The 243,793-nt window shown below is 56.3% G+C and overlaps 6 protein-coding genes across 12 annotated transcripts; 2 read left to right on the top strand and 4 right to left on the bottom strand.

Annotated features, from left to right (window-relative positions):
• Positions 1 to 10,026: 10,026 nt before the first annotated feature.
• Positions 10,027 to 109,808, bottom strand: LOC135456008 (S-adenosyl-L-methionine-dependent tRNA 4-demethylwyosine synthase TYW1-like). Of its 3 annotated transcripts, none has more exons than XM_064729595.1 (17): positions 109,759 to 109,808; positions 108,146 to 108,272; positions 107,837 to 108,003; positions 107,092 to 107,244; positions 106,453 to 106,554; positions 105,361 to 105,555; positions 103,742 to 104,023; positions 102,766 to 102,873; positions 90,742 to 90,829; positions 77,871 to 77,923; positions 74,016 to 74,134; positions 64,943 to 65,052; positions 58,947 to 59,124; positions 54,538 to 54,673; positions 32,323 to 32,433; positions 24,204 to 24,371; positions 10,027 to 11,017 (listed from the first exon to the last, which is right to left on the bottom strand). In XM_064729595.1, exons 3-17 carry the CDS (start codon positions 107,969 to 107,971, stop codon positions 10,796 to 10,798), a joined length of 2,160 nt encoding a protein of 719 aa, XP_064585665.1. In that variant the 5' UTR covers positions 107,972 to 108,003; positions 108,146 to 108,272; positions 109,759 to 109,808; the 3' UTR covers positions 10,027 to 10,795. The 3 variants fall into 3 exon arrangements, with proteins under 3 accessions (XP_064585665.1, XP_064585664.1, XP_064585666.1); XM_064729594.1 differs by lacking the exon at positions 109,759 to 109,808 and adding an exon at positions 109,681 to 109,755; XM_064729596.1 differs by lacking the exon at positions 109,759 to 109,808 and adding an exon at positions 109,681 to 109,746 and having other exon boundaries at positions 107,837 to 107,985.
• A 17-nt stretch (positions 109,809 to 109,825) lies between these two features.
• Positions 109,826 to 115,863, top strand: SBDS (SBDS ribosome maturation factor). Its single transcript, XM_064729597.1, has 5 exons — positions 109,826 to 109,996; positions 110,705 to 110,834; positions 112,038 to 112,238; positions 112,758 to 112,922; positions 113,548 to 115,863. Exons 1-5 carry the CDS (start codon positions 109,869 to 109,871, stop codon positions 113,674 to 113,676), a joined length of 753 nt encoding a protein of 250 aa, XP_064585667.1. The 5' UTR covers positions 109,826 to 109,868; the 3' UTR covers positions 113,677 to 115,863.
• A 545-nt stretch (positions 115,864 to 116,408) lies between these two features.
• CCDC183 (coiled-coil domain containing 183) lies at positions 116,409 to 122,405 on the top strand. Its single transcript, XM_064729570.1, has 13 exons — positions 116,409 to 116,493; positions 116,577 to 116,698; positions 116,836 to 117,255; positions 117,343 to 117,678; positions 117,817 to 118,030; positions 118,205 to 118,260; positions 118,802 to 118,930; positions 119,334 to 119,789; positions 120,039 to 120,221; positions 120,349 to 120,412; positions 120,479 to 120,696; positions 120,816 to 121,245; positions 121,810 to 122,405. The coding sequence occupies exons 1-13, from the start codon at positions 116,409 to 116,411 to the stop codon at positions 121,968 to 121,970; spliced, it is 2,874 nt and encodes a 957-aa protein (XP_064585640.1). The 3' UTR covers positions 121,971 to 122,405.
• A 3,987-nt stretch (positions 122,406 to 126,392) lies between these two features.
• On the bottom strand, positions 126,393 to 139,529 carry SEPTIN4 (septin 4). Of its 3 annotated transcripts, none has more exons than XM_064729084.1 (12): positions 139,431 to 139,529; positions 134,569 to 134,868; positions 134,262 to 134,355; positions 134,066 to 134,152; positions 133,174 to 133,297; positions 132,739 to 132,873; positions 132,543 to 132,660; positions 132,140 to 132,241; positions 131,697 to 131,793; positions 131,457 to 131,619; positions 129,112 to 129,211; positions 126,393 to 128,862 (listed from the first exon to the last, which is right to left on the bottom strand). In XM_064729084.1, exons 1-12 carry the CDS (start codon positions 139,431 to 139,433, stop codon positions 128,803 to 128,805), a joined length of 1,383 nt encoding a protein of 460 aa, XP_064585154.1. In that variant the 5' UTR covers positions 139,434 to 139,529; the 3' UTR covers positions 126,393 to 128,802. The 3 variants fall into 3 exon arrangements, with proteins under 3 accessions (XP_064585154.1, XP_064585153.1, XP_064585155.1); XM_064729083.1 differs by lacking the exon at positions 139,431 to 139,529 and adding an exon at positions 136,506 to 137,846; XM_064729085.1 differs by lacking the exon at positions 139,431 to 139,529 and adding an exon at positions 135,117 to 135,862.
• Positions 139,530 to 146,069: 6,540 nt separating this feature from the next.
• Positions 146,070 to 155,348, bottom strand: LIMK1 (LIM domain kinase 1). Of its 3 annotated transcripts, XM_064729291.1 has the most exons (17): positions 155,156 to 155,348; positions 153,541 to 153,637; positions 153,006 to 153,092; positions 150,822 to 150,960; positions 150,340 to 150,449; positions 150,076 to 150,267; positions 149,563 to 149,668; positions 149,291 to 149,475; positions 149,029 to 149,212; positions 148,864 to 148,950; positions 148,523 to 148,654; positions 148,352 to 148,411; positions 148,188 to 148,253; positions 147,937 to 148,093; positions 147,782 to 147,837; positions 147,162 to 147,319; positions 146,070 to 147,069 (listed from the first exon to the last, which is right to left on the bottom strand). In XM_064729291.1, exons 1-17 carry the CDS (start codon positions 155,211 to 155,213, stop codon positions 146,919 to 146,921), a joined length of 2,025 nt encoding a protein of 674 aa, XP_064585361.1. In that variant the 5' UTR covers positions 155,214 to 155,348; the 3' UTR covers positions 146,070 to 146,918. The 3 variants fall into 3 exon arrangements, with proteins under 3 accessions (XP_064585361.1, XP_064585360.1, XP_064585359.1); XM_064729290.1 differs by lacking the exon at positions 153,006 to 153,092; XM_064729289.1 differs by lacking the exons at positions 153,541 to 153,637; positions 155,156 to 155,348 and having other exon boundaries at positions 153,006 to 153,332.
• A 1,288-nt stretch (positions 155,349 to 156,636) lies between these two features.
• Positions 156,637 to 184,119, bottom strand: ELN (elastin). The gene is made up of 46 exons (XM_064729569.1): positions 183,918 to 184,119; positions 177,803 to 177,856; positions 177,361 to 177,387; positions 177,168 to 177,200; positions 175,715 to 175,777; positions 175,087 to 175,176; positions 174,686 to 174,745; positions 174,517 to 174,582; positions 174,387 to 174,434; positions 173,440 to 173,511; positions 173,215 to 173,241; positions 172,936 to 173,007; positions 170,328 to 170,354; positions 169,876 to 169,941; positions 169,532 to 169,576; positions 169,304 to 169,384; positions 169,154 to 169,213; positions 168,393 to 168,470; positions 168,352 to 168,360; positions 168,227 to 168,268; positions 167,514 to 167,651; positions 167,389 to 167,430; positions 166,005 to 166,142; positions 165,880 to 165,921; positions 164,480 to 164,617; positions 164,355 to 164,396; positions 163,113 to 163,250; positions 162,988 to 163,029; positions 161,748 to 161,885; positions 161,623 to 161,664; positions 161,255 to 161,380; positions 161,117 to 161,173; positions 160,821 to 160,955; positions 160,689 to 160,736; positions 159,861 to 159,983; positions 159,622 to 159,675; positions 159,347 to 159,481; positions 159,123 to 159,170; positions 158,701 to 158,742; positions 158,445 to 158,483; positions 157,982 to 158,008; positions 157,845 to 157,871; positions 157,529 to 157,570; positions 157,314 to 157,340; positions 157,163 to 157,213; positions 156,637 to 156,972 (listed from the first exon to the last, which is right to left on the bottom strand). Exons 1-46 carry the CDS (start codon positions 183,994 to 183,996, stop codon positions 156,926 to 156,928), a joined length of 3,027 nt encoding a protein of 1,008 aa, XP_064585639.1. The 5' UTR covers positions 183,997 to 184,119; the 3' UTR covers positions 156,637 to 156,925.
• Between the last annotated feature and the right edge of the window lie 59,674 nt (positions 184,120 to 243,793).

Raw genomic sequence — 243,793 nt, 5'->3', positions numbered from 1 at the left:
AAATATATTTATATATTTATTACTATTATTTATCTATTATATTAATATAATATATTATATTAATAAATATATTGTGTAATGTAATGTAATATAATATAATATAATATAATATATCAAAATATATAAATACATATAATATAATAATAAATATATAAATTATTATATTATATAAATAGAATAAATATAATATATTAATAAATATTATATATTATATATTTATGAATGTATTATATTGTATTTAATGTGTTTGTATATATTATATATATTTATTACTATTAATATATATTAATACATAAAAAGATTATAAATATAAGTAATAAATATAAATATAAATATAAATATAAATATAAATATAAATATAAATATAAATATAGCTAGCAGGTACACACAGCAGCCACATGGTTTTCCACCTTCCTTTTGGGTTGTTGGATGTTTGGCTGCTGTGCCCCAGGGGCTGTGGAAGGGCTGGAGCAGGGAAAGCCATTGGTGGGGAGGGATCTGGCCATGGCCATCTCCACCCAAAGCACCCCTGGAGAGCTCCTGGGAGTGCTGGAGCTTCTCCAGGTGGGTGAGGCCCAGGGGAGGGGCCCTCCAGGCAGCTCAGCCACATCCAGTGGCAAACCCCAGGGATCAGGGATGTTTGGGCTCATTCCAGGCTGATGCTGTGACTCCCACCCAAGGCTGGGATCCAGCTGTGCCCAGAGCACATCCAGGAGGAAAGCAGGACACCAGGAGTGCTCCAGGGTGGGCTGATCCCACCTGGAGCTCCAGGCCTGGAGGGCAGGGATGAGCTCCAATCCCTTACTCAGCGTTTGCAAAGCCCCACTCACTGCGGAGGGGATTTCAGATTAAGCTCTTTAAACAACAAAGCAAGATCTCTCTTTTAAAGCTCTGCTTAATCCCATAATCCTGAGGGAAGGCCTCTCCTCCCCCTGGGGAAAAAGGAGAAGCAGTTTTTGCTGAGGGAGACATAAGGACTTCATCCCCACAAAATTGGGTGATATTTGCTGATTGGGCACAGAGGGCCTTGGGGAAAGCTGGATTTGGGATAACAGCTTAAAGATCTTGAAGGAAAAACCAGATACCCCCAAAACCACCCTAAAACCACGGGAAGAGACAATGGGGGGGGAAGAGAGTGTGAACACTGTGAACACTGTGTGACCATGTTCCCAGGGGTCTGAGGATGAGGGAAGAGATGAGGATCTGACTCCATGTTTCAGAAGGCTGATTTATTATTTTATGATATATATTATATTAAAACTATACTAAAAGAATAGAAGAAAGGATTTCATCAGAAGGCTGGCTAAGAACAGAAAAGAAGGAATGAATAACAAAGGTTTCTGTCTGGGACAGAGAGTCCGAGCCAGCTCACTTTGATTGGCCATTAATTAGAAACAACCACATGAGACCAATCACAGATGCACCTGTTGCATTCCACAGCAGCAGATAATCAATGTTTACATTTTGTTCCTGAGGCCTCCCAGCTTCTCAGGAGGAAAAATCCCAAGGAAAGGATTTTCCATAGAAGATGTCTGTGACAGGGCTGTGGTGGCAGAGAGCAGAGCGGGTTTGCCTTGGCTGCAGCAGGGACTGGGGACTCTGTTATGGGACGGGGAGCAGAATCCCCCAGTGCCTGGCTGGGAACCATTTGGGATGGCCAGGGCAAAGCTCAGCTCTTACATGGAACAACCCCTGGCTATTATGGGATGGAAGGCAGCTCTGGAGGCCTCACTCAGTGCGGTCACTCCAGGGCTGGTCCAGGTCACAAAACCCAGCAGGGACTGAGGCATCCCTGAAGCCAGACCTTCCCCTGCACCTCCCCAGGGAGGGAGGGGCTGCCACTGCCCCTGCAGGAGCTTTGGGATCTCCAGGCTCAGGGAAAAGAGAACACAAGGAGCACAAAGCCAGCACAGCCCTGGCCCAGCTGCCTGGCTTTGAAGGCTTTAGATGGGAGATAAGAAACATCAAAACCTCACATTGTGCTATCAAAGGAGGAGTGAAGTCTGCAAACAGCCTAGAAAATCCTGAATCCTATTGATAAAAGATAATATCGAATCTCTAAACAATGTGAGCACTCATTTTCTGTCTCACACTGATTCTGCTATGAATATTTCTGAGTTTATTCAGCACTACTCGTAGTTCAAGTGATTTCAGCACTAATACCCAAAGGAAGCAGCAGTGTGAGCTGGAAACCTGTTAGAGATGTGGAGCAGGTGACTCCTGCCAACATTCCTCCAGAGCTGCTCCTCCCTGGGTTCAAGTTTGGAGTCTCAGTCTGCTAAAGAGAGGAAAACTCTGCTGGGAGCTGCCTGTGGAGATGGAAACAGCTCTGATCGCAGGAGCTCTGCTCTGGGGTGTTTAATGAGCACCTTGGGCCATCCCACAGCTGAGAAAGGAGCTGCAGGTGTTTCCTTGGAGGAGTCAGAGTCACAGAACCTCCGGGGCTGGAAGGACCAGGGGGCTCCAGCCCCTGGCCCTGCGAGACCCCAGACCCACCCTGGCACCGCTGGCCAGGTGTGTTGCAGTGTGTTTTAAACTTCCGGGTCCCTTCCCCAGGTGCGCCAATACCCCCCTTCCCCCCTCGCCCCCTGCTGGGCTGTCAATCAGTTTTAACATTCCAGCAAGGCATCGTGTGGTTGGTCAAGTTCAAAAGATGCCCCTATGCCCAGAGGTCATTGGCCTGTCTGGGTGTCATCCTCCCCTGAGACCCCGCCCCTCCCACCTGGTTGGTAGCTGACCTGCCCCTTCCCTCACCCTCCCCTGGGAGCTTAAAAAGGTAATCAGACCATGCGGTCACTATTCTGTTGGAGCTGTTGCCAAGATTCAGACCTCTGTCACCATGGAATAAAGCTCTGGATGTTAAACCCTCCAGCAGAATCCATCTCCTTTTCCTCCTCACCATTCGCCTGAAGCTTTCCTCCTGCGGTAAACGGAGTTCCTATCAAGCCTGGACTTGCTCAGCTGCCCAGCTGCAATCACCAGCAAGCTAAAGGTATCTCTGGGGTGATACACCACAGCTGCCGCCTTTGGCCCAGCAGCAAGGGTCAGACTGGCCCAGGCACAATCTAACTGGTAATATTGGGATTCCTGTTCCAATACAGACCCACCCTGGCACCCCTGGCACGGCTGGCCAAAGGCTCCTGGGGCAGCCTTGGAGCTGGGACCTTCCTGTGGGAATCAACCACACAGACTCCATTGTCTTCATGGTGGAAAAAACCCCTTCTTTATTCACCTTACTCATTTGTATATAGTTGTACAGACCCCATATGCAACTCCAATTGGTCAGGAGCTTTCTTGCCAATTACTTCATTGGTCACTAACAAGTTGCTATTCTGTATTGATTGGTCACTCAAACTCCAAGGTGCACGTGCGGGGAAAGTTGTTTGTGAGAGATAGTTTTCATTTTTCTATCAAAGGTGTAAAAACAATTTATACAGGTGTTGGTTGTTTTTTACCCAGAATTAGATTGTTGTGTTAACAAACTGCTCACACCAGGATTGCTTTCACAAGGGAACTTGCAAAGGGCCTGACAAGGCCAGCCACTGATTTTAGGAGAGCGGGTCTGATTTTATGAGGCCTTTCTTTACAATTTTTCTACCTTACTCCAACACCTTTCCCTGAGGAGGACAAGTCTGTCCAAAGTTCTGAGAGGAACAGCAGATTTGTCTTTCCAAATCAGCTGTGGGTCTGCTGGTGGATAAAACCAGCACTGGGAGATAAAAGAAACAATGGGAAGGATTCCACTGATTGATGAATGGAAAAAAGATGTTTGCTTTTACAAATAAACTTTAGGTTTGCTGATAAATTAAATTAGACATTGAAAGATGAAAGAAACAATGGGGAAGAAAATCCCTCAATTCCATAATAATTAAAAATTAAAAGGGTGGGTGGAATCTTTGGTATCAGGTGTATCAGGGAGTCTGAACCTCCCAATAACCTCAGAAATGGGGAAAGAGAGAAGGGAAATGTGGCTGGAAATTGGGATAAAAGGGAGGCTGCATCCTCCAAAAATTGGAGAGACCCCAGGGGAATGCCCCATGGCCTCTCCCTTTATTGGAATAAAGTAAAAGGATTCATCTGTCTCCTCTTTGGACACAAATCTCTGGTGTTTGTGGATTATTTTCCTGACAGTTCCATCACCCATCAGTGCTGAGCAGGGGAGGAGCAGCCCTTGCTGCCTCACAGGAGGGTGTGGGGTCAGTCAGAAACACACAAGGGGGATTGGGGTTTTACCTGCCCAGCCTGAGCCTGGGAAAGAAGCAAACAAAGCAAAAGTCCGAGTGAAACCTCCAGGCTCAAACAAATCCATCTGCACTGCTCTGGCTCTCAGCCATGGCATGGTTGAGCTGGGATGGAGGAGTGTGAGGAGCTGCCCCCAGTCTGGAGGGGCTGAGCAGGGTGGGAGCCCCAAACCCCTGAATCCCACCTGGGTGTGCCCTGCAGGGGAAGGGGAGGAGGATCTGAAGCTGTTTGAGCCCGGTGGGGTGCGGAGGTTCAGGGACATCACACCATGACCAACATGATCCAGTGAAGCCAAATTTAATATCTCTAAAAAGACTCTATTTAAAATAAATCCCTACTGTCCCTATGTCTCTGGCTAATACATTATTGGTTAATCCTAGCTGTTCACACCTCTAAATTAGAATGCTGATTGGATCATCTAATTTTTCACACGTCTTGCTGTGCTTGTCAGGCCCACCCATGATTTACTTTTTCCTTACTTTCCCAAGCTCACTGACAAACTTGCTGAGTCCTGATGACTCTTCTTCTTCTATCTCTTTCAAGGATAAACCGACCCCATTTCTGAGTATGTTCATTATTCATTGTTTGTGCACGTGTCCATTGTCCATTAGTACAAGCAGCCTGGATTGTGCATCGGCTGAATGTGGCCATTGTCCTGCAAGAACTCCTCAATCTGCAAAAAACCCTCAACAGAGCCCGACCCCCCCGGCTGTCCCCTCCTGTCAGGAGCTGTGCAGAGCCACAAGGGCCCCCTGAGCCTCCTTTGCTCCAGGCTGAGCCCCTGCCCAGCTCCCTCAGCCTCTCCTGGGGCTCCAGGCCCTTCCCAGCTCCGTTACCTTCCCTGGGCACCTCCAGCCCCTCAGGAACACTCCAGAGCTGAGGATCCCCATGGCCAGGATCAAGCCCATCCCAGTGCAGAACCCTCCAGCCAGGCCCCATTTCCACAGCTCAGCCTTCCAGAGGGCTCAGAGCCAGCCCGGGTGGGCATGGCCCGGTGCCCATGAGGATGATGCGACAGGAGCTCCAGCTTTCCCAGGAAGGCACCCCGGGCTGCTGCGGGGTTTAGCAGCTGATTATTGCTGCCTTTGATGCTCTCCCTGCTTGCCAACCAACACGGGTTCAGCACTGAGATGATTTCACAGCTGAGCCGAGCCCAGCCCCTGGCACAGAGAGGGAGTTTAGCAGCGCTTGATCTCCCAGATGGTGCCCCAGAGGTGAGGATTATGTTGTTATCAGCATCCCTAAAAACCCCGGTGATGGGAACAGCAGAGACACAGAGAAGATAGAGCATTTCACCACCTTTTTATAAGTAATTGCTGGTTTCTGAATTTTTTCAATATTTTCTTTGGTTTGTTGGTTTTTTTGTTTGTTTGGTTTTTTTGTTCGTTTCTTTGGTTGGGTTTTCTTTTGGTGGTTTTTTGTTTGTTTGTTTATTTGGGTTTTTTTGGTTTTTGTTTTTGTTTTTTTTTTTTTATGGAGTTCCTTGCAAGCCTTCTCACTGACTTCAGTCTGTCCTGAAGCAATCAGGATTTTTTGGTTTAAAAATTTGTATTTGAAGATGCCCCCAGTCACTGCTCCTGGGGTCTGAGTCCCCATGCCCAGGTGAGGCATCCACCCCCCCCAGCAGCTCCAGAGGGCCTTGAGCCTGTCCTGGCCTGGGATGGGGAGAAGGTGGAAACACATCCTTGAGGCAGGACTGAGCTCCGAGAAATCCCAGAATGGGTTGGGTTGGAGGGAACCTTAAAGCCCATCCAGTGCCACCCCTGCCATGGCAGGGACACCTCCCACTGTCCCAGGCTGCTCCCAGCCCTGTCCAGCCTGGCCTTGGGCACTGCCAGGGATGCAGGGGCAGCCACAGCTGCTCTGGGCACCCTCACAGGGAACAATTCCCAATATCCCATCCAGCCCTGCCCTCTGGCAGTGGGAGCCATTCCCTGGGTCCTGTCCCTCTATCCCCTGTCCCCAGTCCCTCTCCAGCTCTCCTGGAGCCCCTTCAGGCCCTGTAAGGACTCTGAGCTCTCCCTGGGAGCAGCTCCAGGGTCCCCTCTGGACTTGGGCACTGGGTGGTGACAGCCATAAATCCCCTGCACTCCACTGGAATCGCCCCCACCTTCCTTGGCCTGCCTGCTGCTGCTCCCAGGTCTCAGGGATGCAGCTCTGGCCTGGCAGGAGCTGGGCTGGTCCCTGGCTGGGTCCCCTCCTCCCCAGTGTCCCTGCTGGACCCGGGGCCAGCAGCTCCGGCCACCTCCAGTCCCTGCTCCGACTGCTGGGCTGGGCCAGGGAGGGGACCCAGGACAGGGGAACTGCTGAGCTCCCAGCCTGGCACAGCTCTGTTGTGTTATATATAAAATAGAGTTCTATTATCATTATGGTGTGAGGAGTCCATATCACCAGAGTTTCACACCTCCTCGATGTTTCTCACAGGCAGCTCCTCTGTTCTACTAATCCCTACAACAGCCATCCAACTCCCATTCCACCAATCCACTCTTTTATACCACTGTTCTTATTGGCTAAAGGTGTGGCCTGTTAACATCAGGCCTGCTCCTAATCTTTGATAATTGGTTCAGCTGCAACTCTGTGGGGGATAAGATTACATTCTATGCCACCTTTATACTGTATCCCCCTACACAGCTCAGCTCCAGCAGGGCCAGGGCTTCCTTTGCAAGAATTCCTTGGGATTTATTGCCTTCCCTTCCCCACAGTGAAGGAGCAGAAATGTCCTGGCTGGGTTGGGTCCCTCCCTCTGGCAGCTCCTCTGTTTGCAGGTGACAAAATGAGGAGGTGACAAAATGAGGACGATGCCCTTCCTTCAATTAATTCCTATCTCTTCTTCCTTCCCCCTCAGGGCACAGCAGCAGCTCCAACATCATAAATGATTTAGGAGCGGAGCCAGATGAAGCCAGAGCTGATGGATGACAATGCTCTGCTTGGGGGAATGTTTTCCTGCTGGAGGTTTTTTGGAAACAAATATATTTATCCTCATGCAAAATTGAAGCGCAGCCCCCATGGCAGGTGAGTCAGCCCTGAGTCAGGATCCAGCAGGAGCACAGCTGGGAGAGCCCAGGAGCAGCCAGGAGGCTCCAGGCTGTGCCAGGGAAGGGGGAACTGGAGCAGGACTCCTCAGGGCTCCTCCAATTCTCCCTGGCTTTAAGGGGTTCAAATGATTTTTGTCCATTTTGCCCCTCAGGATAGAACTTCCTGAGTCTCCAGGCTGGGTTTGGAAGCACCAGGTGTCCCTTGGCAGGAAGGGGCAGCCAGGACATGCTCTGTGCCTTGGCTTTGGGGAAAAACCCCCAAACCTGGGCAGGGGGCAGCCATTTGGGGATCTTGAGTGTGACCGTGTTCACAGGGGTCCCAGGATGAGGGAAGAGATGAGGATCTGACTCCATGTTTCAGAAGGCTGATTTATTATTTTATGATATATATTAAAACTAGACTAAAAGAATAGAAGAAAGGTTTCATCAGAAGGCTGGCTAAGAATAGAAAAGGAAAGAATGACAACAAAGGCTTGTGTCTCAGAGAGTCCAAGCCAGCTGACTGTGATTGGCCATTAATTAGAAACAACCCCATGAGACCAATCACAGATGCACCTGTTGCATTCCACAGCAGCAGATAATCAATGTTTACATTTTGTTCCTGAGGCTTGTCGGCTTCTCAGGAGGAAAAATCCTAAGGAAAGGATTTTCCATAAAAGATGTCTGTGACACCTGGGCAGTGCTGGGGGCAGGAGGGAGGATGGGGAACCCCAGCAGCTCCATGATCCAGTTCAAAGCCTGTGGAAAGGGGGGTGGAATTACAGGTATTGAGTGAAATACACTTGGGGCAGCACAAGAGCGTGGGCTGGTCCTGAACTGTGACATCAGAGAGGTTCTCCCAGCTGGAATCTCTCACTGCCCTTGGCAGAACAGAGCCCTCCCTGAACTCAGGTCACTTTTCCCAGGGTGCATCCATTCCCTGGGCAATCCCAGCCCTGCAGCCCCTTTAGCTGCACCAGGAGCAGTTCCAGGAGGTGCTGCTGTGGGAGGGCAGCAGATCCTTGTTCCCAGCAGGGCAGAGCCTCCCTGGCACAGCCAGAGCAGGTCCCAGAGCAGGTCCCACAGCTCCAGCTGTGCCAGCCAGTGCCCAGTTCTGGGTGTCCCCAAACAGCCAGAGGGGTCTGTTCTGGGGCCTTGTGTTCTCTTGTGCCTCGGGAAGTGGCACCTGGGTGGGTTTGGGCACTGGGAGATCCACCCTGAGCACGAGGCAAGCCCAGGGGAAGTGCAGGAGTAAATCCTGCCCTGGCTGCTCTGGGAGCAGCTCCAGGTGTGGCCCAGGTGGGTGTGGATCACAGGATTTGGAACATGCCTGATACCACGACCTGAAAGTCATTAATGCAACAAATTCATAGTTTAGGGCAAACTTCAGGTAAATTTTTTTAAATTATATGTTATTTCTTCTTCATTCCCTTTGAATCCTTTCAATCCTTGTGAATATTTGTAAGAAAACTGAATTGACTCAGCTTTTTACTTGAAAAAGAAGATGTGATGGGTCCAGCCTCTGTGGTCAGGTGATGCTGAATGCCAATCCAGGAAATCCTATGATGCACCAAATACACATCCTGGACATGGAGCCATGCCTGGTTCCATCCCACAGGGCTGAGCTGTTACACAGGGCAGGGGAAAGCCCCGTTTCAGGACATGGTAGGTGCCAATTGCCATGGGAATGCTGTGGCACTGCCCCCGTGCCACCCACACTGTCCCCTGCAGTGCCCTCCCTGCCCAGTGCCAGGGGGGAGAGCAGGGAGAGGATGGAGGGAATGCAGGGACATGGGGGGAATGTGGGGACATGGAGAGGATGGAGGGAGTGCAGGCACACCCAGAGGATGGAGGGAATGCAGGCACACCCAGAGGATAAAGAGGATTGAGGGAGTGTGAGGACACAGGGGAGATGAGGAGATGGATGGAGGGAGCACAGGGAGGATCAGGAGAGGCCTCTCAGCTGAGCTTCGTGGGGTGGGACCTGTGTGACAGGGACAGCAGGGACTGGGTGTCCTGGGGGGCACCAATGCCAAGCACAGGGCAAACACCGTTTTCTTTGGAGCCCCCTGGATTCCCAGGGAAGGCACTGTCAGGGAGTTTTGGAGCACCTCACAGCATGAGCTGGTTCCCTGGCAGCCCCCAGGATCCTCCAGCTCTGGGGCTCCTCTCTCTCCCAGAGCAGCTCCTGCAGCTGCCAGGGCTCCCAGGGCCAGCAGGGAACTGGGATGGACTGGGAGGGTTCTGCCAGGGAGGTGGGTGTGGGATGGAAGGAATTTAGGAAAGAGGAAGAGGTGCTGTGCTCCAGGGAACAGGGACAGGAGCAGAGGGAACGGCCTCAGGCTGGGCCAGGGGAGGGGCAGGTTGGACATCAGCAGGAATTTCCCCATGGAAAGGGGGCTGAGCACTGCCAGGGGCTGCCCAGAGCCCTCCCTCCACCTCTCATCCCTGGCAGTGCCCAAGGCCAGGCTGGACAGGGCTGGGAGCAGCCTGGGACAGTGGGAGGTGTCCCTGCCATGGCAGGGGTGGAACAGGATGGGCTTTAAGGTTCCTCCAACCCAAACCATCCCAGGATTCTGTGATTTTTTTTTTTTAAAACATACTCAGGAAAGGCACCCACCATCCATCACCTGTGGACCCACCCAATATTCCCCCTTCCACCCCACGTGTTAGGAAAGAGCTCTTACACAACATTTGTGCTTCTCATCTCCTTCCAGTCAACCTCCCACCCTCCCTGCCAGATCCTGCTCAGCAGCCACACCAGAGGCACTCTAGGAAAAACTCCTTTATTTTCCTTCTGCTTTAGAAACTCTTTGTACAGCTTAAGAAAAGAGGCTGCCTTTAAAAAGCAATGGAATCCCCAGACAGGGATGCTCCATGTGCAGCACTGGGCACACCCAGCTGGAGCCCACAGGGCTCTGGAGGACTGGAGCTGCTGTTTAGGGCTCTGGGAGTGGGGTAACACTGCTCCTAAACCTCCTTCCCAAAGCCATGAGGTTCAAAGACACTTGGAGAGGTATCAGAAGCTGCAGGTGGTGTCCATGGGGGTGCTGGTACACCATTCCCAAGGTTTGGCTTCTTGGGAATGGGGTTTTTACAGGAAATGGCACCAGTGTGTCCTGAACAAATCCCTAAAATGATGCTCCCAGCAGGGATCAGCTTTTGGATCCAGGTCTGGCTGTGGCCCTGATCCAACCCTGTGGGATTGAAATCCCCTGGCATTTTTCCATGGGGATGTGGAATGTTTTGCCAGGCTCTCTTTGCAGAGGAGCCCAAGGACCCCTCTGGCCCCACATCCCACTCCAAACATTCCCCACTGAGGAGATCCCAGCACTGCTCCCCCACTGCAGCTGAACCAGTTCTGATTGATCTCAAGAGAACATTATCAATATTTCATCCAGGAAGCCCTAAAAACAGGAGGGAAGGGTTAAATCCAGGCTGGACCCTTCCCAAACATCAGGATAATCCAGGTGGGTGGGTCCAAGACGGTGTCAGCCCCAAATGGAGTCCTGGGAAGGCCAGGGTGAGGGAGCCCAGCCTCAGCACCCCGAGGCATCCCGTGCCTTGTTCTTCCTCTGGAATCTGACATCCAGGGGGTCGAATCCCCGCTCCTTGGCCCCAAAGAGGGCCCAGGGAGGAGTCCTGGCCGTGTACTCGGCTGCTGTGAAGGTCCTGGCGCCGCCGCTGCGCTCGCGCTCCCGCACCAGCTCCTGGAAGCGGCCGTAGTCAATCCAGGTCCTCCACTCGCCATCCACCTGGAACTGCAGCACAGCACAGTGAGAGGGGGCCAGGAGAGCCAGAGCACCAAGCCCAGGCTGTGCTGGGATAACTGGCATCCCCAGCTGGTGTTTTTCTAGTTCTGCAGCACAGGGAGGTGCAGCAAAGCCACCCAGAGGCTCCTGTAGGATACAGCTTTAGTAGGATGTCAGAACTCAGTGCATCCCTCCGGGTGTCCAGAGCTGCCAAGGACCCTGTCAGGGGGCTCAGAGACCCTGGCACACAGCCCAGAACACCTGGGGATTTGATTGTGACCCATGGAACAAATTACCAGCTTTGTATGAGGACCTGAAAGTCACAGAAGTTTAAATAGTATAATAATAAAAAGATCACAAGGTGAAAATGTAGATATTAGGATTTTTGGTACGGGGGTTATGGGGACAAGATGGAGGAACTTGGGTGTGTCCAGCCTTTCTTCTTCTTCTTGTTCTCCATTTTCTGCAGTGACGTTGGCACTTTGGGATGGGTTTAGAGTAGAAGTGCACTGTCTAACATAGGTGATAGGTATTGGGAATTAAGTGTAAATATGTTATAGGTAGTTTGTAGTATAAAAGGACAACACAGAGTGCCTGTGGCTGCCCTGCTGAGCAGATCTCGGCTGGGCAGAAAGAAAAATTTTATAGATAAGAATTAATAAACAACTTCAAGACTGAAAACTGAAGAGCTCTGACTCGTTCTTCAGAGGTACAGGCCAAAGCACAAAACAAAAGGGGAATTCTCCCTGTGAGGCCCTGGCACAGCTGGGGCTGCCCCTGGATCCCTGGCAGTGCCCAAGGCCAGGCTGGACAGGGCTGGGAGCACCTGGGACAGGGGAAGGTGTCCCTGCCATGGCAGGGGTGGCACTGGGTGGGCTTTGAGGTCCCTCCAACCCATCCCAAGACCCTGTGGTATCTCCATGAGGGCTGCACTGTTGGTTGCTTTGCTGGAGCCTTCAGAGCACCAGATGCTGCCCCACTTTCCAGGAGGGAGGCTCCTAAAATGCCTCCCAAAGCCTTCCCAGCCTTCTGCCCTTGCCCTTGACACCTCCATGGGAGAGCCCTGGGTGTGGGGAGCTCTGCAGGACAGGTGTGGCTCTGGGGCCATGCCCAGGTACCCCTCGAGGAGGGACCTTGCCAAGGTCACCCCAACCCCAGCGTGGGACTGTGGCCCAGGAGCAGCAGCAGAGGCACGTGCCCAGGGACTGGGATGGATTTGGGATGGATTTGGACAGGAGGGCAGTGGTTGGGAACGGGGGAGATGAAGAGCTTTAATGACACAAATCCTCTTTCCATGTGAAGAATGGCTCACTTTGACAAGCTGGAGCTGCATTTGTCTCCCAGATCTGCTCTGCCCATTTAGCCCCAGCTTTGGCTGAAGCCTCAATTAGGATTTATCTCAGCTAAGAGCTTATTACGCATTTCATCCAAAAAAAGAGGGAAAACAGACCGGCTCCTTGGTTATTGTGGATTTTTCCCCCCCCAAATTTGATGGCTGTGCATTTCAAATGGCACTTGACTTTGTGCCCAAGAGCTAAAAGCTTTTTTGGTTGGGAAAACTGCTGACACCCCTGAAATCCTGCACTCAGCCGTGGCTGCTGCTCCTCCATCCCTGCCCATGGAATTACAGCGTGTCCCTGAGGGGACACTGCACAATCACAGCTCTGGGAACCAGCCCTGGCATCAATCAAGGGCCCAAGGCTCATTTCTCTTGTGCCAAGGTGGGGATGGGTGTGAGGCCACCAGGAGCGCAATGGCAGAGGAGACATCGTGTCACCTGTACAGGAAAACCCTGAACCCAACAAGGATCGGGGCTCTGCAGAGCTGGGGGAGGTGACAGTGTCACACCTGACACCAGACTCTGCTCCCTCCAGGTCTGATCCATGAACACTCAGCAAATTCAAGGGCAAACCCAAAGCAGAGGACCCAGCAAAGCCTTCAGGGCCCAAGGGGGATTGCCCAGAAGGCTGGATGGGACACTGGGAGGGAATTCTCCCTGTGAGGGTGGGCAGGAGCTGGGATGGCATTCCCAGAGCAGCTGTGGCTGCCCCTGGATCCCTGGCAGTGCCCAAGGCCAGGCTGGATGGGGCTGGGAGCAGCCTGGGACAATGGGAGGTGTCCCTGCCATGGCTGGATGGGTTTGAGGTCCCTTCCCACCCAACCCCTCCAGGATTCTGTGACCCCATTCCCACCAAGCTGGAATCCATTCCAGAGCAGATCAATCAAGAATCACCATTTTTAGTGCAGTGACAGCACAGACATGAGCCACAGCACCAGAGGGGCATGGGGAGAAATGGCTCCTGCTGAGGAATAAATCCCAAACCCAGAGTGGGGAAGAACAGCCTCAACTGCCCAAATGAGATTTACAGCTTGGATTTAACAATGTTGGGATTGTTCCACGGGGAACAAAAGATTTAGGTCTCAAAGCAGTTTCCCAGCATCCATTTAACAGGTGAGCCAACCTTAAACATCCGTGGGATCCCAGCCTAACATGGGCAGGTGTTTTAGGGAACTGTTCACTGCCTGTGAGGCCCTTTAGGGTGATAAATACATTGACACAAGGGAAATGGCTGAGAGCCCTCCCCTGGTTCTTCCCTAAGCTGGAATCCCAGAGTGCCACAGCTCCTTCAGCTGGCCCTGGGCTGGGCTGCAAAGGGAAACTCTCCCTCCCTGAGGGCTCTGCCAGCACTGGGGTGACTCAGGAGCCCCTGAGCTCCAGTCCCTCTGTGGCATGGATGTACAGCCAGGAAAGCCCTGATGGAATCCTGCACATCCTCCAGGGCAAGGAGCACTGCTCCAGGCAGGCATTAATGATGGGATCCAAGAGGCACAGGAATGAGGGGGAACAAAATCTCAGACTTAGCCAGGCTGGGCAGAGGCCCAGAGGGTCCCTGGTGGCGCCTCCGTGCTCAGGCAGGGCCATCCCAGAGCACAGGGCACAGCATTGTGTGCACAGGGCTCTGCAGGATCCCCAGTGCTGAGGGAGACTCCAGCCCCTCCCTGGGCAGCCTGCTCAGGGCTGGGCACTGCCCAGGGCACAAGTTGTGCCTCCTGGGCAGGGGCAGTGCTGGGCTCAGGCCCTGCCCGTGGCTCTGGTGCCACTGCTGGGCCTGGAGCAGAGCCTGGGCCCTGCTCTGCCCCTCCCTGCACACAGGGACAGCCAGGCCTGAGGGCCCCTCTCAGCTGGGGCTCCTCTCCAGCCTGAGCAGCCGCAGCTCCCTCAGCCTTTGCTGGGCACAGAGATGCTCCAGGCCCTCCTCATCCTCACAGCCTGAGCTGGCCCCGCTGCAGGAGCTGCTGTCCCTGCTGTGCTGAGGATCCAGAGCTGGACACAGCACCCAGAGCTGCCCCCAGGGCTGGGATCCCTCCCTGACTGCTGGGTCAGGACAATGAATTCATTAATTACCAATTCATTAACCCCAGGACACCACTGGCCCCCAGGGCTCTCTGCTGAGCCAGGGACAGCTCAGGGTCCCCCAGGCCCCCTCCTCATAGAGCCCCGGGACAAACTGGGAGAGATCCATGGACCCAAACTGGGATAGATCCATGGATCCATACATCCAAACTGGGATATATCCATACACCCAAACTGGGATATATCCATACATCCAGACTGGGACACATCCATGGATCCATACATCCAAACTGGGATATATCCATACATCCAGACTGGGATAGATCAATAGATTCATATATGCTAACTGGGATAGATCCAAACTGAGATATATCCATGGATCCAAACTGGGATATATCCATACATCCAGACTGGGATAGATCCATGGATCCAAAAGGGGATATATCCATACAGACTGGGATAGATCAATAGATCCATATATCCTAACTGGCATATATCCATGTATCCAAACTGGGATATATCCAAACTGTGATATACCCTTGTATCCAAACTGGGATATATCCATGCATCCAAACTGGGACAGATCCAATTATCCCTATGTGCAAACTGGGATAGCTCCATAAATCCAGACTGGGATGTATCCATCCATGCAAGCTGGGATATATCCATATATCCAATCAGAAACTGGGATTAAATGGAGAGCCAGGTTCCCTGGAAGCTTCTGCAGAGCCTGGCTGAGCCTCCCTTTGCTCCTGAACTGCCAGGAGTGGCCCAGAGCAGGACAATTCCATCACGTCTCTTTGGCACTGGATTCACAGCTGCTCTCACTGCAGCAGGAGCAGCTCCTGAAATCCATCAACATTCCTGAAGGAGAAGAGCCATGCTCCAGATTGCTTTTCTTATCAACATATTTGCAGAGGCAGTTTGGGGGGTGGAACATGTGCACAGATTAAGGACAATCCAGGAGCACCATGCACTACATTCCCCCAGACAGGAGCACTGCTGAGAAATAATCCCAGGTGTATCTGACAGGATAAAATATGGGAGAGAGGCTGGGCTGTGACACAGGGAATGCTGAGCAATGGAAGGCAGCTAAAACCAATTAGTTTGTCCTAGCAAGGGTAATGTTGTATTTCCTTCAGAGCCAACACACTGGCATGAGGAGGCTCCTCCTGAGGCACTCACTCGAGGAGAGGAAAAGGGAAGGGGAAAAGGGGAAAGGGGAAAGGGAAAGGGAAAGGGAAAGGGAAAGGGAAAAGGGGAAAAGGGGAAAAGGGGAAAGGGGAAAAGGGGAAAAGGGAAAAGGGGAAAAGGGGAAAAGGGAAAAGGGAAAGGGAAAGGAAAGGAAAGGAAAGGAAAGGAAAGGAAAGGAAAGGAAAGGAAAGGAAAGGAAAGGGAAAAGGGAAAGGGAAAGGGAAAGGGAAAGGGAAAGGGAAAGGGAAAGGGAAAGGGAAAGGGAAAGGGAAGGGAAGGGAAGGCAAGGCTATGGTGGCTCCTGCAGGGCTGGGAGCACAGGGTCCATCCTGCATGGAGAACTCCCCTCCTTGGAGCTGTGCTGCCCTCCAGGGTCCCTGGGGAGCACAGGGGGAGTGGGGCAGACCCCAGAGCTCCTCTGTGGTGAGAATCCTGCAAACAGTGGGCTTGGAAAACTCCTCCAGGATCACCCAACCACCCCCAAAGCACTGCCAAGACCACCAGTGCCCCATGTCCCCAAGTGCCACATGCACAGGGCTGTTAAACCCCTCCAGGCACAGGGACACTGACACTGCCCTGGGCAGCTGTGCCAGGGCCTGACAACCCTTTCAGTGAGAAATTTCCCCAAAATCTCCCCTGAGCCTTCCCCGGCCCAGCCTGAGGCCGTTCCCTCTTGTCCTGTTGAGGATTCAAGGCTACAATGTCCTCAAATCCAACAAATGGATTTTCCCTGGGGGATGCACAGGATTTAATGGTTAAATCCAGCAATTTTCACAGAGTTTTAAAGACCATACACCAAAAATAACAATCAGCAGCCAGCAGGGGAAGCAGCCCCACAAAAAATCCCCAAACAAACAAAAACCCCAACCCAGAACAAACAACACCTGCCCCTTCCAAATCAAAATAATCATAGAAAAAACCCACAAAGCTCCCCCCAAAGACAAACACTCAAAATCACAATAAACAAAACAAAACAAAAAACACAATTCCCCCAAAAAATCCAAACACCCTAAAACAGGGGAAAAAACCCCCAAGCCCAAATGAAATACCAGAGAAAAACTCATTCCTTCCCCAAAAAATAAACCTGAAAAAAACAAAACCAAGCAAAAAAACCCAAATCAAACCAAAGCAAACCAAACCCTAAACCAACCCAAGCTCACCAAAACCAACCAAAAAAACCCCCAAAGCAGACTAAGACTCCTCCCAAAGTAAACCAAACCCCAAAACAAAACAAACAAATGCAAAAGAAGCCCCACAAGAAATCCCAAACCAAACCCAAACGCCTCACAAAAAAACAACCAACCAAAACCCCAGAGCCTCCAATGAAACACTTGGTGCACACAGCCTGTGACCCAAACCCCTCTGTGGGAGTGTCACAGGGAAAGACAGATAGACAGACAGACAGACACTGAGCTGTGCTCAGGGCCCTCCCAGCTGCTGGAAATGCCATCCCACAGATCCACCCTGCTGTGCCTGCCCCACTGAACTCACCTTCCAACCCCAAACAGCAACATCCTTCATTTCCCAACCCCAAAACAGCAACATCCCTCCTCCCAACACCAAACAGCAACATCCTTCATTTCCAACCCCAAAACCGCAGCATCCCTCCTCCCAACACCAAACAGCAACATCCTTCATTTCCAACCCCAAAACCGCAGCATCCCTCCTTCCCAACCCCAAAACAGCAACATCCTTCATTCCCAACCCTGAACAGCAACATCCCTCCTTCCCTCAGCTCTCCAGCCTGGCACCACAGAGCACCCCTGGCCTGGAGGGGCTGGGGGGGCTGGAAGGAGGTGGTTGGGCTGAAGCAGGAGCTGTGGGGGTTTGTCACCATCATATTTTCTGAAAAATCCTCTTTCCCAGGATTTTTGTCCTGGGAAGCTGAGAAGCCTCAGAGAAAAAGGAAAACAATATTATCTCATTTGCTTCTGCTGTGTTTTGCTGCTCTGGAATGTGTTTGGAGATTGTTTATCCAACAGGTGATTGTTTGATTGGTTCCATGTGAATTGTTTTTAATTAATGACCAATCACTATCCAGCTGTGTGGGGACTCTGGAGAGAATCACGAGTTTTTCATTGGTATCCTTTCTCTATTCTTTAGTATAGTTTTAGTATAGTATTCTTTAATATAATATATATCATAAAATAATAAATTAGCCTTCTAAGAACATGGAGTCAGATTCATCATTTCCTCCCTCGTCTGGGGACCTGGAAAATACCAGAGGGGCTGGAGCAGGATCTGGGGAATGATCAGGTGCTGCCAGAGCAGAGATGACCCCATGCCCAGCTGGGACCCAGGACTGAGGTCCCCCTCCAGGTGTGGCTGCCAGCCCCGAGCCCTGTGCCCACCAGTGGCCACTTCCCTGGGCACTGGTTGGATCTCGGTGGCTCCATCCTGAGCCCATCCCTGGATAAAGCAGCAGCCTTGCACCTTCCCACAAGCTGCCATCAAACACAGCACGCTTCACCACCTGCCAGCACCAGCTCTCCAAGACAAACAAATAATTTCCAGAATTATGACCCCCTTTCTCACCTCATTAAGGCTCACAATTATTTAAGGCTCCCTTTGTTTGACAGGGGAAGTGACTGAACTGGAGTCACTCAGCAAAACAAGGAGAAATATTGTGTGAAATTACACTGAACAGGGTCACAGTGCTTGGCAAAAACCTGCAAGCTCCTCCTTTTGAATTTATAATCCCAACCTCAGGCTTTAGGAGGGAATTCAGCTGGTTTTTAAATTGCAGATGAGGTAAGAGATGGTAATAATGGCCTTAAGAGGAAGGAGGGCAGGGCTGGATGGGATATTGGGAATTGGGAATTGTTCCCTGTGAGGGTGGGCAGGCCCTGGCACAGGGTGCCCAGAGCAGCTGGGGCTGCCCCTGGATCCCTGGCAGTGCCCAAGGCCAGGCTGGACAGGGCTGGGAGCAGCCTGGGACAGTGGGAGGTGTCCCTGCCATGGCAGGGGTGGCACTGGATGGGATTTAGGTCCCTTCCCACCCAAACCATTCCCTGACTGTTCCTACAAGCACTGGGATGCCAAGCACACAGAGCTGAGCCTCTCCACATCCCAATCCATGGGGCTGAAGGAAAACCAGCACAGGGGCACAGCCCTGGGAACAGCCAAGCCCTGAATCCCTGAGCAGCTCTGCAGACAGATCTGGGAGCAGCCAGCAGCACAATTCCCACCAGGTTTAGCTGGGAACAACGAGCAGCCCTGCAATTCCACCCTCAGTGACCTCAGCCCGTGCTCAGGAGCCAGCAGAGGTGTCAGGGCACAGGGAACTCCTCCACATGGAGATGGAATTCACTGTTCTAAAGATGGAATTCACTGTTCTGGATCCCCAAAGAGTGGGACAACCTGAACTGCCCTGAGCTGAGCCCATGGAATCCTGTGCTGATCCCCTGACCCCAGGGTGCTGTTCCAAGGGAAGGTTCCTTATGGCAGATTTGGGGCTTTTAATCCCTGCCCAGGCTCCACCAGGCAGCTCCCACTCCCAGGGATGGAAGCTGGGTAACTTCAGCACAAGGGAGAGCTGCTCATCATCACTGACACATCCAGGCCAGCAGAGCCACCTCCCTGCTGCCAGGGGCCAGGGGAGAGGGAGAGAACCTTGGGGAACTCCACCATTCCCTGCTCACAGCTGGTCTAGGGAGAAAACCTTTGGGAACTCCACCATTCCCTGCTCACAGCTGCTCTAGGGAGGCTGCTTGGCTGCTGAGGCCCCAGCTGGGGTCACCTTGTCCCCACCTGGGCTCCACGCCATGCCCTGCTCTGCGTCAGATCCCAGGATCTGCTGGGAACAACGAGCAGCCCTGCAATTCCACCCTCTGTGAGCCTCTGAGTTCCATCTCTCTGTGAACCTCTCCTCCAGGTTTGGTTTCCCCTGGTGCTGTCCCTGGATGCCAAGGACAGCTCCCACTCTCCCAAGGACAGAGGCAGGAAGGAACTGAACGTGATGGACTCTGTGTCCCTGCTGCAGCCCTCGGCAGGGGATGTGCAGCTGGGAGTGAAGTGCTTCCTCTTCCTCCCTAAATATAGCAGGGATGCTCAGCCTGGGATGCTCAGCATGGAACACTGCAGTGCCTGTCCCTGAGCTGTGCCCACACTGGGAGGGAAAGGCCAAGTCCCTCCTGGCTGGGGATTCTGTGGCTGAAGGACAGGGATGGGCACCTCTGGCCAGGCTGCTCCCTGTCCCCAACAGCTGCCCAGCACTACAGCCACACAGAGTCCTGGGCTGGTTTGGGTGGGAAGGACCTCAAATCCCACCCAGTGCCACCCCTGCCATGGCAGGGACACCTCCCACTGTCCCAGGTGCTCCCAGCCCTGTCCAGCCTGGCCTTGGGCACTGCCAGGGATCCAGGGGCAGCCCCAGCTGCTCTGGGCACCCTGTGCCAGGGCCTGCCCACCCTCACAAGGCTGTTTGGGTATGGGAAATGAACTTACTGAAGGGATGCCCCCAGCAGCCCTTCAGTCCCTCTGTGGGTGCCAAGGTGCCCCTGCCATGCTGGAGAACACAACCAGACCACATCCAACAGGGAGGGAGGGCTGGAGCCCAGAGCTGCCCCTGCAGCCCCAGGGAGTGCCTGGAGCCAGGGAGGGACACTCTGCTGCTGCAGCCTTGGCTGTGGCTGCAGGGAGGTGGGTGCTGGTCCCTTCTCTCAGGAACAAGTGACACGACAAGGGAAAACAGTCACAAATGGTGCCAGGGGAGGTTCAGGTTGGAGATCAGGGAAAATTTCCTCCCTGAAAGGGTGGTCAGGGCCTGGCACAGCTGCCCAGGGCAGGGGTGGAGTCCTCATGCCTGAAGTGTCCCAAAGGTGTGTGGATGTGGCACACGGGGACACTGCTGGGTGCCAGTTGGACTTTGGAGAGCTTTTCTAATCAATCCCAGGCCTATCAGATTAATTAAAGCACAAAGGGCTGATGGCAGCAGGGTGCTGAGCCCACCCTGCTCACGCCACCCTGTGAGCTGGGAACCAGCCCTGGGGTCCTGCTCAGACAGGAACCCTCCTGTCCTGCCCCAGAGCTCTGGGATCCCAGTGCCTCAGCCTGCCTCAGCAGCACACACAGCACTGACTGAACTGGCCAGAAAGTGCTGCTGTAAAGCACCAGGGAGCTGGAAAACAACCACCTGCTCCAGGGGATAAAGGGTTAATGAACAAAACGGGCTGGAAGTGCTTTGGGACAAGGACAGGGTGGAACACACATGGAAAGCAAATCCAGCACCACAGGGCACAGGGATTTAGTCCAGAAATGACCAAGATATTGAATTTTTTTCAGAGAAATCCTCCCTGCGAGGCAGCTGCAGCACCTTCCCCTTCTCAGGAGCTCTTCTGGTGCTGAGGGGGCACTGACTGTCCCAGCCAGGAACAGCAGCAGCCTCAGGCCTCCCTCTGGAAAAGGTCCCTGGAATTAACTGTCCCATTACAAAGTTGCTGCGGGGTTGATAACTCAGCCCATTAGTTCAAAGTGATGCCATAAATCCCATTTTTGTGACCATGGTTTATGGGATTTACTCAAAAGCAAAGAGAATTACTCAAGAATTCAGCAGTGTTGCTAGAGAATCAAAGAGGAGGGAGCCCAAACAGCAGAGAGATGGGAATCAGGGCAAGGCTGGGAGGAGGAGGATGCAGGAGGGGCAGGGAAGGGGAGCTCCCAGCAGTGTCCAAGGCCAGGCTGGATGGGGCTGGAGCAGCCTGGGGCAGTGGGAGGTGTCCCTGCCATGGCAGGGGTGGGGTGGGATGAGTTTTAGGGTCCCTCCCCACTCAGACCAGTCTGGGATGTGAGGAGCTGACACCCAGTGCCCCAAAGCCATGAAATCCCAGTAACAGGTGGATGCTCAGGGCAAGGGGAGCAGGGCACAGGACTGTTCTCTGGGGTGCCCTTTAGGGACCTATGTGAAATCCAAATCTTGCTGTGAGGACTCAGTTTTTAGGACTTTTTGAGCTCCCCTGGGATCCAAAGCTCTCTGAGGTTCAAGTGGGACCCATCCTCCCCTGAGGGCTCCCAGAGAGCAGAACCACTGCTGGCCAGCAGGGAAAATCAGTATCTGTGTGGGAAGGGACCTGGAGGCTGAACAGGAGAGTTTCAGCACCCTGAAGGGCCCCAGGAGCCCCAGTTCCCATCTCAGCACCACCTGTGACCTCCAGAGAGAGAAAATAACACCAGACACAAACCCTGCAGCTTGCTTTCCTTAAAATCCCTTTTCTCCCTAAATCCCTGCCCTCAAGAGAGAGATTCACTGCTGAGCTGTCACTCACCACAGGCAGGTGCCAATCAATGATCCCATCCATGCCAGGCAGCAGCTGCAGGATGGATCACTCCTGACATTCCCACACTCCTTCCCACAGGCTGGCATTCAATGGCAGCATTAAACTCATCAGGAGCATTGTTTGGACACCTCCAAACGCAGGAAAACACAGTGAAATAAATCACATTTCTTAATGATTTTTATCACACTCTTCCTGCAACTCCTTAATTTTTTAAAGCCCCCTTTGATTTTGCAATTACTCACTCCAGTTTGATCAATCCCAGAGCACAAGTTTCCTGCAAATAATAAGCACTGACAGATTATATTCTCCACTAGAGCCTGAAACTCAAAAATTAAACTCTAATGGAAATAAATTTATTTTTTATTAGCTATTTTAGCACCGAGGACAGATTGTTTCCCACAGACACCCTCTGCTAATGGCTGTGGAAGTAGAAGCAGCTGTTGAATTCCTCCTGGACAGGTACCAATTTATTCTCTTTGCTAATGGTGTTAGTTAAATTCTGCCTCAAGAAGGTTTCTGCAATCTGTTTGTTTGCTTTCCTGGACCTCACAATGCAAAAGGAGATTTTGCTTTCTCAGGAACAGTTGCCAGTGGCAACAGCCAGGAGTGAGACTGTAAATAAAGCCAATTTAAGGTGAGATCAAACACAACCACTGCCAGGTGTCCTGGCTTTCTCTGCTCCTTCCCAGCTGCTCCCTTTGCAGATTCCAAAGAAGGTTTAGATTGGATATTCAGGAGAAATTCCTCCCTGTGAGGGTGGGCAGGCCCTGGCACAGGGTGCCCAGAGCAGCTGTGGCTGCCCCTGGATCCCTGGCAGTGCCCAAGGCCAGGCTGGACAGGGCTGGAGCAGCGTGGGACAGTGGGAGGTGTCCCTGCCATGGAATGGGATGGGCTTTAAGGTCCTTCCAACCCAAAGCATTCCAGGAATCTACAATTCCATCAGGTGCCCAGCTGGCACATTATTATCTTTTTCTGCTGTCCTATTAATCTTTACTGAAGCTCTGAAAGCAAATATGTACTCATTATTTTTCATTTCCTGCATCCTTTAAAAATTTTTTTGTATTTCACTTGTATTTCATTTCATTTCCTTTCCAGTACTTGAAGGGGAGACGGTGACAAACCTTTCCAGCAGGACCCACTGCAAGGGCTGATGGATTTAAACAGCAGCAGGGCTGATTTCCATTGGATATAAGAGAACTTTGTTTACCATGAGGGTGGTGAGGCCCTGGCAGAGGCTGCCCAGAGAAGCTGCCATGGCAATGCAGACCCTGAGGGGCTGGAGGTGTCCAGGGAAGGGAATGGAGCTGGGAAGGGTCTGGAGCCCCAGGAGGGGCTGAGGGAGCTGGGCAGGGGCTCAGCCTGGAGCAAAGGAGGCTCAGGGGGCCCTTGTGGCTCTGCACAGCTCCTGACAGGAGGGCACAGCCGGGGGGTCGGGCTGTGCTCCAGGGAACAGGGACAGGAGCAGAGGGAACGGCCTCAGGCTGGGCCAGGGCAGCTCAGGGGGGATTTGGGGGAAATTCCTTCCTGGAATTTGTTGTTGGGCTGGAGTCCCCATACCTGGAGGGGTTTAACAGCCCTGTGCATGTGGCACTTGGGGACATGGGGCAGTGGTGGCCTGGGCAGTGCTGGGAGGGTGGTTGGGCTTTTTCAACCCAAATGGTTCTGTGGTTCTCTGATCCAAATGTGGTGATTCTGCCTCTGGAGAGGTGGCTCAGAGCAACAGGAAAATAACAGAGCATCCCTTGGGTCTGAGTGGCATTCAGGGGTGGGAAGGGCTGGAATCCTGGGGCACACCATGGATTCTCCTGGCCAGTGACTGGAAGGGCTTGGGAAGCTTTGGAATGGGCTGTGGCTGCAGCTCTCTGGCCACAGAGAGAAACAGACAACTTTGTGCTGGCAAAAGTCTGTGAGATGATCAGAGAAAAGAATGAGAAACAATCCTTACCTTCACTTGCTGCCACTGTTGTTGTGAACATGTGGCATGTGTTATGGAGGTTTGTTTACCAAAGGGTGGTCTCTTAATTAGCCAATGGTGATGGGTTTGGATTGAAGTAAAAATCCAGCTGTATTGTAACTGTCTATAAAGCAATGGGTTTCTTAATAATAATATAATAAATAGATTGATCAGCCTTCTGTGAATCATGGGGTCAGTGCTAATTATTACCCAGCTGGGGGCCCACTGCAGTGACCATGGAGGGGTCCCCAGCCCTTAGGGGTTTAACACAGGTGTGCACGTGGCACGTGGGGACACGGGGCAGCGCTGGGCTGGAGACAAAGGCCCCAGAGGGCTTTTCCAGCCCAAACAGCTGTGGATGGATAACTGGAGCAGCAGGCAGCTGGCAGCAGGGCACAGCTGCTCAGGCAGGCTCACCTTGCAGTGGGCCAGCAGCAGGCAGTTGGAGTGCTCGTGCTCGCAGGCGATGCCGTAGTCCGGGAGCAGCCGCGCCAGCTCCTGCACGAAGCTCAGCACCTCCTCGTGCCACGGCACGTTGGCCATGGTCAGGCTGCTGGCCGAGCTCTCCCCACAGTAGGTCACACCCTGGGGACACAGGGAAACAGGACAGTCAGCTCGGCCCTCCCCAGACCTGGCAGTGCCAGCCCAGCAAACCCTGCAGCTGCCGGCTCTGCATCCCATCCCACGGCACGGACACAGATTGGAGATGGCATCAAACCGGGTACCTCCTGCAGTGACACACCCCAGAGCACCGTGCCAGGTGTCCCCAGCAGTGACACAGTGACACACCCCAAAGCACCATGCCAGGTGTCCCCTGCAGTGACAGTGACACACCCCCAGAGCACCATGCCACATGTCCCCAAAGCACGGTGCCAGGTGTCCCTCCTGCAGTGACACACCCCCAGAGCACCGTGCCAGGTGTCGCCAGCAGTGACAGTGACACACCCCAAAGCACTGTGCCAGGTGTCCCTCCTGCAGTGACACACAGGCTGGGATTGATCCTTTAACAGGATAAGGCAGGATGCTCCCGAGTGACCAAGGGACTTTGGAGAAGGTCACTGGGGCTGGAAAGGTGACAGGTCCAGAAGAGTCTCATGGGCAAGCAATGGGACACTCCCAGAGATCTGTCCATGTGCCACAGAGCTCTGGGCCTCTTCCTTCTCAGCCCAGGCTGTGGATTCTGCCCTGCCCCACCTGTGCCCAAAGCCAGCAGGTCCCTGGGTGGGCTGTGCCCACCCTGGGCACTGGGAGCACCCCTGGCACAGCAGACACTGACACACAGCTCATTTCCTCCATTGGAGCTTTGGGAAGCAGCTTCTGGGCCATGTTCTGGAGGCACCCCCAGAAGTGCCCCTGAGAGGTGACACTGTTCAAGGACACTGCCCTCAGACCCCAGGGTGTCAGAGAAACGGGGCTCCTGCTCCAGCTCCTGCCCAAACCCCAGTCAGGCATGGATGGGGAGCCCAGAGCAGGACTCTCTGTGTCCCTCTGTCCCCACACAGAGCCAGGACACCAGCACTGTGCTCTGGGGGACTGCTCAGGGAGTGCAACACCTCCAGCTCTCCCCGACCCCATCCACCACCTTCAGCCTCTGAACCCAGAATTCCTGAGGCTGGAAAAGCCTTCCAGGATCACCGAGTCCAGCCTGTGACCAGTCCCCACTGGTGTGGGGTCACTGAGTGCCACGTCCAGGCCTTCCTTATCCAGCCTCACCATTCAGGGACCAGCTACTCCTAACTGGGAAATGTGATCACCTGAACCTACTAAAGTACTGATTTAGTCTCAGCCATGACCTCAAATTTGCTTCTCCTTTTATGTCCCTCTTTTCATTTTTCTCCCTCTCCTCTCCTCTCCTCTCCTCTCCTCTCCTCTCCTCTCCTCTCCTCTCCTCTCCTCTCCTCTCCTCTCCTCTCCTCTCCTCTCCTCTCCTCTCCTCTCCTCTCCTCTCCTCTCCTCTCCTTTTTCCTTTCCTTTTTCCTTTTCCTTTCCTCCTTTGTAATTTGCCTCCCTTACAGCACAAGCAGCTCAGTGGGCACTGAGCACTCAGTGTCACCCACCTGGGGCGCAGACCCTGCTCAGCTTTAGGGCGTCCTTTAATGTCTGCTTTAACATATTTCACAGCCAGGATCATGATCCCCATAAATTCCTCCTGAATCAAGTAATTCACTGCCAATTTCCCAGCAATTCATCTGCCATCCCTGAGAAATCACACACCAGATGCCAGGGCTGCTCAGAGAGCAAAGAGAACAAAGGGCTTTTCCTCCAGACACCCCCAGCCCCTCTGCCCCTCTCTGGGTTGTTCCAGCCCCTCTGCTCTTGGGCTGAGCTCTTCTATTCCAGTCACAAAATCCCATCAAGCACCAGCCTTTACAACACACTTTTATGGATGTTGTGTCTGGCCTGCTTGTGGTTTTTCCCCTGGGAAGAACACTTTGACCTCTTTCAGTGGAATTTGCATCCAGGTTCATGTGTGGCATGGCCATGGCACCTGCTCCAGCTGCCAATTCCTGACTCACCTGCATTTCCTTGCACATGGAATGTGCAGACACAGCTTTGCCAACACTGTCACCCAGAGCACAGAGCACACACAGGGCTGCAGGAGCAACAGCCCAGGGCTAATTGGGAACTGTACAAGTTTAGGAAGCAATTATTTTCTCACCCATAAATTTATGAGGGACTCCCCCATCAATCTTCCTCAGAGCCAGCCTGGAGGAAGGCTGACAGGCCACAAGCCAGGGAGTGCTCGCCAGGGATGTTCATTCAGGGTTTTTCAGCCCAGCTCTGTAAGTCTGAACCCAGAGTTTAAACATGTTTGTTCTCTATCAGTCAGTGTTCTATCAGAGCAGCCAGCCACACAAATCAGGGTTTGGCTCCCCAAAGTTCAGCTGGAGACACACAGCAATATTCTCCCAACACTCATTATCCAGATTATGATTTGAGTAGCATGAAAAATGGATGAGTATAGAGGGGGAAAATTCTTCAGAAGCTCCAGTGTGATTCATGCTCTCAGTAAACTACAAAGGTATCGTTTACAAGCTAAGAAAGCACAGAGGCAAAAGGAATAAGTGAGTGCTTGGCTGACTGATTAATTCCCAGCACAAATCAATGGGAATCAGCTTCCAGCACACCGAAGGAAAGCAGCTTTCAACTTCCCCAAGTTCTTCAAACTGGAGTTAATTAACAGCTGATAGCACTTAAAACCCGTGCGGAGCTGATGAGGGCGGTCACGTTCTGCTCCGCAGTAATACACGAAGACAGTTATTAAGACATCAAGAATTAAAAAGGAAAGGATCCCATTGTTCACCCAGAGCTCTCTCCCCAACCTCCCTGCGGCAGGAACAGCAACGATTCTGCCTCTTAATTACCTGCTTAATGAGGGTGCTTTGAGCAGCCTAATCCACAGAGCTTGGGCCAAGTACCTTGAAATGCAGAAGCCTTTGAAAAGCATCCCTGGTTCTGCCAGGATGAATCCAGAGCAACTGCGCTGGGCATGCTATGGAGCTCACAGAATCATGGAATAATGGAATAGCTTGGGTTGGAAAGGACCTTAAATCCCATCTCATCCACCCCTGCCATGGCAGGGACACCTCCCACTGTCCCAGGCTGCTCCAGCCCTGTCCAGCCTGGCCTTGGGCACTGCCAGGGATCCAGGGGCAGCCCCAGCTGCTCTGGGCACCCTGTGCCAGGGCCTGCCCACCCTCACAGGGAACAATTCCTAATTCCCAATATCCCATCCAGCCCTGCCCTCTGGCACTGGGAGCCATTCCCTGTGTCCTGTCCCTCCATCCCCTGTCCAGTCTCTCTCCATGTTTCCTGCAGGCTCCTTCAGGCCCTGCAAGGTCACAATTCAGTCACCCCAAAGCTTCTCCTGTCCAGGTGAGCATTCCCAGCTGTGCCAGCCTTTCCTCCCAGCAGAGCTGCTCCATCCCTCTGCCCATCCTGGAGCCTCCTCTGGGCTCCTCCAGCAGCTCCAGCTCCTGCCTGTGCTGGGCCAGGGCTGATTTTCAGTGCATTGCCCACAGCCTGTGCCAGGGTGGCTGCTGGAGCTGAGGGAAGCAAGGGAAGCACATTCCTGCCCCGGGATGCAGCCAGCCAGCAATGCCTTCAATCCCCAGGGCTCTGAAGGAAACAGCTACAGCTGACAGTGCTTTGTTTCTCCCCTCACACTCCAGACTTCCCAATTTAATTACTGAACAAAACAATTCTCTTCACTCCAGGCCCACAAATTATAAATTTAATTGAGGCTCGTGCAAATGAAGAGAGAACAAAGTGTAGGCCAAGCTGCTGAGTGACAGAGACACTGTTTGAAATCTGGGCCAGTTGTGACCCCAGACAAACATAAAAAGCCTCAATGCCTTGCTGATTGCCATCTCTGCAATGAAAACACTCCTGAGCTGAGCAGCAGCACTCCCCAAATCACAGCCACAAGGCCTCACACGTCTGCTCCTGCTGCAGGGGGTTCAGCCAGGATTCAACTCCTTGGCTGCTTTTAATCATCACTTTCAAGCTGATTTAACAAAGGCCATCAGTCCCTTGTGCCACCTCAGCCTGCAGGGAGGACTGGAGATGGTTGGTTGTGCAGCACAGCCCCAGAATCTCCTCTCCAGACCCATGGCAGAGGGTGCTGCACTGCCTGGAAATGGGCAGGGATTCCCTGGAAGTGGAAGAACTCCTCCTGGGAAATCTGAACTCAAACACAGACCCCAGCCCTTCATCCCAGCTCTCACATGAGCTCTGTGAGGGCTGAGAGAGGAGCGGCCACTGCTGAACCACCCCCTCTGCTCCAGGGTCACACCATGGAGTTATCCTGGGTGGAAAAGTCCTCCAGGACCAGCAGGGCCAACCTGGGACCAACCAGCTGGAGAAGGGGAGGCTCAGGGGGCCCTTGTGGCTCTGCACAGCTCCTGACAGGAGGGGACAGCCGGGGGGGTCGGGCTGTGCTCCAGGGAACAGGGACAGGAGCAGAGGGAACGGCCTCAGGCTGGGCCAGGGCAGCTCAGGGGGGACAGCAGCAGGAATTTCCCCATGGAAAGGGGGCTCAGCACTGGCACAGCTGCCCAGGGAGGTTTGGAGTGCCCATCCCTGGAGGGATTTAACACCTGGGGACAGTGGCAGTGCTGGGAGTGGTGGGATTCAGTCCTGCAGGTCCATCCCAAACCATTCTGGGATTCTCTAACAGCAAGCGGCCAATGCTGGTCTTTTTTCAGGTGTGGAAATCATACATTGTTTCGGTTTATTCACAGCAGGCACCAGAAGGGGAGGTTCAGCTTCACCTCCTCATCTAAATTCCAGCTGAGATGGCAGCAGGACCCTGAATGGGTGTTGGACAGGTGGGGGCAATCGCTTCTTGCTGCATGCAATTAAAAACTCATTAAGGCACAGCTCATTTTCCTCATTATTTTAAGCAATTAAATAATCTTTACTGTTTAACTTGACAAGAGTGAGCAGACTGGGACAGACACCTCCCCCTGGTCCTTCCTTGCACACATTTACTTGTTCACTTCAATTGTGCAGCCAAGCCTCAGGCAGCAGAGCAGGAGCTGCAGTCCCAGACCTGCAGCCTGAGCTGGGCTGGACACTGAGATTATCCAACTACATGAACAAAATCAGCAGGAAAATCAGCAGGGAAAGAGCTTCCTCATGGCTGGAAACCTTCCCAAAGGCTTGGGAAGATTCTGTGCCATGTCCTGATCCCTGCAGTGCCCCAGCCCTGCCCTCAGACACCGTGCCATGAGACAAAGGGACAGCCCGGCAGCTTGGGGTTCCTTCCTTAAATTCAGGGGGACAGGGGGAAGCAGGAAGGCTCTGCTCAGGCTGGAGCTCACAGCACTGCTCTGAGCTGAGTGCCAGAGCTTCACCCTGCCCAGAGCAGCTGTGGCTCCCCCTGGATCCCTGGCAGTGCCCAAGGCCAGGCTGGACAGGGCTGGGAGCAGCCTGGGACAGTGGGAGGTGTCCCTGCCATGGAGGGGTGGCACTGGATGGGCTTTAATGTCCCTTTCAACCCAAACCATTCCATGATTCTAGAATTCAGCAAGGACAGACCCCTAAGATCAAGCCCAGCACTGACCCAGCACTGCTGAGCTCACCCTGACCCATGGCCCCAAGTGCCAATCCAGTCATCTTTCACATCCCTCCAGGGATGGGCACTCCACCCCTGCCCTGGGCAGCTGTGCCAGGGCCTGGCCTCCCATTTCAGTGAGAAATTTCCCCCAAATCCCCCCTGAGCTGCCCTGGCCCAGCCTGAGGCCGTTCCCTCTGCTCCTGTCCCTGTTCCCTGGAGCACAGCCCGACCCCCCCAGCTGTGCCCTCCTGTCAGGAGCTGTGCAGAGCCACAAGGGCCCCCTGAGCCTCCTTTGCTCCAGGCTGAGCCCCTGCCCAGCTCCCTCAGCCCCTCCTGGGGCTCCACACCCTCCCCAGCTCTGTTCCCTTCCCAAAAATGCTGCACATCAAACAAACCTCTGCCTTTCCAAACCCAAAGAGGGCACCATGGGAAGAAAAGGAGTTCTGGCACGTTCCAGACCTTAAATACAACCATCAGCTCTGTACAAGTGTGACAGTGACACACTGGCATTAGAACAGATTAAGGCAATAAATCAATTTGATGCATTTTAATGACTTAGTCTCCCTTTGCTATTGGCTTAAGTGGGAGAATGGGGTCCCACAGAGTTACAGCCCTGTGAGGCACTCATGGAAATGAGAACAAGGATTAAGCCCTGCAAGAATCTAAATCTCTCTCCATCCACCCAGTGAGGCTCTCTGGAGCAACACTGGATTAGCTGCCTTCATCTGAAATGGACATCATTTATCCCAAATCTGCAGCCACAAAATCCCCAGGCTCAGCCCCATTGTTGGGCAGAGCTTTGCAGAATCTCCCCATCTCTCTTTGTTGGTCGGCTTTGAGCACCACCTGCTCCTTGGTTTTTTCCCCTGACACCTGAGGGGCTGCAGAAAGGAATGCTGAGGCCTATCCACACCCCAAATGTGCTTCCTTCCCAAAGGAACACAAAGGAACACAAACAATGACTTTCCATCAAAGTACCAAGTCCCAAGTGCTGTGTGATCAGCACAGTGTGAGGCTGGACCCCCAGTGCCACCATCCCACTGCTGGGTTCTGGGAATGTCACCAGCCCCTCCCTGTCCCGGCTCACAGGGGAGCTGTGTTCAGGGCTCACAAACAGGGTTCAGAGATCCAGGGATATCCATGTGATGAATATCCCTGTGAGGGATAGCACCAGCTCCCCCAAACAGGGCTCAGAGACCCAGATAATCCCTACCCCAGCTGGAAGAGCACCAGGAGTACACCTATGACCACCCCCCATGTATTTCCTTGGCAGAGCAAGGCAGGATTTTTGCAGGGCAGAGCAGGACTGTGGCACTGTGAGCAGAGGGAAGAGTAGCCCTGCCCTGCAGGGCCAGATGTTTGCCCTGGAGAGTTCCTGGGGGATTCCCTGCTGGAACATCGACTGGCACAGCCTCATCTCACCGACTGACATTAATGCCTGGGCAGAGCAGCCTCAGCAGCACCAGCCCACAGCCTCTGCTCCATCCCTGCCCCATCCCTGCCCTCCCCTCCCTGGCAGATCCTGCACAGCCAGGGAGACTCCCAGGAAGGTGGAAAACCGAGGGGCTTTTCCCAAAGCAAACTCCAAACCCGAGTTGGATGAAGCTCCCAACTTCAGCAGCACACCCAGAGAGGAAAGCTCTCCGTGCTGACAGAAGGTATCAAACCTTCACAGCAAAAAAGGAAGGCTTTTCCTTCGAAGCAGCAGTAAAAAAAGGTTGAAAAAAATTTTTTAAAAGGTTGAAAAATGAAAGAAAGTTTAAAAAAAATTATAAATGAGAAGGAAACAAAAGAAAAAGGAGAGTCTAGGAGTAACAGAACTGCACAAATACTGAGTTGTACAAACAGTTGTGCTGCTCTGCAGGAGCTGCTGGGGGAAAATGCTCAGAGCATGCGGGAAGGTGTTTTTTAATAAGTTTGTAACTTTTTTACAGTCTCTACTGAATTGATTAAGCCCAGGATAAAGCCCCTCCTGCCCTGCTGCATCTCACATCTGCTGGCAGCCCTCAAACCCAAACACAAACACATCACTGAACCTTTCACCTTTCCCCTGGCAAAACTCAAGACCAGGATGGGAAACCCTACCCCAAACTACCAGCTGAACCTGGAATATTTTGTGTAAACTGACAGTTGATACAAAGAAGAAATATCTATTTATCTTTGTTTTCACAGAAATACAAAAAAAGGCCAGAGAGTGATGATTGTGTTGGGCAGAAATTGAGGCTGGCTGGTACAAATTTTGGTTTGTGCCACAGGGAAACCTGCTCCAAAGGTACACACAGAATACTAGAAAACATCACCTGAATGTGAATTAATTATTATTCACTAATATTAAAAGCAAGAGAGGAGTTTGTTATGATTCACTTCAGAAGAATTTTACTTACTCAGAAAGTTTAAGCTAAAGGCAGGGGGGAAATGGGGACAAAACAATGGAAAACACTGCTGGAAAAACTAAAACAGCTCAGTGCAGCTCACCTTGACCTCAATGAAGTCTGGTTTCCCAAGGGATATCAGGTCAGCATAAGCTTTGAGTTCATCCACGTTCCAAGCTTTCACCAGGGTCAGCCTGTAAACAGTGCGTTGTTGCTGGAATACAGGAAAAATCCCATTAACATCCCACTCTGACCCAGGAATGAGGGAAAAATCCCATTAACATCCCATTCTGACCTAGGGACAAAGGAAAAATCCCACTGACATCCCATTCTGACCTAGGAATGAAGGAAAAATCCCACTGATATCCCATTCTGACCTAGGAATGAAGGAAAAAAACCCTTTGACATCCCATTCTGACCCAGGGACAAAGGAAAAATACCAGTGACATCCCACTCTGACCCAGGAATGAAGGAAAAATCCCATTGACATCCCACTCTGACCCAGGAATGAAGGAAAAACCCCACTGACATCCCATTCTGACCTAGGGACAAAGGAAAAATTCCACTGACATCCCATTCTGACCCAGGGAAGATGTTCCATCTTGCACACAGATTCAAACAGGAGAAAGAAATGAAATCATCCTTTTATTCCAAGAACTCAGAGATTGAAGCAAACCTGTTCCTTTAGGAAATCTGCTCCACAGCACCTGGGCTGAGGCAGCTGGTGCCACACAAATGCTCCCTCTGCAGACCTCAGACCTCAGGCACTTTGTTTGCACAGGAGTTGAACTCCCTGGCACAATAAGCAGGAAATGTCTCTCTCCTGGATTTGCTTCCCCAGGTACAAAACCTCCCCATGAATTTCAGATGTTTCAGTGCCTCCAGCTGGATCACCAGCACTGGGACTCTCACAGAAACATGGAATGATTTATGTTGGAGAAGCCCCCAAAACATCGAGTCCAACCTTGCCCCAGCACTGCCAAGGTCACCCATGAGCTATGTACCCAAGTGCCACATGCACAGGGCTGTTAAATCCCTCCATCACCTCCTGCACAGCCTGGTTCTGTGTTTGACAACCTTTCCATGAGAAATTTCCCCAAAATGCCCCCTGAGGCTCCCCTGGCCCAGCCTGAGGCCGTTCCCCCTCCTCCTGTCCCTGTTCCCTGGAGCACAGCCCGACTCTCCTGGCTGTCCCCTCCTGTCAGGAGCTGTGGAGAAGATTCCCAGATCCAATTCCCTCCTGGGAGGGTGGCAGAGAGCACTCCCAGAACTCCTCTGCTTGGAGTTATTCTGATTTGCCCTCCAAGGGCTGCTCTCCAAAGAGTCACTGGTGACAAAAGGCCTCTCAACACAAGCACTTGACCATGGAACAAATCCACTCCTCACTCCTCACATCCGCTCGTTTCCGTCCTTCCCCTCCCCTTCATCTTCTACTGATTGTTTTATTTCACTTATTTTTGGAATTTATTTTTATTTATAGAGCAATTTTCCGACAAATCTGCAGTTTGGATGAACTCCTTTGCTGTCCCTGCACAGCGGAAAATGGACTGGAAAATGTAAATGCTGATCCCAGCGTGGGCAGCAGGGCAGGGACTGGGATTGTGCCCCTGTGCCCAGGTGAGCCCCCACCTGCAGAGCTGCCCCAGCCCTGGCCCAGCACAGGCAGGAGCTGGAGCTGCTGGAGGAGCCCAGAGGTCTCAGGGCTTTTTGGGTCACTGCAACCCCAAGATTGTTAAAAGTCTCTTTTCCCAGCCTGGGCACTTGAAGAATGAGTCGGAGCTCTTCATTTCTCGGTCTATAAGTTGTTTATTGTATCTTATCTATAAAAATTTTTCTCCTGCCCTGACAAGGTCCATCCAGCAGGAGAGTTCCAGGCACTCTGCCTGCCCCCAGGACGGTGCTATGTCTTTATACTAAAAACTACGTGTACAATATATACAGTTACTTCCCAATACCTATCACCTATGTTAGACAGTGAGCTTCTGCTCTAAACCAATCTGTAAGTGCCACCATCACAGCAGAAGATGGAGGCCAAGAAGAAGAAGGAGAAAGGCTGGATATGCCCAGTTCCCTCCATTTTGCCTCCTGAACCCCCATACCAAAAACCCCAAAATCTACTTTTTCACCCTGTGATAACTTCACTATTATTCTACCTAAACTCTTGTGGCTTGCTGATCTTCATCTAAGGTTGGTAATTTGCTCCATGGGTCATAATCAAACCCACAGGTGCTTTGGGCTCTGTGCCAGGGTCTCTGAGCCCCCTGGCAGGGTCCTGGCTGTCCTGGACAGCCAGAGGGGTGTGCTGGGTTCCCACACAGAGGAGGCTCCAGGATGGGCAGAGGGATGGAGCAGCTCTGCTGGGAGAAAAGGCTGGCACAGCTGGGAATGCTCACCTGGACAGGAGAAGCTTTGGGGTCACTGAATTGTGACCTTGCAGGAGCTGCAGGGAGCCTGCAGGAAAGGTGGAATAAGACTTTGAACAAGGGACGGAGGGACAGGACCAGGAGGAAGAAATTCCTCCCTGTGAGGGTGGGCAGGCCCTGGCACAGGGTGCCCAGAGAAGGAACATTTTAGTACTTCAGAGCCTGACTCCCACATCAGTGAATTCTGCCCTCCCTATAAAAATCAATGTATCATTCACCTACCACCCATCTCTGTGTTCCATGGGGAAAAAGTAATTTCTACACCAATTTTCTATGCAAACCTTCCAGGTTATTTACTAAGAAATAACCAGAGGAGAAACAAATGAACACCAGGAACATCCTCTTCCAAATATGTCAAGAACCAAACCAGCTGACCTCTACCAGTGGCATTTAAGCAGATATTTAAAGAACAAGAAATTCTTGTGATTTGAATGGATTGGCAAAAGAAAGGTCAAGAGACAAGCAGGAAATCAACTGTTAATTACTGAGGAGAGGAGAACAGTAGAGGAGCTAATACAGAAAAATAAACATGGTGCTTGCACATAACAGGGGAAGAAGAAAGTGGAGGGAAAAGATCTGAGGAGGAAAATCTGCAGTGCCCACACCCCATCAGTGCAGTGATTGGATACCAATTAATGAGAACTGGCTCCCCAAAGGGCAGCTCCCAGTGGGGAACAAGTGCAGCAGCCACAAGGCACCAGTAACTACCAGTTTGTATTTAACATAACTGGTCCTGTTCCACAGCACCCCCAGCGAGAGCAGCACATCCTCCCATGCAGGGAAGTGGGCCTTTCTCCATTTAAATCTCCTTTTACTACTCTCCAACGCACATCCCAGCTCATTCACAAGTTTAAGGTCAAGGACTTCATAAAACTGAACGTGCCATGAGTGAATTTAAAGGGCTTCTCACCCAGGGCAGCACTGACAAGGAATAACTGCAGCCTCTGGGTGTGCACCACTGCAGCACCTGCAGCAACTCACCATGGCTGGGCAGGGACAGCATGGAAGGAAACTGAAACTGCCTCAGGCAGCCAGCAAACAGGTAGAAAAATCAGAAATTATTCTGGAGAAGCCTCTTTCCAGAGGGCAACATCTCTGCAGTGTTGTTGAGCACAGAAACGCTGGTAGAAGGCACAGATCAAAATGAGTAATATCCCAAAATGTTATCTGGGAGCAATCCTTGCAGACTGCCAGCAGTACAAACAGCCAGGCTGCTTTATTCATGGATTATTTGTATTTGTTGTACAATAGGGCCCCAGGAGATCCTCTCATAAGCACAGCAAAACAAGAAATAAAGAGCTTAAGCTGTGAGAATTTAACAATCTAAAGCAGCCTGGGATGCTCCACACTCCGTGCTTCCAGGGAAAGCAGCTGTTACTCCACTCCAGCCATGAGGAGAACACAGAGGAAGAGGAGGCAGCTCAGAAGGGTGGCAGTGAAGGCTGTGGGTCTGGTGCATCTCTGTGCACAGAGCAGCCTGGCTGGAGGGGCAGCTCCCAGGGTCCCCAAAATGCAAGTCAGGAGCAGCCTCCTGTTCCTGAAACTCCTGAGGGCAAAGGAGGGCAGAAGGAGCCACGGGAAGCCCAGCCTTTTCCCCTTGGGCAATTCCTGCTAAAATCCTTCCAGGCCACCCCAGAAGCCCTGCAGCCCCTCAGTGCCAGGACAGGGCACCAGGGAGCCTGCCCAGGCTGAGGGCAGCATCCTGAGGATACAGAATCCTTCCACTGGGTGCATCAATATCCTGGACTCAGCACACACTCACTGACACATTCTGGCCCCAAACCAGTACTGCTGGAATCACAGACTGGTTTGGGATGGGGCCTTAAAGGGATCAGTTCCAGCTGCTGTGGGCAGGACACCTCCAGTGGAGCTCAGTATCCAAACATGCTCAGAAAACGAGGGGATTCTGTCAGAGATGTGGCTTCAGTCTGCACTGGGTGCTCTTCTGTCCCCCTTGTCCCTGGGAGCTGTCACAGCTGCCAGAGCCCCTGACTGGCTCTGCTGTCCCCTGCAGAGGGGCTGGCACTGCAGGGCTGTGGGGACAGGAAAAGCAGACTGGAAGCTGGGCCAGGGCAGGCTCAGGCTGGATTTCAGGAAAGGTTCTTCCCCCAGAAGGTGCTGGCACTGCCCAGGCTGCCCAGGGAATGGGCACAGCCCCGAGGCTGCCAGAGCTCCAGGGATGCCCAGGATGGGATTCTGCGGGGCCAGGGGTTGGACTGGATGATCCCTGTGGTCCCGTCCAGCTCAGGACATTCTGCGATTCCATGAAAGAGACCAAACTTTCTGTCCCAGGGTGTCTCATGCCCCAGTGCCACACCACCCCCTGGTCAGAGCTCACAGTCAGGACTGGGATCACCCTGACATGGACACAGCTCCTTCCCATGAGCTGAAGGCTCAGCTGAGCCCCCAGAGGAGTCCCCAGGCTGCTGCAGCCCTGCCCTCCTCCAGCAGCTCCTCCTGGAGCCCACCAGGCACTGGAAGCTCTCTGCTCCAGCCTGGAGAGCAGTGGGGCAGCTGCCATGGGCTGGCACAGGGGCACAGCTGACTCTGGAGCCTGTCCCAAGGCAGGGACACTGTCCCTGGAAGCCACCCTCACATCCTCCCAGGCCTGGCACATGCACCAATGCATCCCTTTGCTGCTGGCCCTGCCCCAGCCCCGGAGCCCTCACCAGAGGACTCAGTGTCACCCTGACAAGGTGCTCCCTTCCCACTCCAATAACCACGAGGGATTTGGGGCTGCTTCTTTTTTATTGCTGCTTTTTAATTCCCTCCTCCTCAACATTCATCTTTTCCTAGATCAAACGTAATTATTCTTCATGAAGCAGCCCAGGTGTAATTCCAGGAGGAAGAGGGAACACATCACCTGCAAAGAGCAGGATGCTGGAGGGACACGGGCTTGGCTGGGGCAGGGGAGCAGCTCCCTTCTCTGGCCAGGACAGAACCTGTTCCTTCTCCAGGGGGAGCAGGGATGCATCTCCAAGGCCCTCACCTTGGATCCTGTCACTTGAACTCTTTTGTTCAGTATCTTTTTGTTCAGTGAATATCTTTTTGTTCAGTAAGTATATTTTTGTTCAGTGAGTATCGTTTTGTTCAGGGAGTATCTTTTGTTCAGGCAGAGTATCAATGTCCCCCTGTTTGGAAATAAACAGAATTACACTCAGATTTTTGTTTCAGCTGCTGGCTTAGGCTCAGCTATCCTGAACACTCACATGCATTTCTCAGGTACTGATGAAATTATTTTGTTGTCATTTCATCCACAGACTCCCCCACAGAAATCCCTATTTTTGCAGCTAATGAATCTCAACCTTCTCAACAGAAACACAGCACAGCTGGATGAAAAAAGCACTCTGGGGGGGAGGAAATGATGGTGCAAACTCTAAACAGAACAAACTCTTGCCCTTTGTTTCACACAACTTCACAGCCCTTTCAGCACCGGATGAGGAGCAGGAACCACTTCAAAGGCAGCTCCTTCCATCAGGATTTTCTTCCTCTCTTCAAGGCAAGGCTCCACTTGCAGAAGCTCCTTCATGACCCATTCTCCGAGGTTCCGAGCTGCAGGAGCCGCTGTGGCCGCGGCAGGGGTGGTGGGTGCAGCCCAGCCCACCCAGCCCCATCCCTGGTCCCTGCCCGGGTTATGCAACAGCTCCCGAGCACTGAATGCAGAATCAAAGCCACTTTCACACTTGGAAATTACTTGTCACACGGATGTGGATCGAGAAAAAAAGCCCCTGCAGCCAAAATCTCTTTCCCATAACCGATAAGGAACTGCTTTATGCAGAAACCTCAGCAGGGAGGAAAGATCCAAAACACAGCCTGAGGAAATCTCAGATCCCAACACCCCCAGATTCCACAGCCTTCCCAAGCCTTCCAGTTCACCCAGACAGAGCCCCTCTGACAGGACTGGAGGTCACTCCTGCCTCTCCCAAACCCAGCTCTGCTGAGCTCCCAGGAGCTCTGCAGGTCCCAGAATCCTGCAATGATTTGAGCTGGGGGGATGTTGAAGTGCATCTCATCCCACCCTGCCATGGCAGGGACACCTCCCACTGTCCCAGGCTGCTCCCAATGTCCAGCCTGGCCTTGGGCACTGCCAGGGATCCAGGGGCAGCCCCAGCTGCTCTGGGCACCCTGTGCCAGGGCCTGCCCACCCTCACAGGGAACAATTCCTGATTCCCAATATCCCATCCATCCCTGCCCTCTGGCACTGGGAGCCATTCCCTGTGTCCTGTCCCTCCATCCCTTGTCCCCAGTCCCTCTCCAGCTCTCCTGGAGCCCCTTCAGGCCCTGCAAAGGGCTCTGAGCTCTCCCTGGAGCCTTCTCCTCTCCAGGTGAGCACCCCCAGCTATCCCAGCCTGGCTCCAGAGGTGTCCCAAACCCAGGAGCAGCTCTGTGGCCTCTTCTGAACTCTCTGTAGGACCCATCACACTCCAGAAGGGAGTGTGAGGACACAACCAGGCTCAGTGTCCTTGGAAGGACAGAAATGGATCCATTCCTCTGGGAACCAGGAGCCTCCCTGCCCACAGGGGCTGCTCTCTGCCCTGGGCCATCACCATCACCACATGGATGTGACTGATGGGGAGTGACTGTCACCCTCTGTGACAATCACTGCAGGGCACACTGCACAGCTCAGGAGGGATTTCTGCCCTCACAGCTGAACTCAGCACAGAGCTCAGAAGTTTTCAGCTTCCTTTCTTAAGGCAGATGAAAAATAAGCATTACAGCAAACCCTGAGCAGGCTCTGCTGCGTAGGAACCCACAAACCCACGGAGCTTTGTTCCATCAATACCAGGTGAGAGCGAGTGCAGCCTTTGTCTCCAGTGCTAAAAAGGTGCTCATTAGCATGGGCTAATTAACACACTGACTGCTCTGAGAGCCAGCAAAGCTCAGAGCAGTGCTGGAGAAGTCAGTGCTGAACCCAGGCCTCACCTGAGGCTCAGCTCCAGAGCCCTGGCCTTCACCCAGGACCTTCCCATTGTCCCCACGTCATCCCCAGGATGGGGACAAAGCCACCCTCAGCCTCTTGCTGGACCCTGCACATTTCCCTTCATACCTAGGACCTGCTTTGCCTCCCGTCTGGGTGTGGGGAAAAGCAAAACCAAATTAGTGATACTTAAGTACTTGGGGATGTGGATTTTTGACAATTCTGGAGTTTCTGAAGGTTCAAAAGCTGGAGATGGATCACTGGGCCCTGTGTTCTCCTGTCTGCAGTGACCCAAAAGTCACTGTAAACTCTGAGCTTAACTGGAATTGAGACATTTCTGATTTTCAGAGTCAGCCTGGAGTTTTCAGTCACACTGCAGTTCCAGAAGTGAGGTTTTCTTGGGTTTGGATAAACCAAGTTTATTCCTGTGTAAAACCAGCAGAAAATCATTTGTTGTTACATGAATATAATAAAAATGTCAAATAGGGGTATTTGAAGTAGGGCTCCAAAATAACCCAAGATTTGTTTCCTGGTGTGTCTAAGCACAAAAATACCTCTTCAGGTGCTCAACTTTTCTCATCTGAGATTCAAAACCTTTCCTCAGAGCAGATGGAGTGTGCAGCACCTCTGCTGGGAGGTGGGAAGGGATGATCTTTAAAGTCCTTCCAACCCAACCCATTCCATGATTCCAACATCTGAGTGCTAATGCCAAAGAATCTGGGATGTTTCTACAAAATAACCCCAAACTTACAAAAAACAAACACAAACCTGGCACTACTTTTCCATGCAAAAGCCATTTCTGCTGCTTGTGAGGGAATCAGGCAAAAAACTAATTAGGGAATCAGGAAAAATACAATTATGAGGTGATGTCCACATGATGAGGACTGGTCCTGCATCTTGTCTTGAACCTGGAGCCCGAGGCAGTCCCTTTAAAGCAATTTTAAATTCTTTCAGCTTTAACATAAATGTGTAAGAACCAAATTGTCTCTCTGAAGTACAATTATTGTGAGGAGCTAAGCCTGATCTCTATGTGAAATTCCTTGTTCTTCCAAGGCCTTGAAGATAAGATGAGAACTGCCCTGAATAATAATTAGGAAAACAGCAAAGCTGAACTTTTGGTCTGCATTGGGTTTTTTATCACCCAACACAACTGCCCTGGTGTCCCCCCAGCTCTGAAATCCTGCCTGGAAAGAACAAAAAAGTCCTGCAGTGGGATGAACTCATCAGCATTAATTCCCATTAATTCAAGCTGGAATTTTACACCAGAAGAGCCCCTCAGCCTCTGCACAGCCCTGCTGATGTGTGGAGCTCAGGAATGAGGGATCAGGACTGGAAACCAAGGAGAAAAACCACCAAATTTCACTCCCTCCACACTCACTCTTCCTGTACTTGCTTGTAATCTACTTTATTGCTTCACACTTCAGCAGAAATTAATCAGATTATTGAAAAATCTCTAGAAATAAAACAAAATACAGCAGCAGCTTTGTTTTGAGAGCTGAAAATGTTGTTCTTAAGTAAATCCAAACCATGACTGTTCTTCATCCATTTTCCATGCACTTGGTTTTAACACACTTGCCCTTGGAAATCAGCACCACCAACATTCCAGTGATTCTTTCTTTCTTTTCTGTATTTCCAGCGCAGTTTCAAGGAATCATGTAAAATTTATACCCAGGGAAAAAGCAGCCCAATGCAAAGGGACTTAAAATAGAACAGCATGAAAACAGATCCTATCAAATCAGCAGCAAAAGCCACTTCAAGCTTGCTGTTTAACAGGCTGAGCTGGTTTTTCTCCCAGGAAAGGGTGGATGTTTAACCCCACAGAGGCAGGAAAGCACCAGCAGGAGCCTGGGGAGCCACAGGGACAGCACTGCCAGGGCAGGGAGCGGAACTAAAACCCTCCCAGCAGCAGCAAAGCTCCTGCCCCAGTCCCTGTGACTTTCACAAGACCCCGAGCAGCAGCCTGGCAGGAATGCTCTGTGAAAGCTCCCAGGACAGGCAGGATCAGGACCCTGTCCATCCCTGGGCTGGAGCAGCAGCTGCTGCAGCAGCAGGGACCTGCCAGGCACATCCCAGGGGACAAAGCCACCCTGTCCTGGCCCTGCTGCTGCTCTGCCCCATGGCAGGAGCTCAGCCAGGCCTGACCTTGGCTCCAGCCCATCCCTCCCTGGTGGGGAAGATGGAACAGGAAAGCCTTACCAATATGATTGCCTGGCAAAAGATTTTGAGAATATAGAAACTATAAGTGAGATTGAAATGAAAGCAAGCTTTGAGATACCTCAGTTACTGAACACCTGGAAAACAATGGTGTGGGCAGCTGAAGGTGATCCCCTTTTGATGGAACAACACCCTCTGCTTGCAGACAGGCCCAAGGGTCAGAGCAGACCCTGCAGCTTGGCAGGAGGGGCCCAAAGAGGAGTTTTTAAGGTTTAAAATGTAACACAGTGTGGTAATGTAGTGATTCTTATAGGCTGTATGGAAATGCTATAGGATTTGTATCTTAGATTGGTTAGTGAGAATTAGAGTATTCAGCACAGAAGAAGATTTGTGGTATTGGAACGGGAACCTCACTCTCTTACCCTCTTTACTCTTCCTCACTCTCTCATCCTCTTTACCACACTCTTGCCTTCTCTCTCTTTACCTCTCTCTCCCTCTCTGGGCCCTGCTCTGAGCTGTGTTTGGCAGCTCCCAGCAGGGCCCTGCCCCCAGGCCCTTTGCAATAAACCCCAAGTTCCTGCCCTGGCTGCAGAGATCTCTGCTCTCCATCCATCCCCACAGTCCTACCCCAATGCTCCTACACCTCCCTTCCCTCTGGAGAAGCTCCAGCTCCTTCCCTCTGACACAGGGATGGCTCCTCCTCTACTGCCCAGGACAGGCCCTGCTGCAAGGGCACAGGATGGGGGGCACAGAATGGGGTCAGGGGGAAAAATCCCTCCAAGGTCGAGCTAAGCCCTTCCCCAGCACTGCCAAGGCCAGCACTGCCTGTGTCCCCAAGCGCCACCTCCTCAGGGCTGCTCAGTACATGCTCGTGTCTGCTCAGGTGTGGGAAAGAAAAAGCTTCAGAGGGGGAAGAGCTGAAGGCAAAATCTGGGATTTGGCCCAGCCTCCTCTCCTCTCATTCCCAAAATGCCCCAGACACAGCTCCACAGGTACATCCTGATGCTCCAGGACCTGTCTCAGGCTTGGCTCCTTGGCCAGGATGAGGGAGGCCCTGGAGAGGCACCATGGCAAAGCTGTCACCTCATAGTGACAAACCTGTCACCTCAGGGCACAGTCAGACCTCAGCAGTGCAGGGAAGGCAGGAGAAACACAATATTAAAGAACAAACTACAGGGGTGTTACAAAGAAGGGGCTGGAGGTGTCCAGGGCAGAGAACAGAGCTGGGGAAGGGCCTGGAGCCCCAGGAGCAGCTGAGGGAGCTGGGCAGGGGCTCAGCCTGGAGCAAAGGAGGCTCAGGGGGCCCTTGTGGCTCTGCACAGCTCCTGACAGGAGGGCACAGCCGGGGGGTCGGGCTGTGCTCCAGGGAACAGGGACAGGAGCAGAGGGAACGGCCTCAGGCTGGGCCAGGGCAGCTCAGGGGGGATTTGGGGGAAATTCCTTCACTGAATGGGAGGCCAGGCCCTGGCACAGCTGCCCAGGGCAGGGCTGGAGTGCCCATCCCTGGAGGGACTCAAACCATGAGGGGATGTGGTGGAGAGATGGCTGCACTCTGACCCTGGTGCTTTCCAGCCTCAGTGATTGGTAAGAAGAAGTTGGTTTCTAACAGCAACACATCAGTGCCTTAACACAGGCTGGGGAATGTGGAGACAGAGCCTGAGAGTGGCATTTGCACGGGCAGTAAAGAGATGGGGGAGATGAGCAGCTCAACCAGAGCAGCTCAGCCCCAGCCCCACTCAGGCCAAGGCTGGGGCAGGAACTGAACATGCCCTGAGGCACTGTGGGCCCAGGGCTGGAGCCCAGGCTGCCCCAGGGCACTGCCAGCTGCTCAGGAGCTTCCAGCCAGCCCAGCTCTTTACACACCCAGCCAAAGACTTGGATGCTTCCTCACAGATCTCTGTGGCTGGAAATCTCAGCCAGGAAAACAACATAACAACTTCCCACTGAGATTCCCCAGGGGCCTTAAGGAATATTCTTCAAAAACGCTGTGTTTTACTCAGCAATAGGGCACACAGGAAAGGAGAATAAACTGATTTTAAATAACCCTGTAACACTGAAGGGTTGAGGGAGTAAGTGCAGGATCAGCCTGGAGGAGGGAGAGTTTTGGGGTGATCCATTTGTGGCCCCCATCACCTGAAGGATCCCACAGGAAGGATGGTGAGGGATTTGGGACAAGGGCCTGGAGTGCCAGGACAGGGGGATGGCTGCCCACTGCCAGAGGGCAGGGATGGATGGGACATTGGGAAAGGACTGCTCCTGTGAGGGTGGCACACACAGGAGCTCAGCCACAGCCTGGGAAGGGGTAACTGTATTTATGGGAATAGTGGCACTCCTTATCCTGGGAAATAACAAACCAGCACTGCAACTTCCAGTGATGAAAGCAGAGATTAAGCTGCCATAAAAACATAATTACCTCGTTAAAAAACACTCTTGCAGGCTGTGAAGCAAATGATTTATATTTTTCTTCTGGGTTTTGTCCAAATCATCTATAAATAGAGCTGAAAGCCCCACCAGGATTGCTGAAAATCCTGCCCAGTTCACTTCACAAATAGCAGTGTAAACAAGGAGTCTGACATAAATTTCTCTTATTGATTAAGCAATCCTTGCAGACCCAGTGCTCTTGAAAAGCCTTAATTCAAGAGTTGGGCTCTAAAAGAACAACAATTATGGGCTTTAAACATTTTAAGTGCCCATTCTGGTAAATAGGTGAGCTTGAGCTGGGGCTGAGGGAACTCCTGCAGGTGCTGGAGCAGAGCAGGGGAATGATAAAAATTCCAGCAAAGGATTGATTCAGGTCCTGCTGTCTGGGGATCCACAGTGCAAGGTGTTCTTGTGAGAGACTGTCCGAATTTTCCCTCATCTGCCTCACGATCATCATTGGGGGACCACTGAAGAGAAAACCCCCCTGTCTAGAATCTCTGGCTTTGTAGGAGAAAGTCACACACCAAAGGCCCTGAGACCTGAGAGCACAGTGCTAAGCTATTGTTCACAGCTGTTGTTTGCTGTGTGCTACACTGAGCCAAATGAGAAGAAGGGGGCACCGTACCCTTTGTGCAACAACAGCCTTGGGAGCTGTCCCACCTCTCTCCTGGCTGGACTTCTCCTGAGTTTGGGGTGGTCTCCCATACAGACCCTCACCTGTTTTACACCCACCGTGACAGACAGACTGAGATGTGAGGAGCCTCTCCATCAAGGACTGAGACATGGAACCCCCATGTGCAAAGGCCCCTCTGCTCCTTCCAAGGACTGGGACTGAAACCCCCAGCCCAGGGCAGTGTGTGGGGGAGGCAAGCTGACCAAAGCGAGATGTTTGCCTGCAGGTTGTGACCGCTGGACCACGAAAACAATGGCTCTCATTTACTGCTGAGAACATGGACTGCCTGTTACATCTATTCTTTATTGTATCTGTTTTCCCCACACACACAATTTTCAATAGAATTATCATAATAAAAACCTCTGAGTTAGCTTGAGATTTTGAGATCTCCCTGATGTAACAGATGGATCCTCAACTGGACTGGACCAAAGAACTTTGTCTACTTTTGGTAGCTGTATCCCCCTCTTTCTCTCTCTTTCTCTATCTTTTCTCTCCCTTAATCCCTCTATCACATTTTGCTGTGGTCATTCAATAAAGCTGCATTTGTTTCGATTATCACTGCAAACCCCCTGTGTCATGTCAGTTTTTTGCACCCTGAGATCAAATCCACGAACCATCACAAACCCCTTCATAAAGACTGACTGTGACACTGCTCCACCTGAGGAGCCTGCCCAGGGGATGCCTGAAATTCCAACACCTCACATTCCAGCACTCCTTTAGAGACCCAGTGTCCATGAGATGCCTTCAGATCCTGCTGCTTCCACAGCAAGCTGCACTCAGAGAGCCCAGAGGGCGATCAGAGTCCCCAGAATCGTTAAGCAAATTCCAACCCTGAGCTAGAAGGACATAAAAGCAATGATGCAAACACACTCACACTTGTACAGCTCTGTAAACAGTTGTTTTCTATTACATGTATTTATTATGGATCATCAACTCTCCAGTTGCAGGGCTCATCACCCCCAAACACTCCAGACCTGCTGGCTTTAGCACTAAGCACTTAGAGACCGTTTGCACTGCATCTCATTTGGTTCTTGCACCAAACAGATTTTGTCCCCCTTGTCCTGCCACTCTCTGCCTGTGTAAAAGTCCCTCTCCCTCCTTTTAAAAGCCCTCTTTAGGCTCTGGAAGGGGCTCTAAAGTCTCCCTGGAGCCTTACCTTCTCCAGGTGAACACCCCAGCTCTCCCAGCCTGGATCCTGGACCATCTCCATGGCCTCCCCTGGACTCACAGTTCACATCTTCCCTGGTGAACTCTATGAATTACCACATTATAACCAGAATTATATCAATTTCTGGGAATTCAATGAAAGATGCCCCAGCAGCTTTGCAGCTTCAGAGGGGACTCTGAATCCTTGTGCTGCAGTTTCTGCATTTCTGCCATTGCCAAATCCAACAGCAGCTTCATCCACACAGGATGAACACACAGGACTTGGCTCCCAAGTGCACCACCTGCAAGTCAACAGCCTCCAGAGGGGTCACTGGAGCAGCCATGGGAACCATGGAGGGGCCACATGGTCTGGGAGGTCACAGCCAGCACTAAGGGCCAGCAGCACCCAGAGCTCCAGTCCCACCCAGCTCCAGCCCCACAGCACCCAGCTCCAGCCCCACAGCACCCACTCCAGCCCCACAGCACCCAGCTCCAGCCCCAGCTCCCCATGGCCTGGTGGGGATGGGCAGGAGCAGGGCCATGCACCCACATGCCCATGGCACAAGGGGAGCAGCACCCCTTGGCATGAGCCTGTTTATTGCCCAAAGCAAGGAAAGTTGGGGTCTCTGTGACCCCGAGGAGCTGAACTGGGACTGGGAGATCAGTGAGCAAGTACTGCAGGCACAGCCCTTCCCCAAGGCACTGCAGACACTGAGGGCACAGCCCTGCCACGGGGCACTGAGGGCACAGCCCTTCCCCAAGCCCTGCTCCTCACTCCTGCTGCAGGATCCTGCCCTGAGGGTCCCAGGGAACAAACCAAGCTTGGTCCCCTCAGAGCCAAGCACGGGGGTCTCACCCTGGGCCAGGAGAACATGTCCCCAAGGCCACCCAAAGGACACGTGGCACTCAACAGCCCTGGGCACCCTGTCCATGTCTCCATGTCTCCAAGTGTCCCTGTGTCCAAGTGTCCATGTGTTGGTATGTCCTTGTGCCCATGTGTGTCCACGTCTCTGTGTGTCCACATGTCTCTGTGTCAGCATCTCCCTGTGTTGGTGTGTCTGTGTGTCCATGTGTCCCCATGTCCCTGTGTTTGTGTGTCCCTGTGTCGGTCTCTCTGTGTGTCCCTGTGTGTCCACATGTCAATGTGTCCATGTCCCTGTGTCTCCATGTGTCCCTGTCCCCATGTCCCTGTGTGTCCCTGTGTCAGTGTGTCTGCATGTCAATGTGTCCCTGTGTCTCTGTGTGTCCATATGTCCCTGTGTCTGTGTCCCCGTGTGTCCCTGTCCCCTTATGTCCATATGTCCCTGTGTCTGTGTCCCGTGGTCCCTGTCCCCGTGTCCCTGTGTGTCCACATGTCGATGTGTCCATGTCCCCGTGTCCCTGTGTGTCCACATGTCGATGTGTCCATGTCTCTGTGTGTCAGTGTGTCCCTGGCCCCATGTCCCTGTGTGTCCGTGTCCCCGTGCAGGCCTGGCTCCAGCCCTGTCCCCCAGGCAGCCCTGCCCCCAGCCCAGCCCACCCTTCAGGAACAGATATCTCCCCTCCAAAGCAATGTCCCCCTGATTCTGCCCTTCCCAAACCCAGGAGGGAGTTCCCACCACCACCACATTCCCAGAAAATCCCTTTCCTTGCTTGCAGTGCTTCTGTCTCAGCTCTGCACTCCCTGTTCCACATGAGCAAACACATCACTCCTGCAGATGTTTTGTCAACTTGTCTTTCCTGAAATGCCAAATGCAAGGATCCAAAGGAATGGATTCAATGAACCCAATAAATGCCTCTCACCTGTGAGAGCTGCTGGGGATGGCTCAGTGAGGAGAGAAATCCAGAGTTAATGCATTTAGCAACTGGAGCATGGTGCACTGCCCTGCCCAGGCCCAATCTGAGCCATTCAGCCCTGTCAGCTCAGCTTCACGGGCTCAAATCAAACCTTGGCTGGAAGCAAAGTGCAGCCCCAAGTTTCCCTTGCTGCCACAAGCAGAATTTCAGGTTTGTTCTTTCCTCCTGGAGAGTTCCCATAAAAGCACAAGCAGGCTCAGCCTCCTCAGAGGGCCTGTCCATGAAAACTGCTCTAGTTCACAACCAGAGAACAAAAATGTGACCAAATGTCCCCAAGGCCACAGAGGCTGCTGAGGGGACTGGCAGCTCCCAGAGCAGGGAACAGCCCTGGGCTGGTGGTTGGGTAATGAATAACCTGGAAGGGGAACAGAGACTGGTTTGAACCAAGCACCTTAAAAGCCAAGGCTGGCATCTCTCAGGCAGCTTCTAGAGCAGCTCCAGGCAAAGGAGAGATGCTCTTTAATAGAAGGTAAGAACTGCAAATGCTCCCAACATTTCTGCAGCAGGAAAGCTGGGCAAGCTGGAGAATATCTGCTGCCTGAGGAGGGAAGGGATGAGGGAAGGGGAGGAGGAGGAGGGCCCTGCTCCTGCCACTTCCCAAGGCCATGGGAGGGGCAGGGGTGCCCTGTCCCCACCCCGAGGTGGCACTGGGCACCCTCTGCCAGGCAGGAATGAGAGGAGGGGCTTCACCTGGGAGATGGATTGTGATGGTGTTCACAGGGATCCCAGGATGAGGGAAGAGACAACGATCTGACTTTATGCCTCAGAAGGCTTGATTTATTATTTTATGATATATATTATATTAAAACCATACTGAAAGAATAGAAGAAAGGATTTCATCAGAAAGCTAGTTAAGAATAAAATAGAATGGAATGATAAAAGTTTGTGGCTCGGCTCTCTGTCCGAGCTAACTGGGCTGTGATTGGCCATTAATTACAAACATATAACATGAGACCAACCACAGATGCACCTGTTGCATTCCACAGCAGCAGATAATCATTGTTTACATTTTGTTCCTGAGGCCTCTCAGCTTCTCAGGAGGAAAAAATCCTAAAGAAAGGATTTTTCATAAAAGATATTGGCAACAACGGATGGGGAGAACATGGATTCCACCCCCTGCCTGTTCCTCTCTGGGTGACCACAGAACCCTCCCTTCCCCAGCCCCACTCTCTGCCTCCCCAGCACACACAGGACAGCAGCTGCTGCAATAACACATCCCTTTGCCTGGAGCTGTGGTATGAACATTTCCCCCTTCCCTGCCTGCAAGCAAAGCAGGAGGGACTGGCACAGCCAGAGCAGAGATTTCGCTCCCTCAGCAGCCAAGCACGCTGCTGAAGCCTGGTTTGGATTGCTGTGAGGACACTGAAAGGACAGGATGGATTTCAGAGGCAATAACTCCATATTAACATCATACCTGTGTCACACTCCTCAGGCTGCATCGCCCAAGGCTTTCACCACAAGTCTCATTAGCAATCCCATTAAAACAGGAACACAGCTGGTGGGAGCATTTACTGTGCAGAAGAGCCAAATTCTTCTAAATTTATAGTGGCAAAATTGATTACTGATTCTAACATCTGTTGCAGATTTTACATTTAAATTCTGCTTAAAAAGTCCCCCTGCTCAGAAACATCAGACATGGCTCCCCCTCCCCCAGGAGCCACATAAATTATCTCCCTGCAAATCAAATCTGTCTTTTCATGAAAACAATTGTCCCTGTCATTTATTACATAATAATCAGCACCAAAAGCTGCTGAGGATGTAACTCGATGTATTTATGCTGTTTGTAATCACACAAAGACATGGGTAACTTGGAAGACAGGATGATGTTGGGAAAACCAAAAAGAGTCAAGTAAATAGCAGCAGATGCAAGGCTGGGAATGTTTAAATATCAAACTGGTCTCTTCTTCACCCAGGAATGAAACAAGAGCTGCCTGTGAGCAGAGTGAAAATGCAGACCTGGAGTCAGCAATGGGAGCTGGTTTTGTATCTCGTGCCTTTCCCCTGGATAAACCTTTCCTAGCACCTGCCAGCAAGGAACATCCAGCACCAAACCCAGGCCCTGGCAGTGTGTGATACCCTAGCACAGGCAGAGGGAACCATTTCCCTTCTTGATCCTTTTTAATAAAGGAAAAATCCCAGGTGTCTGCTCCACCTCTCCCAGCGAGCCCTGGCCCTGGTTCTCCAGGAAATCCTGATCCCCTTGAAGCACAAAGAGAGCGAGGGCAAGCTGAGACCCAGATCTGCAGCAGAGCTGAGTGTGATGTCCAAAGGCACAGCCTGAGCTCCTGGCAGTGCCAATCAGCTGCCTCCTCTGCTTTGTGACCCTCCTGGAAGGACAGGAAGGACAAGGTTCTGCTCCATCATCAGTTCCTGCAGTGCCACACCATCCCATTAACCTGCAGGGCTCATTCCTGCTCTGTGCATGGCTCCAGGCTGCTTGAGAGGACACTGGCACATTGGCAGGTCCCAGCTCAGCCCTGCCTGGCTCTGGCAGCACAGCCAGTCCTGCCAGGCCAGCCCCTGCATGGGCCAGGAGGAGCTCAAGGGGTACAGACAGAAGAGGTGATGTTGGAGATTTTTTTCAGAAATGGCTTAGAAGGCAGCTGTGAGGAGTAAATTCTCACAGCCTGTTTCTGTAAACAGTAGAAGTTCTCAGGTTGTTTTTAATTACAAGTAAAAGTGACAAACATGAAGGCCTTGAGAACCTTGCATCTCAGGCAGCTTTCTCATAACAAGTAGATTTTCTATCTTTAGCTGTTTTGGGAAAGTAAAAGCAAGTTTTGAGAACACAAATCTTGGTATTGGAAACAAAAGGAGGGGTTGGTGTGTTATCTCTGACCTATTGTGAGCTCGGGTTTGCAATATGCATGAACTTAATTAACACGGTTATAAAAAGTGACTGATTGAGTCAATAAACGGAGTCGATGCTGATCAAGGAAGATGGGTCTTCTCCCTCCACTTCAATAAGGTGACACCACACCAGGGCTGGGAGATGCTCCTCAGAGCATGAGTGACAGCAGGACCTTCAGCCAGAGCTCAGCAAGCCCATGGACACCCATGGACCAGCAGCCGCTTATTCAAGAGCTGTTTTGCTCACCCAGGTCAGGAGGAGCTTTCCCAGCAGGTCAGGGTGGGATCCTGCCCCCCTGCCCAGCCCTGGGGGCAGCTCTGGGTGCTGTGTCCAGCTCTGGATCCTCAGCACAGCAGGGACAGCAGCTCCTGCAGCGGGGCCAGCTCAGGCTGTGAGGATGAGGAGGGCCTGGAGCATCTCTGTGCCCAGCAAAGGCTGAGGGAGCTGCGGCTGCTCAGGCTGGAGAGGAGCCCCAGCTGAGAGGGGCCCTCAGGCCTGGCTGTCCCTGTGTGCAGGGAGGGGCAGAGCAGGGCCCAGGCTCTGCTCCAGGCCCAGCCCTCATCATTGGTTTGCAGCCCATTCCTCACTGGGTATGGATCAGGAAGCAGCAATGGCTGGAAGAAACACCTTTCAGCAGAGATTTCTCATCCTGATGATCAGACAAGGACTCACATCCTCAGTGCCTGCTCCAAGCACTTGTCTGTCAAGCCAAGCCATCTCTCAATCACTCTCACAAACTCAAGGCTGTCAGAGGGTGAGGTTCCAAAACTCAAATGTGGTGTTTGGAAGGGCACAGCCTAAATTGCCCATGCTCTTGTCTTTCCTTTCCCTCTCCATTTAATTTCAGGGGTAGAGGAATCAGGACAAGAAACAAAGGAGCCTTTGGGAGTCCACCTGCTGTTTAACATAAACTCCTCTCTCAAAAAGTGCTTCTCAGCACAGAAAATGTAACATGAAGATCATTTCAATGAGAGCAGCTCTAGAAAGGATCAAACTTGCTCCAAGTAGCACTGGACAAAGGGGGGGGGGCGTTCATGTTGTTTGCTGCAGAGAGAAATAGCACAAAAGCTTTTTATCTTTTCTTCCTGGGCTTCCTTTGAAAATGGATGTAGCAACTAATCCCCAACATGTTGGATGAGGCTTGTCAGATCATCCTGGGAACAATTTGTTATTAAATTCACCCTTTTACCGAGGCTCAAGAACTTTGTGCAGGAGTTCAGTTAAAAGCATGAAATCCATTATCAGCATAACTGGGCCAAGGCTGGGCTGGATGGGGCCTGGAGCAGTGTGGGCTGGTGGAAGGGGTTAAAATGGGGTGAGTTTAAGGTCTCTTCCAACCCAAACCAGGATTCCTGCGTTCTATAACCACCTCACTGAGGTAAGAGACATTTGAAGTCCATCTTTGCCTAGGCCCTCCCATATTTAACAGGACCTGGGATTTGGCTGGAGCAAAGAGAACAGCCAAGACAAACATCCTCTCTCCTTTGTCACATAAAACCATGTCCTTCCCTCTTCCTTTCCCTCCCATTTCTCAGTCTGGATTGCCAAAGCAGAGGATTATTTTGCCACCACCCACCCCTGCAACCCCAGGCAGGGAGCAGAACCAGCACCTCCCAAGGTGATCACAAGGGCGATCACAGCAGGTACAACTCACATTCCTATAAACTCCCCTGCCCACTTTTATTTTTCAGTGTGCCCATGACTGCTCAGCAGTGACTCAGATGAGCTGCAGTGCCAGCTCCTCTCCACCTGGGAAGGACTGAATCAGCCTGGAAGGGTTGTCAGGCACTGGGAAAAACTGGGGCTTGTATTTGTTTCCCGATAAATTACCATCACCTCCCCAGCAGCAGCATTCCACACCCAGCCTGGAGAAGGGCCTGCGTGTCCCAGGAACTCACAGGTGCTTTGGCTGCCACCACCTCCCACAGTGACAGTCCCACAGGGCAGCTGGGAGGGGACAGAGAGCTGCTGCTGATGCCCAGGAGCACCTGGAGGTTTTGGGTACCAGAATCCTGAGCTTGTCCCCTGTGCTGGCACTGCTGGGGCACCTCCAACCCAGAGCCAGCCCTGGGCCCCTCAGGACAGGGCAGACCCTGAGGGGCTGGAGGGTGTCCAGGGAAGGGAATGGAGCCCCAGGAGAGGCTGAGCGAGCTGGGAAGGGGCTCAGCCTGCAGAAAATCAGGGGGGACCTTGTGGCTCTGCTCCCAGGGAGCAGGGGACAAAGAGAAATGGCATCAAGCTGTGCCAGGGCAGATTCAGGCTGGATATCAGGGAAAATTTCCTCATGGAAAGGAGGCTCAGGCACTGCCAGGGGCTGCCCAGGGAGGGTTGGAGTCCCCACCCCTGGAGATGTCCAAGGAAGGGCTGGGAATGGCACACAGTGCTCTGGGCACAGCTTGGACTGGATGGGCTGGGAGGGCTTTCCAACCTCACTGATTCTGGGATTAAGTGAAAACCAACAAAGAGCAGCTTCCCCAAGAGTTCCTGCTGCCCCCACATGTGCTGCTGCCTCGTGCAGCTGAGCAGGGCTTCAACTGGAACAACCATTAATTGGCTCTTGTGTTATCAGTGTTTCAAGGACCCTTCAAAGTGCAGTTGCTTGGAGGAGAAAATGCACCTGCTAGTGGAGCTGCTTTCTCCTCTCCTCTTCACCTTGACCAGGGTATTTTTAGCTGTATGGACAGACTTGCCAATACTTTCACCTTCAATTGTTTGCAAGGAAACTTCTCCCAGTAATGAACACTCAGGGTCAAGAGAGGCACAGGAAAGAAATGATGGGCAAAAGCAACTTCCCAAAAGGCTTTTTCAGTATTTTGTACCTTCAGTATTTTAGCTCTTCTCCTTCCCACAGATCTCCCTGCTCACAGAGAATTTGTTTGCACTTGATTTTAATGCCCTCGGTGTTTGGCCTGAGGTTTTGCACAGGAGCTGCATCTCCACACACAAAGCACCTGACCATGCTGCCCACATGCAGCAGAAAGTGCCACTCAATTCCTCTGAGCCTCACACATCCACTAATCTAAGTTCCTTTGGCAGAGAATGCTCCAACACCACCTCCTGAGACAGCTGGGAAGCTCATTATGCCTACAAAACCTCATTATTCCAAAGCAGCAGTCTCTCCTGGCTGTCCATCCCAGCAGGCAACGTGTCAATGATCAGTCCACACAGCCCTGGCTCCCACCAGAGCCCAGGAGCAGGAACAAGAGGCAGACATGGCTCTGTTCTCATCCCCTCAGTGCTGCTGGGCCCAGGAGAGCTGCACCAGTGACTGCACAGCTCACCTGGCACACCCAGGGCCCAGGCACTGCTGATCCATCACACACAGGGCAAAGCCCTCCTGCTGCTGTGCTCAGATCCCCTGGGATGGCTCAACCTCCCAGGAAAAGCAAATTTCTGTGGGGCAGGAGGGTGACAGAGCTACCAAACTCCAGCACACACATTTTAATGTCCCTCATGTGCTGCCATTTCAAGGGAGCCTCTGAGAACCAGAGCAAAGGAACACAGGGGATTTACAACTCTTCCCTGAATTTCCAGCTTTCCTTCAGCAGCCTGCTTTTAGTGTAACCCCTTTGTTAGGAAATCTATTATTTGATAATCTCTTCATCCCTCACAGCACCCTTTAGTCACAGCATTTACTACTCCATTTGACACACACATTCTGCTCTGGAAAACCACCCAAACCTGCTGCACTTCACACACCTGAACACCCCAACCATGGAAATATACTCCCATCACACCTAGAACCCACTCCATGGTCCATCTTAGAGCCTCTCAAGTCTTCTACTTCTGCAGAAAGTAGAAGCAGGTAAGGTGAGAAGGAAGAAAAGGAGGTGGTGAGTCAGCAGAGTACAGAAGGAAGGAAAAAGCCATTTAAAAATCCATGCTTAAGTGGGTACCTTTTCAGCTAAGGCCTTCAGGCTGTCCAGAAACCTCTCCCAGAAGTCCTTGAAGAGGGGTCTGTCAATCCTCTTCAGGCTCTCCCTGGTGCTGGCATCCACACTGACGTAGAGCTGGGTCACAGGCTCCAGCTTCCTGCAAAGGGAAAAGGGAATTGCTGCTTTCCAAACCTGCAGCTTCAGTTTGTGCTCTCCTACCAAAACAGGAACAGGAACTGGGCAGTGTTTCCAGGGAAGGGTCATCTCTGCCATCAGCAGCAAGGTGTTATAACCCCAACAAACAGCCCCAAGGCTGAGAACTCTCACACAGCCTTGGCTGACAATGCCTTTGTCACTTCCTCCCTGCACCAGCACAGCTCTCTCTCCAGTGGGGCTGTAACACATTGGGAAAGGCTTCCCAAAGGAAGGGGTTCAGCTGAGGCACAGAGAGGTTCTGCAACCCACAAAGCTGTGCCCTTTCTCCATGATCTATCTGGCCCATGGGAAGACAATCCATTCAACAGAAATGGACATCAGCAGGAATTTCCCCATGGAAAGGGGGCTCAGGCACTGCAGGGGCTGCCCAGGGAGGTTTGGAGTGCCCATCCCTGGAGGTGGCACCCAGTGCTCTGGGCAGGGATTGGGTGCAGCTGGAACTCAATGATCCTGGAGGGATTTTCCAACCTCAGGGATTCTGTGACTCTAAATTCAGCCCTAATTCAGGCAGTTCCTACTGCTGGAGATGCTGAACTGCCCTGACCTGCAGCAGGATCATCAGTGACATTTCTGAAGGGATAGCAAAGCTGTTTACAAAATAAAGCCACACACAAACCACAGCCTTCTCCTTCCACAGAAATCCTGGAGCAGAGCCCTTCTGGCCCCAAGTGTTGGGAGCCAGCACTGGGAACTCCTGCAGGGACTGAACCTCCTTTGGTGTGGGAAGAGCCTGGCTGGAGGCTGATCCCTTCCATAAATGCCAAAGGAATAAGGGAGGAGCAGCAGCACCACAGCCCAGCAGCAAAAGGACCAAAGGGATTAAGAAGAGCCTAGAAAGGAGCTCCCTCAGAATCCCAGGATTGTGACAGTGTTCACAAGGGTCTGAGGATGAGGGAAGAGATGAGGATCTGATTCCATGTTTCAGAAGGCTTGATTTGTTATTTTATGATATATATTACATTAAAACTATACTAAAAGAATAGAAGAAAGGATTTCATCAGAAGGCTGGCTAAGAATAGAATAAGAAAGAATGATAACAAAGGCTTGTGGCTCAGACAGAGAGTCCAAGCCAGCTGACTGTGACTGGCCATTAATTAGAAACATCCACATGGGCCAATCCCAGATGCACCTGTTGCATTCCACAGCAGCAGATAATCAATGTTTACATTTTGTTCCTGAGGCCTCCCAGCTTCTCAGGAGGAAAAAATCCTAAGGAAAGGATTTTCTATAAAACATGTCTGTGACACAGGATCACTGAGGCTGGAAAAGCCCCTGAATGTCACCAAGCCCAGCCTGTGCCTGATGCCCACCTTGTCACCAGCCCAAGGCACTGAGTGCCACCTCCAGGGGTGGGGACAGAGCCTTTCCCCTGGCAGAAGTGACCAAGGCAGTGAGTGTGACACACAACCCTCGTGGCACCTCCACCCCAGGGCTGCAGCATCAACAACCACAGTGTACACAGAGCTCCCAGCATCTGGGGCAGCATTTTGGGAGTGCTTGGTGTGAAGTCTGCAATGAGCAGGCACCAGTCCCAGCTTCATTTGGTTCTCTAGAGATGAGGAGAAATCAGAAGCCATTGTTCAGGTACCAAACAGCGCCACCTAAAATACATTGTCACCCAAAGGTGACAGGGGCAAGAACTGGCCAGAGAGAGACGGACCAGAGCTCTCTGTGTCCAGAAAAATCCACTCAACCGACCATTGGAACACATTCTCTGTGTGTGTATTTAGACAGCAAAACAAAATAATCCAGAACAAACTGAATGTTTCAGGTTAAAATTTCAGTTTTTGTAAACAAGTTTGTCTGGACTGGCAACTCAAAGCCACAGAGTCCAAAATGACCAAATGTGAAATGCTCAGTTTCCAGGAATACTGAGCCAAACTCCTTCTTTACTGAGTGCTGTCTTTGCTTAATTAAAAGGGGACCCAGTGAAGATGGAGCAGGTGCTTTACAAATAGGGGCTGAGAAAAATCATCTCAAACCTAGGGACAGGCAGGAGCCAGACTCACAGTCAGCAAGGGGGAAATGAAGGAATTAGAAGTGATGCAAGGGAGGGATTTCAGCCCCAAACAGGAATGGCCCACAGGGCTCTGCATGGCTGGGATCCGAGGTGAGCTGGGCATGTTCTGCCAAGGGGGAACAAGGAGAGAGGGGCAGTGAGAACCAGGACACAGACTGGTGCTCCTGGGACAGCTCCAGTGCAGAACAACAGCAAATGCAGCTGTGTGGCACCAGGATGGATCTGCTAGCTCAGACACCTGAGGTGAAATCCAGGAGACCAAATCCATGGCATTTACACAGGGGTGTGGGCAGGAATCCTGAGCTGAAATCTTCAGCTGAGCTGTGCCATCAAATAAATCCACTTCACCAGGCAGGCAGGACAGAGCCCACAAGAACCAGGAACAGCAACATCACAAATGAGCATCTGCTGGTGAGCATTAATAATCATCTGCTCATTATTGGCATTATTATTGATCATAAAGGCAAACCCACACACGAGGGGTGTTCACAGCCATGGGTCAGAGACAGGAGCCAGGTACAGGAGCTCACCTGCTGTAAAACCTCCCTCCGTTTATTGTGAGCCTGTGGCAGGTGGAGCTGCTGCCCGAGGAGAGGAGGAGGAAGAGAGGAAGGCACAGGGGGCACCCACTGGAGCCCCTGTCCTGAATCCAGCAACACCCCAGGCCACACTGCCCTCTCCCAGAAGGGGCTGGGAGGGACCTTAAAACTCATCCAGCCATGGCAGGGACACCTCCCACTGTCCCAGGCTGCTCCCAGCCCTGCCCAGCCTGGCCTTGGGCACTGCCAGGGATCCAGGGGCAGCCACAGCTGCTCTGGGCACCCTGTGCCAGGGCCTGCCCACCCTCACAGGGAACAATTCCTCATTCCCAATATCCCATCCATCCCTGCCCTCTGGCACTGGGAGCCATTCCCTGTGTCCTGTCCCTCCATCCCCTGTCCCCAGTCCCTCTCAGCTCTCTTGAGGTCACCCTGCCTATTGCAGGATGAACTTTTTGACTGCAGCTCCTCTGCTGACAGCACAGAAGTGAGCTGGGTGCCAACTTCAGTTCCCATATTAAGCAAATCATCTGCTTTGATGAGCCAAAGATCAGTTGCAATTTTTAAGACAGCAAGACTAGCATTTTATCCCCTTCTTTTTTGTTTCTTTTTAAAAAGATTCAGCAGATCCGAAAAGTGCAGCTTCCAAATAGAGTGTGTGCTCTCTTTTTAAACTGCTATATTTAGGGAAGAGCAATTTCTATCTACCAGGCACATAATACATGACTTAAAGTAACTTGATTACACAATTATTCAATCATTTGGAATGCCTTTGTAGTGTATAATTACTCACTCCCAAAGTGCCTGCACTCCCCCCTCAGTGCCAGATTCAGACCATGAGTGCAAGGGAAGCTGTCCCAGGAGCACAGAGAGGAGCTGGCATGAGCTGGGTGACACCAAGGCCACCCTGGCCACCCTCATGGGTCACACCAAGGCCACCCTGCCACAGCTCCAGGGCTGGATTTGCTGCTGTTCCCAACTGCTGGGGTTGTGAGCAGCCCCAGCCTCCCTGGAGCTGCATTCCCCCATGTGCTGCACTTTGGTAACAACAGCCTGGATGCTCCACAGCATCAGAAAAAGGGATTATTTTCCTTTAGAAAGACTCTGAAAGAGTTCATTGAAGTGTTTGGAAGCCTTCATTCAAGTCCCCCTGAGGGAGGTGAAGCAGATCCCACTTTGCTGATGGACATGTGCTTGTCACCCTCCTGATCCTGACCCTGCTGGGGATGCTGGGCTGGGCAGAGCTGTGGGCTGAGCCTTTACAGCTGCTGCTCTGGGCTCAGAACAAAGATCAGCCCCAAAGGCAATCTCTGAGCTCAGTGCCCTGCTCTGCCTGGCAGGACAGAAATTATTCCTGCCCCAGGCACAAAGCACAGCTCACTCACTGCTCCCCTCCTGCCACTCCTTCACAGGTGCCACATTCCAGCCTCTCCACTTCCAGCAGCAATCACAGTTTGTTTAGGAGGTACAGAAAAAATCAAACTGAGAGAGAGAAAGGGCTGAGAAGGAGCATGAGGAGATTGAGGTTAAAATCAGATGCTGAGGGGGATTTTCATTGCCAGTGCTTGTGCAGACTGACTCTGAGGGGCACAGCATGGCATGGGGACACAGGTCAGCACTGCAGTGTCTGAGGAGGAATTCCCTGCAGCTCTTACCTGATCTCCTCGGGGAACTGGGCGTTGGTGACCAGGAAGGTGGAGATGCCCTGCTGGTGCAGGAGCCTCACCAGCTGGTTGATGTGGGGGTACATGATGGGCTCCCCCACCAGGGACAGGGCACAGTGCTTCACTGCCAGAGCTTCCTCCAGCCGGGCTGCCTTCACTCCTGACACACCTGCAGAGGGGACAACACTGAAATGAACAGTGCATGGGGCCCTGAGCAAGCTGCTCTGGGGGAAGTGGAAGGAACAAGATGATTTTTAAGGTCCCTTCCAACCCAAACCCTTCTGTGGTTCTGTAACAAATCCCCCTCCCAAACACCTGTATCCAAAACACACCTGGCACAGGAGGGCTGAGAAGAGCACAGGGGACACCAGGCCAGAGCCAGGGAGCAGCTCTGCAGCACCCACAGAGCAGCAGCACCCAGAGCCTGGGCTGGGAGTGCCCTGGGCACTGCTGAGAGCAGTGAGCTGCTGACACCTGAGCCAAGATTAAACACTTGAGCCAAGCTCCCCACTGCTGAGGCCTCGGGATGCTGCTGAGTGCTGAGACACAAACACACAGGGCAGCTCAAGGCCACTGCAAGCAGGTGTGTCAGGGAAGCAGCCCAGGCCATGGCTGTGCTGTGCTGGTCCCTGTGGGCTCCAGGAAGGGCAGCTGAGCCCTTCCCAGCAAGGGACTGAATGCAGGAAGGGCAGCTGAGCACAGCTCCCCAAGCACAGCAAGGGGCTGAGCCCTGACTGCAAACACAGAACGTGCAGCTCCACAGGGGATGTGATCAAAAGAAATCCCAGCACATGGCACAGTCCTGAACAGGCAGAGACCTTTCAGAAGGAAAACACAAGCAGCTCAAATGTAGCATCCATGTGAAAACACCACCTGAGTCCCACTCCTGATGCCACAGGAGGGAGGGGGAGCTGGATGCTCCTGCAGCCCACCCACACCTGACCAGGTGCTCAGGACCCCGGATGAAATCAGCTGCCTCCAAACAAGCTTTTGTTCCCAATCTGTCACTTCACATTTCCCTGATGTGCCTTGATGTACTCAAATCCTATCTGAGGCTTTAGATTGGGGGCTGGTCTGTTTTAAAGATAAAAAACAAAGCCTGGAGTGTGAATCCAGGTCCTCAGCTCCCTTCTGGTTGCCTTGACGCTGCAGAACAGAAAATTACAGCTCTGCTGCAAAGCCCAGATAAAAGAGGTGTTTGTGGATGTTGCTCCAGCCTCACGTAGCAAAGCTGGTTTGGAATCAGAGCAGGGCTCAGTGCATTTTCAAGCAGCCAGGCTCAGTCCTGAGGAAGTGACAGGACTAATGGTTATTCCATAGAAAGCTGACAGCACTAAATGAGAGCTTTATTGGAGAAGAAAGCAGTGTCTCCAGCACACGCTGAGATTAAAGGACTAACTTTCATATTCCTAAAACTACTGTAAGTCAGTTTTGGAATTAATTAATTTCTCTCTCTCAGCATTTTTCATCTGGACTCTCATCATTAGCCTGCCAGCTTTATAAGCAGCAGAACAAAATCCCAACATCCCCTAAAGTTTGAGGGGAACTTTCCCAAAACAGTTTACACCAAACCTGCCACATCCACGCAGAGCAGGGAGTGGGTTTGCCCACAACCCTTTGAGCACACAAACCACCAGCCAGGCAGGGATAACCTGCCAGGACTGGTGGATCCCAGGAGGGCAGGGACTCTCCTGAATCCCTCTGGCTCTGCTCCTGCCCTCAGCCCCCAGCAGAGCACATCTCCCTGGAAAAGCTGATTCCAGCTGCTGCACTAACTTGGGCAAAGACAGCACCCCTGGCACAGCACCCTGGGGAGGCTGGGCTGACTCTGGCACCCCTGTAAGCACCTGAGCAGCACCTCAAGAGCCTGGGGGCCAGGGGGATGAGAGACCTGCTCTGTCCATGCTGATCCATGGGTTCTCTGAGGATTTCCTGGCACAGGTCATGCATTTCTTTCTGGCTTTTTCCCTTTATTATCAGACTCCCACTCTCTCATTCCTGAGTTATGTTTCCATCCTGTGTGTGCCCTTTGCAAGGGCACAGAGATTTACAAGTCACTCCCCAGAAAAATGTATCCATCAAATAAACTTTGCAGCCTCACTCCCTATCAGTGAGGTGTCTCTTCATCATTTAATCCAAGAGAGAATTATGGGGCTTTAATGGCTGTGCTCTCCAAACCCAGCACAAACTGTGGCAACACTAAAGCAGAAGTGATTTATCATCACCCACGGGCACCCAGAGACTGAGGGCTGTCCTGTAGGGTGTCCTAAAGGATAAAGGGACACAAGAATTCTGGTCCTTCAAAGGAAATCTCATTTTTACTGCAATGGATTATATGAATAAAGCACCAGATGAGCTCAGCAGTTTCTCTGGCCCATGGAATGCGTGTGTGGATGGATCTGCCTGCAAAGCCTCCAAAACTGGAAAGAGCAGCACCAACGAATTCAAAAGGCTCAGGGAGGTACCTGACAGCACCCCCAGACACTCCAGCCCTGAGGACTCCCCAGCTAAGGGAGTTTTGATTCCCCAGAAGCCCAAACAGCCCAAAGTCTATGCCAAGGGCCAGGGTCCAACACCTGAGCCCTGCTGGGACACCTCTGGAGTCCCTGTGGGTGCCCAGCCAGAGCTGCAGGATCAGACACATCAATGCTGGGAAATGGAGATGGAATCCAACCATTCCCCAGCACTGCAAGGTCACCATTAACCCCTGTCCCCAAATGCCACATTCCACACAGTTTATAAACCCCTCCAGGGATGGGCACTCCACCTCCCTGACAGCTGTGCCAGGGCTGGACAACCCTCCCAGGAAGGAATTTCCCCCCTGAGCTGCCCTGGCCCAGCCTGAGGCCGTTCCCTCTGCTCCTGTCCCTGTTCCCTGGAGCACAGCCCGACCCCCCGGCTGTCCCCTCCTGTCAGGAGCTGTGCAGAGCCACAAGGGCCCCCTGAGCCTCCTTTGCTCCAGGCTGAGCCCCTGCCCAGCTCCCTCAGCCCCTCCTGGGGCTCCAGACCCTTCCCTGGACATGCCAGCCCCTTGCTGTCTTTTCCTGGAGGTGCCCCAGCAGTGCCAGTCAGGGACAGAGCTCAGCCACAACCCCTCCTTTCCTCCCCACAGCAGCCTGGGCCACCTCCCTGCTCCAGCAGGTGCTTCCTGTGCTTCTGCTGGGTTTTTCTCAAACACCACTCCCAGTAAAGGCCCCTGCTGTCTGTGCAGAGCTGCTGGGCTGGCAGGAGCAGCCAGGCCTGTTCCTCCAGCCTGGCACTGCACACAGGGACTCTGATCCTGCCCCAGCTGAACCTCTGCCTGTCCCCAGCTCAGTTCACTCACTCTGCCCCTACTCAGTTTGCCTCTTGCTGCTTGCACCCTGACAGCACCTCCCCACACACCTGAGGGAAGAATGATGTAAAATTCACTACATGGAACAGGAGCTCCTGGGCTTCTCTTTCCAATTTTTCTGCTCCTTAATAAACCTTTGACTCACAGCAGCTAGGACAGGAATGTTGCCATCTAGCACTAGAAAAATGAACCAGCTTTTCTTTTCCCACTTAACAGCACAGTTCTAGTCCAGAGCTTTTCTGTTTTCTCCTTTCACAGTTCCAGGTCAAGGGTAACTGTGCTCAGATGCACAGGCACATTTTGAGTAATATTTATGAATTTGTTTAACAGAAAATAGACTCCAAAAAGGGAGAACTGGGATGTCCTGACAGGCCCCCTGACACTTGAGCAGTATTTCAGATGCTGGAAAGTCTCTCCATAATCACTCCCTGTCCTCAACTCATTTTGGGAAGACAGCCGGGTCAGGGAATGAGGTTACTCCTCAGTGCAGGGTGGTAATGGCTCCTCTCCAGAGGCCTGAAAGCCTCCAGGGCTGGAGGGTCCCACCTGTCCAGGCCCCACCCTGGCTGAACAAGCTCATTTTGATGTGCAACTTCACTCTCTCAAACAGAAACCAAGTCTGCTGTCCCTTCTTCTGGGGGCAGGGACAACAGACAGGTGGGACTCCAGCATGGACAGATCTGATCTCCCTCAGAACCTCCCAGTGCTCAGAGACACAGAGAAACTGAGGCTGAGAAAACCTCCAGGATCAGAGTCCAAACATTCCCCAGCACTGCCAAAGCCACCACTAAACCGTGTCCCCAAGTGCCACATCCACATGAATTTTGAACATTTCCAGGGATGGGGACTCCAGCCCTGCCCTGCAGAGCCTGTGCCAGGACTGGCCTCCCTTTTCAGTGAGAAATTTCCCCCAAATCCCCCCTGAGCTGCCCTGGCCCAGCCTGAGGCCGTTCCCTCTGCTCCTGTCCCTGTTCCCTGGAGCACAGCCCGACCCCCCCGGCTGTCCCCTCCTGTCAGGAGCTGTGCAGAGCCACAAGGGCCCCCTGAGCCTCCTTTGCTCCAGGCTGAGCCCCTGCCCAGCTCCCTCAGCCCCTCCTGGGGCTCCAGATCCTTCCCTGCATCCATTGGCTCAACCCTGGTGTTTCTGCAGGTGCCCCTGGGGTAAAGCCCTGCCCTGAGAGTGCCTCACCCCCAGGTTTCCCTGCAGAGCTGCTGAGGCTGTTTCAGCACCACCATCCCTGCCCCAGGGGATGTCTGACAGTGCCAAACAAAGCCCAGGCTCAGGAGTGAGGCTTCACTGAGCTGCTGCTCCAAAGCAGCCACGTGAGGAGAGTGAAGCCCATGGGGCCCCAACCTGAGCTATTTTTCCACCCATTATCCAGCTGCAGAGATGGAGGCAGAGCAGCTCTGCTCTGCTGACAGAAGGGCTTTGTGCCTGCCACATCCTGGATCCACTGGAATCTCTTTGAGCACAGCCAACCTAAACAATCAGGTTCCCAAACTGACAGCCAAGGCCAGCGCCCATCCTGCAGGTTTTATGGCTGTTCCACTCCATTTGTGCAGCTCAAGGCAGCTGGGGAGAGCAGAGCCCTGGAGCTGTCCTGCCAAGCTGGCCAGCCCTGCCAGCACACAGCTGACCCTGGCACAGCAGCCAGATCATCACATTTGGGAAACAAAACCCCCAGCCCTCTCTGCAGCTACAGACACAGAATATCAAACTTCCAGGGGATTTCTGTGGGAAGCAAGCTGCAGTGCTTCCCAGAGGTGCTGTGTCACAACCACAGGTACTGAATAATTGCTGAAAACCAAAATCCCCTGCTTGCTGCTGTTTCATTATTCATGAGACAAACACCAGCCAGGAGTTGCAGGTAACACAAAGCTGGGTGTCAGGGCTGCCAGTGTGTGTCCTGTCAGGTAAGAGGCTGATGGCTTTTGCTTCCTCCTCCAGAGGAGCCAGGATCCCCCATCACCCAGGCTGGCTTTAAGCACTGTGGAGGGCTCTGTGCACACCACGGGAAAGGATTTGACAACTACCAGGATGCACCAGAGGCAGTTCCACTCCGCTCCCTCCAGGCACAGCACACTCCCAGTGGCTGAGCCTCATTTCAGAAGACATTAATGAGCCACAGCAGCCTCTTCTCCCCCATCCTCCTGACAGCCTGAAGCTCAGGCCTCCTTCCCAGAGGAGCAGAACGTTCTCACCTGTGACCGTGTTCACAGGTGGCTTAGGATGAGGGAAGAGATGAGGATGTTTCAGAAGGCTGATTTATTGTTTTATGATCTATGTTACATTAAAACTATACTAAAAGAATAGAAGAAAGGATTTCATCAGAAGGCTGGCTAAGAATAGAAAAGGAATGGAATGATAACAAAGGCTTGTGTCTTGGACAGAGAGTCTGAGCCAGCTGACTGTGATTGGCCATTAATTAGAAACATCCAACATGATGTTTCTAATTAACAGATGCACCTGTTGCATTCCACAGCAGCAGATAATCAATGCTTAGATTTTGTTCCTGAGGCCTCCCAGCTTCTCAGGAGGAAAAATCCCAAAGAAAGGATTTTCCATAAAACATGTCTGTGACACTCACCTGTGTGAAGATGTCACTGCTGGCTATCCCCCAGGAGCCCAGGGGTGGGACAGAGCAGGAGTTACCTTTGAATTGCCTGATCATGCTCTGGTGCTTCTCGAGGGCCTCCTGCAGGATCTGCTCGGGCTGGTCCATCCTCCAGCGCCACTCGGTGCCCACGGGGTTCGTGTGGTGCCTGAGGGAAGAGGGCACAGTCACCCACTGCCACCTGGAAGCCACCTGGGGAACTCACCTGCCACCTGGGGACTTTGGCATCAACAGCACTCAAAGCAACAAAAGATGCTCAGCAACTCCTGCTGCTGGATGTCACCCCTGAACACCTCTCTCACACCCCTCTCCTTGCAGGCTCTGGTCTCCCAGAGGGAGGAATGGGCCTTGTGGACAATATTACACTCTATACAGATATTTTGAAGCACAGGTGAAAGGTTTCTAAGCCAAAATAATGTCTGCAACAACCTCTGTAAAGAAAGGGAAACTGGTTCTGCCTCCTCTCTGCTCACAGCTGCACCAAGCTCTGGAGAAGGGAGGTCCCAGGCCATTTTTAGTTCATTTCAAAGGCACCAAGCACCACCCTGAGGACAGAATTTGTTTCTACCCCAGTCTTTGTGCGGTGCTCTGGTACCAGGACAGATGAGGGCAGGCTCCTCCAAATCCCCTGAAGAGAACAGGAGGCCTGCCCTGTCCCAGGGATGCATTCCTGGGGGATCTGGGCCATCTCCCAGATTTTCATCCCCCTGACCCAAGCAGTTTGCAGGGGAAAAAACCCCAGATTCCATCTGAGGAACTGCTGGGTCACACTGGGGTGGGAAGCCAACCTTACCTGGTTCATTGTCCCCATATTTTGTTTTATTGGAAAACAGCAAAAGCCAACCCAGGTAAATGGACCCAGGCACCTGGAAGACCCATGGAGTTTCTCCTCATTTCTTACTTTATTAGCATGAGGAGCTCATCCAGACCTTAAATATCATCTTAAGGAAGTCAATGAAATTCTGTGTTTTCACCTCCTTGTTCTCTCTCCACCATTTCCTGCTTCATCCCAAAATATGAAATGTGCTCCAAAAGCCCCCTCAGTTTTTCCCCTGGCAGCCCTTCAGAGCTCATTAAGAGCAGCAAATTGTGCAGGGGCCTTCACAAAAGCTCCTGGATTAACTCACCTCTGGACAGGAAAACAAGGCCCACCAAATCACACTCCTGACACTCAGTTTTGCAGCTTCCTGCACCCCCTCCACCATCCCTGCATGCTGGGTTATGCCTTGTTCTGACCAGAGAGGGGGCAATTGGGAGGTGTTTTAAAAACTTTTATTCCATTTTCAGTCTCATGAGAAGGGTGAGACAATACAGATGTTATAATTCACACCCTCACAATCAGAAGCCAATTGAGACAATACAGATGTTATAATTCACACCATCACAATCAGAAGCTAATTAGTTCCTAATTACAATACACTGTAAGTGTTTCTTGGCTATCAGCTTTTGTCACATCATGCTGTAAATGCCTTACAGCAAATCACCTAAAATTACCCCTTGTGGGTCCCACTACACTGCATCTTTCATGGTTCTATTTCTCTGTTTCTCCAAAGTATCCAATATTATTTGCAAGGCCACCTTTTGAAACTTGTTTCTAGTTCCATTCTCTCTCAGACAGGTCTGTCCTATTCCATGGCATTTCTAAGTCAACATTTCTCAAAGTTTACATACAAATGCACACTGTGTGAGCCTTCTGTCAAGCTTTGGGAATTCTCTACAAATCCATTTCCCACATTTCCCCCTTGAATGGAAAAAACTTCTTTGATGGCCTTGTTCATAATTTATTGTGCACAGTAAAGTACATAAGGCACTATTATTAACATTGTCACTACAGCAATGAATGCATATAAACTGTGCAGCCCTGGGGACACCTGGAGGTTCCAGCTGCATCCAGCTCCAGGGCAGCAGGACAGGACTCCAGCCTTTAACTGAGGGGAAGGGACAGGGCAGCACCTGCTCAGGGTGAGGGGCTGCTCCATCCTCACTGGAGAGCAGCAAAAGGCTCCCAGTGACCTCTGCACAAGGGGAAGGGGATTCAAACCAAGAGAGAGCAGGTTTGGGTTGGACATCAGGGAAAAAATTCCTCCCTGTGAGGGTGGGCAGGCCCTGGCACAGGGTGCCCAGAGCAGCTGGGGCTGCCCCTGGATCCCTGGCAGTGCCCAAGGCCAGGCTGGGCAGGGCTGGGAGCACCTGGGACAGTGGGAGGTGTCCCTGCCATGGCAGGGGTGGCACTGGATGGAATTTAAGGTTTCTTCCAACCCAAACCAGTCTGGGATTCTTGAACTCCCCAAGTGAGAAACACCTGTCTGATAGTGCTAAAACACAAGCCTAGGCTCAATAAAATCAGGCTTCTGGCCCAAACATTTCTTTATCCACTTCAAGAGCAAAGATTCAAACACTGTTCTCAAACTTTACCACCTCAAAGATCCTTTAAGTCAAAACAGCTTTTTGAATTTCCCCTTTATTTTCCCATCTGGCAACATGGAAAGTTTTCTGAATGTCAGCTATAAAAGACATTTATAAAACTCTTCCATGTTTAACTGCAAAACTTGTACCTTGTATATTTAATAGGGCCAGCTGGCAGGAAATCAATAGGCTGTGGGTGCACCCTGGACAGCTATTAGTGTCCAACAGGCCCTGCATTTTTAACACATCCTACTGTTTAATAAACACACCAGGTCAGGTCTACAGAGCTGCTTATTTGGCAAAAGGAGGTTCCCTGCCAAGAGGAGGATGAAGCAGTAATTCCCTGGGCTCAGGAGGTTGTCCCAGCACAGAAACCAGAGCCACCTTCCCACTGCCCCCAGGCTCTGTGAGCTCCCAACTCTGGCTACACCAACACTGAGCAGGAATTGGTGTCAGGGATTTCTTTCCTTTCCTTTTTCCTTTCCCCTTTCCCCTTTCCCCTTTCCCCTTTCCTTTCCTTTCCCTTCCCTTCCCAAGTAAAATGAAATCTCACCCAAACCCACGCCCAGCAGAAAACCTTGATTTTAGCAGAGATTCCAGGTGTGGAACAGGTTTGGTTTGCTCCTTCAGAGACACCTGAGTGCCACAGCCCCACGACTGCAGGGAACACAATGGGAGCTCCTGCTGGCTGCCCTGGAACCCCCCCAGCCTGCTCCCATCCAGCTTCCCTGCAGCCCCAGCTCACCTCTGATCCACCAGGAGCCTGGCACAGCATTCCCAGTGCCCCTGGCAGGTTCTGGGACTCCTGTGAAGGTGCAGATTCCTGTGATCTGCCTCCCCAGGTGCTTGGTTTATTTAAATAAATCAGCTTTTGCTTTATGCAATCTGCAAATGGTTTTTAAGAGGCTCTGAGGGCAGATGCAGCTCAGGTATAAAATATCATTTACTGCAGGCATTGACTGAGCCAGGGTGATACCTGGTGGGGAGCAGGAAGGTGAGGAAGTGCTGGTGGCAGTGACATGAGAGGACAGAGCACACCATTGCCAGGGAGGGCAGGAGCAGAATAAAAACAAGAAGAGTTCAAAACGCAGTCTCAGTGAACCCTGATGGCCAGCAGGGAGATCCCAGAGGAGAAGAGCTGAGGGGAAAAGAACTTCAGGAGAACTGGCAGTTTTGGAAGCCCTACCAAGGCAGAAGTGCAAACTGCAGCAATAAAAACCAAGACAAAACAACAAAATCAATCTGCTCTTCTGCAGCCTCGTGAGCCTCCAGCTGCAAACAAAAGAAGGAGCACAAAACCACAGGGGCATCAGCAGAAAGGGGAAGGCAAAACATCAGCCATGACCAGGAAAGGACACACAGAAGAGATCCCAAGGACCTTCCCAGGAGTGATGGCAGGAGAAAAAGGGAGACCACAAAAAAAGCTTGGCCAATGCACAAACCAACCATGTTTAATGTTCCTGCTGTACAAAATGAAACCAGGCTGTTCCTTTTCTTCTGCACCTCCTGAGAGCAACAGGAGGAGCCCAGTCTGGGCTGAGCAGAGACCAGGACTGAGATACTGAACCTGAATTTAATGTTGTCCCTAGGACAGGTAAAGTCACCCTGGAGCAGGCTGGATAAATTGGCTGACAGGACCAGAGGCTGCCAGGGTGGCTTAGACTGGATATAAAGGGGAATTTCTTCATGGCAAAGATGTCACAGGGCAGTGCTAGAGAGGTTTGAAAGCCCCATGGATGTGGCCCTTGAGGACAGGGTCTGGTGGCCTTGGCAGTGCTGGGGGAACAACTGGACTCAAGGATCTCAGAGGGCTTTTCCAACCAAAAGAATTCCGTGATTCTCTTCCAATTGAAACCTTGAGGATGGAAGATGCCCCATGCTGAAAAGCTCCATCCCAGCTCTGAGATGCTCCCTTTTTAAAGAGCAGGATCCCCTGCAAGGCAGGTGATGCTCAGTGTGCTGTGCTGTGCCCACCCACCCCATCCCTGAGCCCTGCCCAGCACAGCTTCCCAGATCATTCCAGAACTCACCTGGATGGCAAAATGTGCAAATTCACTTCCAAAGCCCCAGTCACTGCCCCTCATCACTGACTGCTGGACCTGGCACCATCCCCTGCAGGGACACCCAAGGCCCACTGTGGACATTTCACAGCCCATAATCTGTTTATATTCACTACTGAGCCCATAAATTTGGGAGCTGATTGCAACAACTCCCAGGACCTTTAAGAGGTCCAAGTCCAGGAGAATACAAAGTGCTATAAAATGAAAATCAGAGATTTCAACCCACACATTTTCTCCTAGAAATGCCTCAGATGGCAGAGCAGCACATGAAGGCACCAATACTTTTTTACCACTTTTTTTACCAGGGGCATGACCTGGGCACATTGATGTGCTGTCCCCCACCCCATTTATTTGGTCATTTCAGGAGCTCCTGGCAGACAGACAGGCCCAAACTCAACAAACCAGTGAAGAATCCAATGTGAGGGATGAACCTTGGTCACAACAGGTCCCTTCTGGAAACAGAACCATAACCAAACTGAAACCTGGGAGAAAAGAGCAGCAGAACCAGGACTGGGGGCTGGACATGCACAGAGACTCTCTGAGCTTTCAGGCTCAGCTTCCAGGTGTTCCAAACCTGCAGTGTCCACTCCTTTGACATCAATATTCCCCATTTCCCTGAGGAATTACCCCCTGGAATCAAGTTAGTTACTGAGGAGAAGCTTTGGTTTTCATCTGTTTTCAGTTTCTTCTTAATTTTTTAAAGACCTTAAGTACTTCTCCTATGAGAGATTATTAAGTTTTAATCTCTGTATTTTTCAGGGCTTACTGTGATGCCTGGCTTTTGGCCACCCACTGATTTAGTGTCTGAATACAACTTCAGTTGCTGTCTAGAAGCAAAAGCTGAAACCTCCATGCACAGGTATAAGCATTAAAGTTACAGCAGAAGAAATACGAGCCAATTTCTTCACAGGATATTTCACCCTGTCTGCTTTGCCTCCTCCTCAGATGCAAAAGTAATAAACCCTATTAATTTAAATCTTATTTAGCTGTTCCTTCTCTCCACAATAATTGATTGGGCGTTGGACACTGAGCCAAAAACCCTCATCAAATCAGGTCTGCCTGGTGCCTGTGCTGCAGGGAGGTGTCACAGAGCTCCGAACCCACACTTGCTCTAATTGATTAAAAGATTTGGTCACTTGCACATTTCCATTTAGGCAATTAAGCTAAAGAGACACAGCCTCAGTGAGAGCAGCTGGGAGCAGGCATGGAGAGGGACAGACTCCTTGGAGGACAGGATTATGGCTGGGGACATTGCAGTGATTCAGGTGTGGGGTGTCCCCCTCAGTGCTTTTGATGGAACAGCCTTGGGTGACACCAAACAATCCACCTTGGAGAATCATGGAATATCCTGAGCTGGAAAGGACCACAGGGATCATCCAGGCCAGCCCTGGCCCTGCACAGACACCCCAACAATCCCACCCTGGGCATCCCTGCAGCTCCTGGAGCTCTGGCAGCCTCGGGGCCGTGCCCATTCCCTGGGCAGCCTGGGCAGTGCCAGCACCCTCTGGGGGAAGAACCTTTCCTGAAATCCAACCTGAGCCTGCCCTGGCACAGCTTCCAGTCTGCTTTTCCTGTCCCCACAGCCCTGCAGTGCCAGCCCCTCTGCAGGGGACAGCAGAGCCAGTCAGGGGCCCTGTGACAGCTCCCAGGGACAAGGGGGACAGAAGAGCATCCAGTGCAGACTGAAGCCACATCTCTGACAGAATCCCCTCATTTTCTGAGCATGTTTGGATACTGAGCTCCACTGGAGGAGTCCTGCCCACAGCAGCTGGAACTGATCCCTTTAAGGCCCCATCCCAAACCAGTCTGTGATTCCATCAGTACTGGTTGGGGGCCAGAATGTGTCAGTCAGGACCAGCCAGCTCCAGTGACATCCAGCTCCCAGGGAGAGCAGCTGCACTGCAGCATTCCTGCCAAAGTGAGGAAGAGAAAATAAACAGGATCCTTTCCTTCAGCCATCCAGGGAGAGCTCGGGGGTTGTGCAATTGGAAACATTGGCAGAACCTACAAATGTCAAAATCCTGAAAGAAGAGCTCAAGAAGAAAGAATCCCAGCAGCCTTATCTGCACGAGGAGCCCAGCACAACACCTGCATGAGGAACACTGTGCCAGAAGCAGATCAAAACTGGGATTTCACATGTCTGCACAGATGGCACCTGCTGCTCAGGAGCTGCCTTGTTTATCCTGCCCAGCCACCAGGGCCTGCAGCTCCACCTCAGTGTCACACACTGAACAACCTGCAAGGTGTGGGGGGTAAAACAAGCACAGACAGGCCTGACTGCAGGGTTTGGGAGCTGGGGTGGCACAGGACCAGCAGGGCAATATTGGGAGTGGCAAGGAGGGAGGGAAGATCCCTCTCACATCCAAGTGAAGGCTGCAGCAGCCCAGGCACAGGAGCTGGAAAATCACCAAAAAGAAATCTTCTTTCAGCAGCAGTTCTGGTTTAAGTCAAGCTTAATGTCCTGGGATGAGCCTCAAACTGAGCCTTAAATCTTCCAACTTAAACCTTCCAGTTTCCAGGGGAGGCTGAGGACAGCCAGCTGCATTCCATATGGGAGAGTCCAACACCTGCCAGCACCTCACCCAGAGCAGGGAAATAAATGAATCAAAGCTGAAAGCCCTGAGCTCAGTGCCCTGGGAAGCTGTTTCCTTGCACTCAGGCTGTAGCCAGCAGGAAAATCAGCACTGTAGCACTCATTGTCATCAGGCTGCAGTGCCAGACCCCTCTGAAGTGACAGGTGACAGTGACAGGATGATGAGTTAGAGACACAGGGAACAGTGCCACTTTCTCTGTGTCTCTACACTAATGGACTGATTTATCAATTATTGATAAATCTGTACTATCTCATTTATCAGTTCCTGCACTCTCCAGTTCACACCTGCTGGATTTCCCTGATTCAGCCTATTCCTCATCCAGGCTGCTGCCAAAAATCCTGAATGAGGGCATCTGGAAGAGAAACTGGGAAATGCTCTGTGGAGCAATGCTGGGAACAAAGCCCCTCATCCTGTTTGCTGTTTAGATGTACCTTAGGATGTGTGTGGGGACAGAGGGACAAGCACAGGCAGGGCAATGTCCCTCCCAGCACAGTCCCATGCAGGACTCCATGCACACCACTGGAAAACAGACACAAGCAGGAGGTTTTCCTTCCCAGGCACTGCCCTGCTCTGAAGCAAAGCAGAAGCTGCACATCAAAGGTGCCATTTGCTGCCTCCTTCCCAGCCAGGAAAGCCCAGGATGAGGAAAGCCCATCCAGAGCACCCACAAACCCTTTGGAACAGACTCTCAAATGCAAACTGCACAGGATGCCCAGTGGCCAGTGCTCACAGCCTTCAAGCTGTCCCCAAGTCCTTTAAATGCCCCCATGAAATACCTGCTTTATTAAAACCTGAAGATTATGAAAGACAGAAAGGGGCACTCAGAGAGAGGAATTTGGCTGGTTTTGCATGGAAATATTATCACAGAATCCCAGAATGGTTTGGGTGGGAAGGGACCTTCAGGCCCACATCATTGCACCCCCTGCCATGGTAGGGACAGCTTCCATTGGCTCAGGCTGCTCAGGGAATCTCACTGGGATGCAGGGGATGGAATGGGTGTTATTGGCAGCCTGGGGTAAGGTTTCAGTCCCAGAGGAAGTACAGCTCCCATGGGATGATTTAGCAGGGTGGAAAACAAAAAAGCTCAAAGCAAAACCTCCCTGTCCTCCCACTGCAGGCACTCTCACGTCACTGCTGGCATTTCTGCTGAACCTCAGCCTCTCCTCAGACCCAGCCTGCACTCCCCCAGCCTGGCACACACCTCTCTTGGAGCCCAGGCAGGAGGGAGTGAGTAGTGCTAGAGGAGCTCAAATCCAGCACAGCTCCTTTCCTCCAGGAATTCACCACAAAGTCACTTCTCTGAGGAAAAGGAAGACTTTCCTGACCAATTGAAGTCATTGAGTTGAGGACAGGTTGTCCTGCCTGGAGCAAAGGAGGCTCAGGGGGCCCTTGTGGCTCTGCACAGCTCCTGACAGGAGGGCACAGCCGGGGGGGTCGGGCTGTGCTCCAGGGAACAGGGACAGGAGCAGAGGGAACGGCCTCAGGCTGGGCCAGGGCAGCTCAGGGGGGACAGCAGCAGGAATTTCCCCATGGAAAGGGGGCTCAGCACTGGCACAGCTGCCCAGGGAGGTTTGCAGTGCCCATCCCTGGAGGTGCCCAAGGAAGGGCTGGAGATGGCACTCACAGCTCTGGGCTGGGGACAAGGTGGGGATGGGGCACAGCTTGGACTGGATTGGCTGGGAGGTTTTTCTGACCTCTGTGGGTTTTGTTCTGGACATTTTGCCACCTGGGATGGTCTGCAGCCCCTCAGCACAGCTCTCAGGGTTGTGCAGAGAGTGCAGGGACTGTGACACAGCTCCTGGTAGGGACACTTGTGCTTGTAGAAGTTCAGCTGACCTGCTCTGCTCTCAAAAATAACAGAGTTGCTCAATTATGGACATAATTCATTCATGTCCAGGAGCTTGGGTAGACTGGATGTGTGTCTGGCACTGGTTAGCTGGCAAAGCACATCCAGAGCCCCTGGATACTGGAATGTGCCCCAGCAATACAGACAGCCCACATCCCCCCAGAGCACAGCTGGCTGTGTCCCAAGGAGCCCAGGGGGGCCTCACCTCCAGCAGAAGACACACTTGTTGGCACAGGCCAGGCTGGGGGTGGCCTCCATGCAGCGGTGGCTCTCGATGCCATAGAAGGTGTGCTTGTAGCAGCCCCCGCGGCCCCGCAGCATGGCCTGAGGGAAGGAAACACACAGGGATGTTAGAAACCCTGCTGGGGGCAGGGAAACACACAGGGAGGGTTAGAAACCCAACTGGGAAAGGGAAACACAAAGGGAGGGTTAGAAACCCAACTGGGGGCAGGGAAACACACAGGGAGGGTCAGAAACCCAACTGGGGGCAGGGAAACACACAGGGATGTTAGAAACCCAGCTGAGGGCAGGGAAACACACAGGGATGTTAGAAACCCAGCTGGGGGCAGGGAAACACACAGGGAGGGTCAGAAACCCAACTGAGGGCAGGGGAACACACAGGGACTGTTAAAAACCCATCTGGAACCAAACCAAGGATAGGGGAACACACACACACCCAGGAGAGCTAAAAACACACCTGGAACCAAACTGAGGGCAGGGGAACACACACACTCCACAGGAGAACTAAACACCCACTGAGGGCACACACTCACCCCCATACACACAACAAGAAAGTGAAAATTCCCCATCTGGAGCCAAACTGAAGGCAGGGGAACACACCGACCCCTCAGGAGAGTAAAAAATTCATCTGGAAGCAAAATGAGGACACACACACACAGACACCAAGAGAGTTAAAATTCCCCACCTGGGGCCAAACTGAGGGCAGAGGAGCACACACACACCCAGGAGAGCTAAAAACCCAGCTGGAACCAAACTGAGGGCACACACACAAACCCACACCAAGAAAGTTAAAATTCCCCATCTGGAGCCAAACTGAGGGCAGGGAAACACACACACTCCACAGGAGAGCTAAAAACCCACGTGGAACCAAACTGAGGGAAGGGGAACACACCCACCCCTCAGGAGAGTTAAAAGTTCATCTGGAGCCAAACTGAGGGCACACACACACACACACACAGCAGGACAGTTAAAATTCCCCATCTGGAGCCAAACTGAGGGCAGCTGTGGATCTGCTCCCTTTCAGCCACCTGTGACTGGAGTTCCAAGTCCAGCAATGCCCTGAGCTGGGCTGAGGGACACCAGAGCCACCTGCCCCAAGAAATTCCCAGCTGCCTATAAAGTGTGACTCTTTACATGCACCCCTGCAGCCAGACTGCATTTAGGAGGTCAGACTAGTGGAGTGTTAGAAGAGAAAGAGCTTTAAGCTGCTCAGTCCCTTCTCTGGCAGACCCCAGCACAACAATGTGCTCTCCTGCAGCTTTCCAGCCTCAGCCCATGAGGAGCAGGTGAAGCCTCTTGAGCTGCAGGAAGTGTTCCTGGAAAAGCTCACTCAGGAGCAACAAGGATCCATTTCAAGGCTGTCCTACTGAACACTCCATTCTTTTCATTTATCTGGCAGAGTATTTCTTGCAGCAGTAAATTAAATAAATGCCCTGACCTTATAAGCCCTCATTCACAGCCAGCAGTGGCTCCAGCAGGATGCTGCACTTCCCTCCCCAGCACAGCCACAGCAGCTTTCCCAACAGGATTCAACTCCTATTTATCATGCAGGCAGCTTGCAGAAAGGGCTGTCTTTCATTAGCTCAGTTAAATAATAATAAATGAGAAAGAAACTTTACTCCTCTCAAGAGAAAATCTGAAATACAACACAGCAGCTTTCAATCTGCCTTCCTCCTCCTGGAGAGTCCTGGTGATCCAACGGAAAGGAGCAGCAGGGAAAAATCTACAGCTAATCCCTGACTGGCTGTACAGGTGGAAGATTAAATGACATGGAAAATGCTGTTGATTCTACCCATTCTTCAAATGAGAGAGACTTCAGGAGATTCACAAATTCAGGAGAGCAAGTTATATTTGGCTTTTCCTAAGGCAAACAGACTCTTCCTAAAACATACAGGGTTTCTGTTTTTTCTGGAATTTGACACAACCCAATCTTTTCCATCTGAGATACCTCTATGAAACTCCACTTAATACTGATCCTGCCAGCCCTGCTCGTGCTTTCCTCTGTACAAATCCCCACAAAGGCTCCTGGAGGCTCTCACACACTGGTGTGAACCTGAGGCAAAGCCACTGCCTGGAACCAATCTCAGCTCAATTTATTAGAAGACTTTACATTCAATTCCTGCTTAAGCTAAAAATAGTGTGGGCCCATCTAAGCACACAGAGCTGCTATTTATTTTGTGAAATGGCTTTACAGTGCTGCATTAAAGTCTGGGTCTTTCATAAAAATAGGTTCTCTGGCCTTCTCAGACACAACATGGAAGTTTTTCTTTAAACTTTTCCTGATCATGTCTGCCACTAACAGTGACAAAGAGGGAAATGGGTGTAAGAGTGACCAGCAGAGCAGCAGTGGGATCAGTGCATCCCACACACTCCTGACAGCCCAGGGTGGGCTGTCTATGCTGCTCAGGAGAACAAGGCTCTTGATGAAACAGCTCATTGACACCAGGCACTGCAATGAAAACTCTCTGCAGCCACCCTGGGATGGCATCCCAAGGGCTCTTTCAAAAATAAACAAAGCTAATCATGCAGCAAAGGAGAGCTCAGACAGCCAGGACTGATCACTGCCACAGCGCAGGAATTACAGACGTGCTGGCATCCTAACGAGGTGCTGATTCCAGGGGTTCCCACCCAGGGATGCTCAAGGGTGCAGGAAGATGCAAAATGGTGGGTGAAGGGTCTGGAGCCCCAGGAGAGGCTGAGAGAGCTGGGCAGGGGCTCAGCCTGGAGCAAAGGAGGCTCAGGGGGCCCTTGTGGCTCTGCACAGCTCCTGACAGGAGGGGACAGCCGGGGGGGTCGGGCTGTGCTCCAGGGAACAGGGACAGGAGCAGAGGGAACGGCCTCAGGCTGGGCCAGGGCAGCTCAGGGGGGATTTGGGGGAAATTCCTTCCTGGAATTTGCTGTCCAGCCCTGGCACAGCTGCCCAGGGCAGGGTGGAGTCCCCACCCCTGGAGGGGTTTAACAGCCCTGTGCAGGTGGCACTTGGGGACATGAAGGAGTGGTGGCCTTGGCAGTGTGGGGGGAATGGCTGGGCTCGGTGGCCTCAGAGGGCTTTTCCACCCTCAATGATTCTGTGATCAATATTGCTCCCCAAATACACAACCCTAGAGACTCCTGAGCTCCAGAGGGACCTGCCAAGGACAGCTGAACCACACTCACCCTGAAGGGGCTGCAGTTTATTCTCCAGGGCTCTGCTGGGAATGTTTTTAAGTCTGGAAACTGCTTGAAAAGCTACTGGGTTCCAGCTCCTCCAGGAGCCATGTGCAGGGCTGGGAGGGGGCTGTGTCACACAGGTGCACTCACACCCATGGGTGTTCACAGCCACACCCACACACACCCCACAGAGCAGGGAAATCATTGAACAGTGAAATCATGAACACCTCCCGTGGAAATGTGATCTGATAAATGCTGAGAGCCAGAGGAGCCCTGTGACAACCCAGCCCCAGCACAGGGGGCTCAAACAGCCTCATGTGCCTGCTCAGGTGGGGCAGTGGCTGTGCTACCCCTGCTCCACAGCCTCACACCAGGGATACAACCTTCCCACTCTTCCCTCACGTGGATTTCAGGGGGCAGAAGATGTCTTAGCAGAGAGCAGAACAACAGGAAAAGCCAGAAAAGGATGTTCCCAGCTCTGTGCCACAACTCTATTCTCACTCTTTGCAGAGGAATTTTAATAGCTGGAAATGCAAGGTTATAGCTTGAAATTGGGTTTGTGCAAATAATAGCACATTTTAAAATGTAATTTCATCAGGAAATTGGAATACCTGAGCAAGTCTCTAGCTTTGTTTTTATTTATGAAATGAGAAAAGGAAACAGAACATACCTTTGTCCAACGGCAGAGCTTCACCCCAGAATGGCTCCCAATGAGTTTATAACCTGAAAACAAAGCACAAATCATCAAACAACTGAGGTTAGCCTGCAGGAATTGACGCATAAAATATACCAAGGGGTACCCAGAGGGACTGACACTGTGGACTCAATGCTGCTGTTCCCCACTGGCCCAAGGTGACACCACCAGCAATGGCAGTGCCACCCCAGGGACCTCAGCCCACTGCAAATGGTTTCTTTCAGTGGGACGTGGATTGGCACGGCTGAGGCTGGTTTGAATCAGGTGCACGGACAGGATGGCAGAGCCTGGCTAAGCCTGGGACAGGTGACAGACCAAGGAGCAGGACAGGGAGCCAGGAGCATCTCCCTGGCCCCAGGCCATGAGCCCAGAACAGCCAGGATCGCTGTCCCAGCCTGCAGGACAGGAGCTGATCCCAGAGCAGCTGGGAGGGGAACACAGCCAGGGCTCAGCCTGAGCCTCACCAGCTCCACAGGGAGGGAGCTGCTCCTCCACACCCAAAGGGAAGCTGAGCTCAGATCAGCTCCTCAGTCCCCAGCCAAGATCAACACAATTCTACTCCAATGAGCCCTGGAGGATTAATTGCACAACGTTCGTTAAGCACTAAGTGCTATTATTACCCAAACTGCTCGAGTGGGGTTATATTCCTCTTTGAGAAAAGTGCTTAGAGGCCAATATGTCTGAAGGATTAAAAGTCCCTTCAAAATCAGCATAAAAATAAGAGGGATTTGAGGCACCTCGCTGTGTCCCTCACAGTGGCATTCACATGTCACTGGCCTGGCTGTCCCCAGATTCAGCACCTCCCAGCTGCCTACTGCACCTTCCTGCTGCTCTTATTAACACTTTCAAGGCAAGAAAAAATATCATATTTTAGCTGTCAAATCTTTTTCCTGCCAACCAGCACAAACTCAACAGGGAAAAAGCCTTCAGCTCCCAAACTGGCCTTCAGCTCCTGCACAGCAGCAGCACCAGTGCCCTGCCCTGCTGCTCTGTCCCTGAGCTGCTGTGGCACAGCCAGGTCCCAAAGCAAGCTGAGAGCATCCCAAAGTCCCTGACACCTGCAAGGACACCGAGCCAGCCAGGAACTGCAGGAGCAGCAGATGCCACAGCAGCTGCAGCAGGCAGAAATTAAATGTGTGCACACAGACAGGGCTAACAGGGAACCAAACCATGCTCTGCTCCTGCCACTCAAAGCCAGCTGGAGCTGCCCAGGCTCCTCTGCCCACTCCACTGGTGGGGTTTGATCCAGCTTCTCACACTGGAACACACAGGCAGAGTGACCTCTGCAGCAAGAAGGCTGGAGAGGGACAGGGGACAAGGGATGGAGGGACAGGACCCAGGGAACGGCTCCCAGTGCCAGAGGGCAGGGATGGATGGGATATTGGGAATTGGGAATTGTTCCCTGTGAGGGTGGGCAGGCCCTGGCACAGGGTGCCCAGAGCAGCTGGGGCTGCCCCTGGATCCCTGGCAGTGCCCAAGGCCAGGCTGGGCACTGGGACAGTGGGAGGTGTCCCTGCCCTGTCCCCTTAAGGTCCCTTCCAGCCCAAACCACTCTGGGATTCTGTGACAGCCAGTCCCCAAAGCCACGTGCAGCCCTGGGGACACCCTCACCTCACACTGGCTCACACTCAGAGGAGGCTGGTGCAGGGTGCAGGGCACAGCCACACACACAGAGCTGCACGTGGCTGGGACCCAACACCTCCCTGCCCTGCTCTGTCCTGCCTGTTTCAGCAGCTTTCCTCTGCAAACAGCTTGTGCAGCAAGGTCTAATCTCAGCTGAGACCTCCCTGCTAAAATGTGTGTCCTTACAGGATTTGTGGATGAGAGCTGAAAAGGTGCTGCACTCCTCCTGCCTCTGACACAGCTGTCCAAGGCACACTCTGCTGCTGTCACCCAGCATAGTCCAAGCCTTATTTTTCCCATTTCTCCAAATCCAGCACCACCAGTCATAGAAGATTATTCTCTCACAGATCACTTGTCAGTAACAGCAACATGGCTGCTTTCAAATGGGTTTTGCAGAAAAATTACATTGGAAATAGGACATGCCCACCCAGGTCTGCTACTGAGCTGTTTGAGGGAAGAGAGGAAGCAGCAGAACTGAGCAAGGTGCCAAGATCCAGAGCTCCAGCATTTTCTCTTAGGCTCCTTAAATCAACTTCCACCATGTGGAGCACCCACAGCTCCTTTAAAAGCCAAGAAAATTGTACATATTCAACATCAAAACAGTCTTACAAACACCAGCCAGCTTTGGGGATGAGAGGGGGGTTACTCATCTCTGTCACTGCCAGCAGTCCCAGCTGTGGTGATAGGAGGGAGCAGCAGAGATGGGCAGAACCCTAAAGGCACAGAACTGGGGTCCTGCACCCTGTGGGAACTGGGAGAAGGTGTGGTCACCCAGCACTAGGTGCTGGCCATGCCAAGCTTCTGATACTTGGGAATGAGAGAAAATACCAGAGACCAAGGGTGGACACTTGTCCCACCCCTGCTGCCAGTGAGCAGAGACTCTACAGCACTGCAGAGACTTTTTCAGCACTGGCTGCACTGCTGGGAAGGAGGCAGCAGAGCAGTCTGGGCCAAAAGAAAGGACAAAAAGTTGAGCAAGAAACTGGGAGTGTTCCAGAATCACAAAACTGTTCTGGCTGGGAAACCCCGCTGAGAGCATTGAGCCCAACTGCTCCCCCCACTGCCCCATGTCCCCAAGTGCCACATGCACAGAGCTGTTAAACCCCTCCAGGGGTGGGGACCTGGGCAGCCCCTGCCAGGACTGGACAATCCTTTCAGTGAGAAATTTCCCCAAAATCCCCCCTGAGCTGCCCTGGCCCAGCCTGAGGCCGTTCCCTCTGCTCCTGTCCCTGTTCCCTGGAGCACAGCCCGACCCCCCCGGCTGTCCCCTCCTGTCAGGAGCTGTGCAGAGCCACAAGGGCCCCCTGAGCCTCCTTTGCTCCAGGCTGAGCCCCTGCCCAGCTCCCTCAGCCCCTCCTGGGGCTCCAGACCCTCCCCAGTGCAATTCCCTTTCCCTGGACAAGCTCCAGCCCCTCAATGTCCTCCCTGCAGTGAGGGCCCAAATGTGACCCCAGGACTGGGGTGTGACCTCAGCAGTGCCAGCACATGGGGACAGCACATCCCTACTGCAAAGCTTCAAATTAAACATGTGAAAAACTGTGCTCAAAGCCAGCCTGAGGATGTCCAGCCCTGTTCCACACTGCAGCTCCTGCTGAGCCTTCTGGAAGCTCAGGCCAGCTCCACTCTTCCCTCAGCTTTCCCACAACGTCCCTGTGGCTCTGCCAAGGCCATCAGTGCTTGAGTCCAATCCTGCTGATGGCCCCAAGTCTGGAGCTGTGGGTGCCAGGAGCCCCTGTGGTCACATCCCCCCCTTGCTCCAAGGGCTGTGACTCGTGACCAATAACTCTAAGTGCACATTTGGATAGAGCACCTTGCAAACAATGCAGTGTTTGATGGACCTGCTGTTCCCCACCCCTGTGTACCTTCAGCTGAACAAACCCATCTATTTATTATTTCCACAGTCTAATATGCAAAGGATCCCTTCAATTATGAGCAGGCTCAGCTCCCACCTAAAGGACAAGAACATCTCATCTGAAGGCTGGCTGTGAGTTGATCCTGCTCTAGATGATAAATTTTAGATGATCTAGAAGCTTGCCAAACTTCACTGAAATTAAGTGTCACTTTTATAGAAGTGAATTAAGCTTTTAAACAACCTTTGGGGTGAAGTGAGTGTTATCAGGCAGTAACACCAGGCTGAGGAACATGTGGTGATTGCTCACCCTGACAGGCCAACTGGAGTTTAATAGAGCACAGAGGGATGTGGAACTGGAGGGATGGCCAAAGTCACAGCTCCTGATTGCTCCAGAGGCTGGGGCAGGACCGTGCTCAGCTCTTTGGAACCACACTGCAGCATTTCCACTCCATCCTGCAAATAAGAGTTTAAAAGTCTTTTCTCTGAAACTCAAAGAAGTCAGGGAGAGAGCCAGCTGAGCTCCCAGCACTGAGCCAGGACACTGCTGTCTGTATTGCTGGGGCACATTCCAGTATCCAGGGGCTCTGGATGTGCTTTGCCAGCTAACCAGTGCCAGACTCACATCCAGTCTTCCCAAGCTCCTGGACATGAATGAATTATGTCCATAACTGAGCAACTCTGTTATTTTTGAGAGCAGAGCAGGTCAGCTGAACTTCTACAAGCACAAGTGTCCCTACCAGGAGCTGTGTCACAGTCCCTGCACACTCTGCACAACCCTGAGAGCTGTGCTGAGGGGCTGCAGACCATCCCAGGCGGCAAAATGTCCAGAACAAAACCCACAGAGGTCAGAAAAACCTCCCAGCCAATCCAGTCCAAGCTGTGCCCCATCCCCACCTTGTCCCCAGCCCAGAGCTCTGAGTGCCACCTCCAGCCCTTCCCTGGGCACCTCCAGGGATGGGCACTCCAAACCTCCCTGGGCAGCTGTGCCAGTGCTGAGCCCCCTTTCCATGGGGAAATTCCTGCTGCTGTCCCCCCTGAGCTGCCCTGGCCCAGCCTGAGGCCGTTCCCTCTGCTCCTGTCCCTGTTCCCTGGAGCACAGCCCGACCCCCCCGGCTGTGCCCTCCTGTCAGGAGCTGTGCAGAGCCACAAGGGCCCCCTGAGCCTCCTTTGCTCCAGGCTGAGCCCCTGCCCAGCTCCCTCAGCTGCTCCTGGGGTCCAGGCCCTTCCCTGAGGGTCTGCCCTGTCCTGGGGAGCCCAGGGCTGCACAGGGGACAAGCCCTGCCTGGCTGACACCTCCCAGCTCAGATCTCTGCACCACCAGAAGTTCACTTTGACCCAAAATCCCAAAGCAGAAGAAAGAGAGAGAGAAGAGAGAAAGAAGAGAAAGAAGAGAAAGAGAGAGAAAGAGAGAGAAAGAAGAGAAGGAAGAGAAGGAAGAGAAGGAAGAGAAGGAAGAGAAGGAAGAGAAGGAAGAGAGATAGAGAGATAGAGAAGAAGAGAGAAAGAGAGAGAGAAAGAGAGAAAGAGAGAAAGAGAGAAAGAGAGAAGAGAGAGAGAAGAGAGAAGAGAGAGAAGAGAGAAAGAGAGAGAAAGAGAGAAAGAGAGAAAGAGAGAAAGAGAGAAAGAGAGAGAAGAAAGAGAGAAAGAGAAGAAGAAGAAAGAAAGAGAGAGAAAGAGAGAGAAAGAGAGAGAAAGAGAGAGAAAGAGAGAGAGAAAGAGAGAAAGAGAGAGAGAAAGAAGAGAAAGAGAGAGAGATCCATGGTTGAAAAAGCTCCAAAAAGCTCAAGGAAAGGACTGAGCCATCCTTCTCCAGGAGTGCAGGCTCTGGGAGCTGGGAAAGCCACTCCAGGGCCCCCCTGTGCCTCCGAGCCCTGCTGGCTGTCCCAGGGCTGCCCTGAGAGCAGCAAAGTGCAGCTGCCACCTCTGCATGGGGCCAGCCAGCACTCTCCTGCAATCAAACCACTGCTCTGAGGCAGGGAGGATCTGCTAGAGCTGCAGCTCAGGGCAGCCTCACACCAGCAGAAGTTTTATAGGGAAAAATTCCCAATTTCCTGCAGTTCTGAAGGACTGCAGTGTAACAGGGCCAGAGCTGAAGGTCAGTGACAGCAGGATCCATCCCCACCACCTGTAAGGAGCATTTTCCACACTAAAACACAACTGCTGTGCTGGAGTCATCACCCAGACAAAGAATACTTGGCAATTAATAATAACAGTAATAATAATAACAGGAAGAAGGAAGGAAAGGAAGGAAAGGAAGGAAGAAGAAGAAGAAAGGAAGAAGGAAGGAAGAAGAAAGAAAGAAAGAAAGAAAGAAATGCCCCTGGTGAGGCACCTGTTTCCATTACATCAGCATTTTATATTATACAAATCTAGAAGAAGTGGGAAGTGGAATTTTTCAGATTGCCCAAGCATGACAAGAGACATCTCCAGGTTCACTCCTAGAACCACTCAACCTTGAAGAAATTCTTACCAGGCCCACCAAGACCCATTTCAGATTGTCTCTCTTTGTTTGAGAAAAGGCTCTTAAGAAATACAAAAGGCTTGTGAATGGGGAAGGATTGCTCCCAGGAGCTGAAGGCAGCAGTGGGACAGAAGCAGGGACTGCAGGACTGTCCCTTGTCAGCACAAACCCTGTCCCTCCCAAAGGGATGGGAGGTTTGGCCTCCCAGCTGCCTCAGACCCCTGGCACTGTGCACAGCACAAACATCTTGGACACTTTTAGGACACAGTAAAAGCCTCCTGGGGCAGTGAAAGGGATTCAGCTGCTGCACAGACAGCCCAGAGCCAACCTAGAGCCAGGGAAATGAGACTGGCAAAGCTCAGGGGTGGCAGTGCCAGGAGCTACCACAAGTTCCAGCCTCCCCAGCTGATCATAAGAGACCTCCAGGATTCTCAAAACCTGATGTTTCCTTCCACTCAGATGTCTCTTTTAACCCAAGAGCACCTTTCCCTCTGAAGCACAGGAATATGAAACCAGTGATGCCTTTGCACCTGGCATGAGCCATCAGAGAATGCAGCAAACCCTCAAGCACACCAACACCAGAGAAAATGGATCAACTTTGTAACGACCTTTGAGATCCCAAAGCTGATCAGCACCAATGGAAGGCTTCCCAAAAAGGGCAGGGCTGGTGGTGGAATGGGACTCGGAGATTTTCCCCTGTGGGGATTCAGCCCACCAGTGGTGGCTCCCAGTGCCAGAGGGCAGGGATAGATGGGATATTGGGAATTGGGAACTGTTCCCTGTGGGGGTGGGCAGGCCCTGGCACAGCTGGGGCTGCCCCTGGATCCCTGGCAGTGCCCAAGGCCAGGCTGGGACAGTGGGAGGTGTCCCTGCCATGGCAGGGGTGGCACTGGGTGGGATTTAAGGTCCCTCCAACCCAAACCAGCCCATGATTCTGTGTGGCTGAAGTACATGGGATGTCACAGCACCTCCAGGGCAGCTGTTGGGGACCCTGAAGGGGCTCCAGGAGAGTTGCAGAGGGACTGGGGACAGGGGATGGAGGGACAGGACACAGGGAATGGCTCCCACTGCCAGAGGGCAGGGCTAGATGGGATGTTGGGAATTAGGAATTGTTCCCTGTGAGGGTGGGCAGGCCCTGGCACAGGGTGCCCAGAGCAGCTGGGGCTGCCCCTGGATCCCTGGCAGTGCCCAAGGCCAGGCTGGGCAGGGCTGGGAGCACCTGGGACAGTGGGAGGTGTCCCTGCCATGGCAGGGGTGGGATGGGATGGAATTTAAAGTCCCTTGAAGCCAAACCAGTCTGGGACTCTGCAATTCTTTATTCACAGGAAATCTGCAAGCACTTGGCATTTTTAAGAGCTGCACCTCAGGGTGAAGTCTGCAATGGGAGGTTCCACCTGCACAAGTCTCCTCCTGAAGCCCCCAGAACACACCCAGAAGGTAACAGACACAACTGCTGCCTGCCAGGAGCTGCATTTCTTTTCTGTTCTGTTTTCCTGAGACACTTTTCAGTCATTCAGGGCACATTCCCTTCTCCACATTTCCATTTGTCTGAACTGTCCCCTTGTGTGGGGCGAGTGTCACCTTACAAAGAAAGCACAGCAAATTTTATCCTTGCCTGAACACATCCTGTACTTTGTTCCAGCTTAGACTTAATTTCAAAGCCCAATACTCTCCAAAGCCCTGCCAAAACCTAAAACAAACCAAAAAAAAGGCTGCACTTCAAAATCTGTGTTTATTTTTATTTTCCTCTTTGTTATACATGGGGTTATTCTACCAGCTCTGGTAACACATGAGAGAAGAATCAGCCCCCTAAATGTGATTTATCCATCTCCTGTGCTCCTGCTCAGGTGCTACAGCTGTGCCAGCACATCAGAATTGCAGTCAGCTCTCACACAGGGGGGCTTAAGCATCTTCTGCTGCCTGGACTCCTTCCTTCCACCTGTGTGTTTGCCCTTTATTTACTGACATTTCCTAAAGAATTGATCTCTGTGCCTGGCTTTGGTCACTGTATTTATTCTGCTCACCACAAGTAATTTCTTAGCTAGCAGAGTAATTTTTAAGCTGCCCACAGCCAGTATTTGATTTCTGTGGCACATTCTGGGGACTGCAGCAGTGCCACCGATCCCAGAGCCAGCTGTGGGCTGCTAGTGCCACCTGGAGTTGAACAGCTCCTCCCAAAGCCTGCCAGATCCCACTCCCTGGAGCACAGAGCCTGCAGAGCCCCAGCCAGCAGCACAGCTCTGTGCCATGGCTTGAGATGCCATTTCCACACACTGACCCTTGCAAAGGCTCAGCACAGAGAGCCAGCCTGAGCTGGGCACCAGAGCTGCAGGAACCTTGGCCTGAGAAGGGCCAGCAAAAGCCACCAAAGCTTTTAAAAACCTCAACTCCAGGTTGGTGAGCACTTGAAAAGCCCAGCCTTCAGTATTTTTCTGAAGTCAGCCTCTTGCCTTCCCTTCCCCACTAAAAGCCACAGGCCAAAGCACAGCTTTAGCTGCAGCACAAAGTCAGAGCACGACAGTTTAAGTGGCTGCTGAAGCCCAGACTATTTCAGATAAGAGTTGTCTCTTAATGCACCACTTGTCTTTGGAGACAAGGAAAATAGAGGTGTCCTGGGCACCCTGGGGCTAAATTGTATCCTTCCTTAACCAGTAAAGGCAGAACCAACTGGACTGCAGCAAAACTGTCCTTGTGGGACAGAATAATTTATCCAATGTCAGCAGGGTCAGCCTTTGGCATCATTAACCCACCCCAGTGTGCTGCCAGGCAGGGAGAGCAGGGATTTGTTTGGTCCTGTTACAGCAGGAGAGGGCAAAGCAAAGAGCATGGCAGAAGCACAGCGTGAGCAGCTTCAGAAATCCTGGAATCTTGGAATGGTCTGACCTGAAGGGACCTAAATCCCATCCAGTGCCACAATTTCCCTGTCCCAGGGTGCCACAAGCCCCATCCAGCCTGGCCTTGGGCACTGCCAGGGATTCAGGGGCAGCCCCAGCTGCTCTGGGCACCTGTGCCAGGGCCTGCCCACCCTCCCAGGGAACAATTCCTGCCCAATATCCCATCCATCCCTGCCCTCTGGAGCCTCCTCAGCCAACACTCAGCTCTCAGGGCTTTGGGCTCACTGCTCCTGTTCCACTCGTGCCCTGTTGAGGGAAGTGCGTCAGAGCCAACCTGGGGCTGCTGAACAACCCTTGTGACATGCCAGGGCTGATGGAGGTGGCTGGCACTGAGACACATCATGTCTGAGCTCCAAATAGCTCAGGCAGGCAGTGAACAATCCCTCTCCCAGCTGCCAGCATCCAGCAGGATGGTTGGCTTCCCTCAGACCATCAGCGTCAATAAAACATTTGGCAGATCCAGGGGCAGCTGTGACTAATGATGGCACCAACCCCAGCAGAGCACAGAGCCATGGTCAGCCCTGAGTCACGAACAGCCTGACTGCAAGGGACCACAGGGATCATCCAGTGCAGGCCTGGCCCTGCACAGACACCCCAACAATCCCTGGAGCTCCTGGAGCAGCCTCAGGGCTGTGCCCATTGCCTGGGCAGTGCCAGCACCCTCTGGGGAAGAACCTTTCCTGAGATCCAGCCTGACCCTCCCCTGACACACAGAAGGGTGTTTGGGTTTTTTGTTTGTGTTACAGGAAAAGAAAACCCCACTGTGTTTTTCTACTTTCATCTTTCCTACTGAAACAGCAGCTCGAGACTCCCTCTAAAGCTCACCAAGGATTTAAATGAGAAATCAGGAACACTGCAAAGGCTCACGAGTCCTTCACCCTGTACCAAATCCTCCTGGCACCCAGGCCAAGCAAAAGCAACTTTCAGCCCAAAAGGGATTGTGTCATAAAGTTACAAGCAACTCCAAAAATGAAATGTGACACTGGGCTGTACTCACCAAGCAGCACATGGAAAGCTTGTTTCCATTTTCAGTTTATTTCATTTCCTCCTGGCTGCCCGGGCACACAGAATGGCTGAAGCACCACCAGGAGCACGGCAAACCCAACCAAGAACCACTGCCAGCCTCTGCCCCAGGGCACTGGCACTCACCCGAGCCTCAGAGCTGTGCTGCTGCTCCAGGCACAGCTGGGCACTGATGGAAAGGGAACTGGGTTGTGTTGCCTCTGGCTGGACTTTCAAAAGCAGCTCTTGCTGAGTATCAAGGTATCTTGCTGGTATCAAGGTATCCTGCAAGCAGGCAGCTCCAAGGGCTCTGCAACCCAATGGAGAGGCTAAATTTAGCCAATATTCAATGCCAGGGCTAAAATAAAAACCTTTGCTTGAGCACTGTTCCCTTTACCTCGAGGAAGGTAAATTGCTTTGATGGTGAATCCACAGTGAGCACTACCATGGTCTGAGGAGAGGCTGCTCCAAGGAAAACCTCTGTTATGCAACTGCAGAATCAAAGAACAGCTCTCCCTGACCCACTAATACTCATTTTCTTTCTCTTGGGCTAATTATGCCCTCAGGGATACTCTTGAAAAGACACTGAGCCTGCACCCAAAGAAACCAGTTGGTGCAAAATAAATGAGATAATCTTTTGACTCCACTGCACTCGTTATTTTAGGGGGAATGATGCTGAGGGAAGAAGGGAATTGTTTTATTTTTGTAGCCACAAAAGCCTTCCTGGTGTGTTATTTACAGGAAAAAATGTTATATGACATAAAAAAACCCAATGCAGCTTCCCTTTTTCACAGCTGAGTGACCACTGAAGAATTTGGTGAGCAGCAGAGGAGAGAGAGCTGGGAGAGGCAGCTGGGCTGTGAGGACACAACAGTTTGGAGTCTTTGAAAGTGCAGATTTATGTAAGCAGATCCTACCAGTGGCTCCAATACTGGCACTGCCATGAGCACTGCAGGAAGGGAAAACCTGGACCCACTTATCTGGATAATGAATTCCTGTCCCTGGAGTGTCACAAGGAAATCAGAGCTCTCTGGGGAGCTTTCTTTGAGTCAAAAGAATTATGGTAGTAAGGTGACCTTCTCTCCAGCACTGCTGTATTTTCCAAATGGCCACTTTGTACAAAAGCACAGTTCCATTCACACCCAAACCCAAACAAGCAGGGAAAGTGAGACTGAGCCAAGGGGAAATGCTCCAACCACCACACAGAGCCAGCACAGAGCACTGCCCCCATCCCCTGCTGTCTTTAGTAGCAACTGAATAAATGAATAAATAAAAACAAAAGGCTGTCACCTTAAACACAAAACAAAGTCAAAGATAAATTAAATGCAGTCAAATACATGACAAACAAAACCAAAGTAACAGCCACCACAGCACAGCCTTCAGGAGTGAGGCTGAAAAGATGGACTGGCCCAAGGCCTGCACTGGGCCATGAGGAGAAGGCAAAGGCCCTGCCACTCCTCCTGAGCCCCTGGGCCATTCCTCACAGCACACAGTCACAGAAGGGCTCTTTGCTGTGCCAAGGCTGATGCCAACCCAGTGACCAAGGCTGGGCAGAGCAGTGCAAGGCTCAGCCCTGAGAGCAGCAGGGCTGGGCGGCACAGCTGGACTGGCCCAGGACAAGCCAGCCCCCAGCCCTCAGTGACACAGGGACATTGTCAGGAGCTCCAGGAGAGCAGCCCAGGCCAGCCCCAGCCCTACAAGTGCTGAATAAACGTGAGGATGTGGCTCTTGAGTCATGATTTAGTGCTGAACAGGGGGGTGGTGGTTGAATTTGATGCTCTTAAACATCTTTTGCAACCTTAACAGTGCCATGATAACACTGATTGAGCAGCAAGGCAAGCACACTCCACCCCAAGGGAGAAAAGAAGCCAGACTGAACTCCCTGTAGTCCCCATGTGAGCAGCAAAAGGGAGCTCCCATCAGTCTCCTCCTGCCTCTGCCACTCCCAGCTGAGGCTCCTGAACTGCAGGGCTCAGTCTGGCTCTCCTCATGCTGGTCCTTTGTTTTAAAAAAAGACATGAAATTCACTCCAAGTGCTCTCATTGGAGAGCTGCTGATCTTTTTCAACATCTAGTGGATGGTTAAAATTAGTTTGAACTACTTCCTTTTCTGGAAACAGTGTTTCAGCAACAAATCAGAGTTTGAAACTGAGGTAAAAGCAAGGGACTAAGTTGCAAAACAGATGCAAAGCTGATCTTTAAATATTCCCTGACAAACCTACACCGTGGGAGCTGCAGTGTGGGACCGTGGGCACATCTCTCAAGCTGCCCCAGCAGGTTCATCAAACCCTGGGAGCTCCAGGCACTGCAGGAGGAGCTGCCCAGGAGGCAGCAGTGTCCTGGGGCATGAGGAAGAGCATTCCCAGCAAGGCAGGGTGATCCTGCCCCTCTGCTCAGCCCAGGTGAGGCACCTCTGCAGTGCCGGGCCCAGTTCTGCCCTCCACAGCTCAAGAAGGACCAGGAGCTACTGGAGAGGGTCCAGTGGAGGCCACAAGGATGATCTGGGGTCTGGAGCATCTCCCTGGTCAGGAGAGACTGTGGGAGCTGGGTCTGCTCAGTCTGGAGAAAGAAAGGCTGAGAGGAGTCCCATCAATCCATAAAATACCCCCAGGGGTATCAGAGGATTGTGCCAGGCTCTGCTCAGTGGTGCCAGTGCCAGGATGAGGAGCAGCAGCCATGAACTAAACCACAACCACCTCCATCTCCACATGAGGCAGAACCTCTTCCCACAGAGAGGCAGAGCTCTGGAACAGCTGCCAGGACAGGCTGGATGTCCCTCTATGGCCACCCCCACAGCCCCTGGGCCACATTCCTGTGCCACCTGCTCTGGGGGGCCCTGCCTTGGTGCTGCTGCACTGGGTGATCTCCAGAGGCCCTTCCAGCCCCAGGCATGCCGTGTGTCCTGTCCTGTCCGTGGGTCAGGCCTGTCAGGAGGGCCCAGGGCAGCCCCTGCCCCCCAGAGCCCCTGTGCCATGCTGTGCCCAAAGGCAGCTCCAGGCTCTGGGCTGTGCCTCACCTTGTTTAGTGAGAGCCTCCCTCAGGGCTGGGGTGATCATCTCTCTCCTCTCAGCTCCAGCAGCTCCCTCCTGCAGCTCCTGCTCTCTCTGTTGGAAGAATCACAGGGAATTAGAGCCAGTTAGAGCCAGGCCTCACCTCAGGCACTGGGGCACAGCCACACACCTGCTGGACTGAACTGAGCCCAGTGCCACACAGCAATTCCTGTTCCCTCTAATCCTGCACCCCATCCTGTCACAGACATCTTCTCATAAAAATCCTTTCTTCAGGATTTTCCCTTCTGGGAAGCTGAGGCCCCAGAAAAAGAATGCAAGCAATGGTTATCTGCTGCTGTGGAATGCAACAGGTGCATCTGGGATTGGCCCATGTTGGATGTGTACAACTAATGGCCAATCAAGGACCGAGCTCTCTCTGGGACAGAATCAGAGAGAGCTCCTTTGTTATTCATTTCCTTTTCTATTCTTAGCTTAGCTGGCTTCTGAGAACCTTTCCTTCTATTCTTTTTAGTACAGTCATAATGTAATATATATCATGAAATAATAAATCAAGCCTTCTGAACATGAGGTCAACATTCTCACCTCTCTCTTCATCCTGCAACCCTTGTGACCACTGTCACACCATCCCTCTGCCCAGCAGTAACTTAGGATGGCAAACTGGAACAGGAACACCCCCAGCACACCAGATTTGTCCCACTGACACAGCAAGAAAATTCCCAAGGATATTTCAACAACCAGGCTGTGAAATCTCATCCAAGAGTGACTCCAGTTTTAAGCCCCAATGTTTCATGAGTACACAACGAAGGGAAGGGAAGGGAAGGGAAGGGAAGGGAAGGGAAGGGAAGGGAAGGGAAGGGAAGAGGGAAGGAAGGGAAGGGAAGGGAAGAAGGGAAGGGAAGGGAAGGAGGAAGGGAAGGAGGAAGGGAAGGAGGAGGAAGGGAAGGGAAGGGAAGGGAAGGGAAGGAAGGGAAGGGAAGGGAAGGGAAGGGAAGGGAAGGGAAGGGAAGGGAAGGGAAGGGAAGGGAAGGGAAGGGAAGGGAGAAGGGAAGGGAAGGGAAGGGAAGGGAAGGGAAGGGAAGGAGGAAGGGAAGGGAAGGGAAGGGAAGGGAAGGGAAGGGAAGGGAAGGGAAGGGGAAGGGAAGAAGGGAAGGGAAGGGAAGGGAAGGGAAGGGAAGGGAAGGAAGGGAAGGGAAGGGAAGGGAAGGGAAGGGAAGGGAAGGGAAGGGAAGGGAAGGGAAGGGAAGGGAAGGGAAGGGAAGGGAAGGGAAGGGAAGGGAAGGAAGGGAAGGGAAGGGAAGGGAAGGAAGGGAAGGGAAGGGAAGGGAAGGGAAGGAAGGGAAGGGAAGGGAAGGGAAGGGAAGGGAAGGGAAGGAAGGAAGGGAAGGAGAAGGGAAGGGAAGGGAAGGGAAGGGAAGGGAAGGGAAGGGAAGCTGCTTCCACACACAGCCAACCCTGGGCACGAGCTCCAGACACTGGGATAAAGTCATGGGCAGGAGAAGCAAACCCTGGCACGTAACAAGTGGTGACTCCCCTGCTGTGTGAGTGTCACTGCTGAGACTTTATGGGTATTTATTGTCTCATGTCTGCACAAAGAAGCATCAAAGCAGAAATAATTACTTGGATATTTCATGCAACTTGTAATCTGTCAGTCCTTTATGGCTTTCATTGAAGGAGTTATGGATAAACAACAAAAACCAGCAGAGGACATTTTGTCTTGACAATACTGAGGCTATTTCACATCCAAGCCTCTTTTGTGCCAAAGCCATGGAAAAGTTAATGGAAATGCTTTCAGTTTGAGTCTCCTCACCAACTGTCAGCATCACTAAGGAAACCAGGGCTCCTGACTTGCCAAACTGCTCCTCACAAACAGGGAGAGGAGGCTGCCTGCTCCTGCTCATGAACAGACTGCTTCTGCACCTGAGCAACAGCTCAGAAAATAAAAGGTGCCTCCAAAGAAAAACACATCTGAATATTAAAACCCACACACAGAGAAGTTCAAGGACAAAACAGAGCTCCTAATAAACACTTGAGAAGGAAATAAGAGAGTAAAACATTCAGGCACAGAGCTTATTACCTCCCCTACTCATTTTGGATCTAACTGCCCACAGCCTCAGGGATGTTGTTCAGAAATGTATTTTTCAACAACCAGTACAACATGGTCCTTTCTGAAGGAAAAAGCTGCATCCACCATCTACTTCCTTCCATTCAGCCTCCTGAGCCTTCAGGCAGGACTTCATTGGTTTCTGTAACACATCAAAACTCCCCTGGAAGCCTACATCTAATAATTAATTGCCATTTAGTGGGTTTTAAAGCTCATTTCTTGAGCCTTGATCTTAATTTATCAGCAAGACTCTTCAACAGTAAAATATTAATATTGCTGGGAAAGCTTCATGCATAAGGAAGGAAGGAGATAACAGATAAAAAACTTCATCTTCCAAGCGTTAAATAAAGAGCTTGTCCTGCCACAAGCCATCAATTAACCCAGGCCACAGGCAAGGCCCTGCCTTAGCACAGACTGAGACCTGGGCTAGAGGAAGGAAGGGGAGTGGAACCCAAGGAGCTTTAGGGTCCCTTCCCACCCAAACCACTCCCTGATGCTGTGATTTGGGAACCCCTCAAAGTCCTGAGCAGGATTTAAACATGGACACATCCTGGCCTGTGCTTCACCATCTCAGGAGGACCAAACCTCCACTATGGAGCACATCCTAATGTTAAAAATGCAGTCATTGAATTAATTACAAATGAGAGACCCCATCAAAGAAAGCCTCCAAACACAAAGTCCTTCTGCATGGAAAACATTTGCATTTCTACCTCCCTGCCACTGCAGCACCTCAACAGAACAACATCCAATTCCTCCCTGGCAAGGCAGAAATACAGTTCAATTATCATTTTCCCCTCACAGAGAGGATCACAATTCTCCTGCCCACACCCTGATGTGAGAGCCTGTACACAAAACCATATTTTGTTTTTCCCTGCCCTGCAATACCTGACCTGCTCACTTTGGCAGGGCTGCACGTACTCCTGGTGGGAAATGGAATTCACTGCACAGGGATTTCCACTTATTTGCTTAATAAACCTTTCAGATCTGTTATTGAGGGCTGGAGAGGAGGGGGAAAAAGTTAACTTTGCACAGAGGAAACTTCTCCAGTTGTGGTGATTTAGTAGAAAGCCCTGCAGTAAATCCAAGGCAAATCACTGTCTTTCCATAACAAATCAAGCAAGCAGTGACAAGAGCCTGCTTTTCAGGCCCTTGAAATATTCCACTGCCAAAAACTGGAGGTGCAGCTCACAAAGGAGGGGGCCAGAGATGAGGAAAACCTCTGGACACCCCCTGATTCCTTGGAAGGCTCAGCTCAGCTCCACTGCAGGCTGGAGGGGTTTGGCTGTGAATAAAGGCAGCTGAAGCTCAGCTGGGATCCCCTGCTCTGCAGCTGAAGGGAAAAGGAATCCCTTCCCTTTCCCTCTCACAGGGAGCACAACAGGCAGAGGCAGCACAGCCCCAAGGCAAGGAAAACACAAATTCCATGGACCCTGACAAGAGTGAGGGCCTCAGCATTCCCTGCCCCAGGACAAATCCCAGTGTTTCAAAGGGCTTCCTCCAAATCCGCCTTCCAAACTCAAAGGTGACCCCCAGGATGTGGCACTGCCACTTGTCCTCCTCCCTGAAGTGCCCTCTCCAGCTCTGGCCCCTCAGCTTGGGAAGGACCTTGGGACACTGAGCACATCCAGAGGGGACAGCGAGGCTGGAGAGGGAACACAAACCCTGTGAGGAAGCCCTGAGGGAGCTGGGGGTGCTCAGCCTGGAGAAAAGGAGACTCAGGGCTGCCCCCATCACTGCACAGCTCCTGAAAGGTGCCTGTGCTCAGCTGGGGCTGGGCTCTGTCTGCAGCAGCACTGACACAACCAGAGCACACAGCCTCAGGCTGCACCAAGGGAAACACAGGTTGGATATTAGGAGAAAGTGTTTTACAGAAAGGGTGATAAAGTTCTGGAATGATCTACCCAGAGAGGTGCTGGAGTCCCCATCCCTGGGTGTGTTTAACAAAGCCTGGATGTGGCACTGGGTGGCAGGGTTTAGTTGAGGTGTTGGAGCTGGGTTGGACTTGATGATGTTGAAGGTCTCTTCCAACCCAGGGATTCTGTGAATTCTGTGGTTTTCCAGGATGCCCAGGTGCCCGACAGCTCCTTGTGTTTCCCACTTTATCCATCAAACACTCTTCAAACTGACCGTGCAGGGGGGAGAAAAATAAAAAAGACCCTGAAACTCCACACAGAGGCTGAGGGAGCTGGGGCTGGTCAGCCTGGGGAACAGGAGGTTGTGTGGAGACCTCACAGCACCTGCCAAGGTCTGGAGGGGACACAGGGAAGGCACAGAGGGACCCTGCACCAGGAACTGGAGGGACAGGACAAGGAATAACAGGGTCAATCTGACAGAGGGGAAATTAGAGTTTGATATTAAGGAGAAATTCCTTCCTGTGAGGGTGGGCAGGCCCTGGCACAGGGTGCCCAGAGCAGCTGGGGCTGCCCCTGGATCCCTGGCAGTGCCCAAGGCCAGGCTGGACAGGGCTGGGAGCAGCCTGGGATAGTGGAAGGTGTCCCTGCCCATGGAACAAGATGAGCTTTAAGGTCCCCCTTCAAACCCAAACCATTCTATGATTCTCTAAATTAACTGAATTTAGCACTTTCAGCCTCGTGGCTCTATTTACTGATGTGCCATGGCAGGGTGAAAAAGCTCCCCCAAAAGCTTTTACTCTCAGAAAATAATTTACGCCCAATTACGACTGAACTTCTTTCCTGCTTAACCTCCCAGTGGTCACACAAAGGGAAGCCCTGGCCCTGCCAGATTTACAGCCTCATCCATCTAACAAGCTCCAGGACCTTTTCCCAAAAGAACAGCACAAGCATTAAGCAAACAGGAAGATAGCAGGGCTGGAGCCAGCCCTAACAGAACAGCACTGAGGGAACGCTGGCCAGGCTGTCAGAAAAAGCTGCCTGGCAGCAAGAAGGATCAGCAACACTTCCCCAGGAGCTGGGGAATGAACTGTTAAAGTTCATGAATGACATGAAGCAGAGTTAAAGTTCACAGAGCAGAGCTCTGGAAGCAAAGCCCCGGGGGCAGCAGGACAGGCAGCAATGCTGGCAGCTCCTCCCCTTGCTCAGCCTGCTCTGGCAGGGGCACCACTGACAGGAACCACATGGGGACATGGGGGACACCAGGCTGCCACAGGCATGGCACTCCTTTCCTTACAAACAACCTTTTGGAAGGCTGAAACACATGGGGAAATGGGGATGGGGGCCCACTGCACAGACAGCCCTGAAGACAAGCACAGGAGCAGAGGGTGCACTCTGGGGAGTGTCCTCCTGCAGGAACACAGCTGTGGCTGTCACAATTCAGCTGTGACAGGCAGAGACAGAGCTGCAATTTGCTGAGCCAGGGATGAACCCCATCAATCCCACAGCACCCCAGCTCCCACTGCTGTCAGTCACCAGCACAGACAGCCTGGAGCTCCTGCAGCACACAGACCTGAGAACCAGCAAACTGCCCAACAGACAGAAAATCTTATTAAAAACACCTGCCAGAGTCTGCATAATCACAGGCTACACACCCACCCCAGCACTGCCCAGTGAAGCACAGAGAGCTGGGAGCAGCACAAGGAGTGAGAGGGGAACGGGGCAATGACTGAAACCTGGCCATGAGTGAAACAACATCAGCTGCCCAGGCCAGAAGGGAAAACTGGGCCAGGTGCTCTCAAAAAATGGCCCTAAAGTCACAGAATCATGGAATGGATTAGGAGGGACCCTAAAGCTCATCCCATCCCACCCCTGCCATGGCAGGGACACCTCCCACGTTCCCAGGTGCTCCCAGCCCTGCCCAGCCTGGCCTTGGGCACTGCCAGGGATCCAGGGGCAGCCACAGCTGCTCTGGGCACCTGTGCCAGGGCCTGCCCACCCTCACAGGGAACAATTCCTCATTCCCAATATCCCATCCAGCCCTGCCCTCTGGCACTGGGAGCCATTCCCTGTGTCCTGGCACTCCATCCTCCTTGTAGGTTCCCTTCAAAATGGGGAAAGTCCCTAAGTTCTGACTGGTATCAAAAAACAAACAAAAAAACCCCCAAATTCAGAATCAGGACTTTTCCCTCCTGAAGTAGAAACCCCAGTGAATTTTAAATGAGGAGGTGGAACCCCCCCCTCCCTCCCTATGCTGTAGGATACAGAAGGTCCCTGGTGCTATCCTGAGGCAGCAGCTCCCACCTGAGCAAAGGCAAGCAGACCTGCAGCTCCATCCTCATGGAGGGAATTTTCCATTTCCCTTTGTCTGAGAAGTCAGTGCTGAGATTTCTGGACATTTACAGCATTTAAATCCCCAACTCCTGCTGACAAGCAGTGACAGGAGCTTATGCTGCCATCCGAGTGCATCAGCCTGAAAGGGCCCTGAGCATCTTCCATGAAATGCAGAGGCAAAAATGATCCCAACAACATCATTTTCTTGTAGATTCAAGTCCTCAAGGACAAGAAACATCACAGGTCAAAACTTTCCAGTGTATCTGCAGGGCTGCAGGGGGGTTCAGAGTGCTGCTCTGAGCTCCAGCAGCACTGCTCTGCTGTAGGGCAGCTTTTACAAGGTGCTGCTGAAGCACAGCTCCAGCTCACACACTGCTGAGGGACTCTGCCAGAGCTTGTTTGATTTGGGAGACTTCCCTGGACAAGCCAGGAAGAAGATTGATTTTCAAAAGCACCAAAGGAGTCAAAACTAACAATGTGTCTGTGTCCACCCAAAAGGGACTGCTTATACTTGAAAACTGAGCCATATTTTCACATTTTATTTCTTTCTTCTGTGCTACAAAAATCCCAGCTGAAGCCCAGTTAACACAGTTTAACAAGAGTCTCAAATGCCCAAATTCAAACCAGTAAGATTTTCCATTCAGTCTCTTCTGCTCTCTCACACAGAGCAGGCAGCACACATCCTTCCATACTCCTGCCATCTTTTGCAGCTTCTTTTTCAAGTGGCTCTTTACAGAGTTCTCCACTCCATTTCTTTCTTTTCCATGAGTTCAAGACTAAAAGAACATTTCATTTCAATGGCAATTTTTCAAGTGGTGAAAAACCACAGAAATCTGAAATGGTTTGGGTTGGAAGGGACCTTAAAGCCCATCCAGTGCCACCCCTGCCATGGCAGGGACACCTCCCACTGTCCCAGGGTGTCCCAGTGTCCAGCCTGGCCTTGGGCACTGCCAGGGATCCAGGGGCAGCCCCAGCTGCTCTGGGCACCCTGTGCCAGGGCCTGCCCACCCTCACAGGGAACAATTCCTAATTCCCAACATCCCATCCAGCCCTGCCCTCTGTCCATTTGAAGCCATTCCCTGGGTCCTGTCCCTCCATCCCCTGTCCCCAGTCCCTCTCCAGCTCTCCTGGAGCCCCCTCAGGCCCTGCCAGGGGCTCTGAGCTCTCCATGGATCCCTCTCCAGGTGAGCACCCCCAGCTCTCCAGCCTGGCTCCACAGCAGAGAGGCTCTGCTGCTTTGATTTGTAGAAGTTCAGGAAATCTGCTCAAATCTGTCTTTAGACAAGCAGGAAATTTTAAAAATGCACAGAAAAAGAAAACTACCTGAGAAATGGAGCACAAAGTTGGTGAGAAATGGTGAGCAGGAGGGCTGGGCTGCTGCAGGGTCAGTCCTGACCATCTCCTTTTCCTGTGGTCAGGAAAAGGCTGCAAATAAACACTGAGAGCTCTCAAATGCCTTTACCAAGGAAGTCACTGCACATCACATGTCAGAGCCTGCAGACTGCACATCCAGACAAAGGTTACATTAAAGTTATTTTGGGGTTCTTTTTTCCATTTTATCACTCACAAGCCTTCCTCAGAAAATGCCTCAAGATCTCTTGTAATTCTGTTTAGCAGTTGTAATCCTTTCCATTAGCCAGGGTTTAGAGAAAAAAGACTTGAACCCAGGGAAGGAGAAGGGTGAAGTGTCCCTATGGCAAACCCTGCTGTTAACGACAGAAGTAGTCCCCAAGAAGTTTAAATTTAATTTCTTAAAGCTCATTTTAAAATGGAGACTCTCACTGAATTCTGAGCCAGAGCAGCACAGGTCAGAATCTGGCCCAGAGCAGCTGCTGCAGATAAGGGCACATTTTTCATAAAGGAATCCTTCACCCATTAAAAGCTGAAGCTTTTGGATCTGTCCACATCAGTTTTAACTGAAAGTTACATATTCAAATTTTGTTCCATTTGATTAACACATCACTGATTATTTCTTCCTCCTTTAAAAAGTTCCTAGCTGTAGCACAAAGTTGCACATGAGCCTTGGTGTGTAAACCTTAGGCCTTAAATACCCCACTGCCCACTGTCCCACCCCAACCAACCCAGCTCCCTCAGGAGTTCCCTCCCCCAGGGCTGCAAGGTTTGGGCTCCCACAGCAGCCCCAGGCTCCTGAGATTCACACTGGCCAACCCAGGGTGACTTTTCAGGGACCAGGGGACACAGAGGGACACAAACTGAACACTCTGGGGCAGAGTTTGGCTCCTGGAAACTCTCAGTGTGTTCCTATAAACCCCTCTCTCTTTACATTGCAAATAGCCTGTCAGCATCATTACACTGCTTGTTGTAGAAAACATGAGCATTCATCTCAAAATTGCATCAGCAAATATGCTCCTTTGATTGCTTCCAAACCCATCAAACAAGGAATCAGGACATTATTATTGCTATTATTCATGGCTGAAGTTTAGAAATGTGAAGGTTAATAAAGTTATTCCATTCCCTGGGAATGAGTGTAGATGGATCTGTGCTTCCAGCTGATCTCCCAGCTGGGGGAGATAATCCACACTAAGAACTGGTGTCCCTGTGATTAATGGCACCTTGCAGGCCACCAACACCCTCAGAGTTCACTTTCCCTGACAAATCCACATCAGGGAAGAACTCTGCAGGAAAGGCAAAGTCTGCCACAACTGCAAAACTCCAAAGTCCACCTCATTCTTAAAGGCATTAAAAACCATCAGCACATATTATGAGAGTTGGTAAACTCACATAGAATTTGCTGTTGGATCAGCTACCAGTTAATATAGTTGAATATATTACCAATATCTACCCAACCCTGTGTCAGTTTGGGCTCACACTCAGTGTGCAGAAGGCACCATCACCATGAACTGTGAAACTTCACACTCAGCAGCTCTTCAAAAATCCATCTCTGCTCTAGCTCAGTCTGTAACAGCTACAATTCAACCTGGCAGAGAGGTTGTGGCATTGCCCTGGAACTCCTGAATCCATCTGCCTGGTCCGAGTGGCTGCAGGAATCCAGCACCTGCTTCAAGCCCCCTGACAGCACCTTACAAACCTGCAGAATATGGGGGGGCGGGGGCAAAGCTGTAAAACAAATCTCAGCCTTGATTTCTGTCAAGGCAAACAGCAAAAAAGAGATGCAAAATGAAATGAAGATGACCAGCAGAGATGTGAGCAAGGATTTATTAGATCCCCCACAGCCTCATCCCAGAAAAGGCAGGACAATAAGGAATTCTGACTATCTGTGCCTGCCTTACCTGCTGGTGAGCCTCACAAGAGCCAATCCATGCACAAGAGATGAAAGTTGGACCCAAAACAATTTCAAATTAACTACAATGCACAAGGCAGAACCTGCTGCTCCACATCCCATAGGCAGAGGGGTGAATACCCAACAATGACACACATTGAACTCCTGCTGGGAAGTGTCAGGCACATTCCAGACCCAAGGAACTCTGAGGAGGAAGAATTGTCTGTGACATAACCCTTCAGATACCAAAGTTCCTCTCAGACTTTTTCACCTGTGTGTGAGCAGTTCAGATCCCAGAGCACTTGGCTGTGTGGGCAAGGAGTCCTGCAGGACAACAGGTCAGGTCAGAGAAACCAAGAGTGTCACATCCACTTTACACAGCCCAGCATGCCATGAGAGGAAAATGGCTAAAATGGCCAAAGGCAGAACGACTCACCTGGTACAGGAAACCTCTCAGAGCCTACAAAGGGGATGGGACTTCAACAGAGGAGCCCTTATGCACACTCAGAGTGAGCTCCCAGGCCCACACCAACACTTGCTCCCTCAAGATTTGATCCTCTGCAGGAGAGCAGAGTTCAACTCTCACAGCAGAACAGCCCTGCCAGCTCCTCCAAGGAAAAGGCCCAAAGGATCAACACCTGCAGCTTCCAGCCCCAGGTGAGTGTCTGTGCCCAGGCAGCAGCTGCCCCTCTGACCAGGGTGGCACTTGGGCCACAGCACCCTGAGTCACAGTTACTGCAGAACACAAGCACAGCCAACACTCTCCCTGCTCCAGCAGAGCACCAGGAAGGCTGAAGATAAATCAGTTTGGCTCCTGCCTCAGCCAAGGCACAGCCAGCAGTGAACTTTCCCTGCCTGTGTACAAACCCACACCACACTGACCTCAGCACTGATTTCTGCCAGTGAACAGCAGAAAGTATTTTATTGCTGTGCTCACATTTTATTTGTAAACTGGCCTATGATACGTGCTTTTCCCGGGTTACACTGCTCCTCGATCACGATGCTGCTATATTCTGTCAGTCAGGGAAAGCTCAGTGCCAGTTCTTCACCACGGTGCCGGTGCCAGTGCTGTCACCACGGCCCCGGAGCTGCCGCGGCACCCCGCTCCCTTTGGGCCGCTGACCTCTAGTGGCGAGCGCAGGAGAGAGGAGACAGAACAGTGTTAATGCTCTCCACGAGGAACTGCGGTCCTTTCTCCCTCCGAAGGGAAGCCAGAGGCTGCCCAGCCCTCCCTGACGAGCTGCAGTGCACAAGCAATCCCTCTGACAGCCTTGCCCCATCACGGGGGCTGCTCTCCTCACAGAGCTGCCTACGAACAGCAGCGTTGGATTCACCTCCTTCCCCTCCCTGAGGGCACCAACAGAGATCCCCAGGCTCCCCTTGTAAGCTCCTGCTCTGCAAGCACCCTCCTGTGAGCACAGCCTGCCTCCAGGGAGCCCAGCAGTGCCACCTCAGCTCACAGCACCGAGGACATTGCTGGATTTTCACACAGTCACAGAACAGTTTGGGCTGGCAGGGACCTGAGACCATCTCATTCCACAGGCAGGGACACCTTCACTGCCCCAGGCTGCTCCAACCCCATCCAGCCTGGCCTGCCAGGGATCCAGGGCAGCCACAGCTGCTCTGGGCACCCTGTGCCAGGGCCCCATGTTGGGAAAGAGCTGTGAAAACCCCACAGTGCAGACACACCCAGGGTTAGGAACACACCACGTGTGTCATTACAGAGTCAGCTTGGTGAGAAGGGCATGGCCAGCAGCTCAAGGGTGCACAATGACAGCAAAGGGCACTGAGAGCAAAGGGAGTCAGCAGATGGGCTCAGAGCACACCACAGGCCACCCTGACCAGCAACTGCTCAGCCAGCAAAGACTGGGCAGCACAGCAAGGCCCTGCAGCTGCTCCCTGTCCCCAGGGCTTGGTGTGAGTGAGGTGAGTGTGACACATCCCAGCTCAGACTGAGCACAGGAAAGGGACACCAAGAGAAGCACTGGGAACACACCCAGCAAGATGGAGCAGGAGCTGGGGCTGTGTGACAGGCCCAGGGTCTGAAGCACAGACCTCACCCTAGGGCAGCAGTGAGCAAGGCAAGCTGGGTGTTCCTGCTGCACCTGCAGCTCTGCCCCTGTCCTCCCTCACACCTGCATTTCAGTGACAACCCACGGGCACTACAGGAACAGGACCTGTGTTCAGCCACTGCACTGGGAATCTCAGTGCAGAGATTTGCAGCCAGATGCAGAGCTAGCTCTGCAAGCAGATCTTCCCTCAGACTGGAAGTCCCAGGTTATCAGTGCAGCATTTGCTTGGGGAGCAAGCTACAGTCAGTCTGTGACTACATCCAACACTCCTTCAAAGATGTTCTTTTTGGGGCCAGGTTCTTCAATGGCTCATGTTTTACTTTCCCTCTAACCAAACCCCACAGATTCAAATCCAGCCAGTTATGTTTTAATCAATCCAGCTGCTCAGTGAACAAGACCTGACCATTCCATGCCCCCTTTAACAGCAGTACCTTTGCTTTCTTCATGTGGCCCATGATATTGCCAAGATCTTCAACATCAATGACAGAATTTGTGTCTCCAGCTTCCTCCTCACTAGGGGTTTCAAACATTTCTTCTCCCTGTGGGAGAGAGCAGGGGAAAAAAATAAAGCATTCATCTCACTGTTAAATGTAAGACTAAGCTAACCAGTGAAATGAGCTCTGCTCATCAGTAAAGACCACTCAAAACAAGCAATAGCCTACCAAAAACCTGTAGGATGGATATGGAACCCTGAACCCCTTTAAACCCAAGTGCCTTGCAGACAGTGAGATTTATTCCTCCTGCTCTGCAGCAGCCAGCACTCCCAAACCCAGCCAGAAGAACCATTTACTTTCCTATAAAATTCAACCCAGCAATAACTCCCAACCCACAGTGTATGGCTCGAGGGAGGATTAAAGTGCCACAGCAGCTCTGGGTCTTGCACTGGAGAGCAATAGAGAGGATTTCTTAGTCAAAATCTGCAATCAATAAACACTCCAGAAGAGAGAAATGATTACAGGCAGACACACACAAAGGACATACAGGACTTGCTCAGGTAACACACCCCAGCTGCCTTTGGAAAACCCCGGGATACAGGCAGAGCAGCTGAGCTTCACAGGGTTGAAGTAGAAGCAGGTTAATAACTCACAGGGAACTGAAGGGTCCCCTTGGCCTTGGGACAAAGGCTCTGCTGAGAACACAGCCTGGCTCCCTGGAGCATCTGTCCCCAGCCAGGAGCAGGACTCCCTCATCACACAAATGCCATCAAGCCTGGCTCCATCACTAACTCTTTGGTCCTTCTTTCAGATGGCTCGTTCTACTTGTTATTGCCATGGGATCTCAGCTCTCCTCTCCCCCTGCTCCAGAACAAGTACCAGGCTCCCACAGCAGCCCTCTGGACTGCAGGAAGAAGGGGAGAAGTCAAACAGTGCTCCCAATAAAATAAGGCCTCAAGGATTTTGGCTGTACCTCAGTATCGTCCTGTTCTGACGTCCCATGTTCACGGTCTGAGTTCTCCTTGCTCTGCTTCCCTGGAGTTTTGCACTTCCCCTTCTTGCACTTCCCCCTGCAGGGCTTCTTCTCCCCCCTGCAGAGTGCCCTGAGCCGAGTGAGGAATTTGTCCTTCCAGGCCTCAAAGTCAGCCTCAATGCTGCCGTGCTTGCTCTGGGCCACATTGCAGTCCCCCTCAGCACGAGCCATGATCCTGCTGGCACTGAGCATCCACAGCCACCTGTCCATCCTCCTTGCAACCTAGGCCAGGAGCAAGGGTTGGAAAGGAAATTAAACCAGGGCCAAGTGCAAGCAGCCAACCAGAAAAGCAAAGATCAGCCCTGGGAAGAGCCAGAGAGCTGCACAGCACTGCAGGGCAGGGGCCTGGGGAGTCCCTCTCAGGTGCTGGCTCAGCACAGACCCATGGCAGCCTGACCAGCACCACAGCCCCTCAGACTGCATTGGGAAATCCCTCTGCCACCCCTGGGCTGAAGGGAGGGGCTCTGGGAACAGACTGCTCTGTGTGGTGCTTGTTGGTCAGAACAGTCATGTGTGACACACAGCCCCAGCTCTGAACACAACCTGTGACAAGTGATGCCAATTTTCTGTGTGAGATGAGAACAACGACCAGGCAGAGATTCTGACACAGCTCACATCAGGGAATAAAGCGAAAACTCACATCATATCAAGGAGCCACATTTAGAAGGCAGCAAGAGCAAGAGTTTACAGTGCTGTGCCCTCAGGTGACTGCAGAAAGCTTTCAAAGCTGGGAAATGAACTCAGTAAGGATTTACCAAATGTGTTACCACACCTTCCAGTGCCTGTGGGACTCATTTCCCATTTGAAATCCAATTGCTTCAAAGCTGAACTGCCCAGGTGGCCAACAAGGCCAATGGCACTGGCTTGTAGCAGCACTGGTGTGGCAGCAGGACCAGGGCAGTGACTGTCCCCTGTGCTGGCACTGCTCAGGCACCTCCAGTGCTGGGGGCAGTTTTGGGGCCCTCACCCCAAGAAATACAGCAAGGGGCTGGAGGTGTCCAGGGAAGGGAATGGAGCTGGGAAGGGCCTGGAGCCCCAGGAGGGGCTGAGGGAGCTGGGCAGGGGCTCAGCCTGGAGCAAAGGAGGCTCAGGGGGCCCTTGTGGCTCTGCACAGCTCCTGACAGGAGGGCACAGCCGGGGGGTCGGGCTGTGCTCCAGGGAACAGGGACAGGAGCAGAGGGAACGGCCTCAGGCTGGGCCAGGGCAGCTCAGGGGGGACAGCAGCAGGAATTTCCCCATGGAAAGGGGGCTCAGCACTGGCACAGCTGCCCAGGGAGGTTTGGAGTCCCCATCCCTGGAGGTGCCCAGGGAAGGGCTGGACGTGGCACTCAGAGCTGTGGGCTGGGGACAAGGTGGGCATGGGGCACACAGTGGGTTCAGTGATCTTGGAGGTTTTTCCCAAACTCAGTGGCTCTGAGATTCTGCCCATGCCCTAAACCCAGCACCTCACCCAGTCAGCACAACAGCTGCAATCCCAGCCAGAGCAGCAGGCTCATTGGGGCTGGATGCCCTGCATGCAGCTGAGCTCTGAGGAGCAGAGGCCAAGCAGGGACACTCACTGTGTTGAAGTTATCCACGTAGGCCGAGTTGCCCAGCCCGAACACGGCGTATCTCAGGCCCTGCAGGAAGCTCTTCCCAACACGGAAATCATTGGCTGCCTCTTCCAGCCACTTGCAGAACCACACTGCACTCTCTGGGGGCTGCCCCTCGGTGTAGGTGGCCACCAGGAACACACAGATGTTCCTGCTGCTTGTCTGCTCACACAAACAGGACAGAAGGGGAAATAAACAAATCACTGCATTTTCCAGAACCTTCTTCTAAAGCAAAGAGTTACAACAGCCAGGCAGCTGGGAGAAATCAAAAGACAAGGCTGGGGTGCTGGGGTGGCATGGTGCAGGTGACAATCCCAAGGGGGCTGAACAATCTGCACAGCACCTTAAATTAGCAGAGAGAGGTCAGGCTGAACAGGGACACAGTGACAGAGCAAACCTGGACATCCAGCCCCATCAGCAGCTTCCTGACCCAACTCCTTCATCAGGGAAGTGCCCCATGGATAAATATTTCAGACTCCTCAACCTCACATTTACAGGTGTCTTAGGGGCAGTATCAAATGCTGGCAATTCATACTGACACCTGAAGGAGTTCCCAGCATGAAGTTTCCACCAAAACTTTTTGTTAGGATTAATTAAAACTCTCAAGGAGCAACTATCAATAATCACAGAAGAAAAACCCATCAGGAAAAACCCATGTAGGATTACTACACATAACTATATCTCACAAGGAGTTTCTATCTTAAAAGCCTCTAAAGGCTGCAGAGGCATCACTGCAGAATTTGCTGTTCTGGTTCTGAACCTTGCCCAGGTGTACAGAGCACCTGGGGCAGCCACTCTCACCCAGCTCACCCCTGAGTTACAGAACTGGCTCATGCAGAGTCACTGTCACAGCAAAATGTCCAACTGATGCTTTGAAATTCTCAAAATATAGACATTTTCTGCTGAGGGCTGATGGGCTACATTTGCAAAGGTAGGGAAGCAATTCAACACAAAGCTTTGGGGATTTCCAGAACAACAGGAGAGAAATACAAGAGGGAAATAGCCTTGACAACCCCAGGAAAAATTTGTACTTGTTACTGGTGTTTATGCCATACCCACCTCCTCCACTAAACCATCTTCTGGATCATAGTCTTCCATGTTAATGACTTCCACAGGCAAATTAAGGGAAAAAACAGCTTCAGCCAGAGCTTTGGCAAATCTCTGAACAAAGAAACATTGGAAGGTATCAATTACTTCAAGCCCCACGAGCCCTGCTGTGCTCAGCCATGAGACTTCTCCCAGCACAGGAAGAATAATGACACAGGGGGCCTGGACACTGGCACTGCCATTCCTCACATTAAAGCAAAGATGGTTTGTGTTAAAGTACACTGGCTGAGAGTTCCAACATTATAATGTCACAGTTACACACACAAATTACATTTCTTCATGAGAAAGCACCAAACCCAGCACTTCTCTCTATAAAGTCTTGCTAGAAAATTACAATTATAGTGCAAGAGTGAACTTCTAGTTTATAATCAATCTCTACTGCATGCCTTGCTTAAAGGGAGGAAGAAAATTGTTATTTTTATTTAATTTTTCACTCATCTTGCATGTTGGGCAATGATTGTAAGAAGCTAATGAATGCACTGATGAACTCCCAGATCTGTACCCAGGGCAGTGTTTTAAGGCAAGCAAGGTTCTCAGATCCCAACAATATTTCAAAGCAATTTCACAGATGTGCAATAAAAGTACAGATACCTTTGCTGTGCCAGTCTGAGAGCCATAGAAGATCTTCACTCCAGCAACATGGATCCTCTGTGCCTGACGGGGGGCACATCCATTCCCCAGTTTGTCTGATGTTCCCTCAGGGGCAGAGGGGCTCCCACGGGACTGCTCACCCTTCTCCAAGGGCTGTCAAACCAAGAGCATTTAAAACTCAAATCCTGGGGCCACTCTCAGCAACAGTCAAAGCATTCTGGTTCCCCTCACACCCAGACAAACACACCAGGACCTGTGCTCCTGACCAAGCCATGCTAACCCACTTGTCCAGGAGGCAGCAGGATCCAGCTGAACCTCCCACGTCCTGCAGCAGATCTTTACCCACCTGCAGGAAGAGGTTTTCAACTCCTGAATGGCCTAATTCCCTCCCATCCCAAAACCAGCCCAACCCTGCCACGAGCATCATGAAAACATGAAGGTGCAAACCCTGGGCACAGGCAGAGGGGTTTACCTGGAGTGACAGAGCAATCCAGGGGGACACATTCTCCCAGGAACAGTGTGAGGTGTGTCCTGCTGAGCTCTGCCCCAACATCACAGCAACAAGAGCATTCAGTGACCCACAGACACAAACAAGCCAGGCTGAGGATCATAACCAGATAACCAAACTGCATTTGGGATGTGCAACACCCTCAACAGGCCTATGGCAGGTGCCTTTATCCAGTAACTTCTCACTCCCACCCAGGTTTTTGGGGTCTCTCAGAGAAGTGCTGACAGACTCAGTTACCTTCTTTTTGGCTCTGGTGGTGGTGAAGTGAATGACAATCCAAAGGCTGATCCCAAGAGCAACAGCAGAATAGATGTACAGTCTGTGCAGCCATATGGACACCAGGCAAGTATGGAAGTAGCTCCACATATCCATTGAGACATCTAAATCTGGAATGTCACAGGTTCCTACAGAGTGAGTATGGAATGAGCACACACAAAACAATCCCACAGTACCCACAGCCTCACATTATCAGCCATTGCCCAGGCTTTGCAGAAAACAGCATCTGGCTAAAGACAAGGCATTAAAATTGAATAAAGAAGCCTTTACCTCCTCAGGTGTGTCAGATGAGCTCCAAGCTAGCATTCCATACTGTCAGAGGGAAACTCTGGGCTCTTCCCTTCTAGGGCAGCTCTGTTACAAGGGAAAGCAGGAAATACTTGTGCTGTCCAAGTGCCTGAAAGGAAAAAGTCCTCGTGAAACATCCACTGGATCATACTGGCTTTAGTTTTACACAAACCCAACAAATGCAGTTCTCTGGAATGAGAAAGCTCCAGTCCAAGGAGGAAATCACCTGCACAGAACTTTCTGCTGAACACAACCCTTGCTTACAGACATTTGATGTCACACTGGTTACAAACAGAGCTTCAAGGGCAGACTGAAACACAGATTCAATTGGAAACACTTTCACAGAATTTTATGATGCAAGTGAAGCTTGATTTGGAAGCACTGAGATGTTTCATGTTGGTTCAGAACATTCAGGGCACAGTCAGGAATACACCTGCAGGGTGTCTGTGAATATCTATTTCATATGGAATATTCAGGCATTCCAAAAGGGCTGGTTTGTGATATTTATTGACTGAGGAACACAGCTAACACCCTTCTACTGTCATCTGCAGCTTGGATCTTGTTTTTGCAGATATCAGTTGAGAGCACAGAGTGCAAGTATTTCCAAGAGGCTGGAAACTTATACAGGCTGGTGCTCATTACCAGAGCCAAGGCTTAAGGGGCTGCCCTTCAGCCCTCCAGCAACAACACCGAGACTCACAATAGAGAAAAGCCAAGAGCACTTGCCCAGTGTTCCCAGTTTTACCCAAACCAGCTATAGGGATTCCCTTAACCTCTATACAACTTCCTCAAATGCAACAGATGCTACATATATTGAAGAGAATTTTAGCTTCAAAACAGGCTCGCTATTATCCCTTACACAACCCCTAATGGTTATCACCCCACAAACACACACACCCCCTCATGGTATTCCTCCTCTCATGGTTAATGCCCCTCTTTCCCCCAAATACTCCACGGTTTTACCCCACCTTCCCCTGCCTCTCAGGGTTATCATCCCACACCTTCTCAGTTATTAAACACCCCTCACCTCAGAGTTCCTACCCCCGTACACCACTCATGGTTAATAAAACCCCCAGGGTCATTGCCCTCATCTCCCTCCACAGCACCCGATCACAGTTACAACCACTCACACACACGGCTGTTCTATCTCCTCATGGTTATCAGCCCATACACGCACTATTATTCAGTTATTACCCCGTACACACACTATTATCCCACAAACTCGGATATTAGCCCGTACACACACTATTATCCCACAAACTCCGTTATTAGCCCTTACACACGCTATTAACCCACAAACTCGGCTACCAGCCCATACACATAGTTATTATCCCAAAAACTCGGTTATTAGCCCATACACACACTATTAACCCACAAACTCCGTTATTAGCCCATACACACACGATTATCCCACAAACTCGGTTATCAGCCCACACACAGTTATTACCCCACAAGCATGGTTATTATATCCCCGTCACAGTTACCACCTCCCCGGACACATTTATCACAGTTATTACCCCACGGACACGGTTATTGTGTTCCCCCCATCACGGCTCTCTCTCCCTCCCACATTCAGCCATCACGCCGTCACTGACCCGCTCCCCTCCCGGCTCCCCTCAGGCCGCCATGCGCCGCTCCCGCCCCTTCCGCCCGTGCCGCCATTCACTGCCGGGCCGGGCCGGGGGCGGAGCGGGCGGCCGCCGCCATGTCCATCTTCACCCCCACCAACCAGATCCGCCTCACCAATGTGGCCGTGGTGCGGGCACGGCGCGCCGGGAAGCGCTTCGAGATCGCCTGTTACCGCAACAAGGTCATGGGCTGGCGCAGCGGAGCGTGAGTGCCCGGGGAGCCGGCGGGGAGGCGGCTCGGGCCCGGCGTGGGGCCCGGGGAAGGGCCCGTGCGTGTGGGGACCCGGGTGTGAGGGGATCGTACCCGGCACCCCGTGTGGGGACTCGGTAGTGGCGCGGGAGGGGAGCCCGTGTGAGGACCGGGAAGGGCCCGGGGTGTGGGAGGGGGGTCGGCAGTGACCCGGGAGCCGGCACCCGGCTGCGGGGCCGGGGATCGTGCGCGGCCCCGGGCCCCGGTCTGACCCCGGGAGGAGGCGCGGGGCCGGTAACGGGAGCGCCGTGCCCGTGCCTGGGCAGCGACAGCGCTGTGCTGGAAGGTTCCAGCTGTGCTGAGTCAGCCCGGGGCAGCGGGAGCTCTCTCTCTCCTCGCTGAACGCAGCTGGTATTGCTGCTTTGCTGGAGAGGGGCTTGGGCAAGGCACGGAGTGCCCCGACGAGGGGCAGTGTTTCACTGTGACAGAGGGCAGGGATGGATAGATGGGATGTTTGGAATGAGGAATTGCTCCCTGTGAGGGTGGGCAGGCCCTGGCACAGGGTGCCCAGAGCAGCTGGGGCTGCCCCTGGATCCCTGGCAGTGCCCAAGGCCAGGCTGGACAGGGCTGGGAGCACCTGGGACAGTGGGAGGTGTCCCTGACCATGGCACTGGCATCATTCTGGGATTATTCTGAGTTTTCTACATTTGTCTTAATCTCTAGGGAGAAAGATCTCGACGAGGTCCTGCAGACACACACAGTGTTTGTCAATGTCTCCAAAGGCCAGGTGGCAAAGAAGGAAGATCTGGTTAAAGCATTTGGAACAGATGACCAGACAGAAATCTGTAAGATGGTAGGTTTCACACACTTTGCTTTATAAAAGTTGTGAGAAGATTTAGTCACGAAGTTAGGTTGATTTGTACTGAAGGGTGTTTCTAGAATGCTGCCATAGGTGAAAGGGTTGGTTGTTAAGAAATGGATAAAAAGGAGCTGTAGCTCTGTTTTATAGTTTTAAATTTGGCATATGCATGTGGCTGGAAAGAATTCTAACACACAACTTGCATGCACTGATGTGTCTGGACACAGCCAGCACTGAAGAGTTCCTCACATAAGATAAATTATTAAGAATGCAGAGAAAAGAAGGGGACAGTTTCTTACTTTGGAGAGCTCACTTAGGTGTAAGTAGCAGATCTAATTTCTTAGTCCTTTCTGGTGAGATATGAACTATGGACCTGCTGTGGTTGATAGGATTTCAGTAAATCTCTTGAGTCAGCATTGCCCTGGCAGCCAGGAGGGACATCCCTCTCCTGGGGTCACCAGGCCCAGTATCAACAGCTGGGCCAGGGAGAGGATTGTCCTACTCTGCTCTGGGGCAATTTTGGGTGCCACAATATAAGAGAGATCTGAAGCTGTCAGAGTCCAAAGAGAGCTACAAAGAAGGTGAAGGGCCTGGAGGGGCCACGCAAGGAGCAGCTGAGGACACTTGGTCTGTTCAGCCTGAGGAGACTGAGGTCAGACCTCATTGGGGTCTGCAGCTCCTCCCAAGGGACAGCTCCCATCTCTGCTCTGGGGGACAGGGACAGCACCCAGGGAGGGGCTGGAGCTGTGCCAGGGCAGGTTGGATTTTGGGAAAGGTTCTTCCCCCAGAGGGTACTGGCACTGCCCAGGCTGCCCAGGGAATGAATGGGCACAGCCCTGAGGCTGCCAGAGCTTCCAGGGATGCCCAGGGTGGGATTGTTGGGGTGTCTGTGCAGGGCCAGGGCTGGACTGGGTGGTCCTTGAGGAGTCCCTTCCAGCTTAAGATATTCTGTGAAATCTGTGCTTCTCTTGCTGCTGTTTAGTGTTTCTGGGGTGAGTTTTTTTGTCTGAAGCCTTTCCAATGCTGTCTGTTGAAATGATTCACATTATTAATTTGATTATTGCTTTCTGCACTTCAAATCTCACCCAACTTTTCCAGCAGTTGTCAAATTTAACAAAGTTACTCAAAGTTGTCAAATCCAACTTGTCACTCTTGAGATCCAGGACGTTCACTAACGGGTTTCTGTGGGTAAAACAGATTTTGTCCAAAGGGGAGCTGCAGGTGTCGGACAAGGAGCGGCACACGCAGCTGGAGCAGATGTTCCGCGACATCGCCACCATCGTGGCTGACAAGTGCGTGAACCCCGAGACCAAGCGGCCCTACACTGTCATCCTCATCGAGAGGGCCATGAAGGACATCCACTACTCTGTCAAACCCAACAAGAGCACAAAGCAGCAGGTGAGGTTCCTGCAGGAGCAGCTCCTGCTCCGAGGTGCTGCCATCCAGTGCAATTCCTCGGGTCTCATCACAGAGGGATCAGCAGAGCGCTGGGATCTGAGGCCTGCACAGGGATTACTCAGCCATCTGGCAGCTGAGTGCTGCAGAGAAGCAGCTCCTGCAACTCTGTCAATTTGTTTGCTGAGAATTCAGGGAGGGGAGAAAGAAAGGAGAAAAGCCAACAGTGATACACTTAGAGCAGAAATAAAAGGTTTATGATTTATGCTAATTGAGGAGTATATCAGTTTTGCATTTGAGCCATGGGGGTTTGTGGTGTTTTGCAGTATAGCTATTTAATTTTATTTCAGACAGCTTTTAAGTGTTCAAAGTGGTCACAAACAACAAGTCAGCCTTTTCTTGTTCATGTGTCAAAAGAGCATGACAGCAGAGCAGCAGTGACCAGCACTGAGAGATGGCTCTGAAGCTGGTTTGAGATTTGGATCTGGGTGCTGGGTTAGTGGTCTTTTTCTTGTCCAACAGGCCCTGGAAGTGATCAGGCAGCTGAAGGAGACCATGCAGATTGAACGTGCTCACATGAGGCTGAGATTTATCTTGCCAGCAAAAGAGGGCAAGAAACTGAAAGAGAAGCTGAAGCCACTGATTAAAGTTACTGAGAGTGAAGACTTCCAGGAACAGCTGGAAATGGTAAGCAAAAAGCAGTCCCTGGGGTTCAGGTTTGATTTGAACTACACATGTGTATTTTACTAGGAGATGAATTCATATATGGAAGCTGTTTAGATGAACTGAAGGCTTACCCAAGATCCTGAATGAGAGCAGTGGTTGGGAATTTTTAATTTCACACAATCCTAGTGATGTGGGCATGGAAGCAGCCTTTGGCATCCAGAGGTTGCTGCTCCACACTGAGGAGTGCACTGTGCAATTCCCCTTAGCAGTGATGATCATGCAACACTGATAAGTCTCTCCTGTATGTGAAATATTATTGTTACTTATTTGGGTGACTTCTGTCTAGATTTTAAGGGTGGCTAATTTTTTTTTTTTTTTTAAGTTGGTGGTGGTAAAGCAAAATTTGGTATTAAAATCTTCATGCAAACAGATTAGAGTCCAGCAATCCCAACTGGCAAAAGCCATGTCCAGCATGGGCAACTGGAACTCTGTGGAAAGTTTGCTGCCAGACAGAGTTTGTCAACTCTTCAGAGTCCTCCTCAGTAACTAACTAGGATTGTTTTAATGAAAGTGAATGCTAGGCCTTGGGTAGGGCTGATGAAATGCAAACATTCTTGGCTGATTGATGAAATGTGGAACATTGCAGGTGTGCCTTATTGACCCAGGCTGCTTCAGGGAGATCGACGAGCTGATCCGCAGTGAGACAAAAGGGAAAGGATCCCTGGAAGTGCTCAGCCTGAAGGATGTGGAGGAAGGAGATGAAAAGCTTGAATAACAAAATCTTCCTGCAGCAGATCTGCTTCAACACCCGCCCTGCAGTGACTGGTGTAGCCACTCTTCTGTTAGGCCTTCATGGTTTTTCCCAATCTCTTGCTGCCAAACATTTTCTGACACTAATCCTTTGGGATTTTTCCATGCAGTGTGGGTTGGGTTTTTTTTGTCATTTTACACTTGCTTGGTTTACAGATGTCTTTGCCTGTAAGAAGATTTTGTGTCAGAGTTGCACTAATAAGAACTGAGTTAGGGTGTGGTAGGAGGTTACTCTGGCTTTGCTTCAGTTTCAGCATTGCTGTTGAAAAGTGTTTGAGTGATTTGGTGCCAATTGTTTGTACCTTCAGGTTGTCAGTGTTGAGTGGGAGGTTGCACTGGTCACTGAGGAGTGGCTTTGTATGTGAGGAGAGGGACCTTAAGAAAAGAAAGTTGCATTTTTCACTTCTAAACAGGTGCAGTGTGGATCATGTCTAAAAATCAGTCTCTCGGCAGTGTGAAAACTGACTTAGGCTTCCACAATTGGCTACTTGGTAATTAAAGTACTTCAAAGGACCATTCATAAAGAATTCCTTCACTGGCTATAGCAGCACTTGCTGACATAGAGATGATGTTCTCCAAATAACTTATTTGTAGAATATATTTAGCTACATTAATAAAAACAAATTATCATCTATTTATATATTATAGATACAGAAAGAAATAAGATACTTATTTTTGTTAATGGTAGAGGAGATATCCCTGGCTGTGGCAATGCTTTTGTAGGCTGAGGGAGTAGCCTGTGCTTGGGAGCTGCTGCTCTCACATGATAAAATGAATCTCAAACAGGCAGTGGTGGCCTCTGGCCATGGAGCCAGACAGGCTTTTGTTGGACAGTAATTCCCAGCAGGAATTGTTTGTGTGTGCCCCTTTGCTTTTTAGTGTAACAGAACAATTCTGGCAGCTGTCCTTTATCCTCTGTCCTTTTTTTTGCTGCTCTCTAATCCATGCACAGAATTACCAGCCAGCTCCTGAGGCATGGGATATAGTTCTTGCTAATTCTGTTAAATCTTGCTGCAGCTGTGTTAAACAAATGATTTAAAGTTGAACTGGGGTATTGCAAAGAAAAGGGGAAGAGAGGACAACAATGGGGGAAGGAGATACTAAAAATACAAACCACCAGGCAAGGCAGATATGGTTCAGTGACTTAAAGCTAAATCAGCAGGAATTTGAGGAGCCTTTAATATGGCATTCCTGTTTGCATGCAGATAGCAGGCAGCAGGTGAGGAGCTGTGGGCCAGCCAGGGAGGTCTCTCCCAGCTGAGCTTGGTGCTCTTTGGTGGCCTTCCAGAGACTCCCCCCTTCTGTGACAGTTAAACAGAGCTGGGTTTGTGCTGCTGACCTTTCCTCTGCACCTTTAACTCATTGTGAATTTCATGGAATTTCATCAGGGAGATCAGCTGGAGGAGGGGAGGTTTGGCATGTGAGGTGGCTGCAGGGCTGGAGCCTCAGTGCAAGGCTGCCCCTTGGGAGTGCATTTCTGCAGCAGCCAATTTGTGTGCACTCGTGCAAGGCTGGGATCAATTCCTTCAGCAGTATTTTGGGAGGCTCTTCCTCTCTAGAGCCTGAGTTTTGCTGAGGGCAGGTGAAACAGAGATTCTTGAACCACTCTATCCATTTTAAAATGCTTTTGTTTGCTCCCAGGGGTTTAAGTGCTGCCTAGGGAATGCAGGGGTGCAGTGACTGGATGTGCCATGCAGACAGGGCTCGCTGTGGAGAGCTCTGTGTGCACAGGCAGCTCCCCTGGGTACCACCCTGGGCTGCTGCCTTCGTGTGCCCCTCTCTCCAACTTTGGGAAGCACTGAAGATGATCATGTTGATATTTAGCTTGTCACTGGAAATTAGCACTAACATGCAATTCATAAATAGGCAAATAAGATGCTGAGCAAGAGCCTCAGAGGATATTGTGTCAGTAATACCTGATTTCACAATTCTTTAATTTCTTGGTTTGCTGTGTTTAACACCTTGAGCACAACAGCATGGCAGCAGGTTAAAGATCTGGAGTTCCAGAACTGAATCTAAGCTGATTCATGAGCTTGGTGCTAGGAAGGCAATTTCTTTATAAAGTCTTTTTCTGCAAATCCAAACATTAAGGATTTTCTCTGGTAGAGGGAGCTTGAGTTTATTTATGGACAAATAAAGATACATGCTGGCATTTCTTGTTATGTTTGTAGTTCAGCAAGAACATATGGTGAGCATCAGAATAAAGCTCAGGATTGGTAAGTGGTTTGTCTTTGCCCCTTCCAACAAGACCATAACTCTCTGCACAACCATTTCCTGGCTAATGAACTGGAATTTTCAGATAGGTGGGCATTTAAATAAGTTGGCAGCTTCCAGGAGAGCACTGCTGGTGTGTTTGGGTACACAGGCACATGTGTTTGCCCTGTTCCAAGCGGGGCTCAGAATGATCCCTGACAGCTGCCACTGCCATGACAATGGGAGACAAAGCTGGAATGCTTCTCTGGCCCCTTCCTGGAGCTCATTAATCAGTTGTTAATGAAGCTGTTCCATGCAGCAGTGTTGGGGAGGGGGCTGGGCCATGCTGAGCAGGAGGTTTGTGGCCGGTGGCAGTTGCCAGTGCCGCGGTGACAAGGTGACAGTTCCGTGGTGGAACTCACCGTGCGCTCACAACACTGCAGCACCCGCGGGGGCAGCAGGGCCTCGGCAGCTGTGCCAAGGGATCTGGGAACGGGCCCAGCGATGGAGGTCCCCAACAGAACGTGGGGCCCCAAGCCCGACCTGAACCAGCGCAACCAGGAGATGCATATCCTCGTGGGCCTGCAAGGTGCTGCCTCGGGCTGCTCGGGGACGGGGGTGGCACAGCCCCCTCGTCCCACGCGCTGCCATTGGCTGCCTGATGTCCCCCAGATCAAGGCAGGAGGATTTTCGCTCGGTCCTGCGAGGAGAAGCTCCGGCAGAACAGGGAGCTGATCCCCAGCCTGCAGAAGGCCTTGCAGGAGGACTCCACTTTCCTGAACTTTGTCCTGAAGGTACCAGCAGGTCTCTCCTGCTGCACCCCTGCCTGGTGCTGGCCCTGCACCCCCAGCTCCTCCAGGAGCTGGTAGCACAGGCCAGCAAAAGGTGTGTCATTCCCCGGCTGACCATCTTTGTCCCTCCCTGCCCACAGTACAACAAACTCCCCATTAAGGATGCCTTCGGAGAGCTCGTTTCAGGCACTGAGAGCCTGGAGGTAACAGCAGGGCTGGAAGCTGGGGCTGGGGCTCTGGGGACATTGAGAACAGTGCATGGCAGAGGGACACGCTGCCAGCAGCAGGACAACCCCACGGGGCTGCTGTGGAGACATGGGGTGTTCACATCTGGTCCCACGGGACACATCCATGCAGCCCCTTTGTCCCAGCAGACCTCCCTGCTGTCCCATCCCCATGTCCCTGGCACTGCCCATGTTCCTACAGAACAGAGATGCTGTCCCTGCCCTTCACTGCCTGTCCCAAGGTTGTGCCCTGGTTACAAACCCGTGGACATCGAGGCTGTGCCTACAGAGCTGCCTTTGCCCAGAGGCCTTGTGCAGCAACAGAGCGGTGCTGCTGCTCTCTGACAACATCCCCATCTGGGCCCTGATCGATTTTATTGATCCCCAGCCGTGCTCCATGTTGTGCAGAGTCCCTAAGCGCAGCCCTGCCACCAGCAGTTGCCCACCCAGCAAGCCCCCAGAGCAAAGCTCTCCCAGACCCCATCCTGTCAAACCAGTGACAACATCCTAGAGCAGCATCTCAGTGTCCCCAGCTCCACCTTGGGGGGAGTTTTCTGGGCAGCATCCAGCCTGGAAAATGGTCTCATGCCCATCCAGGTGGCCGTAAAGAAGATGGAGGCCAAACTCCATGACCAGGTGAAGGCGTGTGACATGCTGGCGCACCAGCTGAAGCTGTGGAGCCAAGCCAGGGATGAGCGCCAGAGGCGCCTGCAGGACCTGCAGGATGCTGAGGCTGACCCTAAGTGGCGAGAGCTGCAGGTACCTGGGAGCCCTTCCTGCTGTGCCAACACCCACGGGGGGCTTTGATCCAGCCCTGCACCCCCAGCTGGGCACTGGGCCTGGCAGTGGGCTTGGCACACACAGTCATTCTGTGCCTTCCCCCGGTGTCTGCCCCAGACCATTCGCCAGCTGGGCAATGACATCGAGAAGATGCTCATGAAAATTAACAGTGGAGAGATTGTCACCAACCTGTACCTGAGGCTGCAGGAGGTCCTGAGGAGGGTGAGCTCCTCCTCACTGTGCCAGTGTTTCACCTGCTCTCCCTGCCAAGGCACAGGGTGCCCAAGGGGCTGTGTCCCCTCCGTGCCCTGTCACAGCACGGGGCACCCCGGTGGGTGACTTGCTGTGGCTCCCTGTGTGCCAGGAGCTGGTGTACCAGCCTCGATACCTGGACCTCCTGTCTGGGATGACTGTGATGTACCACGAGGAGCTCACAAGCAAGACTACCGTCCTACCCAACCGTGTCATCAAGGTGAGATAACTGGGGCCCTTTCCCACCCTCCAGTGCCCACAGACAGCCCCACGTACCTGAGAGCCTTTCTTCAGCAAGGGGCAAAAGAGGTGCAGCTGAGGTTGCCCACAGCACCCATAGGTCCTGCCTTGGTCTCCCTCTTGTCCCCTGGAGCTGGGGTCAGACTGTCTGAAGCACCAGCCATGGCAAAGGCAGTGTGTCCCACACCCCAGCCTGCCTTGCCAAGCTTCCTTCACAGCCTGTTTGCATGGACTGGGGTCACTTTTGACACTGGGCATCCCAGGAGCTCATCCAGGAGCTCAAATCACAGATTCATGGAATGGTTTTGGTTAGCAGGGGCCTTAAAGCTCATCTCATTCCAGCCCCCTGCCATGGCAGGGACACCTTCCACTCTCCCAGGTTGCTCCAACCCTGTCCAATGTGACCCTGGCACTGCCAATGGCACTGCCAGGGATCCAGGGGCAGCCACTGCTGCTCTGGGCACCCTGTGCCACGGTGTCACCACCCTCACAGGGTACGATTTCTTCCCACATCTCGATCTAAACCAATACTTGAACCTAATAATACCCAATCTGCAGAAAGCTCCAACCATCTTTGGCAGCAACTCTTCCCTTCTCTGTTATGCTCCAGAAACTCATGGCCGAGGCAGGGCCCCGGGTCCGTGTGGAGAAGCACCTCAGGGACCAGTCCCTGGCTGAGCAGAAGAAGCACCTTGAGAGCCTGCGGCGCCAGGAGGAGAGCGAGAGGCAGCAGAGGCAGGTGAGCTGGGTGTGAGGCAGGTGAGCTGGGGGTGTGGGGAGGTGAGCTGGGAGTGTGAGGAGGTGAGCTGAGCTGGGGGTGTGGGGCAGGTGAGCTGGGGGTGTGGGGAGGTGAGCTGGGGGTGGGGAGGTGAGCTGGGGCTGTGGGGAGGTGAGCTGGGGCTGTGGGGAGGTGAGCTGGGGCTGTGGGGAGGTGAGCTGGGGCTGTGGGGAAGTGAGCTGGGCTGTGGGGAGGTGAGCTGGTGTGGGGAGGTGAGCTGGGGGTGGGGAGGTGAGCTGGGCTGTGGGGAGGTGAGCTGGGCTGTGGGGCAGGCAGGGCTGGGGGCAGCGGCAGCCTGCAGTGCTGAGCCCCCAGGGGTGACAGTGACTGTCCTTGCAGCAAGCTGTGTCCATGCTCTCTGCAGAGCAGGACCAGAGCTCCTCAGAAACGCTGCTGGGTGAGTGCCTGGCCAGGGGGCAGAGCGGGGGAGTGTGGGCACAGCCACGGACACCCTGCCCTGCTCCATCCCCGGGCACCCTGCCCTGCTCCATCCCCGGACACCCTGCCCTGCTCCATCCCCGGACACCCTGCCCTGCTCCATCCTGGACACCCTGCCCTGCCCCATTCCTGGACACCCTACCCTGCTCCTTCCCTGGATACCCTGCTCCATCCCCGGACACCCTGCCCTGCTCCATCCCCGGACACCCTGCCCTGCTCCATCCCCGGACACCCTGCCCTGCCCCATCCCTGGACACCCTGCTCCTTCCCTGCCACCCCAGGTGCTGACGTGGAGGCCGCCATGGCCAGGATGCAGCGCGAGGCCTTTTTGACCGACAAGATGGAGAAGGCAAAGACTGCCCTGCAGTGCTCCTGCCTCTGGGTAATGGAGAACCATCCCTGCTAAAACCTGGGGCTGCTGGAGCTCTGGAGAGCTCCAGCCTTTCTGCTCCCCCCGTTTCCCTGTGCAGTTATCTGCTCTTCTCTCCCTGGAGCCCCACAAAGCCCCAGTTTGCAGGCAGGCACTGCCCTTCCCCACGAGCAGGAACCACAGAGCTCCATGGTGCTGTAACCCCCCCGAGGCCTCCAGCAGGAGCACCTTGGGCTGAGCCCTTGTGTCTCCCCTGGCCAGGACATCCCCAGCAGCATCGAGGCACAGAGGAAATCCCTGGAGAACCTGCAGCAGCACATCGATGAGTGCAATGAGAAGAAGAACGTGCTGAAGAAGACCCTGCAGAACCTGGAGTCCAAGCAGGCCAAACTGAAGTTCAACCAACCCGTCAGCACCGCCAGGTGCTGCTGGCCTCGCACACTTGTGCCAGCCAGGCCACCACCTTAGGGGGGGACATGTCCCAAGAGGCACTCTGACCTGCACCCCACTGCAGCCACGCACTCCTCCAGCACTGGGAGGGTTTCTGAGCTCCCAGCTCTGCTGCTGGCAGGGCAGAGCACCCAAAGCTCCCACTGGGGTCCCTGAGCTCCCTTTCTCCTTGCTGGGCATGGCAAGTGCTGCCAGCAGCATGGAGCTGGCCTGCAGTTGGGGTGGGGCAGCCTGAACAGCTTTTGGAGCAGGTTTGGGGTGTCCCTGCACCCCTGTGCACCTGTGTGATGTGAGTGTGGCTGGCTCCAGCATGCAGGAGGAGGAGCTGAGGGAGAAGCTGAGGCAGGAGGAGGCCCGGCTGGAGCAGATGAGAGCCCACATGCTGAACAACCAGAAGCGCCTGATCGAGTTTGAGAACATCATTGACAACATGTTCCTCCGCCTGCAGGGCATCTCCATCCCTGGCAAGGTACCACGGGGCTCCAGGGGAGCAGGGCCATGCAGGCAGGGCAGCACAGGGACGCCTGGCACAGCCACCGCTGCCACCAGGGCCTGGCTGTCCCCACCGAGGTGGCTGTGTCCCCCCAGGAGGACTCAGGTGAGGTGCACGGGATGGAGGCGAAGCTGCAGCACTGTGAGCAGAAGATGCAGTTCCTGAAGGAGCAGGCAGCAGCCCGGCCTGAGGACAGCCCTGATGAACAGAGCGAGGTACGGGGGCTTGGTGGCCCTGGGGACACACTCAGGGTCCTCCCAGACCAAGGCCACCCAAGCCATCCTTCTCAGCAAGGCCACAGGGAAGGGCGATGGTGCAGCTCAGCCCCGATGGCACTGGGCACCCATGGTGCTTGGCTTGTAGCACCCACCTGCCCTCCAGCACTCATCCCAGGCTGTCTTTCACAGACTTTTGCCAAGGTCAGGAACCTTCTGGAGGAAAGAACTGCAGGTGAAAAACAGAACCTGAGGATTACCTTTGAGGATGAGGGCGCTACGGAGCATGGTAGGAGAGCACAGTGGGGATGTGTCCTCCAGTGACTCTTCCAGCCCTGCCCCCTGGAATGGGGGGAGTCCTTGTCTGTGTCCCACTGGCCCAGCAGACACCAACCCACAAATTGCCTCCAGGTCTTGAGGCTGACCTTGGCCGTTTCCAAGGCCTCAGACGTGGGTGGTGTTTTTAGGCAGGGGTGGGGGAGAATGAAGGCAGGGGGTGGCATGATGAGCACCAAGCTACTGCAGAAACAAGGAGAGATGTGGGGCAAGAGGGAACACCCTCATCTCCAAAATCACCTGGTTGTGAAGAATAATCAGTGCTTGGTTCTGCCTGTGGATGCTCCTGGAAGATGCAAAGACCTTTTGGCAGCTCAGCGCCTTTCTTTAGCAAAGCAGGAGCTGTGCCCACCACACTGCAGCCCCAGACCTTTATGGGAAGCCCCAGCAGTGTAAAGGAGATGGGCCACAGTGGTGGCATCACAGGTCCCCCAGGTCACCCTGGGATGCTGGGGTGGAAAGGTCCATGAGGACTCTCCTGGATCCCACGAGCCCAACAAAACGTGCCAGCTGTCCCAGGGACATGGCCACAGCTGAGGTGGCCTCCAGCCCCTCCCCAGTCCCTCCTCTCCACTCTCCCCTGCAGACAGTTTGGATTTTGAGGAGGAGGAAGAGGACTACGTCCCCAGCCGGGAGGATATCAAGAAGCAGGGGCAGCAGCTGATCCGCATGAACACCCGGCGTCGCAAGAAGAAGTAGTGGTTTCTCCGTGTGAGCTCTGAAGGCTTCAGGCCACCCCTTGTACCCTTTTCCCAGCAGGAGCACCTTGAGCTGAGTTTTCTCAGAATGCTTTTCCCAGCAGGTTTAATAAATCAGATATTCTTCATTCCTCCCAGTTCCATGGTAAGGCTGGAACAGGTCCTAGGTCACTTCTGTCACTCACAACATGTTGGGGTCCATCCTGAGGGGCTCTCAGCTGGGTTTGGAGGTGGACATGGGCTGGCTTAGGGACAGGTTCAGCCCCTGGACCCCTGGAGCAAAGCTGGTGCTGGCCTGGCTTTCTCCCCCTTGGTGCTGTGGGGCCAACACCTTCCTGGGACCTCTGATGCCTCAGGGGATGGAGCTGTCTGAGCCAGTGATGGGGAAATGAGGGGAATGGCTGAGTCCTGTGGGGTCCCAGGGTGGGAGTCCCCATGTCCGTGCATGGGAGTGGAAGGGCAGAGCCTCCCCAGGAAGGAGGGGCCCAAAGCTGAGCTGAGCCCCCAGCCTGGAGCCTCTCCCCTCCCTGCTCCTGCACTCGTGTCCTGAACTCCTGTCCTGAGCCTGGAGCAAGCCCCAGGTGTCACCAGGGCTGCAGGAGGGTCTGGGGGTCAGGAATGTGCCAGTGTGACCCAGGACAGCAGAGGCTGCTGCTCCAGGGTGGGATCCCCAGCCCTGCTGAGGGGCACCCACTGTGCCCCCTCTGCTCTTGTGCTGCAAATAGATGGTGCTGTTTGTCCAGGAACAGCCACAACCGAGGGGCTCTGCCTGTGCTCCTGGACAGACAGCCAGGACAGGGGTACCTTGTTCCCTTCCACACAGGAATGTCAGTGTCAGAGCAGCCTTTCCCTGCCTGTTCTGCTCTGTGCTTGGTGCTGGCATCATCAATGACATCCCCAGCGAGGGAGGAGCGGCTGCTGCTCCCCAGCCTCTCAGCACTACTCCTGGTGGGTCTCGTGGAATGGGCACTATCTTCACAAAACACAGCACAACCTGGGGTTTTTCAGGGAAGCTCCAGAAATAACATCACGTGTCAGTAAAGGCATCTCATGGAGCTTCCCAGAATCCACAGCCACAGGTGGGCTCTTCTGCAAGTAAAGACCAGGCTGTGATTGCATATCCATCTGTTCTTGTCGTGTTTTCGTGTGCCCACCACAGCCTCACCACCCTCACAGGGAAGAGTTTCTACCCAATATCCCATCCATCCCTGCCCTCTGGCAGTGAGGGCCATTCCCTGTGTCCTGTCCCTCCATGCCTTGTCCCCAGTCCCTCTCCAGCTCTCCTGGAGCCCCTTCAGGTCCCTGGAAGGGCTCTGAGCTCCCCTGGAGCTTCTCCTCTCCCAGCCTGAGAAATGTGCCAAGCTCTTGGTCTGGTCTTTCCACATCGGCTGTGGGGAACAGGGAAGTGGGAAAAGGTATGGAAGAGCTGGAGCTGGCTGGGGTCTCCAGCCTGTGTCCCATTCAGGGCTGGTTTAGCTGCCTTTACAGGAGGGGCAGAGCAGCAGCAATGGGGTTTCACCTCTCTGAGCTGCTCCTGCCCTGAGCAAGGGATGCAAGGACTACCTGCTCCATCAGGAGCATCCACTGGATGTGTTCAGACACCGCATCCCAACCCCTCATCACAGCTGCCAGAGGAGGGAAGGGCTCTCACCCCCAGCCAGCAGCTCCTGGGCACACAGATGGAATGGGAGCAATCAGGGTGACTGCTCCTGGCTGCCCTGGGAATGGGAGAGATGGGAATGGGAGCAATTGGGGTGACTGCTCCTGGCTCCCCTGGGAATGGGGGTAATCAGAATGACTGCTCCTGGCTACCATGGATCCAGGAAAGAGGAATGGGAGCAATTGCAATTGACTGCTCCTGGCTCCCCTGGATCTGGGAGAGATGGGAACAATCAGGGTGACTGCTCCTGGCTGCCCTGGGAATGGGAGAGATGGGAATGGGAGCAACCAGAATGACTGCTCCTGGCTGCCCTGGGAATGGGAGAGATGGGAATGGGGGCAATCAGAAGGACTGCTCCTGGCTCTGCTCTGGGTTCACCTGGATCTGGCAGGGACAGAGCCCAGTGCAAGTGGAATTCACTGCTCCTGGCTCCCCTGGATCCAGGAGAGATGGGAATGGGAGCAACCAGAATGATTGCTCCTGGCTCCCCTGGATCTGAGAGAGACAGGAATGGGAGCAATTGGAATTGACTGCTCCTGACTCCCCCGAATCCAGGAGAGATGGGAATGGAGCAATCAGAATGACTGCTCCTGGCTCTGCTCCTGGCTCCCCTGGATCCAGGAGAGACAGAGCCCAATGTAATCTGAATGACTGCTCCTGGCTCCCCTGGATCCAGAAGAGACAAAGCCCAGTGCAATTGGAATTGACTGCTCCTGACTCCCCTGGATCCAGGAGAGACAGAGCCCAATGTAATCAGAATGACTGCTCCTGACTCCCCTGGATCCAGGAGAGGTGCCACCAGGAATGGATGTGACAGGTGGAGAAGAGGTACTAGAGAGGGGGGAAAGAGCTGGAGGCAGTGCCTTGGTTTCTGGATTTGAAAAGATGGGAAAAGGTGGGGCTGCAAGGGCTCTCCCATGGGGAAAAATATAATTAATTATGTAAGGAACAAATGAATAAGTAGGGAAGGTAGGGGGGAAAGGGAAATAGAAAGGAAGGGGAAAGGGAAACAACAGGACTGATGTCACCTGACTAATGAGACTGAGGTCTCATTAGGTGTCAGGCATGGGTGGTACAGCCCAGCGAAGGAGATGGGAGATTTCCTTCTCTGCCCTAAGAAACCTTTATTCCCTTCCTCTGAGCTCGGCTGCAGCTCCAGCACGGATGCCGCAACCAGTGCCAGGACTGGTGAGAAACCAAAAATAGGACATTGGGGAATTGCATGGAAGCATTTGCCATGTGGAAATATCAATCTCTGCCTTGGGAAGGCTGGGTTTGAGTGGGTTTGGGGCTTTTTATTTTTAAAGGTGTGATGAAAATCACATGGAATGGAGTGCAGGGAAGGGTGGGCACAGCTGGGGATGTCACTGGAACATCAGTGCTGGGTTTTATCCTCTGGGAAAACAGGAACCAGATAGATCAGCCAGGCTGGGACCAAAAGCAGAGGCTCTGTTGGCTGTTCTGGGGAGGAAGAGGCAGCCAGGGGATCCTTCCTGGAGCTGCAATGGTGGGATGTGGGAGGTTTGTGTCTCCCAGACTTTGGGGTGAGTGCTGCTTCCAGCCAAGGAAGCACAAATATTTTCCATTTCCATGTTGATAAGAGGGTTCATGGGGGGGAATGGGGGGGTTGGCCTGGTGAAGAGCAGGAATTGGCATCACAGCCACAGCGGGGCTCAGCACCCTGGGGCAAGCAAGGTGGGGCTGAGGCAGTGCTGGTGAAGGAGGGAAGGAGCCCAGGGAGGTGGGGTCCCTGCTCTGACCCTCAGCAAGGGGAGAAGTGGCTGGCAGCAGAGCAAGGGCTGGGGCTGGCAGGTCCCATGGGGCAGCTTTCCTCCACAGCAGAGACCATGGATACCTCAGACCATTTTGGTGGCCTCCTCTGGGCCTGCTCTACCAGCTCCATGTCTGTGCTGGGATGAGCTGCAGGCAGCTCCAGAGGGGTCTCAGGAGAGCAGAGCAGAGGGGGAGCATCCCCTCACATCCATCCATCCATCCATCCATCCATCCATACATCCATCCATCCATCCATCCACCAATCCATCCCTCCCTCCCCAATCTGTGTGGCCCTGGGGATGGCCCTGTCCCAACTCCTTGACCCTGCACTCAGCTGGGCTGGATCAGCCCAAGGGCTCTGAGGGGAGGGGATTCAGGGGCAGAAGCAGGATATTTGGGTGCAGGGTGGGATAATGGGGTGCAGGTGGATGATGCCCTCTGGGTGGCAGCTGGAGATGCAGCCCATCCATGCCTTTGCTCTGCTCCTCCTGCTCCTCCACCCCAGCAGGTCCTAGGGGACCCAAACTGGGGTGACTGGGCACAGGTACTGGTGGTGTCTCCTGGCAGGGCTCCCCCACTGGTGGGGGGACACAAGGGGGCCCAGAGGCAGCATGTGAAGGGCAATTCCATCCCTGCTCAGGCTCTGCCCTCCCCACTCCCATCCCAGCCCCACACCAGCAGCACCCCAAGGCACATGAGAGGGGGAGACCCCTCCTTGTGCCCCCTCATCGCAGAGCTGGATCACAAGGGGCTCTCCCACCACACCCCAAGCTGGGTGTCCCTGTGAGTGCAGCACAAACACCCCCAGCATCCATTTTGAGCCTTTTGCAAGGGAACAGGAATTGGGAACAAGAGGCCACAGGGTGGGCCCCCCCCAGCCTCAGAACGTGGGATGCTCAGGGCCAGGAGATGCCCAGGGATGGGGGATGCCCAGGGATGGAGAATTCCCTGGGCCACGGGATGCCCCCATTTGGTGGAAGCCACAAGGGGTTGCAGACAAGCCAGGTCAGCCGTATTTATTGAGAACTGTTGTGGAGGGATAAAAATATTTCCACTACTCTATAAGAATTTATAAACCTATACTCTCTGATCCGTTAATAAACGCCTCTAGGACCGTCATGCCAGGGGAGGGGCTTCTGTAAGAAAATAGCGAGATTAAAAAAAGGAAAGCGCAAAATGTTCCCTGCAGGGCCCTGCCCGGGGGGCCCTGCCCACGGGGACACAGCGGGCACAGGCCGGGTGCTGCCCTGGCACCCTGCAGCCCCAGCCCCAGCCCCGGCCGGGCACAGCCCTGCCAGCCACGCCCCGCCCAGGGACCCAGCAAGGGGACCTGATGGGGACAGGAGACATCCCCAGGGCAGCGAGCTCTGCGGATCCCACTGATCCCACTGATACTGCGGATCCCATTGCTGCCATTGCTGCCACTGATTCCACTGATACTGCTGATCCCACTGATACTGCTAATCGCACTGCTGCCACTGATCCCACTGACCCTACTGCTGACACTGATCCCACTGATCCCACTGCTCCTGCTCATCCCAGTGCTCCCAGTGCTCCCACTGACCCCACTGCTCCACTGATCCCAGTGCTCCCACTGCTGCCATTGCTGCCACTGATCCCACTGCTGCCACTGCTGCCACTGCTGCCACTGATCCCACTGACCCCACTGATCCCACTGATCCCACTGACCCCACTGATCCCACTGCTCCCACTGACCCCACTGATCCCACCGACCCCACTGATCCCACTGACCCCACTGATCCCACTGCTCCCACTGATCCCACTGCTGCCACTGACCCCACTGCTCCCACTGATCCCACTGCTCCCACTGATCCCACTGACCCCACTGATCCCACTGCTCCCACTGACCCCACTGCTCCCACTGATCCCACTGATCCCACTGCTCCCACTGACCCCACTGATCCCACTGACCCCACTGATCCCACTGCTCCTGCTCATCCCAGTGCTCCCAGTGCTCCCACTGACCCCACTGCTCCCATTGATCCCACTGATCCCACTCATCCCATAGCTCCCAGTCCTGCTGCATCCTCCCCATCCCCTGCAGGCTCTCCCAGACCCGGAGGGGTTTGGATCCATCTCCCTGGGGATGCTGGAGGGGTGGCCAGGGCTCACCCTGGGGACACACAGTGGGGCTTTGCAAGAAGCAACACAGCTGGGGACATCCTTGGGGACACAGGGACAGTGCACAGAGCCCTGCAGGGTGGTGACATAGCTGGGGACATCCCAGGGGGACACAGAGATGCAACATAGCTCTGTGGGAAAGCAACACAGATGGGGACAATACGGGGAGGGGGGGGACAAGCTACAGTGCTCTGTAGGGCAGCAACACCAACCAGGACACGGTGGGGGACATGGGGACACCATGGGGGACATGGGGACACCATGGGGGACACGCAGCAGCACTTCGCTGGGAAGCAGCACACATGGGGATATCCTTGGAGAATACACAGGGCTGCTGTGCCAAGAAGCAGCAGGGACAGGGACATCCTGGGCACACAGGACACCACAGACAAGCAAGTGGCAGCAGGGGCTGAAATTCCAGCCAGGGCCGGTGCTGTTGCCATGGGGTGAGAGGTGCCAGGGGCACAGGACACTCATTATTGCTTTACAGGGCCAACATCACGGCGGGCTGGGGATGCCCAGCCTCTGATTTGGGGTTCAAGGGATTTTCCCTGGGGACACCAATTCCCCAGTGCTCCTCGTGCCACAGCTCTGCTGTCACTTTGTGGGGACAGGGTGAGGACACAGAGCTGGACACAGTCCCCCTGCACTGGTGCTGGCAGGGAGCAGGATGGTGGCTGTCCCTTGGCTGTCCCTCCATCCCCTCTGTCCCCTGTGGTCCCCAGGACCTGCTGTCCCTCCACGCCAGCCAAGGCCAGGGGAACAGCCCTGTCCCCCTCAGCAGCTGGGGCATTGGGGGGCTGGCACCAGTGCCCCCTTTTCCTCTTCCCTTAAGCCAGGGTCAAGCTGAGCATAAAGGCTGTAAGCAGGGAGCCCAGGGTGACACGGGGACAAGGGACATGCTGTGGGGAGCAGGCTGGCCAGGGCCCTCCCCAGAGCTGTGGAGAAATGGGAAACCAAAGCCTGGGGGACCAAGCTGTCCCCAGTGAGTGGGGGGGAAAGGGGCAGGGGACCCCGGGCTGGCTGCCCTGTCCCTCGCTGTCCCCGGTGTCCCCTCGCTGTCCCCGGTGTTCCCTCGCTGTCCCCGGCTGTCCCCGCGGGCGCTGGGGGTTGGATAAGGCGATGCCGCAGCTTAAGGTGGTGGGTGGGTGTTGGTACCGAGTCTGGCAGCGGGGCCGGGCGGGAGGAGCGTGATGTAAACATTTCTGATGGGGCCAGGAGGAGGACGAGGAGGAGGAGGAGGAGGAGGGGGGACGGGCTAGTGCGAGTCCTTCATCTGCTTCTGGATCTTCTGGAGCATCTCCTGCATCCGCCGCAACTGGAAGGGAGCAGAGCCGGGATCGTGGGTGCCGAGCCCCAGGCATGCTGCTCCCGTGCAAATGGGCTCGGGCTGAGCATCCCAGACAAACTGGGATGGCCCAGCTAGGGAGGGGTGGGGGGAACCCCTGGGTGCACCTGCAGACCCTGCTCGCTGGGGATGCTGCGGGAAGGGCGGCTCCGGACGGCTGTGTCATGGCCAGGCAGGGGGCAGTGGGGACGGGGCTGTGGGGCTCAGCCCCACGCTCACCTCCTCGTCCTTCTCCCGGATGAGCTTCTCGGTCTCCACGTCCGGCACCGGGGGGATCACGGGGATGGGGAAGTCTGTCCCGCTCTCCCGGGTCAGCTTGCTGTGGGCAGAGAGAGGAGGTGGGGGTGCTGCCCGGGGACAGCCCCCCGGGGACAGCCCCCCTCGATGCCCCAACCCCTGCAGGGCCCCAGCAGCCCCCGCACAGCCCCTGGGCCCCACGGCCACCCTCAGAGTGCTGGAGGGAGATGCGAGTGGCCCCAGGGAGCCCCCAAACCTCAGCCCCCCCAACCTGCCATGCACCAACCAAGGGGGGACCCAGGGACTTCCTCCACACCCTCCCATTCTGGGGAGAATCCCACTGGGGTTAGGCTCTCCTGGGGCAGTATTTTCCCTGCTGCTTTAAAACATCAAAACCCCCGCATCTCCCCTGTGTCCCCCGGCCTCAGGATGGGCTCTCCAGGCACTCCACTGTCTTGCCAGCCCCAGGGATGCCCCACACCCTTTTCCCGAGCCTCTGCCCCCATTCCTGCCGGAGAGAGCCGCGAGCATCCCCCTGAGGCCGCGCGGGGGCCGGGCCAGCCCAGCCCAGCCCAGCCTGGCTTCTCCCGTGGCCCCGGGAGGAACCAGCCCTCCACCCGTGCCGGGGGATGCCACGTGCCACCCCAGCGGGGACAACCGGGACACCGAGAGCGGCTGGCAGCGTCACGCGTGCTGCCACGTGCCATCGCCACAGCCAGGGCCAGCGCGGCCCCTGGGGCAAAGGGGAGATGGACACGGATGGGACACGGCTGGAACACGGCTGGGACGGGCCATCCCTGCCCCATCAGGACGGGCCATCCCTGCCCGCGAGGTCCCGCCGTGCCGGGGGCTGGGCCAGCGCCAGGGCCGGGCTTTGGCCGCCTCGAGAGCCGCTCTGGAAGGCGCTGCCGCTGTCTCGGCTTTGGCCCTGGGGACGTGGGGAACACCTGGAGCTCCTGCCAGCCCTGGCAGGGACGGGAAGCTGGAGCCGGGCCCAGCAATGGGGTGAGCAGCAAAGGCCCTCAGCACCCCAAAATGGCGGCCCTGGGAGGGCAGCACGACGGGGGCACCCATCCCTTGGGTAGACTGGGGGCTCAGTGCCACCTAACAGTGACACATCCTCAAACCTGGGTGAGCCGGGGTGACACCACCAGCACCCAGCGTCCTTTGGCACCCCAGGGGTAGCTTGTGTGGGACACCAGCAGGTGGCCACAGGGCCATAGTGGGTGGCCACAGGGCCGGCTCGCCCCGAGGGCAGCTGCCTGGGCCTTGCTCAGGCACAGAAGGACCAAGACAGCGTTGGGTACCAACAAGCACTTTTATAGAGGGGCCAGGGGGTGGCAGGGCGAGCAGGGCCAGGCCCGGGGCGGCCCGGCCAGTCCCGGCTCAGTCGGCAGAGCAGTCCCCGCAGCACAGCCTCAGCACGGAGGGATGGCTCCTGCCCCGGGGCACAGACAGACACTTAGGGGTGCCAGAGAGGTGCCTACAGCCACTGCCAGCCCCCCACAGCACAGCTCGAGTCCCCCAGGACCCACAGAGCCTCCACTCGCTCCCACTCTGCTCTGACCCCCGGCGGGAGGGTCCCACTGGGGACCTGCTGTTGGGGACTCCCTCAGCACCTCGGGCTGGCTAAAGCAGATGTGGGTGCTGTGAATTCAGCTGATCGGTGAGCAGAGCCCCAGCACCGGCTTTTGCTGGGCCCCTGCTCTGGAGCTGGAGCCTGCAGGGATGCAGGGGCCCCTCCCTGTTGGAGCCAGACATCCCCCCACAGCCAGCCCCAGGGGGATGCAGGATCCCCCTCGGTGCTGGACGGGCCATCTCTGCCCCAGCAGGACGGGGTGGGGGGGAGACACACCCAGCCCAGAGGGGACACGTGGTCTACCTTGCTGCCAGAGCACACCCCTGAGCCCAGCCCCAGCCCTGGGGGCACAGGGGGTCCCCCTCACTGCTGGAACATGCCCCTTAAACCAGCTCCAGCTCTGGGGAGCTTGCTACCTGAACATCCCCACAGCCACTCTGGGGTCACAGGGTGCCCCTCACTGCTGGAATATCCCAGCTAAGACGGACCCAGCCTCGGCATCTGCAGGGCCCCTCACTGCCAGAGCATCCCCAGGCACTCCCAGCCAAGGGCAGAGGGGGGCCCTTCATCACATCAGGGCTGCCCAGCACAGCACAGCACCAGGGCTGCCTGGCACAGCATAGCACAGCCCAGCCCAGCCGAGCCCAGCCCAGCTCAGCCAGGCTCAGCCCAGTTCAACCCAGCCCGGCCCAGCCCAGCCCAGCCCAGCCCAGCCCCAGCCCCAGCCCCAGCCTGGCCCAGCCCGTACTTGCGGTTGCGCTCCTTGACCACCATGCGGGTCATGCTCTGGATGCACTGTGTGCGGTAGTTCTCGTAGTGCGTCTCCCGCGTCACGTCCTTCAGGTCCTGCATGTGCGTCCTCACCAGCATCGTGCGCAGCTTCACGAAGTCGCAGTGGGACGGGTTCTCCACTGCGGGGGACGTGGGGTCAGGGCCCACAGCCTGTCCCAGCTGTGTCCCTGTCCCCACAGGGGCAGCCCCGCGTTACCTTCCACGATGCCCCAGGGGTAGAGGCGCCCGCGGACGCGCCGGCCCTTGGCCTCCACCACCGTGTTGCTGCCGATGACAGCGAAGGGGATGCTCTCCTGCAAGGGCGGGGGGATCAGCAGGGCCCTGCCATGACCCCCACCTCCCAGGACCCGCATCCCTCCACGTGCCCTCCTCGGCTGTGTCCAGCACCCATTTGCCAGGATATTGCAAAGGCCCGGCTGTGAAGAGCCCCAGTGGGACAGCAGAGGTCGTGGCATGGGTTTCCCCACCCAAGCCCCATCCCACCAAGCTGCAGGTGCCACCCATGCGATCTTGGTGACATGTCTCCATGCTGGAGAGCTTGTTGGCCCCAAAGAGTCCTGCAGGTACCCCAGGGTGATGTGTCCTCCTGGCCACAGGGCTCTGCCCCTCCAGTGATGGAGCTGGAGGAGCCAGACCCACCTTCAGTGCCTGGTCCTGCAGCTTGAACTCCTCATCCTCGTCCGAGTCGCACTCAGGGAATTGGTAGATGCGGATGCCGTAGTGATCGATCTCCTCCCGGATCTGGAGGCAAACAGCTCCCTGAGGGCAGGGCTCTGGCCTCGGGAAGGGCGTGGGAGGCACCACACAGGGCCAATGGCCCCCAAAACCTGGTCCCACCAGACCAGATGTCATGGACACCCCCAGTTCTTCCAACCCCCAACTGAGCCCGGGGCAGATGTGTCCTTGGTGGCCATGGGGACAACATGGTCATCTACAGTGCTTCGAGCCTGGAAAATGCTCCAGGGCAAATTCCAGGCAGGAGATGGATGGAGAGCCCAGGGCACCACCATGGCTGGGGACCTGCTGGGACAGCTCCCCTCACCTTGTTCTTCATGCGCTCCACCTCGGCGGGGGTCAGGGTGTCAGCCTTGGCCAGCACGGGCACGATGTTCACGCGCTGGTGCAGAGCTCTCATGAACTCCACGTCCAGGGGCCGGAGCCTGCGGAGGAAGCCCGGTGAGCCCGGTCCCAGCGAGCCCCTGCCCGTCCCCCGGCAGCGCAGGCGGGGCTGCCCCTACCCGTGGCCAAAGGGCGAGATGAAGTAGATGCAGCAGTGCACTCGGTTGTCCTGGATGTTTTTCCGGTTGAGGCCACTTTCGTCACGGAAATACTGCTCGAACTGCTGGTCGATGTAGTCGGCCACCGGCTTCCAGCTGCGGGGACAGCGAGGTGACACTGAGTACTCTGTGAGACCCCCCCCTGCTCTCTGTGGACCCCCAGCTCAATACCTCCATGGCTCAGCACCTAAGCCTAGAGAACCATGGGCATCCCACCCACCACGGGCTGTCCCCAGCCTGGGGATATCCCCACCCCATGGCACTCACCATCCCACCCACCCTGGGTACAGTCCCCATGCCTGGCACTCAGCATCCCACCCACCCTGGGGACAGTCCCCATGCCTGACACTCAGCATCCCACCCACCCTGGGGACAGTCCCCACACCTGACACTCACCACTCGGTGTTGTTGACAGCGTCCCCAAAGCCCGGCGTGTCCACGATGGTCAGGCGCAGCTTGACCCCCTTCTCCTCAATGTCCACCACGTGCTTGGTGATCTCCACTGTCTGCGTGATGCGCTCTGTGGGGAGGGACACACGTCACCAAGGGGGACACCATGGGGACATGCTGCAACCCCCAAGCGCCATCCCCCACCCTGGGGCTGGGTGACCCAGCTGGATCAGCTCCAGCACACGCCATGCTCCAGCAAGGAGAGGAGGCTCCATGCTGTGGTCCCCACATCCCCACAGATGGTGGGCACCCATCCCTTGGTGGCTGTGCCACTGCCACCCCAGGAGCCCAGCTCAGGCAGCACAGGGCTCTGCTGGGGCTGGGCCTTGCTCAGGAGCATTTCAGGTGACCCCACAGCTCCAGACTGCACGTGCCCCTTCACCCCAGGACCCTCTATGTCCCTGCGTCCCCAAGGATGCTCCTGCTGCATTGTGTGTTTTGGCTTTCACTCCAAGCAACGGAAACAAATCAAACAAACCCCTCCTGGGGATTTGGGCAACTTTGGGCCATTTTAATTCAAAAACTGGCTGCAGCTGAACTGGCACTGTGCTCCAGGCCCTGACTGTCCCCAGCCTCCCAGAAATGCTGCAGCTCCAGCCAATCCCCAACAAGCCAGGGCTTGTTTTTCCCGTGGAATAAAGTCCCCGTGGGGGGTCCCCATGCTGTGCAGGGGGGTTCTCACTGCCTCAGAGCAGTCCCCAGTGCCAGTGGGCAGCTGGCAACACAGCACATGTCATTTCAGGGGCAGGGAGAGGGGCTGCAGCCCCCAGAGCATCCCTGGGCTCTGCCACTGCCCAGGTCACCCGGGACACCCATGTGGGCCGTGACTGTCCCCGACCTTCGGCGTTGAGCAGCTTGCGGTCCCTGTACATGTCCGTCAGGAAGAGGCTGTTGACCAGGGTGGACTTGCCCAGCCCGGATTCCCCTGAGAAAGAGGGACAAAGATGAGGGGGCAGCCAAGATCCCCCTCCCCAGTGCAGGCTGTTTGGGCTGCAGGGTGGGGTCAGCACCCCAGGCTGGCTGGACCCCCGTACCTGCCACCATGAGGGTGAAGTCAAAGCCCTTCTTCACCGACTTACGATGCACCTGGTTGGGCAGCGTGGCAAAGCCCACGTACTCCTTGTCATCCTGCAGAGGGCAGAGGGGACGTGGGACAGGGACACCACCAGCACACCTCCTACCCTGGGAACCCCCTTCCTCTGGCCCACCAAAGGATTCCCAGGGGATGAGCCCATGACTGGCCAAAGCCTTTGTACTCACAAGATGGGAACATCCCCCATCCCGCAGCCCCTGGCCCCCGGTGTGTGTCCCTCCCTCCCTGCCCAGGGACACATCCCGCACCTCGGAGGAGTCGTAGGGGTCCAGCTGTCCCCAGGGGCTGCGCGGGCGGTTGGGGCTGGGGGGCGGGGGGGCGGCGATGTGCTGCTGGAAATCCGCGGGCCGGGAGCGGGAGAAAATCCTGGCGTCCCTCTCGTCACTGCCTTCGTCTGGGGGGACCCTGGCCCCGCTGCCCAAGGGGTGGCCGGGCTCCCGCCGGCTCTCCGAGGCCTCCACCTTCCTGGAGCTGTCAGCTGCTGGGCAATCCCGCAGGAACTGGGTCAGCTCAGCCTCGTCCGAGTCCTCCTTCAGGAAACGTTTTATCTGGGGACCAAAGGAGGAGGTGACAGTGGCGGTGGCAGTGCCAGCCCGACGTGGCACCACCCAGCTCAGCCTCACAAGCCCCCAAACCGCAGCAGCCAGGCACATGCAGCCTAGAGGTGGCAGAGATGGGAGGAGAGACGGGACACGGCCACCCCAGAGGACCAGCCACCACCCTGGGGACAGCCACGGGTACAGCCATGGGGATGGCAGCGGGGACAGCCGTGGTCCCGGGCACCCCGGGCGCTTACGACTTGCGGCGTGGGGACGGCAGCCAGCTCCTGGCACTCCGGGGGACAGGGCTGGGCACCTTCCCCCTGGGCGCCCCGCCGCTCCTCGGGGTCTTCTGGGGCAGCCAGGACCCCCCCGCGCCCCACGGCCTGCCAGGAGCACAGGGAGGGGCCGGAAGGAGGCAGAGACACCAAGAAGAGATGAAGAGCGATTGGGGGGTGGCCTGAGCGGGGGGAAGGCAGAGAGCGGGCAGGGGTCCCCTGGTGCCCACGGCCCCCGCCCGCTGCCCGTTCACGGGGTGTCAGCACAGGGGCCCCGTCCCCGCAGCCCCGGGAGACAGCCAGGGCAGGGGACACGGAGACATGACCAGGAGCCGACACCTCCTTGCCCTGGCTGTTCCCGCGGAGCGGGGCGCGGGCAGGGGCGGGGGACAGGCACAGCTGCCCCCGATCTGCTGCCCGAGGGCTGCCGGGGCTGGGACGAGGGACGGCAACGCCGGGGTTGGGATGGCTCCACATCCTGTTTACAAGCGCTGGCGGGAGGAGACGCGTTCCCAAGGGCACGTCCGGCAGCGGCTCCCGTGGGACCAAGCCCCGCTGCCAGCAGGCACCAATGTCCCCAAGGTCCCAAGGCAACCGCCAGGCCACCCCAGCCCCAAACGAAAGGCACGCAGGGCCGGAGAGCCCGTGACCCTGTGGGCTCCCAGCTGGGGAGTGTCTCCCCAGAGCGGGGCCTCGAGTCCAGGTCCCTCCATGGGGACACACACGTGTCCTGCCCTGCGCCTGGTCCCCGCTGGCTGGCGGTGCCGGCGGCGAGGCGAGATGCGGGAATCAGCGGGCTGGAAACAAGGTCACGGCGCTGCCCGGGCCGAGCGCTCGCACGCCCGGCCCCGCTCCCGCTGCCCCCGCGGCCACACCACGGGGACCACGGGGCCAGCAGGTGGCCCCAAGGCAGGGGTGCGGGACCCCCGTGCTCCCCTCTGCCCTAGCGGGTCCCGAGTGCTCGCTGGGTCTGTGTGACCGCAGCATCCTCTTCCTCCCCCCCTTGGCCTGGGGGGCCTCAGTGCCAGCCCCCAGCGCGGCCCGGCCGGGGACACTCGGGGATGGGAGGTGATGCCACCACCAGCGGCGAGCGCTTCCAGCCCTGCTGCCGCTCCATCCCTGGGGGCTCCAGCCCTTTGGGGCTCGCCCTCGTCTCCCACCCCCGGCGAAGCCGATGACTTCGGCAGTGCTGCAGCACCGAGGTTCGCGCCCCATCCTCGGGGGTCCTGCAGCAAGTGCGGCCCCGGCAGGGCTATCCCGGGAACGGAGGACGAGCTGTGGCACCTTCCCGCAGAACCGGGGTATTCCGTGCCCCCACCCCCTGTGCCCCCTCTCTCGGCCCGCCGGGGACGGGCGCTGCCCCCGTACCTCTTGCCCAGGCTGCAGCTCGGGGCCGGTGGCCATGGCTCAGCCAGCGTCGCCCGTGGCCAGCAGGAGATGGCGAGTGGCACCGGCTGCGCCGAGGGCTGGGGAGCAGCATTAGCATAACTCCACCCTGGGCAGGCTCCGCACCCAGGGGCCGGGCACGGCAGAGGAGAGGGACCCGGGCAGAGCCGAACCCAGCTCCTGCCCGGCTGGGGAGGTGTCAAGGACCAGCCGTCATTGGCCAAGGGAGGTCCTGGGGGGCTGCAGGAGCACCACCAACACCCTTGGGCTGAACGCACACATTGCCTACAGCCCAGGAGGACACTCAGTCCTTGCAAACACCTCTGTCCCAGGACAAAAATCCGCTCCATCCTGGGACAAAACTCCCTTCGTTCCGGGATAAAATTCCTCTGCATCCCAGTGCACGCCACGTCCCCTCTCACTGCCCCCTGGAGCGTTCCGCAGCAGGGCTCCACAGCCTCTTTGAGGTCAGAAACACAGTTTTCCCTCACTTTTGCACCTGACGCTTAAAGCTTCCCCACGTGGCTTTAAGCTCTTGCTGGAGCTGGGCCTGGCTGAGAAGGACCCAGCCCCGGCCTGGGAGAAGCAGGGACGCTGCCCACCACAGGGATCTCAGGCAGGAGCTCCAGCATTCCTGCCTCGGCTTTCCCGGCTCATCGCTGGGAGGCGAAGGGTTAACAGTGCCCCAGGAGGAGCCGTGGGTGGCAGCCAGGGCTCCCCGGCTGTCACTTCGGGGTCACCAGGGATGGTGATTCACCTTGATGCGTGTCGAGATGCATCAGAGCAGCTCAGGCGCGATCCAGGGGCGCTCGGCCACTTTCCCAGCGTCCCAGCCCGCGCTCCCGGCAGGAGCGGGGATTTACGGCAGCGAGAGCCCGGGGCTGTGTCGGTGCCCCCGTAAGCAGATTACACACGCGGCTGAGTGCAAGCCGGCCTCACACCCGGGCTGTCAGCGCCCCGCAGCCGCAGGAGCAGCCCCGTCCCCGCCTGTCACTCTGCATCGCGCCGTCCCCGCGCCGTGACAGCCCGAGGGATGCGGCGCGGGGGGACTCGGGGGCGGCGGGCAAAGCCTGACCGAGGAAAGCACCGGCTGCCCCTGAGCATCGTTCCACGGGTACCGCATTCCCACGGGAGGTGTTTTCCCCGGCAAAGGAAGGGAACATCCCGGCGAGGCGCTGTCCCTACCGCCAGGATGACAGAGGCGTCCCCAAGCCCTCTAAAGGTGACACCCAGAATGCCACCCGCGGCACGGCCACTGTGTCACTGTGGCTGAGTATCCCAAGCACAAACCCGGTCCCAAAGACACGAACGCCGGGCAGGAGAAGCCCCCAGCGAAAGGCCAGCGCTGCCAGGGAGACAGGACCGGGGCTGTGCCTGCCCGGCCCCGCCTCTGGACACACGCGATGCTCCCCCTGCAGAGCCAGGGTACCCCCAGCTCTGCCGTCCCACCCCTCAGCAGCGTTCCAGATGGGAAACGGAGTCTCCCGGCAGCTCCAAGAGGAGCAGGGTGCCGGGCACCCCAAGGATGGGGGCAGGCTGTGGTGTGGGTCCCTGCTCTGGGCAGGGGGTCAGCACCAGGCAGGTGAGCACAGGGGATGAGCACAGCCCTTGGTGCAGCAGCTGCAGTCCCTCTCCCGCAGGAATCCTCCAGTTTGAAAGGCCTGTGAGCACCTGAGTGCTGACCCCAGGACGGGACCATGACTGTGAGCCAGGATGTGACAGCGAGGCCTGTCCAGGCTGGAAACCCGGTGACATCTCAGCACGTGGGGCCAGGCACTCAGGGATCTGACCCGCTCAGAGCCGGGAGCAGAGACCGGGGAGGACACACCAGTGCTCATGCTGCTCCTCCGGGCCAGCTGGGAACTGCTTTGGGGACAGAGGGATGTGGCACTGGTGGCAGGACATCGGCTCTGCCTTTGTGGGTCCTTCTGGAGCACCTCCAGCCCCAGCTCACCCCACGTGCAGGGGCGAGGGAGCCCAGCTGGCCCCGGTCCCCAGCTGTGACTCTGTCCCCCCGCGATGTTTCCGAGGCTGATGAGTGCATCCCACAGGCACAGTCTGGAGCCTGTCGGGAAGGCGCTCCGTTGCGACACGCTCCGCCAGCCGCCCTCCTCTCTGCTTTCGCTCCATCCAGCTCCGGAGGAATGTGCCGGGCTGGTTCCCACGGCGCTGCCGGGGCAGCGCGGCCGCGGCGCTCCCCACCAAGGCCGCTTGTCCCGGGGCCACCAGCCGGTGCCACGCGAGCCACGGCCGCAGCCCTGCGTCCTCACCCCCACCCCGGACACGGCCCGAGGTCCCCGCGGAGACGTGGCCCGGCCGGGCGGCTGCTGGGGACCTGCCACCGCCGCGGAGGAGCGAGGCAGAGCGGGAGACCCAGAACAAGATCCCGCGGGCTGGGAATGCCGCCGGCGGCTCCGGACCCTGCCAGTGAGTGCAGAGCCGGCTCCGTGCGTGTCACGGTCCCGGCCGAAGGCCCGGCCGGGCTGGCAGTGCCACCAGCGCCCCAGCCCGGGGACCTGCCAAGAGCTGGGGAGCGATGCTCGGCACGGAGCCGCAGCGGAGCGGCTCCCGCTGCCCACGCACGGACACCCGTGGGAGGAGCGCGGGACGGGGACACGCAGGTGACGCTCCCGAGCGCTGCCCTCCGGATGCCCCGGTGAGGGCCCGTGGCCCCCTCGCCTCCCTCGGGGCTGCGCCCTCCGGGGCCGGGCAGGTGCTGCCCCGCCGCCCGCGTCCCCCCCGCGCTCCGCTGCGGCACCGGCGGCCCCGGTCCGCTCCGCCCCCGCGCACCGTCACCTTCACGGAGGGCAGCGGGCTGCGGGAGCGGGCCCGGACTGCGGGAGCGGGCCCGTGCCAAGGTGCGGGACAGCGCGGGCTGGGCCGGTCCCACGTCCGCGCCGGCCTTACCATGGCTGCGGCGCTGGGCGCCGTCCGGGAGCGGCGGCTGCCGATGGGCACGGCCGGGCCCCGCCGCGGATTAGCAGAAATAGCAGCGGCGGGGGCGGGGGCGGCCCCGGGGCGGGGCGGGCGGGGGGGCGGGCGGGGCGGCCGCTCGGCATCACCGGCAGCGGCACCGGGCACCGGCAGCGGCAGCGGCAACAGCAGCAGCGCCCGGCACCGCGCACTGCACACGGGTACAGGCAGCGGCACCAGCGCTCGGCGCCGCCACCGGGAGCGAGAGATGTGCACCGGGCACCGGGCACTGCACACGGGGCACTGGCACCACGTACTGGGTACCAGCACCGGGCACTGGGCATCAGCATCCAGCCTTGGCATTCGACTCTGGCATCAATACCTGGCACCGGCGCCGGGCACTCGCTTTGGCACTGGGGCCGGGCACTGGGCACCAGCTCTGGCAGCACTCACCGGGCACCGGGAGCTGCACAGGGCACGGGGTGGTGGCACAGGGCTCCAGCACCAGGAACAAGACACTGCAGCAGGGACAGGGCACCAGTACCAGGGACAGGGCACAGCACCGTGTGCAGGGCACAGCGCTGGGTGCTGGGCATTGGCAGGGCGCAGTGCAGGCAGTGGGTACAAGGCCCCAGCACCAGTTAGTGATGCAGTGAGAGGGAATGACCCCCGTGCCAGTGAGTGACCTCCTGGCAGTGTCACCAGCACCAGGCATTGCCCTGCAGGTACCAGGTACTGTGCAGGAGGCACTGGGCTCACACCAGCCACTGCCTCTTGGGAGCACTGGGCACCAGTTAGGGGGTGTTGGGTGCTGGGAGAGCACCCAGCCCCACACATCCCACAGCACCTGCTGGGTACCAGGGACTGGCGACTGCACTGGGCACGGGTCACCAAATCCCAGTTTCCCAGTGCTCTCTCTGCAAAATCCCAGCCTGCCTCCCCCTCCCAAACCCTTCCCGGGGCTGCTGCTGAGCCATCCTGCCCCTGGCTGGTGGGCTGGCAAAGGGACCCGGACACCCGGCAGTGCCCCTCTCCCCATCCCCATCCCCATCCCGCCTCAGGGATGGCAGCGCCTTCCCGGGATGCCCCCGAGCCCATGTGAGTGGCAGCGGCACGCGGCCGTGTCCCCGTGTCCCTGAGGGCAGGGAGGATGCTGGCACCGCGGGCTCCGGTTCCGGCCGTGAAAGGGCCCGGGGCAGCCTTGGCCGCGGTGGCTGCTCCCCGTGGCGAGCAGCTGGCACAGCTCAGCCCTCCCCACATTTCTGTCTCCCGGCCCTGCTGCTCCTCAGGACTGTCCTTGTCCCACTTCAAACCCACTCCAAGCCAGCGAGCTGGGGAGGTCACATGCATTCCCAGCACATCCCTCTCATGGGCTTCTCCTCATTTGCCTCAGTTTCCCTGCCCATGAGAAAAGCCAGTGGTGATTCCCCAGGAGGAAAAAACAGACCCAGCCCCAGTGAGGCTCTGACCAAAGCTGTGTAACTCCACAGGGACTATCTCACCCTGTCCCCAACCTTGTCACTGCTTGGAATCTCTTTCCCTTGGATGTTATAGATCCAGGCTGTGTCCAGATGGCTCTACATTCCCTTTATTCCCATAAATAACCATCACAGGCTCAACGCAGCCTCAGAGGGCACCAGTGGCCACCTCGACCCTGTATCTGGGGGGTCCAGGCAGGGATCCCGCTCTCCTGGCACCGCATCTTGGCCGCTGGGGGTGCGGGCAGGGGGCAGGTAGGGGCAGGCAGGGCAGGCAGGTGAGGATGGCTGTTTACATCCCTAATCCCCACAGGCAGCGCTTTCCTCCAGGATTACCGGGGATTAGGGGCTCGGGGGCTCCAGGAGCTCAGCCCGGGCTCTCCCTGCCCTTCAAGGAGCAGCGCTGAGCCCCGCGGGGCGGGAGGGCCCTGCCAGGGTGAGCCGGGCGCTCTCGGGCCGGCCCTGCCGGGATCAGCTCCGTGTTCCTGACCTGGCCGGGGGCACAGCCACTCTCTGGCCACCGCCTCGCTCCGGTAGCCCAGTGCCCATCGAGGCCGGGAGCTGCAACCTGGGCTTTACACGAGCATTAAAAGCTGAAGGGATCAGCTGCGAAGCGGGAGGGACACAGGGGCTGCACGCTCCTGTCTGGGAGCGATGGGGACGCCCAGGGAGGGTGGCACAGCTGGGGAGGTCCCCAAGGTCCCCGAGGCACCCTGGGGTCCCTCGGGCCGGCAGCAGCAGCGATCCTCGGGCCCGGCCCGGTTGGGAAGACTCCGCTCGCTACCGGGGCCCGGAGCTCTATAATTACCCTGGGAGGCTGAGTTATTTTGGGAAGCGGCTTTGCTGCTGCCAAAGCTTTTATTCCTCCAAACCAAAACAAGATGGAAAGAGCCCAGCCCAGGATGCTGCATCCGGCGGGCGTGGGGAGCTTTAACCTCCTCGCTGCCTGCCCGGGGCTGCCCCTGCCAGCTCCCCCTGCCTGCCCTGGCATCACTGGCACCGGCACAGTGCCCGGGGCTCCCCCTGCCCGGGGTGGGGCTCAAAGGAGGGCCAGGGAGGAGATTGGGGGTCACAGAGACCACAGGGTGTCAGCCAGGCATGGGATGGGGCTGGGGTCACCATGTCCTCGTCTGCTGGCAGGTCCAGAGGCCACATGTTCGGATGTTCCCCTGCATCTGCTGTGACAATCTCTGTTTTTAGCTCTTTCTCTTGCAATGGGTCCTGTCTGGAGGCACTCCCTGGCTGGGCCCAGGAATGCCATGTGCAGGGAGCACCTCACTGCAGTGACACATGCCACGGGACAAAGCCCCAAGGATCCGTCCCCAAAGCCACCAAGCACAGGCAGAAGTTCTGCTCTCCCCTCTCCAAAGCAGCCAGACTCCAAGCAGGGAATAAACTAATTTTTCACACTGTGGAAAGGATAAGCCACGTCAGGCACCCTACAGTGCTCCCCATGATCTGCCCCAGCAAAGGGATGAGGTGGGCTGGGGGGTCTGTGCTCAGAGTGGAGCCTGGAAACCTGGGGTGTAGCTCCTGCCTTTTGGCCTCTTTCCCTGGTCTGAGCCCATGCCTGGGCTGCTCCCTGTGCTTGAGTCTAATATGGCAGCCAATTACCCCCAAACCTACAATCTGGGGTCCCCCAAACCCAAACCCCACATGTCAGGGTCCCACAGCTCCCCAAACCCATGCACAGGGGTTCCCTAGGTGCACATGTCAGGGTCCCACATCTCCCCAAACCCACATCCCAGGGTCTCCCCATCCTTGGGCTGTCTCTGCAGGGAGTTCCTGATCAGAGCAGGGGGTTCTAAGGGTCCACATTCCCCAAGTCCAGGCAGTGCCAGCCCCTTGGAGGGATCTGGACATGGGATGGGCTCTAAGCAACGGTGTCACAGCAGTGGGGGAAAGTGTCACAGACATCCAAACCCAGGAGCCCACATGGTCCCACACAAAGCCCCCTTTCCTCCTTGGACTGAACCTTCCCATAGCTCATCACCTGTCACCAGCTCCCAAATCCCTCCCAAAGGACTCATCAGTGGATGGTGCCCATCCCTGGTCCTGCCTGGGGCCCTGGTGGCACTGGGCAATGCAGGAGCACCCATCACTCACCTCCCCTCGGGAGCCCCAGTGCCAGGGGCTGTGCTGGAGCTGAGGGAGGATGCAGTGGGATTGAGAGAAGCCATTTCTCCCCCCAGAAGCAGCTGAGGCTTTCAGGCAGCCGCAGCTGTCCCCTCCCAGGTGCCTGTGTCCCCACAGGACACAGGGATGGGCCCCAGTGCCCCCAGCTGGCAGAGAGGATGGCAGAACCGTGTTGCCAGGGCTGTGTTTATAAATGCCATGTTTATGTAGACTTTACATAAATGAGGTGGGAACTGCTTCCTATGGGATTTTCTTGCCTGGATTTGGCCAGCCTCACCTGTCAGGGACCAGAGGACACCAGAGGGGGGACAGGAGCTGCAGTGACAGCCCTTCTTCCCATCCCCACACCCCACAGCCCGCTCCAGCTACGGGGGAATTGAGGCAGACAGACAGGTACTGACCCCCACCATTGGCCTCAGAGCTCCACCAGGGTTTTGGGTGTCTGGATGTTCCCCATGGAGCCACCAGGTGCTGGTGACATGTGTGACCCAAGGAGGTGGCTCCTATCCCAGCCCAGGCTGCAGACGGGAGGTGTGACAGTGACACCAAATTATGGAGGGAGGGCTCAGGCTGCTCCAGAGCCACACAGAGCCCCCGATCCTGAGCCAGGGGAGGGATCTGTGCCACCTCTGGGGACAGGGTCAGCTGTGACACACACCCTGCAGAGCCACATTCAGTGCAGGATGGGAGATCAGAGGGCTGGAGGACAGCAGTGATCCCAGGATGTCTCTAGTCCAGCCTCTGGCTGAGCTGGAAAGGGCTCCAGAGGATCCCAGAGCCACTGCCTGCTCAGCACTGGAAACTCCTCATGTGAGGGTGAGTCTTGCTGTGGCCAGGAGTGGGGGTGAGACCCCATGTCCCCATGGGGCTGGACACCCCAGCCAGACCCCTGTGACCCTCCTCCATCTCCACACATCCCTGTGCAGCTGGGTGCCTTGCTGGGATCCCTGGATCCTTTTCCAGCTCCACACATCCCTGTACAGCTGGGGGCTTGCTGGGATCCCTGGATCCTTTTCCAGCTCCACACAGCCCTGTGCAGCTGGGTGCTTGCTGGGATCCCAGGAATCCTTTTCCAGCTCCACACATCCCTGTGCAGCTGGGTGCCTTGGTGGGATCCCAGGAATCCCTTTCCATCTCCACACATCCCTGTACAGCTGGGTGGGATCCCAGGAATCCTTTTCCAGCTCCACACAGCCCTGTCCTGACTGGTCCCCAGCACCTCTCCTCCTCGCACATCTCAAGCCTCATGAGGACCCTCTGCCAGTTACCTCTGTCACAAGCTGTCCCTCAGGAGGGTCCTTGCAGCACCAGTGCCCACCTTGCCAGGATTCCTGGAGAACCTGCCCTTGCTCCTCTCCCCTGGAGTCCCAGACTTCCCCACCAGGAAGGTGACCAACCCACGGCCAATGGTTCATGGCTGGAGCTCTCAGCTGTGTCCCTGCCAGAGCCACTGGTGCCTTTGGCCACCCCCTTGGTGGGGACACCTGGCTCCCCACGTGCCACCATTCCAGACTGGGGCAGGACCCTACCAGAGACATCCCTGGGGGCACACAGCAGGAGCTGGGAGGAGACAGTGGGTGCAGTGGCAGCTCTTGGTGGCCTGTGACATGGTCTGGGTGGCCTTGTACCTCCTGGGAAGGGATGGCTGGAGGGACAGCCAGGTGCTGGTGATGGAATGAGCCTCTCCCACGGGCACTGGGTCAGGCTGGACAGGGGCTGGATTTGGGCACAGGATGCTGCACAGCCCTGGAGGAAACTTTCAGGTGACAGTGACAGCATGGGGCCACTGTGGCTGTGCCAGAGCCACCTCCCTGCCTGGTGAGGGGGTGTCCCAGCTGGTGGCTTGGTCTGGGATGAGTTGCTGGTCACGGGGGTGACTCAGTGGCCACTTGGTTTTGTGGCCAGCTGCTGGCTCTTGCTCCAAGGGCCACCAGCAAGTGTCGCAGTGGGTGTGGTGTCCCTGACACCCCCAGGTATCCGGGCACCCAGCTGGGTGAGGGGCTGGGGGGATCCCATGGGTTTGGGGGTTCCTACTGCAGAGCTGCGGGTCTCCTGGGGTGCTGCTCTCCTGTGGCAGCAGGGGACTGGGGACAGTGGTGTTCCCGAGGTGTGGTGGCCCCAGTGGCTCCCTCACCCCAGCGCTCCCAGGGAGTGACAGTGTCCTGCTCCCAGAGCAAAGAATCAACACAGTGGGGTGTCACCAGGGGCAGCATGGTGTCACCAGGGGCAATGTAACAGCCTGTGACACCAGGCAGGGTGTTAGTCCCTGTCCCTCACTGGGGTACTGGGGCAGTCAGGAGCCACTCCAGGAGGGGGGACCGTGCCACTGTCACTACATCCGCCCATGTCCCTCCAGAGCAATAAACCATGAGGTTCCCTGGTGGGGGTTCCAGCCTGGATCCTAGGACCCTTTCAGGCTCCTTCCCCAGCTGCAGCATCACTGGGGACACCCTTGGGGACATCCCCCCAGTCCCATCCCTTCCCTATCACTCCCCCCTCATCTCTTTGGGTTCCAGGTCTTCTCCAGCTTCCAAAGCTCGCCCTCCCCCAGGGATGGAGCCCCCCCACCTTGGGGACCTTAGTTTGGTTCAGAGAGGTGTTGAGAACAGAGGGACAGCACGGGAGGGCCATGGGCTACCCCAGCATGAGCCACCTCACTGTTCCCTGGTGCTGGTTTTACACCAAAGGCAAATCAGCTCCACGGCACCATTGGTCACACAGCTCTGTCACCTGCCTGTCACCACCCTGGCATGACAGTGGGAGGGGACACAGCACTTGGGGGCCCTGGTGACATAAGCAGGGATGGCACCAGTCCCAGGGCTGGGGATACCCACAATGGGCTGGGGACAGCACAAAGGGGGACAACAGTACTGCCCCCATGGGGGTGAGCGAGCTGGTGGGTGCCACCACAGCCAGTGCCACAGCCCCACCCTGGGCACGGGGACCGTCCCCTCCTGCCTCAGTTTGCACAGGAGCTCCCAGCCCCCCGGGGGAGGCGAGCGATTGCCAACAGGCCGGGCAGCGAGCGGGGAAGGATTTATTGACTCACGGCTCGGGGTACATCACAGTTTGAGCTCCCTTCCCGCCTCCGCAGAGGACGTCACCTTGGACTTCCCGGGCAAAAGTGCACGGAGAGGCTTCACAGTTTGATCCCTTCGGGAAAGCAGAACCGAGGCAGTGACAAATGGCAAACGCTACGTTGTATGAAAAAATAATACAAACTCTTCTCTTTAAATATCTTACAGAAAAATGAACCTGAATAAAGAGCATGAAAAGCACCGCGTGGCGCAACCCCCCGGGCCCTCCGGGGCAGGGGGACCGAGATGAGCCGCAGCCCCACGACCCCAGGGCTGCGTGGTCAGGGCTCAGCACGGGCAGCAGAGGCGCGGGGGCGGCAGGGACCGCTACGTGCCTGTCCCCACGCCACGGGGGCGTCCCCTCGCCCGGCCGGGGGTGCGGCGGGAGCAGCCTCAGGGCCGGCCGAGGGCGTTGCTACGAGGGTGCCCTGGGGGGCCGCGGGGTCCCTCCTGTGTCCAAGTGCAAGTTCACGGAAAGCCAAGGCACCGCCGCAGGGCCGCGGCTCCGTCCGGGGCAGCCCCGCTGTGCAAAGGGGAGGTGAGCCAGGGTGGGGACACGGGGACGGTCCCCGCGGTGCGGCCAGCCGGGCTGGTCCTGGCGCTCAGAGCTACGGCGTGGGGGTGCCCAGGGCCATGCGGCCCCGGGGAGAGCCAGCTCCCCGGGGTGGGCAGCGGGGCGGGGGCCATCCAGGGGCCCGGGGATCCAGCCCCGGGGGGAGGCAGCCCCAGGAACGGCTGGTGGCGAGCGCAGCTCCTTCTCCCATGGCTGCAGAGGGGCGCGGGCGGGGGCTCTACCGCGGGGCCGCGGGCAGCGCCCCCTCCCGCCGGTGCGCCTCCCCGAAGGCTCGGTCCAGCTGCTCCAGCTGCGAGCTCAGCGGCAGGTGGATCTCCAGGTGCATGCGCAGCGTCTCCAGCCACTGCTCCAGCTTGGCGAAGGACGGCCTGAGCGAGCAGGGGGACACGTGGCAGCTCCGCCGGCTCTGTCCCCACCCCGTCCCCTGCCCCGGGGACCCCCGCGGGTCCCCAGCACCCACCGCTTCTCGGGGTCCAGGTCGCAGCAGCAGACGGCGATGGGGAAGAAGCTGGGGGGGCAGGCGGGGGGGCAGTAGCGCTCCAGGAAGCCCCGGACGTTGAGGCCGAAGTCAGTGGTGCGGGGCAGGTAATCGGGGTCGGCGCTCACCCGGCCGATGATCTGCGGGCAGCGGCGGGAATGGCGGGTTCAGCATCAAGGGGGGACCCCAACCCCAAACAGGGACCCCTAAGCCCCAAGGGGGAGATGTCCAAGCCCCAGGAGGGAGCCCAAGCACAATGAAGAAACCCCAACCCCAAGAGAGAGACCCCATCAGAGAGACCCTTAACCGAAGGAGAGAGGCCCCAACCCCAAGGGAGGACTCCAAGTCTAAGAGGGGGAACTCGAGCACAATGAGGACCTCAACCCCAAAAAGGAAAACCTTACCCTGGAGGGTAACAATGAGGACTCCAAAGACTAGGGGGACCCCAAGTCCAAGAGAAAAGACTCCAATCCTAAGGTGAAGACTCTAAGAGACACTAAACATTCCAACCCTAAGTGGGATACCCCAGCCTTGGGGAAGTGACCCCAAACACCATGAGGACCCCAGCGCCCATGGCAGACCCCAGCCCCAGGGGCACTTGCCTCGCATAGGACGATGCCAAAGGAGAAGATGTCCACCTTCTCATCATAGCTCCTCCCTGCAGACACAGGGTCAGGCCATGTCACACGTCCTGTCCCAGCCCCAGCAAGCATCCCCTGCCTGGGGACAGAGCCCTGGCTGGCTACATTCCCCTCACCATTGATCATCTCAGGGGCCATCCAGTAGGGGTTCCCCACCACCGTGTAGCGTTTCTTGCGGTCTGGTTTCTTCAGGTTCTTGAGATGTTCGGGCTGGTTCTTCTCATCCACCATCAGCCGCGCCAGCCCGAAGTCAGCCACCACCACACTCTTGTTCTGGAGTCACAGGGAGGGGTGAGGCCTGGGGGAGCCAACAGGGACTGAGAGCCCCAGCCAGGCTGGAGGAGGGCAGCGCCAAGGTGGGACTCACCTCCCGCACGAGGCAGTTGTGAGAGTTGAGGTCGCGGTGGATGATGTTCATGGAGTGGAGGTAGGCCTGTGGGAAGGGTGGGCTGAGAGCAGGGGCACCCCCACGCCATGGACCCCCCGCTCAGCAGTGCCCCTTGCACCCACCCATCCCATGGTGGCACCCACCATGCCAGCAGCGATGTCCTTGGCAAAGCTGACCCGCTGGCTCCAGGGGTAGTGGCTGTCCTGGGGGGCAGGAGGAGGAGTTTGCCAGGAAATGAAAAAGGAAGAGGGGTCCCCCAGCCACACTGGGGCTGTGGGGTGGTGGGGGACGAACCTGCCTCCCCCAGTGCTCACCATGCTCTTGATGAGGCTCCTTAAGGTGCCCCCTTTGATGTACTCTGTGATGAAGTTAAGCCTCTTCTCCTTGTAGAGCACTCCAATGAACTTGAGCACATTGGGGTGCTCCAGGCAGCGCATCACCTTCACCTGCAGGAGACCCCCCAGCCCCGTGTCCGTGACACCCCAAGGCTCCCACACCCCTGACAGAGCTGCTGCTCACAGGCTCAGTGGGCAGGGCTGCATCCACCGGGCTTGGTCAACCCTGTGCAGGGGCTGTGCCCAGGTGGGGCCAGGATCAGACAGACCCATCCCCTGTGGCCCTGCAGCCTGGGGGATTAAGGACAGGGAACCCTCACCTCTTTGAGGAAGGTCCTCTGGGTCTCCTCATCGAAGCGAATCAGCTCCTTCATGACCATCACCTCGCCCGTCTCCCGATGCGTCACCTGGCCAGGAGCGCAGGGACTCAGCCACCCCCTCCATCCTGGGGAGCCCAGACCCCCAGGCTCGTGCCCCCTGCCCACCTTGATGGCCTGGCCGAAGCAGCCCTTGCCCAGCACCTCCCCGTGGATGAGGTCCGAGGGGCGGAAGATGCGGTGGGCGCGGGACACGACGCGCAGGGACTCGGAGCGCCCGATGTCCTTGCGCTGGGACGCGGGAGAGCCCACGGAGCCCGAGCCCGGGGACTTGTCCGTGCTGCAGCTCCTCCTGTGGGATGGACAGGCAGAGCTCAGTGTGCTGGGGGCACCCAGCAGGGACAGGGACAGGGACAGGGGGTGGCCTTACGTGACAGCGCGCTGGCGCATGGCAGCCGGGTCCCCGCAGGGCACGGGGGCTGGCGAGCGCAGGGGGCTGCACAGGGCGGGCAGGGGGCTGCCTGCCAGCCCTGGCTCCTGGCCCAGGGGCTCGTGGGGGTCGTGCTCGATGGTTAGCTGCAGCAGGCGGCTCGTCTCCTGGATCAGCAGGTCGATCTGCACAGGGACATGGTGATGGGGTGGGTTTGGGGACATGGCGGAAGTGGGGCTGGCTGGGGTGTGACAGGGTGGGGGGGACCGTACCTCATCCAGGGGGACGTGGCCGATGGGGGTCCCGTTGATCTCCAGGATGCGGTCACCAACATGGATGGAGTTCTTCATGTCAGGGCTGATGCAGTCCGGGTCTACCCTGTGGGGACAGTGGGGTCAGACCCCCAACACTGTCACCATCAGGGGGTGTACTAGGACACTCCCAGTGGGTGCGTCAGACCCCACTGTCACCTCCTGTACAGGGACATGCTGGCACAGTCCCCACAAGCCACCCGAACCACACAGGGACATGCATGGTACCCACTCAGGTATATAGGGCAATGCCAGCATGGCCTGGGACACACCAGCAGAGCCTCCACAAAGCCCCCAGCAGTTGGGGACATGCCACCACGGTCCCTACAGGCCACCCCTGGACAATGCGGACAACCCAGCACCACCCCCCCTCTCCCACCCCAAAATGTGTCCTGGGATGGATCCCAGGGGCAGAAGGGGCACGGGAAGCCCCAGCCCTGGGGAGGGGATGGCGGCAGAGGGGACAGGACGCACTCTCGGACGCGCACGGTGCGCGGGTGCTCGGTGCCGCAGCCCTGGTCGATGGAGACGGAGAAGCCGCGCTTGCCGTCGGAGCAGGCGGGGATGGACACGAGGGTGACGGTATGAGGGATGCGGGAGGCGGGCGAGTCCGGCAGGATCTGCTCGATCACCGGCGTCACCACCATCTGGTAGTAGCAGTGGCCGCTGTGGGGAGCAGACAGGAGGGTGGGTGGGGTGCTGGGACGCGTCCCCCCGGTCCCCCTGGAGCAGACGTACCAGTAGAGCTTGGAGCGCTCCACCAGCGCGTACGTGTCCCCGTCCCCGATGAAGGCGCGGCAGTTGAGGCAGATGAAGCACTCGGGGTGATACTTCTGCTCCCCGGCCACCTGTGAGCAATGGTATCAGCCCCGGGACCCCCTGTCCAGGCACTGAGGGCAGGGCTGGGGCTCAGAGGGGCCTGGGAGCACCCACGGGTGCACTGGGGCTGCGGGTAGGGCGGGCTGAGCTGTGGGATGGTGGGGACAGAAGTGCCACCAAGTCGGGGGTGGCTGCAGGAACATTTCCCACCACGCTGAGCTTCTCCCCTGCATTCCCCAGTCCCAGCAAGGCCCTCCAGGGTCCCCTAAAACCTAGAGGACACCCCTGACACACCCAGTGGTGCTGGGAGTCTGCACCCCTTCCCCCCCTGCCCGGCTCCCCAGGAGCTCAGCCATGGCACAAGGCTCCGTGTCCCACCCTGGGGGCCCCGTGGTGCTCACCATGACCAGCCCCTTGGTGATCTGCTCGGAGCAGCCGTGGCACAGCTCCCCAAAGCGTGCGCAGTAATCCTTCTTGCAGTACAGGCGCCCATCCTTCTCGTAGTACTGGTGGGACAGGGAGGCCCCACACTCACAACACCTGCAGCAGGGACAGGGACACTCCTGTCACCTCGTCCCCACTGTCACCCCGGGGCACAGCCAGTGCTTGCCCACTCCACAGCTCTCTGGACAAGCAGCTTCCCTCACTGCCTATGTAGCTGCAGGGCCACTGCATCAATGTGTCATCATCCCCAGGGTGACAGCAGGTGATTCCAGGGGTGTGACAGTGCAGGCTGGGGCTGCAGGGACACATGGGGACACTGGGGTGGACAAGGAAGGGGACGTGGGGCAGGGAGATGCATGAGGAGGGAAGCGCCAGCTCTGCATGGATGTGCCAGCCTGGACAATGACACACAGAGGGATGTACCAGACTGGTGACAGACATGCCACCCTGGTGACAGACGTGCCAGCCTGGCACAGGCTTACAGAGGGATGAGACACACTGGTCACAAGCAGGGCAGCCTGGCCACAGACAGAGGGACGTCCTACCCTGGTGACAGATACACAGAAGGACATGTCTCTCTATCCATGACTAGGGTGACATGCCAGTCTGGTCACAGACATACAGAGGGAAGTCCCACCCTGGTCATGGGTCTGTCACCTTGCTCACAGATGTGACAGTCCAGTCATGGGTGCACAGAGGAACATGTCACCTTAATCATGGACAGAGGGATGTCCCACCCTGGTCACAGACACGCACAGGGATGTGCCAGCCTGGTGAGGGACATGCCAGCCTGGTCATGGATACACAGAAGGATGTGCCAGACTTGCCACGGACATGACACTGTGATGACAGACGTGCCAGTCTGTGTGTGTCGCTGGCACAGACACACAGAGATGTCCCAGCCTGGCCACAGATGTGCCAGCCTGGCACAGACACACAGAGATGTCCCAGCCTGGTCAGGGATGTGCCAGCCTGGTCACGGACACACACAGGGACATGCCAGCCTGGTCAGAACAAGAAGATCCCAGGGGACAGAAGTGGGGAACATGTCCCCTTGGTCACAAACTCCCCACCCTGGCACAGACAGCCAGAGGGACACGCCAGCCTGGCCAGGGACATGCCAGCCTTGTGGCAGGGGCACAGGGATGGGGGAGCTGCTGGGGGGTGCAGGGGGTGACAACAGCAGGGTGTGCCTGGGGCTGCAGAGGGGCCTGTCAGCTTTGGGATACAGCACCAGGGGGGCACATCACACTGTGCAGGAGGGGACAGGGGTACCAGAGAGGATTTCTGTGGGGTGTGGGAGTGCCTGGGGGGTGCAGAAGGGGAGCCACAGAGGATTTCCTATATGGGAGTGCTGAATGGGTGCAGGGGATGCTGTGGGAGGGGTGCAGGGTGCTGCAAGGGGGAGATCCTCGGAGGTGCAGAGGGGTCAGGGGGCTGATGCTGAGGTTGCAGTGCCAGAGGTGGGGGTTTCGCGTGGGGGGCGGGGCTGTGGGGATTTGCTGCAGGGGTTTGCAGTGCCGGGGTGCTGTGGGGGTGCAGAGGGGGCTGTGGGGATTTGCTGCAGGGGTTTGCAGTGCCGGGGTGCTGTGGGATGCGGGGTTGCTGCAGGACACTCTGCAGGGGATGCCGGGGGTGCCCGGGGACTGTCGCAGTCTCCCCCTCCCCGCCCACGGCCACGCAGGTGGAATACCAACCAGCGGTGACGTCACGGCGCGGAGTTTCCCCACCCCATGACGTCACCGCACGAGGACCCCCTCCGATGGCGCAGCACGAAACCTCCCCTGGGCTGGGGGCGGGGGCGGGAGGAGGAGCAGGAGGAGGAGGAGGGAGAGGAGGGGGAGGAGGATCAGCAGGGGGAAAAGGAGAGGGAAAAGGAGGGGGAAACGCAGGACAAGGGGAAGGGGAGGGGGACAAGGAGAAGGGGAGAGGGCGAAGAGGAGGAAGGCTTTCAGCAAGCCCAGCGCTGCCGGAAGCCACTCATGCGGGGGGACCGGATCCAGCTGCGGCCCCGCTGTGGCTTTGCTCTGTCTGACGGCCCAGAGAGGGGGAGCCGAGCATGGGGGACACAGGCTGAGTCCCCCGAGCTGCCTGCGGAGCCCGTCCTGACCCGCTCCCGCTTCAATCCCACTCCCACTCACTTGGCTCCAGCGCTCAGGACGCGGCTCTTCCTCAGCACCGCCGCCAGCATCCTCCTCCACCGACAAGGACACACCCCGGGGACAGCCCTGGGCACCCCCAGCCCCGCAGGGAACCCTGCCAGGTCCCGCGCACTCCTGTGCCCCCGGCCCGGGCCCTTTCTCCTTCTCCTCCTCGGGGCTCCAACAGCTGGAGCGGCCGGGAGGGCTCGAGTGAAAGAGGAAACTGGGAAGGAGGGGGCGGGTGACATCAGCCACACGCGCCCTGTCACCCGGCAGGAGGGGACAGCGCGGGACAGGCAGCAGAGCCCTCTGCCAGGCCTGGCCTCGGCCCGAGCACCCCCACGGGTGCCAGGAGCCACAGCCACGCCTGTCCCTGCCACGGCTGGAACGGGAGGGAGCACTGTCCTTGTCCCTGCAGAGCATCCCACTGTCCCCGGTGCCATCCCAGTGTCCCTAAGGCCATCCATCCCAGTGTCCATGACACCATCCATCCCGATGCCCCTGACGCCATGCTGCTGTCCCCGGCGGGTCCCACCTGAAGCAGTCGGCGTGCCAGTCAGCCTTCAGTGCCTGCAGGTACTGCCCATCGTAGATGCCCTGCCCACAGCTCGCACACACCGGCAGGTCGCTCCCTGCAGGCGGGGAACACCAGGGGACAGCGCTGTCACCCGGCCAGCCCGGCCCTGCCACCCACGGCAGCAGCCGCGATGAAATCCCTGTGCCCGGGGGTGAATTCCATCCCACACCCATCGATCCCCCAGCGGCTCAAGGTCGGGGCACCCATGGCCCCAGGGCTGGCAACAGGGCAGGGTGGGATGGGGGCACCATCCTGCACGGTGGGTGCAGGATGGGGCAGCGGGATGGGATGGGGGCACAGAGTGCAGGGAGGGTGAAGAGGGGCAGGATGGGGGCACCAAGGCATCCAGGCAGGATGGCGGGGTATGGGATGAGTGGTGGGTGCATGGGGGGACAGCAGGATGAGTGCTGGGGTGTCCTGGGGGACAGTGGGGTGCAGAGTGGGTGATGGAGGATGCAGAAGGACACACAGGGATGCTGGAAGGGTGCTGGGGGATGAATGGGGGCACAGAGGGAGATGCTAGAGGGGTGCTGGGGGATGAATGGGGGTCAGAGAGGGATGCTGGAGGGGTGCTGGGGGATGCAGGAGAGCATAGAGGGGTGCAGAGGGTGCTGGGGCACGCACAGCCCATGGGGGAACACAGGGGGTGCAGAGTGGGGGATGAATGGGGGACACACAGAGGGGTGCAGAGTGGCTGCAGGGGGGTGCAAGTTCTTGGGGTGTGTGGGGAGGTATGAGGGGCCCAGTGCAGGGGGGAAAGAAGGTATAGCAGAGATCTGGGGGGGCAGACAGGGATGCAGGCTGGCTGCACAGTTCTTGACAAGGAGGATGGGGGAGATTTGGGGGTGTAGGGGGAAATGCAGTTGGGTGGCAGTACAAGGAAGAATGGGGGGGATGGAGGCTGAACTGGGGGAACAGGGAAGATCTGGGGGTGGGGAGGGGATGCAGGGGGAACAGGGGCTGCACGGGGACATTTGGGGGTGTGGGGAGGATGCAGGCTGGATGGGGTGCAGGGGGATGCAGGCCAGGGGAGTGATGCAGGGTGGGGTGCAGTGGAGGATGCAGTGGGTGCTGTGAGCTGGATGAGTGAGAGGGGCAGGGGGTGCAAGAGGCGTGCGGGACGGCTGGGGAGCGCAGGGGACGTGTGGGGGGCACGGGAGATGAAAGGTGCGGGACGGGCGCTCCAGAGGGGGATGCAGGGATGGAGGGTGATGCAGGGGGGCTGTGGGGAGATACAGGCTGGATGGGGGGACAGGGAATGTCGGGGCGCAAGGGGGATGCAGACCAGAGGGATGCAGTTGGGGATGCAGGGGGGGATGCGGGCACACGGGGACATTTGGGGATGCAGGGGTGATGCGGGCTGGGTGGGGAGTGCAGGGGGCGTGCTGGGGTGCAGGGGTGCGGGATGGAGATGCCGGGGAGGATGCAGGGGTGCGGGGACAGTAGCGAGGCCGGGGGCTGCGGGGAGGATGCGGGCCGGCGGGAGGGTCCGCAGGAGCCGGGCTGGGGGTCCCGGGGCCCGAGCGGCGGCGGAAGCGCTGAGTCAGCCGGGGGGGCTCGGGGGGTCACGCACCTTCGTCCTCTCCCATAGGCTCGTCCCTCCAGGTGCAGCACAGCAGCATCAACCTCATGCAGGCGCGCAGCCGGCGCCGCGCCGCGCCGGGGCTGTGGCGGAGGCGGTGGCCGGGCCTGTGGCGGTCCCCGCGCGGGCGCAGCCCCGGTCGGGCCCCCCCGGCCCTGCCGCTGCCGCTGCGGCTCCGGCTCCGGGCGGCACCGCGGCGCCGTCACCGCGCCTGCGCGGCTCGGGAGGGGCGGGGCCGCGGGAGCACGGGGCGGGGGCGGGGCGGGGCCAGCGTGGGTGTGGCCGGTGGGCGTGGTCGGCAGGGACTGGCGATGAATGGTCGGGGCTGGGGGGAGGCTCGGGCTGCGCCATCGGGCCCGGGGGGATGCGCGGGTCACGGAGCGATGGCGACGTCCTCTCGCCCTCCCCTGGCCATCACGGGTGTCCCCACACCCCGCGGTGTCCCCAGCTACGCCAGGCCAGCCCCATGTGCGGGGCACGGGTGTTGCCGCAGCCACTACTGGCCATCACGGGTGTCCCCTCGTGCCCCGGGCCGTCGCTGTGGTCAGGGCACAGGCGTTCCCATTTGCTGTGGGATGTCACCAGATGTCTGTGGGGCATCACATGGGTGTCTCTCTCATTTCCCGCGCTGTCACCGCGGGACAGAGCATGGACATCTCCCTGCATCCCCGGGCCACCATCATGGCAAGGGGCATAGACCTCATCCTTGGTCCCGGGCTTTTAACTGTGGGATAGGTTATGGATGTCCCCTTCATTCCCTGCAGTGTTATCATGGGATGGCACATGGATGTCACATGGATGTCACTCCTGGGCTGTCACCAAGAGCAGGCACAGCCTCCTTGGTCCTCAAGCTGTCACCGAGACACAAGAAATTTTCTTGCACCCCCAGGCCCCCACTGTGAGTCAGAGCAAAGACCTTTTCATGGGTTCCGAGGCTGGCACACTAGGACACGGCAGAGGTGTCCCCAACACCTCAGGCCAGGGCACAGACCGCCCCTGGGACCCTGGGCTGTCACTGTGGGAAGAGGCAGAGGCGACCCCTCGGGCCAAAGCTGTCCCCCCGCCCCTCCCGTGTGTCCCAGCGCTGTTACCATGCAGTGGGACAAGCAACAGCCCTGTAGCAAGGACCCAGCACCTTTCCAGGCTTGTGCAGTGCCATGGGCTGGGGTGAGCCCCTGCATCATTGCCACCGCCACGGGGACGGGTCACGGACGTGGGACACAGGCTGGAGCCAGAATCCTTTAAAAACTTGTCCTTTATTAGTCTGTCAGAAGCGAGTCCCTCTGTATAGGGCGTCCCACCCAGTTATAGCAAAGTGAGCAACATGAAGGGACTGAGCCCCTCCTGCCCGCGGCCCCCCCAAACCGGGGGCAGCGCGGGGACCGGGGTGGGGGCCAGGCTGACGGGGCCGTCCCTCCCCGCACGGCCCCCGCCGCCGCCATCCCCTTCCCTCCCTCCCTCCCTCCCTCCCTTCCTCCAATGTGGGGTGCCCCTCATCCTGTGCCCCCCCGGGGGTCAGCTCTGGGGCCCCCAAATCCCGCAGAGAGCGATAGCACCAAGGGGGACGGCTGCTCCCCGCAGTTTATTCCGCGCTCCCTGCCGGGACCGAGGGCCGGGGGGGGCCGGGCGCTGCCGGGGAACGGCCCCGGGATGGACGGGGGGCTCCGGGGCTGGAGGAGAGGGTGTCTCAGCTTTGCTTCGGATTTACATTCTGGACCATGCAGTAGCACCAAAGTTCATGAGGTGATCGGTGATGGAGCGTTACTTCCGCTTCCTCCCGCAGTACTTCCCTGCCGCGCAGCCCGCGCCTGCCATGCGGGATGGATGCGGGTCAGCCCTGCCGGCAACCCGCAGGGACGGGACGGAGACGGGGCACCACAAAGGGATGGGACAGACACGGGGACACCCCGCAGGGATGGGACAGGCACGGGGGCACCCCAAAGGGATGGGACAGGCCCGGGGAGCACGACTGCCCCTGGAGCGGAGGACCGCACTCACCTCTAAAGCCCAGGGCACCCAGAGCTCCTCCGTAGGGCTTGGGGGGTTTCCCTGCAGCGGGAAGGCAGAGCAGGGTGAGCGGGACCCCCGCGGGGATACGCGCCCCCCCCCCCCGCCCCCCAAAACACCCCGCGGGGCAATGGATACTCACCGCCGAATCCCAGGCCGCCGACCCCACCTGAAAGGAGAGCGAAGCCCTCAGCACCACGGGGCACCCCCATTTCTGTGCCCCACACCCCCAGGGCAGCCCCCCGGCTGAGCCCAGCCCCGGGGTCCCTCCCCGGCCATGGCCGTGTCCCCGCGAGCTGGCCAGGTACGGACACGGGCCCGGTGTGTGCTCGGTGCCGAGCTGGCGGTGGGTGGTACCTGGAAATAGCGGTGATACGCCGAAGCCGGGACCTCCAACGCCTGGGGAAAAAGCAACAGCCAGTGACAGCCGGTGACAGCGGTGCCACTCTAGCGTGCACTGGGGACAGCCTGGCTGGGATCCCGTGCTCACTCCAGGGACAGGAGCTGATGCAAAAGCCGCCGTCCCCACCCTGGCACCTCTCTGGCTTCCCAGTGCTCTCCCAGGCAGCTGGTGCTCAGCAGGGAATGGCAGCAGCACGGGGACAGCAAGCGGGGACGAGTGTGGCAGGATAGGGGACACACTGCCAGGCCAGCCCCAAAGTGCAGCACTCACCTGGCTGCAGTCCCCCAGCACCAAAACCTGCAGGTGGGTGAGCCCCAGTGAGGGTGGGGAGCGTGAGCACAGCCATGGGAATGTGGATGGGGACAGGCACTGGAGTCACTCCTCCAGCCCCTCTGGCTGTCCCTTACCTGGCTTGGGAGGTTTCCCAGCAGCTCCTGGATACAAGAGTCCTAAGTCAGAGGGGGGCACCAGGGCAGCCCCTGCCCGGACTCACTGCCCCAGGGCCACACCCAGACCCTTCAGGAGGGGCCCAGAGGGTCCCAGGAGGGACCTGCATCTTCACACGTTGGGGACAGGGTACAGTACCATCCCCTGTTCCCATGGCATGGGCAAGGCTGGGGCTGTGGCCCTCAGTCCCTGCTCAGCAATGGCAATTCCTTTGGATCACCCCCTGGGAACAGGGCAGGTGACAAACACAACAGGGGACAGTGACAGTGCAGGGTGGGATTGTGCTGTGAGACTGGGAGGGGACAGAAGTGACCCACAGACTCCCTTTCCTTTTCATGGCTCTGCCAGCTCTCTGCTGCTGCTGCTGCTGCTGCTCCCTGCAGCCCAGCCCTGGAGCCCCACAGCAGGACCAGTATCACTCACCGAGGCCACCAACTCCGAGCCCACCGACGCCAAGGCCACCTACAAGGAGTAGCCCGGGTGAGCACCAGCAGGGACAGGCAGTGTCCCCAGTGTCTGACCCACTCCTCAGCCACTCCCAAGTGTGCTCATCCTTTCTCGGGCAGCCCCGCTCCCCCCCGTGCCCAGAGGGAGCATCCCTCCAGCTCCGCCCCTCGACGGGAGCATCCCTCTGCCCACACATCCCCACTGCCTGGGCTCAGCTCCTGCCAGCACTTACCTGGGAGGCCACCAACCCCTGGGACTCCAACCCCAGGAACACCTGCCAGAGAGACACCATTAGTACCTGTCCCCCACAGCCTGGCAGCCCCGGCTCGGAGCACCCCCAGTCACTGCCCAACCTGCTGGGGTGGCCCTGGCACCCATGCTGGGGGTCCCCAGCACCCATCTCACAGCACCCACAGGGGCTTCAGCCCCTGTGTGACACATGGAGGAGAAAACTGTCCTCAGCGAGTCCAGGGCAGGGGGTACAGGTGGCACTTGGCACCCATGGGTGACAGCACACCACTTCCCATGCCTGGGCCATTGGGGCAAAGTGGGCACACAGGGGGCAGAAGAGAGGTCAGCACCCCAATGGCTGCAGGAGAAGGGTGCCCAGGGACAGTCTGAGGTGGCCCTGGGGCAGGGGGCAGGGGTACGTACCGAATTTGGGAGGTTTAGCACCAGGCTGCACCCCTACTTGGGGGATGCCTGCAAAGTGAGTGAGGACACCATGGTTAGGACAGTCACCCCCGCACCGTCTCATGTGCCACCACCCTCCCCTCCATGCCACCCGCGTCCCTCCCTGACACCCCTTCATGTGGCTCGGTGGCTTTCAGCATTCCCAGCCACCACTGTCCCCAGGCAGGGTAGGACACAGCACGTACCTGCCCCAGGAAGGATGCCAGTTCCAGGTACTCCCACCCCTGGCACCAATCCGGGCACGCCACCAACACCGGGTGCCACTCCGGGCACTCCGCCCACGCCAGGCACCACCCCTGGCACCCCTCCAACCCCGGCACCTGCGGGAGAGGGGTGAGAGATCCTGTGCTCGTGTGGGATCATGTGCCAGGCCTGGGTGCCCATGCCCAGCATCCCCTGCATGGGTCAGAGCCACACCAGGGCTGGTAGGGAGCCTGAGGGGCTCCCCAGGCTGACTCACCAAATTTGGCTGCCTTGGCTGCTGCTTTGGCTGCTGCTGCAGGACCTCCAACACCTGGGCAGAGACAGCAGAGGGGGGTCAGACCCTGGGAAGGCCTCACAGCAAACCTGGGCAGAGCCCATCCTTCAGGCCCTGTCTGCAGCCCCCCAGGGACACTGCTGAGGTTCTCCTCAAGCCTGCCCCCAGAACTGCCCCCACACCTGCCAGGCTGCTCTCACCCTTGCCTTCCTCCTCCTCACCTGGGACACCTCCAACACCAGGAACCAGGCCACCTACTCCAGGAACCAGGCCACCCACGCCGGGAGCCAGGCCACCCACGCCGGGAGCCAGGCCACCCACGCCAGGAGCCAGGCCACCTGCTCCTGCAAGGAGAAAGAGAAGGACTGGGCTTCAGCTCGGGAGGAAACATGGAAGGAGGAGTTGGATGAGTGGGGGGTGGATGGATTATGAGATGGATATGTGGCTGGATGAGCACTGGTTGAAATGATGGTAGGATGGATGAATGGTTGGATGGATGAACGAATGGATGCTGAGATGGACACATGGATGCTCAGATGGCCAGATGGACGGAGGGGTGGTGGGATGAATGTGTGTGTGAATGGGGAGTGGTTGAATAGATGGTGGGATGGATGAATGGAGGGATGATGAGGTGCACTAATGGTTGAAGGGATGGTGAGATGGATGTGTGGATAGATGGATGAATACGTGGATGCATGTGGAGTGACTGAATAGATGAGTGGAGGAGGTACAGATGGATGAACAGAGAAGGGGACAGATGGACACCGAGGTGGTGGTCTTGTGGCTGGGTGGGCAGAATGGGTATGGATGGACCAAAGTATGAGAAGGTGGTGAACTCGGGTGTTCCACAGGGCTCAGCTCACTGGAGAGCACCCCTGACACAGCCAGAACCCCATCCCACATTCAGCCCTTCAGGGAGCTCGTCCCTCACCCTGAGCCCCAGGGACCCCAGGCACTGCTGGGCCTCAGCCCTGACAGGGGAGCAGCCTGGGGTGGGGATGAGCAGAAGACAGGACAGGTGGGATAACCCCAGAGAGATCCCAGCTTACCGTACTTGGCTGCTTTGGCGGCTGCTTTGGCAGCGGCTGCCGGACCTCCTGGGGACAGGGAGTGAGAGGGTCAGGAACGTGTCCCACCAGCACTGCTGGGGACATCCCAGCATCCCTTGGGGACCATCTCACCTGGAATGCCGACCCCAGGCACCAGACCGGGCACGCCAACACCTGGCACACCCACTCCAGGAACACCAACACCGGGAATGCCAACTCCGGGCACGCCAACACCGGGAACGCCAACACCGGGAACACGTCCTGCTCCTGCAGAGGGGTTCAGGGATGTGTCCAAGGGGGGAAAACTCCACAGCAGGAATCCCACTGACCTCCACAGCACCGGAGTGTCCCCACCTCTCCTGTGTGCCAACACACCTCCTCCCTCCCTGGGACAGCCGATGGTGACGGTGGTGACAGTGGTGACTCACCGATCGCTGCTGCTTTCGCTGCAGCCTTGGCTGCGGCCGCTGCTGCCGGGCCACCAACTGCAGGGACACAAGGGACACAGTCAGGGACCTGCTGAGGCCAGCATCCCATCAGCGGCTGCTGACAGCCCATCTGCTCACCTCCAACACCAGGAACAGCACCAGGAACCCCAGGCACGCCAGGAACACCAGGAACACCAGGGACACCGGGAACTCCAGGAACACCAGGAACACCAGGAACGCCAGCGATGCCAGGAACACCAGCTCCTGCAGGAAGCAAGACAGGAGAAGTCAGATCTGGCTGCAGCAACAGCTGAAAGGCTGGGCCTGTTCCAGCTCTGTCTCATAATAATGGACGGGAGAGCAGAGAATCCACAGCCACTACCAGGAGAGACCCAAGCAGGGCAGGAGAGGGATCAGTTCTGTGTCTTGCCAGACCCAGTGGGAGGCATTCCAGGATCCTACCAGGTTTTGCAGGGCAGTGACCCCGGGCCCCTCACAGCACATACCGTACTTAGCTGCCTTTGCTGCTGCTGCTGCCGACGGCACTCCTGAGGACAAGGGAGACACGGAGCCTCAGCCACCATGGCCCTGCAGAGCCGGGCCACGGGGACAGGGCTCCTGGAACAGTCACCTGCCACCCCGGGGACACCTCCGACACCGGGCACCGCCCCGGGGACACCTCCGACACCGGGCACCAAGCCAGGGACACCTCCGACTCCGGGCACCAGGCCGGGGACGCCGCCCACACCGACACCGGGAACGCCGGCGCCTGCGGGGACACGAGGGGACAGATCAGAGCTGGCTGCAGCAAGAGCTCAGTGCTGGCACTGCCATGGCTCAGTGTCACCATGGTGCCTCAGAGAGTGGAGCATCCATGGCCTCATGCAGGACAGATCCCAGCGGGACAGGGCAGGACAGGGATCGGCCCCATGACTCTGCCAGCGATTGCCTGGAAGTCACCAGCACAGGGACCACAATGACCCTCATCCTCACGAGGCCCAGGCTGCTCCTTGTCATAGGGACAGCAAGCCTTGCAGCCACACAGGCCATGGAGGAGCCTTGTCCTCATGGGACCCTGATCAGCTGGACCATCACAGCACAGAACAACCTCTACTGAGTTGCTGCCTGAATTCCTGAATCCCATCCTTCCCTGGGCATGCAGAGGGATTTTTTCTACAAATTATAGAAAAGAAATGGAAGAGAAGGGTCATCAATGATTTAACCCTCAAAGGAGAGCTGCCATTGACCATGGATCCTCGTGTGGACTCCCAGGGCTCTGCAGTGACAATGGAGGAAAAAGTCCTGGGACCTTGCCAGGTACCAACGGCTGGCTCTGCCTTTTGGAGCAGCACTTGGAAGCCAATCCTGCATGGAACCTCAGGGCCAGTTCTTCATGTGCACAAGCTCCATTTTGGGCTGGTTATGGCTGCTGGGCACCTGGGTCTTGCTAGACCAAGTTGGATGCACTTGATGCATCCCAACATTCCACCACAGTTCGGAGCACAGTAACACTAGGGAGAAGTTCCTCTGCCAGGAATCTCTGCCTGAATAGCAGCAACACGGAGCCCTGAGAGCCCACAGATCAGCTGCTAGAAAGGGATTTGGTACAAAATCCAAGAATTCAGTTAAATCTAAAACCATGAATTGGGGCTCATTGTGCACTTCCACAGAGCACCCTGGAGAAACCCTGGAGAGGGAGAAGGTTCTGCCCTGCAGATGGAGCCAGGCCCGGAACAGCAGCCAGGAGCTGGGCTGAGCATTCCCCATTTCCCCTCAGGATGCTCCCAGGGCACAGCCCGAGGCTGGGCACCCCCGTGTGTCAGGGCAGGGCGGGCAGGGTCCCGGGGGCTGGGGGCCCTCACAGCACATACCGTACTTAGCTGCCTTTGCTGCTGCTGCTGCCGACGGCACCCCTGGGGACAAGGGAGACACGGAGCCTCAGCCACCATGGCCCTGCAGAGCCGGGCCACAGGGACAGGGCTCCTGGAACAGTCACCTGCCACCCCAGGGACACCTCCGACACCGGGCACCGCCCCGGGGACACCTCCGACACCGGGCACCAAGCCAGGGACACCTCCGACTCCAGGCACCAGGCCGGGGACGCCGCCCACACCGACACCGGGAACGCCGGCGCCTGCGGGGACACGAAGGGACAGATCAGAGCTGGCTGCAGCAAGAGCTCAGTGCTGGCACTGCCATGGCTCAGTGTCACCATGGTGCCTCACAGAGTGGAGCATCCATGGCCTCATGCAGGACAGATCCCAGCGGGGCAGGGCAGGACAGGGATCGGCCCCGTGACTCTGCCAGCGATTGCCTGGAAGTCACCAGCACAGGGACCACAGTGACCCTCATCCTCACGAGGCCCGGGCTGCTCCTTGTCATAGGGACAGCAAGCCTTGCACCACGACAGGATATGGAGGAGCTTTGTCCTCATGGGACCCTGCTCAGCTGGGCCATCACAGCACAGGACAACCTCTACTGAGTTGCTGCCTGAATTCCTGAATCACATAATTCCCAGGGCACATGAAGGGATTTTTTCTACAAATTATAGAAGAGAAATGGAAGAGAGGGGCATCAATGATTTAATCCTGTAACGGGAGCTGCCATTGACCATGGCTCCTCCTAGGGACTCCCAGGGCTCTGCAGTGAAGATGGAGAAGAAGGTCCTGGGACCTGGCCAGGTACCAGCTGCTGGCCCCAACTTTTGGAACGGCACCTGGAAGCCAATCCTGCATGCAACCTCAGAGTCAGTTCTCCATGTGCACAAGCTCCAGCTTGGGGTGGTTATGGCTGCTGGACACCTGGGACTTGCTAGACCCAGTTGGATGCACTTGATGCATCCCAACATTCCACCACAGATTGGAGGACAGTGACCCTAGGGAGGAGTTCCTCTGGCAGGAATCCCTGCCTGAATGGCAGAGGCACTGAAACCTTGGGCAGCAGGCCTTGTGTCAGGTGGAAAAGAGATTTGGTACGAAATCTAAGAATTAAGTAAAATCTAAAACCATGAATTGGGGCTTATTGTTCACTTCCACAGACCCGCATGGAGAAACCCTGGAGAGGGAGAAGGTTCTGCCCTGCAGATGGAGGCAGGCCCGGAACAGCAGCCAGGAGCTGGGCTGAGCATTCCCCATTTCCCCTCAGGATGCTCCCAGGGCACAGCCCGAGGCTGGGCACCCCAGTGTGTCAGGGCAGGGCGGGCAGGGTCCCGGGGGCTGGGGCCCCTCACAGCACATACCGTACTTAGCTGCCTTTGCTGCTGCTGCTGCCGACGGCACCCCTGGGGACAAGGGAGACACGGAGCCTCAGCCACCATGGCCCTGCAGAGCCGGGCCACGGGGACAGGGCTCCTGGAACAGTCACCTGCCACCCCGGGGACACCTCCGACACCGGGCACCGCCCCGGGGACACCTCCGACACCGGGCACCAAGCCAGGGACACCTCCGACTCCGGGCACCAGGCCGGGGACGCCGCCCACACCGACACCGGGAACGCCGGCGCCTGCGGGGACACGAGGGGACAGATCAGAGCTGGCTGCAGCAAGAGCTCAGTGCTGGCACTGCCATGGCTCAGTGTCACCATGGTGCCTCAGAGAGTGGAGCATCCATGGCCTCATGCAGGACAGATCCCAGCGGGGCAGGGCAGGACAGGGATCGGCCCCGTGACTCTGCCAGCGATTGCCTGGAAGTCACCAGCACAGGGACCACAGTGACCCTCATCCTCACGAGGCCCGGGCTGCTCCTTGTCATAGGGACAGCAAGCCTTGCAGCCAGACAGGCCATGGAGGAGAAGTGGCTGGGTCTCCCAGCACGTGTCTGGGGGGGGCACTGCTCAGACTGGGGAGCCAACAGCCTGGACCTGCTGGCACACATCAGTGCCACACGGACAAGCACCAGGTCACTTTTGCAAGGACTGACTGTCAGAGGGCTTTGTTCCTCATGGATAGCAGGGCCACCACAGCACATAGCAACCTCTACTGAGTTCCTGCCTGAATTCCTGAATCCCATCCTTCCCTGGGCATGCAGAGAGATTTTTTCCACCAATTATAGAAGAGAAATGGAAGAGAAGGGTCATCAATTATTTAACCCTCGAACGAGAGTTGCCATTGACCATGGATCCTCGTGGGGCCTCCCAGGGCTCTGCAGTGACAATGGAGGGGAATGTCCTGGGACCTGGCCAGGTACCAAATGCTGGCTCTGCCTTTTGGAGGTGTACCTGGATGCTAGTCCTGCATGGAAATTCAGGGCCAGTTCTCCCTCCTTATTTGGCCCAAGCTCAAGATGTCCCTGTTCTTTAGCTGTGTCCCTCATCTCCTGTGTGCTCCTTGGGGCTGGTTTTAGCTAATGGATCCCACCATCCCACCAATTCCACCACAGTTTGGAGGACAGTGACCCTGGGCAAGGGCCCCTCTTTCCAGAATCCCTGCCCTAATGGCAGAGGCACTGAACCCTTGGGTAGCTGAACTTTTGTCAGGTCTGCTGCTTGAAAAGAGATTTTGCACAAAATCCAAGAATTCAGATGTGTCTAAAGCCATGATTTAGGCTCATTGTTCACTTTCACAGAGCACCATGGAGAAACCCAGGAGAGGGAGAAGGTCCTGCCCTGCAGATGGAGCCAGGCCCGGAACAGCAGCCAGGAGCTGGGCTGAGCATTCCCCATTTCCCCTCAGGATGCTCCCAGGGCACAGCCCGAGGCTGGGCACCCCCGTGTGTCAGGGCAGGGCGGGCAGGGTCCCGGGGGCTGGGGGCCCTCACAGCACATACCGTACTTAGCTGCCTTTGCTGCTGCTGCTGCCGACGGCACTCCTGAGGACAAGGGAGACACGGAGCCTCAGCCACCATGGCCCTGCAGAGCCGGGCCACGGGGACAGGGCTCCTGGAACAGTCACCTGCCACCCCGGGGACACCTCCGACACCGGGCACCGCCCCGGGGACACCTCCGACACCGGGCACCAAGCCAGGGACACCTCCGACTCCGGGCACCAGGCCAGGGACGCCGCCCACACCGACACCGGGAACGCCGGCGCCTGTGGGGACACGAGGGGACAGATCAGAGCTGGCTGCAGCAAGAGCTCAGTGCTGGCACTGCCATGGCTCAGTGTCACCGTGGTGCCTCAGAGAGTGGAGCATCCATGGCCTCATGCAGGACAGATCCCAGCAGGACAGGGCAGGGCAGGGATCGGCCCCGTGACTCTGCCAGCGATTGCCTGGAAGTCACCAGCACAGGGACCACAGTGACCCTCATCCTCACGGGGCCCGGGCTGCTCCTTGTCATAGGGACAGCAAGCCTTGCAGCCAGACAGGCCATGGAGGAGAAGTGGCTGGGTCTCCCAGCACGTGTCTGTGGGGGGCACTGCCCAGACTGGGGAGCCAACAGCCTGGACCTGCTGGCACACATCAGTGCCACACGGACAAGCACCAGGTCACTTTTGCAAGGACTGACTGTCAGAGGGCTTTGTTCCTCATGGGAGCCTGTTCAGCAGAGCTACCACAGCACAGAGCGACCTCTGCTGAGTTCCTGCCTGAATTCCTGAATCCCATCCTTCCCTGGCCATTCAGAAGGATTTTTTCTACTAATTATAGATGCCATGGGCATCAGTGGTTTAACCCTCAAAGGAGAGCTGCCATTCGACACGGCTCCTTGTGGAGATTCCCAGAGCTTCACAGTAATAATGAAAGAGATGATCCTGGCACCTGGTGAGGTAAATTCTGGCTCTGTCTTTTGGAGAAGAACATGGACCTCCAATGCAGTTTGAAACCTGAGGGCCAGTTGTGCCTCCTCCCTTGCTCCAAGCTCCAGACTGCCCTGCTGCTTTGCCATGACCCTTGGCCCCACTGTAGCTCATTGGATCTGGTTATACTTGATGGATACCACCATCCCACCACATTTAGGCGGACAGTAACCCTGGGAAGGGCCACTCTGCCAGGAATCTCTGCTTGAATGGCAGCAACACTGAGCCCTTGAGCAGCAGATCCTGCAACAGATCAGCTGCTGGAAATGGATTTGGTCAAAATCCAAGAATTCAGTTAGATCTAATACCATGAATTGGGGCTCATCGTTCATTTCCACAGAGCACCCTGGAGAAACCCTGGAGAGGGAGAAGGTTCTGCCCTGCAGATGGAGCCAGGCCCAGAAGAGCAGCCAGGAGCTGGGCTGAGCATTCCCCATTTCCCCTCAGGATGCTCCCAGGGCACAGCCCGAGGCTGGGCACCCCCGTGTGTCAGGGCAGGGCGGGCAGGGTCCCGGGGGCTGGGGCCCCTCACAGCACATACCATACTTAGCTGCCTTTGCTGCTGCTGCTGCCGACGGCACCCCTGGGGACAAGGGAGACACGGAGCCTCAGCCACCATGGCCCTGCAGAGCCGGGCCACGGGGACAGGGCTCCTGGAACAGTCACCTGCCACCCCGGGGACACCTCCGACACCGGGCACCGCCCCGGGGACACCTCCGACACCGGGCACCAAGCCAGGGACACCTCCGACACCGGGCACCAGGCCGGGGACGCCGCCCACACCGACACCGGGAACGCCGGCGCCTGCGGGGACACGAGGGGACAGATCAGAGCTGGCTGCAGCAAGAGCTCAGTGCTGGCACTGCCATGGCTCAGTGTCACCATGGTGCCTCAGAGAGTGGAGCATCCATGGCCTCATGCAGGACAGATCCCAGCGGGGCAGGGCAGGGATTGCTAGACCCAGTTGGATGTGGTTCTGAACCCAGGCAAGTTTTTGGAGGATGTTGACCCTGGGCAAGGGCCCCTCTGCCAGGAATCTAAGCTTGAATGGCAGCAACACTGAGCCCTTGGGCAGCAGATCCTGCAACAGATCGGCTGCTGGAAATGGATTTGGTCAAAATCCAAGAATTCGGTTAAATCTAAAACCATGAATTGGGGCGCATTGTTCATTTCCACAGAGCACCCTGGAGAAACCCTGGAGAGGGAGAAGGTTCTGCCCTGCAGATGGAGCCAGGCCCGGAACAGCAGCCAGGAGCTGGGCTGAGCATTCCCCATTTCCCCTCAGGATGCTCCCAGGGCACAGCCCGAGGCTGGGCACCCCCGTGTGTCAGGGCAGGGCGGGCAGGGTCCCGGGGGCTGGGGGCCCTCACAGCACATACCGTACTTAGCTGCCTTTGCTGCTGCTGCTGCCGACGGCACCCCTGGGGACAAGGGAGACACGGAGCCTCAGCCACCATGGCCCTGCAGAGCCGGGCCACGGGGACAGGGCTCCTGGAACAGTCACCTGCCACCCCGGGACTCCGACACGCACCTCCGGGACACCACCGGGCACCGCCCCGGGGACACCTCCGACACCGGGCACCAAGCCAGGGACACCTCCGACTCCGGGCACTGCCCCGGCACCTGGAGGGAAGCAGAGTAGTCAGACCCCCCACAAACACCCCACTTTGCCACAGTGGGGACTTGGTCTGCCCCAGGGTCACAGGAGTCTCTTGGGCACCCGCTTTGTGGTGGGCTCCTCACTCATCCTAAAGCAGCTCCTCAGGGTACCTGGGATCTTGTTGGGAATTTTATTCCCAGCTCCTTACACCCATCAGGCTACCCAGGATGTTGGGGACTCCCAGGGCCCCCCAAGGCTGTGGCTATACATCCCAGCTGCCTCAGACCTGGCATGTTTTCCCTAAATGCCCCAATGTGTGATTTGCTCCTCACTTTTCTCCCACAGAGCAGTCAAACGGGGAGCAGTGGAGATCTGCATCACCATGAGCATCCCTCACTAGGGAAGGACAGCTCAGCACAGACACCGAGTCCTGGCCACCCTGCTGGCACCTGGCAGAGCAAACCCACATCTCATGGAGAGACCGCGTGTGATGGGCATGCTCTGTCCCCTGCCAGGCTGCTGCATCCCAAGGGGCCCTCAGCCCTTCAGCGCTGCTGGAACAGCTGCTGGAGCTGGGACAGGGCAGGGACAGCACCCCATAGAATGGGATAGGAGCTGGCGGGGCAGCTGTGGAGCCGCACAGCCCCTGGAATCGATGCACGGCCCTTCCCTGTCCCGAGATGTGTCCAAGGCAGCAGGAACTCACCAAAAGCTCCCGCCTTTGCCGCTGCCTTCGCCGCTGCCGCCGCCGCTGCCGGTCCTCCGACTGCCGGGATAGCGGGAGAGAGTCGGGGATGTGGGATAAGGGAAGGAGACCCTCCCCGAGCCCCAGGGCAGAGCCCTCTCATCGCCTCACCTCCAACTCCTGGGACACCGCCGATGCCAACACCGGGTGCAACTCCTGGGATGCCGCCAACACCGGGCAGGACCCCAGCTCCTGCCGCGGGGGACAGCACGGTCAGCGGGGACACGGGGACACAGCCAGCACCCCCGGGGCTGGGAGGGAGGGAGGGAGGGAGCGGGGACAGGGAGCAGCTCCCTGCTGGGGACATGGGTGGTGTTTGTGCCCCAGAGGGCAACTCACCGAGTTTTGCTGCTGCCTTCGCTGCTGCTGCCTGTGCTCCGACCCCTGCGGAGGGACACGGGCCCTGAGCCACCCTGGCATCATTTCCACCTCAGCTCCCCCACCCCACAGGGACCCTGGGGACCAGGCACTCCTGCCAGCGTCCGTCCCCCTCTCCTGTGGGAGGTGCTGCTCCCGGCCCGGCTGACCCTGCAGGAGGTGCTGCTCCCGGCCCGGCTGTCCCTGCAGGCCGCAGGCAGCCGGGCAGGGCCCAGCACCCGTCCAGGGCCAGCAAGGGGACAGGGTGGAGTTCCCCTGCCATGGCCGGGCCGCTCCCCACCCCGGGGCTGCGGGGCTCAGTGTACCTGTCCCGGTGGGGTATCCTGCCTTTCCTGCCAGGAGGCCGGCTCCTATCCCGCCCGGCCTGAGGCCTGCAATCACAACACAGCGTAGAGCCACGTCAGGCGCCAGCCAGGGGAAGGACAACGAGGCAGACGGAGCAGCCCCCTTGGATCTCCTGCCCCCGGTGCCAGAGCATGCGAGGGGATGCCAAAGCCAGCTCCTCCCTACTTGAGATCCCAGCTCAAACATCCCTGCCTGAAGCTTGAGTGGCTCAGGACATGTCCTAAGGATTAACAGCTCTCAGGAATACCGGGAGAATTGAGTTCCCGGGCTGATCCACAGCCACCACGGGCAAGGCATGAGGTCCCCAGTGGGCCACCTCGCCCTGGGAGCAGGATATCCCTCACACCAGCCCGAGGGTCAGTGGCCACAAGGTCGTGGTGGAGCCATGAGGAGTGAGGACACAAGTACTCACCATTGGTGTAGGGCAGTCCATAGCCACCTAGGGGACGAGAGGAGAGGAAAGGAGAGAAGAGGGGTTAGCACCTGGCTGCTGCTGGCCCTGTCCCCTCTGCCCCACAGCGTGACCCTGCTCTGCTGGGCCCTGCAACACCAGCCCAGGGGCTCCGTCCATTTGCGATAGTGAATCCTCCGGGATACAAACCCCCGTGCTGGAGCTGTGCCAGGAGATGCTGTTCTCCCTCACCTTGGAAGCAGTGACGGAAGGAGCCGCCCCTCTGAGCCCAGGCCGAGGGCTGTGGCGCCTGGAGCTGTTGCGCAGGAGCCTCCCATGACCCCGCTCCAGCGAGGGGTCCCGCGGGAGCCCCGCGGCAAGAGCTGTACCCAGCTGGCTGCACCCCGGCCAGCTCGGAGGAAAGGCTTTAATTGGAATCAGGGCTTGGGAGCCTCGGCTGAAACGTGACCTCGTTAGGAGGTCGGTGTGAAGGGATGGGGAGGGATTATGAGCTGGGACATTGTGGCCAGGGAAATGTCTCCTTGCGAAAGAGCCGGATCCCGGCACTTGGAGTGGTGGGGATGCCCCTGACTCAGCAGGACCGTGGGCTTGGCACGGGGACAGCAGTTCCCAGCTCCCATCACTGCTGGCTGCAGCCCGAGGCCATGGGCTGCCACATTCCTTGGAGGGACACCTCGAGCTGCACAGGGTGGGGGGTGCCTCCAGCAAGGGGGCCATGGGCAGGGATGTAGCTGCCTGCAGCCAGGACGGAATTACTCATGGCACAGCATCTCCTTGAGCACTGGACTCCATCCCCTCCCAGCAGCCAGCATGTGGGGACCAGATTTCTTTCCATCCTGCCAGGCAATCCCATGGTGTTCCACATCAGTGGTGCTGGCAGGCAGAGGCTCACAGTGAGCTGTGCCAGGTGTGCCCCACCTTGAGGGCCACCCTTGCCCATCCAGGGGCACCTTATCAGCACCTTGCTCACCCTAATGCTGGGAAAGGGGTGACACACATGGAGGTGACTCCAAGGGCCAGAAGTCCAAGCCAAGGGTTTTGCTGGGTCCATCCAGCTCCCCACCACCCCCAGCTGGATGGGAAGGCAGCCCCTGCCCATGCTGTATCCATGGGAATGTCACCAGCGAGCTCAGGCCCTGCACACACTGGGGCTCTGCATAAACCGATGTCAGCCAAGCACAGCTGGACACTGGGGAGTGGTCTCCATCCCTACAGCATCAATGGGACCCTGACCTCAGCCACGGCTTCAGACTAAGCCTCCAGTGAGGTGAGGGACCCCAGGGCCACCTCCTGAGTGGGACAGCCAAGGAGCAAGTCATCTAAAGAGATGATTTTCCACTGAAAATGTTGTTTGTCCCATTGTCCCTCTTCCCCTCTCAACCTGGACCTACTGCAGTGGGGACAGTGCAGGGGACAGCCCATGTGTGGCAGCCCCAGATCCACCCACAGCATCAAGGCAAGAGCCTCCACAGCCAGCAGCACAGGCTGTCCTTGCACTGCCAGCCCCGAGCCCTCAGAGGTAACAAACTGGCATCCCCCAGCACCCCAGGAAGGTCTGGAGACACCCCCATGGTCCTGGTCCCTGTCCTGGGGCTGGGACCTAGATGGCAGCAGGGCCGAGGCTCCTTAAGGATCATAACTCTGCTCCAGTGCAGGAAACAGGAGTGGGCTAGGGGATCCCTGCTGCTGCTTGTGGCCACAGGCCCTGCTGGGGGGCAGCCAGCAGAGCTGCTGGGGCTGGAGCTGGGCTGGGATGTGCTGGGACTGGAGCTGGAGCTGGGCTGGGATGTGCTGGGCTGGGATGTGCTGCCTGGGGTGGGCTCCTCTCACTGAGGCTCTCCTGCCTCCAGCAGCTTGTTTGGATGCACGGGGATGGGGGCCCTGCCTGCATGGGGCTGCCCTCCTCCTCAGGATGCATTGGGGAGCAGTCAGGTGGCAGCATGGCCCCTGGAGGACACAGAACCTGCCACTGTCTCTCCATGGGCACGGCTGCCCGGGGACAGGCAAAGCTGGCAACTGACCCAGGGCTGGGAGGGGAAGGTGCCCAGAGCAGCCTGGTCTGGCAAAGGGGTGCTGAGCTCCCCCAGGCTGATCTGGGCTGGGGCTGAGCCCTGTCCAGGTGGGCAGTGGGGACAGAGATCTGCCTGGAGCCCCCAGCAGCCTCAGCTACAGCTCCCTGAGCCAGGACACCTGGCCCAGGTGAATGCCAGGCCCAACACCAGGAGCCACAGAAACCAGACTGTCCCTGCAAGGGCTGTGCCTTGTGCCAGCAGGAGCTGGCAGGGACATCCCAGGGTGGCCTGGCCCAGAGCATGTCCCCAAACGTGACCCTTCCTACCTTACACAGCCGGGGGAGGCACAGAGGCACAGCACTGTCCACACGAGCGGGGACAATGCTCAGATCACCCCAGGAGCTGCCCAGGGTGCCACAGGCAGGGCATAGCAGAGCCCCCAGCTCTGTCCTGCTGTCCCAGGGCCAGCACGGGCACTGCCAGCTCCGGGGCACTGCGGGCACCATGCCTCAGCCTCGGGGAACGGTGCATCCTCCTCCTGGCTGCTGGGGATCCTGCACCCACAGTGAAGCCACTCTGCCGGCTGTGGAGCTTACCTGGGAGCTTAGGAGCTTTGATGGGATAACCCAGAGGGACACCGGGCTGCTGACCTCCAAAACCTCCCAGTCCTGCAAACCAACAGCAGACGCTCACCTGGAGCCCGCGCCACAGCTGCCACCAGTCCCGGAGGGAGGGGGGTGCCCCAGGGCACCCTGGCACAGGAGAGGGAGTGGCTTGGGAAGCCCTGAGGCATCTTCTGGTGTGGGGAGACCATGGCTGTGAGGAAGAGGCTTGGGAAGGAAGAGAAGGACAGGCAAGAGAGATGGGGCACTCACCGGGAATTCCTCCAAAGGCTCCAGCTCCTAAAAGGAAACACAAAGACACCTGTGTGAGCCCTGAGCTGCTCCTGGAGGCCCAAATTAACCGAAGTGGGTTCAGCCATAGGTTGGCTTCACTGCCAAGTGCCCTGTAGGGCTGTGATCCCAAAGGCTGGGCTGGGGTGCTGAGCTGGAGCCAGCCCTGATCCAGCCCCAGTGTTCCAAGGGGATGAGGGGACCTACCTGGGGCTTTAGGCTTGACTCCAGCTCCAGTGGGGACCCCGGGCAGCACTCCCACGCCAGGGAAGCGAACACCTGGAGCAGAGACCAGAAGGGTGAGCTGGGGCCTCACTGGGGGTGTTACTGGTACCCAAGACCCCCACAACCAGCTTTCAAATCCCTGTCACCATGGCAACCTCATCCTTGGGGTCTTGCTGGCACTGCCCTGTGCCAGCTGCCTGCACCTCAGCTGCCAGGAGGGGTTTGCTCCAGGCGTGGAGCTGCCTGTGGAACAGACTGGGAGCCTGCAGGGGACATGGCACTCCAAAGGGGTCCCACTGGTGACACCAAAGCCCCAGCCAGGCCTGGGCAGTGCTCCCTGCCCTGCTGATGCTCGGTGGCCTGGGGCCAGACAGGGCTCTTGAGCCCTCCAGGGCAGCAGACAGTCTTGTGGCCTTGGAATCGTTTGGGTTGGATTTTTGGGTTTTGAGTTTCTTTTTGGTTTGGGGTTCTTTTTCCCCTTCTTACAAATGTCTTTCATTATAACTCAAGCATTTTCAGACATGGAAAAGACATTCCTGACCAGCAACACACTTCGGACAGTGTCGAAACATCTTGTTTTCACAAGTTTTCCTCCCCCAAATTACTTTGCACTGAGGAATTCCTCTCTCCCGCCACCTCCCCCTCCTCCCCTCGGCCAGCCCTGGTGGCTGTGCCAGCTCCTCTCCCAGCGCTGGTGCTGCCTGCCCCCCGCCATGCTTGGCACGGGATGGAGCTGCTGGGTCCCCCCGTGCCTTTGGCACGGTGGAAATGTAACTGTAGCCTCAGCCAGGGGGTTTGGAAGCTGTGGGGAGCAGCAGGACGCAGGCAGGCGGCAGTACAGGGTGCTCTCCCCATGTGGGTGCTGCTGGCAGGGTGGGGAACCCCTCGGAGTTGAGGTGCTGACGGTGGGGTGGGCACCCCCAGCTCACCTGCGCCGGGGAGCACGCCGCCCGGAAAAGCTCCAGGAATCCCAGCACCTGCAGGCAAAAGAGATTCAGGGATGAGGGCCCGGCTAGAATCGTTCCCCGCCCCGGCCCCCACGCCGGGGCCGTCACCTACCTGGTATTTTAGGGGGTTTCCCTGCCGCGCCAAGGCCGGGCTGCACCGCGCCCGGTACCACGGCACCTGCGGGCAGCAGAGAGCCCTGAGCCCCGGCCCTGCTCCTGCCCACCCCAGGGACAGCTCTGGCCCAGGCTCGGCTCTGCTGGGAGCGAGGGGTATTTCCTACCTGTGGAGACCCCGAGGCCACCAGGACCACCAATTCCACCCACGCCTCCAATGCCAGCACCTGGGGGCATTGGGAAGAGGGGTGTACCTGCGGCTGGCTGGAACGGTGCCAGAGAGGGGACAAGCTCAGGATGGCCCTTGGTGGGGGATGAAGGGGACACCCTGAGACAGCCCCAGGGCTGGGTTCCCCATACTGGGCACAGGGACCAGGCAGTTGTGTGGTCTGTGCTCCCGGGGGCTCAGGTTTGGCCAATTCCCCGCGCCTGGGACCCTCCGAGTCACTGGGGAGCCCAGTGAGAGCATCAGTTCTGGCTCCAGGGGAATCTGTGCTGGCCCAGATGCCCAGGGGACACCCCTGGGGGCTGCCCGAGCCCACCCTGCCCAGACCCCCCCAGCACTCACCAGCTTTGGCTGCAGCCTTGAGCGCCGCGGCCGAGGCGGCTCCCGGGAACGCCGCCCCAGGGAAGGCTCCAGGGAACAGACCCGCAGCACCTGTGGGGAGAACAGCCAGCATCAGCACCCCGAAAAACCAGCTGCCGACAGGGTGTCCTGCCCCTTGGTGGGCACAGAGGCTGCTGAGCCATGGGGGCTGCGTGGCACTGCCAGGGCTGGCGTTAGGCTGGGCAAGGTGGCGTTAGCAGGCACTGCCCTGTCCTGCATCCCCCAGATTCACACTCCCATTCACATCCCACCTGGCACACACACCTGACACCCCTGCAGTGGGTGCTGACACCCCTGCAGGCCCTGGCTGACCCCCGCAGGCTCTGTCCCTCTGCTGCTGGCCCTGCAGGGACCCCAGGTGCCTCCTCTCCTGCAGGGTCACCCCGCTGTGGTTGATGCCATCATGCTGGGGGCCCTTGGGGCTGCCTGCTGGGTGCCTGGGGTCCCTTAGGGTCTGGGAAGGGCACCCAGCCCAGATGGGGGAGAGCTGTGGAGATGGGGACAAGGGATGTGCTGTCCCCAAGGTGGGTCTCTGGGACCATCACCCCAGGGATGGCCCAATCAGGGAGGGACAGTGGTCAGTGCTCACCTGGCTGCAGGCCAAGGGGGCCGAGTCCCCCAAGTCCTCCGACCCCCCCAAGTCCTCCGACCCCTAGGAAGAGAAGCGGGGTGAGGTGGGAGGTGGTCAGGCCCAGGGGAACAGAGGAGTCCCTGTGGCACCGTGGGGATGGGAGAACAGCCCAGGGACGGGCACAGGGGTGGGTGACAAAAGTCCTCGCCAGCACTCGGGTCCTCCATCCCGTCCCTCTGCCTCACCCACCCCCCGTCCTGCCGGGCCACAGGGGGACAGAACCAAAATGTTTATGGCTTAGGAATGAGTCCCTGGGTCTCCGGCCAGCGCTGCCTTCCAACATCTGGGGCTCATCAGCCCTCGCTCCCTCCAGGCGCAAATTCCGGAGCCGCTGGCTCCGGGCGCGGGCCCCGCTCGGCTGGGCCTCGGCCGGGCCTCGCAGCCGCCCCGCGTTTGGTTTTAATTATGCCGAAATAAAGGGCCTTGTTTTTCTTTCCACGAGCTGAAATCTGAGCAAACGGAGGCTGTCAGCCCCGGCCTCGGGCTGCAGCTCCCACGGCGCAGCCGGGCATACTTGGGGGGCCGGGGGTGTGGGGTGGCCCTGCCCTGGGCACAGCAGGGACCCCCGGTGTGGGCACGGGGGGACCCCAGGGTCTGCCTGAAGCAGCATCAATCCCTCCATGGGGATCAAGGGACCGGGCACAGAGTGCCAGGAGATGGGGATGTGGTTGGAACCAAAAGAGGAGAGATTTAGATTCAATGTTAGGAGGAAATGCTCTGCTCTGGAGGTGGGCAGGCCCTGGCACAGGGTGCCCAGAGCAGCTGGGGCTGCCCCTGGATCCCTGGCAGTGCCCAAGGCCAGGCTGGACAGGGCTTGGAGCAGCGTGGGACAGTGGGAGGTGTCCCTGCCATGGCAGGGGTGGCTTGAGATTGGCTTTAAGGTCCCTTCCAACTCAGGCCATTCTATGATTCCATGATTTCCCTTGGCCCCAGATGCTGCATGTTCAGTCCCTGCTGCCCCAGGCTCGGTGCCCTCCAGCTGCACATCTTCCTGCCAGCATCTCCCCTCTCTCCTGGTGATGTCCCCTCTCCCCAGCATTGCTAAGGCAGGCAAAGCCCAGCGTGGGCTGCAGGAGCCTCTGCAAAAGCTGTTTGGCCCTGATGGCAGGCAGGTGGAGGCACTGCCAGCTTCCCACCAGGACACTGGCTCCTGCTTTGCATCTCCTCCCGCAGCTCTGGCACAGCTTTACAGGCAGCAAGCACCCCCAGAGGGTGTTTGGGGGGCTGTGGGCAGGGGGCAGTGCTGAAGCAGGGTATGGGAGGAGGCTCCTGGAGGCTGTGGCAGGATTAGTGTGGCAGGGCAGGGCTGGGTGTGCCTTGGCCATGGGGAAGCAGTGTGAGGGCAGCAGTGGTTGGGAAATGTCCCAGCCACTGGCCTGGAGGTGGTGAAAGCCAGGGAAAGGCTTCTTACCTGGTTTGGGAGGTTTTCCTGCAGCCCCGAGTCCTAGGGGAGAGCGAGGGCAGGGAGAGGGGTCAGAGCCATCCTCCCACTGAGTGTGCCCGGGCAGGGCACAGAGGGCACAGGGCAGCCCCCTGCCCATCTCCTGGGCATCCTGCCCCTCTGTCCAGCCCAGCCCAGCCTGTCAGGGGGGACCAGCACTCACCTGCTCCCAAACCTCCAACTCCAGCACCTGCGAGCAAGGGCAGAGTGTGAGCACTGCCCCGGGAGCCCCCAGACCCAGCCAGGCCCCCGAGGGTCCCTGGGGAGGTGGGGGGGTCACACGGCTGTCAGGGGTGGGACATCCCCCTGCCCACGTCCCAGGAGTTTGGCTGAAGGTCTGGGGACAGGCTGTGACCTCTGAGCACCTCCTGGGCAGGGTGTAGGTGCCAGCCCTGGGCAAGCCTGGCACTGCCACCCAGTCATGTCCCCACACCGTGGGGCTGATGCTGAGTCCATGGTGAGCAGCCAGACAAGATGTCCCCATGTCACCTGATCCTGGCTGGCAGCTCCCCAGCCTTCCATGGTGTCTCAAAGGCACTCAAGGCCCCCCAGGCACATGCCCATCATTGCAGATGCCCCCTCCCAGTGGTGCTGGGCCCCCTTACCTGGGAAAAAGCCTGCTCCGGGGACTCCCCCTCCCGGGATAGCACCAGGAACCCCTGCAAGAGGAGAGAGCCTTGTTAAAATGCCCCAGAGGCCCAGGCAGGGAGGCAGAGGGCTCCTCCTGGCTCCCCTGCTGCTCCCTGCGGAGGAGTTGGGATGTGGAGCTCGCAGGCAGGTCCCTGCCTCTCCTTGTGACGGTGTGACAGTGGTGGCAGGGCTGGAGGGGCCCCAGCTGGGACCCAGGTGCCAGCAGGAGCTGGCCTGCATGGGAAGGAGGGACATGGGGCTGGCGCTGTCCAGCTCTGTGTCCCAGCTCCTGTCCCATCCCACAGCCAGGGCTGTCTCCATCCCCTGCAGCCTCAGTGGCTCTGCGGGGTGGCTCTGGGCATGGCCAGGGACCTGGGGCTGTCTCAGTCCATCCCCACAGTCCCTGACAGGCCCAGCCACACCTGAGCATCCTCTGGGGCTGCCCCAAGGATCCCTGGGTATGTCCTGCCTGCTGAGGTGCCAATGGGAAGAGCCAGCTCAGGCCGGTGGCACTGGAGTGACAGACTGGAGGGACACTCCTGAGACCCATGGGACCTCCCTGTGTCCCTTTGCCTGTCTGTGTGACACTGATGTCACACCCAGGTCCCAGCACTTCCCAGGGCATCTCAGCTCATGCTCAGAGGCCACCAGAGGGTTTTTTGGCTGTTTTGTACTCTGGTAGTGCCATATGTCTGCTGCAGGGCACCAATGCCACCAGGCTGCCCCCCTGGCTGGCCCACAGCTCCAGCAGGGCTGTGGGTGGGATGGGGACACGAGGGGGCTGCAGTGCAGAGGGAAGGGCTGGGGACACGAGAGGGCTGCAGTGCAGAAGGCAGCTCCTCTTCAGGCAGCAGGAGAGGGGCTATGGTGGGGTTTGCAGGACAGAGCAGGGCAGGGGGGCTGCCAGGAGGATGTGGGGGGGCTGCTGTGGCCACAGTCCCTGTGGGGAGCTGCAGCCAGCCCTGGTGCCTGCGCTGCCACAGGGGATGGGCTTCAGGGGGCACTGCAGACCCTGTGGGGGCCTGGCTGGCACCTGAGCCCCTGCAGGGGCCTCCCCAGGCCCGGAAGGTGGGGGCAGCCCTGGCAGCAGCACCAGGGGCTGGGCAGTGCCCAGGGGCGGGACAGGGCAGTGCCAGCCCCCGGGAGGACAGGCAGCTGGCAGGGCTGGCACACCACAGCACGTTGTGCTGCACATCTCTGTGGCAGATGTGGGGCAAACTCTGGGGGCATCCCCCACACTGTGCCCCACCCCACAGGGATCAGGGTGTCCCCTGGGCCCTGCTCACGGGTCCTTTCCACTCTGGCACCTGGCAGAGATGCCCAGCCCCCCTGGATCCAGCAGGCTGTCAGGACACTCCCGTGTGTGACAGGGCTGTCGGGCAGTGCTCAGGGACAGGACATCCCTGGGGATGCAGCGAGCAGGGGAGGAGCTGTGCCAGGACCCAGCACACAGCCCCAGGCCTGCTCCCCTGCATATCCCTTCCCGAGGTCCCACAGTGTCCCTAGACAGGAGGGGACAGGAGGGGACGCGCTCAGCGGTCTGGCACAGCACGGCCCGGCCGGGGGGACAGAACGGCTCCTTTTCCTTTTCCCGGCACATTGCCCGCCCACACCGCCCCCCCAGCCTGGAAAAACACAACTCCAGCTCCTGCCTTGTTTCCCAACAATCTCCAAGCGTCTGCTCAGCGCCAGTTCTCCCTCCCAGCCCCGCTGCCGCTGGGAGCCAGAGCCAGGCACGGCCAGGGACCCTGGGACACGGCCAGGGACTGTCTCCACCCGGGAGGGGCTGCTCAGCCCCCATCATTTCCCCAGCCTCAGCCCCCCAACATCAGGCAAGGTCCCTGGTGCTGGGGTGGCCCGGACTGACCTTCCCCACCCCTCTGTCACCCTGTGCCAGTGCTGGAGGCTCCCAAGGAAGCTGGGACAAGGATTTCTCACAGCATCCCTGCAGTGTGGGGACCACAGAAATGTCCAGGTGTCACCTGCCTACAGCCACAGCTGCCAAACTCATCCCTTTATCACCATCACCACCCTCCAGGGGCACTGAGGGTCCTGCCAGGAGGGTCCCACTGTGGTGATGCTGTTACAGCTCCCTCCCCAGGCACCATCCCAGAGAGAGGGCTCTGTGCCAGGACACATCTGGGAGGGCTGCAGAGATTGTGCTGCTCTGTCTGCTGCTCCTGCCCACATCAGGAGGTCAGCAGGGCCTGGAAAGAGATGGGATGGCCTGGAAGCAGTGGCATGGCTGGCTTGGTGGTGGTGCCATGTGGCTCTGGGGGGACAAACCTTTCCCTCAGGAGCTCTTCCTGACCAGTTCTGCTGCCAGGGACAGCCAGACCTGCACTGCCCTGGATGCTCCTTCACAAGCTGCTCCCCCAGAGCCCAGCCTGGGGCTGTTCCCTGGTGCAGGCACTCCTGGGGGGTCTCTCCAGATCCCCCCAGCATCTCCAGTCCCTCCCCCTGGCAGCACCACTGAGCACAGGTGTTGGTGACAGCTCACACACTGGCGACACCGTGACCACATTGGGCTCTGGCCATCACTCTCTGGTCATCTCTGTCCTTGCCCAGCCTCAGGGCCAGCAGCCCCCAGCCCAGTCTGGGGTCTGTGTGCTCCCATTTGTCCTCTCCACTCATTCCCTTGGCACAACAGGGAAGGGGAGACTGAGTCAGCAGCTTCCCAGTGCTGAAGGAGCTCTGTGCTGCCTCTGCTCCGAGCCTGCCAGGACCCTGGGAAGGGGAATTTCCTGGGCTCCCAGCCTGTCTCCAGGGCTGGGCTGGCTGTGAGCCTGCATCCCACCCCAGGGACAGCTTCTCAATCCAGGGGCCAGAGAATTGGCAGCCACTCGTGCAGCCCCAGCTGTGTCAGGGTGTGAGCCATGGAGGTGCTCAGATCTGGTGTGGAGTCTCCTTGTTTATGAGAATGGGACATTTTCCCCCCAGCTCCATCCACAGGTGTGGATATCCAGGCTGTTCCCCTGCCAGAGCTGCTTCCGATCCCGTTTGGATCGGCTGCACCGTTCCTATCTGCACCAGTGCCTGCAGCTCCCTTCACAGGCCAGAAATGCAGTGGATTTCTTTATTCCATAGCTTTTGAGACCGAGGCCAGGATGGAGAATCCAGCACAGCACATCCTCATACCTCACCCCTCTCTGCCCATGGGCACCCGGAGGAGCCTCAGTGCAAAACCACCGACATTTCCCCTCTTCCCTCGTTCCGCTGTTTTCTTTTTCTTGGGAGAAAGTTATGGAAACATTCAGTCTCCAGGCGACTTTGAAGCTGTGCTGCATCCCGGGCCGAGCTCGCTGGTAGCAGCTCGGGGGGGGGGGGGGGGGGGGGGGGGGGGGCTGGGGCCGGGCCTGGCTCCTCTCCAGCCCCCCTGAAGCTCCAGCTTTCATCTGCGAGCGCCGGCGGGCGAGCTGCACCCTGCCAGCAGCGAGGGGAGGGGAGGGGCAGCCCGGCAGGCCAGGCTCCGGCTGGGAAGGGGAGATGCCATCTCAGCCCCGCCCTGGGGACCCTGGCTGTCCTCAGAGCGTCCCCACAGCCCCAGGCCGGGTGCCACCACACCCGGTGCCTGCCCCTCTGCACCCACCCGAGCTGCTCCCTGTGGGCCCAGAGCTTGCAGGGCTGGGAGCGCCCCAGGGCCCCCCTTGTCCCTCCTTGGGGGCGTCACTGCTGGGGAATCCCCTGTGCTCCGCACAGCAAGCACTGAGGGATGGATGCCCTGCTCCAGATGCTGGGACAGGCTGCACTTGGCACCTTTAGGGAATCACAGCACCTTCCCCCTGCAGTGACCAGTGCGCAGATCCCCACAGTGCCAGCACAGCTCTGCTCCCCAGGGGCAGATCCCCAGGGGCTGATCCTGATCTGCTGCTGGGGGTTTCCTGAGTGCTGCCACCTCAGCCCCCTGGCACTTCTCTGAGGTGACAGCCTGGGTATGAATCCCTCAGCTCTGGGATGTCTCAGGGTTCCCTCTCCTGCCAGGCTGATTTGGAGCTGCACTGGCAGCCAGTGCTGGAGGACAGAGCCCTGACCGTCCCCAGCACCCTGGTATCGCCCTCACCATGCCACCGTGCCACCATGCCTCTGTGCCAGCTCTGTCCCCAAGGGCTGGCACTGCTCAGTCCTCCATGGGAGAGCCTCCCGTGTCCCACCAGCACTGGGACCATCCCCAGGGTCAGCTCATCTCTTCTGTGAGCTGCTTCCCAAAGCAGCAACACCCCTGGGGACTGAGTCAGGGACCAGAGTGGGGCCAACAGTCCCGAGCTGCTCAGGAGCTGCTGCAGGGTCTCACCCGGGGTCCAAATTCCTCCAGAGATGGTCCCAGCTGGCCATGGCTTGAAGGGTCAGAAAAAAGCCAGCCTGGACCAGCAAGCCACATCTCTCTCAGTGCCAGGGGTGGAGAGTGCCCTGGACTGAGCACATCCCACCAAGCACCCTGAGCAGGATTAGGCACCAAGAGCAGCTCGACTTCCCAGGCAGCTCCAGGCTCTGGGGTCCCACTGCCTGCACAGCTGGGGCCACCCCGAGGCTGGGGTCTGTGAGCTGCAGGGCATGGGCAGGTGGAGCTGCTGAGGGCTGTGCCCTTGGTGACAGGTGGCTGTGGCTGTCCTGGTGCCCATCCACTCTGGCACTGCCCACAGAGAGAGAGCCCTCTCCTCTGGTTCTCAATCCTCTCTGTCCAACAAGCCCCGCACGCCAGCCCCAGCACCGACCCCGCGGCCGATGGTGGCCCTGCCCATCACACGCTCTCCTTGGCGCAGCCACCCGGCTCTCCGGAGGTGACTGTCCCCTCCCTGGTGGTGCTGCCGCCTCCTCAAAGCCCTCTGCCCAGTTTGGTCACTTCGGCGGGGGCTCTGAATCTGTGCTCAGCTGTTCTCCCCGCCGGGGTGGGAGCTCAGCCTCCAGCCTGAGCCGAGACAGGGGCAGGTCACCGTGCAGGCATCGGCTACGCTGGCCGAGCTGTGTCACCCGGCCGGGACACAGAGAGAGCCCTGCGCTGGCCGGGCTATGTCACCCGGCCGGGACACAGAGAGAGCCCTGCGCTGGCCGGGCTGTGTCACACGGCAGGGACACAGGGAGAGCCCTGCGCTGGCCGGGCTGTGTCACAGAGCCCTGCGCTGGCCGGGCTGTGTCACACGGCAGGGACACAGGGAGAGCCCTGCGCTGGCCGGGCTGTGTCACACGGCTGTGTCACACGGCAGGGACACAGGGAGAGCCCTGCGCTGGCCGGGCTGTGTCACACGGCCGTGTCACAGAGAGAACCCTGCGTTGCCCGGGCTGTGTCACACGGCTGGGACACAGAGCCCTGCGCTGGCTGTCACCTCCCCGCCCCGGCCGCGTGTGCTACACCTGCGTGTGCCTGGGCTGAGCTGTCACACAGCGCTGGGACCGCGCAGGGACAGGGACCCGGTGCTGGTGGCGGATGAGGGCGCTGTGTGGGCCCCGGGCACCCCCAGCCCGCGGTCGGGGCGGGTCGGGGCGCTGTGCAGCTGCAGCAGCCCCGGGGCTGTCACGGCCACACACTGAGCGGCCGCTCGCACACAGCGACCGCGGGATGCTGCCACCCACCCACCGCCCCGGGCTCCCGCTGCCACCGAGCCGCGGGGTCACAGCTGGCACCTCCCCGGCCCCGCGCACTGCTGAGTCCCATGGGGGTTTGGTGGTGTCCTGCCTGCGTGTTCCTGAGCCTCTCATGCCCCCAAATCTCTCATGTCCCCAAACCTCTGGTGTCCCCAAGCCCCTCACCAGGACACCGTCGCAGCTCCCCCTGACAGGTGCGTGGTGCAGCGGTGCCGTTACCGACTGCTCCGTGTCACCAGCCTCGGTGACATCCCGTCCCTGCCGGGCATGGCACAAACCACCTGTCGGTTCGGGGAGCAAAGAGCTCTCAGGGAGGTGGCACCAGGGCCTGCCCACGCACCCTCGGGGAGGCAGGCAGCGTGGGTGCCTGTCCCTGCTCGGGGCCGGGCAGCCGGGGCAGGCGAGGGGGTGCCCGGAGGGTGGGGTTGTCGCAGCCCCGGTGCCCCGGAGGGTCCCCGCAGGACCGGAGCGAAGCTGGCCGGGCTACGGGAGGAGCCTTCCGTTCCTTACCTCCTTGCTGAGTAGCCGGGAGGATGGAGAGGAGGAGGAGGACTCCGGGGAGGAGGGGTGCAGCTGCCTGCCTTGCCATCTCTTGAAGCAATGCCCCCGTGCTCCCGCGGGCTGTGTGTTTTATCCCAGAGCTGCTTAATTGTTGCTTCCAAGGATGCGAGGGGAAGGGGAGGGGGGCGAGGAGGGAGGGGAGAAGGAGAGGGAGCGGGGGGAGAGGCACAGGACACTACGTCATGAGGAAAGGCCAAATACACACGAGCCTCTCCCGCCGATTGGGCTGCCTGCTCGGGGAGGGTTTTTTCCTTTCCCCCTTTTTCTTTTTTTTTTTTTTTTAATTCCTCGCTGCTCTCTCCAAGCCGGCGCGTCTCTGCCAAAAAAGCTGGAAAGGGGGGAAGCTGCCAAGGCAGGCGGGGGGGGAGGACGGGGGGGCTGCGCCCATCGGAATGGGGGGTTTAGGGTGATGGATGTGTGTCGCACCGTGACTGGCACCTGAGTGGTGTCGCATCCCGAGTGACACCGGGGCGTTTCGCATCCCAGGTGGCATCGGCCCGAAAGGGGACTGGGGGCAGGTGGGGACCGGCGGGGTGAAGGGATTGGGGGGTCCGGGGGTGCGGGCGGGATTCGGGGAATGCCGCTCCAGCTGCGGGTGCGAGGGATGGGATCGGCCCGATGCCCGGTACCGTGCCCGGTGCCAGTGCCCCCTGCACAGAGTCCGGATCTCGGGGCCGGTGCCAGTACCGGTGCCCGGATCCCGGTGCCAGGTGCCGAGTACTGGTGCCCGGATCCTGGTACGGGTGCCCAATGCCCGGGTCCCGGTGCCAGTGTACAGATCCCGGTGCCCGGATCCTGGTACTGGTACCGGTGTCCAACACCCGGTCCCAGTGCCAGTGCCCCGATCCCAGCGCCGGTGCGGATCCCGGTGCCGATGCCGGTCCGCCGTTAGGTGGCGGGCGCGGGGTGCGCGGCCGCCGGCAGGACGGAAAACCGGGCATTTTGCAGGAAAACGTGCAGCCGGGCCCGGGGGTCCCCTCCCGGCCAGGGGTGCCCTGGGGACACGCAGAGCCCGGCCCGGCCGGGGCTGGGGATGGACACGCGGCCGGGCCCCCGCGACCCCCGGAGCAGGGATGAGGGGGGGTCTGGCAGCTGAGCCGCTTCCAGCCCCGGCCCCTGCAGGGACTCCGGGCTCCTTCAGCTCCGAGCCCCTTCCCGGGCCCTGTGTGTCCCCACTGAGCTCCTCATTCCCCTTCTCGGGCGGTGTCTCTGCGCAGGGCTTGGGGACCAGCTGGGGCAGCAGTGAGTTAAATAAATGGTGGGATCAGTCACCGCATCATGGAATGGTTTGGGTTGAAAGGGACCATCAAGACCATCCTGTTCCACACCCTTGCCATGGGCAGGGACACCTTCCACTATTCCAGGTTACTCCAAGCCCTGTCCAGCCTGGCCTTGGACACTTCCAGGGTTCTGGGGGCAGCCCCAGCTGCTCTGGGCACCCTGTGCCAGCACCTCAGCACCCTCACAGAGAAGAATTTCTTCCCAACATCTAATCTCTCACTCCCCTCTGTCAATATGAAGGCATTCCATTTATCCTGTCCCTCCATCCATTGCCCTCAGTCCCTCTCCAGCTCTCCTGAAGCCTCTTTAGGCCCTGGAATGGGCTCTGAGCTCTCCCTGGAGCCTTCTCCTCTCCAGGTGAGCACCTCCAGCTCCCCCAGCCTAGCTCCAGAGCAGAGGGGCTCCAACCTTGGAGGATCTCTGTGGACTCCTCTGGAATTCCTCCAGCAGCTCCATATCCTTCTTATGCCGGAGATCCCAGAGGTGGATGGAGCACTGCAGGTGGGCCAGAGTAGAAGAGGAGAATCTGTGTGCATGTGAATGAGAATCTGCTGTGTGGATGAAGCACAAGGAATGCAAAATCACCCTCTCCACTGCAGATCCAGCACTGCCCCTTCCCCGCATGCCAAGGGCTTGAGACGCTGCTTATCCCAGTACCTGACTCCTGGTGACCCCAATGTGCCGGGAGTGGGAGCACTGCACGAAAATGCCCAGTCCGCACCCCCTTCCCGCAGCGCTCCCTGGCATCATTCCCTCCATTCCCCACGCTCCTTGCACCGCTGCGGAAATTGGCAGCCCATTATCAGCAAATCCACCCGGTTCCTCCCCGGCTGCCGAGGTGCGAAGGCCCAACCTGGCCGCCCGCTGCAACAAGTGTGAGCTCAATCCTCGCTCGGGACCGGCTCTCCGGAGCCTGCCTGTCTGGCTTATCTCAGCTCCCACTTTATTTTAGGCAAAGTGCTGATGGCTACGGCCGCAGGAATTCCGGGAGGTGGAAATCGCGGAGCGTTTTGCCCTGGGACACGCCGAGGAGGGGGCGGGTGGGGGCCTGTGCATGAGCCCCTCGGTGGGCTCTACATGGAGCTGAATTTTCTATTCACCTGCACAGGGCAAAGGGCAAAGGGCTGGGGACACGGGGACGAGCATCGGCAGGGACAGCGCAGCCGGGCTGGCCCCGTCCGTCCGCTGTCCGTCCGTCCGTCCGTCCGTCCGTCCCGCTGGCGTTGCCAGGTGATGTAATGCTTGAGCGAAAACACACGCGGTCGTTAAACACGAGCTCCCCGCTCCAGATGAGCGACGCGGGAGCAGATGGATGCGGGGATCGGCAGCTTTGCGGCGGCTCCAGCAGCCTCGGGTCCCTGATGTGGCCCTCGGGATGCTCCCCCCCGGGCAGGGCTGGCCGGGTGATGCAGCCTCGATGCGAGCGTCTGCAAAACATGCAGAGAGCAGGGCTGGGAAAGCGGCCTCGTTGGGAACCAGAACTGGGGCAGTTGGCCGGCTCCGAGCAGCTCCCAGGCCTTGCCAGTTCTGAAACGGCTCTGACTTTTGAATGCTTGTTTTGTACCTAGAAAGAATAGATGTGAGGCAAGATCTCCCCGCCCCTGGCACTCGTGCCGGGGAACGGGATCCAAGCCCTTTGTGATTTGGCCGAAGCGCTCCGTGAGCCGCCCGCGGGGACGGGCTGGGAGCGTTCCCCGAGCTCGCACAGTGTCAGGAGAAGCTGCGGGGAGGGCACGGAGTGATGGCAAAGGGGCAAGGCAGAAAGAATGCTCACAGCGGGGAAGGGGGGTTTGCTGCATGGTGCAATATCGGGGTGAGAAACCCACGACTGCAGCAAGGGCACCTGCGGCTACAGCCTGCACTGGCATGGGAGGCTTCTGGGAGCCCCGGGAAGGATGGATGCATCCTGCAGCCCGTACTGGCATGGGAGGCTCCTGGGAGCTCTGGGAAGGATGGATGCGTCCTGCAGCCTGTACCGGCATGGGGGGCTCCTGGGAGCTCTGGGAAGGATGGATGCGTCCTGCAGCCTGTACCGGCATGGGGGGCTCCTGGGGACCAGGGCAGCTCCGGGAGGATGGATGCAACCTGCAGCCTGTATTATCATGGGGTCTCCTGGGGGCCCTGACAGCTCCGGGAGGATGGATGCATCCTGCAGCCCGTACTGGCATGGGGGGCTCCATGGAGCCCTGGGAAGGATGGATGCGTCCTGCAGCCGGTCGGTGGCAGGTGCAGGTTACACGCAGCTCCCCCAAACGCTGACATAGCTGCTGGGGGAAATGCCAGACAGCCTTACGCTGCTTTGACACTCCCGGGGGTAACACCAGCGTGCAAAACACAGAAGTAAACACCCCTTTGCCATAGCTACAAGGAGCCCCACACCTGGCCGGCCCCCGAGCCCGGCCCGCTCCTGGCGCTGTTGTCAGCGTTGTCATAGGAAACGGCACTGCCGGGGTGTGCCGGGCTCCACTGCCGATGCGCTCAAAGGAAAGGTATGTGCGAGGGGCAGGTCGCAGCATCCAGTGGCCTCCTCACCGTCCCAGGGAAGCTGAGGCTGGTACGTGGCTTTGGAACGGCCAAACTCATCGTGAGGGCCTGAGGTCCTCATTCCTCTGTGTCTCTGGTGAGCAAATGCTCCGTGTCTGGGGTGTGTGCCAGGAAGATGAAGGGACAGAGGAGCTGCCTTTCCCATGCTGAGCATCCTTAGGTTTTCCTGCCTTGGTTCACCACTGTTGACCAACAGATCATCACCCCTGGATATGCTGTAGGAAGGAAGCTCCAAACTAGAGAGACAGTCTGAAAATCACACCTCTGTCAGACATCCCAGAGAAAATCCTCTCAGGACACGAGGCAGGAGGATTGTGAGGCATGGACAGGGCTCTGTGGTACCTGGCAATCAGGACATCTGCTCAGGCTTATTTTCAGCAAGCAAAACCTTTTTGTTTTGCCAAGTCCCCTGCTGTTCCCATGGCTCTCCTCATGTTAAATCACTGGGAATCTATGGGGGCTCTGAGCGTGGGTCCCCATCTCTCTCTCCCCTGTACATCCCACTGCATCCCCCAGCACCTTCCCTGGGCTACATTGGACCCCGTGCACAGCCCATGCCACAGCCCCACAGGACACCCCTGCGGGGCAGCCAGGGAGCCATCCTGTCCTCAGTGTGAGGCTGGAAACCACCACAGACATATTCCAGCGTCATGGGCAGGGATAGAAACATAGAAACATGGAATGGCCTGCATGGAAGGGACTTTAAACATCACCTGGTTCCAATCCCCTTGCCCTCACTATCCCAGGTTGCTCTAAGCTCTGTCCAGCCTAACCTTGGACACTTGCAGGATTGATTTTCCCCGTTGTCCCTGTACACTTGGTGCTGGGGTGTTTGTCAAGGCAGGAGGAGCATTTTCAGCTCTGCAGGGGCTGCCCCTCTGTTTGGGCACTGAGGGGTTCAGGCAGCCCCTCCCTTCCAGGTCTTATTGTCTGTTGGGTTTGAAGGCTCTTGTGATCCCATCACTACCTCGCCTATGCTTCACTTTCCATGAGCTCCTCTTTCCCTGGCAGTCCCTTCCCTTGGTTGTCATGGCAAGAGGTTTTGCCAATACAAGGATACTGCTTGCAGGGAGCAGGGCTGGAGCAGTAGCCCAGGGCCATGGGGGGATGCTGTTCCTTGACATGACCAACAGAAACAGCATCGCCCTTCCAGCACCAGAGAGCTGCTTGACATCTCTTGGGAATGTTTGTCATTGGAGTCTCCTCATGAGGAGAAGAGGACACACCGTCCCCAGCCCCTGGCAGAGACCCCATCCCAGGCTTCTGTTTTCTGCTGGGCATGACCCACCAGGACCACATCCATATCTCCTCCCTAGTAACCCATCCCACTCCTGTCCCCCCAAGATTCTCTCCTTTACCATCTTCCCACCAGTTTTGGTGCCTGGTTCTGCCCCCTTTGGGCCCTCTCTCTCCTGTATCCATGCCCACCTCACTGCAGGCCACACTTGGCTGCAAGCTCTCCTTGCCTTGGTCCCAGCAATGTTTGTGGTGGTGCCTTCTCTGCAGGCTTTGCCTCTGCCCTTCTCTGGTGGATAACCAGCTCTGCCCATGCTGGGAAGAGCTGTGGATGTGGCCTGTGAGGTTGGGATGGTGTTGGAAGTGGTGCAGCTGTGGGACAGCAGATCCCCATCCTTGGGATCTCCATCCTTGGATGCGTTCACAACGTGCCTGGACACGGCTCTGAGCAGCCTGACCCAGCTTTGGAGTTTGCTCCAGGGCTGGGCTGGGGACCTCCAGGCATCCCTTCCAACCTAAATCCTTCTATGGTTTGTATCGAATTCTCTCTGGTATTTCTGCAGTTCTGGGAAGCCTTCAGTGATGGATCGTTGAACAGCTCTGGTCTGACGCTGGCCAAGGAGGGATTTAGTGGTCCTGGCTCCTTCCATCCCATTCACATTGTCCTTCTTAAGGACAGCTGAACATCTGCTGCCCATAGGTGACTCCAGGCTGCCGCTCCCCGCCTGGGTGTGAAACCTCTGCCTGCCTCCATCCCCAGCTCCCCTGCCCTCGGAGCTTGCAAGTGATTGTTTTCATCCTGCTCCCACTGTCTGGGGCTTTCCAAGGGTTGATTAAAAGGTACCATCACTGCAAAACGTGCTGTGCCTGAGTGGCTGTGGCTTTCAGCACAGGGGACTCAGTGTTTGCTGGAACGGTCAGCGCCGATTCCCTGCCAGATGTCAGCTCTGACCCCCAGCAGTTTCAGATCTGCTTAAAAATTGGAAGACTGTTTTGTATTCTCAAAAGAAAGAGAAAAAAGCAGGGTATGTTTATCATGGAGATATTGCTTTCCACTGCCTGTGCGCTCTGCCATGGCCAAAGTGTGTTCAAAGAGACTCTCAGACCTCCTTTGTGCGGGGACCAGGGCTGGAAAATCTCAACCCAGAAGGGGAAAACTGAAGCAAATGGTGGGCAACCGAGCACAGAGATGTGACTGGTTACACTCAGCCAGAACATGAACTTTAGACACTGCCTGTGCTCCAGTTTGTGTCTGCAGCACAGAGAGGCCCTGAGGAAAAGGCGGTGGAGCTCTATTATCTCACAGCCAGATCCTTGTGGTGCTGAGGGGAAACACAGAGCAGGCAGGGCTGGGCTGCCTCCCTCCCCTCCCAGTGCACCCTGCAAATGCCACTCAATGGCTCCCAGAGCCCTGATAATTCCAGCCATGACTCAGAGACCAAAAATCGAGAGCAGAGCTTCAAATTAAGAATTATTAAAAAAAAAAAAAAAAAGAGCGCATAGAGGGTATGGTTTTTTTGTGTTCTGCTTTTTAAGCCATAAGGTTTATGCTTCTGGCTTTTCTGTGCATCCAGAAGGGCTCAGAGTGTGCCTTTCAACAATGTGAAATATAAGCCTCCCTCAGGCACAGGGCTCTGGGAGATGGGGATTAGAAAACCTGAGAGGAGAGTGATGCATGTGCTGATGGCAAAAATGCTGTGGATACACAGAGGATGTTCTTTCCCTAAAAATCCCTTGTGGGGAATTGTAATTCCCCACACAGGTTGGATGACAATGTCCTGTCCTGCTTTGAGCTAACCTGGAGGCTGGAAGGGACCAGCTCAGCCATGGGCTGACCTTGAGATGAGTTCTCTGTGCCAAGACACTTGTCAAGGTGGGGATCTGACTGAGCAGCCACTTCCAGCCTCCTTGTCTGACTCCCAAAGAGGCACCACGTGTGTGATTAAAAGCCCTGCAATCCTGGGATCTGGAATGTGGTTGTCTCTTTGCTGGGAAATGGCAGAAACTGTGCAAAAAGCTAAGAAGGTGCTTTGCCCAGGGCTGCAGCTGGGTACATGGGTGCAGGCTGGTGCCAGGTCCCTCTGCCACCCTCCCAGGGCTGCCCAGGGAGCTGCAGTTTTCCCATTATTTTCCCCCTTGGGAAATCACCTGCTGCTGGGGAGGGTCCCTGACCACAGCTGGTCCAGCTCTGTCCTGGCAACTGGAAATGTGGCTGTGGATGTGATGGCTGGAATGAAATAACACAGAGAGGAACGTGGGGAAGTGGTGCAGGGGCACTGCCAGGCCAGGGGGTGTCCCAGCAACCCGAGGTGGGCACAGGAGGAGAGGGCAGAGGGGGCAGGGAGTGGGTGGGAATGTGGCTGGACCGAGGCAGGGAGAGCTGGAACAAGATTTGGAGCCACATGGGGCAGTCATGGATGCAGGAGAGATTTAGTAGCCAAGGAGGGGGACAGGTGTCAAAATTGAGGGAAAGATGGAAAAGGAGGGATCAGAAAGGGGTGGGTGGTCACCAAGGAAGGGATATGGATCTCCAAGATGGGAGAGTGAGGAGGAGAGGTCAAACACCCTGTGAGATGGAAGGGACCAGTTCTCAGAGCTGGCAAAAGAGGGAAGAAGAAGAGCTGAGACCTTGTGCCAGAGATAACAGAGGGGTCGGGGGCTGAGCAAGGGCTGGTGACACCAAGTACAGGTGATGGTGGCCCGAAAGTCCCTGCATGGGCTGACATCAGGAATGGCAGCTGCGGCGGAGCAGAGGAGGTAGGGAGGTTCCTGCATTCATCCCAGCACCAGGCAGGATTCCCTCACAGCTCCTGGTGCTCCTCCAGAGCTGCATCCCTGCAGGACTCAGCCAGTGCATTCCTGGCCATGTCTGGGCCATTCTTCTCGAGTCAATGCTGTTCTTCAGGCTTCCTCTCCGGGCAGCAGCAGCAACAGCAGCAGATCCTCCCTGGGACGGGCTCTGCCCAGCCCTGGCTCCTGTCCCCTGGCTGTGGGCGCTGCCAGCACCGTCCCGCCCTTCAGCCCGTGCTGGGAACATCCCCCCGACACCTCCCGGCCTGTGCTGCCCTTGAGGGACGGGGTGGGAAGGGGAGCTCGGTCACCACCAGCCTGCAGCCCCCCATGGATGCCTGGCACTGGAGCTGCCCTCGTCTCTCTCCCAGGGCTGTGTAAGGGATGATCTTGAGCCTCTTGCTGCTACATCCCCCTGGAGCCTGAGGAGAGGATCACTGCAGGAGGAGAGAAGCCCCTTGGTGTGGGGTGATGCCTCTTTGGGGCTGTTCCACTGAACTCCTTCTCTCTCTCCACCAAGCCCCACTATGGGTCTCAGCCTCCCAGGGGAAGCCATGGCTGTGTCCGTGTGCTGGGGCCTGGCCCCGCTCCCGAGCAGCCCTGGGAGCCGCTGGCGGGGCTGGCAGGTCCCGGCGTGCCGGTTCCCAGCGCTGTCTGGGCCGGAGCAGCCGCGGGCTCGGCCCGGGCTCGGCGCAGGCCTGGCCCCGGGCCCGGCACAGCGCAGGCCTGGCCCGGGCCCAGCGCACGGCGCTTCCTCCGCAGCGCCGGCCAGCAGGAGTCAGCTGAGGACAGAGCACAGCCGGCAGCTGGGGAAGGGGCAATGGAGGGCTGGGGTCGGTGCTGGGCAGTGCCAAGGAGAAGCCTCGTGGAAGGGCAGGGGGAATTTGGTGTAGGAGCGTCGGGGTAGGACTGTGGGGATGGACAGAGAGCAGAGATCTCTGCAGCCAGGTCAGGAACTTGGGGTTTATTGCAAAGGGCCTGGGGGCAGGGCCCTGCTGGGAGCTGCCAAACACAGCTCAGAGCAGGCTGAGAGAAGAGAGGGGGAGAGAGGATGAGAAGGGAAGAGAGTAAAAGCATAATAGAGTAAAAGGGTAAGACATCGAATTTCCCGTTACAATACCATAAATCTTCTTCTGTGTTGAATACTCTAATTCTCACTAACCAATCTAGTACAATATACAAATCCTACAGCATTTACATACAGCATATAAGAATCATTACATTACCATACTGTGTTACATTTTAAACCCTAAAAACTCCTCTTTGGGCCCCTTCTGCCAAGCTGTAGGGTCTGCTCTGACCCTTGGGCCTGTCTGCAAGCAGAGGGTGTTGTTCCATCAAAAGGGGATCACCTTCAGCTGGCCACACCATTGTTTTCCAGTTGTTCAGTAACTGAGGTATCTCAAAGCTTGCTTTCATTTCAATCTCACTTATGGTTTCTATATTCTCAAAATCTTTTGCCAGGCAATCATATTTATAAGGCTTTCCTGTCTCATCTTCCCCAACAATTTGGGGGTTGCTGCCGTGGATCCTGCTGCTGGATACGCTGCTCGTCTCCTCCGCCAGGTTTTGGGGTGTTTCTGGTTCTGTTTTTTGCCAGTGTGCATCAGCAGCCCCTGGGATTTGGGGCTTTGCCCTAATGTCAGAACTCCTGCAATGTCAGACACAAACAACCCCTTCCCTCCAAATTGTCCCTCTTGCACAACCATGGCTAAATTCCCCTCCCAGCTGCTTGAGTTTCACCTGTTGTCTCAAGCAATCTCCATCCCTCAGTCCCTTATTGCTGAGATAACAGAGACGTCACTGTCCTCCTCTCTTTTATTCCCAGGAGCAGAGGCTGAACAGGGCGATTCCTCCTGCCTCATCTCCTGCCTGCCGGTGTTTGCTGCTCCCCATGACGTGAGTGCCCTGGCATCAGCCAGGTGCCAAAAAACTGCCTCGGGGATGGGCAGGATGGAAGCTTTGAAAGCTTTCAGGTTCACCTCTGCACTGCCACCCAGATCCCATTGCCCACGGTGATGCTTTGGCTCAACTCTGCCAGTTAAGACGTCATTTGTAACTAGCACATGGATAATATTTCAATTTAATTAATTCAATTAATCTTTGACTGCAGATTGTTGCCTCGGGCCAGGTGAGCTGCTCACTGAAGAGGCTGCAGACAAATAGAGCATTGATGAAATATTTCACCATTTCAAAGGAAAATTTGGGTGATTTTTTTTGTTCCAGCATGGAACTGGATTGTATTTCAGGGGTGAACACATAAAGCAAACCCAGCCATTGCATTTCAGGCTGAAACAGGCTTTTTTCACTTTGAATCCAAATTATTAGGAAATTAGTTTTGGGATAGAAATCACGGACTTACTGGGTTTAGGTAAAACTGATAAGCATCAGGCTTTAGGTCCATTGGAATTGCTTAGGAAAGGTGTTTCCCAGTCCCAGTGTTGGATCTGGGGACCTCCAGCCTGATCAGGTGAGAGGACGGGGAGTTGAGTGGTGGCTGCAGGAAGGTCTCCACAGGTGCAGATGGATGGGACACCCACTGGATGCAGGGGCACTGCTGTCATGTCTTAATCCAGGAGGATGCAAAAAGCAGCCAAGCACACCGAGAGCAAGATGAGACTGGAGAAGAAGCAGTGACAATATGAGCTCCCTTGGAGGTGCTGCATGACAGCATCCTCCGGATCAGCATCACTTTCGCGAGACAGAGGTTTGCAGGTGGCATTTGTGAGGGTGAGCATTGTCCGAGCAGGGCTGCCAGGGCGGGCAGTGCCCGGGGCAGGGGCAGCTGCCCCCGGGCAGAGGCACGGGCTCATCTGCTGACTGCCCTGCCATCCCCGCTGGAGCTGCTTTTCCTCGCAGCACTTCACAACTCAGCACTCTCAGTTAATTAGGGAACCATCTGCCCCCTTCTCGCACATCATAAAAGCGTGTTTAAAGCCGGGCGATAAAAGGGAGCGTTCGTCTGGGTCACCGCAGGCTCCGAGCCCCGCCTGCCGCGCTCCCTGGCCCGCTCTCAGCCCAGGTGGGAACGATGTTTGAGTCCATCTGAACTTGCTCTGCTGCCAGCTTCCTTGAGAGACTCCCAAGTATTTCACAGCTCTCTCTCAGGCACGCTTTGTTCTCGAACAGTCTCCTACAGCCTGTCCCTGCTTAACTCTCCGGGCTCCCTCTCACTCCGGGTGCTGAGTTTCCGTCTCCCAAAAGAAACCTGGGACCTTGCCTGGTGCCAGCTGGTGGTAGTGGCACAGGTCTGTCCCTGGTGCGCTCTTCAGATGGCTTCAGGCTTTTCCAGGTGGCTGTGGACAGCGCTGCCCCTGTTCCCTCCCTGAGCACGCAGGGTGCAGCACTTTGGGCCCATTGGGTACATGTGAGTACACAGCGACAGCTGGTCCTGCTGCACTCGTGCCCATCCCTGTAAATATCCAGAGAACTCCTCTTCCCTCACTTCTGCCCGGAGGACATGTTTCCCTCCCATCCTGGTGTGCAGAGCAGAACAACTCGCCAGATGTTTCATGTTAAAAACTCCCTTTTCCTCCTTTCTGCTTTCTTTAAAGAGTCTCAGACGGGGAGGTGAGGACCTTGTCTGCTCTGCTGAGGACCACCTAATCTGATCAGGTCCCTTCTGGCACGAGGCACATCCAGGCTGCCATCAAGCCCACATTTGAATACTGAGATGGAGTGCAGCCCTGGGCATGGAGCCACGGAGCAAATCGGGTGAGCAGAGAGTTGTGGAACTGCAGATCCAGAGCCTGCAGCATCCTGCAAACCCACTGGGCTGTTTCCAGGAGTTCAGGGTTGTGGAGGGTCACCAGTGTTGTGGGACTGTGCAGCCTGAGGAGGTCACTGGGAATGGGGACCTGCTGACCATCTGCACAAGGGTCTAAACTGAGGGTCTAATCCCTCCAGATGCTCCCCAAGGGAACGTGTGTACCAGCCCAGCTGAACAGACCTTGGGGAGGCTCCACCACTGGCCACAGGGCCTCTGTGTCCTCTGACCAAGCACAGAAGGATGGGGAGACAGGAACACCCTGCTGGTCAGTGCTCCAGGAACCTGGGATTGGAGAAGGGAGATGGCTCTGGGAAGATGATGTTCAGTGGCTGGAGAGAGGGAAAGTCACTGAATCACAGACTAGCTGAGGTTGGCCAGGTCATCTCCAGCCCCCTGCTCGAGCAGGGACACCTGGAGCCAATCACCCCTGGATTGTGTCCATTGGACTGTCCATGGCTCAGAACAGGTCCATGGCCCATTGTCAGATGGACAGAGGGGAGGAGCTGTACCCTGGGATGCTTCAGGAAGGCCAGGACACTCTCCTCTGATGGAGCCAATCCTCCTTGTCCTGTGTGGGGCTCCCAGCAGCTCTCCCCTGCACACCTGAGGCACTGTGACTTCCCTATCCTGCAGCACCAGGATCACCACCAGCATCTGGAAGAATGTCCCCAGTCTGTTCCCTAGTCTGCTGGGGAGGCTCTGGACAGGGGGCCCTCAGCCCTGCTCTCCTCCAGGGACAGGGTCAGGGAACAAGCAGAGCCCCAGCACATTCCTGGTGTTCTTACAGCCCCTCTGACACAGGTTTCAGCATCTCCAGGGCCACTGCTGTCCCAAGCCCAGCACGGCTGAGGAGGCTTGGTGAGAACTGTACGCTCTGTCCCTGCCAGCCTGGCACAGTCCCTCGCTCCAGGGCAGCCCTGGCTGCTTGTGCCTGCCCAGATGCCTGGGACCTGGCTGTCCCAAAGGATGCTGAGCTGTGAGCAGCAGGCTCTGAGCTATTTTTGCTGTGCCCAGGCCTTGCCCTGCATTCCTCTTCCCTTGGGCTATGTTTAGACAACTTTGCAGGACACGCTCCTACTCCAAACCCATTTTTCTGCATGACTGAATTCCCACAAGAGAGAGGAGCAGGTGGAAACCAAGGCAGGGCCACGGGCTCTGTGTGCCTGGGCCAGGTGGATGGCAAAAGCAATGTTGGTGTGGGCTTCCCACCACCAAGGGTGCACTTGTTCTGCTCCCAGTGGATTGGGGTGCATAATCCATGACTCACATGGCATTGCCAGGGCTTGAGACATCCTACCATGGACGGAGAGTTCAGGAGGACAGGGAGACTCTGGCCAACCCATGTCCCTTGCTCTTGATCTACTCTTGGAAGAGCCTAATGGAGAGCTCATGGACACATCTCTCCCAAGCATGGGGGGCTCTGCTGAGCTCTTCTCTTGTCCTTGGACATCACTATGGCTCCACAGCCAGGTGTCCAGCTCTCTTTGCTCCTGAGGCCTGGGAAAGTGGGGTCACCTTTCAGGGGGACAAGTGTTAAACACTGCCCTTCCTCCCTGGGCTCTGGCACCGCTCATCTCTGCGGTGCCTGAGTGGGGAGGTTATTAAGTGAGTATGAACATCCTTGAGTGTAATCCACACGCAAATGCTAAATTAAATTGAAACCAGAAGATCCCTTCAGCAGCATGGTTTATTGCCATTAACCCTTGGGTGACACCAACTGGACTTCCCCTACAGTACCAGGAGGAAGTGGCCCACCTGAAACTCCAACCCTGGCCTGGAGTTTGGGCATGGACAGCTGTGGCCACATCTGGTGCCTGTAGTGCATGTCCAGCTGCCAAGCCCCATATCCAAACCCAGGAGTGCACCAGGAGAGGGTCAGGCTGCTGGAGGCCACAGCTGGAGATCAGCAGCATCCCAGAGGGGAGATGCCCCTCCCAGCCCAGGAGAGCACCCTGGGGTGGTCTCCTGGTGCACCCAGAGGGGCTCCTTGCTGCCCTGTACCACTGCAGCCCTTCAGAGGCCTCTTTGGAGGGACTGTGAGGAAAACACCTGCCCCAGGCAGAAATCCCAGCACACCTTGCTACAAACATTTTGGGGGAATCTGCAGGGGATGCCCAGAGTTTCTGCCCCTCTCTCCAACCTGCCTGTGCCAGGTGCTGCAGCTCAGAGGAGTCGCTTGGATGTGGGGCGACATTTGACTGTGGGGGTGCAGAGTTCCCACAGGGACAGGGAGAAAATGGACAAGGCAAAGTGCCAAGTGGCCATGGAGCAAGGGGAGAGGGCCAAGGAGAGGAGAGGAGATGGAGCTGCAGTGCAGCTGGGCTATGGCAAGTGAGGGCCCAAGGAGGGAGCATAGGACAACCCTGTGCTTGCAGTGTTAAGGCAGGGCCTCACCAGCCTCTGCTCATCCACCTGCTGCCTGTTCCCCTTCTGTGATCTCCTCCTCCCCTGCAGTCCCTGCCCTCTGCTCTCCCAGGTCCACCCCTCATGTTTCCCCAGCCACCCCTTCTCCCCTCAACAGGTACCATCACCCTGGACCTGTCACCAGAGCCAAGCTGGGACCGTGCCACGGGGTTTTCCCCCTCCGGCTCTATGCAAACCCCTCTTTGCATCCCAAAAACCTGCCTGGGGGCGGGATTTCTCGAGGCTCCAAGCTTTCCCTGCCCCGCCGGTGCCAGCAGCTGCACGGGATGTTGGCAGGAGGCAGAGTGACCTCAGCGACGCGGAGCTGGTCCGAGCTCTCCCGTTCCAGGGAGCGCAGGCAGCTGCCAGCGGGAGCCAAGGTGCAGGAGGGGAAGGCTTAGGACATGGTTGGCAGGGCCCCGGCCACCCCTGCTCCAAGAACCACAGAAATATGTAAATGAGAAACTCAGCCCCTTATTTATGAGACTTCGCGATTCATTTTTCATTTGGGGAACGCGAACGAACGAAAATATGAAATATTTCTCCGATGACACAGTTTCCACCCAAGAAAGCACATTCCTTGGAGGCGATGTGCCTGTGCACAGGGACCGGGCCAGGGCCCTGGGGCAAGCTGGGGGGAGCTCGTGGTGGGACAGCAGTGAAAGTTCTGGTGAGCTGGAAATCCCTTCTGGGTGCTGGAAGGGCCAGAACTGAGGGCAAGGGACAGAGCTCAGCTGGTCCGAGGAGGGAGGAGGAGGTTGCACCTCGTTTACAACCAGAGCAAGGACTCATCTCCCTTCTGCCCACTGAGAACAGATCTTCTCCTCCCAACATCTACAAAATGCTCACTCTGGTGAGGGCTGGATTTCCCAAGTATGTCCAAGTGTTCCCATTTATTGCCTTAACAGCTAAAATTCATTACTCAGCTGGCTCCTTCAGGATAGCCTTTCCAAGGTTAGTGTTTCTATGTCCTTCATGAGCCCCAGAGGGAAAATCCACACCAATAAAATCTATGGATTCAGCATCCACACGATGCCGTGGGCCAGACCTCGCTGCCTCCCAGCAGCATCAGTACCACAGACCAAGCACACTCCACATTATGGTCCTGCCAATTCCCACATTTCATTCCTGGAAAATTTGGTCCAGCCCTTACGTTCTCCTGGTCCTGAGGCACCAGAGATGTTCTCTACCAGCCTGAATCCTTCTGTGCCTCTTCCAGCAATCTGCCTCAGCAGAGCCCCACAAGTGGGATCCCCCAGCTCTACAAGGACCTCCTCCAGTCCCCTGACTCAGGGACAGGAGAGTCCCAGGGCTCCAAGGGGACCTGTCCCAGTGCTGGTGCTGGCTGAGGAGCCCCACTCCTGCTGGCCCTCCCCAGTCCACACTGACTTGTTCCCATGGGAGCCATGCTAAACTGGAGTCGGTTCCTGTGGGTGGGCTGAGACCACCACTGGGTTTGATTTCCTGGGGACATCACCATGAGCCACCCTGTGATGATTGAGTTGATGTCACAAGAAATGTGATGTATTTAGGGTGGGCCCATCCCAAGATCACCTTTAATTTCCACTCTTCTCCACTCACATCAACCCCTTCCCTTCAGTGACCCAGCACAGAGTCTGTCACTATTTGCACCTTCCCAAGGTCCAGCTCAGCTTGACTTCTGGCAGTTCTCACTTCCACTGGGCACTTCCAGCTCCTCAGACTTTTCCCTGAAGATTTTCCTGGTCTCTTTAAGCTCTGCTCATTCTCACTGTGATTTTAATGGGAAAACCATTGCTGTGAGAGGTACCACCAAGTTTTGTACCTTTGCCTTGAAAATCCTGTCATCCCCCAGCATCTTCAGCCTCTGGCCTCTTCAGCTCAGTTGACTTGAATCCCTAAAAATTTCCCAATACGGGAAAGAGGAATCCTCCACCTGCACTGTTGATCTGCCAGGGGTAATTCTTCAGTCTGTTTTAGATGAATCCTACGTGGCCAACGTGCACATTCCACAACTGGCTTCTCCATCGTGTTCCCCAACAGCAAAGTCCAAGTCTAAAATAGTAAATTCTGGAGCCATCTATCAGCTGCCACATCCCAGAATAGCCAGTAGCATTTGCTCTCCAATCTATATCTGGAAGTGAAAGGCTCCCTCAGTGACAGCAAGATTTATGAGTAGTTGTGATCAAGGGACATGTGCAGACTTGCTCACTACAGGGCCTAAAAAGGACTTGGGCACAATCAAAGGGAAAAGCCCCCTGGGGCTGTGCTGGCTCCTGCTCCACAGCCCCTTGAGCACAGCTCAGCCAGGACATCCCTCCACAGGGTGTCCCTGTCCCAGCTCCCCAGGGGATGGGGACAGACCTCATCCCACCCACCACTTTTCCTCTGTGATGTCTTCAGTGACTCCAGCAGCCTCCAAGCGGACTTGGGCATCACCGGGAACTTCTGTCCACGGCCTCCTTTGTCCAGGCTGCAGATCCCAGTCTGGAGGCAGCCACAGTGCTCTGGAGGTGCCCATGTCTCTCCACTTAGTGTCTCTAGTCCTGCTGACATTTCTCTTCCCAAAGCAGAGCCTGCAGCCAAAGTCAGCCAAAGCTCAGCATATCAACCCTCAAAGCCCTTTCCTCTGAGCAGGATTCTGGAATATCCCCACTGATAGATTGGTTTTCTACATGGCATTCCCTATCCCACAATAATCCCATGTCCTCATTCATCCCTAGTGCCCTCTCACATTACCAGGTACCCTGGGAGGAGCTCCATGGGCTCCTGCTACAGCACACATCTCTCTTCATGCTTTGGACTCATGTTTCTTCATGAGCCCTGTCCTCCCCCAGCCCCAGCCCTGCCCAGCCCCTTGCCCCCTTGAGTCAGGTCCTTGGCTGACCAGGCAGTGAGCAGGAACCTGGGGGTGGCTCCAGTCACAGCCATTTTTACCCTGAAGAATCTGTCCCACACCCAGATCTGCTCTTGATGGGACTTTGGGATGGCCATAAAAAGTGACCTGCTGGGGTGAGTCCTGTCCTGGCCAAGATGGGAAGGGACTGGAGCACATGGTGCCTGAGGGGACAATGAGGGATTTATCAGTAAGGGACTCTCTAATTGCTGTTTTCAACTGCCTAATGAGTTGCAGAACAGGGCCAGACTGTCTTGTAACTCATTAGGCAGGGGTGTGAGAAGGATCCAGGGGCTGCCAGCACAAGCTGTGATGAGAGAAAATCCAGCATGAGGTGAAGAAAAAGAGAGATTTGCACAGCAAGGGTGAAAATCCTCTTTGGAGATGTTCACAACTGGCCTGGACAAAGCCCAAAGCCACCTGGTCTCTCCTTGGAGCTGGCTGTGCTTGGAGGCAGTGATCTCTCCCCTCCTGCAGCTCCGTGCCATACTACGATGTCCTGCAACACATGGTCCTGGCTTTCATTCCAATTAAAGGAATTTTTTTTCCCGAAGTATAAACAGACTGCTCCTTTCAGGGAAATCTGCTGGCCTCTCTTCAGAGCCAGGGAGCCACATCGCCGGTTATAGCCCGGCCATTGATTTATTGGTGTGACCACGGCCAAGTTGGACAGCGCTGCCGTGCCGAGATCCAGCATCCTCGAAAGGCAGGAGAAACCCGGCCATCAGCCTGTCCACCTCATCCTAATCCAGCATAGGGCCTTCACAACCATCAGCATAATCAGCTCACAGATGAAAGCCGCTGGGAGAGTGCATCCATCATTGTTAGGCTGATTAGAGCTAATTCACAACATGTCTGTTTTCAGGAGATTGTGTCTCTTTCTCTGCCTCGCTTCCTGTTTGCAAGCAGACTGCAGCAGTCTTTAATTAATTGTGGCTTCAAATTATGCCGGCACTTCTCAGGGAATAAATAAATCTTCCCTGAGTGAACAGGGCGCTTTGCAGGGAAGGCACAAGTCGGAGAGGAGCGAGGGACATCTCTGTGGGCAGGGCTGTGCCTCCATCCCAAAGCCTTGCCCTGTACCAAGGCCCAGGGCTGATATCCATCCTTTGGAGCTGAGCTCTCCTGTTCCTTGGCCGTTCCAAGGGCTGGTCCCTCTCCCGCCTGTGAACGGCCTTTACAAAGCATCTGCAGCCCAATCCCGACCTGCCCAAGGAATCCAAGTGAATTTTCCTTGGGAATTACTTTCACTACTTGCTCTGCTGTCAGAGGGCCATGAGGAGTGATTGCCATAATGATGGTTGAAATCCAGTTTCCCTTCTAAGCCTTTTTTCATGTTATTTAGAGCTCAAATCAACTCTTTTTTGGTTGAAACTTTCCACTCTTGGGTTCAAGCCAAAAGTGGATTTTTCAAGAAATTGGAACCGACTGGGTTCAGTCATTTCTGAGTCACACACATGGAAAAATACACATTTCCCCCTCGTGCTCCACGGAGACACTTTGGGCATGTACGACTCAAAACCAGCTGGAACAAGACACTTCAGACTTGGCTTGTTTGAGAGTCCACACTGAAGTGTAAAAATCACGCCAGGTTTGGAGAAGCTCACATTGGCATTTTCACACTTCCCTCCCCAAAAGAGCTGTTGAGTGGTGTGCAATGGGCAAGAAGACACTCTGTTCTCTTCCCCTGCTTTACATCTCTCTCTCCAATGGAATAATCCCAGGGGATTAGCATTTAAAGTAATGAATGTTTAAAGTTAGCGAGAGAAGAATTCCAGCAATGTTCAAATTCTTCTTAAGCCCCTTAAATGGAGCCGAGCTGAGGGGGCCTCAAACAGGGAGACATCAGTCAGCTCCTGAAGTCACACGGAGCAAGTGCAGGGAATGGCCCATCCTCGGTCCAGGGCAGGCACGAGGACTGTCACCCCAGTGACCCAGCAGCTGGGACAGGGCTGTCACCCCCAGTGACCCAGCAGCCAGGACAGGACTGTCACCACAAGGGGCCCAGCAGCTGGGACAGGACTGTCACCCCAGTGACCCAGCCAGGACAGGGCTGTCACCCCCAGTGGCCCAGCAGCTGGGACAGGGCTGTCACCCCCAGTGGCCCAGCAGCTGGGATAGGGCTGTCACCCCCAATGACCCAGCAGCTGGGACAGGACTGTCACCCCCAATGGCCCTGCAGCTGGGACCGTGCTGGTGTCACCTCCCCAAGGCGGTGGGGAGCATTTTGCTCCATGGCATTTCCCAGGGCTCCTTGGGACTGAAGCATGGCAGAGGCAGGGACACAAGCCAAGTCTCACAAACCTTTAAGCACAACCCCCTTCTTTCTTCCCCAAATGAATTGTGTCAAGACCACATGAATCTCACTGCCGGAATTTTCTGCCTTCCCCTCCTTGAGGCAGGGAATGGGCATGGAATGAGGAGTCACCATGAGACACTCCAGGACAAGCAACTCTCAGGACAGGTGAGCACACTTGGCCAGATGAGTGGTGTGCGTTTGCCACCAAACCTGCCCCTTTTGTGCCCAAAATATCAGCTGGGGGAATCTGTTTTCACCCCAGCTCACAACTGTGGGGCATCTAGAGGTGCATGGCTGTGCCAGAGGGGTTTCCCTAAGGAGATGGCCAAGGAAGGTTTTGGGCAATCCTCTAGGTTTGAGGATTCCCCAAAAGGCCAATCTTTGAAAGCAGATTCTCAGGCTCAGGATGTCCACGATGCCCAGAATGCCCCGTGCATCCAAGGTGCTCAGGATGCACAAGGATGCACAGGGTTCCTAGGATGCCCAGGATGCCGAGGATGCCCGAGGTGTTCCAGGGGCTCAGGGTTCCCAGGATGCCCAGAGTGCTCAGAGAGCAGCAGGAGCGCTGGGGCCAGATGAGCCCCATGGGCTGCCCAATCCCCCATCCCTGTGCTGTGGGGCAGGGAGGTGCCTGCCCAGGACAAGCCCTGCAATCCCTGGGGAGCAGGGCTGCGATAAACTGAGTATTTCACACCCTTCCCTGCCAAGGAAGGGTGGAAGTGGGAGGGAGAGGCCAGGAGGTGCAGAAGGGGCTGGGAGAGGAAACCAGCAGTATGAGTCATTGCAGCTGATGGGCAGGATACCCACAGGAAACGCCTTTTCCCCTGGATAAGGTGTAAGGGACAAGCTGGCACCAGCCCCTGGGCACAGGTTGTCCCCATCTGGGTGCAGGGCACACGTACAAGCAGCAGAGCCAGACAGAAGCTGGAAGAGGCTTTACTCAGCTCTTTACTCAGCTCTTGATGCTCTGCCCCAGGGCTGGAGGGTTCCCTGCAGTGTCCCCTGTGTCCCCAGCAGCCCCATGGCCAGAGGACACCTTCAGTCCTGCTGTGCAGCTTGTGCACGAGGAGTCTGGGAAAGCCAGGGCTCTTCCTGTGTGTTCCTGGTTTGGGCAGTGAGAAGGATGATGGTGATGTCCCAACAGACCTGCAGAATCATGGAATGGTTTAGTTGGAAGGGAACTTAAAGCTGATCTCATCCCACCCCTGCCATGGGCACCTTCCCTATCCCAGGCTGCTCCAAGCCCTCTCCAGCCTGGCCTTGGGCACTGCCAGGGATCCAGGGGCAGCCACAGCTGCTCTGGGCACCCTGTGCCAGGGCCTCAGCATCTTCACAGGTAGGATTTTTTTCCTAATATCCAATTGGAATCCTGCTCTCTGTAAATTTGAACCTATTTCCCCCTTGTCTTATCACTCCAGGCCCTTGGAAATAGTCTCTCTCCATCTTTTCTGTAAATCTCCTTCAAGAACTGGAAGGCCTCAGTCAGATCACCCTGAATTGTTCTCTTCTCCAGGCTGAACAATCCCAATTCTCTCATCCTGTCCTCACAGCAGAGCTGCTCCATCCCTCTGATCCACTTGTGCCTGTCCTGGACTCGCTCCAACAGCTCCGTGTCCTTCCTTCTGTCCCTCCCAGCAGACAGGAAGGACAGTGTTCCCTGACTGCCTCAGAACACCTCCTATAAAATGATGGAGCTGGTGTTTCAGAGCACGTTGTGGAAATCCTGCCCAGTGTGTCCCCCCAGGCTTGTCCCCAGACAAGCCCTGGAGACAAGCACAGGGCAGTTCCAACATGGAAGGAGCGCAGATCGTGCTGCCCATCAGGGCTCTGCAGCCTCTCTGTCCTGGACAGGCACCTTCTTCAAGGCTGGGGCCACACAGGGCCCACAGCTGTGGGCAGCCTCTGGTTGCGTCCTTGGAGGGTGACAAGGGTCAGAGTGTGCAAATGTGGCAGCCACAGAAACGTCCCAGACACCACACAGGACTGAGCTGGGGTTGGCCTGGCCTCAGCAAGGCTGAGCCTTCCCAGCAAGCTCCCCTGAGCTGGAGAGTGTCTTTGGGCACTGCACAGGACATGCCTGGCCCTGGGATGGAAATCCAGGCTTTGCCATGAGCAGGGGGTCAAGGCAGGCAGTGGGGAAAGCTAGGAATGCCAGCACAGTGACCCTTGGAGTGTGGATCACCACTGCTGGTCTGGCTGTGAGACCTCTCCAAAGCCCCATCCCACACCCTGTCACCTCCTGCAGCTCATTGGCCAGGACAGAAACCTGTCCCAGCTCCAGGGTAAGGGGTGATGGAAAAAAAATGGGGGCACAGCAGAGATCAGGGGGGAAGCAGCAGATGGCCCAGGCTGGAACTGGAGTAGAGCTGGTGCCCACACCAATGCCCAGGGGTGCCCACAGGACTCAAGAGGAATGGCACAGGGTCCAGGGGGCTCATGGGTGCTCTGCCATCCCACCCTGCCCCAGCCCTGGGCCCGGGCACTTCCACACGGGCAGAACTGCTCTGGCTGCTTTGCTCCGACTGCTTTTCCATGTGTTTAACCTGACTTTCCCCCACTAAAGCCCATTTGATATCCTGTCTGCCACGAGAGGAGAACAGTCTGTTCCTTCCCCTCTGGAGCTGTTTTACGTCTTTGAAAGGACCAGCACAGCCGCCCTTGCCAAGGCTCTGCGAGCCCCATCCTGATCTGCAGAGCATGTGCACTGTCCATGCCATGGACAATGCCCTTTTCCCATGGACAATGCCCTTTTCCCTGTTTTCCTTGCCCTGCTGTGAGCAGGGGCAGCAAGGGCAGGGCCCTGGCACTGTGGTGCTGCAGGGGAGCATGGGCAGCTCCAGGGTGCAACCTCACTGACACACGTGTGGGTCACTGCAGCTGGGCCTGGCCTGGCTGCTCGGGGTCCCACACACCCCCAGGGAGGCACAGAGGCCTTGGCTGGAGAACACCCCAGAGCAGGGCATGAATGGGACGGGATGGCTCCAGTTCCCCCAGCAGGACATGAATGGGATGGGATGGCTCCAGTTCCCAGAGCAGGACATTAATGGGATGGGATGGCTCCAGTTCCCCATGGCTGCCAGGCCGGGCTGGGAGCACGCATGCCCGAGCAGCCCAAATCTCCAGCCTGCAGGCCCAGAGCAGCACCCAGCACCTGCAGGTGGTGGGGAGAGATGCTGGGCACTGATGCTAAAGCCAACAGCCACCCAGGGGCAGCCCCTGAACACAGCAGCTCCTGGAACTTGATGGCAAGAGCTGGCCTTGGTGTGGGAGCTCTGGGTGAAGGCCGGAACCATCCCTAGCACGGCCAGGGATGTCCCCGTGCCACCACAGGGATGTCTCCGTGCCACCACAGGGATGTCTCCGTGCCACCACAGGGATGTCCCCGTGCCACCACAGAGATGTCCCCATGCCACCACAGGGATGTCTCTGTGCCACCACAGGGATGTCCCCATGCCACCACAGGGATGTCTCCATGCCACCACAGGGATGTCTCTGTGCCACCACAGGGATGTCCCCATGCCACCACAGCGATGTCCCCATGCCACCACAGAGATGTCCGTGCCACCACAGTGAGTCCCCATGCCACCACAGAATGTCCCATGCACACAGGTGCCTGTGCCAGGTGTCGGCACCACAGTGATGTCCCCATGCCACCACAGAGATGTCCCCGTTGCAGCCCTGCTCACTGGCCTCCTGCACAGTGCCAGGGGACAGGGCTGGGGTGAGGCAAAGCAGGGCCAGCCTGGGGCCGGCCGGGGGAAATGCAGGCACCGTCCTTACAGCTTTTGGTCTTTTTCCACCAAAGGGTTTTGAGGTGGGGGGTGTTTTATATCTCGATTTTTTTTGAAGGGTTTTGGTTTGATTTCCTCCTCCGCCAAGCACTAAGCAATCGTTCTTTCCCCCCTTGGCAAGAGCTGCCTGTCTCGTGGTGTTGACCTTGGCTGGGTTTTCTCTGCGGCTGGAGCAGACTCACACAAAATTCTGTTTAGGAATCGCATGGGAAAGAAAGAAACCAAGGAACGTGATAAATATTTGCATCTTACACACACAAGGGTGCTTGAGCACCAGATGACTTCCTCAGCTGAGAGGTGTTACATGGACACCCCAGGCAGTTTTGGTACCCGTGTGTGCCACGGCTCTGTGGGGACAGGAGCTGCCCTGTCCTGAGAGAGCCATGGCAGGGGTGGCAGTGTCCTCAGGCACACACAGAGGTGAGCATCCTGCACCCATCACACGCCCTGCTGGGGTTTGGGGCAGCAGGAGAAGCTGTCCAGGTGCCTGGGGTGGGATGGGGGCCCAGAAGAGAGGCTGAAGTTGTGTAGGAGAGGGAAGTGCTGCTGGGGCAGGGGCTGAGGTGAGAGGTAGGGTTATGGTTACTGTCCCTTGGCAGTCCCCTGACCAGTATTCCCACAGTTCCCAGCATGGTCCAAGCCACCTTGGCCAGTGTTCCCAGAGCATCCTGGTCCCAACATGGAGGGTCAAAACCGTCCTGCCCAGCCCCAGTGCAGAGCCCTGGTCAGCAAAGCCCTGAGGTGAAGCAGCCCACACCAAACCCAAGGGATTGCTTTGAGTGATTGCTGTCCCAGGCAGGTGAGGCCAGCACAGCCCTAAGGGGATCCAGCAGAGCACACAAAGCCCAGCAGTGGCTCAGCCTGGCCATGAGCAGACACAGCCAGCCCAGTGCCAGCGCAGCCCGGGCTGTGGCACCCCACAGGCCCCAGGATGTGGAGGAGAGAGGACAAGCCCTGAGCCTGCATGTCCAGGGTCCTGTTGGGTGCCCAGGAGCCCAGAGGAGCTGGGGACACCTGGGCAGTGGGTGTTGCAGCACAGGGCACCCAGCAGTGCTGCTGGCACTGCCAAGCCCTGGTGCTGCACAGAGCCAGAGGGGTTTGATGCCAGGTCATGATGCCCAAGCAGCCCAAGGCAAGGTGTCAGGGCATCCCCAAGGGTGAATGCATCCCCTGCATGGAGGGTCAGGACTCTGCACCCTGCCAGGCCTTGCAGAGCCCAGAGGCAGCCTGGTGACTCAAAAACTCAGCTGTGACCCCTTCCCACCCTGCTCCCCACTGGATATCAGCTGAGTACATCAGGGAGAGGACAGGGACCCCTGAAGGTCCCCCAGGAATGGAAGAACATGGCCACAGGTTACAGGCAGTTTGAGAGCTGACAGGAGATAAAATTCTTATTTCCACATAGGGGAGAGAGGCTTTGAGGGTGTATCAGGGTAAACCCTGGGCTGGGGACTCTGCAGAGCTGTAATGCAGCACAGGCAGGCCCATCCTGGGGAGGGGTCCCAGGGGCTGGGCTGTGACATGGGCAGAGCAGTGGTGCCGTGCCGTGGGGAGCTGCTTTCCATCTCCTGTACTCTGGGAATGCTAAAGCACCATGCGTTTGATGCTGGAAAAGGGCCCCATTTCCCAGAACTGTAACCTGCTCTAAGCCTAGGCAGCTGGAAGGAGGCCCTGAGTCCCCCAGGCGTGAGTGATGCTTCTCATCTCTCCTCAAAGCCTTCCGAGCAGCCATCCACCTGCCCAGCCTCGGCACAGCTCCCTCTGCCTCGCAGAGCTTCCCGGGACAGGGAAGGGGAGAGCCTGAACAAAGGCTCCAAATGCACCAGGAGGAAAAAGGAAATTGATAAGGAATGTGAGGAAAAGGGTCCCACAGAAAAATCTGCAGGTGACAAATCATAGAATCACAGAGGGGTTTGTGTTGGGGGAACTTAAATCCTATCTCAGCCCACCCCTGCCATGGCAGGGACACCTCCCACTGTCCCAGGCTGCTCCCAGCCCTGTCCAGCCTGGCCTTGGGCACTGCCAGGGATCCAGGGGCAGCCACAGCTGCTCTGGGCAGAGAGCATTCTCCTATTACAGAACGTCCTGAGTTGGAAGGGACCACAAGGATCAAGTCCAGCTCCTGGCCCTGCACAGGGATGGTGTGGGAAGCTCCTTCCTTGGGGCTTGCAGGTGCAAACACCTGTGCTGGGTGTGCATGTTGTGTCACAGATTCTGCACCCCTGTCAGGGGCTGTGCCCTGCTCTCTACTCCCACTGCCCATCCACAGGGGCTGGCAGCAGGAACAGAGCAGGATGTCATCCCATGTGATGGGGAAATGGGGAAAAATGGGAAACATGAGCAACACCAGAATGCTGAAGGGTAATGATGGCCCAGGAAAGTGAGTGGCAGTTCCATGAGCCTGACCCAAGACAGGCAGGGGAAGGGCTTTGGGCAGGATCTCTCTGCCAGTGTGTGTGGCTCTCTCCACACCTCTGCATCACTGATGCTTTGGGTACTGATGCCTTGGGGACAAGCCAGTACCTGGGACTGTGGCATTCCTGCCAAAAGCCTGCTGGGAGCCATGGATGCAGTGCAACAAGCTCACCCTGCCCCTTGTCCTGGGCAGGAAGTGCCTCTGGGGCATCCTGGCATGGGAGGGAACAGCACCTGGGGTTACCCTCAGCAAGGCTTTCATCCATGTGCCTGTGGTGGGAGGAGAGGAAAGGAGAATGTGGAATAGGGAAAGCAGTCCTAGGAAAAGGACTTGGAGGGGCAGGTGGGGTGGAAGGTGCCTGGGCAGCACCAGGAACCCCCTGCAGGCAGGCAGGGGCACTGAGGGACAGGGAGGAGAGGTTTGAATCCCCATCAGCCTAAAAATAGACTTCTACTCTCTCACCTTCTTCCCCGTTGCGCTGTTCGTATCATGATCCGTTTTACAATTCACAACATGATACATGGCCTCAGACCCCTACATCACAAAATTTTTCACCTACCTACTATTCTTCCTAATCGCCATACTCATTTTAATCATCACCAACAACCTATTCATTCTGTTCATTGGATGGGAAGAGGTAGTGCAGGGAAGGACAGTGGGATAGAAGAGGCTCTGGGCTCTGCAAAGCAGTGATGGGAGGAGGGAGGTGGAGGATTAAATGGCACCAAGGAGAGTGGGAGTGATATGAACAGTGCCCTTGTGCATCATCCTCACACAGCTGTGCAGAGCCCCTGAGCCCCTCTGGAGCTTAGCAGATCCTCCTGCAGCATCACCTTCCCAGGCAGCACAGCTGGATGCACACAGTGATCCCTTCCCTCCCAGAGGGGATCCCCAGGGTGGTCTCTGTGGCTCTGGGGCAGGGCTGGGCAGCACAGGAGGCAGCAGAGAGGGCGTCCATGGCCTGGTGCTCCGGGCTGCAGCCACAGGTCGAATGCTGGCCTGGAATTGCTCCTGAGGGACCCATTCCCATTCCTGCTACCACAGGCACCCGCCCGGGTAAATCCTTCCCATAAATTTTTCAAGCTCCATCTTGAAACCAGTCGGGCTATTTGCAGTGCTGGCCCCGTGCCAGGGTTTGCAGTTCACCAGAAATGTCGTGTTTGTTTGTTTTTTTAATCTGGGCCGGGGCCAAGCTGGATGCACACCAGGGTTTTTTGGAGTTTCCGGTGCACCAAGCCTCCCCAGCCCTACAGCTGCTCGGTGAATTGAAGCCTTCATCTCCTTCCCAGTTCAGCCCAGTGTGATGTGACCTCAGCTCTGACAGGGCTGCTCCAGGTGACTCTCCCAGAAGCCACCAAGGGCTCACCAAGGGGTCCCTTCCATGGTGGCACGGAGGTGCTGAAGCCTCTGGAGATGATTTGTGACAGGGCTGCTGGGCCGCAGTTTTCAGCTCAGTGCAGGTTTTGGCCCTTGCTGACCCCAGGAGAGGCTGTCCCAGGGTTGCCTTTAGCAAGGAGGGGATGCTAAAGGATCCTCTCTGCAGCATAACCACGTTCACAGCCAGCTGACAGCCATCTGCTCCTCTGCCAGCACGCTACTCCAGCCTAAATAGCTCTGATCCCTCCTGCTGTTTACTCCCAGATGTATTTATAGACCAGCTCTCTCCCAGCCTTCATTTTCCTAGACTAAACAAGCCCAGCATTTTCATGCTTCTCTCCTAAACCAGCCCTCCTTCCACCCGCCTGTCCCTCCTGTGCCCACAGAGCCCCTCACGGTGCTGTGGGTGAGCAGGGCTGGGGCAAGGCCAGCTGGGGCAGTGCCCCCTGGATGGCATGGGGACGAGCCAGTCCCCACTGTCACCACCCTGCCAACAGGGATTGTCCTTTGCCAGGCCACGGTGGTGACTCCTGTGTTCCCACACTGCCCTTCCATTTCTGTGGGAACACTCCTGTGTTCCCACACTGCCCTTCCATTTCACCTTTCATGGACCCCTCCTGGGGGGCTGTGCAGACACCTGACTTTGCCCTAATATTTCTCCCAGCCCAGCCCTTTTCCAGGCTGTTTTGATCACTCTCTGTGCCTGTGATGTCGGCCTGTGTCAAAGGAAGAGTGGCAGCAGGACCAAGGCAGTGCCTGTCTCCTGTACTGGCATTGCTGAGAGCCCTCAAGCCCTGTGTCCAACCTAGGGCCCCTCAGGACCAGACAGACCCTGAGGGGCTGGAGCGTGTCCAGGGAAGGGAATGGAACTGGGAAGGGGCTGGAACCCCAGGAGCAGCTGAGGGAGGTGCCCAAGGAAGGGCTGGACATGGCACTCAGCACTCTGAGCTGGTGACAAGGTGGGGATCAGGCACAGGTTGCACCCAATGATCCTGGAGGGCTTTTTCAAGCTCAATGATTCCTTGTGTCTGTGATTCTCTGTGCCTGTTCTCTGTCCCATTTGGCACTCCAGCAAATTCTATTAGCGAGGCCACAGCCTCTGGAGCAGCTCCAGCACCTGCCCTCAAGCCCCAGCTCATCCTGCAGAACATTCTCTCACTGCCCTCCTTCCCATTGCCTCCCCATCCTGCAGTCCAGCCTCTGTCCCTGTTTCCCCACCTTTCTGCTCTATTCCCATGCAGCTCTTTCCCATCCCCTTTGCCAAATGAAGGGCAGATGGACAAACCCTGACAGCAGCCCCAGCAGATGCACCAAGCCCATCTGTGGTGCTGCAGGGGAGCATGGGCAGCTCCAGGAACCTCTGTTCCTGAGGCTCCAGGGGACACAGGCACCTCTGTGTCCATGGACTGATGGGAGAGGCCTTGCTCCCAGTCACCAGTGCAGACACAGGGCTCCAAATCCTGGGCACTGATTCCTGATATCCACTGGCACGTGTCAGCTGGGAGGACACTGCTGCCTCTGGTCCCACCACCCTCAAGGTCCCTGTCTGGAGCTTGGCAGCCACCAAAGCTGGACTGGTTTGGTGTGGTGGTGAGGAGACCAAGGGCAGCAGTAAAATACCCCTCAGACCATTTACCAGCAGGTTTAGCCCAGATCCTGCACCCAGATCCTGGCAGGATGCATTTTTAAAGGAAAGTTGCTCCTGGTGTAATCATAGCCTGGGAAGCTGAGGTTGCGGTTGCTGAAGGCTCAGGATATTGCACACAATCCCAGAACGACTGAGTTTGTGAGGAATCACTGGAGGTCACCAGTCCAACCCCCCGGCTGAGGCAGGGCCATCCCAGAGCACAGGGCACAGCATTGTGTGCACAGGGCTCTGCAGGATCCCCAGTGCTGAGGGAGACTCCAGCCCCTCCCTGGGCAGCCTGCTCAGGGCTGGGCACTGCCCAGGGCACAAGTTGTGCCTCCTGGGCAGGGGCAGTGCTGGGCTCAGGCCCTGCCCGTGGCTCTGGTGCCACTGCTGGGCCTGGAGCAGAGCCTGGGTCCTGCTCTGCCCCTCCCTGCAGACCTGCACACCATGATCTCTGCTCCTTCCCCCTCCTGCCAGAGGGGTCCCATTGCAGAGGTTTTGTCACTCCTGGGGACAGGGACAGGCATCCCCAAAGCCCCCCAAAGCAGGAGCAGCTCCGTGCCACCACTCCCCAGAGGGACACCAGAGGGTCTCCCTGCCCCTGGGGCTCACCAAAGCCAGTTTGTTTCTGAAGCCAAAGGTTTCTGCCCAGCACGAGGTGGTGGCTGTGTGACCTTCACAGGGACAGCACAAACGAGGTCCCAGCCGGCCCGGGAGGCTGCAGCAGCCTGAGGCACAAATGTGGTTTGGGGGAGTTCACTGGAGCGAGAGGGATAAGGGACACTCTCCCAACCAGTAACGGTGCTTTCTGGTCTCAGGAAGAGACAGTTTCCTAAATCTGAGAACAATTACGACCAAGATTGTCTTGGAGGAAGAATTTAAACAGAACAGAATGGGAACCGTGGCTGGGAACCATTCAGAAATACTTTCCAACGAGCCCGCGTGTTGGCTGGAGGCAGCGGAGCCTGGACGGCTGCAGGACCCAGCAGACCTCCCTGGCCTGGCAGCTCATCCCTGTCCCCCTTCCAGAGACCCCGGCAGCGCTGCTCACACCGTGCCCATCTGCACTGCTGCCTTCTAGGAAAGCGCCTCAGGAGCCGCAGCCAGCAGCGCTTTGCCCGGGGCTCACTCCATTGTCTGCCTGACTCCCCACCCAGCTCCGAAGGGAGAGAGCGCAGCTCTGCTCAGCCTCCCCTCTGTGCCCTCAGGCCTGGGCAAAGTCCTGCTCCTCATTAGGAGAAGCAGCCACAGCAGGGGATTTATTTTCTCCTCTGTTTTGCCCTCCTTTTTCTCAGCCCCGGGGCTTGTCTGTGCTCCCGCTCTGCTCTCAGAGCCCTGCTCCTCCTGGGAGTCCTGAGACACAGCTCGAGTCTGGGACAGCAGCACCACCAACCAGGGCTGCCCAGCGTGCCCCGCCTGGCCCAGGGCTTCCAGCAGAGCTGATCGGTCCCCAGGGACACTTGGCAGCCACTTGGTGTCACCTTCGTGTGCAGACAGCCCGGCCCCACCGCTGCAGGCCCTTCTGGATACTCTGGGATGGACATCACCCCAGCACCGGGAACAGGCTCCTCTCTGAGCTGAGGACACAAATGCAGCAAACACAGCTCCTGTGAGAGATGGGAAAAGAGAAATGTTTAACTGTCAGCACCTTATGTTGGAAGGAAGACAAGGAGAGACACCAAGCCTGTGGAGGGTGGTGAGGAGTCAGCTCAGCCAGACCCAGCTGGACCATAGGACTGGCACCACGGAGAGGCCATGGTGGGCTCTGGAAAGAGGAAAGCTCTCTGCACTCCATTTCTACCTCTGCTAAGCTGTGTCTCTGTTAACCCCTGCCTGGGAGAAGCAGGGGCAGCAAATGCCAGTGGGCACCCAGCTGTAGGTCCTGGGGACAGGGGTTGTGCCAGGCACAGCTTAGACAGGAAACACTCATTTGCTTTGCCAAAAATGTTTATTTTGTTAGGGAAGAGACAGAATGTCTTAACTTCACTAATGCAATATAAGAGTTTTGCTCATAAAATTGAATTAATTTCTGTTAGGAAACCCTGCCTCTGCTGTTCTCCACGGCAGCAGCCACATCCTCACATCCAGATCTTCACCCATCACTGCTGCTGGATTTGGATACAGCCAGGTCCCCTCGTGGGGAGAGGAAGCTGGAGGAGCTCCAGGTGCAGTGGTGATGGCCAAACATTTCCCTCCCAGTGACAGTGCTGTGGCACCAAGACGGGTGCAGGGAACTCCAGGTGCTGTTCCAGGGAAGTGGATGGTGGCTGCCAGCGCTGCAGCATTGTCACTTGTCCCTTATCTGGATACAGGAGCAACTCTGAGGCAGGGGGTGCTTCCTGACCATCCATCAGCACTTCCCAGTGCTGCTCCCAGGAGGCCTTAGGGAAACTCAGACAGACCAAAGGCTGAGGGGATCCAGGTAGAGAAGCTGGGGTTACCCTGTGCACTCAGCCTGGCTACAGCAGAGGGGTCAGAGGCTCCAGAGATCTGCTCTCTACCTTTCCATGGGGACAGCAGTGCTGGCACCTGCACCTGGGAGTCCTTCCCCAGGAGCCTGACCACGAGTTGTGCAGCTGCAGCATTTGGTGTCCATGTGTGCTCCTCTGAGCCTCGTCCTCTGCAAACGTGGAGCTGACACTCGTAGGGTGAGACACCAGAACAGATGTAAACAGGAAGGGAAGCTGCAAAGATCTGTCCCTCACTCAGCTGCTCCCCAGTGAGTGATTTATTTTGGGTACCCAAGTGCAGGTCAGCATGGTGCTGACATGGGTTAATCCCAGTCCTGCTGTGTCCCAGCAGATCAGGGCTCTGGGCCCAGCCCAGCCCAGGTTTGTCAGCAGGTCTGACCTGAGCCCCTCTGTGCCTGGCTCTGGATGCAGGTCCTGCTTGAAAGCAGATCTCTGCTGCTCTGGGGGCTGCCAGGTGTGCAGAGCTGCTGCCCCCGCTCTTGGCCAGCCCTGGAGTCTGAGCTCTCTGGAGTGAGAGGTTGTGCACTGCAGTCAGAAACATCTCCCCACCACCGTGGCGGTTTTCCTCATCTCCTCAAACACCTCCCTGTTACTTGCAGCTTCGAAGTTTCCAGACAGGGATATCCACCCAATTTTCTTTTCTTCCCCTCACTTTTCAGGGCCATAAAAATCCGGTGTGTCTAGGATATGTATTCATTGCACTTTTCCAATTCCACCCGCAGCTTTTCCAAACCTCTTCACCTCTGGAAGAGCTACAGAAGCAGCAAAAGGAAAACTGAAACCCAGGAACGCACCACAGTGGGGCTGTGCCAAGTGTAAGGACTTTGAGAGGATCAGCAGGACAGAGGAAAAAGCCTCTTCAGAGTTGTTTGGAGAGAAACAGATCCTCTTCCCCACAAGGATCAGCTGTGTGATGCTGACATGCAGCCAGATCTAGCCCTTGGCCCCACGGCCCAAGGATGCTGAACCCCTGAGCCTTTCCTGGGTCAGTGGCAGCTGTGGAATTAGAGGATGTAGGGGTGGCTGCTGTGTGTGCAGCAGGACTGGCATGGGCAGGAGCAGTGCTGCCCATGGAGCAGGACGTGTGGGTGGGTGAGATCCCCTCAGGCTGGCACTGGGGTGTTGTGGGGATGGAAGTGGAGGGAAAGGCAGGGAGAGCTCTGTGTGCCTGGAAGTGGACACTGAAAAAGAGAAGTGGACAGAGAACACTGCCCTTGTTCCCTGGATCTGAGCTGACACTGAGCACCACCTCTGCATCCCCTGAACCCACACTCTTCAAGCCCAGGGATGTCCCTGGAGGATCTCACTCCCATGCTGAGCCATCCCCATGGTGCTCCTGCTCTCCTGGACTGCTGGTGCTGTGCTGCAGGACAGGGATAAACTCAGTGCTGCACACAGGGCAGGGGCACTGCACACAGCCCTGGGACACCTGGAGGGGTGCAGGCTGCACCTAGAGACACATCTGGGCACATCTGTGGGTCAGAGAACTCCTGTGGGACAGGGGAGAAGGGCCAGCAGTCCTGTGCAGTGCTCACAGGCTGAGCATGGTGGAGCCACAGGGACCTCATGGCATGTTCTGCACATGGCCCAGCCCCAGGTTCAACATCAGCCATCTGGACTTGCATCAGCACCGAGGGCTTTTCAAAGAGCGTCCCGTTCACAGCAACCAGCCTGCAGGCTGATGTTCTCCAGATGACACTGTTGTCTTTGGAAAGCCTCCTAAACACTTGAAAAACACCTTCAGCCATACTCCGACGCAGCCGAGCGGGACTGAGATTAGAAATTGCACTTGACAGTGCTCAATCTGTCCAGTGGGATTAAAACCAGATCCAGTTCATGTCTCTGCAATTACACACCTCCCTTCCATAGGCAAAGGGCTTTCTCTTTCATCTGACATCAGGGTGTGCACTTTTTATTCCTGCTTAAGCCTCAGCTGAAGGGCTCTTGAGAGTGTTTCAAAGCAATCTCAAACTATTCTGGACAGATGTTGCACAAACTGGTTTCAAAACAGTGGTGGTCCTGACCATGACAGCCCAGAGTTTAATACTGTTGGATTCTGGGATCCTACTGGGACAGCAGATTGAGGATTTTGACTTCTACTGCACCAGACCCATGAAGGCAGTGCTGATAAGGCCGTGTACTTGTGTCAGTACAGCAAGAGAAAGCACCTCACAGGCAAAATGGGAGCCTGGCTGGGTGATACAGAGCCTACAGAAAGGTGGAGGGGTTGGAGAGGTGAATGAGAGCTCTGGGTTCATCCATTTGGAATGAGAGCACTGTAGCACCCTCTGAGGACACCATCAGCCACCAAACACTCGTGTCTCAGTAACACAGCCACTGAGGATGAGCACAGGTGTTCACAGTCCACCGCCCAAGAAAACACACTGGAAACCATTTGTTTTTCCAACCTTATTTTTTCACCGGACATCCTGGCATCATGCTGATCTTTAAAATGGACTTTTAAAGAAGTTGATCACGTGCAAGTGAGAACTGAGAAATTTCCCTCCAGATCCCGCAAAAATCCTAATGTTCTTTCCAGGAGGAGCTGCAGTTCCTCATCTTCCCTCTGGGCCCTGCAGTCACTTCCCTTCCCAGCAGAGGGACTGTCCCTTTCCAGAGAGGTGTCCCTGGTGCTACAGACTCCAGGGACAGTCTGTGCATGAGATTTGAGCCTGTGGTTTGGGATCAGCTCTGGGCAGAGCATTCTCCTGGGACACCTCACTGGTCTCTTTGCCAGGATAAGGGCATGGAGGTGGAGGCACAGAGCTGGAGGGGAATCATGGAATCAAGGAGTCATAGAATGGATTGGGTCAGAAGGGACCTCAAAGCTCACCCAGTGCCACCCCTGCCATGGCAGGGACACCTCCCACTGTCCCAGGCTGCTCCAGCCTGTCAGGCCTGGCCTTGGGCACTGCCAGGGATCCAGGGGCAGCCCCAGCTGCTCTGGATGGAAAAGAGGGAAGAGACAGAGGCAGCACTGTGGGAATCCAGAGAGCACCAAGGTGCTGGGGGAAAGGGAGGAACAGCCTGGAGAGAATGAAACTTTGGAGATGTGCAGCAAACCGGAGGCTGTTGAGTGATCAAAGGCAGCACTGGGGGGGGGATTTGGGGCTCTAATTGGGCCCAGGAATTAATAAGGATCCCAAAATCAAAGTTGAGGGAGCTGGCTGGGGAATCCTCATTGAACACCCACAGAGCTAGCCTGGGTCTGCCAGCCTGGAGATCACACCTGGGGGAAAACACTGCCAAGGGAAAGGGAAAGGGGAAGAAAAAAAGAAAAAGAAGAAGAAAAAGAAGAAGAAAAAGAAAAAGAAAAAGAAAAAGAAAAAGAAAAAGAAAAAGAAAAAGAAAAAGAAAAAGAAAAAGAAAAAGAAAAAGAAAAAGAAAAAGAAAAAGAAAAAGAAAAAGAAAAAGAAAAAGAAAAAGAAAAAGAAAGAAAACCCAAAGAATGACTCCTTGGAGAGAGGAAAATCTCTCAGTGCAGGATTCCCTGTGGGCACCCAAGCCGTGGTACACATAGGGACTGGAAAATCCCCTTGGTGACAACTGATGCAGGCTTGGAAAAGCTGCTGAAAGGAGCTTTTGGAAAAAACTCCAAATATTGAGCACAACCACGTCAGAGCTGGATGTGGGGTGATCCTGCAGCATGGGACAGAGGGGCAGCATGGAAAAGATCCTGCTGGAGGCTGTTTTGGGAAACATTTCGGGGGGAGAATATGCCAGATGGCAGCGTGGGACCGCACTGACCTTCAGATGGGTACAGAGATCTGGGGGGAACCCACAGGGGGAACCCACCCCAGCTGCCCTCTCCACGCCTGGACCTGGCTCCAGTGCCCTCCTTGGAGGAGAGGGACAGGGCTGGGGAAGCTTAGGAAATAATGGGTAACATGTAATTTTAGAAAATCACGTTGTCCTTTCATAAGAGCAGCTAAAAATGTCCCTCTGGCACTGCAGCAGTTCCGACAGAGGAACCAGCTGGCAGCAGGGACATGGAGATAGCAAAGCCCTGCAGAGCTGCTCTGCACAAAGGGGAAGGGAACTCTCCAGCCTGGCATTGAGCTTGGTGTGAAAATGGCTTGTTCTGCTCTGCCTGCCAGGGAAAGGTTTGGAGCAAGTGACAGATGTCAGATGTTCCCATGTTTCCATCTGGATCCTCACTCGTTCCCCTGGACAAAGCTCAGCCTTCTTGCATATGTGCTCCTAATGCCTTATCCAGGAGGTGCTTCCTGGGACTCCCTGGGGCTGGGCTGTGCATCCAAAATATTTCACAAAAAGATACTGCAAATATTTGGGACACTGAAGGCAGTGGAGTTCACAGAGATCATATTGTACTATGGGGGAAAATGCCAGAAGAACAGAACCGAAGTCCTGAAAAACTCTGGGAGGGACTTAAAACAGGCAAATCCTCCAGATTAAAGAAATAAAATAAAGAGTTGAGGGAAGGTTGAGCCTCAGCCCCCTGGGAGCTGCCTGAGCTGCCCACCCAGACCTGCTGCCCTGGTGGAATCCCTTGGTCTCCCACCCACACAACAGTGCAAGCCAGAAATGCTCCCTGAACCTGCTGGCTCATCCCAGACCAGATTCAGTTCATTCCCATTGGAAATGTACAGAAATGGATGGGCTCACTCCCTGGGATAACCCTCAGCAGGGGCTGCTTCCCTGCAGGGAGGTCAAGGCTCTGCTCAGCCACTCTTCCCCCTGGAGTCACACCGGGAGCCTCGGGATTTGGGCTACTTGGACAAGCTAGAGGGCACAGGCTCAGAAAGGAACCTGGGAAAGCCTCTGTGCTGGCTGATCCTCCCTTGAGAAGCATCAGGAGTCTCGAGGGAGTAGGCAGCTGCAGGAGGACGTGTTCCCTGGCACCGGCACAGTGCCCTGTGGCAGCAGAGCCCCTGCACAGGTGGAACCCCAGCCTGGTAACGCTGCCAGGCCTGGCAGGAGAGTGCTCATGGACAGGAGTCCCTCCAGGCATCCCAGGCCGGCTCTGCTTGGGATCAGGAAAAGGGACATGTGTGTCCAGGCACCCCCTGCCCCAGAATCGCTGTGGCTGTGGAATGAAATGTGAAATAATGCAAGACCTCGAGTACTGGGAGCTGTCAAGCCAAACAAACGAGGACAGTAATTCCAGAAATTAGAGACACAATCCAGCGCTGGCATCAAGTCATTTGTATAATTAATGACACACTGGTTCTCAATTAGCATCGCTGCAATCCAGAAATAGTGTTATTAGAGACTGCAGCGCCCAGCCATGTAATGGCACATGAAGAGCTGCACTCTGAGCCATGACCCACCTACTGTGCTGGCCACAAAGAATGGCCCAAATTCCCTGGGAGGAGCTCCAGTTTCTGTGGAGAGCAGGCTAATGAGCCTCAGCCTAATGAGGTCATGGAAAACACTGTCAAATGCTCGAGTGGAGGCTTGACATACCTTCAGATACCTGAGCCTTCCCATCCGGATCCCATTCAGCACTGCTGAATTCCTGGAGAGCTGCCCTGAAACTGCCGCCCTCACCTAGAGAGGCTGAGAAACCTGAGCTGGTTCCAAAACCTTCCCTGCCGAAATCTGGGGAGCCCCACAAACCCCACGGCGGGGGCGGGGGGGGCAGCAGAAGGCACATGCTGGTGGGAAACAGCTCTCCAGGGTTTGCAGACACCGGGAATGGGAAGCACCAGGCAGGACGCTGGGGGTTCACCCTCTGTCACCTGGGGCACAGGAGCTGTGCCCTCATGGGTTGAGTTAGCCCAGGACTCTGTGCTGCAAGCAGGAATCACAATCATGGAGTGGTTTGGGTTGGAAGGGTCTCAAAGTCCATCCAGCTCCTGCCATGGACAGGGACACCTTCCACCAGACCAGGCTGATCCAGCTGAACACATGCAGGGATGCACCAGCTCCTGCAGGCACTGGTTCGAGGGACAAATCCCCCATTGGAAATTGTCCTGGGGTTGTGGTGGATCTCCATTCAATCCCTTCCAGCCTTTTTCCTTTGATGTTTGCAAATTGCTGTTAGATGAAAGGCTGCTCTAAGTTACAGAGTTAATGAAGACAAATGCCCTCCTCTGCTGGAATCCCCAGGGAATGTCCTGCCCTCCTTCCATCTCCTGGGACAGCCCACTCTCCCAGCCCTGCAGGGAGAGGGCAGGGAGCCCTCCCTGTCTCAGGCACATCTCAGTGTCCCCAGAGCACGGGCCGGGCAGAGGAGCAGAGATGAGTCCCTCCAGCAGGGACGGTGGCAGAGGGGACCTGGAGGGGACACAGCTGAGCAGCACCGGGGCTTCAAGGGCTTCCTGGCATGGCAGGGCACACTCCTGGCTCCACTGGGAATGCCGGGATGGGGGCGCTGGGAACGGCCCCGTGCGGCAGCAGCCGCCTCTCCTTGGCTCCGGCACTCGGAGCCGTCGGGGCCTGTCGGGGGTCCATGGAGGCACCCCCAGGGCTGGAGGGATCCCTGGAGGGGTCCGAGCCAGCCGGGGTCCGGGGAGCTGCCAGGAGCGGCCCTGGGACAGGCCCAGCCCGCATTGTCAGCGCAGCGCTGGGGACAGCCCCGGCCGCCCCTTGCCCTGGGCGATGCCAGAGCAGGGAAGCGCATCCAGGGGACTCGTACCCCCATTCCGAGGCACAGGGGCCGCACAGGAGCGGAGGTGCATGGGGACACCGGGCGGGACCTGTCCCGGGGCTGAGGCCATCCAGGCGCTCCGGAGCCCGGGATGGGCCGGGATCGGCCCCTGCCACTGTCCCCGAGTGCTCCGGCAGCTCTGCTCTGCCAGGCGTGTCACCGGCGGCCTGTTAAGCCCTCATTATGTCTGCTTGTCTAAGTTTAATGGGTTGTGACGGAGCCCTTTGGAGATATCTAAATAATCTCTGCTAATGGATCCCATCTGTCGGTCCTCGAGCACCAGAGCTGGAGTTGACAGCCCAGTCCCGCTGCCTGGGCACCTGCCCAGTGGGCACTGGGCACCCTTGTCAAGGAGGAGATGTGCCATGTGCCCCTCCCCGGGCTTCCTCTCCCTCCCAGCCCAGCCCAGACATTGGCACCAGGCGGGGCCGTGCTGGGAGGGGGATGTCTGAGCAGTGCAGGGAAGGCTGATGGTCTCGCCACTGCTCACATCTCAGGTTCCCTTTTTTGCTCCGGCTCAGCTGTGGTGGGACCTCCCTGGGACTCCCCAGCATGAGCAGGAACTCGGGTGAATGTCCATGCCCATGTCAAGCCTGGGAACACCTGGATAGTCCTGGCCAGGGTGTGCAGGGACAGGATCAACCTGCAGAGGTGCCACAGGGAGGTCAGTGGGGACCTGAGCAGGGAGACACGGGTCCTGTGCAAATCCTGCAAAGGATGATCCCTTCTCGGTTGCAGAATCGAGCAGGAGGTGACCTTTGGAGCAGGAAGCTTGCAAGGAGGACATAAGAGGGCAAACACAGTGACTGGAAGTGTCCAAAACCAGGCTGAACAGGGCTTGGAGCAACCTGGGGTAATGAAAGGTGTGTCTGCCCATGGCAGGGGGTGGAACTGGATGGGTTTTATGGCCTCTTCCAACCCAACCTATTCCATGATTTATGTCTGGCATTCGAGGGAAAACCAGTTCCTCTGAAGCCAATGAGTTTTGGTAACCGGTGGCAGAACCTTGAGACAAAAATTGTTCCACTTTGGTGCTGCAAAATCCATATGGGAGGCAAGAGGTGGCTGAAAGAGGGGACATGGCAGTGCTGGATAAGGAAGGCAGCACTTATGGCATCAGCAGAGCTCAGTGGGATGGTGTGTGAACCCTGGCATGGGGCTGTCAAAGGCCCTGACTCCACAGGGAAAAGCTGGAGCTGCGTGCCCCTCCCTGCTGTCACGACAGGGTTAACAGCAGACATTGCACAGAGCTGTGACAGGGGCTGATCCCAGGATTTTCCATTATCCAGCATCCCTCTGTCACGCCGGAGCTATTTATGAGGATCTTCCCAAAGTGGTGCTTGCGTGCTCCGGCCGTAAATCAACAGAGATGATATCTGAGTATCAGCACCAGGCATGAGACCTCACCTCTGCCAAGTCCCAGCTGCAAGGAAGCCATTCCCTCCTCCCTGTGCACATCCCTTGGCTGTGTGGATGTCCAGGGAACGGCTGTCCTGGGCCTGCCAAGGTGGATGTGTCAGTGGAGCGGCTGTCCAGCTCTCCATGGGCAGTGTCCAGACACAGGCAATATCCCTGTCTTGAAGAGGACTCGGGAGCTCATGGACCTCTTGTGGAGGAGTTCTCCATGGTTTTGTGCACTTGCTGCACTTCCATGCGGACAATCCTGGTGACAGCCACTGTGAGCACCAAGCAGTGTCCTGCCCGTCCCCAGCCTTGGCCTCTCCTGGCCCACATGAGCAGAGCTTTGGTTCAGGAGCAGGGTTCCATGGTGAGAGGCTCCCAGGGAGTGCAGGCACAGGGCTGAGCCAGCCATGGCGTCTCCTGCCTGGCATGGGATGTGTCCATGGGCTCAGGGCAGCTGGAGGTGTGCTGGGGTCAGCTAGGGGGCATTGGGAAGAGGTGGTGCTCCTGCCAGAACAGGCTCAGCAGAGAGTATCCTTCAGGCTGTGGGAGAGATGTGAGACCCCTGCCCCAGATATGGGATTCTAAGACAGAAGAGTTGCTCCAGGTGCATCTCCTGAAGCTCCAAGAAGCACTCTGGTTGCAGGGATGGGGTGACTTCCGAAGCACCTGACCATGGCCTGGCCCCACCTCAGCAAACACCGGGTCATCTTCCTTCAACCTCACCCAAATCACATTGCCCCTTCCCCAGGACAGTGCTGCCTCCTTCTCCTTCTCCTTCTCCTTCTCCTTCTCCTTCTCCTTCTCCTTCTCCTTCTCCTTCTCCTTCTCCTTCTCCTTCTCCTTCTCCTTCTCCTTCTCCTTCTCCTTCTCCTTCTCCTTCTCCTTCTCCTTCTCCTTCTCCTTTCCTCTCAGCCATGGATTTCTCCAGGGGCACCAGGAGATGGGCACTATCAGTGCCAAGGTCACCCAAGCTTCCCCTCTGCACACTGCAAGCACTCACAGAGGTGGGGACCTTGCCATGACCCCATGACAAGACCATTGTTATGCAGAGCCAGAGCGCCACAGCCCATCCCTGGGAACACCAGCTGGGCTGTCCAAAATGCTGCTCCAGCCCCTGTCCTGCCTGGAACTCCGGGGCTGGATTTCCACACTCTGCCTGCTCTGCTTGCTTGTGTCCAGGCTGGAAATCCCAACCATTGCAGCAGAGTGCGTAGGCTTCTTCCTGCCCAGCTCCACTTGGAGCCCAGCCCTCCCCTCTCCTAGGCCTTCATCCAGCAAAGCACTTAAGTGCTCACTCCTCCCTAAGCAAAACCAGTGGGGCCACTCACGCCTTTAATTCCAAGGCAGGGATCACCAGAACCACTGGCTTACAGATTTCCATGCCAGAGCCCATGTCCTGCCTCTTGGATACAGATCCTTGAGGACTCGCTTTGGTTTTATTTAATTTTTGCTTCGTCCAGACTTATGAAAACAAGGAAGGTGAGGACCCTGCCATGGGGCACAGCACTGAGAAGCTCAGCCCAGCTTCCCTGGTCAGGCCCATGTATTCTATACCCACCTTTAGGAAAGGGAAAACTTCCTTGCCAGGCTCTTCGTTGCCTGGTTTCTGTGTTCTCCAGGTGGCTGCAGCTCTCCAAGGCACACAGGGGGCCCTACCCCATCACATTTGGGGTAAAAGCTGAGCTTGTCCCCAGAGCTTCTCCCTCCCTGTGTCTGCTGCCATTTGGGCCTGGGTTGTTGTGTCCCAGCACATGTTTTTCACATATGTGTTCCTATTCCCCTCAAAGCCAGTGAAGGAGAAGTGCCAAGATGTTGCAGTCACAGCATCACTGAAGCCCATAAATATCACGCTTGCCCTGCTCCCAACGTGGACAAGAAAGGAGCTGTGACTCGGTCCAGCCCCATTTATCCTTCAGACACCCAGACTGTGGAACATGCTCTTACTTTCCGCCAGATGTTCTGGTTCTGCTCCTTTTATTGTTTATTTCTTGAGCCTCTGAGCTGGTCCCTGGCCGCGTGTCGTGCTCAGCCCAGCTCCTTGAAACCCTTGAGTCAAGGCTTTCAGACGTGCTTGTTTGGAAAGTGTTGGGAAAGCAAGGGAAAATTATGGCCCTTGAGATTGCATCCTTGACCAGAAAGCTTGGAGCGAGATCAGGTCCGATGCGTTTGCACAAGGCTTGGAACACGTGTCCTGGTGCAGCAGCTCGCTCCTGGTGCTGCCAGGGAATGACTCTGCTTCCAAAGGGACATCCCTGTACCCCGGGCAGGGACCCCACCACCATCCATGAGGACAGCGTTCCCAGCTCCAGCAAGGAGGAAGTGAATGTGGGAACCTCTTTATTGATGGAAATGGAAATGTTCTGAACGAGGGGAGTTATCAGGATTTCAGCCCTAAGCAGTTTGGGGTGCTGCCCTTCTTCCCTGTGTTTTTCCTGCTCTCTCCATTCAGCCGCTGTCTCACAGATGTCCCTGTGGCCAGTCTGCTGCTCAGACCCTTTCCCTGCACATGGTGAGCAGGTGAATTAGAGACATCTGTGCACCAGGAGCTGCTGCAGGGACCATGCTGGGGGACTTCTGGCTGCTGAGAAGTGCAAGGTTGCCTCACTCTTAGGCCTAATCCCCTGTGCCATTGTTCTGAAGAATCTGCAAGGGACAGAAGTTGTGGGGAGACTTTGGTTGCCCCACTGCTGTTGTTAGGTTCCAGCAGCATGGACTGTCCGTCTTCCTGAAGCTGCAGCCCTGCTTTGGATATAGGATGCATTAAGGGGTGTGGGTGTCCTTGGATGTGAAACCATTCACCCACATTCCAGGGCAGCCATGCTGGGCATGGACAGGAGCTGCCCAGGCTGCCAAACCTTTCCTCAACACTGGCTCTCCTGTTGGCTGGGGGAGGCTGCAGGTCCCCATCTCCTGAGCTTCTGGGTTTCCCTGGGATCACAGCAGGACCACACTGATGTCCATCAGAGGAGGAGGAAGAGCATCCCCCATGCTGACAGGCACTATGCTGGGGTGGGCAGCAAGGCAAGCTGCCCAGTGAGAGAGCCAGCACTGGGCTGAGCAGGGTCCTGGTGCCAGCCATGGTACATTGATACAGACCTGGAGATCTCCAGAGGCTGAGTTACAACTTGTGAAAATTCATCCTCCCACAAGTGACGGAGACAAAGGGCTGGAGCAGCATGGGAGGAGCGAGTCCATGGCTGCAACAACATCTGCACGTGGGCTTCCCAAACAGCTTGACACACACACAGGGCTGTCACATCCTGCTGGGACTCCCCGGGAGCCCCAGACCAGGCTGGAGCCACCTGAGCAGGGGATGCTGCTGGGGCTGATGGAGCCCTGGTCGGCACAGGGTCCTCAAAGTCTCTGCAGGACAGCACAGTGCAGAGCCCAGGCTGCACACAGCGTCTGGCAAAGGCACCGGGTGATTCATGTCCAGCCCTTCCCCAGTCTGGAAACATTCTTGGCATGTGGCAGCTCCCAGCCACCCCTCTGGTTAACCCTGCTTTGGCCCAGTCTGGCAGGAGAAGGGGCACACGTGGCCCCATTCAGCCTTTGGTCCAGTCCAGAGCCCTGCTCAGAGCCAGAGCCCTGCAATGCCCCCAGAGCCCTCACCACAGGCCCCAGATCTCTCCTCTGCAGCTGCCAGGCTGAGCAGGAGCAAGGCAGTTTTGGCACAAAGGCCAGGAGGAAGGAGCTTTCCCAGCTCGTGTAGATCTGGGTGGGGGGCACAGGGGGTGCTGGCCTCCTCTGTGGTTGGGTATGGGACAAAGTCCTGGCAGGGGTGTTGGGGTTAGCAAAGGGGGATGTCCTGAGGGAAGGTAGCATCTAATTTGCTCTGATTGCACTGGAAAATGCGACAAAACAGGCAGCCAGGCCCGTGCCTGGGCTCCCAGCAGCTCCAACAAAACCCAGGGAGGCCAGCAGGAGCACAAGGGCTGGGTGTGCAGGTGTGCTGGATGCACTGGTCACCAGCACCCACAGCCTGACCCTCTCACCCCACACCAGTGCTGCCCAGAGGGGACAATGGCCCCAGGGTGCAGGGCTGCAGCACCCACGTCTGCCCAACCCTCTGGGGTGCCCTGCCCTGCCTGTGCCAGCCCCATGAACTCAGCCCTGCCAGGCATTAGCTCATCTCCCCTCTGCTCACAGGGCTTGGCAGACACCTTCCTTCCTGCCTGTTTGGGATCCAAAGGGATCACCCCAAATCCAGGCTGGTCTTGCTCCACCCAGCCAAGGAAGACAAGCCCTACTTGGCACCCCACACTCCCCAAGCCCGTGGGTGTGTGGGAAGCCCCCATGGAAGGTTCCATGCCACAGGTTCAGATGGCACCTGCCAGGAGGCAGCAGAGGCTGAGGCTCCACCACCCCTCCTGGCCACTGTCCTGGATGGAGAGGCCAGGGCCTGGACAGTCACCTGTGCCCAGGCTGGAGCTGGACACGAGCAGGCAGCACAGGGACACAGCCTGAGCCTGAGCTCTGGCAAAGGACACAGCAGAGCACAGGCACAGGGGAGGGGTGGCCACTGTCCCCTCCACAGTGGCCAGGCCAGGGTGGCCAGAGCAGAAGGGAGCAGCCAGTGCAGGAGGAATGTGCTATTGCATGGGAGGGAGGAGATCACAGCAAAGGAATGTGCTGTGCCACGGCCAGGGCTGGGGGAGCGCGAGAGAAAGCAGCAGGCAGGAAAAATAAACTCCATTTCTCCCAGGGCTACAGTCCTCTGGTCACAACTTTTTTCCCTTCTCTCTCTTAAATAAAAATGACGTCAGCCATTGTTCTGGCTGCACAAGGGCTGCCAAGAGCTCTGGCTGTTCCTCAGTGTCCTCCAAACTGTGCTCACCTCCCCAAGCCAGCACTGAGGACATGAGGCCATTGGTTGGGGTCACCCTGTCTGCTGGTCCCTGCAGGTCCAGGATGCACCAGCATCAACCAGGATCATCATCCCACTGACCTTTCTTTCTCCTGATCCGTGAGCTCTCCCCCACTGTGCAGGAGCTTTGCACCAGCACCTTCTCCATCAGCCTTCTTCAGACCCCCAGCAAGCCTGGAGCCTCCAAAAGATCCTGGGTTTGTGGCCCTGAGCTCGAGCTGGGAGCACTGCCTGGGGCAGGAGTGAGGGGGAAGGTCTGAGATGGTCCCCACGAGGCTGTGCACGAAGTCCTGCCCTGGGACAGGCTGCTTTCTTCTCTCCCCAGCCCTGCAAAGACACAGGGGCTCTGCAGGAGCCCTCACCAGAGCAGAGCTGGCCAGAGGGGCTGGCAGGGAGTCACTGGGATAAATTCAGGATAAGAGTACCCACCCCTGGGTGTCCTGCAGGTGGAAGGAGGATGTGTGTGTGTGTGTGTGTGTGTGTGTGCGTGTGTGCTCCAAAATCCTGATTCAGCCCTACAGAGTCTCCTGGATCTCACAGGCTGTGCTCACTGGGGTCAGTTCCTGCTGCAAACACAGCCCCTCTCTGTGCCCTGGAGCACGGGAGCAGCCCTATCACAGTCCCCTGACTGTCACACAGGGGCTGGCTGTCACACCCAGAGGGCCAGCAGCCCACTCAGAGCACCAGGTCAGCCTGGCCCAGTCTGCTATGAGCTCTGTGGATGCAACCCACAGAGCCAAAATCACAGGCAAAGAGCCCATGGGGGGCTTGGCTCATCCTGCCCCTCCTTGTCCACCACCCCAGCTCACCTGCCAGCTCCAGGTGGACGTCAGGCAAGCAGCATCCAGCCCAGGAGATTGGGATAGCATCACAAGACCTTCCCTGGAGCAGCACGTGGACAACTGTGCTTGGGAGAAACCTGAACCCAGGCAGGAGGGACTGAGAGATGCTCCAGGAGCAGGACTTGGAACAATCCGCGAGTGAAGACAACACTGCAGGAGGGCTGACTGCAGCCTGCAGCCACAGCAGCACATCTGGGTGGGCAGGATGCGGGAGGGGAATGATGCTGGTGGGAGAGCTGGACCCTCCTGCACAAAGCACACCAGGAGTGGGGGGTGTGAAGAGAAGCAATTAGGGGATAACTCCAGGGAGCTCTGCAGGTGGAGCCTCTCAAGGTGAGAGACAGATGGAAAATGTGTCTGAAAGGATGATGTCCTGCACAGCTGGAACACTCTGCCACCCTCTGGGCAGGGCTGGGCAGGGACATCCATGGAGCACATGCCACATAGACAGGCCAGGCTGGTGCCATGAACAGGTCAGGACTGGGCTTCTCTGGCAGGTGGGACACAGGCTGGGCTGCACGAGCAGGGGCTGGCCAGCACACCAGCAGAGGTTGTCCTTGTCACCTGTGGGACCTGTCACCTGTGGGTGCTTCAGAGCCCACTCCATCGTAGGGATCAGTGTCCCTTGACCACATCCAGTTCTGCCCTGTGCTCATGGGAATGTGAGACCAGAGTGGTCCCAAGCCCCCCTCCACCAGTTAGTAGTTTCTACAAGTGCTGCCTCCCCTTGTCTGGACATTTCCTTAAAGAAAAGCTCTATGGCACCAAGGAATTATGGGCTTGCTTTTCCATATCATTATCCATGAGCTGTTAACTTTGATTTCTTCCTGTGCCAAGCCAAGCCATGTGCTCAGGCAGCTTTCACCCATGGACACTTCTCTCCCTCTAAAGCCAGCACAGTTTTCCATGGTTGTCATGAGCTTCACTGTCCCTTCTGCCTGCTGCCATGCCACAGGGTCCCTGTCCTCCTGCATCACTCTCAGGGTGGAAACCATCACCTGCAGTGCAGAGGGAGCTGGGTTTTGTCACTGCATGTCACAGTTTGTCTCCATTGCCTCTTTCCTTGACTCTCAGCAGCATCCTCTCCCACCACCATGAGCTCTAGGCATCCCTGAGCTGTTCCCTCAGCCATGGGAATTGAGGGTCCTCCCTGTGACTCTTGCTGCCCCACCACCACCCCAGCACAGGCAAGGGACTCTGTGTAAAGGGGAGACACCCCCAGAATGCCATCACTTAGCACATCCCTGACCCATTTCCAGACCATGCCCAGCCCTCCAGCCTGTCCTTCACCCAGTCACACACACAGGACAGGTCCCTTCCACATTCCCTGGCCAGTCACCACTGCCCCTGTGGGACTCTGGGAGGGAACAGGGCCATTGTGCTGACCTGCCATGGTGACTGTCCCTGGCTTGCCTCCAGATCCAAGGAAAGGAACTGGGGACACCACTGGGTGTCCCCTCCATGGAGACCAGAACATGTTCCACACTTTTTCCTTGAGATTTAGTCCTTCCAGTCCCAAGGAGTGTCCCCTCTGGCCAGGGTAGCAGAACATTTCCTTCTCCCTCTGCTCATTTATACATCCCCAGCAGCATCAGGATGTGTGGGATGGGTGCAAGGCAGCAGGAGCCCTGCTGTGCCCCCAGGCCAGGACTGTCACCCCATCCCTCCTCCTCTGTGCCCCCAGGCCAGGACTGTCACCCCCAGCCGTCTGCCTCCACTGTGATAAACAACTTCCCACATGAAAACCGGCTGGGAAGCATGGAAAGCAAAAGGAGCTGTTTCCAATTCCAGCCCTATTAAAACTTGTCCTTCCTGGAATGAGAAGAAAAATATGGTCTTGATCCTGGAGATAAGGCCAGCAACAGTTAACATGTGAGATGTCTGTGAGGATTTGGGTCCATCCTGGTGTCTGAAGGGGAGTGAGGATGTCCCCAGCACAATCTGTGCCGGTCAGCTGGGTGCTGTGCTGGATGCCCAGGGACACACCTGCTCCTGTCCAGGCTTGCAAGGGAATGGTGATGGGGTGCAAACCTTGTCCAAGAAGTGAGAAATTTGAACATGGGGAAAGAAGCCTGGAGAGATTGTTCTGTGCTGCCCAGAGGTGCCATGTCCTCCTCAGGCTCTGCGAGAGCTTTCCCAGAGCCTCCTTCTGCACCCTGAGCACATGCTGAGCAGAGCAAGCCTGGGGACCATAAACTTCCTTCTTCGTCCCAGGATGGAGCATCTCCTAAAACTCTGTGACCACAAGCTTTGAGGACTTTAACAGTGGAATGGCAGCACCACTGTGGGCATCCGAGACCTGGGGCTCTGATGTTCCTCACGATGAGGAGCCCACCATGCTGTAGAGGGAGCACATCATCGGCTGTCCCACCTTCATCAAACACAGGCACGTTTCTCCAGAGTTGGAGAGAAATTTTGGGTGCTTTCCAGTGGTGGCACATTCCCACCCTAAAGCAGAGGGAACCCACTGCAGTGTTTCCCCATGTGTGGTTGTGCCAACCTGCTCAAGGCTGTGTTACAGGCTGAGAAAAGTGATTTTCCTTAATTTTCTTGGAATAACTGATTTTCAGAGTAACATCCAAAGTCTCCAGTCAGCTGTGTTCAGAGCAAGTGTAATTCTAAAGCTGAATCCATTGGCTCAAGGCCTTGCCCATAAGCAGCCTGAAGTGGGCCCTGTGCCAGGGCTGCACACACTTTTTGTGTCCATCCTTACTTGCAACTCCTGCTTGTTGCCCATTTTCCCCTTCTTCTTCCCTCCTAAGGAAAGTCTGGCTCTGTCTCCTCTATAGCTTCCCTTTAGGCAGTGGAAAACACAATCAGATCCCCCTTTCCACATCTCTCCTCCAGGCAGAACAGCCTCACCTTTCTGTCTCTTCTCACATATCTTCCCTGCAGATATTGGCCATGCTTTAGCTACCACACCACACCAGTTAGCTACCACAGCACACCAGTTAGCTTTCCTCACTGGAAAAGCTCACTGCTGATTAACAGTCAGCTTCCCTTCCCTGTCTCCATGTTCTGCACTGCAGAGCTCACACACCTGTGCTGGTTGTTCTCCAGGCTCCCCTGGCACATGGATTGCTCCATCCCAGACTCAGGACTTGCTATCTTTCTCTCTCTGTTGACCCTCATGACTTTCCCACTATCCCACCCATGGAGCTTGTCAAAGACAGTGGGGCCTCAAGGTCCCTTTGAGTTGCTTGATCTGAACCTGGACAACTGCTCCTTCCAGGGCTTTTTCCTGCACAAAAGCTGCAGGACTATTCCCAGGATCATTGCTGCTGCTGTTTTTGCAGAGCAGTACAACATTTGCTTCACTCCAGACTTCTGGAAAGCAGTAGCTTCCATGTTAAATTGTCTGCTCCAGCAGACAGAGCAGCTGCTGCATTCCTGGTCTCCCCAAGCTGTCTCAGCTCCACCACGTGGATCTGGCAGTTTCTTTTTTACGTCTCATTTTGTTCCAGCGCTTTTCCTTCTGCTACCTCAGGACTGAGACCCACATCTGCTTTGCAAACATCTGGGATGGCTTAAGGACGGATTTCTCCCTGCTGGTGGGATGGCTCATGGAGGCACTGCTCCTCTGCTTCAGCACAAAGTCACCCCGGTTAAGCTGAACTGTCAAAAGGACACAGTTGGGTTTCCAGGTGCTGCCCTAAAGCAAATCTGGGGGTGCTTACACCTCCTTTTCTATCCCTAAAGCCACTGACAGGATCTCCCAATGGAATGAAGAAGGAGGCAGAGATTATGATTCCATTTCTGTCCAGGCCAGTGCTCAACACTCCCTCTCCCGTTAAATCATTCCTCCTGCCCCAGAGCCCTGGAGATCCTGGTTTCTCACCAGGGTAGCCAAACTAGAGGTGTTGGAAAGTGTCAGGGGATCTTGTGGATCCAAGTGATGCCCCTGCTCCAAGGATCCAGCTCTGACTCACAGTAGCTCCAGGATGCTCATGGTCTTCCCTTGGAGGCCCTGAGGTCTCCCCTTGCCTGTGGATGCCTTTCCCTGCTTCTCCAGAACCCAGGCTGGAGACTTCAGTCAAAATCAAAATGTTTCTGGAATTCCCCTGATAGAATTTTTTCCCTGCTCATGGTTTCAAAACCTTTTCCCTGCTGATAGGCCTGAAGTGATTCCTGTTCCTGCCATCTTTCTTTGCTTAAACTTTGTGAGCCCTTTGTGGCTTGTATGGATGTTGAGGCAGCCTCTACATTCAGCTGGAGGACTTTAATTTAATTCCTTTTGTGCTTCAGGCATTTTTATCAGCTTCCTGATCCTCTTGAAAATTTCCCAGCTCACCACGATCCCTCTCATTTTTCCCATGGTTTCTCCACAGAACACTGACAGGACACTGGAGTTCCTGTTCCTGGCACTCAGGGCTTGTTGTTATAGCACTTTGTCTGTAGTTGCCTGAATGTCATTCCTTGAACAACTGCCCTGAGTTAAGAAACAGCACTTGGACAGACTTCCCTGGGTTTCTGTAGGTGCTGGGTGAGGAATGACACCCCAGCCTCTGCCAGGCATTCAGGTATTTAACTCCTCTTCACACTGGGAAGCAGCGAGACCCAAACATCTTGAAGGCCCTTATTCCTTCGGGCACGTCATGGGGTGAACATTTCCTCTTCATCCTTTCCTCCAGAGATGGAGTTTGAAGAGCCTGGGTCAAGGTCACCTCTCCACTGGCTTAGTATGAACTCCTAAAACTTGGATGATGATCTTCTTCAGCCTTGGAGCTGGATTTCAAGGATATTTCTGTATTCATCTCCAATAGCTCTGCCCCACCCAATGATGCTGGCACTAAGTCTTCCCGACATCTGACTCATCCACCTCACCAAGGCCTGGCCCTCCTCCTGCAGTGACCATCACCCATCACCTCTCTGCATCTGGGCACAATCTTGGAGTCAGAGTGTCTCCAAGGCTGCGAGCCCTTTTCCTTCACTTCTTCTCTCCCAAAACCATGATCCACCAAAACCAACGAGCATGGGCACAGCACAAAAACACACAGGGAGCAGCTCCAACACAACCTGCAGAGTGTGAGCTCCCCTGGAGCTGGGAGGTGGGTGGTGGGAAGAGTTGAGCCCTCCTCTTGCTGCATGGTCTGTGTACAGCACTCACCTCCCTTTCTCACAAAAACTTACGGCTCTTTTCCACAGCCTTGTTCAATACCTGTTTATTTAACTCTCATTTGGCACTGGCCAATCCCTTCTTGTCAAACACCCTTGGAAAATGCCCAGCTGTGATCCAATGCCCCTGGAGATCACTTTTAAGGATGTCAAGCGCCACATGTAAGAGCTGTAGTCCCTCCTTTTTCTCCGGGTTTTCTCACTCCTGAGGAGAGTTTGTCTGGCTGAGGAACAGGCTGGTCCCTCACTGAGAGCCAGGAATGGTCTAAGTACAACTCCTCCAAATCATGAAGCTGATTTTGAGCTATCTGACAGCTAGGAAGGATGAGGAAAATGTTTGAAAATAGGAAAACATATTTATTCTGATGCTTACATAACACAGAAACAGTCGAACAGATTTTGCTCAAGCCATCCCCAAATAATTCTTCGTTGTTTTGGGCTGAGATCAAGCATGAACAAATTCAATCCAAAAGGATATTTTTTGAGCGATGTATAAACAACTGCAAACAGGGGTTTCGGCTGGAATGTGTGTCTCAGCCGTAGCTCAAGTGTTGCAAGAGCAGTTCGTGAGTGCTCCTCCGGGGAGTGCGGTTTGGCGGCGACGGGCGGGACTGAGGTCGGCAGTCTCGCATCCTCCCCTGTTGGAGAGGGCTCCTTTACTCTAAACTTAGAAGTATCTTATGGGATCTGTTCCACTCGTGATGGGGCCTCACTGGCAAGCAGCTCCAGTGTGTAATTGTCCCGTCTGGTAGAAATGTTCCCAATGTTTGACTCCGGCCTGGCCCCCGCTCCGTGCCAGCACGTTGCTGCGATACCGTCTGCAGCCACCCCCGTCAGCCGCGCCCGGCCACATCCTCGCAGCCCTCCCTTTGCACTCATCGGCTTCACATCGCCCTTCATCTCTCCCCTCATCGGCCAGCATCCAGGTCCTGGCTTGCCCTGCTTCTCTGGTTCTTGGAGGTGATACTGAAGCAGGCGGACAGGCTGTGTTATGGGGCAGGAGTCTCCAAGGGATGGGCTGCCTGGTTCTCTGCAGTCAGCCTGGTGCCTCTTCTGTCTCCTGGGAGAGGCTATTGGCATCATGGACAGGACTGAGGTGGGATGGAGGAGGTCCCAAGCTGTGGTCCCCTCTGAAATGTCCACCAGCTCATGGTTGGCCATAAACTAGCCCAGAGAGCCCCAGATGAGCAGGGAGGTCCCACCATTGTCTCCCCAAGTCCTTCTTCATCTCACTGCACCCCAGGAGCTGAATCCCTTCCCCAGCCCCTCTGCCAGGTCAGTCCCTGTCTACAGCCCCATGAAGGCCCTGGGCAGGGCCAGCTCCAGTGACCACCAGCACCTCCCGCAGCTGGCCAGGTGTTGGGGTGTTATACACAACCACTGCCCTCTGCACGGGCTGAGCAGGTTTCTCTGTCCCTTCCCCAGAACAAGCACAGAGCAGTCCCGGCCACAATATTTTGCCTGGCATGGACGTGCTCTAGACGAAGGTGCTTGTTATTCCTGTCGGCTCATCCTGACTTTGTAAGGGTGACTAATGCTTTTTCTGGCTGCAAGAGGGTTTAGGGGCATGTTAACAAAGTGACTGAAAGGAAACAGGCAGCTTCTCCCATACCCCATTGCTGGCAGCACCACCACTTGTCCCGTTTACTCAGGCAGGAGAGCTCGGGTTGTCAGGCTCGTCCCTGGGACCCACAGAAATGCTGCTCTAGGGGCCACACAAGGACATGGCACCCCCCAAGCTGGCAGCCTGTTCCGTGTGGGGCAGCCTGCCCTCAGCAGCATGTCTGGGCAAACACTTTATTCCATGTCTGGGATCTCTCTGATACATCCAAGGGGACCAAATGTGGTCTCAGTCCAATGCTGAGACGGTGCTGGAGCCATGGGCTGAGCACAAGGCACGTCCTATTCATGATTCCAAAGAGAAACCTGAGGCACAGCACTGGAAAACTGCAAAGCTCTTGGAGATGCCTCCAAGCCCCATGGAGGCAGCAAACCCTGGCACAAGGTGGGGAGGTGGGGAGGAGCAGGAGCCAAGAGGCAGCACAACCAAGGGACCCCATGCCGTGTCCTCCTCCTGGGCTCCTGTCCTGAGCCCTGCTCTACTGGCAGAGCAACAGGGGCAAGGAGGAAAGGCTCATCCCAGCAGAGAGGCCTGGTGGAAGAGGCATCCAGCTGTCAGCAGGTGTCCTGTCACAATCAAGCATCTCGTCACGGAGGAGAGATCAGATTTTGTTTCCTGTATCCTTCTGAGAGCAACTCCTTTGCTTCCAAACCCATTTCCACTGAGAACTTGGCCTGACAGAGTGACAGACAAACATGACATTTTTTCACTCAGAAGACTGCCCAGCACCACAGGGCAAGGTGAATTCATATGAAATCCAGGAACCTGGACAGCAGGGTGTCCTCTGCTCTGAGGTCGTGTGCAGGAAGAGGAGTTGGGGTCTGCCCACTTTCCAGCCAAGACTTCTCCAGCAGGCAGAGAGGTGATCTTCCTGAATGGAGGGAAAGACAAATTTTTGCCATGTTTATAAGAGCACATCTCCAGGCACATGCCATGGTCTGGTTTTAGACCCCTCCTCCACAGCCCAAAGATTTCTGTTGGCTGGAGGGCCCTCAACCATTGCTGCAAGAGCTGGATCAGGAAAAGCCAGCAAAAGCAGATGTTTCTAGATCATCTGCCAGGACCCAAAGTCTGGCCAGGGGCCTGAGAGTGACAGAGGTACTGCTGTCCTCAGGGTACAGCCACGTGCCAGCTGCAATTATACAGGTGCTGGTGGTGAAATCTCCTCTGTGGTGGCCATTCTTGCCCACTGGAGGCCACCACACAATCTGCTTTGGACTGTCCCCAACACGTCTGGGGCTGTTCTGCTGTTAGTGTGGCCTCCACTGGCTCTGGATCACTGCTTCCATTCCCAGTTCCTCTCCACAGAGGCCCGTGCTGAACAAAGCCCTTGGCTCTGTGACTGCCTTGGGCTGTCAAGAGGTGCTCTCCAGGACGTCAGGCCTCCAAGGTCAGGATGTGTAGTGCTGCCTGATTTCCAGGGGTTCTGTCCAGGAAAGCAGCAGCCCTGTGAATGTCACCATCAGGAAGGCCTGGGAGTCACCATTAAACCCAACTCATGCTGGTCCATGCTCCTCTGACCCAGAGCCTGTGGAAAGGGAGGCTCAGCTCTGCTTTTGGAGAGAGCCCCATGCCCAGCCCTGCCAGCTTCTCCTGGCACATCACCTCAGAGCCAGCATTCAGCCAGGCTGTTAGCACCTCTCTCCTCCCTGCAAAGCAGCCCTGTGCCTGGCTGGCTTCTGCTCTGCCTATCTTCCCTTCCAGCATCCCTCCCATGCCCCTCCCAGTGTCACCCACTGCGAGGATATCAGAGGCAGCTGCCACCAGACCCAGCACATTGCTCTTGTAAACTCTCAAATAATCCCCACCGTGCTCAGCGCCATCGTGAAAGGCCTTCACACCCACAAGAATTGGTTTGAGTTATTCCCCTCCTCCTCCCCAGTTCCCTTTTGGCACTTCCAGATTTATTCCTCCCATTACAGAAGTGTTTGGGATTCTTCCTATCTCCGAACACAAACTGCATTCGTATGCAGGAGATGTAATTTGATTACATCTGACCCAAGCTCTAATCCCTCTGTATAAAGTCTCTGTTGTGCTCAGTCTGTACTGTTTGCCTATGTTAGGATCTTTTCTGAGTTTCATTAGAGGAAAGACTTGCTTAAATAATTTGGGAAACAATTTGGAAATACTCATAAAAGCACTGAGTTCAGTGCTGTCAGTTGTGGATTTATATTGCCTTTGTTTGTGAACATCCAGATGGTATTTTCTGACTATTAAAATGCTTTTCATTATGTTCACAATGATTATGCACTTAGAAATTCCCACAGGAAGCTGAAAACCCACAATCTGTCAGTCTCCTGCTTGAAAAGCCTGTCAGATGAGGGGCTGAAACCACTGCAGCCCTCCAGGTGACAGGACTGCTGTCACCCAGCAGGACCACAGGATGCACCTTGCAGGGTCAGTGCCAGGAGCACCCCCGCAGTACCAGCCCCATCAGGCACTTCAGAGAAGAGCCACAAAGGTCGGGCACTCATATCCTTCACAAATCCATCCAGACACGTCCCTGGGGAGCCTCAGCCAGCCCTGCTGCAAGCTCCGAACGGGATCTGGTTTTTTGCAAAGCCTGGCCCTGGCTGTGGTGCTGAGTGCTGGGAAACCTGGCACTGAGCTCCTCGAAATCTGACTCTTGACACTTAATGACTTTCTCTCATCCGACGTGCTCTGTTATTTAACTAGGAATAAAAGTCGGATGTTGACTGCCAGACTCTCTCCATCCTTCTCTTTCTGAAGTGCTCTGCACCACCATCCCTCCCACGTCCTGCTGCTTTCACCATTGCTCATGTTTTTATACAAGTGCAGCAGTCAGCTCCTTGGGCACTCTCTGTGCTCCTCCAGAGCCTCTCCCTGGTCTCACTGAGTTGTGTGGGGATGGTTTGTCCACGGCTTGCCAGGCTTGCTCCCTGTCAGCCTGCCTGCTGTCTGACTCAAAGGGAGAACACCTCCATGCCACCTGCACCTGGCTGGGAAGCCCAGAAGATGTCACACTGTGCAAAAAGCCCTATTTCCCCTCCTGAGCCAGGCACAAGGAGCTGGTGGATGTCCTGATTGCTCCTGCCAGGGCAGGGTTTGCTCCTCCTGACAGGTCACCCCTGCTTATGTACACCAGGAGCCAGCAGCTGCTGTGTCCTCACACTATCCCCATCCTGGCCCTGGAGAAGCAGGTAGTCCCTATATCACGTCACTGGCTGATACCTCAGGGCTGCCTTATCATGCCCCAAGCCCAGGGAGCTGGGAGGGTTTGGCCCAGCTGCCCTCTCTGTGCAGCTGCAGGAGAGCTGGGGCTTTTTTCCAGGGTTACTCCGGTGCATCTCCACCTCCTCTCCCGCTGTCTCCCCTTGCTTTCCCTCAGCCTGGGCTCAGCATAGCTGAACTTTCGCCAGTGCTGGAAAGCGGCTTCACCACCACGAGCATGGCATTTCTGCCTCTCCAGAGTGCTATAAAGCCATGAGCTGGATGCTCAATTGCCAGCCTGGCCCTTTTTGTCCAAGACCCAGGAGTGGTGCCAAGGTGCCCCAGATGCCCCTGCACTTCACCCAGCTCCAAGAATCCCTGGAACAGACAGCCCTCCCAGGGGACCACCCTTCTTCCTTCCTGGGGAAAGTGACCATCTCAGCCACCACACAAAGCCTCGGATGCCTTGTTTTTTTCCACGGCTCTGCTGGGCTGGGAATTGGCTCCAGGTGTTTTTGCTCAGGTCTTACACAGGAAGGGTGCTGGGGAGGGCTGGACTATCTGCTGGGCTCAGCTGCTCACCAGCACCCAAACCCTCACAATTCATCAGCTCAGCTCCCTGGGGAGTGCAGCATGGTGGAGAGTACAGGGGTGAGCCCCCCCCCTCACAAATGCCAGTTGGGGTGAGCTCATGGAGCGAGGGAGCACAGACCACTGTCCTAGGAGTGCCAGTCACATGGGGAACATGGCTTTCAGCCTCAGGTGAGTCTCCAGAAAGAGCAGGGCTCCAGGCTGGCTGTGCACACACAGGTGAGCACAGGATCAGGAGCCTCCTGGGCGCCGCACACAGGCCCCGTCACACAGGTCCCGTCACACAGGTCCCGTCACACAGGCCCCGTCACACAGGTCCCGTCACACAGGCCCCGTCACACAGGGACTGCCACACAGGCCCCATCACACAGGTCCCGTCACACAGGCCCCGTCACACAGGTCCCGTCACACAGGTCCCGTCACACAGGCCCTGCCACACAGGCCCCATCACACAGGTCCCGTCACACAGGCCCCGTCACACAGTCCCCGTCACACAGGCCCCGTCACACAGGCCCCGTCACACAGGCCCCGTCACACAGGCCCCGTCACACAGGCCCCGTCACACAGGCCCCGTCACACAGGTCCCGTCACACAAGCCCTGTCACACAGATCCTGTCACACAAGCTGGGTCACACAGGCCCAGTCACACAGTCTCTGTCACATAGGCCCCGTCACACGGGCCCCGTCACACACGCCCTGTCACACAAAACCGTGGCAGCAGTGGCCCCCGTGTGCCAGAGCGAGCACACACAGCGCCGAGTGCACCTCATTTACAAAGCACCAGCAGACACACTCTAAACACAAACCACATGTTGGCCGGCGCACACCCTCTCTGCTCCACTCTGCTCTGCGCAGGCCACACCCCAGCCTGTGCCCCCGGCCACGTGCGGCCCCACAGGCTGTGAGTGCACACACCACACCCCACAGGCTGGGAGAGCACACACCACACTGCGTGCCAGGGAGCACCATGTGCCTGGGGAGCACCGTGTGCCCAGGGAGCCTCACTGTGTTCCTGGTGAGCCCTGTGTTCCCAGTGAGCCTCACATTTCTGGGGAGCCTCACTGTGTTCATGGGGAGCCTCGCTGTACTCCTGGTGAGCTCTGTGTTCCCAGTGTTCCTGGTGAGCCTCACATTCCCCGTGGGTCTTGTGTTCCTGATGAGCCTGGTGTTCCCAATGAGCCTCATGTTCCCAGTGAACCTCGCCACCACACAGGATCACGTGCCTCTCTAATCAGCCCAATGATGATGGTGGAACTGCCCACATGGAGGGCAGTTCCACCATCTCCCTTTCTGTCTAGATACCCCCACACTGGCAATGCTGGGGCATGCCCTTGGAGGGTCCTGGATGTCTCCTGCTCCCTGGTGTGGTTGGTGTGGCCAGGATCACCCCTCTCTGAGTTGAGGGACACCTGTTCCAACAGCCTCCAGGCACCCAGACAGCCTGTCCTGCTTTGCCTCCCATGTCAGGAGTGACAACAGGGCTGAGGGACATCTCTGAAGAAGAAGCAGGAGTGTGAAGACCATCAGGAGCTCTCAGCAGAGGAAGAAACCCCAAATCCCTCTGATGTGGATGCAGAGGAGCTGTCACTGCAGTGGGAGGCTGGGAACATACATCCCCCTTCAGAGAAGACCCTGGCACCAAGAGCTGGGGCTTGTCTTGCTGTGGACAGGGCATCTTGTCCTCCAGACATCCAGCACACCTCAAGGCTGGCTCTCACCTGCAGCCGAGCATTACCTCAGCTCTTGGGCCATGTGCACACACTGAGCTCAACCTCAGGGCTCCTCAGGCTTCACCCCACCGCAGGAAGGTCTGTGGGGCTGTTTGACTCCTGAGACACTCACCCCATGCTCCTCTCATGTCCAGTTAGGACTCCTCAGGCCATCCAGCACTGGTAAGGTTCTTCTGTCTCATCAGACCCCAGGGGAAGAGTCTGGACCTGAGCTGAGACAGCACAGTCACACCTACAGCATCCCAAGCCAGGAGTGTGCCTTTGAAGTGTTTTTTCCTTCAGAAACACAGCCAGGAGGAAAAGTGAGAAAGCCGCCGCACGAGAGTTGGTCAGAAACATTTAGACAAGACATTTCTCCATTGGAATGTGCTGGCTCATGGAGATGTTTTGTGGAGACAGTTTGATTGCACTTGAACACTGCCAAGAAACTGCCAGACCTGCTGCCTGGCAGTGCTCCGCCTCTGGAGCAGCTGCCTGGGGCACGGGCAGCCACCCAAGAGCCTGCGGAGTCTGCAAGCCCCAGGTCCTCACTCCCGGCTCCAGGAGAAGCTCAGCTCCCATGGCTGGCCCGGGTTTTGGCTGCACGACAGAGCAGCAAGAGGAGTAGCGTGAAGTCAGCATTCCCAGGAATTCCCTGGACCTGGGTGTCAGGGCAGCCGGCTTCAGATCCAGGCACCCCCACCCTCCCAAAAAAGTCAGTGGACAGGACAAGCTGTGTGTTGGGTTCATTCTATGTCCCAACAAAACCAAGGCTCCAAATGTCAGATTTTTGGGAGAAAAGAGGCTTGGTTTGTGCACTAGACCCCAAAAGAGTCTCCCCTGGCCCTCTCACTCTGTTGGTACCACGATCCAACAACTCCAGCAGCTCCAGGAGCTCCATCCCCCAGAGGAGTCCCTCTGCTGAAGGAATGACAATGTTCCCCTGACAAGCTCTGGGTAAAAGGTGTGGAAAAGCTGTGCTAAGCATCACTATATGCAGAGATTGCTCCTTCTGACATGAAAGGAGAGGTCCATATGTGGCTGTGGCAGTAGAACAGAGACTGGATCCCCCCCAAAAGTGCTTCTCAGCACAGGAGAAAGCTTTCCCTGCCCTTGGTAGGAAAACAGAGACTGCAGTTTGTGGCCAAGATTTGGGGTGTTTGTTCCAAGATGAAGTGTTGACTCTGGAAGGGCCCCAATGTGGGGACAAGCACAAGAGGTGGGGGAGCTCTGGTTCTGGAGGCTTCCAAACCTCAGGTAGACAAAGTCACAACCACCACGACTGAGTGCTGGCAACAGCCCTGCTGTGAATCAGACTGGTCTGGAGCTCTCCAGGGGCCCCCTCCCACCTAATGTTGGGGAGCTCTGGAGAACTGCCCCAAGGGATGCCTTCAAAGCTGGACCTTGCCTGCCGGAGGTGCAGGCGCTCTGCACACAGGATGCCGATCATGTCTCACCCATCTGCTTCTGCACAGGCACAGTCCTGCCAGCTTGATTTCAGTGACAGGCAGCCCCAGACCAGGAGAAGGGACAGTGTTCTCTTCCAGAGGGACAGTGTTCCACGGGACAGGGATGGGTGTCTGAGAGCCAGGTGCGATGACGGCACAGGACGGTGTCCAGCGAACACGAGGGCTCCGTGATGTCATTGCAGAGGCAGTGCTTGTGTCAATGCACTGGGCTCTTGTGGGACAGGTAATTCAAGCCGGCCCCAGATTTCGATCAGAGACTAAACAATACAAAAGCCACATGGCACACGTGGAGAGGAATGGAGCTCTGGCCGGCTGACAGCTCTCAGAAGCAGCTGAGCTGAGGCCCATCACTTGTGAGAGAGTTCCTGCAGTCCCAGTCCTCCGCTGTACAACATGAAGACAACATGATTAATGTTAGAAATTATTAATGGCGGAAAAACATGATTAATATTGGCTGCAGATGGCACAGACTGCAGTGGGAAAGAGCAGCCACTGTGCCCTGAGAGCAGCAGCACTTTTCTGGCCATGTGTGAACCCACTTTGGCAGGTGCAGGGTATGGACTAGGGGGTCTGGCCCCATATTAACAGACTGAGAGTCAAGATTCCCCTTTCCACAGGCTGGGCTTCCATGCCAGGAGGCAGCTTGAGGGCCTGGTGGGTAATCAGAGCCCCCAAAGCAGCCCCACAGAGGAGCTGAGGCAGAAGCAGGAAGGCTTTGAGTGTCCTGGGGTGCCCCCACAGAGGGCTGGGCTCAGCTCCCACCCATCACAGGGGACAGCTGGATGGAAGGTCTGGGAAGAGCTACAGAGCTGATTATAGAGGGAAGCAGAGAGAATCAGGAGCCACAGAGCTATGGGGGACACCATGATATCCACAAAAGTGCTTTGATGGGCAGTACATGAGGGTTCTGTGCCTTTGTTTGCAGAGGGGTGTTTGCATTTTTTTAGGGACTGACTGCACTGGGCAGCCCCTCTTGAAGTAGAGGAAAAACTCAGTCCCTGGAAAGTGACAGGGAGGGAAGGTCACAGGTACAGCAGGATGGGCAGGAACCTGTGCCCCCGCAGGAATATGTCAGTGCTGAAAGCCCCCACGAGATAAAGGGGTTAAGAGGTCATGGAAAATCCTTTAGAGGACCAGCAGGACAAGGATTCAGAGAGCAACATCTGTCGTGTGAAATGCAACTGCTTTTCTCCCAGCAGTGGCGCAAGGGCAGGAAATAAACAGCTCCTCCTCGGAGCCCCGGCAGATCCCCAGAGGTGCCATGCCAGGGCAGCTGGGCTGGCACCGAGCTCCAGCGGCTGTCCTTGGGGCACGGACCCCTGCGGAGCAGCGGCCACCCAGCACCCATCCCTGGGGCAGGGACACACCCGAGTGCCGCCGTCACCTCCCCGGCGAGCGACCGGGACCGAGCCGGGTCCCCGCGGGCCGCGGTGACCGCTCCCGGGAGGTGCCGTGGGGATTAGCAGCGCATTCCAGCCCGGAGCGACAGCCGGGTCAGCCCAGCGGGGATCAGCGAGGCTTTGCCGGCTGCCCCGCGGGGA

Source organism: Zonotrichia leucophrys, chromosome 19 (genome assembly GCF_028769735.1).
Source record: "Zonotrichia leucophrys gambelii isolate GWCS_2022_RI chromosome 19, RI_Zleu_2.0, whole genome shotgun sequence".
NCBI classification, from domain to species: domain Eukaryota; kingdom Metazoa; phylum Chordata; class Aves; order Passeriformes; family Passerellidae; genus Zonotrichia; species Zonotrichia leucophrys.
The sequence above is the reverse complement of the archived record's forward strand: the minus strand, read 5'-3'. Positions and strand labels throughout refer to the sequence as shown.

What these genes read in the sequence shown, in the direction of transcription:
- LIMK1 (XM_064729289.1), bottom strand. Translation starts at nt 153,253, where the DNA reads ATGTCACCCGCCCCCTCCTTCCCAGTTTCCTCTTTCACTCGAGCCCTC. An exon ending in GGAGCCTCATCAAGAGCATG is followed by an intron (nt 148,412 to 148,522) that starts GTGAGCACTGGG and finishes CCTGCCCCCCAG; the next exon opens with GACAGCCACTACCCCTGGAG. An exon ending in GGCCCCTGAGATGATCAATG is followed by an intron (nt 147,838 to 147,936) that starts GTGAGGGGAATG and finishes CTGTGTCTGCAG; the next exon opens with GGAGGAGCTATGATGAGAAG.
- ELN (XM_064729569.1), bottom strand. Translation starts at nt 183,996, where the DNA reads ATGGCAAGGCAGGCAGCTGCACCCCTCCTCCCCGGAGTCCTCCTCCTC. An exon ending in AGCAAAGGCAGCTAAGTACG is followed by an intron (nt 161,381 to 161,622) that starts GTATGTGCTGTG and finishes TGCTTCCTGCAG; the next exon opens with GAGCTGGTGTTCCTGGCATC. An exon ending in CGTATCACCGCTATTTCCAG is followed by an intron (nt 157,341 to 157,528) that starts GTACCACCCACC and finishes CTCTCCTTTCAG; the next exon opens with GTGGGGTCGGCGGCCTGGGA.
- SBDS (XM_064729597.1), top strand. Translation starts at nt 109,869, where the DNA reads ATGTCCATCTTCACCCCCACCAACCAGATCCGCCTCACCAATGTGGCC. An exon ending in AGACAGAAATCTGTAAGATG is followed by an intron (nt 110,835 to 112,037) that starts GTAGGTTTCACA and finishes TGGGTAAAACAG; the next exon opens with ATTTTGTCCAAAGGGGAGCT. An exon ending in TCCAGGAACAGCTGGAAATG is followed by an intron (nt 112,923 to 113,547) that starts GTAAGCAAAAAG and finishes GGAACATTGCAG; the next exon opens with GTGTGCCTTATTGACCCAGG.
- SEPTIN4 (XM_064729085.1), bottom strand. Translation starts at nt 135,614, where the DNA reads ATGTGGAGCCATCCCAACCCCGGCGTTGCCGTCCCTCGTCCCAGCCCC. An exon ending in ACCCCTACGACTCCTCCGAG is followed by an intron (nt 134,356 to 134,568) that starts GTGCGGGATGTG and finishes TGCCCTCTGCAG; the next exon opens with GATGACAAGGAGTACGTGGG. An exon ending in TGGAGCGCATGAAGAACAAG is followed by an intron (nt 132,242 to 132,542) that starts GTGAGGGGAGCT and finishes GTTTGCCTCCAG; the next exon opens with ATCCGGGAGGAGATCGATCA.
- LOC135456008 (XM_064729595.1), bottom strand. Translation starts at nt 107,971, where the DNA reads ATGGATATGTGGAGCTACTTCCATACTTGCCTGGTGTCCATATGGCTG. An exon ending in CATGATCAGGCAATTCAAAG is followed by an intron (nt 59,125 to 64,942) that starts GTAACTCCTGCT and finishes TCCCCTCTGCAG; the next exon opens with GTGTGTCAGGAGTGAAGGCA. An exon ending in CAGACTTCATTGAGGTCAAG is followed by an intron (nt 24,372 to 32,322) that starts GTGAGCTGCACT and finishes CTGTGTCCCCAG; the next exon opens with GGTGTGACCTACTGTGGGGA.
- CCDC183 (XM_064729570.1), top strand. Translation starts at nt 116,409, where the DNA reads ATGGAGGTCCCCAACAGAACGTGGGGCCCCAAGCCCGACCTGAACCAG. An exon ending in TATCCTCGTGGGCCTGCAAG is followed by an intron (nt 116,494 to 116,576) that starts GTGCTGCCTCGG and finishes GATGTCCCCCAG; the next exon opens with ATCAAGGCAGGAGGATTTTC. An exon ending in CTCCTTGCTGGGCATGGCAA is followed by an intron (nt 120,413 to 120,478) that starts GTGCTGCCAGCA and finishes CTTTTGGAGCAG; the next exon opens with GTTTGGGGTGTCCCTGCACC.